The following is a 243,793-nucleotide window of genomic DNA, read 5'->3' as shown; positions in this document are numbered from 1 at the left end:
AAGGCCAGAGACCAGCTTTGAAGAAGTGCTGTGTGGAAAGGTGTCTGCGTTCCTGCCGCCGTGACTGAAGCCACCGCTTAACTGACTGCTGCAGCACTTCTCGACTGCGGGATCAACGAGCCTGCGACTTATCTGAGCTATTTGCTCTTTTGGATTTCACTGCTATTTGGAGATGGCAGTGATCTTAACGAATACACATCCTGGATGCATTGGCTACGAAAAGTGGCAAACTGTGAAAGGAACAAGAAAGTATAAGACCCTCCAAAGCACAAATGCTTACATCTTGATCAGAACTCACTGTGCATGTGAGGTGGGAAATCCACCCATCTGCCATGCTCATAAACGGTGACTCTCCGTTGTGTCAACTGGCAAGGGATGGCTGATCGCCAAAAAGATGTGAGGGAATGATTTACTCCCTTAACTCCTCCTCCCCAGAGAGCAATTAGATCCCCTAAAAGACCAAAATAGAAGAGGCCTGCTTTTCAGGCATCGCAATTGGTACCTGAATATTTGTGGGAAGTCTGATCAGTCACAAACTTCTTGTCACTTTAACTTTTGGTCCAAATACAGTACAAGAAATCCCCCTGGTCTAGTAGGGAAGCACTCAGTTGATAACCATAAGGTCAGCAGTTTGAACTCATCAACTTCCACAAAGATTTACAGCTTTGGGAACCCAATGGAATAGTCCCTATACAGGATCACTATAAGTCAGAATCATTTTGGGTTTGGCGTTGTGTTTTAATTCAATACACCTACGTTTCATTTATTGACTGTCTCATTATCTAACATTTACATTTACAACAATAGCAAAAAACAAAAAACCCAAACAACCCTGTCCTCTTATTTTGTTCATTAAAACTATGGTTGGAAGTAACGGATACCCAGAAGATGGTCAAAGTAAAGTGTCAACTTGGCTGGGCCATGATCTCAGTAGTTTGACAGTTAGGTAATGATGTAATCATCCTCCGTTTACTGAGCTGATGTGGCCAGACTCCATTTCCCCATAACATTGATTTTCACCATAATGACCTGGTCTTTGGAACCTATGCAGGCTGATAAATGAGGAGTAAGTGTAGTATAGTTATAATGATGAGATAAACCCTAAATTAGAAAATTCCTCTGGAAAACAAGACTGCTCTTCTAGGACTGCTGCTTACCTGTGACATGCTAACTTTAGTAGAAAAGTTCCTTTAGATTAAGGGCTGTATGCACTTCTGTTCCTCTAACAGGCTTAACCCACTGTGTCATGGTAAGTGCTGAATAAACTGTTTATATCATAGGTTTCAAACTGCTCCTTTTCAGAAAACAAACAAACAAACTCAGTGCCCACCTGGCAACTAAAAACTTGTATGACAGCCCATAATCCAGGATACGGTGTAGTCATCTGTTTTTGAAGCTGACTCACACACCCCCGCCTCGCCCCTGCCCACACATGGTTTCCCCCAGTTTGGGAAACACTAGGTTAACTAAACAAGTGAATAGGCAGCATAATGAAACTGCCTCTCCAACAGAGTTTTGAGATAACAAGCACTATCAAGTAATATCAAAATCTCACTATATTCCTATAGTCTTAATATTTCAAATGACAGCGTGTCAAAGTCACAACTAGTTATAGACCAAGGAGTTATGGTTGCTGTAATAATATTTTCAGTGCCTGTGAACAAGAAACAGTAATTCTTTTGGGGAAAGATATTTATGAGTATTGTGTGCTAAGAGTATTTTTCTTTCTTTTTACCCTTTAGAGTAAGTAATTCATACATTTAAGGCAGATGATTCTTTATACCTAATTCTCCCCAGGACAAGTGAAAACATTTTAAGTTTTTATATGAAGAGTCTAGTGATTAAAATATAGATTTAATTCTTACTTTAAAAGGAGTTTATTTCACACAAGAACCATAGCAAGAAATGTATCCTATAGTGAAAAGGTCAGTAATTTTCACTGTGTGAAATGCATAATACATATTGACAAATAATCATCTTTATCTTAAGTGTTAATATGTCCAATACTTTATTTTTGTTGTTTCTATTTTTAAAAAATAAATTGTTTTATTGCAACACAATCAAGATACCATATAATTCAATAGTTCAATCTTATCCATAAGAGTCATACAATCTATTTTAGAACATTTTCTCCTTTCTTGTCCTCCTTGTTATTAGCTCCCTCTTTCCCCTTCAACCTCCCTGCCCTACCCCCCCGAGAAATCGTTAGTCCACTTCCTATCTCTGTAGATTGCCCATCCTGGATTGCAGATACTTGTCTAATAATGTAAAAGGCCAGAGGTGGTCAGAGGGGAATCTAGAAATAGCATTCAAAATTAAGAATTTAAAAAGCAACATTCAAGATCTATATCCTCCTTTATTATCTTTAAGCTACATGAATATACTGTTTATAATTTAGTGCTTTAAAAAACTTTTTGTTGTGATTTGAGTGGAAATTTACAGAGAAAGGAGTTTTCCCTTAAAAAAGTCACAGACATTTTAATTCATGCCATTCCTCACAGGGACCCACACTCAGCCGGCCTCCTCCCTGTGTTTCCTATTTGCCCTTCTTACGTATCCCTTCCTGGATTCTGAACTTTGTCCCTCTGCATACATGGCCCTTCTGATCTCCAGCTGTTTGATTATTCTAAGGCGTGCTTAGCTCCCTGGTGTTAGTGCTCTCCTCACAGACTGATGGTTTGACTGAAAGCTGAGTCAAGAGGCGCATTGAATGGGTGATGAAGGGCCGAAGTCTCGGGGATCCACGAGTTTCTATATGACGAGGGATCCTGTCCTTTTTATAATTTTGAGCTTTGCTCCACATTCTCCCCTACTCTATCCAGGCCCTTCTAATGTGACCCCTTTCAGGGTGGTTGGCAGTGGGATTTGGGTACCATCTAGTTCTTCTGGTCTCGGGGTCATGGAAGTTGAGGGGTTATTTTGAGCTAATTGTTTACATGCATCTTTGTTATACTCTTAAGTGGATTTGAACATTCTCAACAAAACAAAGCAAAGCATTGTCACATTGATTTGGACTCAAAGCCATCCCATAGGACAGAACAGAACTGCCCCACAGCGTTTCCAGACTTGCAATATTATGGAAGCAGATGGCTGCTCTTTCTCCCATCGAGCAGAGGGACTGCTGTTTCCAGCAAAACGCTTAACCATTGGGCCTCCTGTGCTCATTGGAATGGATTAATAGGGAATCTCTATTTTGCATAGGACAATTACCATGAAGAAGGCTATCTCTTGAGAATATGCATATTAATCAGACTGTGAAGTGCTGCACTGGTTGAAAGGATTGAAAAAGAAACAAAAGGCTGGTTAGGAGATGATCATGATAATCTAGATGTACTGAAATAATGGACACTGAAGAAAAAAATAGGATTCGGTAACATATTATTATTAGAAAAACATTTCAATAGCGGGGGGGGGGAGTGGTGGGAGGATTGTTTGTGCCTTGATTCTTAGTTCTTTCGCCTCGCTCTAAAGCAAAGAGGCAAAGGAGAGGAGGTGACAGAGTCCAGCTTCGAAGCTTCATGCTTCCCTGCCCCTGTCCTTTTTTAAAATGAGTTCCTAGCAAACACGATGACTTCTGGTTGCTCATGGCAGAAATTCCACCTTGTTTTTCCTTTGAAGCACTAGCCCCAGTTGTGAGCAAAAAGAAGATTCTGGCTGGACGTGAAGCTGACAAACCTGCCTAAAAACTTACCTTGATTTTCTTGCTTGAGTGTTTTCAACACAGCTGCACATGCACCCGGCATTTAATTTGAAGAATCACTCACCAGGCAGGCGTTATTAACCAGATTTTGCCGGCGAGACAACTGAAGCTACAACTGACTTCACGTCAAAGCCACTCTGAACCTCTTGGGTTCAGTGTTATTTTATTTTTCACTTGTCAACCCATTAGCAAGAGAGATCAGGCAACAACTTAGTTTTTGATATTTTTAATGTTAGTTGCATGAGGCTCAATACATTTGCTCTTTGAAATAACAAATGGATTTCCATTCCCAGATCATATCCAAGTAGGTCTGTTGCTATTGTTGTTGCAGTTTGGTGCCTTCTAGTCAGTTCCAATTCATAGCAAGCCCAGGAGCAACAGAACCAAATGCTGCCTGCTCCTGCCGCATCCTCAGAATAGTTCTTCTGTGCGAGCCCATTGTTGCAGCTACTGTGTCAATCCATCTTGCTGAGTGCCTTCCTCTTTTTCACTACCCCTTGACTTTACCAAGCATGATGTCCTCCTCCAGGGACTGGTCTCTCCTGACAACAAGTCGAAAATATGAGAGATGACATCTCCCCATCCTTGCTTCCAAGGGACATTCTGGCTGTACTTCTTCAAAGTCAGATTTGTCTGTTCTTTTGGAAGTCCATGGTACTGTCAGTATTTTTCACCAGCACCATAATTTAAATAGAGTCATTCTTCGTCAGTCCTCGTTATTCATGTCCAACGTTCCAATGTGCATGAGGTGATTGAAAATGCCATGGCTTGAGTCAGGTGCCCCTTAATTCTTAATGGAACATCTTTGCTTTCTACACTTTAAAGAGGTCTTCTGCAACAGATGCACCCTGCTCGAATGGGTCTCTTGATCTCTTGACTGCTGCTTCCACGGTCACTGACTGTGGATCCAAGCATGAAGAAATCCTTGACAATTTGAATATTTTCTCCATTTATCATGATTTTACCTATTGATCCAGTTGTGAGGATTGTGGTTTTCTTTACATTGAATTGTCATCCTTACTGAAGGCTGTAATCCTTGATCTCCATCAACCAGTGCTTCAAGTCCTCCTCACTTCCAGCAAGTCCACTTATCCCACAATGTGGCAGACTATGCTTATGGGCCTAATAGGTGCATATAAGTTGAGTTACTATATTGCTTACCCGCACTCCTAGACAGAGAAGTGAAGACTTCACCGTATCTTCCCATGGAGAGATATTTCTAGTGAAATAACCAAAACTCATTGCCACCAAGTCGATTCCCACTCTTAGTGACCCTATAGGACAGGGCAGAACTCCCCCTGTGGGTGTTCCCAGACTTTAACTCTTTAAGGGAGTAGAAAGCCCCATCTTCCTCCCACAGAGCTGCTGGTGGTTTCTAACTGCTGACCTTGCCGCGAGCAGCCCAATGTGAAACCCCAAGTGAAAGCACATGGACTATTCTTTTCTCTAGTGCCTACTTAGGTCTTTTCTGAAGAGACTTGATTCACTCGAAAGTGATTTCTTTTTTTAAATGTGGGTCTGTTTTTAGCAATAAAAATTACTGCTAATTGGAGATATGTTTCAGTAATTATTATGATGGGAAATCATTTCTATATTTCATGGAAAGTTAATTCTATTCTAATGGAAAAGAAATATGAAAGCTGCTTCTGTCTTTTTGGTTTCTCTTTGACTCCACCTATTAAATGATGATTATTGGTTAAAGAAAAAACACCAACTACTGAAAATTTCCAGAATATTAAAATGTACTGTTTGAAAGCAAGCAAGATTCTAGAATGGAAAGATCAGTAAAGTAACTCATTAAAATTATCATCAGCTAGTCCTTTACTCGTTAATGTATCTGCCCGGAGCTGTCACAGTATGAGCTGTAAGGCTCTTGTTTTGCTTGATCAAGAAATGAATGTGACTTTATGATCTGTAGTCGACCATGAACAGCTGCTCATTAATAAAAAGCTGTTAAAGGGCACGCCAGAGCAGCAGGTGTAAAATTGTGCTTGAGGGAAACCAGGTAAAAAGCCAGAGAGAAGGGATGGGGGACCTAGAAGCCCTGTGCTGTTTGTGCAAAGTCTGTCCCTCCCCTTGGGTAAGGATGTGGGCCATGGGGTTGGTTAAGACTGTATTCAGACCCAACTGGAGGATGCAGGCCAACAAGCCTATACAAACCAGTAGAATAAATACGTAGAGCGTTGGAAGCGAATACTGTTAATAAATCAGGCTGGAGGTGGGGGGAAAGAAGCCCAGCAGCCTTAAAGTAGACAAAATGATCTGGAAATAGAGCAGACCAATCCAGAAAGACAACTCTCATATACCAAGCTTCTCTATGATGTCCCAGCGCTTGACATCTGGTACCTCCCTCCCTCTGTCCCACACACAGGGCAGAGGACAGAAATTAAAAAGCCACTGATGCCTTACATTTTTGCCTCACAGTCACTAATTAAGGAATGCTGGTGGCATAGTGGGTAATGACTTGTGCTGCTAACGGTAACATCAACAGTTCGAAAGCACCAGAGGCTCCGTGGGAGAAGGAAGAGGCAAACACACAGCTTGGGGAGCCCTCAGGGGCAGTTCTACTCTGTCTTATACGGATCTCCTCTGTGGGCCAGAATCACCTGGATGGCAGTAAAGGTTTGATAATACGTGATTATAGTTACTACTCAATAATTACTGGAAAGATGATTTAGCAGATACCCTTGTAGATACTTTTAAAGTAGAATTTAAGTATGCCACCGTTGGCAGGCTTTGCTGTTTTTATTTGCTGGGCTAAGGTATTGAGATACATTCACTAGTTATTTTGGTTTGAAATTATAAATTTAAGAAAGAAGCCTAAGTAATCATGTAAAAGATAAAGCTATTATAGGCACCTCATAAATTGAAGTAAAGATCTAGACCTGCTAAGAGGGAAAGCTATTTTTGAAAGCATGTTTCTGCCAGGAGGTGGGCTAACTGATTACCAGAAGGTAAGCAGTAGAAGGGATGAAGGTTCTGTGCTTATCCATTTGGGCTGTGGTCCACAAGGTCCATAGCTGGAAGCCACCAGCCGCTCCTTGGGAGAAAGATGGGGGCTTTCTACTCCCTTAAGCAGTTTGAGTCCCTGAAACTCAAACGGGGCAGTTCTACCCTGTCCTGCAGGGTTGCTATGAATTGGCATCGACTCAATGGCAGTGAGTTTGTTTTCTAATGACAGTGGGGTGTTTAAGGAAGTGTAGGGACTTTAGTGGATTTGGGTAATGAAGATGCAGCAAGGGCAGGAGCAATGATCACATATGACTCTTTTCTATACATTAATGTATGTACATTAGTTATTCTGTAAATCAGGCAAGATTATTATGGCCATTAAAAGAATGGGGGGAATGGGGTTTAGAAAGATTAAACAATTGAATCCAAGGTTGTACAAAACAGAATAAGAGTCACAGAAGCTTAGTTTTTTTAAATTTGGGGGACTATCAGTTCACATTATTAATGGGATGCAATGCAGACTGGAGTTGCAAGGTGGGCAGAGTTGGGGTGCACTCAACTCCTCGACACTGTGTCCATACCAACTCATACAGCGACCCCCTCGTGAGTTTCTGAGACTGTTTTCTGAGCAGCAGTTGCTGGTTTCGAACTGCAGACCACAGTCCAACCACTACACCACCAGTGCTCGTTAGGGGTACACGAAGAAGTGGTAGTGAGGTACTAGATCAGCGTGGAAGAACAAAGGTCCCCCACTGCCACAATGGAGACAAAACGAAAACGTTGGTTTAGAAACAATTTACTGCTTTCAAGCTTTGGTCATATAAACTCCCAGGTTTCCAAAACTCCCCAGTTGGTTTGCAACAGTGGAACAGATAGTTTTATTGAAGGTCTTTCGGACACAAGGGCAAAAGACGTTAGCCTTTTAATAGAAACGCCAAGGAAGCTAGTAAACAGACTATAAAGAGAGAATGAGAAAAAGAACAATTTAGTTTGGGAGATTGGCTGTGTGCGACGTGAAAATATGGATACGTCAAGTCCCACTTCTTAAGTGGCCAAAATTATTCAGAAGCGGCTCGGTGCTGAAGCAAATTTAGCATCTCGTACCCCTCGGGCGGAGGAAGGACGAGAATATAGCCTAACCAGGTCGAAATCATCCCAAAACAATGAAGCTCCCTCTGTTTACGCAGCACTGCTTTTCGTGATCCTATGTGGTAGGGGAGTTCTGAGGGTGAAAGAGAACGAGAAAACACGCGGAGGAAGGACGGGGACACCGCTTTGCAAAGAAAGTAGGGCGATCCGATTTGAGCGCCGATGGGACTCAAAGGCTGCACGTCTAAAAGGATGCCCCAGTCAGCAGTCTCCACGACCCCAACCCACAGCGACCAAGGCCCCACCCCTCCCCAGCCCGGACAGCCGCTGCTCGCCCCGCCCCCCAGCGCTCATTGGTTCTCAGCCCCGGCCCCGAACCAGCAGCCTCGTCCCTATTGGGTCACACAATCCCTGGGGCGTGGCAAGGCAGGGAAGACCCGGAGACAAGCGAGCACCGCCTTCCAGGAGGAGGTGAAAGGGGAGGGGCGGGGGAGGGCTTCCAGTGGAGGAGGCGGTGGCTATGGCAGCTGCGCGTGGGCCACGGCGGCTGCGGCGGAGCGCGCGCCCGGCTTTGAATGAGCGGCGCTGGGACTGAACGCGCGGAGCGCGAGCGCGAGCGGGAGCGGGAGCAAGCAACCAGCAGTGCGCGCGCACGCGCCTGAGTGTGCGCGCGCGCGCGCGGCCCGCGGCAGCTCGGAGCCTACGCCGGGCGGGCTGGGAGGGGGAGGGGCAGGTGAGTGTGTGCGGCCCGTGCGCGCTGGCCAGGGATTCCCCTACCCCCACCCCTGCCCTGGGGGTGCCATCTGCCCTTTACCCCGTCACCCTCCTAGCCCCACACTTCCCGCCCGCCCACCTTCCTTTTCGCCCCTCCGCCAGGCCCTGCCCCGCGCCGGCTGCCACTCTGGGGTACTGCTTCCGGGTCAGGGTGACCGCAGGGGTGAGTGAGTCGCGGCCGGGAGCTGGGCCCGCGTGGGCAGCCCTCGCCGTGCCGCGGCCGCGCGTGGAGGGGCAGGCCTGCGGGCACGGGCCGGCCCGGTCCCGGGTCCCCCTTCACCCCCCGCCGGGGAAGCTGCGGGCCCGCCTGCGCTCCCTTTCAGGCCCGCACTTCAAAGGAGGTCGTGTGAAACCCGTCCCCCCAGGCGCCGGCCGCCCACCTTCTGCCCTAGAACGCTGTGCCGACCCCGCGAACGCTCCCGTCGACGTTCTCATCCGTGCAGTGCCTGTGACACCCCCTCCCCCAAGCCCGGCGGAGTTCTGAGGGGTGCTCGCAAGTTAAAAGCCTTCGAGCCCCGAAACTCGGGTCCCTCGTGAGCCATTCCAGAAACCTCCCAAGAGTCAGCGGTGCCACTTAGTTGAGGGCCTGAGCTGAGGCCAGAGACTCCGCCAGATGCTCGCTTGCCCTCCAGGCTCAAACACTCCGCTTCCAGTTCTCCTTGCTTCCTGGGTGCTGCGACCCTTAGGTTTTTTAGCTGTAAGAGGAAATAACTAGGGTTTAGTCGCCTTCCTAAATTTAGAGAGTTAGAAAGTCTTGAGGATGGATTGGGCTGTAAGAGGTGTTCAAAATGTTTAGAAATTTCAGTCGTTGACGTTTATGCCCTCAGATCGTGATCGATCCTAGGGAATGTCCGTTTTCTTGGTGTGGACCCACACTGATCATGGCTGGACTTGGTTAGTGAACTGGGACCACAGTGGGTGTGCTGAATGGATCTCGCCAGATACTTAGAGCCATTATAAAGAGGGAAGAGATCATTGATGAGTTTTTAAATGCAGCGTTCTCTTCACACATTTTAGGTGAATCTTCTTCGACCCAGCTTAGTAATTCCCCAGGGAATGTTGGTTCTCCCATTTGTTTCATGGTTTAAACTCTCTTTTCTTTTTGCTACTGTCAAGAGCTTGTTTTCGTATTTTCCTAGAAAATTTAAGGGACCTTAAAACATTTTTAAACATTTTATTGGGGGCTCCTTAAAACATTTTTAAGCGTATGCTATATGTTAGCATTGCGCAGTTCTAGAAAATATTTTGCCACACCGAAATACGAATTAGCTCTAGATACATACTTACCACATTGTTGGTGCAGAGTGCATTTAACAATCACAGGGGAGCAGTGGATATGGGATTAAATAAAAATACCCAAGTAGGATATGAGCTCAGACTAAATTCTTGATAAACAAATAAATCTTTCTACTGTCAGCTTCATCTGGTGAATGGGACCATAGTGAAATTTACCTCTCAGGTTATCTGTAAGATTCCCTTGGGTGTTAAAACATACATTAAGTGGAACAGTGTTTCTCAAAGTGGGCACACACTCTCGGGGTGAGGGTGGAGGGGTGCTGGAACAATAGGAGACAGGGGCTGCAAAAGCAGGTATCTATTCTTTATTTTAGATTATAAACTATAGTACAAAAGTGTTTCATTACCAGGGCGCTGAGTAATTTTTTACTGAAAATGAGAAGAGGTCCTATGTACAACAGAACAAAACACTGCCCAGCCCTGTGTCATCCTCACAATTGTTGCTCTGTTTGAGCTCACTGTTGCGGCCACCGTGTCTCCCATCTTGGAAAGGGCATCCCTCTTTTTGCTGCCTTTCTACTTCACCAAGCATGATGTCCTTCTTCAGAGACTCATCTCTCTCGACATGATGCCCAATACATGTGAGAAGAAGTCTCATCCTTGCCTCTAAGGAGCATTCTGGTTGTACTTCTTCCAAACAGATTGAGGTGTGTGTGTGTTTGTTTTTTCACAATCCATGGTACTTTGAATATTCTTTATCCGAACCATAATTCAAATACATTGACTCTTCTTTGGTCTTTCTTATTCAGTGTCCAATTTTCACATTCATAAGAGGCAATTGAAAATACCATGGCTTGTTGGGCATACCTAAGTCCTCACAGCAACTCCCTTGCTTTTCAACACTTTAAAGTGGTTTTGTGTTGCTGATTTACCTAATGCAACTTGTCTTTTTGATCACTTGATTGCTGCTTCCATGAGCACTGATTGTGGCTCCAAACAAGACAAAATGCTTGACAATGTCAATCTTATCTCTGTTCATCATGATATTCACTCCTGGTTTGAGAATTCTGATCTTTACGTTAAGTTTTAATCCATACCGAAGGCTGCAATAAGTTTGGGAACCTATGTGTTACACACATATTGAATGCTCAAGGAATATTAATGTCTCATCAAATATTTTCAAATCACTACTGTGTCTACCATTGTCTAAGACTTAAATAGAAATATTAAATTGGTGAAGATAGATGAGTTCTTTCCCTTTGTCTCGTGCATTCTAGAGGCGTTAGAGTACAGTGTGGGCAAGCTCATGACTCAGGAGCAGAGAACAGAACCTGTGGGCACTGGGTCCGAAGCATTTCATAGCAGGTAAGCTAGTGTCTGTTACATTACTGTTAGCCACTATCAAATTGGCACCGGTTCATGGGGACTTACGTTTTGTAGATGAAAACATCGCTGAGTCCTCTGCCATCTTCATGATCGATCTTTGGTATGTTTGAGTCCATACAGATGCGGCTATTGGGTCAGTGCAGCGCATTGCGAGTGCCCTTGTTGTCATGGACCTTCTGCTTTGGAGGGTTGTTTGGCCTCCTGTGGCTGATTTTTCTAAGAAATATGTTCTTCTGGGTGTGATTGTTCATTTTACAGGACTGGATTGCTAGATCCCCAAGGTTTGCTTTAATTTCTGGATTGAATGGTGTTTCAGCCCCATTGTCTTGGAGATTCTACCAGTCTCTGTGAGACAAGTATGGTCTTTTTCATGATTTCAGTCTACATGTTTTTCCTACTTTGTCCAGAGCCTTCTCTTGTGATCTGGATTTGAGATATCTAGTGGTATCCAGGTCTAGTGAGGTATTCTTGTCGTTTGAAGTAAATTGATTTTAGACCATTTGAGGTAAATTGATTTTAGACCATTTAGTATTGAATTTCATAGACCTAGGTCTATACCCCATGGCTTAGGTAGACTCCTTAATAAACCTAAGCTATGGGGTATGGAAACATGCATACTTTTTGTGCTTCACTTTTTTTTCTTCTGTAAAATGAATAAGGTGGATTGGTAGGTAAATGAGTTAATAAATAGTGACCTGTCTATGAACTAGTTCTTCTCTTTCATTACAACAGTAAGTTTTCCACAGAATGATGATATTCTTTCTTCTTTGGGAGGAATTCTATTATATAATCAGTAATCATCCCACATAACTAATTTTCTGTTGGAAAAATTTTAAATTTTATTTCCACTTACGTTTAAAATCATTCCATTGGACAAGTACTTATTGAACAACTACAACTAGTGGGTAGGTGGTTGGTAACAAGACACTAAATGAAATTTATTCTCTCCTTCATTCAGTAATCCAGAGACAACTCACCTCAGCTCAAATAGTAAATAAATAACTGTTTCCCTTTAAAATATTTTCCTAGGGTATCTCCTTAGTATTGTCCCCTTTCTCAAAACCACATACTCTACAATCTCATATATAGATGGTTTTTTAAAAACACTTTTATCTGAAAATTTATTCCAAATTTTGATTTCACTAATAAATAGTGAGATTTTATTTTCGTTTGGTCAGTTTTAAAATGAAGCTTTTATTCATCATGCTAATTGTTCAGCTCTTTCTTCGTGGGTGGTAACTGCAAGTGCCAGCTGAGTAAGAAACTGTGAAGGATGATTGAGCAGGGCAAAAGAGATATAGAGAAATCACTGTTGTACAAAACAGAGTCCCCAGTACTCTCTGTACTAGCTGTTCTGACACGGCGCTCTGCTTCCAAATGGTCACAGCCTTGAAGATCATGGAGCAGTTCTGCTCTGCACACGTGGTCCCGGAAGTCAGAATCCACTCAATGGCTACTGACAACAATGAAACATCCGTGCAATGAACAAAAAGATTGAAATGAAGAAGACTTTATAATAGTCTAGCCAAGAGGTGAGATGATAATAAAGGCTTAGGACAGTGGTTCTCAACCTTCCTAATGCCGTGACCCTTTAATGCAATTCCTCAGTTGTGATCCCCAACCATAAAATTATTTTCCTTGCTATTTCATAACTGTAAATTTGCTATTGTTATGAATCGAGCAACCCCTGTGATAGGTCATTCAACACCCCCCCACCCCCCCCCACACACTATCATGATCCCAATTCTTCCTTGCAAGTCTGGCTTAACCAGAGGATGTACACTGGTACAGATAGGAAACAGAAACTACAGATGGGAACCAGAAACACAGGAAATCCAGGGTGGATGATCCCTTCAGGACCAGTGGTGTGAATGGCGATACTGGGAGGGTAAAGGGAGGGTGGGTTGGAAGGATTACAAGGATCTATATGTGACCTCCTCCCTGGGGAATGGACAACAGATAAGTGGGTGAAAGGAAATGTTGGACAGGGCAAGATATGACATAATAATTTATAAATTATCAAGGGTTCATGAGGGAGGGGGAGCGGGGAAGGAGGGGAAAAATGAGGACCCGATTTCAGGGACTTAAGTGGAGAGCATATGTTTTGAAAATGCTGAGGGCAATGAATGTACAGATGTGCTTTACACAATTGATGTATGTATGGATTGTGATAAGAGTTGTATGAACGCCTAATAAAATGATTTAAAAAAAGAAAGGTCATTCAACCCCCAAAGGGGTCATGACCTACCTGTTGAGAACTGCTGGTTTAGGAGATTGCAATAGAGATTAAGAATAATATAGGCAGCATATGGAAATAAAACATGGTTTTGGCACCTTTAAAGAGTAAGGGAGAAAGGAGTTAATTGTTACATATTATTGTTAGAGAACCGTTTGCAACGCTGTTACTGTACCTGTAAAAGCCAACATGCCGTCTCCAACCATGGCAGTAGAAAAGCTGTGTTGTGTTTCGCTCCTTTTCAGAAGGAACCAGCAGTGGTATTCATTCCTATAGAGCAATCAGTGTTCGGTACTTTGAGGAAGACTCAATCTGCGCTATGCAGATGATATAAGTTTCTTGAAGTGAAGAGGTCTTGAAGCTTTTGCTGATGAAGATCGAGGATTGTGGCCTTCGGTGTGGAGTACAAGTCAGTGCAGAAGATCCAAACCCTCACAAATGAACCAATAGGTAACATCATTGTAAATGAAGAAACAGTTGAAGTAGTCACGTATTTCAGCTTGCTAGGATCCACAATCCGGCTCGTGGAAGCAGCAGTCAAGAGATCAAAAGACAAGTTGCGCTGCACGAGACCTCTTTAAAGTATTGAAAAGCAAGGATGTCACTTTGCGGTCTAAGGTTCGCCTGACCAGAGCCATGGTAGTTTCAATTCCTTCATGTGCATGAAGTTGGAGATTGAATAAGGAAGACTGAAGAATCAGTGCATTTGAATTACAGTGCTGGTGAAAAATATTGAAAGTATCATGACCTGGAAAAAGAACAGTTAAGTCTGTTTTGGAAGAACCACAATTATAAGAAGTACAACTGGCCCCTTAGAGCCAAGGATGGTGAACCTTTCATCTTCAGTACTTTGAACATGTCAGGAGGTAGCAGTTTCTGGAGAAGCACGTCATATTTGTTGTAGTAGAGAGTCAGCAGAGAAGAGGAGGAGGAAGGCCCGTATTAAGATGGAATGGCAGCAACAATGTGCTCAAACATAAGAATCGTTGTGACAGTGCTGCAGGACAGAGCAGCCTTTTATTTTGTTGTACATATGATCACTTTGAGTCGGAACTGACTCAATGACACAACTCCTTAAAGTAGCCCTAATGAATATTGACAGTAAAGCTTACTGAGCCTTCAATTCCTGGAAAAAATAGCTGTAAACACCCATTAATGATTGGAATGTGGAATGAACAAAGGGAAGTTTAAAGTTGTCAAAAATAAATGAACTCAGGATTGCACTGGTGTTAGCCATTTTGTGCCAGACCACCAGTCTGCTATGCAGGGGACGACAGAGTAATGGTGAATCACATTCATCCTCCGGAAGATCATTTCAAGCTCTGTCCTGAAGTAGAGCATGATCAATGGTAGAATAATGACCACACACCTACAAAGAATACCAGTTAACATACATTATTTCTGATTTACTCACTAACCACTAAATGGCAAAGTTTAAAAAATTGGAAATGTAAACCAATTTTGCAGTCTGAAATACATCAAGCATACAGTCAAGCTGTATTAATAATTACTGATTGGAACACAAATGTTGGGAACAGGAAGGATTGGTACTTGAACAATGTGGCCTTAATGATCTAAACAGTGCTTTAGATGGCCTGGTAGAATTTTGCAAGAACAAGGACTTACTCATTGCAAATATCCTCTTCAACAACCTAAAAGACACTTCTACACGTGGACCTCATCTGATGGAAACAGGAACCACAATGACTGCTCTTCTTGGAAAGAGAACTGCTCAAACCAAGCCACAGTCTGCTTGTAAAACAGCCTGTCAATTACTTACATGCAAACTGGGCTTCACTGTTTTCATCTGAGTCAGAACTGAATCAGAACCTTGGAGTTAGCATTGATTGGAAGGCTCCTCCTCACCACCACCACCACCCACCAACCACCACCACCAACCACCACCAACCACCACCACCACCAACCACCACCACCACCAACCACCACCAACCACCACCATCCACCACCATCACCAACCACCAGAATTGGATTCATGGGTAGTGCAGTAGGTTGACACACTCAGTTGCTAAGTAGAGGGTTAAAGATTGAGCCCACCTAGAGGTGCCTTGAAAGGGTTGATTCTCAAAAAAAAGGTCAACTTTTGACACCCTGTGAAACATTGACATGCATGAAGTCTGCATTGGTCAAAGTTAACTTGAGCACAATTGGTCTAGTGAATGACTGCATCTAACGCTGGTGGTAGTTGTGTAGGAGGTGCATACGTGGCAGTCCTAGTTTCTCCTAGGCTTACTTCCTCCTGCGAGCAGGGCAGTTGACTTCAGTACTGTTCAGTGGCCATTGAGTTGCTGCCTTAGTTTCCTCATTTAGAAAATTAAGAAAATTGATTATATTAAAGTTTTCCAGCAGAGGAGTCAGATTATTTTAAATGGTTACATGGTTATTTTCTTTCTCTGATAAGTAAAAAGCAAAGAAGTGCTGAAACAGAAGTTCCATTATTAAAGAATTCTCAAGTGTGAGGAGATAATCGGGGAGAGAGCAAGAGACACACAGACTGTAATTTCTTGGGTTTTGTCTTAGCATGTAATCTACTCCACCTCTCAACAGTTAATAAATGACCATTTCTCATAGACTAACTTTTAAAAATCTTTTTATTAGGGGTTCATACAACTCTTATCACAATCCATACATACATCAATTGTCTAAAACACATTTGTACATTCATTTCCCTCATCATTCTCAAAACATTTGCTCTCCACTTAAGCCCTTGGCATCAGCTGCTCATTTTTCCCCTTCCTCCCCACAACACCCACCCTCATGAACCCTTTATTATTTTGTCATATCTTGCCCTGTCTGATGTCTCCCTTCACCCACTTTTCTGTTGTCCGTCCCCGAAGGAGATGGTCACATGTAGTTCCTTGTAATCAGTTCCCCCTTCCCAAACCACCCTCCCTCTACCCTCCCAGTACCGCGTTCACACCACTGGCCCTTAAGGGATCATCGACTCTGGATTCCCTGTTTCCAGTTCCTGTCTGTACCAGTGTACATCCTCTGGTCTAGCCATACTTACAAGGTAGAATTGGGATCATGATAGGGAGTGGGGGGAAGCATTTAGGAACTTGAGGAAAGTTGCATTTTCCATCGTTGCTACATCGCACCTTGATTGGCTCGTCTCCTCCCCGAAACCCTTCTGTAAGGGGATGTCCAGTGGCCAACAAATGGTCTTTGGGTCTCCACTGCACACTCCCCTCCTCATTCACTATGATAAGATTTTTTGTTCTGATGATGCTTGATACATGATTCCTTCAACACGACATGATTGCACAGACTGGTGTACTTCTTCCATGTGGGCTTTGTTGCTTCTCAGCTAGATGGCCGCTTGTTTACCTTCAAGCCTTTAAGACACCAGACATTATCTCTTTTGATAGCTGGGCACCATCAGCTTTCTTCGCCACATTTGCTTCTGCACCCATTTGTCTTCAACGATTGTATCATGGAAGTGAGCCCACAATTATATTATTTTTTGGTCTTTGATGTCTGATAACTGATTCCTTTGGCACCTTGTGATCACACAGGCTGGTGTGCTTCTTCCATGTGGGCTTTGTTGCTTTTGAGCTAGATGGCTGCTTGTTTACCTTCAAGCCTTTAAGACCCCAGATGCTATATCTTTTGATAGCCAGTCACCATCAACTTTTCTTCACCACATTTGCTTATGTACCCGCTTTGTCTTCAGCAGCTGTATTGGGAAGGTGAGCATCACAGAATGCCAATTTAATAGAAGAAAGTATTCTTGCATTGAGGGAGTACTTGAGTGGAGGCCCAATGTCCTTCTGCTACCTTAATACTAAACCTATAAATATATGCACATAGATCTATTTCCCCATCCTCATATAAATATATGAGGATGCATATCATGTCTTTATCTAGACCTCTATAAATTCCCTTTGCCTCCCAGCTCTTTCCTCTATTTCCTTTGACTTTCCTCTTGTCCCACTATCATGCTCAGTCCCCACCAGGGTTTCAGCAATTCCTCTCGGTTATATTATCCTTGATCATTCTCTACCAGGCCTCCCACACCTTCCTCACCACCGATTTGGATCACTTGTTCTCTTGTCCCTGGGTTTGTTAACACCACTACCTTTCCCCCACCTTCTCCTCTCCCATGTCCCCCCGGAACTGTCTACCCCATTGTTTTCTCCTCCAGATTGTTCACCCAGCCGATGTTATTTTATTTAGACAGACCTGTGAAGATAATAACATGCACAAAAACAAGACAGCAAAACCAAGCAACAATATACAACAAAACAGCAAACCAATGACATAAAACAAGAAAGAAAAGCTTTTAGTTAGTTCAAGGATTCTTTATTGACCTTTAGGTGTGTTTTCCAGTCTAGTCTGTTGGGGCACCACGCCCTGGCCCCAAATTCCACCTTCTTCTCTGGGAACCTCGCCACTCCATTCCCTTGTTGTTCTGTTGCACCCCCTTGGTGTTTTACCTCAGTGTGGCGGGATCAGATCAGGTGCAATATCGACTAACATTTTATTGTTCTTTCATATTTATTTTGAGATTCTCCAGAGGGATTTTCTTGGTTGCTTAATGTATTCAACTTTGACTTCTGCCAAAACATATTTTAGAAAAGTTTAAAATTAGTAGTGATCAGAAAATAAACTCATATATAATACATATATGATGTCCCAAAACAAATGCATTGCTGTGAAGTCTATTCCAACATATAGTGACCCTATGCACAGAATGGAACTGTCCTCATGGGGTTTCCAAAACAGTGACTTGTATGGAAACAGACTGCCATGTCTTTTTCCCATGGAGTAGCTGGTAGATTTCAGCCACCAACCTTTCAGTCAGTGGGCGAGCATTTCAGAACCGCACCATCATAGCTCCTTACGTATGATATAGATGACGAGATGTGTAGAGAATGTTTGAAGTAGGGTCATGTCTGAAAGACTAGCACATAACAGTTTCGAAACTTTATATCCCCAGTATTATGTAGATGTGATGAAAGACTTTCAACTCTTGAAAACTTGTAAACCCTAGTTTCTCAAACTGTTATTATGATTTACATCATCACTGTAACTTTGTGTTAATCTGTTTCTAGAGAAGAGTAAAGGTTTATCCGTCAGCTTTTCTCAGTGCATAACTGAACTTTTTAACGTCGCTTCACAACTGTGACTCATGAAAGCAACTTAACACATTTACTTTGTGCCTTTTCCCACAGGTCTGACATCCGCCATGGCCATAACACAATTCCGGTTGTTTAAAGTTTGCACCTGCCTAGCAGCAGTGTTCTCATTCCTAAAGAGGTTAATATGCAGGTAAACACAGTTTATGTTCATATTGGCCTATCTGTCCCCTCTGGTTTTAGTTACCTTTATAACTCCATAAAGTCAAGACAGATTCTATTTAAGCTAAATATTTACAGTCAGTATTCATTTGTATCTGCTATTCTTTCATGTAACTTCTAAAGGAAACATCGGAAATTAGATGTTCTTAGTGTTTTTCCAAATTCTTATATCTCCTATTGAAATAACACAATACTTAGAATTTCAAAAATAAGTGATTCAGCCTTTATTGTTTTAATAATCACAGAGCTTTTATGTACCTGAATGTTTTATTATCAGAATTTATTAAGGTGTTTTGATGAAACTAGGTGTAAGTACTTATTGATATGCTATAATATATTTTATGTTAAAAAATAGAACAGACTTTTATAGGGAAATCCCAAGCGAAACATATTTATGTCTCTTTAAATAACATATCTTAAGAGGCATTTTCTTATGTAAATATATTTATATATGATGATGGGGAAAAGATCTGTGTACATATATGTATAGATTTAGTATCAAGGTAGCAGATGGACATTGGGCCTCTACTCAAGTACTCCCTCAACACAAGAACACTTTATTTTATTAGCCTGGCATTCCCTGATGCTCACCTTCCCAACACGATCGTTGAAGGCAAAGCAGGTGCATACATAAATGTGAAAAACCTGATGGTGCCCAGCTATCAGAAGTTATAGCATCTGGGGTCTTAAAGGCTTGAAGATAAACAAGCAGCCATCTAGCTGAGAAGCAACAAAGCTCACGTGCAGGAAGCACTCCAGCTCGTGTGATCACAAGGTGTCAATAGGCTCAGGTATCAGGCATCAAAAACAAAAAATCATATCAATGTGAATGAGGGGGAGTGCAGAGTGGAGACCCAAAGCCCATTTGTAGGCAACTGGATGTCCCCTTACAGAAGGGTCACGGGGAGGAGACGAGCCAGTCATGGTGCAGTGTAGCACTGATGAAACCTACAGCTTTCCTCTAGTTCTTAAATTCCCCCCACTATCCTGATCCCAGTTCTACCTTATAAATCCGGCCAGACCAGAGGATGTACATTGTTACAGATAAGAGCGGAAAACACAGGGAATCCAAGACAGATAATCCCACTACCCCCAGGACCAATAATGAGAGTAGCAATACTAGGAGGGTAAGGGAAAGGTAGGGGAGAAAGGAGGAACGATCACAATGATCTGCATATAACCCCCTTCCTGGTGGACAGACAACAGAAAAATGGGTGAAGGGAGACATCGGACAGTGTAAGACATGACAAAATCATAATTTGTAAATTATCAAGGGTTCCTGAGGGAGGGAGTATGAGAGAAGGGGGAAAAAGCTGATACCATGGGCTCAAGTAGAAAGAAATTGTTTTCAAAATGATGCTGGCACAAATGTACAAAGGTGCTTGACACGATGGATGTATGGATTGTGAAAAGAGTTGTGCGAGCCTCCAATAAAATGATTTTACAAAAGAAACAAAATAAAAGTACCAAATATTTTCACCAAAATAAATAAATAAATAGCATCTCTAGTGGGGAGGTAGTGCAGAGCAGGGTGCCAGAGCAGACGAAGTTGTTTTGCTTTAGTATGTCATCTTGTCTGATAACACTACCAAACACTAGAGCTATATTTCCTAAAGTGCGTGGGGTGTGCCGCAGACCCATAGAGGTTGATGGCAGCTTACAAGCACCCTGTAGGGCTGGGTGGAGCTGACTACCTCTGGTTTCTGACAGAGGGACTGTGGGCATAGACAGCTCTTGATTTCTCCCGCGGAGCCGCGGGCGGTTTCCAAACCTGCTGGCCGTGCAGGTAGCAGCTCAGCTCGTCCGTAACCACTGACTGCACCAGAGGTGCCCGGGGTATTTGCACATTCAACAAAATGGTGATGGACTTAAGGACTCTGCACATATATCCAAGTGAGGACAGTTCACTCTCGTAGATGGTGTCGCGTGCCTTTTCTTCCAAGCATTCTTTCTGAGGATGTTCACACATGCTTGAGGTTAGGTTTTTGTTCACTTATACTTTTGGTGACATTATATCTGCAAAGCAAATACGGTGCCAAAATAGATACACAACAGGAAATGATGATGGCAGTGTCCAGTCTGATTTCAAGGTTTGAGAAGTGGTGCAGTGCCCAGCAGGCACACACAGTCCACTAGGAAATAATTGTGATGATTTAAGAATGGAGGGCAACCTATCTTTTCTTTCAATTTATGTGTAGTTTTTTTATATGTATTCAAGGACTTCATATAGTTGATGGAAAATTCCATTATGTCTTAATTCCATTTTTCCACAAATTTTTGGAAGCCTCCTAGTATGTGCATTATTTTTTAATGGATCTTTTACTTATTGTGTTTTTTAAATCTTTTATTTGCCTTTTGTTGTTTCCAGTTAAGGTAGTTTAGTTTTTCAAATGACTACTATGTGGTTCAGACATCAATGGCTATTAAGTTGCTTGGGCCTGATGGCTAAATCAGTGAGACTGTTACATATTATTACTTTGGCATATGGGCCTGTAAAAAGAATACTGATTCACTAAGGTAACTTAAAGTAAAAGGGGAAATGGAAGACAATCTTAAGTAGACATGATTTAGAAGCTGCATACAATAATTCTGTTTATAACCTATTGTTCTCAACCTGTGGGTTGCGACCCCTTTGGGAATTGAGTGACCCTGTCATAGGGGTCCCCCAATTCATAACAGTAGCAAAATTACAGTTATGGAGTAGCAACAAAAATAATTTTATGATTAGGTGGTCACCACAACACGAGGAACTGTATGAAAGGGTCGCGGCATTAGGATGGTTGAGAACCACTGGTTTAGAACTTGGTCATATAGCTACCTCTGTGCAAGTAGGGCTAGGAAACAGTTTCTACTCAGACAGCCATTTGATAGCTGCTACAGCTTTGAGGATTCAATGGCATTGGATTTATGAGACATCCAGGGGTGTGGATTTTAAAAAGAGAGAGAGAGCGAACCCCAGAGTATGACAAGGATAAGGAGTAGATGACATGCAATGGAGACCACCATGGGAGGTGGGAAGATCAAGTAAGGAAACAGTCACCCAGGAGGAGCACAGAATTTGGACTGTAGAAAAAACATTGAACTAAGTATGCAAATGAGCAGAGAATGAGGAAGAATAGTCTGATTCACTGTAAGCAGTAAGAAAGGTATTTCAGGAAGCAGGATATTAAAAGAAGCAGTTATGTTACCAGCGTTGATGGTTGGTTTTGCATCTGTATTTTCTAGGTTTTTTTGTAATATAAATTACTTTTAGAATAAGAAATTGAATTTTACTGAAAATTATTTAAGCAATTTTTGTTGTCACTGTACATTTCTGTTTTCAGTGTAAATGTATTTACCATTAATTGTATGTGAGTTAAACTGACATTTTGATCAGATATGCTCCTAGGCTTCAGAAGGAATCTATCATGTGCTATAAAATATCAGACTCATACCCCAAAATGTAAGTGATTAGATGACTTAACTATTCATCCTATAAACAAATACATTTTAATTTCTAATCTTGTAGTGAAAATAGCTGACTTTACCAATTAATTCTTAAGTAGATTTATTGTAGCTATTGAGAGTTAAGCAAATGCCTACCATGCTTTCTTGCTAATAATAGAACAAAACCCAACTCACTGCCATCAAGTCAATTCTGACTCATAGCAACCCTATATAACATATGTACAAATGGGCATAGAGTGCCCATGTTGTTTGTGTCTTGTGACATTTCCAGAACTGAATTTCAGCCTCATTCCTTAGTCTAAAAATTTTCTTTTGATCCCATCTCTATACTAAAGGTAAAAGCCAAGGTCAAGAAGTCATGGGTGTAGTTTGGTAATTGGAAAATCAGTCATTGAACCTGTGCCCTTCTTCTTTGTACTATGAGTCGATACTGAAACTGTGACCCTCCTGAAGGCTGGCTGTGCACGTGCCATCGGGTGGACAGAGGGACAGAGTGAGACTGCACTGGCATGAATGGCGTTGAGTGGCTATCACTGCAGCTCTCCATTCAGTCTTCACTGATGCAATCATGACAGCCATTTTCTCACTCTAACATTCAATAGGGAAATAAACAAAGCAAAACGAATACTTATCAGATCATCTTAAGCAGTCATTAAGCTATGTTAAAACTATGTTAGGTCTGTTTATTTCACAGTCTGATTGTATCTTGCTAGCACGGTGTCTTCAGTCAATGAGCATGCATTACCTTAGTCTTGTTTGTGAGCAAATGAAAAGACTTTCGCATTTCATTCACCTCACATTGAATTTTGAGATCCTTTGTTTTTAGAACCAGACAAACTAACCCAACCCCACTACCTTCGAGTTGATTCCAACTCACATTGACCCAGTCCTAAAGTATCTCTCTGAATCGTAACGGGAACAGAGGGCCTCATGCTCCACCTGTGTAATGGCTGGTGGGTTTGGCCATACTGATTATATTGTGTACATTTTTTCCAGGTTGTAAATATTACAATTCTTTAGAATCATGTCAGGAATTAAAGGGATGTCCGACACTGCTGACTTCCAACTGCAAGTTGTTGGGAGGGTGGAAAAAAGAAGCCAATGTCATGGCAGTTAGAGATTTGATGTTAGAGAATCATGTATATGCGAATAGAGAATGAAGACAAGGAACTGGAGAAAATAAATCAACCTTTCTCACTATCATAATTCAGATCAAAGCAAAATTTCTGGCAAATGAAGAGAAATCCTTGGTTTCAAGATGGGTTTCACCTGGGTTCTAAATGCAAGAAAATGAATGTCCAGCAACTTCTGGGTGACTGGAGCCAACAGTGACCACCTTCTGGGAGTCTGCACAGGAATATGTTTGAACTTGGCATTTCTACGGTGTATGTAATTAATGTGCATGAGGTTCTGAGGTCTCTTGATATTTTGGGCACCAGGACTATAGCTGCTCCTCAGGTAGTAAAACTAGTCATTACAACCATTAGGCACAAGAGGGCTTGCTTCACTGTAGTTCTTGGTTGCCTTGCAAGTGGGAAGAAATTAAAGCTGATGGTGATTTTAAAAGGAGGTACCCTGCCCTGGGAAAACCACACCCCAGTGTGGTGATTAATTATAGTAAGGGATAGATGGACTGTGATATTAGGAATGCATGGATAGATATACGAGGGATACCCCCCCCCAAAAAAAAAACCAGAATAATGCTTTGCTGGGCAGAGATTTTATAGTACATATTTTTCTTGCTAGGTGAGCGTCTAGCAACTTGCTCTTAGTGCACCTAGTGGAGTCGCCTGGGAAAGTTCTCTGGCCACAGTGAATTTTTTCATAAAAACAGTTTTGCTTAAGCCTTGTTTTTTGTGATGGCTGATTTAAGAGAACAGTGTGCAGTGTGAAATTTTGTTTCCTGCTTAGGTAAAATGCCGCAGAAACTATTGTGGTGTTGAACACAGCTTACAAGGACAGTGCTATGGGAAACACTCAGGTGCATTAATGATTTTCTCATTTCAAAAAAGGTGAAATGTTGATTGCTGACAAATCTCATTCTGGACGTTCATCAACTTCCACGAAAATGTTGACTTGTAGTGCATTTGAAGTTTGCAAGTGAGACTGTTAATCAAGCTTTCTATTTAGAGGTTCTGAAAAGATGGCACAGTAGTGTGCTACAAAAAAACTCTGATTGTGGCAGATGGGAGACTGGTTTTGCCACCACGACAATGCATCTGCTCACTCAGCCATCTCAGTGCGCCAGTTTTGGCAAAAAAACAGCATGCCTTTCTTGCCCCATGCATCTTACTCACCTGACTTTGCTTCTCATGATTTCATTTGGTTCTCTGAATGAAGAGGGACATTAAAGGACAGCGATTTGATGACATAGAGGAGGTGAAGAAAAAACGAGGGAGGTGCTTTCAGCTATCCAAACAGATGAGTTTGAAAAATGTTTCCAAGAATGGAATTGCAGATTTGACAAATGTATTAAGTGTAATGGAGAGTACTTTGAAGGTAATAAGGTTGTTTTGTAAAAAAATGTAAATATGGGGGGGGGGTGTAAATACATAGCGTTGGGGAAACAACTGGGTGTTTTTTGGGGGTGCCTCCTTGGATGCTATAGGGCCCAATGGGATTCTTTTCAAAGAAGTCTACCCTGATTTTCAGTACCTATGATTGCTTACTACCGCCCACAGAAAGGCTCAGAATTAAATTAACTAGTGTCCATATAGCAGTCATACTTGGCAGCCTTACCTGCAAGCTCCAGTCCCTAGATAGAACAGTGAACCACCCATCAGGAGTTCCGTGAGAAGAGTAGAATGAGTGGATACAGTCTGAGATTCGCTAGTTCGCACCACCAGGAAAATTGAAGTGGGTGACCTTTGCAGAAGTCTGCAACTAGGTGGGGTCTGCTTGGGTAAAAATAACTCCTGAAACCATCTGCCATGTCTTCGGGAAGGTGGGGACTATGTGCCAGCAGAGTGCCTATGAAAATGCTGAAGGCGGGCATGATGACATTGGTTCAGAAGTCACAGAAGAGCATCTGTCAACTGAGATATTTTCATCATGGTAGTGTCAAGGGGTCCTACTTTGAAGGTTTCTGGGAGTTAGATAATGATAATGATAATGAATAAAATGGCCTATTTTAGGATGAAACAATTCTGGTGACTGTATTTCAAAGTCATCAAAATTTGTTTCAGTTTTAAGATTTATGGAAGCAATAAGTACAGTATCTTGTTCATGTCATTCTAGGCTTAGTATCATCTTTTACACATTTCCAGCTCTTCATCTGTTCATACTCTTTAGTGTCAACATGATTTCCCATTTCCATCATGGACCTTGGCTTAGGAAACTAACCTTAAATGAAGTTTCCATGAGATCAGTTTTATCTCAGTAACATTAAATCCAGTGGACACATATATTTACATTGAAGTTGGCACCATGTACAGAAATAATGATATAGCAATACTTACCTGGCAGGGGAGATACCATGATCACAAAGGTGGTTTTCCCAGGGCGAGGCTCACCCATTGCCTCCAATGTGCTGACCCCTGCGATTTCCCCAAATGTGGGAAACTCGACTGCATAATTTGTGGTAGTGGGGGACTGCATTCGCGCTATCCCGATCTTAAAAAAAAAAAAAAAAGAAAGAATGATATAGCATTCGATGAAAAGAATGTGTGGGCTTGCTGAATTTGTAAAAAACGTATTATTCCACATTTGCTATTGACATTTAAAATAGGGTATCTGTTTATGCTTACAATTTTTTTGTGCGAGGGTACCACCTTCAGTACATTAAGTACCATATATACGCGAGTATAAGCTGACTCAAATATCAGCCTAGGCACCTAATTTTACCACTAAAACTACATTAAAGATGGGTTGAAAAATGGCTTTTACACGAGTATATACAGTATGTCATTTAAGTCTTCACAAAAACTCTACAGAAGTCAGTTGGATATCTGTGTCTTATAAATGAAGATACTGAAACTGAAAGATGCTTCTACCTGAACCCCCCAACTCAGTAGAACCAGAATTGACACAGGTTCCATCACCTGTGCTCCTAGTCACTGTGCTACAAGGCCAATCCTGTGCCACGCGGTGCTTTTCTTAGTAATCTTTGACTTCACTGTTCAAGTAGGAATTTAAAAATTTTTAAGTTTAATGTTCATTACACAGAAGTGCAATTTGTAAAACAACTAAACCATCCTGCATGAGTAAAACATCCTGTGTGAGCCAGAGCTTCAGCTACAGAGCCTATGGTATGGTACCCCAAGGGGCTAGATTTGAAACCATTGCACTGTTTTGTGTTTGTTTACAGTTCTGAGGATTCAGGCAAGTGCAGCCCTGTTGGCCTAGTCCAGATGTTAAACATATTCTTAAGACTTGACTCCTGCATGTCTTTCCATCATATTTTTAATGAGCAACTGCTAATTGTTAAATAATTTTAAATTAAGAAAGACTTTTTTTTGTTAACCTTAACTATGTCTTTAATCCTTTACCCCATGTTTATTTTGAAAGTTCCAGATGCCTTGGTTGTAAAACTCAGTTACTTCCAAATTTGTGTTCAAACACCGAATCGTTCCAGCACCACCGAGTTGTTTCTGACCACATTAACAGCAACTTTTCAGCCTCTTCGATGGCCTGAGTTATTTAGTTTGTGGTCAATGATTTCACACTTTTCCCTACACTAACTGCTTTTATTCATGTTTTTCCCCTAAAAAATGTTGATAATGTCGACTTAGCCATCTAATGTTTAGCTGCCAAATCAGACTAGCAGCTACCTGTTTCCAGTTTCACTTTCTTGCTGGTATCACTGATTTTCTTTGGAGGTATGGTTATGGTATTCTGTGCAAATAAAGCACACCCAAAAAGCACAATGATGCGTGTTTTTTTGGTTAGCGGAACAAGAGCAGCACTCAGACTGAAGTGTCACTCCTTTGTGTCTGCAGCGAGATGTGACACCTTACTGGCCTCGTCCAAATGTGCTCAAGCCAGATGTCAATGTGACTACTGAGCAAAGTTCTGACCACGAGTAGATTGTTTCTGAGCTTTGTTGTTTGAATAAAGGTAGGTTCAAGCTTGGAGCTGTTTGCCAACTGAAGTGTGCAGTAAATGCTTGCATTTTTCTTTCAGGTCTGGGAGAGGGCGGAAATTAAGCGGTGACCAAATAACGTTGCCAACGACAGTTGACTATTCATCAGTTCCTAAACAGGTAATTTCTCAAAGGTTTAATCAATGTTTCAGAACACGACTTTTTCAAATTGAATTGCAGTCCATTAGTGGGACATGGAATTTGGTGGTCAGGGTCAAGATTTAGCGCTTTTCTTATATTTTTCATTACTGGAATGGCCATTTGGTTTTTCACTTGGTCTTTCACTGTTTTGCTGAGATGTTCCTTTTTTTCCCATTAGTTTTTAAAACATGTGTTACTGCTTGTTGGAATATATTTATAGTAGCTATTTTAAAGACTTTGCCAGATAATTTCACCTTTTTATATTTTCTTGGAGTTGGCACCTGCTGAGCGTTTTGTTGTTGTTTCTTGCATGCCAAATCATTTTAGATTATGATAGGAATGTTTAAAATATTTTGTTTAGAGATTCTGTAACTTTGAATTACATGATGGTGGCTGTTAATATTTTTTGCTTATCAGGCAATCAGTTTAGAATTAGGTCACACGTTCTATGAGGTATAATTCTAATTTCAGTTCAGTATTGGAAGCATTTGACTTTGCTATTGTTTTTCAATGGATAGAATAGAGTGGAAAGGAGTAGTTTATCAGATATCTAGTAAAGTTTGTTTTCAGCTTTTTAATCCAGTTTTGGTATGTGATCCCAAAATGCACATTTTGCTATGGGTCAAAAGAGTTGGAGAACTTTTTTAAAAGTCAATTTTTTAAGTATATTTTTAGTGCAGTATTAATTGGTTGTTTTGTGATTGATGAATTACATTTAGACAGATGTTGAAGAGTGGACTTCTTGGGATGAAGATGCACCCACAAGCGTAAAGATTGAAGGAGGGAATGGAACTGTGGCAGCACAACAGAATGCTGTGGAGCAACTGGAACCTGACTATTTTAAGGATATGACACCAAATATAAGGAAAACTCAGAAAGTACGTTAACGATTGACAGTTGGATAGTAGCTACTATTCAGATTCCTAAAGTTAGACGATATAATTAGTATGTATTTCAAAGTATGTCTCAGCTAATCAGTCTTCATATTAAAGAATTATACATATATGTATTCACGTGACCAAGCCATAGGTGTAGTTATATTCCATACATTTTGTAAAATTCCATCTAAGCACTGATTGAAATCTTCCCTTAAATCAGATCTAGACTCCATTCTTTGCTGTGGAAGCTAAGCTGAATAAGCTATCTAGTTAAAGCCTTAAAAGAGTTCGCCGTTTAATGAGTTTCTAGAACTCAAGAGTATTTTCAGTTGTCTGTAACCATTGTCAAACTGATGCAGAACACTTGATAATTTACTATTCAGGGTTTATCTAATCCCTTTGTGGGGAATATGGACGCTCACTTAGAGATGCAGGAAATTACTTGGGGAAAAGCACAATGGATGGGTGTTTTCCTTTCCTTTTATCAATGTAGTCCATGAGCATTTTTAAAATCAAAGACTACGAAAGGGCTTATAATGAAAAGCCAGGGACTTCTGCCCTGTATCTCTTCATAGCCAACTCTGCTTACCAGAAGCAACGACTCATAGCTTTATCTGTTGACTTTTCCGCTAGTGCTTGACATTACATCTGTATGTGATATGTTTATATTGCTATCGCTTAATTTACAAATTACAAATTGTCCATTGGCTTCACACTATGGGAAGTGAGTTGCTTTTTTCATATTACTCTTTCCCCTTTTGTCAGTCCTTAATATATTTTAGTGTTATCCTGGTGGTGCTGTATACTAAACTTTAGACTGCTAACTTCTAAGGTGGTTGTTTCAACCCACCAGGCACTTCTGTTGGAGAAAAATGGATCTGTCCACTCCCCTAAGAGGTTCAGAACCTCTATGGTTCAATATTGTGCCAGTTATTTTGCTGTTTTTTAAACAAACAAATAAAAAAACAGAACTACAAGCATACATTAAAAGGACCACTTTTTGTTCAAACATAAAAAATATTTCTTTTCAGTCTACTTAATAAACTTGATGCCGCATGTATTACCCCTCTAAACTAGATTCCATACCTGCTTCTACATTTCAGTCATTTTCAGCTATACTTTTACGTATACATTGCCCTAATGGCTGTTTTTCTTGAGTTATCCAAATTTCTCCATGCTGAGAAGCATGAAGTTGTGTATTTTCCAAGGAACCTTTGAATTTTTCTCGAAACGTCTTGTTTCCTCAGTAGAACCTAGTTAATTACAATAGTACATGATTAGTCTAATTTCCCTGCACTTTCTGTCAGTATGTCTTACTCTGGTGGGTTGCATGTTGCTGTGATGCTGGAAGCAATATTGTCCGTATTTCAAATACCAGCAGGGTCACCCAGGGTGAGCAGGTTTCAGTGGAGCTTCCAAACTAAGAACCTACTACAAAGGACAAAGGAGGAATGCGCTATGCACTTCTCAGGGATTAGGCCGTGAACACTTTGTGACTAGCAGTGGAACATTGTCTAGTACAATATCAGAAGATGGCCCTCTCTGGAGAAGGCGTTCAGCGTACACTGGAGAAGAGCTGCCTCCTCAAAGTCGAGTCGACCACGAGGGTCTAGTAAAGCTTGGAGACCTTCATTAGCCGAAATGCAGGACTCAAAATGAGAGGACACAGATGCAGACATTCAGTAATGATCAGAATGTGGAACGTGTGAAGTATGTATCTAGGAAAATTGGAAGTCATCAAAAATGAAATAAAATGGAATGCATAAAGTTCAATATCCTAGGCATTTAGTGAGCTGAAATGGACCAATATCGGTCATTTTCAATCAAACCATACAGTTTACCATGTGGAGAATGACAAATTCAAGAGGAATGGTGACATATCATCAAAAAGAACATTTCAAGACCAACCTCGAAGTACATTATTTGTGATAGGATAATACCTATACACCTCCAAGGAAGCGCAGTTAATACAACTATTATCGACATTCATACCTCAACCACAAAAGCTACTGATGAAGAAGGTGAACAATTGTACCAACTTTTTTAGTATGAAATTGATCAGACATCCCGTCAAGATGGACCCATAGTGATTTCAAAGTGAAAGTTGGAAACAATGAGAAAGGATCAGTAATTGGAAAACATGGTCTTGGTGATAGGGAAAAAGCTGGAAATCCCAATAAAACTTGGCAAGACCAAAATTTCTTCATTGCAAACACCCTTTTCCCAGCAAGATAGAGTGACTGTACATGTAGATTTCACCAGAGGAAATGCACAAGAATCAAATTGACTATCTGCGTGGAAAGAGACAATATTAGTACCTAAAATGAGGCCAGGGGCTGACTGGAACAAACTATCAATTACTCCTGTGTTGTTCAGATGGAAGTTGAAAATTAAAACAAATCCACAAGAGCTGAAATACATCCTTAAGAATACCTTGCCTAATTTATAGAACATCTCAAGAACAGAGTTACTGCATAGAATGCTAATGACAGGCAACCAGACAAGCTGTGTGATGTTATCAGGAATATCACACATGAGGAAAGCAAAAGGTCTTTATAAAAGCATGAAAGAAAGAAAAGTCCACAGTGGATTTCAGAAAAGACCGCAGCTTACTCTTGATCATGTAATACCTAAATCACACGGCAAAAATGATATGTAAAAGAGCTGCACTAAAATTCCAAAGGGCAGCATGAGAAGGCAAAGTGAAGTATTAGAATGAAATGTGCAAAGACCTGGAGTTAGGAAAGCAAAGAGGAAGCACATGTTCAGGGCATGTCCAGCTGCAAGAAAGGAGGGAAAATCCTACCTCGATTGCAACGTTGAAGGGCTCAAGGGCAAAATGCTGACTGACGCAGAAAGCATCAACTAAAGCTGGAAGGAACACACAGTCAGTGTACCGAGAAGAGCTAGTTTATAGTCACCCATTAGAGAAGTAGTGTATGTTCAAGAGTCAGTGGTACTGATGGAAGAAGCCCAAGCTACACTCAAGGCATTCGAGAAAAACAAGAGTCTGGAATTGATGGAATACCAAGTGAAATGTGTCAATAAGCTGCTAAAGGACCACTGAAAGCACTCATGTCTTGAGGAGAAATTGGGAAGACAGTTATTAGTACAACTGACTGGGAGAGAGCTGGGTTTGTATCCATTCCAAAGAAAAATGATCCAACTGAGTGGAAATTAGTAAACAATTTTATTAATATCACATGCAAGTAAAATTTTGCTCAAGATAATTGAATAGCGATTAGAGCAATATATTAACATGGAGCTGCCAGAAATGCAAGCCAGATTCTGAAGAGCTGTGATGAAGGACATCACTGCTGACATCAGGTGGATGTTGGCTCAAAGCAAAGAATACCAGAAAGATACTTGCTTGTGTTTTATTGGCTAGGCAAAAGCATTCAACTATGTGAATCATAGCAAACTATGGATAACATTGAGAAGAGTGGGAATGCTAAAACACTTTGCTGTATTCATTTAGAATATCCAGTGCATAGACCAAGAAGCAGTTGTTCTAACGGATGATGAATTAGAAAGACCGGAGAAGAATGGATGCATTTTAATTACAGATTTTTTTAGGGAGAACTGGAAGTACTGTGGACTGCCAGAAAAAACACAGATCTGTCTTCGAAAAGGTACAGCCAGAATGCTCCTTAGAAACAAGCATGGTAAGACTCTGTCATGAACTTTCAGCATGTTATCAGGAGAAACCGTCTCAGGAGAAGGCCGTCATGCTTGGTAAAGTAGAGGGTCAGATTGAAAAAGAAAGACCTTCAGTGGTGGATTAACACAGAGGCTGCAACAGTGGGCTCAGTCAACGGTTGTGAAGATGGCACAGGCGCCATCATGGTTTTATTCTTTTGTACATGTGGTTGCTATGATTTGGAACCCACTTAAATCGTGTTTAAGTTAAAATATGTCAAACTAATGTCTTCTGGTTGGCGGTCTACAATGTGGTAGTATCTCTCCCTGAGGCTAGATGAGTGAAGATAATCAAAGATGTAAGGAAATTCATTGGAGTGATGGTCCATGGGAACCACAGCCTCCGCTACCAGAACAACTAGATGATGTTCACCTACCACTACTGACGTCTATGTTTGCTACCACAAGGGGCCTGGATAGAATGAGAGGAAATGGTATAGCACAATTTAAAATCACAAAAGACCAACCAGGGCCCTCACACAGGGCCTTTAAGCTCAGAACTGAACCTACCCCTGACCTCATACTGCAGTCAGACAAGGGACATGCCTCCAAAAAGAGCTGTAAAACTTGTGAAGGGCATTCTCTTCAAAATAATCCATCATATGAGATCAAAGGACAGCATTGCCACAAAGGAAGCTCAGAAAGTACTATGTATGCTTGAGTATAAGCTGACCCGAATATCAGCCGAGGCACCTAATTTTACCACAAAAACCATATTAAAAACTTGTTGAAAAACTCAACTTATACATGAGTATAATGGTAATAAGGGGCAGGTAAAAACGAGAAATGGAGATTGGGAAGGAGTGTGGTTATACTGTTGGAACTGCAACTAAAATGTGTATAAATTGTTTAGTGGAAAACATATGCTCTGTATAAACTTTCATCCAAACTACAACTTGAAAAATCGGTAAGTTTTGAAAATATATCCTGTAGCTACTGGTCTGAAAGAACTAATGCATTCACAGATATCCCACATGCTATCTTTTTGGCAGGGTGAGATAACATGGTGTTATTTAATGCAGTGTCATATTATGTGGGGTCTAAGGAAAGGAGGAGATAAGAATTTATCAATAATACAATTTTTCTTAATTGGATTAAGATGTAATTAAATCATGTGACAGTTGTCTGGGAATTTGAATACTCTTTGTAGAACTATTTTATGCTACATAATACATTTTAAAGGAAGAAAGGTAGAGAGCACACTTTGTTTGCTTAAACAAGACTTGGGCCAATTGCTTATCTATATTTATATAAAATGTGTAAAATAATCCTTGTTTCTGTTTCATTTCTTCAGATCGTTATTAAGAAGAGAGAACCTTTGCATTTTGGCATCCCAGATGGCAGTGCAGGTTTCTCTAGTCGATTAGCAGCTCCACAAGATACACCTTTCATTCACCAGTCGGTAAGTATTTAATGACAAGGGTTTAGGAAAAGGAGTTCTTGGGTTTTTTAAATGAATTATTGGAGGTCAGAGAGAGCATCTAAATGAATTGCACATAGTATTTATATTTCTGTGACCTTGAAAATAAGGGATAGCAATCAGAAATTGTTTTTTATTTTTAAATTGTTTTAACTAATTTTTATGAGATAAGTTATTTCAATATTAAGAGTACCTATGACCTTTATAAAAATGAGATAAAATGCTATATAAAAATCTGAACTTTAAAGAAATTACCACTAAAATAAGTTTGAAACAGAATAAGTTTAAGTTATATCTCACCTATTCTGTTTACAAGTTGTGGATTGTTTCTCTGATAAGAGTATGTTATATTTTAAGAGTGATTTGACTTAAACGGGTGTGGCTTAACATGCAACTTTTAAAAGATACAAAGTAGTGGGTAAAGTAAATGACTGTGGTTCACAGTCTTGAAAATATATCAGAATCAACTTCTTTAAATGTAGATGTTCAGCCCAACCCCCCACTCTCTCACTTAATATCTGGTGATGGTACTTAACCATGCTTTGAGTGATTAAGTGATCGATTATATTGGTTTTCTACTACTATATGATAACCTTGAATTTAGTGTCATAACAATAAACACTGCCTGCCCAGTTCCTGTGGATCAGGAAACCAGGGACAACTTAACTGGAAGAGTCTAGTTCTGAGATTTCTTGTGAGTTTGCAAACAAGTCAGTGACGGGCTGTGGAGTCCTCTGAAGAGTTGGCGGGGCAGATGGACTGACTCACTGCAGATGTGACTCGTGCATGTGGCAAATAGACGCTAATTTGCTCTTAGTCTCTTCCCAGGGTGCTTGAAATAGCTCACGGTTTAACAGCTGCAACTCTTCCCCGCCCTACAGGTTCCCTGTGAGTCGGAATTGACCCACCGTGTGTGTGTGTGTGTGTGTGTGTGTGTGTGTGTGTGTGTGTGTGTGTGTGTCAGGCCCAGTGATATGTGCTGATAATGCAGTGAGGAGAAAACACAGAGCAGGGTGTTGCTTCATAGGATGTAGAGGTGACATACTATTCAGTAAGTGGTCATCTGTAGAAGTACAGTTAAAAAGGGATCATCACTATGCAGCTTCACGATGCTCTAGCAATCCCATCTGCTCTTCCTCTTCAGACACCCCCTAAACCCCCAACCCCTGGCGGCCACGGACGTTTTCCTTGTCTGTGGGCTTGCATTTTTTCAATATGACATGCTTATCCACCTCTTGTTTTTGGACAGAAATGTCACAGGTATGACAAGAGTAAATATCTTCCCGACAGTTTTTGTGTGTCAGTCACATGGGTGTGATAGGTAACCATTGCTGAGTGCAAGGCAAGAATCGTGCTCACTGTAATGGGTGTGAGTATGTACTCACTCTGCCGGGCCACGATGCTCACAGCTCTGGCAGTTATGTAATTAGGAAGTCCATTCTGTGATGTTCCTCCTTTTTTGCAAACTGCCAGTTTTCAATTTAACGACGAGGTCTTTGGAACCTACTCATGACTAAGTGAAGAATGGGTGTAGTTGGAAGAATTAAAAAGAGGGGCTACAAAAGTTTGTGGGAGAGCCCATGATCTTTTCATTCCATTTTCCATAAAGGGCGTGGTCTTTGCGTGTGGGTTTCCTTCACTTAGCAATCTCTGCTTTTTGTGTAGCATATTTCTTTGTATCGCTCAATGTACAATTTCATTCTATGGTTTGATTCTAGTTTTGCCTATTGAAAGACATTATTTGCTTCTCGTTTGGGGCAATTCTGAATAAGATGATTACAAATGTTTGTATACGGGTTTTTGTGTGAATCTAAGTTCTCAGCTCATTTGGGTAGAGGTCTGTGAGCGTGATTGTTTGATCATGTGGTAAGTCTATGTTTAGCTATGTAAGGAAATTGCCAAGCTCTCTTCCAAATTACCTGTACAGGTTTACATTGCTGATAGAAACAAAGAGAGTTTTTGTTGCTTTAAATTTTCTGTAGTGTTTGGTGTTGATGTTTTGGATGCTAGCCATTCTAATAAAGGTTTAATGATAGCTCATTGTTGTCTTAACTAACGACAGATAAGAAGATCACTAGTGGCATAGGGGTTATGTGTTGGGCTGCTAACTGTAAGGTGAGCAGTTCAAAACCACCAGCCACTCTGTGGGAGAGAGAAGGGACTTTCTACTACCATAAAGAATTGCGGACACCACTTCTCTGCCTTTTGGCTAAGATCAAGTATAGAATTCCTGTCAAGGAAATCTATAGGGGCAGTCCTACCTTGTCTCATAGGGTCCCTGCGAGTTGGCATTGACTTGATAGTAGTGAATTTGGTTTCTTGAATTTAATGACAGATAACTCAGATAGCTCCGTCTATAACAAAGTCAAGTTTTAGTTGGAGTTGTCAACTCTTACAGGAACCCTGGTCACGGTGCTATGGGATAAGCTTTGGGCTGCTGCCCACAAGGTCAGTGGTTCAGACCCACTGACCACCGTGGGAAAGAGATGAGGCTGTCTTCTCCCTTACAGATTTACCGCCTCAGAAACCTTACTTAGTGTCTCTATGAGCCAAAATTGACTTGAGTTTTATTGGTAAGGACAGTTAAGCATCTTGCACATGATTATTTGCCTCACGTTACATCTACTTTGGTGAAGTTTTGCGCATTTGGTACTTGAGTTGTTTGGGTTCCATTTGCTGAGTTTAAAGGGTCCTTTGTGTATTTTGAGTAGAAGTCCTTTATCAGATACTGTTTGTATCTTGTTTCTCCATGTCTGTGGATTGTTTTCATTCTCTGAAAAATGCCATTTAGAACAGAAGATTGTAATTTAATGATGTCCAACCTTTTGGCTACTTTTTGGAGAAAAGATAGCACTTTACTATCATTGTTTTGTCTTATTTTTGCTGTAGCCTGAATTAGGGGACTTAGATACCTGGCAGGAAAATACTAATGCGTGGGAAGAAGAAGACGACGCAGCCTGGCAAGCAGAAGAAGTTCTGAGGTACGTTCTTGTTGCTCGTATTTACACTGCAAACTGAGGAGAGCCAGCTATGTTCCCCGCTGTGTTTGACGTCATGAAAGCCTACTCTGCCGAGTGTTGTATTTTTCCTCATTCTCCTTCCTAGGAACTTCGAGTAACAGGACATTTTTTGTTTTTCAGACTACATGCACTTTTTTTGTGTGATTAAGCCCTCATTCTCAGAAACCAAGAATTCAAGAACAATTGTTCTATTAGTGACAAACAAGACCTTTTATAATATGTGCTTAATACTTCATTCCTTATAAAACTCACGTCTCTTATATGTCCTACTCTAAAGTGTGAGTCACCTCTATATTTTTCTAGGCTAGAAATTAACACTTTGTTGGCTTCCTATGGTTTAGCACACATCTGAATAAAATTATCTACACACATGCATACCTCCACCTATATATTTTCACTCTAGTTCTATATCCCAAAAAAAGAGATAAAGTTGCCTACTCCAGTAAAGAGTTACAGTCTCAGAAACCCACAGGGCCAGTCCTGACCAGTCCTGCTGAGAATTGACTCTCAGGCAGGGAGTTTAGTTTTTTGGTTTAGAATACACCGATCTCAGGTCATATACATGCAAACTCTATAAGATAGGTAAGGCAGAACGTGCTCATTGTATAGAGAAGAAAATACTCTCAAGATGTAAAGGTTTGTTTTTCCCCCATTGGCTCTTTCTTTGTTTTAGTGATTAATCAACTCAATTCTCACTACTGCTACATGATATTACAGATTAAGCAAACATGTTTTCTTGGGTGAACTACCATCACTGATCATTTACCATTTACATGCAACTAAATTGCTTTTGTCTCCTTAAGAGTGATATCATAAAATACATATGCTTTTGTGTTTAAAATTTAAAAGAAATGTTTTTGCAGTAGGCCCCTCGTAGCACAATTTTACAGTGCTTCACTGTTACCCAAGCAGCAGTTTGCATCTGAAAGGCACTCTGGGAAAACGATGTGTCTCTCTGCTTTCATACAGATAGACAGCCGGACAGTTCTGCTGTGCCCAGTACAGTAACTGTGCGTCAGAGTCCACTTGATGGCCTCGTGCTTGGTGTTTTGGTTAATCACACTATCCTAAGAAAACAACTGATTTTATTTTCATTTTTTCCTTTTCAATTTGTCAGTAAATTACAATTACCTTGAATAGTCGGTAGAGGGTGCAGTTAAGTGACTGGGAATTACTTTTTCTTCTTTTTTCAATCTGCTGTTGATGCTGGCCTTTTTACTACATTGAACATGCCTTATGGCGGATGGGTGGTTACATTATTTTAAAATGAAAACTGCAGAATTTATGAATTTCTCATGATTTGTTAAAAAACAACTCATCAAAAAAAACCAACCCCACAGATCATTTAATTTATAATCCCTTTTCAAAATATAATCATAGGTATAGACGTTTGAATATGTTAGAGAACATTTGTGGATTCTAGCGATGACGTGTCAATAATGAGCTTAAGGAAGGAGCTGTTAATGTGAAGTGTGGTCATCTTCACGATGTCGAGTCTGTGCCAGGATTTCACACGTATGTTCGCATGCGCTTTACAAAGTGGTCTGTTTCCATCGCGGCCTTTTTCTTCGTAACGCAGGCATCTTCTCACATTCATGACGACAGAGGGGAGAGAGTCAGCACGTCCATAGTAGACGTGCTTCGTGCCTTAAGTTCCCTGGGTACAGCTGAAGGACCACGGATGCTTCTGTGCCGTATTACTCAGAATACGGAAGCTTCTACATGTCTGTTCCTATTCCGTATCCTAACTCTGAGCCTGTTTGTGACTGCCACAGTACCATACTACCGCTGAGGGCAGTTTCATTAGGAAGAAGTGTTTGGCACCTTACTTTATTCCAGGATGAAACTGGACAGGCAAAACACATTTTGTTTGCAGTGATGACTAAATTGTCTCCTGTGCCGGGATATAGCTCCCTTCTTGTCACTGTCATTTTGGCTTTTTAAAGTGAGCAGAGCTAATGAGAAGTATTTTGTTTATCCTTTCGGAAAGATCTCTAATTGTGCAGGTCAAAATGCTGCCTAGAATAAGTGTATATGTTTTTTGAAATTCAGTCTGCTCCCCATTTTATGGGCTTGCAGAAAGTTTGTGGAAAACTTCCATTACCTTTTAATTCCATTTTCCATGAACTTTTGGAAGCCCTGTTCATTGTCCGTGTGATTGATAACTTTATATCCATTTCACTCAGCGTCATCTTTGAGGTATTCCGTAAACAGGTACTCCATGCTGGATTTTGCTTCATGCAACCTATTGTTGTCTCTTCAGTACCTCAGCGCAGCATCCTTATTTTCTCCACCCCACCCTTCAGATTCAGACTGACCTTTCTTCCCACTTCCTTCTGTTTCATCACCACCTCCTTCCCAAACCCCCCTACAAGCCAATCAACAAAGATAGGCTTATTTATTTCTGGACCAATCGAGTTATATTGGGGTGAAGGAGGAGGCATGCAGTCTATATTACTATATATAATTAATAAGGAGGAGCCCTGGTATTGTAGTGGTTACGAGTTGAGCTGTGATCCACATGGTCAGCAGTTCAAAGACTAGCACAGAAAGACTAGGCTGGACTCTCTTTCCCAGAGATAGTAACAGTCCTGGAACCCCACAGGGTGTTGCTGTGAGTTGGCATTGGCTTTATGGCAGTGAGACAGAGAACTAGTAAGTAAGTACCCTTTTTTGCTCCTTCATTAATAAAGCTGACCGAGGTTATTAATCCTTAAAGAGCTTTCTAGCTCTAGTGTGTGTTAAGTTTTTATTATCTTTTTGCAGTGTGTTCTGCACAACAGTGTTGTTAATGAAGGAGCCCTTGTGGGGCAGTGGGTTACATGTTGGGTTATTAACTTCAAAGTCAGCAGTTCAAACCCACTGACAGCTGCAACAAGAAAGATGAGGCTGTCTGCTCACATAAAGGTTTATAATGTAGGAACCTTAAGGAGCTGTCGGTTCTCTGCTGTCCTAGAGGGTCCACTATGAGTCAGAATCAATTTGATGGCAGTAAGTTACTGGGTGTTTTAAATTCTTTAGCTAAATGTTTTTAACTACTATAATTATGGTCTAAGATTGAGTTTTTAGAATGACATAAGAAAAGGTATGGCCAATGGAAGTAATTTTTCATGAAAATAATCCAAAGAGGAGCCAGAGACATGGGTTCATATGTTCAGTCCCATGACTCTGGAAAGTCACTTACCCTTTGTCCGTCCCTCCTCTCACTGTGTGCCTCCTGAGCTTTCTAACAGGGATTAAAAGGAAGGCTTTTTTGAAAGCCTGGAATTTTGAAAACAGAACAACCAGCACTTTTTATTTATTTGATGATAGTAAACGGGCACAGTTGCCTTCTGGAATTACTCCGTTGGTGTGGAAATGTTGAAGATCTTTCTTTTCAAATTTCAGGCAGCAGAAAATAGCAGACCGAGAGAAGAGAGCAGCAGAACAACAGAGGAAAAAGATGGAAAAGGAAGCCCAGCGGCTGATGAAGAAAGAACAGAACAAAATCGGGGTGAAGCTTTCCTAACGAAGGCTCTTTGCTCTTCACATATTACAGTGCCAGTTGGAGGGGCTGCCCGGCCCAACTCCAGCAACGTGTGTGGACATGTGAGTGTGGTTTCCGAAATACAACCCACTGCTTGAGTGAATGTCTTCGTCCGGGCAGCCAGACGCCAGGATGCTCCCGCGGTACCATGAACTCTTACCTGTTCAGACACACACACACACACACACACACACACACACACACAAGCCGTGACAATATTTTCTTCAACATGCTTCAGATGTCAGACAATTGATTGCTGTAGAGAAATTAACTACAAATGGAATATACCAGTACCTCTTCAGGCTAGTATTTCTAGCTAAATACATGGATGTAAATAATTTTATGGTGGACAAAGACTGCTGTTTACTATGCTTTCTTTCAATGTGCATAATGATAAAATAAATCATTTTAAATACGCTCCTACTTCCATGATTGCCTGATCGAACTCAGACTCCAGTGCTTTCAACTTACCTTGTTTTTGTTATCAGAAGCTGGCGTCTGCATACTTTTTCTCTAATTTAAATGGTGATATATGTTTGATACATGAAAGAATTTGATGATTTGGATTTTTGTTCCAGAAAATAACATTAAATGCAATAATTTTATTTATCATAAAGCTCTTTTTACATTTTTGTGTTCTTTAAGATGGTGTTGCAATGTTATCACACATATTTGTAAGTTATATTGCATGTATAAACACACTGCAAATTACCTACAATGGTAACCTGTGTAACATTATTACAGCTTGTGAGTTTTTAAAGCTGGTCTCTAATAGATTTTCCTTTTTGTTGTAGGTTTTAAGATATTATAATGATTTTTTTATACATCGTCATTCTTTTCTCTCCCAAAAGCCATTAATTTACAAATGAAGAAGGCCTTTAGTTCTGATACTTCAAACTCCTTAGATGAGTGGTTCTCAGCCTTCCTAATGCCGTGACCCTTTCATAATAGTTCCGCACGTTGGGGTGATCCCCCAACCATAAAATTATTTGTTGGGGTGACCCCCCAACCATAAAATTATTTTTGTTGCTACTTCATAACTGTGATTTTGCTACTGTTATGAATTGGGTGACCCCTGTGAAAGGGTCATTTCACCCCTAAAGGGTCACAACCCACAGGTTGAGAACCGCTACCTTGGATGGTCTCTGTATCAGTTTTATTTATCTGACATACATCAGGTCACCTGTATTGTTGGCTAGGATGTTAATATTGATTCATTAAATTATGAACCAAGATAAGAATAATATTTTTATTGTTGAGTGTTGACTGTTTCAAAAGTAGACCCTCAAATAAACACATACTGTGTCCTTGGGGGAAACATTTTAGTATCCCACAGGCCTCTTCTCCAGAGTTAAAATATATCCAGCTTGACATTGCATGGGTTTAGAAATTTTAAAGATTTTTACGCTATTGCTACAAACTAAGATTTTGGGAGTTGTTAAAATACTGTATCAAGGACTCCTGGTGGTCATGTAGATTAGGCATTGGACTAGTAACATCAAGTTTGGAGGTTCAAACCCACTGGCCACAACACGGAAAAATTGAGACTATCTGCTCCTGTCACGACAGACAGTCTCAGACTATGAGTCAGATTTGGCTTAATGGCTTTGGGTTTGAAGATTTTAATTTTTCTCTATTTTTCACTATCTGGTAAGCATTGCTAATATATTTGAATTAAAGTGATATTTCATTATAAAATCACAAATTGTACAGTGGGAGCTCCCTAAACCATCCTACGCTCACCAATTCTAAATTATTATAGGAGCCATTGAAATTTAATAGGTACTTGTTACAGCTCAGAACCACATTTTCCATTTCCATGTTTATTAGTTTCTACTAATAAAATAGAATTTAATTCAAAATCTAAAAATAATATTATTCTCTTTACTCTTTTGTATTTCTTTATTGTGGGAATAATACATGCCCATGATTTATTAAGTGTGGAGTTTATCAAGGATAACTCTCCGAAGTAAAGTGTATTTTACCATCCCCCTGTACTTAAAAATTTTTGAAGTCTGCTTTGTGCATGATTTTCGTCTGTGTGAGGTTTTAAATCTCCTGTAGATGTTTGTAGGACTGATTCGAAAGCAGTATTTTTTTCCCCCCATAGAGTATAGACAGCAACTCTACATTATGTTTGGGTATATTTTGGTACCAAAAGAAGCCACTGAGTTACATTTCTATCGTCAGAATTCCATGGAGCAAACTTGGGCTCTTTTAGCTCTTCAATTTCTCTTTTCGTCTTCATTTTAAAAAACAGCTGCCAGTTTCAGAAGCTGCTCCGAATGTTGACTAGCAGGAAAGAGGAAATACCAGGAGACACATAGAAATGAGGAAGCCCTCCACTTATCTGAGTGTGCGTGCCGGATATTGTAAGAGTAACAAATGAAGACATGGTTTTCAGCCATTCCCTCTTTTGTGACGTTTTAGCTGGAGGTAATCCCCTTGTTGGACTTATATGTTGGTGGCATACATAACTGTGTTGCTGTCTTAGAATTGATGGTTTAAAATTCAACATCCAGAGTCCTCAGTTTGGGTATGTACTTGCCTCTGGCCAGGGCAGTAATTACTCATGGGTGGAGAAAATTGATGGTTGGGGAAGGTGGTAGCTATAGAAGCTAGCAACTGGATTACATTTTTTTTTTTACAATTCATAACAATCCATACATCAAATGAATCAGGCATGTTTGTACATATGCTTCCTTCATTCCTTTCTAGACATTTACTTTCTATTGAGCCCTTGGTATCAGCTCTTTTTTACCCACTCCCTCGCCCCCAATCCTCATACCCCCCTGATAGACTGTACATTGTTCTTATTTTCATCTCACACCGACCGCTGTCTCCCTTCCCCGTGGGTTTTGTTGTTCTCACCCCTGCGAAGTGGTGTATGGTTATGTGTCGATCATTGCAATCACTTCCTCCTTTCTCCCTTCCTCTCCTCCGCTTCCCTCTACCCTTCTGGTATCACTATTCCCACTCCTGTTCCTGGATTCTGTGTATCATGAGCTCCCATTCCTTTCTATACCTGTGTCCATGTTCCGGTCTAGTCAATTGAGAATCAGCACTGGGGTCATGGGAGTCAGCGGGGAGGAAGCCTCAACTAGAGGAATATAGTGTGTTTCATTGATGCTTTCCTGCACCCTGGTGACTCATCCCTTCCCTGTGGCCCCTCTTTGGCAAGATTGTTCCACTGTGTACAGATGGGCTTTGGATCTCTGCTCCAGCCCCATGTTCTTAGCAATATGTTTTTGTTTGTTATGTGTCTGCTAATGCCTATTACCTAGTCTCTATGACTCCTCATGATCGCACCAGCGGTGTGCTTCTTCCATGTGGATTTGTTACTTCACTGCTGAATGACGACTTGCGTAACTTCAATAAGACCCCGACACTATATCTATTAATAGCCACCCTCCATCTTCTTCACCACATTTGCTTATGTGCCCATTTTGTCTTCAGCGATTGTGTCGGGAGGGTGAACATCTCAGACTAAGGTTAATCTATAAACTACCACTAAATGTGACCATGGCCAGCGCTCTGAAAAGCCTGCACTTTGTCACTAACGGTATTTTGACCAAAGGGACAATGTAATGTAGACCAGCATTAGCCACAATAACCCGTGCCGTTTTATCCTATGCAGTTCGAATCCGCGGTCACTTACGGTAAAGATTTCCACTCTTTAGCCACTTATGTATAAGCAAGTACAACAGTTACAAGCTGAGTGCTCTGGCGGAAGCCCAGTTAGGGCTGAACCAGAGCAGGGCTTTCTACATGCCAGTGAATTGGAGGATTAAGGAAGACGGGTCCATGAAGAACATATTTTAGTAGTTAATGTGCTAAGCATGTTTTTTGCTATTTTAGTTGGCATTTGGAGTATCAATGAGCTATTTTCTTAAAATGTGCGTACTTTCCTTCACTCTTCTGTAACGTAACAAGGCCATTCCAAGACAACCGTAACAGAATGCTTTCATATTCGACTTTTCTTTTTGCTAAACGTCCCTTATTTCCAGTGCCCCTTAGGCATGATCACTGGGCATGCCTAGTTACTAGAGTAAATGTTGGAAGCTACTTTAAGATGCTACATCCCCAGGAGCACAAACTTCATAGGTTGGAAATAGTGTGTTCTGGGAACGTATCCCCCAGCACCCCACAAGAGAGTTCTTATTCCTACCCTTGCACTCCTGCTGCTCCCAGTAATCTGCCAGCAGGAGCCTTTTCAGGGAAACTTGCACTGGATGCCTGTAGTTAGCCTTCCCTGGTCCCCAACTCCATGACTATTTCTGCGCATGCTTTCCCTGTGTGTTGACCTCCCACTGACACCCAAGCACTCACATGCTGCAGAGATGGCACCAAAGCATCCAAGCAGACTCGCCACCATTGAGCCATTTCTGACTGAGAGGTTGAAATTTGGCTGATTAAAAACTACCAGTTCAACAAAAGTTCGCCCCTACATCTGAGAGCTGTCATAGCGCTATAGAAGCAAACGGCCTGGGTTGGCAGGTCTTTCAAATGGGGAGGATGTAACTCCCCATTTGCGATGAACTATGAGTATATCTGGATACTGCCTGGCACATAGGCAAGCACTAGGCTGTGATTTTTCCCAGCCCTTGTTTGTACAGGTGTGGACACCCCTTTCCATGCAGAGTGGATGAGGTGACTAATCTTGAAATATTAATTTTCTACGCTTTGAAGTTGAACTGCAAATTTAGAAAGGGAGACCAAACCCAACCCATTGCTTGGCCAGTTGATTCTAATGTACAGCGACCGTCCAGGTCACAGCAGAGGCATGTGGTCGTGTTGTGGCTTCCAAAGTTGTCAATCTTTACGGACACAGACGGCTCTTTTCTCCCTCTGGGTGGCTGAGGGGATTGAGCTGCTGACCTTTTACTTAGCAGCTGAACTCTTTCACCCTGAAGCCACCGGGGCTCCTTTCTGGACTGAACATTCATGATGTGCTCAGCTAATTATACTGACTCCTCACCACCCAGTCAAGTAGCCATTATCCCCGTTTCACACACCGGGAAAGCACGTCTTCAAAAAAGGCAGTCCTATGCTTAATGGCAAGCTTTGAAAGCAGGTGAGAAGTGTCTTATGTGTGGACTCGGATTTCCAGGGCTTCTCAATGAAACAGCTGCCAGAAAGGCTTCCGGAGGCCCTCTCCAGTTCTTAAAGTGTGGGGTCAGCATGCTACCACTTAGAATAGGCAGAACTTCCATTTGTGTTTTCTAAGAATTGATAAGGATGAGGGAAAGTAACTTGGTATTTTATTTTCATACAATTTACAAATATAGCTGAATTTCAATGCCCATATAATGATACAGCCTGAGTTTATTTGCACCAGAAAAAAAACAAGGTAAAATGAGGCGTGGTTTATATTTACATATCTCAAAGACAGGCCAATTAGCACACTTGACTGATTGATTTCTAATGGGGTCAATGTCACAGGCTTCAGACATAATGCAGACCAGTAGCTTGTGCCCAGAGAGAGACCTTCTCTGCCACGCTCTTGACGCTGGCCCCTTATCTTACTGACGTGTGTGTCTAGGATCTAGATGAAGGTTAAATGGCACAGGAAAAAAATCACCCCCCTCTAAAAAAATTCAAAGTATGCACTCTATTTCAGTGACATCGTGAGAGTTTCTTATGGTCTTTTATTCTTTGGTTAATGTTGGCCCATCATCATTTTAACTACAATGTATAATCAGTTCCATTTCATAAAATATCAAACCTTAATTTGATTTCTTCATTAATACAGCACTGTATTTTCCACACCTGAGTCTCAGTGAGAGTTGTGTTCACTTGCAATGTGGAAAGAAGTTGCACCATCCGTGGTCATCCTGGCCTCTGAAATACCCTCGGAAATCTAAGACTCGGGATTGTATTGCAGGGTGAGGTCGAGTGAGATGTGCATAAGGGTCTATGCAGTGTCTCAAGTGAAAATACACAAAAATTGCAAGTGTGCTTTATTTTTGGAAGCGCTACAGTGCATCGGAACCTCTAGTGACCTGATCTGTCTTGATTAGAAAGAGCCCTTAAGAAGTAAGTGATAGTACCCATAGTCCTACGGGGGACAACATTAGAGACACAGTGTGGGAATCCCGCCTGATCTGATCCCAACACACCAAAGCAAAACACTAAGGGCATGTAACAGAACAGCAAGGGGAGCAGAGCAATGAAGTCCCCACGGAATACCAAAATTAGACTTAGGGGCCAGGTCTTGGTGTCCCAACAGACTCAACTGGAAAACATTCCTAAAGGCCAACAAACAGTCCTTGAACTAACTATAAGCTTTTCTTCTTGTGTTTTGTTTTTGTCATTGGCTTGTTGTTTTATTTTGTTGCTTGGTTTGCTCTGTCTTGTTTTTGTGCATGTTATTTTCTCCGCAGGTCTGTCTAAATAAAATAGGCTGGATGAACAATCTGGAGGAGAAAACAATGGGACCGACAGTCCGGGGGGACATGGGAGAGGAGGAGGTGGGGGAAAAGGTAGTGGTGTTAAACTCAGGAACAAGGAAACAACAAATCCAAATAGGTGGTGAGGAGGGTGTAGGAGGCCTGGTAGGGCGTGATCAAGGGTAATGTAACCAAGAGGAATTACTGAAACCCAAATGAAGGCTGAGCATGATAGTGGGACAAGAGGAAAGTCAAAGGAAATAGAGGAAAGAGCTAGAAGGTAAAGGACATTTATAGAGACCTAAATAAAGACATGTGCATATGTAAATATATTTATATATGGGGATGTGGAAATAGATCTATGTGCGTATATGTATAGATTTAGTATTAAGGTAGCAGATGGACATTGGGCCTCCACTCAAGCACTCCCTCAATGCAAGAACACTTGTGTTCTATTAAACTGGCATTCCATGATGCTTACCTTCCTGACACTATCACTGAAGACAAAGCAGGTGCTTAAGCAAATGTGAAGAAAGTTGATGGTGCCCGGCTGTCAAAAGATACAGCATCTGGGGTCTTAAAGCGTGTAAACAAGGCGGCCATCTAGCTCAGAAACAACAAAGCCCACATGTGTGGAATACAGAAGGATTTCTCCTAAGTTGTCTCCCCCAAATATATGCCATACTGCTGCTTGCAAATGACTACACTTGGAGGTCATCAGAAGTAGGTCAGGGGTTATTCTCCCTAAGAGCTATCAGCCATCTAGAGCAAGCAGTCACCACTGTTTATCCCACAACAAATAGGGCCCACTCCCTTCTGATAAGGATAGTAGCTGTCTGTTTCCTTGTAGGAGACCCCAGAGAGGTTGAACCTGCCCAAGGATGACTAAGGCTAGGCTGCCATCTTGAATCTAGGGTCCGCCCATCTTGTCACATGTATACCCCTAGACCTTCCCATTCCTATGGTCACACCCCTAGCTCATCCCCTTCCTGTGATGTATGTCCTCACCTGTAATTAGGGGGCTTGCAGGTCCCCAGAGAAGATGAAAGCCTGGGCTAGCATTAAAGATCTCTCCCTCCCTCCACGTGGACCACCAAGTGGGGCTGAGGTGAGCATGCTATCATGAATTGTGTCTGACTCCATTTATTTCAATACTTCTATCTCTCATGCTCTCTGTAACTTTACTATGATCTTTACTTATTATTGCCATACAATTGCACCTACCGGACCCATAATGATGTGTTAGGGGCTGCCTTCCTCTGACACACATGGAAGGAGCACACCAGCCTGTGCGATCACAAGGTGTCGAAGGGAATTCAGGTATCAGGCATCATCAGAACAAAAAATCATATCATTGTGAATGAGGGGGAGTGTGAAGTGGAGACCCAGAGCCCATCTGTAGGCAATTGGACACCCCTTTACAAAAGGGTCCTGAGGAGGAGACGAACCAGTCAGAGTGCAGTGTAGTAACAATGAAACATACAACTTTCCTCTAGTTCCTAAATGCTTCCTCCCCCTGCCCACACTATCATGATCCCAATTCTACCTTATAGATCTGGCTAGACTAGAGGATGTACACTGGCACAGATAGGAACTGGAAACACGGGGAATCCAGGGTGGATGATCCCTTCAGGACCAGTGGTGAGAGTGACAATACCGGGAGGGTACAGAGAGGGTGGGGTAGAGAGGGGGAACCAATTACAAGGATCTGAGTATAACCTCCTCCCTGGAGGATGGACAACAGAAAAATGGGCAAAGGGAAACATCTGAGAGTGCAAGATATGCCAAAATAATAATTTATAAATTATCTAGGGTTCGTGAGGGAGGGTTTGGGGAGGGAGGGGAAAAATGAGCTGATGCCAGGGGCTTAGGTGGAGAGTAGGTGTTTTGAGAATGGTGAGGGCAACGAATGTACAAATGTGCTTTACATAATAGATGTATGTATGGATTATGATAAGTGTTGTATGAGCCCCTAAAAAATGATTTTTAAAAAGGAAGTGATAGTATACAGATGCTCATTTTGAAGGCCTTTCCCCTCCTCCATTTACCGCTTTGGGGAGATGTAAAAATTAAGGCTGTTTTCTTCTTTCATTTTCTCTAGACAACCAACAAGCCAGAAATAACATGTAGTCGAGAAGAACTACAGGCAATTTAAAATGCCAGCACCCATTGTTTACTGTAGAATGTGAGTTTGGCCAACCATTTCCAGCACTGACAGCTATTTTTATTGCGAGGAAAGGGAGGAGATTCTTAGTGCACCATCAGATTAGGAACATTGTGCTGTTGCTAATGGCTTTCCGATTCCAGGCCACGCACTCTCCAGACAGGCAGAAATGCACTTCTTTCACAGTGGCTCAAAATAGCTTTCATCAGAAATGACACTTGGGAGAAGCAACAGGGAAGGGAAAGAGAACAGAGGTCAGATAAGATCACCATGGGGACTTATTCCTGCCAGGAATGAGCAGGACCATATGCTCACTTTTAAGACCGTGCACCAGGGAGTCTGGCAGCGGGTTTTGACACCATTTTACAATCCCAGTCCCAAGTCCCAGATAATGATACAGTCTCTGTGATCTTGTGATTACACCCAGGGCTGCTCACCACAAGATCAGCAGTTTAAAACCACCAGCCACTCCTAGGGAGAAAGATGAGGCTTTCTACTCTCAAATCGACTTAGAGTCAAGGAAACCCACCGGGACGATCCTACCCTGTCCTATGGGTCACATTGAGAACTGACTGGACTTTGGTGCTTGGAATGAGAGACGTGAGCTGTTTTCCATGCCAGACCATTAGAGCACAGACCAATTTTGTGAGAAAGCATAAAAATCTTCACTAAGCATTCATCTGTTTGGGACAGTTAAGAGGATTGAGCGTTCTGGCATCAGCCAAGGTACCATTTCAATTCATTACCATTCATGATGGCATACTGGTCATGTGCTCAGCTGTCAGCAAGAGAAAGAAGTGTCAGCTGGCATCTCTGAAGAGGTACAGCCTTGGAAACCATGGAATAGCTCTACTCTGTCCTGTCTGATCGCTACGAGCCAGACTCATCTCAGCAGCAGTGGGTTTACCGTACATGAGCATTTTTATCAGTGTTTCCCAAAGTGAGTGGGTGCAGGACTGATCCCACGGGGCAGCAAAAGCAGGTGCACTTTGTCCCAGGTGATGGCCTATAGTACAAACGTTTTTCATTGCCAGGGGACGCTGTGGTTTTTAGTTTTTCTCCTCTGAAAAGGCGGCAGCAGACCAAATCCGTTTGGGCACCTGTGATTTATATGGACTGGCAGTTTTCAAAACAGCTGCTAAATAGCGAAACGGTGTTCCAATTGTTCTCTCAGGTGTCACCACGACCACACTGTGGTAATTACTTGTTTTAGAAGAATGAATACCAAATGATTTCCAAGGAGCTGGGGATTACGAGTGCCCCAAATACCCAACTCTTCCAAGATGCTCTTCTACTCCAATTTCCTCCCTCTCCTCCCTGGAGTATCTCCCGTCACATCCTGGGTTCTGCCGTTTGCGGCATTGTCCCACAGACACGGAACTTCAAGTAAAAACGTCTTGTAGTTTTGGGTGCTGTTTGGTCCAAAAATCAAAGGTCCAAAATCTGAAGGTCAGGCAGAGGAGAGAACAAGGTACAAGAGTACAAGGTCAAGAACCAGAAACCAAAAAAAATTCAAAATTCATAGCAAGTCTTTTGCTTCGACCGAAGCTCTGACAGACAGTAGAGGTCTGGTTTTTCAGGTGAGGCAATATGTGTTACAACCGTATGTTGTCTCAATTTTGTACCATGGTACCATTTACCTAGCCAAGAGGAGAAAAGGATGGTGTCTAAAGTCACAGCCTCTACTAAGGTAGAGTAAAAGATGCCCCCGAGGAAACAAAGGGTGTGGCCCTACATCTTACTCTTTCCTTTGACCCATTTTAGAGTTGCTGCTGTTTTCAATGTTAGTTTATTGTGCCAACCTGGCCGATAAACACATGCGAGGTTGATTGAAGGTGAAGGATGGAGAGATAAATGGCTTGGTAAGCCTCGCCTTTCTAGTTCTTCGGTCTCTTTGCTTTCTGATGGTCGGACCAGGGTGCAGCTGCCTTAGCCAGTTCCTTGCTTTAGCTGGCAAAGCTGACTTCCTGCAAGACATCCCTTAGAAGCCTCATGAACCTACCCCGATGTAGCCCTGGGTGCTGGAGCAGCCGTGTGGTGACCCCAGCCAACGCTGAGATGGTTACGCCTTCACTGACTCGGCTTTCCTCTTGCAGTCGGCATCATTGTGTGTGTTCTGTGAAATGGAGGAGGAGGCCTTTGTGGATTGGTGTTGGATATATGGGTTAATGGGTTAATATTGAACTTGTGCGCTTGGGCAGCACGGGGTTGGGGTATTTTCTTGATGCACACTTAACCTTTATATAAAACTCTCTCTTATACATGAGTTTCTGTAGATTCGTTTCTTTAAAGTACCCAGACTAACACAAATGTTTTCTGCTGTCTTTTCTAATGAGGTTTTACTCTTTTGTTTCGTCATTGTTGCTTGTTTTGTATTTTGCATGATTTTCTGTACAGGAAATCCAGGAAAAGGCACATTGACAAAGACAGTAGCTGGGTTAATAAATACCTAGGAGCAGGGGGATTAGAGAGGAAATGGGGAGCGAGTAACAATGAGTTTGAGAAGCAAATGTTCTGAAATGGATTGTGATGATTGCCCCACTCTTCTTGATATGAGTGAACCATTAAATTGTGTGATATGTGAATTATATGCCAATAAGATTATTTTTAAAGTTTGAAAATGAAATAAAAAGATCATGAACTTCCCACCCCACCCCTGGGTTTTTGGAAGACCCTCGAATGACAGGACGAGCCCTGGTGGTGCAGTGTTACATGTTGGGCTGCAAACCGGAAGGTCAGTGGTTCCAAACCACCAGGTGCTCTGAGGGAGAAAGAAGACTTTCCACTCCTGTAAAAGGAACGATCTCAGAAACCCAGGGGCATATTGTCTCCTGACGGTGTCAGGAGAGACCAGTCCCTGGAGAGGGCTCAGTAGAGCAGAGGGTCAGTGAAAGAGAGGAAGGCCCTCAATGGGATGGGTTGACACAGCAGCTGCATCGACAGGCTCAGGCGCAGGAACAATTGTGAGGATGGCGCAGACCGTGCCAGGTTTCCTTCTGCCGGACTTGCGGTCTCTATGGGCAGAGCCGACTTGAAGGCACCGAATAACAACAGCACAAGTTCACAGTCTGAGAAACCCACAGGGGCAGTTCCCTCTTCTAGCCCTTCCGGTTGTAATGACTCCGAGTCAAATGGATGGCAGTAAGTTTTTGTATGGCAGGAGAGGACCATGGAGCTTAGGACATGCACACCTTATGTGGTAGATAGTGAGCATTACCGCCCTCGGCTTTGGAAAGTATGCTGGTTAGATTAGCTGTCAACATGTACCTGATGGAAGCAGAGGGACGCAGTCCACCCTATCGCACAGTCCCAGCCGGAGGAGGCCTCCTTGGCATATCGGGATCCTGGGAGCCTGTCCCTTGCCCTTCCTGACCTGCTGGCTTGGGTTCTGTGTCTGCCTCCAGGGGTGGCCCCATGTAGGCTGCTGACTTTGGGAGCTGTGGCGCCCTGCCCAGTTCCCACCCACCTTGGATCCACTCCACTCTGCACCCACCAGCCTGGGATCTCCGTGCTTCCTGCCTCCTCAGTCGGCAGCTACTTGAGACTAAAGAGGGTTCCGGCTAACACTGGACTGGGGACTGGAGTTGGACGGGGCCGAGATACCTTCTTGATAAAACGTTATTTCTTACACATTAAACCAAAAGAGGCCTTCAAGGAACCAGGGGTGCGGCTTGGATCACACCCTGTATCACACACCTAGAGCTCCAGGGGAAGAGAAATGGAGACACTGTGGGGCCAGGGCTGCTACATCAGAACTGCCCCTTTGATGCCTTTCACGTACGTATTGGTCCCCGTTGGTGATCACAATCAAGTTATCACAAGCATGTGCGAGGAGGGGAAGCGTAGCCACAAGGGAGCAGTGATTTAAAAGGAAATACCTGATAGAGAGCTGCGTTCTCCTATTGGGACTAGTTGTTCAGTGGTGGTGGTTTGGGACAAGTGGGAGTTGTTGACATTCAGGATTCAATTATACGCAATTGTTCCTTTTCACGGTCCAGGTGAACAAAATGTCATCGTGTCCATTTTGCCCCGTGGAAATGAATGTTGCGAAGGCGATCACTGACCCAAAGGAGAAGCCAGAAAGTAGCCCCAAGCCTTTAAACATTAACCCAAGACAAAGGCATATCCGCCCTCACCACCACTCGGGCGCCAGAGGCCTATGAAAAATGCAAATCACAGATTTCCCTTTTTGCGTCTGCCCCAAATGTCAGCACCGCTTGGCATTTTTCTCCCCCTTTCCCAACAGCTCAACTTGGAAAGGTCAGCATATCCCTTTGGGGGGGAGGGATCTTTGTTTGTAAACTGGAATGTTTGCACACGGAACTGTAGGAAATGTTTAATTTTTGCTTGGATAGGGCAGTGATTTGTTCGATACAGTAGAATTGTTTCTTTCTGGCTTGTTTCCATTGTCTTGTCTCTGTCTGTGTCTCAGGGACTCCAATCAGCAGAAGCAAAGCCACGTTGTTTTCCTCAGGGCACAGTTCCTCCTGTCCACAAAACCTGGCCCTGCCTGCGCCATCGCCTGCGTGCATTCAGGGGCTCCTTTAGGAGAGATTTTGTTCCGAATCAAAGCAGTCCGTCTCCAGACGAACTGCGGAAAGCCCTCGGAGCAGGAGGAACAGAGGAGGAGGAAGACCAAGAAGGAAAACATGCAGTCTCCTCTCCAAAATCGCTTCCACCTTTGTGCAATGGCTCGGGCACGCGTAGGATATACGTAGTGTCCAACATCTGTCTAAAATAGGGTGCTCTCTTGGAACCTTCTGATATCTTTAAAGGATGAAGACATCAAGAGAACACAGCCAGTTCCTCGCTGGGATCAACTGTCACCGATTTGATGACCAACAGAAAAGTCTGTGGTCCAGAGAATGGTCAGCGGTTTGAAACCACCAGAAGCTCCGTGGGAGAAAGACCAAGCTTTTTAACTCCTAAAAAGAGTTATACTCTCAAGAAACAAACAAACAAAAAAGAATTGCACTCTTAGAGGCCCACAGGGGCAGGTCCCACCCTGTCCTTGAGGGTCTCTGTGACTCGACTAGAAAGCAGTAAGTTTGTCCTCCAGAAGAGGAGTGTGAGTGGCTTGAGGCTTAAAGCATTCACCCGCAAACTGAAAGGCAGGTGGTGAAAGCTACAGGTTCTTTGGGAGGTTTGGCCTCCTGAACTGAGAGATAATAGTTTTATAATCCAAACCGTGACTTATAACTTCATTACAGCATGTCTCGGAGGCAGATTTGGCCATGAACTTTCGCTTATTAAATCATTGGTAACAGCATAAGAATATGCTTTATCGCAATACTGAGGGTATGGGGAACTTTGACCTCACATCGTCCTGGCGGCATCTGCTAACTGTGAGGTCAACAGTGTAAGTACACCAACTCTTCCAGCGAGAAAGATGAAGTTCCCTGCTCTGGTACAGATGGGCAGCTTTGGAAATCCAGACAGTCCTACTCTGGCCTGGTTGAGTCAGCTCTGACACGAGGGGGCGGGGGAGAACTATCACTCACTCCTCCACTCCCTTTCTCAGAAGGAAGCACAAATCAAGAACGCTGCCCACACCATTTTCCTTTCCTGTTCACTCTTCTACCCGCTCCAATCTGGATTTCAATCCCATTCACCCCCAAAATGACCTTGATTCCCCTTCCACTACACATCTACTTTGTTTAGGGAGAGAAAAAATAACCCAGCTCTCCTGAAAGGACTCAGTAAATGCATATTGAATAAAATACGTATAGAAGGAACTGCCCGGGGCATTTAAATTGAAAACCAATGTTCAGATGTATTTGATTTTTGAGATTTTGTTAAACTCAGACCACACTGACTGCTGTCGGTTGGATTCTGAAGCACAGTGACCCTGGTTTGTGATGCACAGGTTGGAATTCCTCCTTTTCTTCCAGAATTAGTCTCTCCCCTATCTCATTTCTTACTTTGGTTCCAGGCAACAGGTTTCTGATTGTGAGCCACTTACTCTTGGTTGTCACCCAGAAAAGTGAGACCACAGACATTTACCTTGTGGGAGGATAAAACATTTATTTAGATGGCAACACTGCCCTGTAATTTGTCATGCTTAAACCTGTGCTTACAAACAACTTCCAGTAACGCACTCTATATAGTAAGCAAATCAATACATTGCAAACTTACAAACAATCTCATCAATTAATAAGTTTAAGAACGAATATGCCATTTCAGACTTCGGAGCTACATTGAGTTTAGAAACAAAACAAAAGAAACTGCTGCACGTAGACCTAGTCACCCCCAAGTAAGACACTAACGAGCTAGTCAAGACTTCTTCAACCCAATGACACAAACGGGCTTTTAATTTTGGTTACAGTCCCCTGCGACGCACAAGACCACTGGATAGCTGGAACGGTCACACGTTTCAAACGGCACATAGCAAAGCGAGGAGATAACATGCCAGCCTGACAGAAGCTGTCTTGAAAGTGCAAATTCTGCATTTTCTCTTCCTGGACCACAGGGACACAGCAGGGCACCTCGGACAGACGGCAGGGTCAAGAGCATGCTTTCTCTACCACATGGTGGGACACGGGTTTGAGCCAGGCCTCCAGGCCTTCGAGGCTACCTCCGGTTTGATACAGGGAACAGGCTTCTACTACACAGAGTGCAAATCGAATCCCGAGGGGCCCAAGGACAGACTAGGGACCGCCACAGATCCACCTGCGCTTTCACCACCCCGCACACTTGGCACCTCTTAGCCATGTTGCCGCCTTAACTGGGCACGTGAAAGGCGGCGCGGCGGCGGAGCGAGTGCAGGGCCACCACGCAGCAGCCCCGGAGCAATGCTCCGAGGGGGTAGACAGGATCTGTGCCCCCCCTCTGAGTACTCAGTGCCCACACCACCGTGGGCACGGCGGGGGCGGCCACGGCCACCAGATCCACCAGGAAGCTGCTGCTCCAGTACTGCTTGGCCACATCCCCTTGAGGCCGCGGGACGAGGCGCTCCCACCTGTCTTCTGGGGAGGCAGCAAAATCCAGCTCCGTCATGAGCCGGTTCTCCCCCGCGTCCCTGTCGTGGGGCGTCTCCACGGGAGACAGAAGGATGGCCGAGTGCGGATCTTCGCTTGGCGTTAAGTCAATCCCGAAGACAGAGGTGGCCTCCGGGGAGCTGTCGGTCAGCTCGATGCCGGATTCCTGGCGGGGCTCCCGCACCTGCAGCAGGCTCTCCAGGAGCTCTGAGATGGCCGGGCCGAGCGGCAGCACGTCGTCGGTCTGCACCGCCTGCTCCACCGCCGCGGGGCGCGGGCTCTCGGGGATCCCTGGCCCCGGGGTGGACTGCAGAAGGGCCGGCTCGCCGGCCTCCGGGGTGGGGGCACAGGCCAGGTCATCCGGCAACTCCATGTGCAGCTCGTGGTCTGGCCCTGCCCCTGGGGCCGGCTCCTCCGGAGACAGCCCGTCTGCCATGGAGCCAAACGGGGCGCTCAGGGCGAAGCCTTTGACGGGGGAGTCCCACGGGAAGTCTAGGCACAGCTCATCCCGCAGGGAGCCATTGTGGGCCATCTCCATGCTCTGAAGGAGCGACTCGAGCTTCTTGTTTTGGATATTTATGTCCACGAAGTATTTCTGGATCCCTTTGTCCTTGTCGGCCAGGCTGCTCCTCATGGTCTCCATGACCTGTTTGAGTTGCTTGATCTCTTTCCTGGCTTCCTTGAGCGCCAGCTGGGCCTCCACCCGGTGACACTCCTCTTCGATCCAGTCTTCCCTCATGCGGGCCAGCTGGGACTTGAGCTCAGCGATCTCACTCTCCCTGGAGTGGGAAGAAGTGGGGGGGGGGGAGGGTTAAGGGAGATGGCGACTTTGAAACAGGGAGCAAGTCATCCTGACACCCAGCCAGGAACCCATGGCCTTCCACCTGAAAGCTTTTTGAAATGCCGCCCCCCCTCTACTTGTCAGGTGTTATCCCTGACCACCCATCATCCATTGTAAGACAGCCAACGTCATACACAGAGCCAAAATAAAAATGTCTTCCTGTGTGAAATATCCTTTTTTTAAAAATCAATATGATTATGTTCCCAGGTTTGGGCGAAGATGAATAGTTAGATTATCCATGTATGCGTTGTTGGTAATATTGCTTTCTTAAATCCAGCCTTGGGTGTTTCCTCTCCATACCTCCCTCTTACGAATGCCCGTGGTGCATCTGGTTACCTCTAATCCCCCATCCGATACTTTCAGAAACTGGTCATCTGGTTCACTTGAGATGTGAACTTGGCTCCCAAGTCCATGCCAGGCTGATGAGGAACCGAGTTTGTTTGGAACCTGGGATAAGACCCTGCGTGCATTCCTCACCCTTGGCTGCCCAGGGTTTCAGTTATTAGGGCAGCAGTTCTCAACCTGTGGGTTGTGACTCCTTTGGGGGTCGAATGACCCTTTCACAGGGGTTGCCCGATTCATCACAGTAGCAAAATTACAGTGATGAAGGAGCAATGAAAATTATTTTATGGTTGGAGGGAGTCACCACAACACGAGGAAGTGTATGAAAGGGTCACGGAATGAGGAAGGTTGAGAACCACTGGACTAGGGCCAGGGAGTCTTACCATTTCCTTGTGGGAACAGGGGATGAGAGCAGGGCTGACCTTACCCGTGAGCTACTTACCGAAACTAGCTCTGTGAGTCTGTCCCAGAGTAGTCTGCAGAAGATACTGAGGCTGAAAAACTGGCCTGTCCTAAAAGGCCAAAGGTCTTTCTGTGATCAGACTTCATAGGCATCGACTGGCTTTTTGTTTGATTTTGCTTTTTACCCGAAATCTTGGTCTCAAATGGCAAACCTCTTCCCTCAGCACAGAGATAGTTACAAGAATGACAATGCACCCAGTCATTCAGATGGACAGAAATAATCAGGGTTCAAAACAAAACAAAAAAGTCCAAACCCACTACCATGGAGTCAATTCTGACTCATATAAGGTTTCTGAGGCTATTAAATCTTGACAGGAACAGATAGCCTCCATTTTCTCCTGCGGAGTGGCTGGCGGGTCTGAATCACTGACCTGGCAGTTAACAGACCCGCCACAGTACCACCAGGACTCTTGACAGTTTACAAGGGGACCACTCATGTGGAACCTGCACACAGACCAAGAGGCAGTGCAGTTGTTCAAATAGAACAAGGAGTTACTCGTGGTTTAAAATCAAGAGGGTGTGTGAAAAGTTGTATCTTTTCACCAGACTCATTCAATCTGGATGCTGAACAACTAAGCGGAGAGCTAGGCTATATAAAGGAAGACTCGATATGGCAGCTACACAAACTGTCAGCTTGAGCAAAGGGGTGGAGTCTAGCCTGTCAATCGGGTCATAGCCAGTGGTGCCTCTGTGTGGCATGTCCTTCTCCTGAGGATTCTGGGAAGTCCTGTCTTCCTCCCTTGAGGTGGGACGCACTTTCTCCCTGTGAGACATTCCTGTTGACAAGCCACAAGGAGTTACGCTGATGGAGCCAGAGCCCAAGAGCTGGAGAAGCCACATGGAGACCCAAGCCAGGGCTGAGATGCTTCCAAAGTCACTGGATCCACAAGACTTTCCACCCACTGGCCTGTGATCTTCCTGCATTCAGTGTCATTGCACGTGTTGCCTGAGTCTGAAGAGGAATTTATAGACTGGTATTGGACATATGGACTAATGTCGGACTTAAGGACTTCATCTGGACTGGGCTGGGCTGTTTGCTTGATATACAATTACTCTTTTATATATAAGCGCTTTCTTATACACATCTGAGTGTCTATAAATTTGTTTCTCTAGTCAAACCCTAACATCCTCACTAACAACCTACATATGCAGACGACACAATTTCCTATGTTGAAAGGGGAGAGGACTTCAAGCACTTCCTGGTAAAGATCAATGCCTACAGCCATGAGTGTGAATTAGAATTCAACATAAAGAAAACAAATCCAAAAAGATTTAAAAAAAAAAAAAGAAAGAAAACAGAATTCAAGATAAAGAAACCAGAATCCAAAAAGATAAGGAAGAAAGAAAGAAAGAAAGAAAGGAAGAAAACAGAACCAACGAGCAACATCATGCTGGCAGGAGGAAAGACTGAAATTGTTGAGGATTTCCTTTCACTGGGAGCCACAATAAAGGCCCGCAGAGACAGTGGTCAGGAGATAAGCTGAACTGCACCGGGGAAATGTGCTGCAAAAGAGCTTAGTGTCAAACACAAAGCTGTCACCTTGAGGATCAGGGGCAGCTGACCCAAGGCAAGGTCATCAGCGAAAGCCGGACAATGTCTAGGGAAGCCCCAGGGAGGATTGATGCAGTAGAACAGTGCTTCTCAACCTGTGGGTCGCGACCCCTTTGGGGGTTGAATGACCCCTTCACAGGGGTTGCCCAATTCATAACAGAAGCAAAATTACAGTGATGAAGTAGCAACGAAAATAATTTTATGGTTGGGGGGGGGTCACCACAACACGAGGAACTGTATGAAAGGGTCGTGGCATTAGGAAGATTGAGAACCACTGCAGTAGAATTGTAGTGTGGACAAATAATATGGAATATATCACAGACTGGCGGGAGAATGAATAAGGCTGTGCTGGAATAAGTACAGCCAGAATGTTCCTTAGAAAGTGAGGTAGGCAAGAAGGATCCGTCACTGGACAAAAGACGTCGTGCTCGGTAAAGTAGAGGGTCAGCAAAGAAGTAGAAGCCCCTCCATGAGACGGACCTGCGATGCTGTGGCGGCAACATGGGCTTGCTCATAGGAAAGATTGTGAAGATGGTGTGGGGCCAGGCAGCATTTCCCTCCGTTGTACACAGGCTTGGAAGGACTGCATTGTTTTCTAAGGGTTCCTGCCATTTAAAAATAGTTACACACACACGCCCAGCTTCTAGAGTCAAAGCTGTCCTTGGCCAGAATAAGCAGAGGGTTCCTCTGGGCTGACCAGTGATCTCTCCACTCCTGGAACAGCTGAGTCACAAACACTTCTGAAATGGCTTCTCTGAGAGACTGGTTTTTAAAAGCTGGCAACCACTAAGTAAAACCAGATTTCTGCTGCTTCTCTGGGTCTTTCTGGATTTTGGGTCCGTCTTTTATGTTAGGGGGAAAATGCATCATCCGCATCCACTGGCCACAAGTCACGCGGCCTCACCTCTCATGCAGCCGGCGCTCCGATTCCTTCAGCTTGGTCTTGAGGTGTCTCACGGTGACCTCCTTCTGCTGCAGGGGAGTCAAGTACTGCTCTGGATTTGGAGGCTTGACGCCATGATTCTCACCACACGACGTGTATCTGCCAGACCTCCTGCAACAGCCCACACAATTAAATGCTCCTTCGTGTCCTGTCTCTTTTATTGTTAAAAGAACAAACAAACCAAAGACCCCTCAGAAGACCCGACAGGTGGCCAGCCACACCCATGACCTTTCTAACCCGAGCCGCAGTAGATGGCTCCTGCTAGACGGGAGGAAAACATGGACTAGACATTCCTGAAATAATCAAGCAAACAACAAATAAAGAAAAAAAATAGACTTGCCCAACTGATAGAGACAAAGCCTTCCCTGAGTCTACTGTACTTGGGTACTCTTTAAACTTGAACAAAAACTAACCCCAAAGTCAGTCTTTAGCTACGTAACAGATTGGATGACAAAATAATGAATAGCACCCGTAAGTTTTCCTTAAAAAAATTATATGAAACCAAATGGTCAATAATTACTTTAGAACAAATATAAGGCCATAAGGGGAGTGGGAAACTAGATTAATAAAAACAGAACCACCGGAATGTAAATTAGGAGGCTGTTCGTGCCTTGTGAAGAATGTAACCAGTATCACCCAACAATTTGTGTCGACATTGTGGAATGGCAAACTAAACTGTTGCGCAAACCTTCGCCTAAAACATAAATAAAAAATAATCATAAAATCAAAAGAACACACAGCTACCAGCTGGAAGCCTCAATAATGTGTGACTTTGCTCTAGACGGTGGACTTTCATAAACATGTCAGCCTTAACCCACTGCCAATTCTGACTCAGAACAGCCCTGTGGAGGGTCTTGAAGACCGTCCATCTTTACAGGAACATGCAGCCTGCTCTTTCTCTTGAGGGGTGGCTGGTGGGTCTGAACCACTGACCTTGTGGTTAGCAGCCCACCCACCTTACCCACCTACCAATCTTAGGGCTGTGAATTCCTTGGCAGGCTGAGGAGGGCGTATGTTTATGGAACGGGAGCTGTGGAGGGGGAAGTGTTTCTGTGGTTTAGGAATGACTTCATACAAAATAATGCACAATTGTCCCTGGTCTCAGGCTGTCCCTTCAGCGTATCTGCTATTCTATTAGAAGGACAATGAGCAGGAGGCGGGGAGAGGGAAGGAAGAGAGATGGCCCTGCCTAGACAGCCTGATTGTTATTAGCTCAATTCAAATTGTCCTGCCACCAGTCCCCTGGTGAGTGTGCTGCTTTGGCAGAAGTCGAATGCTTTCTCCTTCTGACGTGAACAAGGGCAACTCCCCTCTCAGCAGTGTATGTTTTGTGAGAGAAGTACCCAATGTTCTACAAAACATTCCCAGATGGAAACCTGCACTTTGGCCAGGACTGACCAAGGCTGGGCATCCCTGGTGTAAGAGGGCTGGCTAATGAGAGCAGGGCTTCCAGAAGATTCCAGGACTGGCAGCTTCTCCCTGTTGCTGAGACAAGTCCTGTCCACTCCACCAGCCCTACTCCTGTGGATCCAGCGTCCCATTCCCCAGTCCTGCTTGAGTGATCAATTTGGAAACATGGCTCCTTCCTTCTGTCTGGAAGTCTCTTCTTCCCCCTGGGACTCACATCAATTCACTTCCTCAGGAAAGCAGTGATACCCCCAGCTTGAGGGGGATGTGCCACACCCTGGTCCCTTTCCACACTCCTATAGCAACAGGTAGTTGCCAAATTATCTTAACTTGTTTTTGTCATTAGATCGCCAATGCCTTTCTTCCTCTGGATGGTAAACCCAAGGGTTTTTTCCGTGGTTCCGCATTCTATTCCCAGTGCTTGATACAGGGCTAGCACATGGTGATGAACCACCACCAACCAAACAAACAATAGCAAACAACTACTGTCAAATCGATTCCAGCCCATGGTGATCAGCACAGAACTGTGCCCCACAGGGACTGAATTTTCCCAAAGTAAATCACCATGTGTTTCATCCAAGGCATCTGTAGGTGAATCAGAACCTCCAACCTCTCAGTTAGCAATCAAATGTATTACCTGCCCGTACCACCAGGGACTCAGCACATCCTGGTACTTAGTAGATATTCAGTATCTGGATCAAGAATGAACAATACGCCAATGATTCTTCCCTCTTCTCTCATGCTGCCACGCCCCTCCCCCCTAGTCAGGCACTGTTTGGACTCTGTAACTGGTTAGAAACTGGAGTGTGCTGTCGGCAGCAGTCCTTGTGGGATGACCCGAGTGTAGGAAAGGAAAGAGAAATGTCTGACTGCGGAGGGAGGCAGGCAGGCAATAAAAATTGGCAAGAGGTGGTTTAGGATTAGGAGAGAAACAGTACTCACCTCATGACTGGACTGCAGTCACTTCCTTTGTAGGAGCCAGAGTTGCTACTACTTGGGGAAGATGGCACGTAACTGGGATGGGTGTTCACAGGGCTCAGCTGATTCCGGCACAGCATGGACAGGAGATCCTTTTCCCGTGGGGATGGTGGGCTGTTGACGGATTTGTGCGAGGAAGTTCCATTGCTCCGCCCATGGGGACCTCGACTGGGAGAAAAACATCACATATGTTGAGATCCTGGGCGCCAGATATGTTGAAATGTTCCTGCTCTACTTCTCTCTGAAGCTAGCTATGACCAGGAAAATCCAATTTCTAATCTCATTATTAGCACAAACTGTGCTCATGAACAGCCTCCTTCCCACCTACTCAGTATCTCTCCTCCTTCATTATTAGTACAAACACTCTCTTGGCCGCTCTTTCAAGTCATTCCCCTCCCGCAAAACTCTGAATTACACCCCACTGCCTTCAAGGAACACAACAGTGTAGAACACTCGATGAGACGTGGGTTAAAACGTGGATTGGGTTTAGGTTCATTCTGTAAACTGTTTGGAAGGCGTCGCTTTTAACTCTTGAACTCCTGTTTCAGTTTGGAGACATTGGGTTGGTTCATATTAGGGTAAGGAAATTCGGGCAATTCACTAGGAGACGGGGAAAAGAGGGTTGCTTGTCAAGGAGGAGAAAATGAGATAGATAAACATATGTATCAGGTCTCTAATTTTGACCAACTAGATATCTTTCACCTTTTTTTTAACTCCTCTAGTGATTTAACACAACTCTCATCATTTAACTCCTGAAAAGCTGTGACCACTCCCTTTTGGGTTGGCTGCCTCTTGCATTGCCCAGTCCGCTAAGGAGGCTGACCCTGTCTTGGGGTGGCCTTCCTAAAATGGAGCGTGGACATCATTGCCCTCCTCAAAGCCACCTGCAGTGTGAGAACCCAGATTCATTAACATGGTTCAGAAGGTCCAGTCCCACCCAACCCATCAAACTTCATTTTTCACACTTTCCCCTCTTCCCACTGGACCTTCGGCATTCCAAGGGACGTGGATGGGTGCTCCAAGCTCTAAGGTCATTTTTGTTTCTGAAGTTATGGTTTCTTCTGTCTACAAGGTTCTCCTCCCGCTCCCTCCTGGCCTGGGTACCTGCTGCTTGGAGACTGGAGGTGACCTACCACAACAGCCTTCTCTGCATTCTTCCTGTCCTGGACCAGCTTATGTGTCTCACCTGCTGTCCTCCTTCGTATTCGGGGCACACGTCCATCAGGGAATTGATCACACTCTTATCAAGCGCCTCCTACTTTGTCGTTCGATTGGACTAGGGCATCCTTGGGGCTTCTCTTTCCTAGCCCCACTATTTCCCAGCACAGAGACTCAAAAACCAGCTGCTGTTAAATCCAGTCCAACTCGGGGCAGTCCCACGTGGGCAAGAGTAGAACTGTGCTCCCCTGGGTTTCACAGACTGCTTTTGCTGCAGAGGGTCTCTGGGGCATTCTTCCAAGGCTCCTGTGGACAGACTAACAGTGGTTCTCAACCTTGCTAATGCCACGACCCTTTCATACAGTTCCTCATGTTGTGGTGAGCCCCCCAACCATAAAATTATTTGTTGCTACTTCCTAACTATAATTGTGCTACTGTTATGAATCGTGCGACCCCTGTGAATGGGTCGTTAGACCCCCAAAGGGCTTATGACCCATAGGTTGAGAACTGCTGGAATAAAACCTCCCACTTTCAGTTAATGGCCATGTTCAATCACTTCCCCAATCAGGAGTACCCAGCCTCGTCTAGGAAAGAGATCAAGCATGACCCAAGAGTACAGATTACAGATCTTCGCCTCCTAGCAGGATTCTGGGGAAATCAATGTGGTAATGTATCAGGCCAGCTATTCGCATGGTGGTGTAGTGGTTACACGTTAGGCTGCTAACTGCAAGGTCGGCAGATCGAAACCACCACGTGCTCTGAGGGAAAAGGACAAGGCTTTCTATTCCTATCCACTCTTGTAAACTGACAGGGCAGTTCTACCCTTTCCCGTAGGGTGACTGTGGGTTGGTATCAACAGTGAATCTAGTTTGGGGATTATTCACACGGCAAGCCCTTGCTAAGTGACCGTTGAATGAATCAGCTGGATGTAAGAACTGGGGGCACTATTACTGGGAATGGTGGCAAGCAAGACCCCTAATTTCCCCATCTCTGATCTGGGGACACATACTAACCTTTCTGTCTTCCTCACAATGACAGTCAAAGGAAAGGACACAAGGCGAGCACATTCAATGGGCTGGCTGGGGTAATGCAACTAGAAGGTATTATTACGGGATAAACTTACTTGGACTTTCCTGTTTAATCTACTTTCAGAGACTTGACACCCACTTGTATCAATAAGCATCTGAGGAATGTTGAAATTACTTAAATAGGAACACAGTGCCAGGAATATTACTGATTATATTACAAGGAAATAAAAGGGAAAACAAGATACTTTCAGGCTAGCAGTTCTGCTTTTTGACAATCTTCTCTGCGATTTTCCTGATACTTGGTTCCAGCTAACACCCCAATGAGAAAAGTATGTCAACATGAATCAGTCTCTCTCTCTGTACAAATTCACCTCCCAAACCGTAACTAGTTATTGGACATCAAATACAGTTTCCACTAGCTGTCCATCTAGCAAGTCACACAGAAATGAAGCATCGCCAAATTCTAAAGTTAATAGTTGTTTGCTTGTGAAGTTATCCAAAGGGACTCTCCCCCTCTTCCGGGAGAAGGGGACACTTTATACGGAACAGATGGGCGGATGGCTTTCTGACAAACCCACTGCAGCAGCCAGGGGTGGGTGGGAAGGCCTGCAGGAGTAACTGAAAGGAACATGTACTCTGGCTTGAATTGCATCTCCGTGCTTCCCAAGGATGTCAGGCACCAGCCAGTTTATTCCTTAATGTGACTAGGGGAGCCATGGAGGATGGGTCATTTCAAGTTAAGAGCGAAAATAAAGAGTTAGTTCTAATTTTGACCTAGGCAGTTCTGATCTCTGACTTAACTCTTCACTCAGGGCTTTCTGTGATGCCTGCCATTCTCTAGATGCGTTATGAACCTTGTCTCGTTTCATTTGACCCCCACTTTGTAAAACAGGTGCAATTACTAGGACACTCCGTTGCCACCGAGTCGGCCCCGATTACTCATCCGGGACCCTCTAAGGGCAGAGTGGAGCTTCTCTCTACGGTTTCCAAGGCTGCCAGCTCGTCTTTCTTCTGCGGTGTGGCTGCGGGGCTAGCATGGCTGCCCTTGTGGTTAACAGGCTCACCAGGTAACCCACTGCATCACTCCCTGAGTCAAGGGACGATAAAGTGTCCAAGAGGACACCAAGGCTGGCGAGCAGGGTTCAAATCCAGGCCTTTACACTCTGTAGAAATGATCCCTCCTTCTCAACCCCACCAGGCGAAGGGCTTTTTGAACGAAGCGGTGGTGCGCACCATTGGCATCTGCCAAGGACTCATTTGTTGACACAGGATCAAGCAAGGCTCCCCAAGCTATGAAACGTTATCTAAAGCCTCCCAAGATATTCCAGGAAATTCATTCATTCATGTGGTAGCCAACTTTTAAAAAGGAAACTAGATGCGTAAGGAGATTGCTTCTATTCCTTTCGTGAACTGTAGCCCAAAGGATGATGGAAACGTTTACAAAGGAGGAGCAGGTATTCCAGGTCTGGCCTGTCTGTGAAGAGGCAAGTCTGATGCCGACCCAAGCCCACCTCAACCCCTTGGTTGTGTGTGGGTGTGGGTGTGGGGGGCAAGAATGCAGTCCCCAGGGTGCAGGTGGAATTCTGCTGACCTGCAACCGCCCAGCAGCCCTGGGTAGGGCACCTGGAATGCAACCCAGAGGAGGAGTGATGAGGGAAAGCCCACAAGAGGCCCGTGGGTGCCATCTCTCGTCGCCATTCACTGTCCTTCCTGGGGGACACGATTGCAGTCATCACTGCTGGCCGCCTCCTCTTCCTCATCCTCCTCATCATCACCAATTCTACCGGTGCTACTATTACCACCCCCATGAAAAGAACTATGTTACTGTCCTGTGCTAAGAACTCACCAGGGTCCGTTCAACACGGGGAGGGAGGGGCTGGATGCTCTTACGCCACTTTCCAGTCATGCACCTACTGACCCATGAAGGCTGAGGGTCAGCCTTGGTCTGTCCAACTCCCAGTGCCAAGTTTATTGTTGTTTCCGTTGGTAAGTTAGGGTTGTACCTGTCAAATACATTCTCTCAATCCCACGTGTCCCTCGTCTCACCCACGCCTTTCCCAAATAGCCTTGCAGTGCGGCTGCCTGGAGCTTGTTCTCCACTGAGCAAGTCCATTCGCCGCAGGGGACAGCCGCCGGTTAGAAGGAGCGCATGCTCCGGAGAGGTAGGCGTAGATCCCAGCCCATCCGGAGAGGGTGTTCTCAACGCGCAGAACGCACGCTTCTGTGGAATGCCGAGACAAGTCCATCGTGGACTCTCTGCGGCTGCGGCTCTCTGCAGAGCTCAGATAAAAAAGGGAGAACAATGGATAAAGAACTTTATCAATTCCGATTTTTGGTGCCTCCATTTTCATTAAGCCTTCGAAGTCTGTTACTGCTCGACTATAATAGATTCTAGCATAAGCAGAGATATTGGCTTTGCAGGGAATTATTCTTAGCTATATATATAATTTGATGCTTTTATATCCTTTTTTCCCCAAGAAATCATGAATTCTAGACTGGAATATTTTCTGAAAGTCACAAGTTTTAGATGTCCAGATATTTTTGAAATGCTTTGTACAATACAATTAACAAAATTTCTGCAGCTCATCCCTTTCCTACCTCTTTCTGTATTCATCGACATCTTAGATATAGTACGTGCTACTTTTTTGAAAGGGCTAAATAAGTGGCTTATTCCAAGAGCAAGCCAGATCTTGGACTGAAGACAGAGCCTGTTAGTCTTCATGCCCTATACTCTGAGGGGCACTTACTTCCAATAGAGAGAAAAGGCCTTTGGGGAGAGAGCCATTGAATTTTGACCATGGACTTCACTATTGCTGTAGCTTTGGCTGGCCCCAGCTGGGGTCTCAGGTTTTTATAAACACCCAAAGCAAATAAATATTGTCTTGCCGAGTCCTGGACATATGAGCTAGCTTTGAGAGACTACAGCATTTTTCTAGGAAGGAATGTTAAAGATGTTATAGAAGCTGTTTTTTACACACTTCGGCACTGAGGCCTGAGAGTCAGCTACAGACGGTGAAGAAGGCAATGCTTCCCATGTGTTCCTGGTCCTTGCTCTGCCACTTTGATCAGGTTCTGCTCAGAACTCCCCTCCTTGCAGCTGTCTCCTGAGACCAGTCTCCCCAAATGTCTGCATTTCACTCTCTGAGAGCCTTAGGTTGCAAGACTGGCCATTCAAAAGCCCCAGTAGCTCCTGGGAGAGAGACAGACTTTCTGCCCCATAAAGAGTCCCGCCCCGCAGCCCACAGGGGCAGTCTGCTCTCTCGGACCAGACCGCAGGACTGGGAGTTGGAATGGAGTCGATTTCATCTGGTTTGCCTAGCCCTCTGCTTCTTTAAAAAGAATTCCAAGCGGTTGCTGGCATTTACATTATTCATGTAGGTATTGCCCCCTTTGTCCTGTTAGAATGAATAGTTTCCATGGAGTTCTCTGTATTGCTCTATTTCCAAACCCCGCCTCTTATTCCAAGCTCAGTAAGCATGTGCTGAATGAATGGAGTCACGGGTGCTGGGAAGGGTCTCGGAGGTGCACAACCAAATGTAACAGGGGCCACTCATCCCCCCCTAGGCCTCGCTCCTCCAGCTAAACCACGCAGGTGATGGATATTTGCTGACGATTACTATGCTCCAAGTACTGACCAGGCACTTACTCAGCATTAGCTCATTCAATTCTAACAATAAACTCTACAAGGTGGGCAGTATGCAAGCCCCCACAGTCCAGATGGAGAAACGGAGGCACAGGGAAGTGACGCAGCTCCCTCGGGGCTGTGGCTCAGAGCCAGGCTGAGGTCAGGACCATCCCCTGCCGTGACTGGGTCCTTTGGTCTCTCCTAGAGGTGGCCGCCCACCGTGTCTGTGCACTTTGAACTCTCTGTCCTCACTTAGGCGAGCTTAAGGCATGGCCAAGGGGTCCACCCATCTGCCTTCGCAAACACACAAAGTGCAAGTCCCATGAAAGGAAGGAGAGGGTGGCATCCAGGAGGGGCAGGGAGGACAGGGCGATGGGTGGCTCAGGTGAGTGAGGGAGAGGAGGAAGAAGAGAAGGCTGGAATGACACAGAGCCAACACCTGGAGCGGGCTAATCCCAGGAAGACAGACACAGGCCAAGCTGGGTGACCACAGGAGGTAGGGCAGGGAAAATGCTCATTTCAAACCACTGTCTCACACACACACACACACACACACACACGTGCCGAAAAGCACTTCAAAGAATAATATTATCTCCCAGTCAAAAGTGATTCGGGCCACCCTATGGAAACGCGAGGCACAGGACAGTCTCCATGATTACAGAGTGGGGGTGGCAGGGGGCAGTGCCTACTTGCGTGTAAAAGCGGGCCTCTTGCTTCCCACCGTGGACATATGGACCTCAGGAGCGGAAATGCTGCCCGTGCTGCTTGAGGAGCTAAAATCGGCTTCACTCCCTGGAAAACAAGAGGACAGAGAGAAGCATGAAGGAATGGAAACCTGAACCCCGCTGGCCAGTTCCCCACCGCGGACAGCATGCCGCCGGTCAGCCTGCCAAGGTCCCTGGCTCCGTCTGGCCACTCTCTCCGCGAGCAGCAGGCGTCCAGGGCCTGCAGGTTTTCTGTGGTTTCCTCCCAGCTGAGCAGGAAAGGCCCAAGCACAAGGACAGCATGTTGGAACAGGATGTAAATACAGCGCGGCAGCACAGAAAAGCTGGTGTCACAAAGATGCCCGTGTCCCCCTGGCCATCAACAATGAACCAAGAAGTGCCCGCCTGTGTGTGCCGGACTGACGCTCAACCACATCCCTGTGCCAGCCCACACTGCAGGCCACAGGGAAAGATGTGGATCAGTCCCCAAGTAGTTTTTCCAAGAGAGTTTATCTTTGGGCTTTTGTTGTCAGCGAGGCATGCTGGAATCTGGCACTTTAGGTCCAGAGACAATTGGCCAGTTATAAGCAGCCCAGGAACACTGCCCAGGCTCCAGAAACTGCCTGCACCAGCACTCTCCGATTACTGACTTTCTTGGACTGCAGGCTCGTTTTACTATTAACATCAGAACCTTAGCAAAAAGCAGCACTTCAGCAATTCCAAGCATATGAAAAAGACAGACAGAGACTATGATGGACGCTGAGAATGATGCTGAACTTCGAGGCTTAGTTTGGTATGGGGTGGAGAAAGCACTGTTTGTAAATGTACGAAGGTCATATTCAACCGTGAGTATAGATTAGGAATGAGTGTGCAAATTATAAGGAACCCTGGTGGTGTTATGTGTAAGCACTGGAACTCTGAACTTCAAGGTTGGCAGTTCAAACCTATCAACCACTCTTCAGGAGGAAGTTGAGGCTACCTGCTCTTGTAGAGAAAAACAACCCCCGTCAAGCCCTATGTTTCTATGAGTCTGAACAGACTTGATGGCAGTGGATCTTGTTTGTGTGATTACAGTGGAAATAAGTTGTGTGATGTTACAAGTTATAAAGAAATGCATGTCTAACAACAAAAAATGAATCTCCATAATTCTGAAATAGTAATAATAGAAATACTCCAAGAGTGATGAACAACAGAAACATGGATGAAGGGAGACAGTGGACGGTATAAGATATAAAAATAATAATAATAATTTATCAAGGGGTCATGAGGTTGGGAGGGTGGGGGAAGGAGGGGGCCAAAGAGGAACTGATAGCAAGGGCTCAAGTAGAAGGAAAATGTTTTGAAAAGATGATGGCAACAAATGTGATACAATGGATGAGCTGTAAGAGCCCCTAGTAAAATGATTGATTAAAAACACATACACAGCACTCCCATAGATTTTCTGGAGAAATAAGAAAGCTTGGAGAAGCACGCTAGAACAATGGTGTGAAGCCCGATGGTATGGCATGGTGGCTAAAAAGGGGGTGAAATTCCACCTACTTTGGGAAAATAAATCTAGGCCAGCAATTTCATTTGATTTTAGAAAAATAGAGTCTAAATCACTTACATTTGTAGTAAGCAATGAGAATGCTTACTATGACTTAGGTAGTGTAATACACTATTATTTACAGCATTGAATCTAAAATCCATCCATCCTACTGTGGAGGATGCTGAAGCTGAGTTGCCCAAGACTTGCAAGTGATGTACCTTACCCAGGACCCAATCCCCATGCTCCTTCTCCTGCCCCAGGCTGTGTGTCCTCAGGAAGGCAGGGCAACCGGAGTGGCATCCAAATAAACCATATGCCACTTCTAGGACGCCTGGTGGCGGAGTGGTTACGTGTTGCTCTGCAGGACTGTAAAGGGTCACAGTCTTGGAGACCCACTGGGGTGGTTTTACCCTGTCCCACAGGGTCAGTGTGTGTCGGAATTGACTTGAGGGCAGTGAGTTTGGTTTCTACCACCGTGGCTACCAGCTGCCACCAGACTGTGACCCACTGGGGAACAGATTCCTCTGAGTGAAGAGTTTTGTTCATTGTGCTAGAGGGACAGGCATGCAGCGGTAAGGCCGAGAGAGAAAATTCCTGGCTTCCAGAGTTTCTACAACACCCCTCACAAAGTCCAGACTCTTCGGGGAGGAGACCGAGATGGACCCCACAGTAAAGGCAAGGGTTCTGGCTCACAGAACCATCCTGGCAAGACTAGGGTGGCCATTTATGAGGACTGCGCTCAGCTATCCCTTCTGGATTCCAGAAACCTTGTCCAATGACGTCATGCACCCCTAGAAGCTCCCCGATCTTAATTAGTCCCCTCTGAGTAATGCATGGGCTAAACTGTCATATTTTGCAACCTCGGGGATTCTTAATTTGTAGAGCTAGCTAGTAACATACTTTTCCTGACAGCCTTGTCTGCTAGTAAATGATGGGGTAGGTTATTAAATAAGGGTGGGCCGTTTTCAAAAATAGATCTTGTGGTTATAGCCAGCAGGTAAGAGAGCATTTTCTAGTGTACACTGGTAACTCTGACATACCCAGTTTCCATTCAACTCCAATTCTCCCACACAAAACATCTAGAAGGGGGACAGACAATTGCTCAAAAGCCACGGTTACTTCATCCTGCCTTTGAAGGGTAGCAATTATGTGCTCCGAGCAAAAGGGACAAGGGTGTTCCACACTTTATTGCCACTGGAATGATAGTTGGTCACGTTTGCAAGGCTTAGTCACTTCATTCCAGGGCTTTTCTATCTTATCTTCTGCACATTTGAAAGAGATTAGGAGAGTCACTAAAGGGACCCAGGAGCTACTCCTGGCCCTATTTTATTATGATGATGATATTTTAGATGTTTTTATTTTTTAAATCATTTTATTGGGAGCTCTTACAGATATAGTAACATTACATAGTTCCATCACATCAAGCAGTATTATATAATTGCTACCACAATCAGTTTCAATAACATTGTCTTTCTTCTTGAACTCCTTGATATCAGCTCCCCTTTATCCCATCCTTCTCCCACCATACCCTCCAGGAACTCATTCTTTTTATTTTTTTCTTCCTATAATAGTGGGGGGTTTTTTGGTGCCATATCTCACACAATCTAATCTATCCATTCACATACAATCCTGTTGTTCGATCCCATCCAGGGCGGTTATACAGTCATCAATGCCATCAGCTCCCCATTTTCTCCTCCCTCCTCTTTCCACACCCTCAGGGAACCATTACTCCTGTTACTGTTTCTGAAGGGTCATCTATCTTGACTTTCAAGTACTGAATGATCTTAACTATGCAGATGAACATATGCAAATCTAATCCTGGTCCTGTTTTAGCAATGTTCTCCTGCTGACTCCATGAGACAGAGCAGACTTCCCCGTTGGGATTCCTATGTTCACATCTGTACAGCACGGACAGCCAGGTCTTCCTCCACTGGAGCTGCTGGGGGACCTGAACCAGCAATCCTGCAGTGAGCATCCCAGTGCTTCATCACTGCACCATGAAGTCTTTGTATTTTAGTAAGATGGTAGTGGGAAACGTATATGCTTCTCTGGTACAGTTTATGATTTTATAAAACATAAATAAGGGGTAAAATGGAAATCCTATTTTAATATGTTATCTGATATATTCTCCCCATTTACCAAGGGAAATAATTAAGAGGATGACTGGAGACCTGAAAAGCTTCCACTTATCTATGAGTAGGAAACAAGTAAATAGGTACTCTCGGTCATTTCCCTTAAACAGTGACTGCAACAGGAAACTGTGGGTGCTGCTGTTCAGCGCTCTCTCAGGACACCAAAATCAGACAGAGAAAATACTTAACCCACAGGCACAGGAATACTTAAGTCACATTGCCAGGGCCCAAATCCCACTTCTGGTACAACACAGATGTTGGAATTCTTATACCTCCTTGGGCCTCCATTTGCTAGTCTGCAAAGTGGACATGATATTCATAGAATCTGTCTTAACAGGGTTATCGAAAGCACTAAATGTTTGTGTCTAGAAAAACACACGGCTCACTGTAAACTCTCAACAGATAATAGATATTATTAGGCTACAGAGGTTAAAAACACAATAGTTATGATAGCATATCACTTCTTTTGTAGAACACTTAGGAAGTAGCAATGACAAGACTGTTGTGGTCTATAATCCCACGGCCCAACCTAACAAACACCGGTGACCGTTTGGTAACCAATTATTTGGCATTTACGCTATGTTATTATGTAATCTACTTATTTTGCTCTTAATACTTTAAAACATAGCAGTTTTTTTTCAGTCAGTCAATGCATAGGTGAGTTCTTTCCAATTTTTCTATTATTAATAACAAGCCATCCTATCCAACGTACGTATATAAATTTACTTATTTTTCATGACAGTACAGGACATACAAGGTAAGGAAACTCATCACTCCCTTTTACAAACTGGGTTAAGATAAGTCAAGTAGAGACAGGTCAAGTGGCCTGCTGAAGGTGACTCAGCTAGTAAGTAATGGAGCTAAAACTGGAAGCCAGACAGTCTGCCCTCAGGATTCCTGCTCTTACCAGGTAGCCAGGTGCATACAATCTAGCTCCTTGTCCAACAGTATCCTTGGAATAAATTTCTACAAGTGTAAGGGCTAACTCACAGGATATGCTCCATTTAAAGGCTTCACATCATATTCCACAGGGATTCCACCTCATTTTTGTGTTATGATATAATTTTCGAATGTATAACAATTAGTCTGGGTACCCAGTTTCTGCTGCTCGGTGGAGGGGAGGGCCGTGATGATGTGGAAGGCCCTCTATGAGTTGAACGGACACAGCGCCTGCTGCAATGGGCTCAAATGTCAGAGTAATTGTGAGGGTGACACAGGACAGTGCAGAGGTTCCTTCTGTTGTGCACAGGGTTGCTTTGGAGCCAAACGAACAACAATGAACAATAACAACAACAACAATGTAAAACAATGCACCCATCTGCCCATTGCGTAGACACTCAACAGACAATCTGATGTCACCAGGGATACTCTGACAATGCTGGCCATTGAAGACTTGTGCTGGAAACCGAAACACAACTAACATCGACGCATGCCCAAGTCATCCTCTCAATACTGCTTTTGTTTCTCGTCAGCATTGGATTTGATAGGCTGCATGGGTTGGTGAAAGGAGATGCCAGAATTGAACAGAGAAGATGAACCTGGATTACCTTTAAGATACCTTCTGATGCCAAAGTCGTGGCCACTTAGCATCCACAGTAGAAGGAATGCTCCCAACTCTCAAGAAGCTCTGCTCGCTGGTCTCCGGGAGGACTGCTGCTTTTCTGCTTGGGAGTCCTTTCTTCCGGGTGCTCTTGCCAGTGGTGTTGCTTTTACTCCTAAGGTTTAGGCAATATGCAGCCTGGGCATGCCGTGTGAAGGCTGGGCGATCAGAGAAGGCATCCGACATGGAAACAAAGAGTATGTGCCCAAACTGACTTGTTTAAAACACTTCCTGGAATCTGGTCTCCGAGGGCGCTAATATTTCTGTTCGCCTTGAGGACACATGTGTACAAGCCTCACACATGAGAGCATCACAGAGCTGGGCCTTGATTGCCAGGCTTCTGACAGGGGAGCAGCCCTGCAGCCTAGCTAGCTGCTTGAAGCCATCCATTCTAAACTGGAGATTTCAGTGACCCCCAACTACATGAAGCCATTGGAAACCCACGAGTTCAATGACCCCAAGCCTCCCTCATCCTTTGTCTCAGCAAAGCTATTAAATTAATTCAGGTTGGCCACCTATACCCCCATTGCAAGGAGAAGCTTCCATTCCCTTCCTCTGTCCTCACATGGAGATCTTTCACTTCAAGCCTCCAGGGAGAAGAGAGGAGGGACCATTTCACTGGAGCCCAGCAGAGCCAGCAAGGGGCAGCTACAGGGAATGGCGGATGGCACTGTCTGAAGCAGTGACCGTAAAGTACACAGGAGAACAGCTGCCGAGATGTGGTGGTCCTGCCCTAAGAATCTAAAATGTGCTGCACGGTCTGAAGAGGTTTTTGTTTTAGCTTTCAGAAAGCACGTCCCTGAATTCCCTTATAGATGTTTATATTGGAAAGGGAATATTTGATCAAAAGATCAATAAATTATTGAATACCCTCTCCATGTAGCGCCCCCCACCCAACACACACATCTGGTTTTTCAGATGAGAAATCTTTCTTAAAAAAGAACTACAGCCATTATTTCTATCATCATTTTGGAAGGGATTTAATCTTCATTCTGATTCGTACTTAATGACCAGAGCTTCCATATACTTAACACATATGGAAAGCTAAAAAGAAGTTCAAATAAAAATACTCCAGAATGAATAATATGGTAAGAATAAATCCAAGTACTTAAAACTGCTTATGGAAAAAGAACAGTGAAAAGCAATGACAAATAATATACTGACAGACAATACTTAGAACATATGATGGGAAAGGATTCATTTCCTTAATTTAACCAAAAATTCACACAACATGCCCCCCCAAAACTATCCGAAAAATGTAAACAAGCACCAATAGATCACGGAAAAGAAAAATAACTGATGATATACAAGGAAAGTCTCATAATCTCATTCATATTAAAGACATAAATGAAAATAATTAGACCCCCACCCCACCTATCAGGGACAGGCCACAGAGGAAAGTCAGGGAATGGCGGTTCTGAAAAGGGCCTTGGGAAATGGTACTCTGGGAGGGTGAGTGAGAGTGAGAACTGACACGGCCACCATAAAACAGAAAATTGTCCTGCTGGGAATTTTCTCTGGAAATAAATGTCCAGAAGACAACCTAACTGTCCATCAACTGGAACACCGATCATCTGCCACCGTGGACAGGAGGGACGTGAACCTGTGTACACCGACTTGAAAAGAAGTCAAAGACTTGTCATGACGTGGGGGGAAACCAAAACAAGGTGCAGAACCGTGGGTACACAGTTTGCCTCTGTGTGAATGAATCTCCAGCTGATACATAACCTGCCTTATGCAAACAAGGTGTCTCTTGAAGGACCAACAAGTATCTGTTAGGAGTGGCTTCCCTTGAGGATAGTCAAGTGGGGCCAGAAAACCCTTATTTTCATTTGATCTTTTGAGCCATTTGCTTCTAACTACATGGGCATTACTTTTGTTATTAATGTATACAAACAGGAGGGCAGTAATTTGGCAATTTTTTTCTTTAAAAAATGGTAGCATCATTTTTAAGGAAACTCATTCAACAAGCAAAGTAATCAAGTCATATTATGTAGCATTTGAGAGGGCCTTGGGTCAGATCTCCTGAGGTGGAAACTGAACATTTCCTCAGTTTCTATGCTGGGCCCTAAGCAAGTTACTTACTTTCTCTCTGCCTCAGTTGCAGCATCTGTAAAACGGGGATGAGTTTGATAAGGGATTATGGGAACTGAGGTGAAATGTGCAAAGAAACCTGGCACGTAGGAAGCATCTAATATTAACGCACCTCCAACAACTTGATTCTGACACATACTTGTTACTGAGTAGAACTGCCCTCTGGGGTTTCTGAGAGTTAAATCTTTACAAAAATAGTCTCCTCTTTCTCCTGTGGAGTGGCTGTGGGGTTTGAACTGGTGATCTTGAGGTTAGCACCACTACTGTACATAAACCCAGGTTATTGTTTTATTTCTTGTTTGCACGGTGGTTGCAGTGGTTTGAGGGCCACATGATTTTCCAAGCATTCCCATGCCTTTCTCATAAAAGCTCCACAACAGACTATGTCTTCTCCTGCTTATGCCAGGAGTATGGTATACAAAATCACTCTGAATGTTTTTTGGCAAGTCATTCTTCAGTGGCTCATTGCTCTCGCTTTCTCTCTCTCTGTACAAAACAGGCATGTCTAGAGATCCATGGGTCTCAAATGAACTTCCTGCAAAACTCCAGAAAGCTCTAGAGCTGTCGTCCCTGGGCCGGTTCCCTGCCTCCAAGGAACCCTGGGAAAAGGGTGACACTAGCTCCCAGCTGGGCAAAGGGCAGTCCGAGCTCTGGTGCTTGGAAGGTCTGGGAAAAGGAGAGCTGGAGCACGTGTGTTGAGTGAGAGGCCTTCAGAGGGCTAGGAGGGTTAAAGACAACCCCACCAAGTTCCTTTATTGCTGACACCTGTTCTTGACAGAAATTCACGCCATCCACCTGCCCACCAAAGCCAGCGACTGAAAGGAGAGGGCGGAGGATGTTCAACCCCGTGAGAAGTTAACGATGTTGACCAGAGAAGACGGCAAACGTTAATACGGAAACTAGTAACTTTCCATAGGGACCCAGGGTACATCTTGTCTTCTCCTTTGCCCGCTAAGGGAAAGGTAAGAGGGGCACTGGGCAATCCGAGGAAGGCTGCAGGAAGGAGAGGAGGAACTCTGCCAATGCCACGTCTTGCTGTGTGGCTTTGGGAATGGCCACCCAGCCTCCCTGGGCTTCCTCTCATCCACAGTAACAAAGACACACATGGCCTGGTTAGGTGGGCAAGGTCGGCCAAGAGCAAACAACGCTAGAGGGAAAGAGCCGTCCGTACAACCTGAAGCCCTTCAGAAGCTTCGGCCCTGCATTTCCCGGCATTACCAGAAGGAGGTGCCCATCTACAAATCCACACACCCACAAAGGAAACAAGCACTAACGCCTGGCTCCGCCCCTCACCAGCTGTGTGTCCTTGGCAGAACTGTTGATGGACCTTAGTTTTCCCCCATTTAAAAAGGTCAGTGGTTAAACGGTTGTTACTACTAGAGACGCACTGAGTGCCTGCCACGCGTCAAGTTCTGCACTGTGCAAGGGTAACCGGCATGCCTACCTCATGGGGTTATGACACCAGCCTTATAATTATCATTACCAGCCTTATAAACACCAGCCTTATAATTATCATTAACGGGGCACTGATGCCTCAGGCTCCCTGGGCACGAGGCCCACCTGGGAAGGTTAACAACAGGATGGATTTCTGGGCCTCGCTCAGAACGTCCACTGGACGAGCTCTGACGTGGAGGTTCTCATGGCTGCCCGTCTCTGCTGACGGTGGGCTGGGCGCAGGCTGGGAGGAAGCAGCTACAGACTGGGGGGAGTACTCGGACTTCCCCTGCAGGTTCTGTCCAGCTGCAAGCCCTTTCTCCAGAAGGATGGGAAAGGTGAAGGAGCAGACGCAAAGGTGAAAAGCCAACAAGAGAACTCAGTCACGGGAAAAAGACGCCGAAGGTAACAGTGCAGCACGGACCTGTGACTCCACAGCTCTCCAGAGACTTTCCTGGGCAAAGTGCATTTTCAGGGAACTGGGGTGGGGGTTGTGGGCTACTCTTCAGGGAATTAGAGTGGGAAACATGGCCTGCTCCTCTCAGTTGGGGTGGGGGGGGTCATAGACTACCCCTGAGGGAACTGGGGTGGGGGCATGGCCTGCCCCCCAGGAAACAAGAGTGGGGGACATGGCCTGCCCCTCAGGGAACTGGAGTGGGGGACATGGCCTGTCCCCCAGGGAACTGGAGTGGGGGACATGGCCTGCCCCCCAGGGAACTGGAGTGGGGGACATGGCCTGTCCCCCAGGGAACTGGAGTGGGGGACATGGCCTGCCCCTCAGGGAACTGGAGTGGGGGACATGGCCTGTCCCCCAGGGAACTGGAGTGGGGGACATGGCCTGCCCCCCAGGGAACTGGAGTGGGGGACATGGCCTGTCCCCCAGGGAACTGGAGTGGGGGACATGGCCTGTTCCCTAGGGAACTGGAGTGGGGGACATGGCCTGCCCCTCAGGGAACTGGAGTGGGGGACATGGCCTGTCCCCTCAGGGAACTGGAGTGGGGGACATGGCCTGTCCCCCAGGGAACTGGAGTGGGGGACATGTCCTCTCCCCCAGGGAACTGGAGTGGGGCATGAAGTACACTTTAAGCACCTGTTGTTTAATATGGAGCCAGGTTCAACCCAAAATTCACATGCTTAAATGTTCATCTGAAATCCTGCTAGGTTACTTCGAAGTAGGCCCTGCTTTGTGGTCCTTTTAATCCTGTTTTCAAGAAGGATCAACTAGGATGGGGCAGGAGGTGTCAAACACCATGGAGCAAACCGATCCTGCATACTCTTCATTCGAGTTAGTTCCTTAGCTCGAAACTACCTTTGATGTGGCTGGTGGGTCCTTGGCAGACCTGCTGGACATCCCTCAACGACCAGTTCTTGGAAGGGACGCATCCACAGTGGCGATGTGGCCACCGGAGTTATCTTGGAGGCATGGTAATAAGAGGGCAAGTTCTTTTTAAAAGTATTTAAGGCTTCTTCAGGTTCCTTATTTAAAAAAATTTCTTGTAAAAATTTGCTGAATGGAATTCCTGTCCCTTTAAAAACTCTAGCTGGAAAGCCTGCTGCTTCTGTTGTTTGGCAAGAAGTGTTTCTGCAGCAGCACTTCCCACAATGCAATGCCTGTCCTCCATGTCTAGCGTGAAGAAACCACGGGGACGGGGGCAGGAGCAGCTGTGACAAGGAGGAGGGGCGAGAGTGGGTCCAGGGGCCACAGACGCAGAAAAGGTAGTGCTTGGCTTTCTGTCTCTGACTTGTCTGGAGTATAAGGGACAAGAAACGATGGGTATTTTTGGAGCGTTGCCTAACTTCCCACTCTTCTCCGTGCAGTGGTGCTGTGTGTGTGCGCGCCACCCCAGACGGCGAGTGGCACGCAGGAAAGAGGTACCGCACTTACAGCTCGCCACCTGGGTGGTCAGCAGGGCTCTACCACAGCACGTTGTGCACTGGCTCAGGAATTCATGCACGCTTTACACACAACACACACGAGGATGATGTTTAGTTAGCAAACTCATCTTGAGGCAAGTTTCCTATTAAAACCACCAAAAAAATCATATTCAGTGGTTAGCTTCCTCATCTTCTTTGGTAGGGTCATCCAACCTTCAGATTATAAAATATTTTATTTTGGATACTTCAATCACTGGGCTATAACAGTTTTGCATCTGGGGAAAATGAAGTCACCGACTTGCGGAGCAGCAGATGAGTGGAGAAAACCAATCAGTAAAAAGTACACAGAGACCGACATCTTCAAGGAAATATTCATTCTGGGATATGTGCTTTCTACTGGAAATGCATTTAAGGGTTGTTTTTTAAACAGTAACCTTCTGCCATCATTTTGACTGTTTCCCGAATGACAAATCAATAAGAAAACCCTGTGCACTCTGAGAAGCGCAACTTGTCCGTGCAGGAGCCGGCAGACGCACCCTTGGCCTCTCGTCCCCCCTCACCATCAGCATGTGGGATCTTCTTGGGGGCACCCTGGTGCTGGGTTCACAGTCCCAGAGATGGGCACCGAGACGATGCCCGACACCCAGCGCGTCCCTGCCCCTCGCCTTCCGAGGCCAGGCCCCACCCCATCATCCTGACACCGCTCCCCTCGCTCCGTCATCTCTGCCCCCTCTCTCTTTTGCATTCAGTTTCCACTAAGTTGGTTCTCAGTCCCCAGGCAACAGCAAACCGAACATGGAAGCTTTCCATGCAAGGCGCTGGGGGGAGAAGGCATCCACGCAAGGCGAGACGTCCTTCATTCGGGATCGTCTCCCTACATGTGTCAGATCGATCCTGCCTTCGGAAAGGGGCAGGTGTCCCGGGAGGGGGCGTACATTAGGTGCTAAAAGAGGTCAGCAAAGGGAAATGGTATTTCTGCTGGCAGGACGGGCTTCAAGGAGGAGGTACATGGACGCCTAGCTTTGGAAAGGGTGATTCTGGCCGGTGGCACATGGAGTTGGGGAGAGAGAGGCAGTCGGGGTGACAGTAACCCCAGATGAGAAAAACAAGTCACAGCAGGAAACAAGGTGCGGCAGGGCTAAGAATTTGACTTCACCCAAAGAATCAGTCAAGGAGAGACCTCTACACCTGGGGTTACTGCAACACAAGTGTCTTTGATGAGGCCGCCAGACCAACACCTGAGGGTTGGTGCTGGTGGGGCTAGCAAGGAAAACCACCCGGGGAGAAAGCAGCTGACTCTGGGAGGCCCAATCAAAGCTCGGATAAGGATATCAATCTATGAACATGAGAACTGACCCCAAGTGACTGGGTTATACATGTAATCCACTGAGATAAGAAACCGTTGCCTGCGCAAGGGAAGTACAGGGACAGTGACTTACTGAATGGGGCTCTTCTAGCCAGTCTCTAACTCCCACCAAATGACCTTTCCCTGCACAGGTCTGGGTAAGATACTGATGGGATTCACCTGGGAGTAACTGGAGACATCATTCACTGGAATGCCCTGCTGGGTATAAAACATGCCGGCTAAGAAGCTGGAGCGGGGGAATCTAACTACTAGCAAGATCCAGGAGTGTAGCATGTCCTCTGGACCCTGAGACGTCTGCACAGTGAACCTCCTGGATCCAGAAGACACCTGTGACATCAGAAGCAGAAGGCAGAGCATGAGAGAGCGAGAGCGAGAGCGCGAGTGGAAGACTTCCCAGCCTCCAGGGAAAGTTGAGTGCTTTGAGGCCAGAGACTGGCCTGTGGAGGGGGGTTCCTCTGGGTACTTAATTTTAGTGGCATTCTCTCAGCCATTTATTAGCCTCCCTGTAGGAGCTTGGTTGGCATGACCTGAAGAACAACTGCATGCTGAATGTTTCTTATCTGCATTCCAACCTGTTAATATCCTTTTTTAAAAAACAATTTATTGGGGGCTCATACAACTCTTATCACAGTCCATACATATACATACATCATTGTATAAAACTCATCCATACATGTTATATTCTTAATCAACATTTTAATCAGGAACATTATTGGGACCTAAATGAAAAATTAGATGGTTGTTTGAGGCAACTTGGGAAGGGAAGGGGAGTGGTGGAAAGTCTCTTGTGAGTCTCAGAAATCCCTGTCATGTAATTAACACAGTCCAGAACTTGGCTGAGGAATGCCTCGTTCCAAGGCCCAATGCTGGACTTGAGTCACAAATGAGGGAAATATCCAAACTTTAGGACCAGTCCCACTGTGCGAGAGCACGAGAGGCCACTGTCTTGATTCTCATCTAAATATTTGCATAAGGGGTGACCGCTTATCACTTCAGAATGTCTTTCACCATGCAGTTAAATAACTAGGCCTGTGGAGTAGAGTAAGCAATTGTGGGTTAAAACTTAAGCCACTCTCTCCTACTAACATCCTAATTATCTTCTGATTCTGCTAAGGCAGGAGTCCAGAAGGAGCAGGATCAGGATCAGCATCACTGGGGAGCTTGGTCACAATGCAAATTTTCCACACAGACTTAGTGGAAATTCAGAGACCGGGATTGGACCAAGTAATTTGTGTTTTATTTAATAGGCCCACCATGCTTGCCTGATAAATACGACCCTTTGAGATCCACTGCTCCACAGAGCCCAGAGCAGCTTCCCCGAGGGCTGCTTCTGAGACAGAAAGGGCAGGAGGTGGGACTGCAGCTGAGCGTACAGAGGCACGCCACAGGATGCATCTGGGGACCCTGTGTGCGTTTCCCATTCACACCGGGTCAGCTGCTCAGAGGACATGGTATAATGCGGGGACTAGTCAGGCTTCATGTCACCGACCCTGTGATCTGACACCTGGGATGAAGAGCTGCTTCTAGTTGCAGAAGGGCCAGAGTACAGATACCTGTTCTTTTACTGACCGACAGTGTGACCCCAGACAATCACGGAGTCTGCTCCTCACACTGAACAGGGATGTGCCCAGCACATGAGAGTGTTCTGAGAATTAAATGTTAGAGTGCAGAATAGAGCGAGTATACGAGAAGTATTATCATCATCATTAGCCTAATTGTCAGTAGTTCAAACCCACCAGCCTGCTCCTGGAGAGAAAGATGAGGCTTTTGCTACTGTAAAACTGTTATGCATCAGAAACCCCACACAGTGTCTCTGAGTCAGAATCACTCGTGGGCGGCAGGTTTCGTTCGGTTTTGGTTTAATTACCCACGGATTTGCTATGTCTGACATTTAGCTGAATTCTTGCATACGGACACCACAAATTGTGTGTGCGTGTGTGTGTTAAGGAGGTAAATATAATATGGCCGCTAATATGGCTGAACTGAAACATATGTGATGATGTTAGACGACACAACCTCTAGCAAGGCTGCGTGCCGCCCAGTTCCAAGTGCTAGTGCACGTGAACACATTTAGTCCTCGCACCACCTCTGTGATACATGGTCCCAAACTAGCAACCTTACCATCACCTGGGAACTTGCTAGAAATGCAAATGTCTGCTATGGACGACGGTGCTTGTTCCTGTTTCCACGGAGAGTAGAATTGCTCCCTAGCGACCTCAAGGATGCCAAGTTTTGGAATCCGATCACCAGGCCTGGTGAGGCGCTGACAACCCAGTGGGGGTGGGAGTGGGGAGTGTAGTTCTACTCTGTCCTACACAATATGTATCCAAATAGACTCAATGGCACCCAACCACGGCCTTTCCTAGAGCAGCCTGCCAGGAAAGGCTCTTCCCTCACTGCTGAGGGGCTAGTGGGTTTGAGCCCATGACCTTTCTGTTAGCAGCTAGGTGCTTACACACTATGACCCTCGGGCTCCTTCTCTCTAGCCCCACCCCGCCTGAGCCAACAGATGCGCTGCCACTTCCTGGAGGTGCAGCTGGGCTCCCGGTTTCTCTATTTGCTGGTCTCTCCTCCAGGATGACTGTTTCCTTTCCATTCTGGTCTGTTAACTACTGCCCGTTCCATCAGGTCTCTGCACAGCCTTTGACCTTCACTTCCTCTATGAAGGAGATGAGGCGCTCGTCCATACCCGCTCCCCCCCACCCACCCCCATACTTTAACAAGCACTTAGCACACTGCACTGCAGAGCTGCCTGCTTCCTTGCGTTTCCCAGTTCACCTGTCAGTGCCAGGTGTTCATCTTTGAGGCCAGTGCCCAAAGCAGCCAGGGTGTGGCACACAGCAGGTGCTGCCGCCTGGCAGATGCCTTGCACTGCAGGAAAGGACCCTCCAACCTCCTCATGCAGCACGGCTCCTGGGAAGGGTCTCTCTAAGTTCCCGTTTTCTCCCACTTTCTTAGGTTGATCACCAACCACCAGCTGCCACTGCATCAGTCCCACCTCCTGGCAACTCCACGTGTGTCAGAGACCAACTGCCCCATCATGCTTTCAATGGCTGATTCTTGGACACTTCTTCCGGGGGCTTGCATTTCAGCCTTTTGGCTAGTAGCTAGGTATGTTAAGTGTTTTTGCATTACGTAAAGACTTCAGATTGGGCTGATAACTTAGTGGTCTTTATAATCGGGGTTTAAACAAAACATGAACTCTACTTCTAACTCCACCCTGTTTGCCCCAATCCCTTCAAATCCTAGTTTTCTGCCCGGGTTACTAAGATGCAAATACCATGCGCACCTCTGTCTTGCTCATCAAAGTGTCCCTCGGGCCAAGGACAACGCCTGCCACCTAGTAGACACAGGAGAGTATGACCTGAAGATGGGAAGGGAATCTTATTTATCAAGCGAGGAATGGAAAAACTTAACACAAATAATGGTGGAATAACTGTCACACATTTTCCAGAAATTAAAAAGGAAAACATGTCCCAACAACATGAAGCTGGGCAAAAAGTACACCAGTTATCCAAGCAAAGTAAAAGGTGAATTCTAAACATCACCAACTGGATCTGTGGATGACCTGTCAATAAAACCATTAAAAAATGTTAAGTTTGGTGATCTCCAGTAGCATTCTAGAAAAGATCCCCTAAAAAACCAAGTAGGAGTCCGCACGAGTGCCCCGGGAACCAGAAGTGCAAAACCACTTCTTTCCCTGAGAGTAATGATTAGGGATTGCCACATAGCTCACACATCTGGAACCCGGCAGACGCTTAGTGAAAACACTGAGGATGCTCTTAGGAACAAGGCTGGCATGTGTGCCTCGGATGGAATCCCAGGTCAGTGCCAGAGCATGTTGACTAATGGATTGCCTGTCAACCTCGAGGGAAATCTTCAGTAACGTGTCACCTGATTCCATCCTTGCCCTTATCCTATTTCACATGCTTTATTAATGACCAGAGTGAACACATGAAAGGTCTGGTGTTAATGGCAGACTAGATTACGCAGACGTTGAAGGGATAATAGACACTGAACAACAGAGCCAGGCAATGTCACTGGTCACTGTATATTAAGAGCCTGTACTGCCAAGAACACGACATCTTTTATCTCCTCTTATACCAAAGCCAAATGGGTAAAAGAGGAAGAAATGAAGTTCTCAGTGGTGGTGAGACTAGCCTGATTTCTTTGGTGACCACTTTGGTGCCATGTGGTCAGAACTGACACAGATCTAAGAGCCCAATTCTGAGGGGGATACATGTTCAACTTCATTGATTTCAAATACGGCCTGGTCCAGACACTGGGCTGAGGGAAACAAGCGGCGAAGTCCCTGTGCTCAAAGCTCCCCCCAGTTGATGAGACACACAGACAACGAGGCTACAAGGCTGAACACGATCAGTGCAATCAGAGACCGGGCACCAAGGAAACTGGAGAAAGCAGTACTCTCTGCTAGGTGGGTCCAAAAAGGCAGGAGAACGTGTCATGGGAGCAATGCCATTTGAAATGGGCCTTGGAAACGGGGAGAATCTGAGCAAACGTTGATGGTGGGCTCTAGGGCAGACCTGGAGTGGAGGGGCTGCATGCACTGAACTAGAAGAGGGAAATCCAAAGGTGTGCTGGGAATGCATTGAGTCGTTTCCTCGGCTGGGGTATTCGATGGAAAATGCAACTGCATTGAAGGCACAGAGTTGCAGAACGTAACAATTACGCTAAGGGGCTTGGCTCTCGGAAGACAGGAGGCAGCACGATGATGACTGTGGAAGCAATATAAACACAGCAATGATCCCAGAGGAATCACTGGGCGTGGCACATGGCTAACCAGAGGTTGGAGGATCAAGTTTACCCAGAGACCCCGGTCCTCAAGGAAGAAGCGTGGCACTGACCTTTTAAAAACCCAGCCACTGGTCTACCTTGCCATGAGGTGGGGCTCACTTGATGGGAACTGGGAAGCTCTTTTTTTGTGACACTTTCTCCTTTTATTTTGATAACTTGCTCCCTCCTTTCTTTCTTTTTTTTTTTTTTTGTGTGTGGGGGGTGTTCTGGGAAAACCAGAAAACCTGCTAGACAAATTCTAAAAGAGCTGTAATACTACTCCCTCCTTTCTTTGGGAACTTCTCTCTTTGCCCTCCGGTCCTGGTGAGGCTGTCAGTCCCCATGCTCCATCCCTTCTTTTTCAGTATATTTTATTAAAAAAATAATTTTATTGGGGGTTTGTACAACTCTTATCACAATTCATACATCCACCCATTGTGTCAAGCACATTTGTGCATATGTTGCCATCATCATTCTCAAAACATTTTTCTTCTATTTGAGCCCTTGGTGTCAGCTCATTTTCCCCCTCCCTCCCTCCCTCAATTATCAATTACCCTTGATAATTTATAAATGATTATTTTCTCATATTGACTATAATGTGGCAGCAGTATCTGGAAAATATGCCAGCTGACCATTACAATTCCTGGAAGGGGTGGATAGGATGGAGAAAGGAGCTCTGACCTGGATCCATTTCCAAACACAACAGGAGAGGTTCACAATTTTCACAATGGTCTAAGGCCTGGCAAACAACAGGAATTTAGGACTGGAAAATGTATAAGTAAAGAAGCCCTTCTATCTTACACTCTTTGCTCCAGTGTATGGATGAAATAGAGTAATCCCATGGAGATACGCAGAGTTTCTGCGTGACCCAAGCGGGGGCAGTCCAACAGGAATGGGCTCAATCAACCGACGGGAAGCATGCCTTTTCGTACCCACACTCTACCGCCTGAGGACTATGGGACATTTTGAATACCATGATCAGAAAGGATTGAGAGGCCATGGTAGGTCTATGCTAGATTTACCGCAGCCCAATCTTCCATGAACATGTCTTTTATTTCCAAGCATCAAAGGCAATGCAATAAAATAAGCTGGTTGGATTCTGGCCATTTCTGGCATCTCCACAGAGTGAGAACAAAAGGAAATGGGAGGCTCGGTACGGGTAGGATTTGTTTTCATTCTGGCATGTGTTCCAGGAACAAAAGTGAGGAGAGCAGGGGCTAGGTCATGAGTCACCTGGAAACGCTTCCAGAATTCTAGGTAGTGGCAGGCTCTGGAAGAAAGCAGTTACCGCAGCTCGTGGGGCTCCACCGTGGGACACCTGGTGTAGATCTTTGGAGCCGGGCACCTGGCCCACGAGGGAGCGTACATCGAGAATATTGGGCCCTTCTGTAAACACTGCAGCCTTCAGGAGCCAAGGGTGTGTGCCATGGTGGAGGGGGCCAGCCTTTCTGCAAACAACCCGGGCCTCACCCCCGTGAGCGCCACCATTTCAGTTCCCGTCTCTGTCTCTCATTTGAAAATGATTTGAACTCTCAAGTCTTGGGACAAAAAAGTTTTTAACCACCACGACCCCACCACCCAAATGTACTCTACTTTTTCTTGCGTGCTTGAACGAAAATGAAGCACATTCGTGATTGGATGAAGCTCCCATTTCCGTGGGATGGTTTGGATCTCAGCGCTCACTGGTGTCGGCACCAAGAACATGTTCCGGAGCCAATCCTTTGCCCCTCGGCTGCCCTGCATCCGGAACTAGTTAACTTTTACATTTGAGTGCACTCCGTGTCCTCTGCTTCTTTCCACCTCCTCGCCACCCACAAGAGTGGAAAGCTTAAAGCAGATCGTTACCAAAAGGAGAACAAAATCCAGACCACCACTTTGGGGCCACTTGTGTGTTTGAGTGGCAGCAAATGGGCAGCTCTATGAACGACAGTTTGAAAGGACCCCAAACCAATATTATGTGACTAACTTCCAAAGTCTACAAGGATCCCACACTCTACACAAAGCAACCAAGCCAACAAACAGGCTGCCCTCGACTGATGGCAATGCCACATGCGCTGGGACAGAATTGCACTCCACAGCGTTGTCGATGGTTGGGATCTTTCCAGAGCAGACTGCCAGGCCTTTCTCTCACAGCACGGGCAGGGCAGATCACAGTCACCAACCTTGCCAGTAGCAGCCAAGTGCCAGTGCTAAGGGAGGCGACGGTGTTTAAGTCAACAACAATGGCCCGTGGGGTTCAGATCCCCAAGTGCCTTTGCAGGTAAACAAGTAGCCAAGTGCAAACCATCTGTGTCTCCCGGGAGTCATCCAGGTAACCCAAAGAGACAAAACAAACCCAGTTCAGAAGGAGCAAACCACGCCTCTTGGGCACAGAGAGCCACAGATATTTCTTCTAGGCTTTGGGGCAAATGCCTTCATTCACAAGACACCTTCTGAAGACCTACTAAGTTCGAGGCGTGATGGTCATTATGGAAAGTGCAAAGGCAAAGAAAGCAAGATTCTGGGGCTTGTCTTACGAGGTGGTTACATTATTTTTGAAGTGTCAGGAAATGACAAACCTGAGTTCAATACAGTGGTTTCCTCTGGAATCTTGGCAGAAGGCGGCAGGCAGCATCACTAACGCTAAAACTTACCTATTGTTAACTTTGTGCGGATGTATATGTTGTATATATGAGGGGGCTTCACAGAGTCTGTGCGAAATAGAATGAAAAGACGATCGAATCTTTCCCATGAATTTTCCGAAGCCCCTCAAGCTATTTCCATGTATCACATTCCATGTATAATATTTTCAAAGATATAAAGGAAACAGAAAGAATTTAGAAACAATAAAATGATTATGAAGAAACCAAAGGAAATGGGAAAAAATAAACCCAAACATGGTCCTGGTCTAGAGAGGTTCACATTTCAGTAGAGGAAAGAGCTACAATTTAAAAAGAAATTAAGCATAACAGGGCAAGTGACCATGAAATTTAAAACGAATAGTAAGGTCTAGAGAGTGTTGAAGTCAACACAGTGACACGCAAGGTTCAGATCCCCAAATGTCTCTGCACACACACAAGCACCCAGTTTCACTCCTCATAAATGTCAACAGAGCGTTCCGCCCTTCAGGTCCTTCCCAGTCCCAAGGTGGGCTACGTGTTGCTCTTCTGCACACCCATGACACCCTATACTTTTCCCTGGAAACACATCACATGGGTGCAGGATCCCCTTGTTCACTGCTCTATCCCAGGGCCTGGCACACAGTAGGCAACCAGAAGTAGTTAACAGACAAATGCGTGGTGGCACTGAGTTCAGTTTCACGGTGGCTGCGACTGAAAAGGGTAGAAAGGCCACCACAGGGAATCCTCTGCCAAACTCAGAAAAAGCCAGCTCGGCACAGGCAGGCCCTCTGTATTGGCCCCGGTCTGCTGGGCTTGGCAGTCCAAGAGAGGACGGCCTTGTCTGCAGATCCGACACCATTGTTCTGAGTGCACTGGGGCTTCTCAGCCTGCGACCTGGCGCCTTCATTTGTCCCACTAACTACGAGGGGGAAAGCATTGGATGTCCGGCAGTAACCTGTATCAGGTTCAGGCACAGCCTCCACCTCTCAAGCACAGCCAGGTCCGCCAGGAGTCCCGGCAGAAATCAGATCGGCCTTCCAGAAGACTGTAGTGTGGGGCCTGCCTATCTCAGCCACGGAGCCAAGTACAAGAAGCCAAAGGCCCAGTGTGATCCAGTTTCCCTGAATGATGCTGCTGCCACGACAGGCAAGGGAGCATGTTGACCCTGAAACGGCTCGTCCGCCCCCCATGCAAAGGGACTCAGCAAACAGCAGTGTTAGCTGAGACCTGAAACTCTTCTGCAGATGCCAACAAAAGGATGTGGCCCCCACGCAGGACTGCAACACCCAGCGCCTAGCAAGTACTTGACAAACCGCGTGAAGAATAACAATGGAAGAGAAAGTAGGGCATTATTTTGGTCACAGACGAGTAGCATGCAAATAAAAGGTCACCATGCTAGTGGGCATGTTGCTCAGGATTAACAGAGAAGATGGCACATTCCAGCTAAGGGTTGTGCTGCATCTGGAATTGAGTTTAGCAAGATATTCTCCACACGCATCGACATACATTGATTTCTAGGCTTCAACCTCTAGAGGGCTTATTTTAAAGCATATTATATAAATGCACCCCCACCCCCGAACATTTTTTTTTTAATTTCAAGTGGGTTGAGGTAGCCCTTGTAACACATGCCTCATTCTTTCCAGGGCAAGCAGATGGAGGAAGAGAACACGGCAGCAAGAAGAAATGGAAAATGAAAATGACATTAAAATAAAAAGAAAAGCCGCAAGATATAATTTGGGTCAATGCCTCACGCGTTTTAAAATCAGCACCAGCAGGCTCTGCACATATGGCACTGGGTTTCTGTTTTTCTTGGCTCAGATGTCACAGAGGATTAGCGCAAGAGGAAACATCCCAGCACAGAGCCTATTTTTATACAGATTAATCAATCATTTCCCCTCTCGCCCTCTCCCATCCTTCCCAAACTCTCAATGAAATGGGACGCTTTCATTTTTTCACACTAGGCCAGGCCCTGCACGCTGAGCTGAAACAGAAGCCCTATCAGGAAAGGTGGGCTTAGAAGTCGAATTTAGATTCTCATGGTCGAATTTAGATTTCTATGTCAAATTACAGAAATTAACTAGGCTTAAGCTAGTTATCCGTTTTATGGGACATATCGACTGTGTTTTATTTTACATATGTGTACGCAGTTAGCAAAATGTAAGCCACATGTTTGTAAATAAAACAAAAAATACTATGTACCCATCCATTCCCCTTTGGGTCCACTACCTTCTCATGAGCCTGGATCTCACAACGCCAAGAACACAGTATGTTCTTAGTCTCTCACAGGAAAGTTGATAGGCTAACTGGAATGGATGTTGTTAGGGGCCACCAAGTGCCTTCTGACTCACACAGCCGAACAAAACAGCAACAATGCCTGGTCCTGCACCATCCTCATCTTTCAGCCTGTTGTTGCAGCCACTGTGTCAATCCATGTCCCAGAGGACCGCCTTCATCACTGACTCTACTTTACCAAACATGATGTCCTTCTCCAGAGGTAGCGTGCCCAAAGTATGTGAGCTAAAGTCTTGCCATCCTGTCTTCCAATGGAATACAACGAAAGATCTGTTACAGGTTCACTCGCGACTATTCGGCATTGATGATGATGTATATGTGTCGATGAATGTGTCACTGAGTTATCAAAGCAGCCTATTAGAGCCTATTTTTGTTTCTATTATACAGCGAGGGATGTTGTTTTAGAGAGGAGATCCTGATATTGGAAGGTAAATAATTCTTGGCTAAATAGGCACAGTCTCAGAAACCCACAGGGGTCGGTTCTACCCTGTCCTATAGGGTCACTAGGAGTCAGCATTGATCTGATGGCTGCCGAGTTTGGATTTTTGTTTTTTGCTGATTTTCAGACGGGGATGCAAATTCACCACAGATAGAGCCTAAAAGGGAAATGGAGCTCTATATATTCAAGAGGTGAAAGACCTGAGAGCGCATACTGCCAAGGCTGTTCCCAGGCCTCTAAAACCACGATCTCTACGCCATGGTTCATTTTGCTCCCAGGCCCGTGCCCCGCTCCATCCACTGAAAGGAACGACGTAACATTCTACGGGACTTATCCAAAGCTGGACCCCTGTGACAGAGCCCAAACCAGGGTAGTCACTAGTCCATGGTCAAAGGGAAGAATCTTTTCATCATTTTGGATCACGAAAACTGAGGGAAATGGATCTCAGAAAGACCATTATTGCATGACCTCACTTACATAAAAAGACATGATAAAGCAAATGCATGGAGAACCGTTTGCTAGTGGTTAGCAGTGGGGAAGGAGCGGGGAGAAAGGGGAACTAATAGTGATGGAAATATATTGATTAAGGGAAGGGTTCCACAGCTGATGATTGTAAATATTGCCCAAAAGTGATACATTTGTGAAAAACGAATTGGTAAAAAAAAATGTACGATAGATGTATTTTCAATAAAAACAAAATACAAAAGTGTAGCTGCTAAGACGGCTTACGTATGGCTAGAACACTCGTAGGACTTGATTTCTTGGTTTACAATTTTAGGGGCATGGTTTCATGGGCCATGGCAGTTAACTGGCCTAAGAACATGTTTGGTGCCTCTGAGCCGCCTTCAGGATTGCCGAGTAATGCCTGGCATCTCAGAGGCTTGTAAGGATTCATGTAAGGCACAGCAATTGGTCTGTGTTCACCTGAAGCAACTGAGGAAAAAGGAGCTTCAAGAACATGAGGAGGATATGAAATGTGTTGGTAATTGCCTCCACAACAACGGTCCCCCTCCCCTTTGACAGGAGAACAGTTTCACTATGCCTAGTATTACCATTACTGAATATATTTATTAAAGCTTCTATATTAGAATCCTGATCAAAAGGGGGCAAACGCGGAACAGAATTTCCAATTCTCAAGGGCTCCAGCCCTGGAGTACTGAACATTGGATGAGCTGAAACTGTTGCCCTGAGATAATTGAAACCTTAAGCCCCAAAATAACCCCTTTAAGTCTTCTTAAAAGCAAAAAGGGGTTAGCTTAACTAGTGAAAAATATCTGCCTTGAGTCTCCTGTTCTAGGAACAATCTCTGGGATTAAACTGACACTCCTCAACCTTGCTGCCATCAAGCTGATGCTGACTCAGGGTGGGTTTCTGAGCCTAGCACTCTTTACGGGAGTAGCAAGCCCCATCTTTCTGAGTAGCAGCTGGTTGTTTCGAACTGCTGACCTTGCAGTTCACAGCTCAGCGCACAACCACTATGGTACTAGGGCTCTGTACCTTGGCAATAGCAACCTCTAAGATTAGATAGGATCTTCAGTGGAGAGTGAGCATAGATTGAGAGAATGCTCCCAATTTAAAGAATGTAGTCCATGCCACTAAACAGTGAATGCTGAGTGTAAGAGCTACAATCAAACAGTTGGATTGGTGTATGTTTTGGTGTGTATAATCCCTCAGAGAAAATAAACTAAAAAAAACCCAGAAGGAATTGTGTCCGGATGAACATTTGGGAAGATAACATCAAATAGATTGTCCTTGGCCTGAATGGACTTGAGTACAGAAAATAAAAAGAAATCTACCGTCTAGTATAACATGGTGTACTTAATCTTGAACACTGATATAAACATATTTGTTTAATATATGTGTCACTTTGTTTAGAACGTCTAGATTCCAGCCCTCTAAAAACCTTAACTTTACACACCTTTAAAGTTACTGAACTACGTTTGGGGTTATTGGATACATATAGTCATTGTTGTTGTTTCTTTTGTTGTTGTTTCTATTAATGAATGTTAATCCATTGCCCAGTATATGAAAAACACCGTGCAAAGACTCATGTGTTCCACAATGCTGGAAACCCCATTTGATCTTGGAATGTACAGTGAAGTGGAAATATTAGATCAAATGAGATAATAAAACACAAATCCTCCTCCTGCCAATTTCATGGACACGCAGAGCTTCAGAATGTCTACTAGATGCCATGTGATAGAAATAAATTAAAACTGGCCAGAGAGATGTGCTCTGAATAATTTCCATGGTGAACTGGCAGACAAGACTCTTCCCTAATCACATGAGCAGCCCGGCTCTCTCTCGATAATAAATATGTAATGTCTCAGCCTACACAGAGGCCCATTGCAAACTAGGTGCGGTGCCAATTAGCATTAATTGCGGCTGCACTCATCTCTGTCTACAGCGCAACCCTGGGGAAGGCCGGATGTGCACTTACAAATGCACCGCGAAAACCTTAGCCCCCGATGAGCATTCGAAGATGTCAGCACCCATACGCAGTCCTTTTTGTTTGGGCTTCGGATTGTATAGACAGACTCAGAAAGGACCAGAGATATTTAAAACATAGATAGGTGACAGATAAATGGATGGATGGATGGAGAGACTGGTGATAGAGAGCTGTTGTCAGGTGCTGTAGAGTTGGCGTTGACTCTTCGTGGTCATAGATATAACTGAACAAGATACTGCCAAGCTCTGAACCATCCTCAAACTTGTCTTGTTTGCGCCCATTGTTGCAGGCACTGTGCCAGTCCATTTCATCAAAGGTCTTCTACTCTGTTTTGCTGACTCTACTTCAGTTAGAAAGATGATAAGATGACTGGATGAGCATGCTCTTTGAAGGCTTACTCTAGCCTCTGCATCCAGCATGTGTGAAAGGCGGAGTATGAAATGTGTCTGAGGTACATTTTTATCCTACCACATCGGACTTTGATCTTCCCCCAGCTCACTTTGCACACACACCAAGAGCACATATCCTCTGTGATCCAATGTAATTGTTTACTTACTGTGACTAATACTACTCACTTAGCAGGTAAGCTCCGTCGACTTTCATGGCAAACACTGTCCCAGCCAGCAGCCTCCCGTCCCAGGCTGGGGTAGCCCCTTTGCAGGAGCCCTGTGTGCGCTGCTCATCACTAGTGGAGAACAGTCTCCAAGTGGGGTATCCATGGAGACCAAACCTCCTGCAAGTGCTGGGCAAGGAAGTTACTCTGCCCGGCACCATAGCAACAGGAGGCAGAGAGGAAGGCAGGCAGCCTATCAGGGCCGAGCACAGAACCTTCTCCCTGGTGAATGCAGCATTTCAAATGAAACCCCTGCCCTCAGGAATGGATACAAAGCATGAAGGAGCACCAAATTACCAAGTGGGAGAAAATGCCCACACAACCGCCACGGATAATCCCTTGACAATGTTGGAGACAAACACTTAGCATCTTTCCACAATGATTTCAATATCCCAATGGGCAGGGAAGAAATTACATCAAACCCCACACGTTTGTTCCTAAAATCAATGGCAAGCCTGTGACATGCGGAGGCAAACGCTTGGTGCACAACATGAATCCCGGCTACTTACAGATGCAAGGCACTCTGCACACAGGGCTAGCCAGGAGGGAGGAACGGGGGAGGCTGGTGGTTTGGAAGGGACAAAATGGAATCTGGGACTCTTGGGGACAACTGCCGCACATCCCTTCCAAACAGGAGTTTGTTCTGAGTAATAATGTCTATTAAGCACACCCTCAACCCAAGCCCCCCTGTACGTCAGAATAATTACTACTAAGGAGACGTCTATGATAATATAGGACCAATGCAGACGAGATGGTGAGTGAACATTCGGGTGCATAAAGGATGTGTTATCTGGGAACTTAGCTTCCCTCATCTCATAACAATGGGCGTGGTTTGCGCTTTGAGGACACACTGCCTACCAGGTAAACATGGTCCCTCGGAGCACAGCCCCCTGCCAAATGCGGATGCTAATTTCTACAAAGACACAGATGTGCATGTTCACCTGGGAGGATAGGTTAGTTCTCATGTGATACATAAGCCCTGCTGTCTACCTAATGTATTTCTAACGGCAACCTGGAAAGGCTGATATTCCTCAATGCTCCCTAACCCACACATGCAATTATAGTTGAAAAAGACTAAAATCCTATGTCCTAAAAAAAAAAAAACAACGCAAAAAACCAACACACCACCAAGAGCAGAGACTAAATGGGACACATCAAATGTCACCCAACAAAGAAGATGGTGAACTTGGGGTATTTATCCCTCAGACACCTTCCCTGCCAGGCTCAAAGTCTGTCTCAAAGCTACTGCCCACGCCAGGCATGCCATCACCCCCGGTGGACCCCCTGACCCATGCCCATACTTCGCAGACGGTTGTTTCATTGCACTCTCTTTGCCTGGGGTGGGTAGCAAATAGTAGTTCACTCAAAGTATAGGTCTGCATGATTGATAACACTTGGCTTACGAGTTTGCATGAGAAAGGAATGTCCAGGTTGGTTAGTTATGCAGACAGTGGGTAAATACATCCACAGGTGAGTGTGGAGTTTGCCGGAACTTCTGCTCTGCAGTCGAGACCTGTAATGCACAGCTCTGGGATTAGTGTGCGTAGTAAGCATCTGGCAAACCTCCAAATCAGTAGCTAAGAACACGGTACAGGCAATAAATCCAGCAGACCTGGGATTCGGATGACAGGTACCTTTGGGCAGGGAGGATTACGAATACACCGATTCTTAGGGGGAAATCATTAAAGGACCATTTGACACCATTACATTGATTGGGTTCCTCATCAGAAGCAGATGGGAGAAAAGCATGAGAGAAAATGCACCAGTCTGCCCTTCAGGAACATGAAGTCCTTGGAACACTCAGCATTTTCACTTGATTTTCTGGTTTGGTCGCTGTTGGGGAGAAGTGACAGATTTCCAAATGGCCCATCACCACACATGCTCTGCTGGACCTGGGAACATTCTTTCTGTGTGGCTCAGGGTAAGTCCCAGAGATCCATTTGAGTGTGAAGGCAAACACAGGCTTGCGTAAGTTGACAAAGGACTGAGCCTTGTTTCAGAGAGCACGTGTGACAGGCTGAGCAGCTCAGAGCAGGCACTGAGAAGCAGCAAGGACTGCTGGGGGACTGAATGGAAAACACTGAAGGCCTTTTAGCATCCCTCAGCTGTTCACCTCATCATGGTCCCTTTTCTTGCTCTGCATTCAACTGTCTGTTCTTCGTGGGCACTAAAAATAACGTCAGGAACGGCCACCACAATGGACTGCAACCCAAACAAAGCTCAATGCCATCGGAGCCGACTCTGCCCAGCCACCCTGCAGTACAGGGCAGAACTGCCCCGGTGGGTTTCTGAGACTAAGTCTTCACCGAGTAGGAAGATCCCTCTTTCTCTGGCAGAGCATCTGGTGGTTTAGAACTGCCGACTTTGAAGTTCACCGCCCAATACGTGACCCACCACACCACACGGGCGCCTTACATATGGACCATGCTGGCTCCTTTGTAAGATTTCTCAGGACGTTATATGTACACATAAAAGAAAAAGAAAACAATTCCTATCTTATATCAACTCATTTTTTGAACTGTCACACTCTCCTGCCACAATTAAAATTAAATTGCTCAAGGCAGACGTTACAACTTGTGTAGGAGTCAAGAGTCTGACTGTTGAATATCCATCAGCAAGCTGGGTGACTCTGGATGAGTTACTTAACCTCTCTGTGCCTCAGAATCCCCCTGTGTCAAAGAGTGGGTAAAGCAAATCCTTATGTCCACTAATGTTTGGGATTAAATGACTAAAGGCCTTGTAATTAGGCAAAGGGCAGTCCATGTTCCACTCAATAGTTACTGTTTAAAAAAAATCACATATCAGAGATTTATACTATGCAAGTCCAGATATTTTCACAGGCTTTCAGCATTCAAGATTGGTGGAAACGTTCAGCTGGGGCTGGGCTTTGCTGTTAGAGCTTTGACTGTGACTGTGAGCTATTGGACGACTGCTGCCTGGCCAAGGGCTGGAGCACACGTCCATTTAACCAAGATCTTGCCTTTAGCGCTACAGTCTTCATTGTTGTTCCCTCGATGGACACGTTTTTCTAATGCTTAAAGCATCTCGTCTTTATGCACATGACTCCCGTCAGCCCTGCCAGCACAGATGGGCGAGCTTTGCTCCGTCACATCCCCGACGGCGCCCAGTGCCAGGGGGCACTGAAAGCTGCTAACGGCCTGGACCGCAGAGCTTTTTGTGGTCTTCTGCCTGCCCTCTCTCCTATCTTCCCTTCTCACCCCTGGTGGTCAAGCCTGCAGTGTGGCACCCTACTCCTGTCCCGTGCTCCTGTCTGTCCTGCGCAGAGAGCGCTTGTCTGGCTTTCCCCACTCCCGTGTGGAGAGGGGTTGCTTTGTGCAAGCTCCCGCACGCCCTTGCCCAGTTCATCTTGGACACACGACGCCCCATTTGAGGCACGCAGTACACGCCTGACCATGAGAACGTGGCGGCATGATGGAGGGAACCGTGGATGTTCGACTCTGGGGTCTTGGGGTGAAAAAGGGCTGCACCTGTCACTCGACTTGTTCCGACTCCTGGTGACCCAGCCCCATCCCCACCCCCTGTGTGTCTAGGTAGAACTGCACTCCGTGGCTGATCAGATTGCCAGGCCTTTCTTCTGAGGCACCCATGATGGACTTGTCCTCTTGGTTCGGAGCTGAGGACAGTACCAGGGCCTCCTCCACCCTCAATTGTCTTGCAGTCAGGGCGCGCTGGGAAACCTGGAGCGGAGCCGTGGACTCAGGCTAAGTTCTCACTCTTCCCCTGGGAGCTCCAGTTAGGAGAGGCAGGCCCTGCCCAGAGTAAACCGCCACTGTCAGTCATTTATCTCACAGAACTTCCTTTGAAGTGAAAGTGACACTGGTGATAAGGGTGGGAACTCCTGCGAGCTCTCTGTGAAAGGGCCTCTTATCTATTATGGCAACCAACAGAAACACCTGCTGCTGCCCAGTGGATTCTGGCGCACGGTGACCCTACATGACATAGAACTGTCCCAAAGGGTCCCCTGGCTGTGATTCCTTACAGGAGTAGACGGCCACCCATTTCTCTGGTGGGTTCAAACCTGACCTTTCGGTCAGTAGCCAGGGGTCGGGGTGGGGGGTGCTCAACCACACTCCCTGGGTTGATTGATCTCGAACCTATGTGGTGTCTTCCGAGTCTTCTGGCACTTGCTTCTGAATGTGGGAAGCAGTGTTTTGTTCCGTTTTTATGTAACAGGTCTTTGGGTATTGCTGTGAGGCCATCAGAGTTCAGCTCCCCAAGTCTCCAATGTCAAGAGCCTGAATGGTGTCTGATGACAAGGGAGTACTTCATGTGAATGCTAATGAGCTACTGGCATCGTGCACATGCAGATTTCAACATTTCAGTTCTAATGCTAGATTTTCTTGAAAGAACCACAACTCTAACCATGTGCCTTTTAACTAATTCATGATCCACTTGGGTGGCCTTTTTGGTCTGTCTGGTTTTCCATTCATGTTTTCTAATTAGTTGTTTCAATTGTGTAATTCCCTAACTCTTTGTGGAGAAAAGTGTTTCTCTTTGTAAGACAATGGCACTGGGTCTTTTTCTTTCCTGGGGTAGGGCACTCCCCAGGCAGACAACAGAGCACCTGCAGCTGCCATAGAACGTGACCAAAGCAGCGTGTCAGTCAACAAGGAGGCCGTTGACTCCTGGGTAAACAGTCTCATCTTGAAAGAGACTACACACTATTGATGAGGAGAAATTCCTTTTGTAAATGTTTAGGATCTCCCTTCTATAGAAGCAGCATGGTGGAGGAGGATAGATATCATCCCAGATTCCTGAAAAAGCACCAATCAGAACGCCTTCCTTGCTTTTCTTCTCGGTCCACACTCACTAAAAGACAGTATTCTGCCATTTGCAGATGACTCTGGATGACAATAGAAGTCTACAATCCATTTCCGGGGTCCACTCAGGGATGGCACCTCCATGACCATCGCCCCTCTGATCATAGGTAAGGGATGTGAAAGGCTTGTCAGAACATTTTGGAGTCGACTGTGGCAGACGCAGTTGGGTTGAAATGTAGTATTGTATCATTTGATCTTGCTTTTGACATATTTTAAAGTTGTTTTAGTTTTTTTAAAAGGGATGGGGAAATACACATGAATTACAAACAAACAAACCAAAAAACCAAACTCAATGGCATCCAGTCAATTCTGACCCACAGGGACCCTGTATGACAGAGCAGAATGGTCCTCATGCATTTCTGAGACTAACTTTATGGAGTAGAAAGCCTAGTCTTTCTCCTTCATGCATGAATTAAGCCTCTGGTCAGTCCTGATCTCGGACCACAGACCAGGGATGTGAATGGCTTTGCTGGCAAGCAGAATGCACTCATGGGGGGACTGTTGCAGGTGTAATTGGTTTGCATCGTTTTATCTCCTTTTTGATCCATTTGAAATTAGTTCTAGTTTTTGGATTTTTTCTGTTTTCAACTGAGGTTTACCTGTTTTACTTTGGTATTGTTAGTTTTGTTGTTGTTGTTGTTGTTATTGTTGTATGTGTGTTTTTAATGATTTTCTGAATATGAAATCCAGGAGAGGTAAATCTATAAAGACAGTATTTGGATGAATAGTTCCTTGCAGGTATGGAAGGTAAGGTTGGGGGAAATGGCGAGCTTATAATGAAGAGTACAAGAATGAAGAAAATGTTCTAAAACTGATTGTGGCAATGATTGTACAATTCTTCTTGATGTGATAGAAATATTGATCATTAGGATACAAGAATTACATGCAGATAAAATGGTTATTATACATTTCAGAACCAGTGAAGACATAGAGGCCATTTCTGGCCCTGTCATATAGCACTCAACAAGGTTCCGTGCACCAAGCATTTATTGAACACCTATGTTATGTCACAAGGAGTCCCTATGAGTGGAAATCGACTTAAGAGTACTTAACAACCACACAACTTTAAGGCAAGGCAGCCTTCTGCTCGAGAGATTTCCTCCTGGAGTGGCTGCAGATGACAACAACACACAAAACCCACCATCTAAGTGGGCGGTACAAAGGTTTTCTTTTGCGCAATGGTAAAGATTTTTTCCCCCACTAAATCTGCATACAAGCATTCGGTTATAGGAGCCAAAATGACAGAAGGCTCCTGCCTCTGAGAAGTTCCAGAACCAAGTCCTGCCTGGAGTGAAGAAGGGCTTTCCTGCTGTGCTTGTCACTGGGCTGGATCAGAGGGTGCAAGCTTGCATGGCTCACCTTCCCAAGCCCTTCCTGACATTCCGTGACTTACTTCCCTTCACCGTCTGCATCAAACACTTGGCAAACTCACGGTCTTCAGATTAAAGGGGAATTGTAGTAACTCCTCTGAGGTACATGTCAGTGTTCTCAAATCTAGTGCAATGCAGTAACAATCATATGGGCTTACATTAATTACTCTTTAAGAGTTTCCAACCATCTGCATTGAAGCCACTAATTGCTTGCTATTTTAATACAATGGTATTGGTTTTTTTAAATATTAAATACTTTTATTGGGGGCTCTTACAGCTCTTATCACAATCCATACATCATTCCACTGGGTCAAACACATTTGTACATATGTTGCCATCATCATTCTCAAAGCATTTTCTTTCTACTTGCGGCCTTGATATCAGTTCATTTTCCCTCCCTCTCCCACCCATATAATTTATGAACCCTTGATAAATATGAAAATTAATATTTTCATATCTTATATAATCTCATCTCCCTTTACCCACTTTTCTGTTGTTCTCCCCCTGGGAGTGATGTTGATCCTTGTAATTGATTCCCCCTTTTTCCTCCCACCTTCTCCTTACCCTCCAGGTATCTCCATTCTCATTATTGGTCCTGAGGGGGTGTATCTGTCCTGGATTCCCGGTGCTGAGGGGTCTTATCTGTAGTACTATACATGTTCTGGTCTAGTCAGATTTATTTATATACAACGGTATTGGTTTTAAAGAACCCATTTTTGGTTTTTGTTTTCACAAAAGCAGAGAATGCCTCTGATCTGCGCCTCAGCCCTGGGTGAAGGGGAAGCATTCACGTGGAGCTCCGGGGGAGGCAGAACATTTTGACCTGAAAATAGTTCTCTTTTGAGGTTTAACAGATTATGTCTCTGCATTTTATTAATTTTGGAGTCATCCAGGGGTCTCGCTTCCAGGATTTCCTCTCTCCAAATTTATGAGCCTGGCAAGTTTATTCTGCTGAAAGTGTGGAGAACTATAGGTCATGGTGCACATGTTTTGCAAATACTACACAACAAAGGCCTATTCAAGGGCTCTAGCAACATTTTCAGTGATGCGATTCGTGGACAACTAAGAAATAAATGAAGGAGCTCTCGTGGTTCAGGAGCCCAGTGGGAGCACCGGGAGGCTAATCACAAGGGTGGCAGTTCAAACTCACCAACCAAGAGGCACTCCATGGGAGAAAGATGAAGCTGGTAGCCCCATCAAGATCTTCTACCTCAAAGCCCCAAGGAATAGATCAACTTCATCCTACGAGGTGCTGCCACACGTCGAAATCGACTGGATGACAGTGGTCAACAAATAAAATGTAAGGATCTCTTAGACAGTGGTGCGATACAAATAAACAGATCCTCAAGTAAAGGCTACTTCAGTTTAATTGACCTCGGGAGAGCAATTCAGGAAGACGCACTTGACAAAGCGGCAATTTTGGTCAAGGGTCATTCCAAGAAAAAAGTCACTGCCATTGAGTTTCAACTCATGGTGATCCTCTAGGTCAGGCCAGAACTGCCCCTGTGGGGCAGACTGTACCTCTTTGTGGGCATAGAAACTGTACCTCTTTGTGGGCCGAGACTGTACCTCTTTGTGGGCATAGAAAGCCTCACCTTTCTCACTTGGAGAGAAGCTGGTGGTTTTAAACTGCTGACCTTGTGGTTAGCAGCCCAATACACAACCATTATGCTACCAGGGCTCCTGCAAGGGTCATTCGCCTAGGTAAATACATCCTTGAAAAGGATCTCTGAAACAGCACCTACGGTTTGGTGCACGTGGGAACTTTTCTGGAGAGTGGGTCCACAGCCTTCATGGTTTTCAGACTGGGCGTCCAACCAGTTCATTTCTGCTCACCCTCCTACTGGGAATATCTGATTTCTGTCTTATATCTACTGGAACAGACTCTAGGAGGCGTGAAAAAGTTCCAGGAAAAATGAAAGGATAGCAAAATGTCCTACAAACATCTGAACACCACGCCTCCTCCCCCCTTACAGTTGAACACAACCTCCAGGTGATTCTTATAGATCCCTGGGCATCTTGTTAAAATGCAGCTTCTGATTCAGTAGATATAGGATGAAAATGCCAATTCTCAGCAGGAATTCCGTGACAGTTTAGGAACCCTGTTTCCAAGAATCCACGAATCAAGTAGCCGTAAGAATCAGTTTGTGTAACGGGTGGTCTTTTCCTGTCTGGAGAAAAGAAAAGTGAAGAAAATAAAAGACAAATGGGAACAATTCGCCCAAAGGGACCTCAGCCTCTAGTGCTCTCAGAGCAGAAACACGAGGTGGTGCCAAGCAGTCACAATCAAGGGTCCCAATGGCATGGTAGAAAAACATGGAATAAAACTCAAGATCATAAAAATGACTAGGCTTGTTGGTCTGATAGAGGATAGTGGAACTCTCAAGGTTATGGCCCATGGCCACTCTTCAAGCCTGGAATTAACGTCAGGTTCCATGGCCCTTTTGGCCAAAAAATGAACAAACCTACAAGGTGCACAAGATCCCCAGGGAGGGACCATATGCAGCTTCTGAATCAATAGATATTGGATGGAAATGCAAATTCTCAGCAGGCATCCTTAGACTAACCAACCACAGGCCATCAAAAGGGCAGGTCCTCTACAGGGTAAAGGTTCAGAAGGCAGGAATGGGCAGGCAAGAAGGTTGAATGGAAAATGGTAAATACAAGAAGAAAAGGATTACATTGTAAATTAATGCCACAAAGTTGTGTGCATGTACTGCTGAATAGAACACCACTTTGCTTTGTAAGGGTTCCCTTCATCACATTAGAAGGTGTTTTTTTTTTTAATTTTAAAGAACAGGAGCTCTTGATTTTTCTTTTCTTTTTACCCCTTGCCCAGATTCTTCCTAAAGATCAAAGGCTATAAATGTTCTCAGCAAGGCAACTGATTGATCTTTAGCAAGTTCCTTCTGTAGGATTTGGTACTTGCTCAGTGTGAATTCTGTATGTGTGCCGAGGTTAGAAAGTCTAACTTTAACAGAGGCCGGCTAACTCCTATGATACTATCAAAACCAGGAAGAGCAATGAGACCACAACTCACTAATGCTATGCCTTCCTTGTCTAGGTTTCCATGCATTGCCACCGTCTACAATGTGTTTTGGCATGAGGTGGGGGAAATACCACAACCTTAATGCTTTTAGCTTGCATTCAAATACCAAGGTATGCTCACAACGAAGTCCACTTTTCTTCGTAACCCAAAGAGCTGATGTTCTTTCCTGCCTCACTTCATCTTCTCAGACCCCATAGCCTACCTCGTGGTTGAGGTTGACACATGTTAACTGAGCCCCCGCTGTATACCTAGACACTGTGTGCTGAAAATACAAATGGGGGGTCACTATTTCTTGCTCCTAAACTTATACCTCACACACTGGAGAAACAAATTCCACTGGTAATTATTCCCGGGTCAAAAGACAATTGATGTCATGTCTCCAAGAAGGACAAAGGAATAGCCAATAGCACGTTAAAAGAAACTCATCATCATGGGGGAAATGCAAATCCAAACCACCAGAGATAGCAGTCTGTACCAATCATGGTGGGTACAAACTCAAACAGACATGGAATAACAAAGACTGGCGAGGATGAGGATAAACTGGAATGCCCATCCTTTAGAAAATAGTTTGACAGTTCCTCAAAACGTGAAACATTGCGCTTCTACAAGACCCAGCGTTTTCTCCGGTCCTGCAGAGCTGGAAGGGGCCCTGGTGGCTGTCAGCAGCTCGAACCCACCAGCCATTCTGAGGGACAAAAGTGGGGTCCTCGGCTCCCATCACCACTCGTAGCTTCGCAAGTCTAAGAGCAGTAGGTTTATAGAGCGGCTAGGAGTTGGAACTAAGGTGATAACGCAATAGCTTAAAAAAGAAAGAAAGAAAACTGGAGGGAAAAAATCCTATACATAAATATTCATATCAGTGGTACTCATAATAGCCCCCAAATGGACACCTACTATTTATCAACTGGAGAATGGATATACAAAAGGAATATTATTCAGTCACAAAAGAAATAAAGTACACACCCATGCTACTACATGGATAAACTTAGAAACCATGATGCTAAGTGAACAGAGCCAGACAGACTGGCCACGTAGTGTACAGGACGTCCAGAGGGGCACATCCGCAGGGAGAAAGTGGTTTGGAGTTGGCCAGGGGCACAGGAGGAGCATGGGAGGAAGGGAGAGTGGCTGCTAATGGGCAGGAGGATGAAATGTGCTGGAAGTAGAGCATGCCATGATCTTGCTGCAGGTCCTGCTGAGTGTACAAAAAACCTCCTGAAGGGGTGATGTTGACAATATGCAACGTATACCTCAACAACAGCACAAAGTCACCGGAGAAGGGCAGGTCGTTCTGGTCCTTTGGTGTGAAAGGTCATCGTTTTCTTTTCTCTTGGCCACAATGAGATAACACTCTTGACCTCATTCTTGTCTCCCAAGGATGGAGGGGATCCAGTGACCTATCTGAAATTCCCATTCCTGTTTGTCTCTGGGAGGTTGTTTTTCTGTTCCCATGCTGTATCACTCACTCCCTGTTCATATGATTCAATAGTGATGACTACTAACAAATTCATCATCACTAATGTTGATTAAGGGCCATTAAGAAACAGGGGGTTGCATCGATACCCAGTGTAACCTTCACTCCGAAACGAAGGAACATTCATTAGGTTGATGGAAAGCAGGAGGAACAATCCATTGTGATACCGTGTGTCCCTCAGTTACACAGGAGGAGCATACGAACACCTGCAGGCAGGGGCCACAGGAGCAGGCTTTGTCTCCACCCAAATAAAGCTCTAGGTAGTGCCTTCCACCAAAGTGTCCTCACCAAGCAAACACTGCGAGACCATGTAAAGGATGGGGGTTCAGTCAAGCCAGTGTTCTGTCTCTTCACCCGCATCAACACACACAGTAGCACACAGGGAAAGACTGCCCTATAGACATGGTCCCTCAAAGCCAAAGTCCCCATCCTTTTACTTTAAGGTTCTCACTGTATTTTTTCTCAAACAGTATTTGTTCCTATACCGTGTATCTATTTCTGAGATGCATATGGCAAATTCGGAGAGATCATTTTTTCTGATGCTCATGTATCTTACCCACTGCAATTAGGATCTGCATGTAAGCTCAGAGCTTTAAAAATGGTTCTTTAATTATTGAGCATTTCTATATCACATCATACCATATTTAAATTAGGAACAGGTATGCCCAACTCTAGAGAGATCTGCACGAAGACACCCTGCTATTTTCTTAATTTGTGGTCTCTTCAGGAGGTACCGAGTAATTTTTAGTATAATTTAATCTACATTAAATTACAGAGTTTAAATCCCTGTAAGATCATGCAGCTTCAATTTCGTCAACTTTGCTTCTTTCAAAACCTCTTTACCATGGATACACACATCATTATACTTGCTCGATAATTAACCACCACTACAGAAAATGTTCCACTCTCCTCCCAACTCCTTAAAAACAAACAAACAAACACCACAAACAGGATGGTTTAAGGCCTCGGGTACAGCATAGCACACATGGTCCTGGACTTGACAGACCGGTGCTTTGCTTCAAACTTGACACCACTCCGGGCCTAACAGGAAGAGGAAGTGCACATACCTGGCTTTACCAGGCCTGACTTTGGTTCCTTCTTATAGCGGGTCGGCTGGATGTTTCCCTCACCAACCACTCCAACTGTGCATTTCTTCCTGGTGACGTCTTCATCGCTTCCAGGGCAAAAGCCACCAGGGCTGCTTCCAGTATCAGAGGGCGTCTTCACCGGAGATACGGACTGGCTGCTGGGGCAGCCTGTGTCATCTACAAGACATGAACGAGTAGGCCTTAAGAGAAGCCATGCATCGTCTGACATGCACACGTACAGACACATGCCCTCCAGAGGCTCCTGCTACCCACCGAGGTGGGCTCTTCTCTCAGCACTTCCCCGTTCCTTTGTGTGCTTGTGTTAACAGAGAAAACACTGGCTGCCATCACACGTAGGCCGAGGCCAAAACTTAAAAGCTTTTTGGATCCCAAATATTTCTGTACCTGCCATATGGTCAAAGCCTAAAGATAGGTGTGTCAACACTTCATGTAGTTTATCTTGGATCTTAAAACGGTGTTAAAATTCAACTTTTAAGTTACTTATTATTACCAGGGCCATGGCTAGCAGTTAATATGCACCATGTGATGAGTGCTTATTAACAAGAAAGGCCTACTAGTGGGTGAAGGGAGACATCGGACAGCGCAAGATATGACAAAATAATAATTCATAAATTATAAAGGGGTCATGAGGGAGGGGGAAGGGAAGGGAGGGGGAAAATGAGGAGCTGGTGCCAGGGGCCTAGGTGGAGAGCAAATGTTTTGAGAATGATGAGGGTAACGAATGTACAAATGTGCTTTACACAACTGATGTATGTATGGATTGTGGTAAGAGTTGTATGAGTCCCCAATAAATTAAGAAAAAAAAAAGAAAGACTATGGGGAAAATATTGAATTTTGCAGAAAGTTTTAAAAGAAAATGGAGGGAGCTAATAATGATGAGTACAAGATTAAAGAAAATATTCTGAAACTGAAAAAAACAAGAAAGTCCTACTGCTGACTGGTATAAGTACTTACTGTATTTGTTAAATATTTATGATGGTTGGCTAGTTCATTTGTACCGGGATGAGAATTATGTGGCATGTAAAGGCAAATCAATATTACTTAAAAGGTATGTCTACCCAGACTGATCCATTACTAAATAGGTCTTTCTCACGCAGAAATAGTTTGACACCCGAGTTACTTTAAAGAATCCATCTTGAAGAGTGCCTACCTGCTTCAATGAACAAAAATAAATAAATGTATTCATTTTTATAATTGTGTAAACTGCACATGTTTCTACATGCAATGTTACATAAAGGCAACCTAGAGCCTCAACATATGTGTCCTTTGCTTTAACTTTTAAAGTATGGAATAGAAAAGCTCGCTTTGAACATTTACTCAGTAACATTTTACATAAGGGCCCACATGTGAAGGAGAAAGAGAACAGAAGCTAAGATTGACATATGACTAACCTGTGATCCTTGCTCCCCAATGTTTTTAATCTAATTTAATTTAAACAGAGGAGTCAAATGGCTTTAGTTTCTATGTACAAAAATGCACTTAGGAAGATTAAGATACCAAAACTGTCAGTACTGTCATTTCAGCATGAACATGTTTGCTCCTTACTTTTACCTTGACATGTATCCTCTCGGAATTATTTGTTCAGGGGTTCTCAAGGACTATGATTGCATTCAAAATGATTATTATATTTTAATATCTGTATATGTGGTGTGAATAAATCGATAATAGTACAGCATATGGGGTTAACGTTATAAAAACCTAACCATGACCGTGTGGGGATGAGGTGATTCAGGACTATAGTTTTGAGGAACACCAAGGTCAACTGAAAGGTCAATGTTCTACATCTACTTTGGTGACTAGATATCGAGGTCTTAAAAGCTTGTGAACTGCCATCCAAGATGAGTAATGTAACCGTAAATCCCTCTCCAACTGGAATATTGAAGGGTGAAGAAAGTTAACACAAACAATTAGCCCAAAGGACTTACATGGACCCCTGCTTCCATGACCCTGAGGCCACATGGTACCTGGCTACCATTGCTGACCACTTTGAAGAGCATCACAACAAACCGTCTTGGATAGTAGGGTAGGAGCCCTGATGGAGAAGTAGTTCCAAGTTGGGCTGCTAACTTCAAGGTCAGCAGTTCGAAACCACCAGCCAACTCCTTGGGAGAATGATGGGGCTTCTTAATGCCGTAAAGAGTTGCAGTCTCAGAAACGCACAGGGGCAGATCTACTCTATGGCCCTTACACACCCGTTGGGTTTACAACCGAGTGCACACTTGTGGCTCAAACAAGAACACTAGGGCGATACACTTTAGAACCATCAGCTAGATGGGGTCTAACGTGCTGCATTTACCCGAGGATCAAGTTCAGAAGGCAGAAAGGCATGGGACAGGACAAGTGGACACGGTAAACCAAGGGAGGGAGAAGTGTTGCAAAGTGTGCACCGAGTGCAATGTCAGGAAACAATGTGTATGAATTGCTGAATGAAAGCCCGATTTGCTGTGTGAACTCACACCCAAATTACAGTAACATTTGAAGGAGATCCATTGTTTTATAAAAAGATGTTTTTCAAACTATGTTCAATATAGAAAAATAAAGAGATGATCTCGATGTCAGCTTTTACATTTGTATGCAATAAGCTTTTGTGTTAGGTTCTCTAAAAAGTTATGAGGCCAAAAGTTTGAAAACTTGAGGGAAAAAATTTAAATCATGGAACTTTAAGAAATCATCTGCAGCAATTGCTGTTTTATTTCCTATGAGAAAAAATTGAAGAAAGCCAGGGGAAAAAGTTACCTTTTGTGAACAAATTTTGTCTCAGAACATCTACTATCACTCACTCAACTTCTCAAGAGTGTAGTGCTCTTGTTTTGAAGAGATGAACTGTATAAAATGTTATTTTGTCTTCAGTCATTAAGATCAATGTATTACTTTGTCTATAATTGCTGATAATATTCCACCCACCATTTTTACTCCCTACTTTACCTGTTATTGGTTCCGTTTTCGTTATCTGCCTCTACTATGTATTTCAAAGCACAGGGAAGATGTAGAAAATATGGAAGGCTACATAGTTCCTTCCTCCCAGTCCCCCCACAACTTGTATATTTTTACTGTGCCTAATTTCTGAGATATCTAACTTTTCAGTCTTCTGCTTGTGGTACTAGAGAAATATTAAGTAGATCTCAGGCTTTTAGATTTCGTAGACCATTAAGCTTTCCAAATAAAGTATCTAAGGGTAGTATCATTATGAAAACACAGAATTATCATCTAGCACTTGGTACATGCCACCTGTCACCAAAAGGGGGAAAAATGTTAAACAGATCGACAATGAAGCTTACACAGACTGTATGCTATATACAGGATGCATGTGTGCATGCACACGATCACCAGGATGGGTTGGCACAGGGGCTGCATCAATGGGCTCTGGCATCACGGGTACAGGAGCAGCAGACAGTGTTTGTTTTGTTGTACACAAGGTCACAACCAACTGGATGGCACCCAGCAATGACATGTAATGCACATGCTAAGAAAGGAAACCAGAGCACCCAAGCCCAGTGCCATCGAGTCCATTCTGCCTCATGGGGTCTCTGAGGCAGACCTTCACAGCAACAGGCAGTGTCAGCTTTCTCCTGTGCAGCAGCTGGTGGGCTGGATGGTTGCCTCTCGGTTAGCAGGCTAATGTGTACCTGACAGTGACACCAGTTAACATAATTGTAGTTTCTTAAACTGAGTAAATTTTGAGAAATTCATTAAAAAATTTATAGTTGGATATGTTAACTTGCCACACTCCCTCCTGGTAACCTCCTTACCTCCCCTCTCCTGAACTGTAACATGAAGGGGTATGCGGATCATAGTCCAGGGACCTCAGCTTTAGAACACGGATGAAACAGCAAACTGAAAGGAAAGAGAATTTTCTCTCCAAACAACAAGTGAACTTAAGAAAGCCTTCAGGTGTTTTCGATCTTGTTAACAGGAATATGTAGTCTACACCTATGGTACTAAATCATTACACGTTGGAGTAGGTTATACTACTGTGAATGTGTGCAGTGTGCTGTCCTTTCAAAGATACCTCCTTGTGAAGTACTTGCAAAAGATGTTCTCATTGAAGATGAAGCACAAACTATCTCAACCGTTCATATGATATTATCAAAGAAAACTCCGTGCTTTCTAAGCCTGCATATTCTACTTAAAGATTCTTAAATCTAAGGAGTAAAAATGAAACCACAGGATAAAACCCGATGTCATTCCCCAACCCACCACCACCACCCCCCAAAGTTAAACTAAGAATCAAATGCATTGTGTTTAAATTCGACTCACTGGACAAAAAGAACAAATTAAACACCACTGACAATTTTCAGAAGCATTACATTTGTTTGAATAATCAAGGAGCTAAACTAAAGTGCCATCCATCAAAGGCTATCTTAAGATTCCGTAATAGAGAACTATAACTAGCCGTGGGTCGCATCATGTACAGTCTTTATAAGGATGATTAGAATCCACTGACAAAAGAATTGCCATCGCGTCACCTGTGACCTGTTTCCACTTCACTATGAAATAGCCAGTTCCTGGAACAAAGGAAACTCAGCAGTGATGAAAAGACGAATTCCTCTTGGTTTCCTTCTCAGACTTTAGGCCGTACGCGTGTATGGTCTCAGCAGCACGCTGTGTCTAGAAATTAGTGGTCTTGACCATGCTGCTCACGCGGCTGTCTCTGTGCTCCTGAAGCGGTGCTCTGCTCTTCCTGCATGCGTGAAGAACCCCTGGGTCTGAATGACAGAATAAGGAGCATCCCCTTTGGCTGCTGCTGCTCATCTTTCATCCCATGTGGTCCCTGCCTTGCTCCTTAGACTTGCATCTGCCACCTTCTCGCCAAGGCGCAAAGCTGCTAATTGCTCAGAACGGATTCCAGCACTTGGACAAGACTCAACAGGTCTCCCCAGGGTGCCCGGGGGGCTCCTGTTCTCCTCGTGGATCCCAAAGCAGAGAAATCTAAAGAATATGGCCTAATAATTCAAAATTATGTACTTATTTCCATTAAAATGATTGCTTCGTGAGCTTCGTAGATGAATCCCTTTGCAATAAACAGATGAAAATACTTGCTTGGAGTTCTCCACATTGAAAGGGTATTTTTGCTGTGGTTGGAAACTTTCAGGCTCAAAGGGCCAGCGTGGAGCGGTTTCCAGTCCAGTAAGATTGTAATTCAAGTGGGCTACAAGGAGAGGGAATGTGCTGTGCTTGATTCGACTCCCATTTTGCTAGTGTTCGGTTAGAAAGCATATGGACATGCCAGGTTTTCAATACTAGTCATTCTAAGGATTACATGCTAGATTCTGGTTAAAGCTCAGGAACGGACGTTGGGTGGCGGCAGTCTGGGGAAGGCAGTGGTGAATTGAACCTGCAGTGTGTGCCTGAAATGTCACACCATTTCTAGCCAGGGTCTCCAGGCGTTAGGCATGAGCAGCTGAACACCTAAAATAAGTACCCAATTTTCAGGGACTTTTTTTGCATTTGAATCAGTCCATCAACTAGTGATCACAGAGGCAGCTTTTCTTTTTCACAGTTCAATTTTGTGCTTATATTGAGGGGGGAGGGAAGAAATGTCTAGTTTTTCGCAGATTACATGGGAGAAAGATATGAAAGAAAGTCTGCTTCCATAAAGACTTCCATGGCCCCTGGAGCAATTCCACTCTGTCTTCTAGGGCCACTAGGAGCTGGAATCAATCAGAAGGCAGGGGGTTGGAGTCATTGATTAAATAAGTATATACATTAAATCCTATTGCACAGGAAGCAGTGAATTAGCCCTCAGGTGCTATACCCAATCGGCCCTGATAAAAGCTTAAAAATACACCAAAAGGTGGATGTAAGTGCCATGTAGTAAACTATTTAACATGGCTCTTCTAGCCGTAGCCTTTGCTACTCTCACCAAAAGACCCTCACTTTCCTAATGAGTCTGGGTGAGGAGGTGGGGGAAGCTACTGCTGCGAACATGCTTCAGCTGTGGGTGAGAGTCAACGAGGTGCATTGGGATTGCCACCTTGCTGGGTATCAAATGAGCCCTCTCAGAAACAGGGGTCAGTGTCTCACTACCACCAAGGGAGAAGAGAGGCAAGTAGAGAATGTCCTTTGGACTCCAAGATCCACTTGTGCACAGAACTTCCTTGATCCGGGGGCCAGTTTTGGCACCAGGGGAGTGGCAGATGAGCAGCAGCGGAACCAGGAGCCAGTGCTTGAGCCGGGATGGTGTACTTCCCAGCCCACAGAACCAGTAAAGCGGAGTGCCTTTGGGTAGGACGCTGGCTTGAAGAACGGGATGCCTCCAAGTACTTAATTGGGGATCTGGGTTTCCTGACCAATAGAGCTGGCTATTTGGGGGTCAAGGCTTATTGTGAAGTGACATGACCCCTAGACACTTATTGGCAGTGCCTAAAAACACTTTGTAACCTTGCCAGAGCAGGGCAGGAGCCAGGTCCAGAGGCTAAGGACCAAAGAGAGTCCTGCCTGTGGACATGGCAATGAAGAAGTTTCTTGTCTGGATGGAACACCTGCCCCTGAGCATTTTCACCTGTTAACTTCCCTACTTCACCCTGTAGTTGTGAGCATCATCTATAAGCTCTTGTATGGCCATTGCCATGAACTGTAGACTTCAACAAAGAAGTATAGAGTGCTGGGGGAGACAAAACCATAGCTTATAGTATATAGTCCCTAGAAGCCTTGTCACAGTAAACCCACACCCACAAAAAATGAGGAGTTTCCAGAGCTGAAGGCCTTTGCTTGTTTCGGTTTAATGGGACCAGCACTGACAAAGGGTTCTAGTTTTAGGACAGAGCCATTGACTTTCCTACCGGGGAGAGTACACTTTAAGTCACACAAGGCCTCAGCCAAGGCTCCCCAGCTTCAGCTTCCTGGGCCAGGAAGCCAAGCCATCGGTGGTGCCAGGTAACAGTGGGTAAGTGGATATTTGCTCAAGTTTTATTCAGGACTTCTTCCATAAAATAATATTGATAGCCTCATGGTCAGTATAGGAAGCAGACTAACAGTCCAGATGGAGGTAATACTCCTTTTCAAAATTCTATGTAAAGCATTCGTAATTCACATTTACTCTGCGATTGTTAGACTCGCAGAGCCAAGCCAGAGTTCTTTGATAGCCCATATGTGATCTTATCTCAGAACTAAACTCCATGCCCATTTTTGTAGCTACTGTGTCAATCTATTTTATCGAGGGCCTTCCTTTTTTTCAATGCCCCTCTACTTGACCAAGCACGATGCCCTTCTCTGGGGATTGGGATCTCCTGACAACATGTCCAAGGTATGTGAGATGAAGTCTCGCCATCTTTGCCTCTAAGAAATTGTGAGGATGGCACAGGACGGACGGTTCAGTGTTTCATTCTATTGTGCATTGGGTCGCTATTGGTTGAAACCAACTTGATGGTATCCAACGACATGCACCACGTGGACCAATCAGGTTGCCGGCATAGGCTTGTGACCCATTACAAGTCATTATGGTCAGGATTCTAGGTTACAGGCAACACAGATTGATGCCAACTGAAGAGGCGATAAAGAAATGCTCGAGGGCACGAGGAAGGGAGCGGCCGCCCAGCTCGGGAAGATTTGAGGGCAATGCTCCCTCGTCGGACATCCACATAGCTGAACTCGGAAAACTTTCCCTTTCCCTGTCTTGTTATTAGCAAGGGTAGTGTCACGGGGGTGGGAGAAAGATGGGGTCTTCTACTCCTAGGAATAGTTAGTCTTGGAAACGCACAGGGGAAGTTCTCCCCATCTGATAGAGGGGCTGTGAGTCAGAACTCACTCGATGGGACTGAGTTTGGTTAGAGTATCATTGGAAATTCCTAATAGTAATCATATCTAATATTTACTGAGCACTTATTGTAACCAGAGACAGAATGTTTTTTGAGGATTGATTCCCTTAATTATGTGCACCCCCCTCCCCCAGGGATGGTGAGGCAGTCCCTGGGTGGCTCAGATTCCCTCACTGTTCCCTTTAACCTGCCCACAGTGCTACAAATCCCTCTGCTCGTCTGCTTCAATTAAGCCTGTCTGCTCTTTCCTGCTACTACCTTGACTGGTAAGCTCACCGTTGAGAATTCTCACTCTTATACAAGGAACCCTGATGATGCTGTGGGTTCGGCGTTGAGTTGCTAACGGCAACGTTGGTAGTTCAAAGCCACCAGCTACTATGTGGAAGAAAGACGAGGCTGTCTGTTCCTGGGAAGATTGACAGTCTCCTTACCCCTATAGTGGGTGAGTATGAGTCAGAAAGGGCAGCAATGGGATTGGCAAGAGGCTGTTCAGCAGTTATGTTAGTATAAAGAAATTACAATCGGAAATATTTCTAATATGCCATCTGGGAGGGCATGGGCCGGAAATGGCAGAAATTCTGAATCATCTAAGAGTAAAGTGTGTGATGTTTCAAATGTCCAGGAAAATGCTTGAGAAAAATAAGGTTTTGCCAAAGAGACTCTGGCTCCATGTTTTCCGAGTCATGGCATGGAGGACTATGGAAAGGATGGGGTTTCCTTTTAGAATGCACAGGCACGCGGGCTCCTACATCACACCCTTACATTTCTCTGTTAGGGAAAAGTACTTAACTTTCAAAGCCAACTGGACTCGATTGCAGAATACAGTGCTGCTGTTAGTTGCCCTCAGGCCAGTTCCCACCCGCAGGGGCCTCTGTGGGCAGTGGGTCTACTCTGTAAGGTTGCCAGCTTCCACAGGCAGCTTTGCAGGTCTCTCAAGGTGCCCCGTCTTTCAGCCAGTAGTTGAATGCTTAAGTCTTTGGGCCACCAAGGGACTCCTGAGGTTAAACTAAGCCCTGGCAACTATGGCCTGCAGGCCAAATATGTTTGCCATTCTTGTAAATAAAGCGCTATTGAAACACAGCCGCACCCAATCTTTTGCATATCGTCTATGGCTACTGTCAAGTTATAATGGCAGAACTGAGTGACAGACATCGTCTGGCCCACAAAACTGAAAGTACACAACCAGATACTCGTGAGACAGTGGGGCTATTTGAATGCTCTCTACCATTACACGGAGTCGGGTCAGTAGTGTAAGTAGTGGAGGTGGCATTGTATGTAAGAGCGTTTTGTTGATTGATTTAGGTATTTTAGAAATACACACTAAGGTGTGTAGTTGGGAAGTTTGAAGATTTTCTTTGAAATGCTTCAGCAGGAAAAAAGGAAAAAGGGATGGATGCAGCCGAAGGGTCAAAACCTTGCTCCTTGCGGATAGTAAGCACAGCTGGGAAGGCCAAAGTACCAGCCTCTCTGCTTTTGACAGTGATTCAAGAGCTTCAAAAGACCCCACTGAATTTGACAAACATCGTTTTAAGCGAATACCTGTTTAAATAGACATGAGCGTAGCATTAAAACAATTCATTCTTGTAAGATATTTTGGGTTGTTTCCAATTTTCCTATTAATCTGCTTCATTAGCTTTTCCACATAAGTATTTGGTCAAATCTTTGATTATCTCACAGATGTAATGTAGCTCTAGAAGTGGAATGACTAAGCCTTCCTAGAAGCTTGGGACACTTCACATTTCTATTAAAGTCTTGGCAGTACTGAATATATTTTTGTCACTCCTACAAAATTAATCATTAAAATTTAATTTCGATGTTTCAAGTTGCATTTATTTACTAGTGAAGGTACATTTTTCATATGTTCGTTGGCTTTGTTAGAGTGTGAACTATCCTTCCTCAACATTTTTCCTAGTGTGGCTTAGAACTTCCTAAGTGGCTCGATGACAATGAGGTTTTTAAAAATCTTTTTTAAAATCATTGATCTGTAAGAAAACATATGTGAGAGGTGTTAATGCTTTGCCATTTCATTGTGTTCATTAGCTTTTAATGACTTTGATATTTAACATTTACCCTACTTCTAGCTTTCAAACGTCTCCATATTTTCTTATATGGTTTCTGTGAATACTTATTCTTAAAATTTTCTTCTTTGCTCAAGATCAGCAAAAATATTTGCCTAGATTTTCTTCTACTTTGTATAGTGTTACTTTTCATTTAAATTAAATCCACCTGGCGGGAATTTAGGTGCAAAGTAGATTAACTTTTAATTCTTAGAAAATCCATCCTTTTCACATTATTCCACAATGTTTTTTTTCTGAAGTGATTTGAATGCAGTGAATATTTTTAAGTGACTATATATAAAGATAAGGAGTCATTATTGGCACAGAGGATTAAGCACTGGCTAGCTAAGTGAAATATTGGAGGTTGAAATCCATCAGCCACGCTAGGAATAGAAAGCTGAGGCTCCTCCTGTAAAGATGTATAGTTCTAGTCTGCGCTATAGAGCTACCATGAGTTAGGTTTGGGTATGTATAGATTTGCTAAATCCTACATTCTAAAACTGAGGGTTGCCCACAGTGTATGTTAGCAATGTTCTGATATTCAACTAAAATGTTTAACCACCAAAAGGTTCTCATCAAATGCATTTGGTGGCAATTATGATGACCAAGTTTTTCCTCTTTGAGCCAAGGACATATAAGACTAAACCAGGGTCTCTAAGACTATAGATGTTGTGTTTAAAAAATAATTATTTTGGGGGGGATTCTATAAGTGTTTTTTTCAAAGTCCAAGAGCAATTTCTCAAACTTTCTAGTTCATTTCTGAATTTAGATTTCAGAGCTCATTGGTATGCCAAAGTGTTGAACTAAATAATTCCAGAAGACACATTTAAAAATAACACGAGGCAGAAAGAAATATGGTTTTGTGCCATAGTATCTTGAAAGCATTCAGTTATGGTTTAATGCAGTTCAAAATTCAGTTATATAATTTAGGAGGAAAACCACTGCTATCTTAAGAAAACCTTACGTTCAAGGACGTGGAAATTTAGCTGATTCTCAAGAACTAATATTCCTGAGTATTAACTACATCTTATTCATCCATTAAAAATATTTATTGAGTGTCTATTATGTGCTGGGCACTGTTGCAGGTATGATTATTACTGGCATTTTTGCAGATAGATTGGTACAGGCAGATACAACACTGTAGTCTGAAGTCATGGAGAATCTGAGAGAGGAGATACTCCTACCACAAACCATGGAAATGCACTAAATTGATGTAGTAAGTGAGCTCAAAGAATAATTGCTGCCAGAATCACATTCGGGATTGTCTGCCTCCAAAAGTTCCTGTTTTTCTCACCACAAGTTAACTGATTTCTAAATTTCTCAAGCTCTACCTGTGTTTGGTTCAGTAATTAAACCCCTGGCTGCTAACAAAAAGGTTGGCAGTTCAAACTCGGCAGCCGCTCTGCAGGAAGAGAGATGCTGCACTCTGTTTCTGTAAAGATGTATAGCCTTGGACTGCTGATAGGGTAGTTCTACCCTGTCCCACAGGGTTGGCCATGAGTCAGCATCAGCTGGATGGAAATGGTTTGGTTGTGGTTATGCTTGCTCCAAGAGGGAAGACAGCCATTCTGGGAATGGCCAAATTAAAAACAGAAAGGAAGCCCTTGGGAAGAAGTCACTGCATCAGACCACAAACATTTGATGCCAGAAACCCCTCAGAGTTGTTTCCAGTGTTCGCATTACAACATATGGAGCCACACAAAACACGCGCCAGATACTTCTGCGTTCTAGGTTTCTAATAGCAGAACTGTGAACTCTTATTCTTTCACTCCATTTTAACATCTTTCTGGGGTGATAGCTCACAAGTCTACAAGGCTCTAGAACAATGGTTCTCAACCTGTGGGCCACGACCCCTTTGGGGGTTGAGAGACCTTTTCACAGGGGTCACCCAATTCAATTCATAACAGTAGCAAAATGACAGTGATGAAGTAGCAACAAAAATAATTTTATGTTTGGGGGGGTCACCACAACATGAACTGAATTACAGGATTGTGTACAGCATCAGGAAGGTTGAGAACCACTGCTCTAGAAGAACTTGGCTTCAGGATCATAAAGGTAACCCATATTAATGGTCAGTGTTGAAGTAAAGAACTCTAATTCATTCTCTGCAAATAATTACCAATTGTCTATTGTGTGCCAGAAAATGTTCTAGGTGTTAGGGATGTAATGATGCTCAAGATTTCCAAGATCATCGTCCTCAAGAAGTTTATATCCCAGTGGTTGAGGCACAGTTAATCAGCAAGTTAGGTACACACACACACACACACACACACACACACACACAGCATTTTAGAAAGTGTCAGAAACCCTCTGAAGGGTTGTGTTTGTGGGTCTGGTTAATATTATATAGGATAACTAGGTGGGAGGTATTTCATTAGACAGCTTGCCCTGGAAGGCTTCTGGAGTTACATGAGCTGAGATTGGCAGGGGGGGGGGGGATAAGAAGAAATACATCATAGGAAAGGCAGGGAAATTAATTTCAGGCACAGGAAACAAGGGCGAAAATTCAGACAGAAAGGAACTTCGGGCACTGAAGAAACCAAAGGAGGTTGGGAAGGCTGAGGCATAGAGCATCCTCGATGAGGAGGTTGGAGGGAGTCCAAAGCCTCAGAAGGAGCAGGCCTGGAATTGTACTATGAGGGAGCTTTAAAACGCCTGTGGAAAAAGAGAACGAAAGATAATGGAATTCTTCCCACCCACTTTTTGAAGTACCCTGTACATCTTAAGTTCAGTGGGAGACAGAATATGCACTAAGCTAGAGATGATGCAATTTAGCTTGTGAAGCATAGATTCTATTAATAATAATAAATATAATTAATATTTGTTGGGTGTCTACTGTGTCCTGGGCACGGTTCTAAACACTACATGTCTTAACTAACAATCTAACATCCCTTTGAGGTAGGTCCCATCATCATCCTGATGTGCCAAGGGCACACCAAAGTGGCACTAGAGTGCAGGTCACTTGTTCCATTTGGTTAATTCCCGAGCCGCCTTCTGAGTCACTGTGCTCTGTGGGCTCCTCAGGGCTGGGAGTGCAGGATAAGCAAGCCCGTGTGGAGGTCACGCTCGTTGTAGATGAGGCGTGGCAGTGTGGTAGCAGGAGAAATAAATGGTTTTTAGATATATTGGGGCAAAGATAATTAGAAAGTTTTACACGTGGTAATGAAAATGAAGAAGAAATCAACATCAACTCCTAAAGTTGTGCATAAACAACTGGGTGTATGGTGGTCCTTTCTGAAGTGGGGGAAATGGGTTCACGAGTATGTGGGAATGAAAGCAAGCATCTGGTTCTGATAATGCGTTAAATTTGAAACACTGATTAAGGAAAGCATTGATGATATCACGCAGTCAGTTGTAGAACAGGCCTTCAAAGCATTGGTGGAAAAATTCCATTAACTTGTAATTCCAGGTTTCCATGAAGCTTTTGAAGCCCTCTCATATATGTGAGGCTAAAACTCAGGAGAAGATGGGGGCAGGAGGGTATCACCGCCTGCTGGGGAAGGGATGTAAGGACAGACAGGTCTGTGTGTGAGCCCTTGAAGAGGGGACAGGGGGGCATGAAAAAAGAGCTGATATTTGAGACCTGAGGCTCACCAACGAACCAGCCCCTCCCTTCTGTGAACAGTGGTTCTCAACCTTCCTCATGCCGCGACCCTTCCATACAGTTCCTCCTGTTGTGGCCACCCCCAACCATAAAATTATTTTCATTGCTACTTCATAACTGTAATCTTGCTACTGTTATGAACTGGGCGACCCCCAAGAGGGTCACGACCCACAGGTTGAGAACTACTGCTCTAAGCCATTCTGAGAAGGGGTAGGGAGAAGAGCCAAGGCAGGCAGCTGAGAGGCCAGAGGATGTTCAGAGATGTGTAGTCACAGAAGGGAGGCGCTGGTTCGTTGCTGTTGCTGAGAGGTCAGATGGGAATGTGAGATTTGGCAATTTGGTCATTCCCACTTGACAAGGACAATTTAAAGAGGGGGATTTTGTGAAGTTTTGCTCTGAAGGGCAAAAGAGTATGAGAAGGCTGTAAGAGGATGAGAGATCAAGAGAAATCTTTAAATACACATTTATACATATACTCATGTGTGTATTCAAATACACACATGCATGTGCACATATGTGTGGATGTGTCTATTGTGAGCACATGTGTACACATATTAGAAGATGTCTACTGGAACACATGTGTACGCTAATATGGACAATTTGTTCAAGGGGGTTCCAGTGGAGCACTTCACAGTAAGACAGGAAGTGGAGGGTGATAATTTAGTCAATGTCTCCCTTGTTTCTTGGAGACAAAATAATCATTCCACATGTGAACATTCCTAGGATTTCTCAGCTATTTTGGACCTGAAAATGCTCCCATAAAAGCCATTCTGGTAACGTTCTCAGCAATCGGGGTGGAAGTGAACGGAGGTGAGGTGCGTCTCTGTTACGCCCAGGGCTGGGGGGCTCCTTTGGAAACAGGAGACCCTCCTGGGGTTTCTACCAGCCGCCCACGAGCTCCCTTTGGGTTCACCACCAGAAGGAAAGGGACCCGGGGAGGAGACTGTCTTGCCCAAACACTGTACGCGGTGTGCATCACAGTCTACCAAAGAACGACGGTGAGGGTGGTGCTGATGGCGGAACTGAGAGACTGAGGGCGGCCCCATCTGTGCTGGACGCCAGCAAGGTGTCATCAGGGTGGAGCTGAGTAGGATTGTCCTTCCCCCCAAAAGGGCACATTACGAATCTTTCTGACCTTCCCTCCCCAAGCCCTCCGGGTTTATTTGGAGTTTCTAGACCCTCCCCTAAGCGGCCCTGCCCCACCCTAATTTGTTTGTGTTTTTATAGTGATTTGTCAGGATAAAGTGCAGAAGGAGAATGGGGGTGGGGTATGGAGACAGTGGACAAGAAAAGAAGAAGAGAGCGGAGAGCAACAAGCTCTCTCTTAACCTCTAGAAAACCTTCGGATGTGACTTCACCCCCTCTGACACATGGAGGACAAATGGCTGTGTGGGAGCAAGGTGAGCCGGCTTGCTCTCCTTTCAATTTTTCCTACATTGAGACTCTGACAACAGGGCAAGAAGACAGTGCAACAGATAAAAATGATAAGAAACGGATTAGAATTTAAGGGAAAGGCCAATGCTCCTGATAGTTTATGTAATTGTTATACTTGGCATTTCCCCTACTTTTTAAGCAAGAAGAGTAGTTTAGGATAAGATATGGAATGGTGCTATGATGCGAAACACGGAACCCTGGCGGCCAAATGGTTAAGCACTGGCTGCTAACTGAAGACCTGGTGTTCAAAGCCACCAGTGGCCTCCTGGGAGGAAGGCTGGCAGCCGCCCCCATAAAGATAACGGCCAATGGACCCCCGCAGGGGCAGTTGGGCTGCCCTGTGAGTTGGCACTAAACTGCACACAACCACAGGTTTCCGTGGCGCTTCCAGACTAAGACAGACTAGCAAAGACACCTGAAGACCAGAGGGCGAGGACTCTGTGGGGCCCAACAGTCCGATCTGCCACTGACGGTGGAGATGCCACCTGCACGGGCCAGCATTTCTTTCTTTGTGCATGGGCTCGCCGTGTGTCGACACGACACCCACGGACCGCAACTATGGTTCCTTACTCTTTCAGAAAGGAATAAAAGCGAAAAAGAAGAGCTTAGTCTGGTTCGAGGGACGGGAGATCATTCTGCATTTTGGAATCTAGTCTCATAGACACAATGTCCATGCACAGGAGAATGAGTGCAACAAGAGCAGCCCTCCGTGGAGAGGACGACTTCAGGGCCACAGCAATGCCCGGGGGCCTCCATGTGCTCAGCGGGAATCCCTGGAACACAGCCTCCTGGCAGGCAGGAGCTCGCCAGTGCTGCTCACGGCCGGTTTCAGCCGTCGTGCAAACACAATCGGCAATCAATAGACGTACATAACAAGTAAATGGAAAGAATCCCATAATCTCATGTTTGGTTAAAAAAAATCTCATGAAAGTGCTACCATATCCATTCTGACGTATCTTGGGTGGGCACACCTTCTAGGGAGCTCGTATTTTTACTTTATAATTAAAAATAGGAAACATTACGATTCGCATATGTAGAACCCACCAGAACAAATAGGTAGCCTGGCGTCGACCAGCTCTCAAGAATGCGGGACATGAGGTCAGTAATGAACACGAATCCTAGCGCCAGGGCTATCTACTTGAAAGAATAGATAATCAGAACCGAGCCAGCCCGGAAGAGCAGGAGCCCAAACAAAATTCGTATTGAGCAGGAAAGTATTTAAGAACACAGGTTTCACGTGGGGCGGGGCCGGTGCTTTAAGGTCTCACATGGCCAGCACTGGGTGCACCTGGACGCTTGGTGTGCATTCCCCTTCAAAGAGCAGGCAGCTTGCAACAAAAGGCCTCCTCCTGGAGCCACGAGTGTAACATTAGGCAGGACAGACGTGGGGGCATGGCAGTCCTAACCAGCAGTCTAAGGTGCAAGTGGGCAAGCTTTCTCCACTCTGGATCGTGTCTGCAGAACAAGAGATTGCCAAGCTGAGCAAAAGGGACGCTCTGAGCAGGAGCTGTGCCCAGCAGTCAGAAAACGAAATCTTAGACGTCCTCAGCCAGCCACCTTGTGCACCTTAAGGACACAGTCTCTCCTGGGTCCATGAGAAGAGATGGAGTAAAAGCCACCAGGTTAGATGTAAGAGTGGCTTGTGTTAAGCGGGAGTGGGGAGACATGAATATGCGCCTTAATGCTATCTTGACTCTAAACTACTGGCTTTTCTCCCGCTTTCTGTGCCTGGGAAGCCACCGGTGAGAAAGCCGGTGCTTCACCCTGTTCCCCAAATGTGCCTGGCACTTTCAAGGCTTCGTTTTTATCCACACTGATCTCTGTTTGCCAGGACATCCTGCTTCTCCAACTCCTCACAGCCTCCCAAACCTGATGGCGTCTCAGCTCCTGCTGCTCACTCCCTCTGGCTACTTAGTGCACCCGGCCACGGTTCTACTGTAGAATTTCATCTTGTAACCCTTCCCGATGCTAACCCCTCAGGCACAACTCATTGAACAATGTTTCCCTCGCTCAGCAAACCCGTCCTCAGCTGTGTCTAGCACAGGCGGTCTCCATTGAGTCGGAATCAACTCAACAACAATGGGCTTGTCTGGCTTTTGGTTTACTCTCCCAGTGGGTTTATTTCTAGAACAGAGTATTTCCCTTGTCGTACATTTAATTACATGACTGAAGATATTTTACTCAACTAGTCTGTATAATTGTCTTCTACCAAATGCCCAACAAATAGTCATTAAGCAGTGCCCTGTGCCGGGTACAATACTGCCCCCACTTTCGCAAGACTTAGTCTGCCCGGATGTCAGGTAAATAACCAAGTCCCACCGTGTGGCAGAGATGCAGAAAAAAGGGGCCCTCACACAACATATGGAAAGCTCATATGACCGGGCTTCAAAAGTTCATGGAGAAATGGAAGGAAAGGCTCATAGAACGTCTCCATGGCCCTCTTGGTGTGTCCTCTCATGCAATGTTATGAGGGTCACTGTTGCTGCTCTTACTTGCTCTCAAGCCACTCCCAACACACCCACCCGTGTGTCCAGGGTGGAACTAATGGCTCCGCAGGGTTTCCAAACACAGGCCGCCTGTCTTCTGGGGTGCTTCCGAGTAGGATTGAACTGCTAACCTTTCACCTAGTAGTTGAGCAATTAACTTTCTCCTTCGGGTCCCAAGAAGCTCGTAAAAATAGTTGTTTATCTGGTTGGCCACTGGCTTCTTCCCTCTATTGATATCTCAGCCTGATACAATCTGGACTCCACCCTTAGGGTTTTCTACAACTGTCCAAGTTCACTGATAACCTTGCCTCATCCTTGACCTCTTCTTATGCAAAATAACACAGAAACACTACTACGTGGAACTGATCCTGACTCACAGTGGGGCTACAAGATCTAGTATAATCGTCCCATAAAGTTTTCCCAGTTGCCAGTGGTTACCCCTTGGACCGTGACCGGCAAGGTCAACAGTTTGAAACCACCAGCTGCTCCTCGGGCTTTCTACTCCTGTAATCATTACAGTCTCGGAAACCCTGTTTCTACCCTGTCCCGTAGGGTTGCTAGGAGTCACCAAAGACTCGATGGCAGTGAGTCTGTCTGTTTTTGCTCTCTGTGGAAGCTGATGGACACGTTTCCCACAAGCAGCGGCAGGTACGTTTGAACCACCAACCTCTCAGCAGCTCAGCTCAGCTCAGCATGAGGAGCCCCTTGCAGTGCACACTGTGATTCCTTCTCAGAACTCTTCCATCCTGTGAGATTAGACACTTCTTAAACTCCTGGTTCTTTCTTCTTTTAAGGATCTTTTCACGAGCTTTGATTGCTTTTCTCGTGTTTACTCTGTGGTCTGCTAATCATTCCCCAAACCCTGCCCACAAGCGAAATAACCAACCCCCTTGACTTCAGATGCCACCATCGCTGACTCCTCATTGCAGACCAGTGCTGCAAATGGAACAAAGCCTCAACCACATTAGAAGATGTCCTGCCATCTCAGCGGTTAAAGTGCTTGACTGCTAACCCAAACGTTGATGGTGTGGACCCCTAGCTGCTTTATTAGGGTGATGTTGATAGTCTTGCATAAAGTTACAGCTTTGGAATCCCTGTCCAGCCCTTCTCCTCTGATGCGTAGCTAGGGGAGCGATCCATCAGAAGAGACTTTGGCAACACGTTGTTCTTAGTTTTTCTTTTTAACTCAGTAACTCATTGTCTTGCTCCTTAACCCTACTAGCCATCCATTTTTATTCACTCGGTGAAATCTGAGGCACAATTCTTTCTCTCCCCCTTTACATAGATCAGTCTGCTCGACCTACTGAAGACCGCACATCTACCATTCTCTCAGCTTTCACTTGCCTGCTGGGCAGGCCTTTAAGCCAGGGAGGCTCCTGACCTCCATTTCCTGTCCCCTCTGATCCACTCTTCAACGCATAATCAGAAAGCTCTTGCTAAATTATACATCTGGTAGTGTCTCCTCCCTACTGAAAACCCTTCATTCACTCTGCAAAATGTTTAGGATTTGTTGGCCCACATGTTGGTTAAAAAGCAGAATCCCATACTTCTAAATAGCACCAGAAAGGGCATGCGTGGTCAGTCCTACAGTTCATTCTATTGTCTTCTCTCTACTCAGTCTTGGTCCTTTACATTATTGTTCTGGTCCTTGTGTAGACCCCTGAGATCAGAGGCTGAGCTCTTAGCATGGCCTTCAAAGTCTCTTCTGATCTGGCCTCATTGCCTTTTGCAGGGCACTCAATTATTTAACGTGGCTGAGCTCTTCTAGTCATTACATGCTGCCATCGAGTTGAGACTCCACAGAACAGAGTACAGCTGCCGCTTTGGGCCTCCTGAGACCTTAAATCTTTACAGGAATAGACCGTCTCATCTTTCTCCTGCTGAGCAGCTGGCGAGTTCGAACCACTGACCTTGTGATTAAGCAGTTTAACGTCTCACCCACTATGCCACCAGAGTTCCCTTGTAGTTTTAGTCTCTGCCATTCTTACCAAACAACCCTTTCCTGTTGGGTCTGGGTAGGAAAAGATAAAGATACTGATAAAATTCATGTATAAATGCCTGCTAACAAGACTCATTGTGATTGTAATCCTGCTGGGTATAAAATCAGCCATGTCAGAAACAGGAGAGGGGGAAATCTCATGACCAGCAAGAGCCACGAATAGAGTGTGTCCTCTGCACCCCAGGGTCCTGGTGCAGTGAACCTCTGATCCAGGAGTCAACTTGGACACAAAAGAAGTGACAGGAACAGAACAAGAAGCCAGAGCATGAGCCGGAGCGGTGGACTTCCCAGCCCTGTGATCAAGTAACGCTGAATGTTTGGGGGCTGAGGCACCCCTAGGAGCTGAGCGCCTCTGAGGTGAGGCTTACAGTGGAATGGTGTACCCTTTGGGTATTTATCAGAAAGAACTTCATAGCACACGCTGACTGAAAAAACTTTATCCTGAGCCTGTCCAACTAACCTATTAGCTTCCATAATCATGAGCATTTCCTGTGTGCTCATTCAGAACCCACAAGCCCTGCAGTTTACAGACTACGAGTAATCCGGTTCGAGCATCGGTGGAAGACCTAGAAAATTCAGATTTAGGGGTCTTCCCATGGTGTAGGGGAAGAAAAAGGTATATGCATTTAACCTTGGTTTTCTGGGGATTGCGAAGCATGCTGTCAATGCTGAAATTGAGAGACCCTGTCATAACGATGAATGTATTCAACACACAGGAATTCCTAAGTACCAAAGTACCTGCTGACACAGTCCAATTCCACCACAGTTACCTTTGAAATTCCCTGCCGCTGAGGATTTTTTATTAAATGGCATTTTTTTAACCTTGCTTTTCTAATTGTTGTTACGATATTCTTAAGGAAATATTGCCCAGGCCCTTCATTCGTAATCCGTTCCGTTAGGTGCGTATTTCTGAAGGCAGGGCAGCGCCTGAAATAGACCGTCGTGCAACTGTGCCTGGGTCCCATGCTGACTAAAATGATAACTTGAGTCTGTAGGGTTTTTGTTTTATTTTTCCCCTTCCCAGCGGGTTGGCAGTCATCCAATTACAGCATAATTCACTAGTGCAGCTCTGTTCACCTTGAGCCGTTCACCTCCGTTCTAACCATTATGTTCAAAGGCTGACTTCATCCAGATGCCAACTTTCCTCAACTGGTCAAACACGGACCAGAAATATTTCGGTTGGTCAGGCCTGGAAAATTGTTGGAGGCATTGTCATGCCCTAGTCGGGTTATGATTTGCTTTAATTTTTCCTGCCACAAATAGCAACAACGATGACCTCCAGGTCACTGGCACTCAGAGAATTTGTTCCTTGACACTTAAAAAAAAATGCTTCTTCCTGCAAATATCTTCCTGGTGATGAGGCTACAAGGTATCCCAGCTCCTTACCACTTTGTTTATTGATCAGGAACTTGTATCTTAAAAAGGGGTAAGTCACGAAAGCTCATCTCCCCCACCCCCCTCTCTGTGTGCATGCTAGAGACATGGCAACAACGTAGAGGAACTACTGGTCTCCCATAAAGCAATCAGTGCTCCACAGGCATAATTTGTTCCACCTGCCATGTTTACAAGGCACCCCAAGGAGAACGAGCTTAAACCCCAGCAGTCCATCTGCCTCCCAGTTCTGAGGGGTAATTAGCGCCTCAACTAAGCGGAGAGGAATGTGCAGCAGGCTGCTCCCCATGCCAGGTGACTGATGCACATACCTGACACTTCACCCACGTCACCAGCTTGTCTAAGTGTGGCCGGAGTCACGGTATGATGACACATAAGCCATGGCCAACCAAAAGAGGGGCGGGAAGGTCACACTCAGAACACAGACCTGACATGTGGGCTTGAGTGCTTTTCACGGGATGGGGAGAACACCGTGATTTATGCCATAACTCTAGGGGTTAAAAACCTGACCAAACTGAACCCAAACAAGTCGGATGGAAAAAATAAAGGGGAAAAGAGGTGTGTTTTTTTTAACTTAAAAACTCATTGTTAAATAATTATATGTGCCTATGTACTGAATGTTTCTTTAAAAATTAAAGTAGCAATTAACATTTACAAGGAATGTATAGTGTTTTACTTGTTGTGTGTACACAAAATAGAACAGGGTCTCTCTCAGAAGATATAAACGCAATGATCTCCGACTCAAGCCACAGTGACAAAGCCTGTCTATAGACTAAGGAACAGACTTCTTAACATCAGAACATGCCCAAGACACACGTGTTGTCAAAATGCACGAGATACATGCCTATCTTCAAGGAGCTTCTGCATATAAGAAGCTATTAAAAGAAGAGCTCTTTGGGGACACCCCCCACATAAATGAATCACAAATGGTCACACACAACTCCTTTCCCTGAAATGGAGAGATATAACATACAAATTTGCATATAGACTATCAAACCACTAAGTGTTCCTTAGCAAGGCTCCCCTGGGGACAAAGTGGGGGGGGGGGCAGGGAAGAGACTGGGGAAAGTGGATAGAAAATTATTCCCAGACTTGAATTTCCCAGATCTGCAAAACTGAATGGGGTGAGATCTGAAAAAACAACGGGGTGAGGTTGGAGGAAATATCAATATAGAAGGGTCATTTATTTTGCTGAAGTGTAACTGCCATTCAGTACTGGGATTTTGGTTTTTCACTCCTTAAGAATCCAGGTGATAGGAAAGATGACTTTTCAAAATAGAGGGCGATCCTGTAGATGAGTGTATATTCACTGTAAGCTCACTGTGTTATCCTCCCAATAGAAATGAATGCCTTGGGACATGACGTGATTTGGTCCAGATCTTGAGGGGAGAGGCTTTAGTTCACATTCCTGTAAGGGTAACTTTCCAAGGAAGATTTCACGCGTGTATATATGAGGAGGCTTCAAAAAGTTCCTGGGAAAAGTCTGATTACCCTTTCAATTTTCCCACAAACTTTTTGAAGCCACCTTGTATGTGTATGTTTCACACACACACACACACACACACACACAGATGATTGCGTTTAATAACATCTTTCTCCACACATTCATGACCAGGTGCTCACAATCCAATTACATGTGTAGGTCCCTTTTCACGGGAGTGAATATGATGATCTCTAATGAAGGGAAGTTAACACGGAACGATCACTGTCAGATGGTAATGCTAAGAGAGCAGTGGATACTGCTAAGTCATTTTAGTTCTAGCAGAGGGAATCTTTGTTTAATGGTAACATGTTCCTTGTTCTCTGCATTGCCAGGAGGAAGCAATGAACACGTATTCTGGCCTTAAAGCAGGAGGATTAAAACCAGCCATTCCCCCTGCTGCTTGGGTGTTTTACATCTTCTACTTCATTAATGCTCCCCTTAGTACCAAAGCCATTTATTTCTCATCCACCACTGACCTCCTAAAGCATCATTAACATGCCCCCAAAGGCCCGGCTCCTGTCGATTTGAGTCAGGGCAGCTCTCAGGGCCTCTGTGGGGCTTATCAGAGTTCTGGAGACAAGGAGAGGCAGGAAGGGAAGAGATCAGGCTCCGAGCCTTGGCAAACTGCCAACACGGGAAGCCGAGCGAGAGAATGAGGCCCTGGGATGGAGGAACCCTCTCTGGAGAGGGATGCAAAGCCCAAGATTGTGAGGTAGGCTTATAGAGGCCCATAATTTTAAGCTTCTGCCACTCAATTCTCAGCTGGTTAATGGCAGCAGGATCAATACCTACTTTCAATTTTCATGTACAGCATTACGGCCTCGGTGGGAGCGAGGCCTCCTGGGAAGGAGGGGGAGGCAGGAAATGGGTCTGGGAGAGGGTGCCTCAAACAGCTGGAACAACCCTACTGGTGTTTGTTTTCTAACATAAATCTGTTGTCTTTCTCTTGCTTTGTTCGGACTGTTTTCTTCCTTTGCCTATGATAACGCTAGTCACCCAGAAGTCAGTCACAGAGAATCAATTTACGGGAGGGGACTATCAGAAATAAATGTGGGATGGAGTTAGGCTATCAAAGCTGGGGCAGCTTGAAATGCAGTCCCCGGGGGCTCACCCACACTCCACCAGAGTGCACCTGGCCTCAAGGTAAACAGCATTACATTCTGCAGATACAACTCTTGGGTTCTAGGATTCGTATGGTTTCGGCTTGTTGGTATGTGTGCATGTACTTCCTTCTTGGCAGAGTGGCACAGCAGTGGTGAGTGTCATTGTTAGTTTGTGTGTGTAATACAAACAGCAAAAACTAAGCCTTGAGGTATCTTTGACATGTCATTTTACCCAGAATCAGAGAGCTGGATGCTCCGTTTTTAAAAAGACAGTGCAGTATTCCTAATATGTAACTTAGGCCTGAACCGGAACTATTTTGTGAAGGTAATGAATCCAACGCGACACTTACAAAATCCATCACACAGTGGACGTACTAGAATGTGTCATCCTGTAAAAGGAGGGCACTATTAATGGCATTTTGGCTCACATGTCCCTGGTCATAAATGTTTCAAGTAATATTTACCCAAAATACGGTAAGTCCTAAACAATTATTCATTCTGAAACACACTTCACTAATTACAAGACAGTCATTCCTTTAAAATGTACCCAAATCCCCAAGACTTCTTTCATAGCGCCGGCGTTTCTTCTAGGCTTCACTGAGTATAACAGGTTCTATAAAGCGATCATGGTGGCGCCATTAGGAGTGAAAAGGGAGTATCTTCACCAAAAATGCTCACAATCATAAGGACACTTCCTTGAGGAGGTGCCCAAAATGACACCCATAGTTCTTCACATGAGGAACTCCCTCCATAAGCCCTACACTATTGTACTAGGACTTATAAGTAGATGCTCAGTTAACCTCACAGCGCAGTAAGGTAGGTGTTCTCATCCTACTCTATGGAGGAAACAACTGAGGCTTAAGGGACAGGTAATTTTAAGCAGCTTGCCCGGGGTTATATAGCCTGAGGTGTTAAGAGGACCAGGGACTCCAGTTTAGGACATGCCTGTGGTCTCTCCCTTTATACTACAATTCCAGGCCAGGCCTAGGCCTTGGGTTGCTATTCCCCCTTTGATCTTAATCTCGATTTCATTAAGTAGAAGTTGCTTTATCTTTGGAGATTCCAGAATCAGAAGTACACATGTTCATCAAAACAAAAACAAAAACAACAAATTCAATGCCCTGGAATCCATGCAGATTCATACGGGCTCCATAGGACAGGGTAGAACAGGACCCCAGTGAATTTCTCATACTGTGACTCTTTGTGGGAGTAGAAAGTCTTTCTCTAGAGGCTATCTTAGTAGTTTTGAACCACTGACTTGCAGTCAGCAGTCCAACATGAAACCACTCTGCCACCAGGGCTCCTTAGATAGGTTTGTCTCTTACCTCATTCACTCAGAATTCACTGCCACCGAGTCAATGCTGACTCATAGCAACCCTAATGGGTTTCTGAGACTGTAACTATTTATGAGAGTCGAAGCTTAGTCTTTCTCTCATGGAGCTGCCAGTGTTTTCTGTAAATTGAAAATGTAATATAATATGTTGTGGGTTTAACAAAGCAGTAGTTTTGTTTTTTGTAAGTCATAGAAAGTTGCACATCAAATTCTAAATTATATACTAGAATATATATAAAAAAGGTATTGAAGTCCACCATATTAAACCACATAAAACTTTTCTTTAAGGTCAAAATGCCCCCAAAGGAACATATTTCTATGAGTTATCCCATTAGCAGTCCCAGTCCATGCACCATGTATCTGTATCGAACGCACTTCCCTTCCGACTGCCTTCCTGTGGATACTGTACCTGAGTAGAAGCTGTTGCTGCTAATGGTCCTTGCTGAGCGCCCAGAACTGCTGGGATTGAACTCTCTACTCTCTTCCTCGGAGAAGGGGGACTCCGAGGGCGGGGAGATTTTGTGCTGCTGATGGGGCAGATGGGGCCGAAGAATCAAACGAGGAATTCGGCTCCGGGATATCTCCTTCTCATGATGCTGCACTTTCTGCTCCTTCTCGACATGGGACATAAAAAGGAAACAAAAGGAAAAACATTTCCCCCTCTCAACTCCCGTCTGTCTGCTCCTCCAAGGCTCTGTTGCTAAGAAATTTCATCTCTGGACAAGGATTTTAGAAGTTGGAATCGGAGTCTTTCTAATCTCCGGGGGTTGAAATGAGCTGCAAAACTTTTCAAGGAGCTCAGGTCAGTTGTTCTCTCCCTGAGAAAGAACAATTCCACTTCCAAGGACTAGAAGAAAGGCCCTCTTCCTCTCCCATGCAGCTCCTAGCTCATCTCCCCACTCTGGCTTTCCTGTTGCACTCAAGCTTTTGGCTCTCGCAAACACCACTCCTTACTCACCGCGCACACTCCTGCTTACAACTTGATATCTTCCAGACTTCCATTTTGTTTTTCCTGAAATCATTGTGACCACTTGATTTCTCCTTTCATGTCTCCTCGCAAACTAGTGCCTCACCTGGAACTTCTTCCTGGTAGATCGCATAGTCTTATCTTTCCAATCCCTCCCCTTCCAGCCAGGATCTTAATTATTCATTAATATCCCGGCGGCACACACAAGGCTTGTTGCCAACAGAAAAGCAAACAAAAATCCATTACCCGGTAAGATGGCTCCACCTTTTCCCATCATTTTAGCTTTTGCTTTCCTTACAGGATGCCCACGCAAAGGGATTTTTTCTCTCTCTCTTTAGGAAACACAGCATTCGATACACAGAGCCATGCTTTGGTCCAAAGATGACATGCATTTCAAAAAGTAGTATTTGAGCTGTGTGTTTCCACTTCAGAGTCTTTCCCCAGCCATTACCTCATTTAATCTTCCCACCCCCGGGGGTTAACAGGGAGAGGGCACCCATTCATTTTGCTGTTTACAGACTAGGGCACTGAGGCTGAAAGAAGTGGTGGTGCTTAACATATTCTGGAGAAGCCGTGTTTTTCCGGGTCACCACCACACTGCCTCATTAAAATGGACTCCTTGTACTGGAGCTCCAGGGCCTTGCCTCGCGCTCCCCCCACCGCCAAAAAGAACCCACTGCTCCCTCCAACCTCTGCAATTGAAACATTGCTTCGGATTAAGTAAGCAATACCATTTCGCAACATGACCTCCTGCGCATTTCCACATGGTTTACCAGGAGGTGCCACTGCCAACGTAAACACCAGCGGCAGGCCCTCTGGGTGACCGCAGGAAGGGCTGGGAGAGCCTGGCTGCCGGAACTTCTAAAGTCCTGCAGGCTTGCACCCTCTCCAGGGGCGCGAGGCGCACCCAGCGTCTGGATCTGTGCCGCACATCACTCACCCCTCAGGTATCACCTATCAGCTGAGCACACCATGCTGGTCACTGACACGCAGTCAGGGCACATCACAGTCCTTTTCTTCACTACACACACACACACACACACACACACACACACACACACACGGCACATCCATACACACACACGGCACATCCACACACACACACATCCACACACACACGGCACATCCACACACACACACACACACACACACGGCACATACACACACACACACACACACACACACACACACACGGCACATCCACTGGAAGCTCCCTTCCAAAGTCCCAATGTCAGATGGGATTAAGCCTCCTGACCCAATCATTTTAATACCCGTGTCACTCTGCCAAATCTCGATCTCCCGTGCCAGCTCCTCATCTCACAGGTCTCAACACCCAAGCATATGCCTCTCCATCTCCCCAGGGTCCCTGCCACCTCCTGCCCCCGTAACCCCGATGTCCACGACCACCTGACCGCAGTGCGCGCCCGCCCTGGCCGCTTACCTTGCTTTCTCGGAGGGGCCCCATCGCGCCGCTGCCCGCCTGGTCCTCGCGCCGCCGCGGCCGCCGTCCGGGAGGAGGCACCTGCGTGCACCGGAGCGAGGAGACTGCGCTGAGCCGTGCGGTCTGCGGGCGGCGGCGGCTGCGGGTCCGACGCTCCGCGGCCGTGGGCGCGCGGCTCCGAGGGCGCGCCCGCGGCCCCGCCCCGGACGGACACGTGGTGCCACCGCCACCGCCGCCGCGCCCCGGGCGCCTCCCCGGGCCTCCCTCACCTGCGGCCCCGCGGGCGGCTCCGGGGCGTCGGGCCGCGCCCCGCCCGCTCGCTGTCGCCGCAGGCACTTCCCCCGCGCGCCCTGCGCCACCCCCTCGCTGCGGAGCGCGGGTCCCACCCGGGCCGCCCGAGACTCGGAGCCGCGCCCACCCCGAGGGGTCCCCTCCCCTGGGCTTGAGCACCTGGCGCGCGGCGGGAGGACGAGCGCAGGAAGGCTGCGACATCGCCGAGAGCCAAAATGGAGAAAGGGAAAGTTTCTCCCTCGCGGCCCCTCCCTGCGCGATGGGCTCCAAGTCCACCTCCCCGAACCGGAAACCCAACGCGTTCTCCCGAGCGGAGCCCCGCTCCGCGACCCCATAGGAAGGCGCGGAACTGACTCTGGGGGCGCGGGGGGTTCTTGGGGCTGGACTCTGTGGAAGCCCACTGCCGCATTTGCCCCCGGAGCAGCGGGGGAGGGGGGTTCAGCCCTGAATCTCGCTCTCACTCCGAGCGGTGGGTGCTTTAACCGAGGCGCCACCAGGGCTCCAAGCACAGCCCTCAACAAAGATCACCCCCACCCCAGAGGGGCGCCCCCCACCCCACCCTCACCCCTTCTCCCAGACTGGCTGCAGGACTGACACTGCATTTTGGTCTCCAAGGCTGCAAGTCTTCTCGGATTTGCACCCGAAGGGCAGCAGGTTGGCGACCCCGCAGGAACAGCGCTGCCAAGGCCGGGGCCCCGCTTTGGGAAACCCTGCCGTTGGGAGATGACGGGCAGATGGGCCGCCCGGGCGCCGCACCGCGTCCCGCACGCGGCTGCGGGAAGAACTCTGCGCGCAGGGCTCAGAGCAGCGTTTACTCCCCCGGAGAGCTGAGGGTCTTTAGACCTCGAGTTCCGGGCCTCTGAACTCTAACCTTGTCCTCCGCTAAACGGAGAGAGAATCCTAGAAATGAGATTGCCCACGCCTCCGTAAACCTATACAGGGCAGCCACGAGTCGACCTTGACTCCGTGACAGCGGGTTTGGCTTTGGGCTTTGTTGGCTTACCACAAGGGTAGCTATAAGAATTACAGCAACGTTAAGACAGCTCCATCCACTGTGTGAACAGTAGGCAGTTTGCCCAGGTCGCCCACTCAACATTTACTGATGGCTTTTATAGGGCAGGTAGAAAAAAGAAAGAAAAAAAAATTTAATTGCGATGTAAACAGGCTTGTTGTAAAACTGAAAAAAAACCCCACCAAAACCAACAACCTGTCCAAGTGAGAACTTAGCCCCGGGATCATCAACTGAGTTATGTATGGACTTTGATTATATGTGCAATGTCTAAATATTTACCTGATGATGCATTGAACATGCATACTATCTATAAAAGCCTACATTCAGAAAGGATATTCTAAATAGCACTGTGGAGGTGGTCAGTCTGATGTGTGCACTAGTAGGTCCCACCTGGAAGGACTGTAACCTTTGACCATTGTGCTTGGACTTTGACTCTCGGCCCCAGTCCTTGCTCCAAACAGCGTTTCTCAGTCCTGGCCTCTCACTCCTAGGGCACACGGGTAGGGATGGCAGCAGCCTCAAACCAGTATTAGTGGAATTAACACACCACTTCCCTATATCCCCAAATAGGTTTTACTCCATAAATCATATTTTTCTTTACTTTGATCTCTGAAGCAGTGAAGCTTGGGTGATATTAGGGTTCGTCGTTTGAAGGAGGTGATTCATTCCAGAGTTGTCTTCATGGTATGAAACATATTCTGTAAGAAAGGAACTGTTAAGGCCAAAAGATGCATTTGAGGTGTTCGCCAATGAGAATGAGGTCTAGGTGCCTCATCGCACCTCCATCCTCCATCAGTTGTTTAAGTCAAAACCTCAGTCATTCTTGCCTTCTCTCCCCCCCGCCCATTCCCCATATAGTATCAATTATCAGGTCATTTCCAGTTTTTCTCCATTCATACATGTCTTGAATCTGATGATTTTTCTCCACTGCCATTCTCTGTAGTTAAAGACTAGACCACCATCATGGATGACTGCAAAGCTAACTAGAGTTATCTTGTTTCCAGCCTTGCCTCTATTGCCTCCTTTCTGATCAGTTTTTCCTCCCACCCCCCACCCCAGGTCAAAAGGGTTCTCCAAAAGGCCCAATCAGACCATGTTTCCCCTTTTATAACCCATTAAAGGCTGACCTCAAAGCAGTGTTCAAGCTCCTCAATGCCGCCCATGATCTGGCCTTGCGGACTTACCCTTCCAATCTCATTTCTTTCCATTCTCATATAAATGACTTTCTCCCCGCCTGGTGGCTCACCCTGACCACTCTCTTATGTATGAGGACACCCCCCCCCCCACTGGATGGGAGGACTTTTGGTTCTCTGGAGATTTCTTGCTATCTTTCTCTTCGAGGCTGTTGTACTGCTAAGCACTTCCTACACCCCATTCATAAATCCTTCTCAACTCTTGAAGATACACTAAGCTTCTTTTAGAGACAGCTTCTTTCAGGAAACCTGCCCTGATCTTCCAAAAAGGGTCAGGATCTTTTCTTAGATACTTGCAAGACATCTGTATTTAGGTGCCTAGGAGAGTGCTTATGAGCCCCTATTAGAATTCCACATGTACTTGTTTACACAGTTCTTGTCACACAGTCGGCACACACACACACACACACTATATATATATATATTATATATACACCGTGAATGAGTGCATGCATGCATGAATTAATGGATTCTGTAACTCCACGAGGGCCCATCAGTACAAGATAAAGAACACAGGTTCAGACAGAACTGCCCCCTGGCCCCCGCCCCACGTGTCTTTGTATTTGATTATGGGTGTGTGCCTAAAAAATCCAACATGTGTGCACTGAAGGCTTTTCGTGCAGAAGTGCAGGATTTGAGAGGCTATGCCGGAGCCCTTTTCTCACCATAGCAACTCTGCTGAGGGAAAGGCTGATGATTTAATGTTCAGGCGTCTCTTAGCTCTGTACTTTTGGAACCCAAGCCTGTGTTTCTGCTGTTCTAAAAGGCAAGTTTCACAAATGACGATATCGACGCAGCCTCGAATTGCATTGTAGTGTTTCTCATCTCGCTAGGAGGCTTGTCTGATCATGTTAGGACTACACCAGCGAAGAGATGTAATCAAATACGGCATACTGTATTCATCTCTCACCTGCCTGAAAATAGTTTCGTGCATCATTTTCATTCCCTGCTTAAATGCCTGTTTTATTGTCTTACATTGTAATTTCGTGGGGTTTCCTTTAAAACGAACGTATTGCTGGGTTTTAGGACATGGCAGCCGCTTTAAAAGTATAGGACTCTTAAAATGATAAATGATGCACCTGCCCAGGCTTGGGAAGGAGCAGAGGAGATAGGTATTGTAGGTTGGGAGAAAAGGGATGTGAATATATATTTATGTCCCAAATCTGGAATAAGGATATTTGGTTCTTTGTGTATATGAAATGTGTTGTCAATGATTCATGCCTCCCAGTGGCACCGAACTTCCTATTTGCAGAACGCAGCCATAGATACAGACGCTCACTTGGAGCCTCCCAAGAATCTTGTGAGGTGTATGCGGCCAAACCCTGACACCAGACAAGTGATTAAAAAAGAGCAGGTTTTTATTGATAGGAACCCCATGCTCTTCCCCCCCCCTGCCCCCCCACCCCCCCCCCGAATCCCCAGACTGCTAACTTCACAGAAAAGACAATACAATTGCACTGCCTGGAGCCTACAACTGAGACCCATCCCGGTCCCCCACAGCCACTCTTGCTGGATTCTCACCTGCGTATGCCGGATGCAGGGGCTTTCTCAATCAGGCTGACAAAGCACCATCTCCTAATCCTATCAGCTGTGTGAGCAAGCGCTGCCGTCTCCCGGTGACCCGATGCTGGGTGATCTGCACAGCAACAAGAACAGCTGATGTGCTTACAACACGTCATGAAGGAAAGAGACTGCATTCTGGAGCATCCTGGGATTTTTTTTTTTTTGGTGGGGTGGAGACTCATATTTTTCTTACCAGAGAGAGCGAGCTGCTGGTTTTCCTGTAAGAACGTGTGTGAGTGATCAACCCTCCTCTTATTGTATGTGTCTTATTGTTACTATGTGGCTGAGGTGTTTTGATATTGTAAACTGACCTGACCAGGATTCTACGAGATCACTCCCACAGGAGGGGCCTAGAAAGTACCTGGGGAAGGGAGGAGAGGGGAGCCCAAGGCCGGGCCCATGGTGAGCTTTCACTGGGTTCGGGGTGTGTGGCAATTAGCTCTGGTCTGCAAATGAGTCTGGGACTAGAAGCCTTTCTCAGATGACAAACAGGAATGAAGGGAGAGGCCATCTGAGGAGACGGAAGTTGGGGGCTGGGGACATTGGGGTTCAGGATAAAGATCTCTGCTTACCTGCTCCGGGAACAGATAAGACAGACTTCCAAAGCCGATGCCTGCTGGTTGTGGCCTTTGCCCATTAGTGACAAGAGGGCAGGAACTAATCAAACACATAGATAAGGAGATCGTATTTTTTTAAAATAGGGACACATTGTTGGTGTGGTAGGTGTGCAGGTAATGGGGCAGTGGGGTAGAATATGTGGATGAAAATGCTCTAGAGTAGTTTGGTATCCAGGGGTCAGAGAGACCTGCAGGGGGGGAGGTTGTTATTGTAAGGTAGGCAGCAAATCCACTGCCACGGTGTCAATTCTGACTCATGGCAACCCTGGATAGCAGCGGTTCTCAATCTGTGGGTCGCGACCCCTTTGGAGGTCAAACGATCTGTTCTCAGGGGTCGCCCGATTCCTAACAGTAGCAAAATGACAGAATGAAGTAGCAACAAAAATAATTTTATGGCTGCGGGGGCCCCACAGCACGAGGAACTGTATAAAAGGGTCGTGGCATTAGGAACGTTGAGAAGCCCTGCTTTATAGGATATCCCAGGCCATGAATCTCTCCAAGAGCAGACAGCCTCATCTTTTCCCCAAGGAGTGGCTTGGGGGGTTGAACCACTGACTTTGTGGTTAGCAGTCCACTGTTTACACTATCGTGTCACTAGATAAGGTGGGCACAGGCAGGGCTGAATCCAGAGGTTGAGTTTTGGGCCTAGAAAAATATCTTCCTTTCTCAGAAGACCAAGAGACCGGGCAGCGTGAGAAGGATGGGTGGGATCTTTCAAAGCTTAGACCTCTTATTGTAGCTACTTAGACAGTAAGGAGCGTGGGGCCCAGAGTTCTCCTAGACAATGCAGGTAAGAGGAGGTACACCAATTAATGGCTCTGGGGGGGTCTCATTTGACATCCGTGACAGCCTAGCTTTAGGAAGCAACTTTTTAGTGTAGATTTGCAGGAAGTCTATCTGTGTCCAGATTTGAGTTACATGATGATAAAGGAATACGTTCTCCATTCCAAAACAAAACAAAAACATTCTGATTCATTAATTCCATGCTCTTTCTTTGTTTCCCCTTCAAGTTCATATTAAACTCCTCTCCGCCACCATAATCCTGCTAAAGGATTGTGGGGGGCAGGGAGGTCAAGTGGATTAGTTTGAGATGTTCTATACAAAGACTGGAGGAACCCTGGTCGTGCAGTGGGTTATGTATTGGACGTAACCGAAAGAAGCCTCAAGGTCCACAGTTCAAAACCATCAGCTGCTCCACGGGAGAAAGATGAAGTTTTCTACTCCTGTAAATCGCTACAGTCTCAGAAACTCACAGAGACAGTTCTACCCTATGATTCAGGGTCACTGTGAGTCGGAATCAAAGACAAGGAGACTGGGGGCTTAATGGTTAAAGCACTTGCTACTTACCAAAAGGTCAACTGTTGCCACAACTTTCTTTAGGGTTCAATATGCGTCCATGAGAAGTTACAGCTTTGGAAAACCTACAGGGTAGTTCTATTCTGCTATCTCCCAAAGTCAAAGGCACTCCCATCGGGCTGATTGAGGTTCCTGGGGGCTCTAGGACAGGATAGAACTACCCTATGGATTTCCAAGACTTTAAACTCTTTACAGGAGAAGATCGCCCTGTCTTTCCACCTTGGAGCAGCTGGTGGCTTGCGGTTACCGGCCCAGTGTGTCACCCATTGTACTCCCAGGACTCCATTCTATTAGTGAAAATCTACTACAGGTCAACGGTGATTTGGACGCAAAGAGAAAGAGCAACATGGTAAAGTGGGGCAGAGCACTCCTAGTGGCCGACCTCTATCCACAGTGCTAGTCAGACAGCAGGTGGGGAGGTGGCCTCTTCATTAATGGAGGTGAGGGCGGTTTTGATTGATGTTTTATTCCCAATAAAGGCAATTCCTGCGAATCACTTTCCCTTAGATCAGCCTAAGTCTTGTGGCCTTGTGAATAAATATACTCCTGCTCTCTACTCCTAGCTTGTTACGATCCACTCCAGAAAAGTCTGTAGGAAAATGAATCCAGAGTTTGGGAATCTTGTTTCAGTCATGCCATCTGACCTTGAGTCCCCTGGGGTCATTTCTAGAGTGCTGTTGAATCAAAGTGGGGGAACGTGATTATTATTTTAAAGCTATTTTGCTTTTAAGAGTGCTAGCACCACATCATCAAAGCTTTGAGAAACGAAGACTCGTGAGCTCATTTTCCTCACACTAGGTACCCAGGTCACTCCTGTTAGCACTTCGGGGTAGTTGCGTTTAGGCTTGTGTGCTGTGCCGCAAAAGTAGCACTGTAAAAATGAATATGAAATTCTCAGCAAGAGATGGCACTTTGGGACTCTGGATGCTCCCACATCTAGTACTTTCCTGATTGCGGTGGCAGGCTTACCTGGTTTCCCACAAAGGCAGCCACCCATCTTCTGCCCTCTGATTGGTCACTAACCTGAAAAACGAGCTCTTCAGCATCCTTACTACTGTTGACAAAGAACTGGAGCTGGAGTAGGGTGGCTTCCAGGCACTTTGCCTTGGTGATTTGGACCAGTCAAAAGAGATGCTAGAGGCGGGGCGGGGCGGGGGGAGACTAGCCAAACCACTACTTGAGTGGTGAACTTAACTCGGAGGCTGGTGAAAAACCTTTCTAGTAAGGAACCCATGAGTGGGCCTGACATAATGTGGTGCTGACCCTAGGGAGGATAGGAAACTGAAGGGAATCTCCCGACGTTGGCAAAGACAGCTGCAATGAGAAAGCATGGCTTAGTAAAGGGCAGCAACTCTGGAGTCCCATTGACCTGGATCTGAGTCCTTCTCTGCCTGCTCTGATGGTGCAATCTTATGCAAATTGTTTCGCCCTTTAAGGGTCAGTGTGTGGAAAGTACATGATCAAAGGTTGGTTAAGAGAAGAAAGGAGGGGAGGAAGACCTGGTTATACCAATTAAAGACTTTAGGTAAACAAACTTCACTAAACCACACTTTCTCATGTATAAAATGGGCTTGATAGGAGTAATTGGTTCATAGTATTATTCTAAGAATAAGACAAGACTATGTGCAAAGCCTAGCATTTATGTCTGCCAAGTGGTTCAGGCTTAATGAGTATCTCTCCCTTAGTACCAATAACTCCACTTACTATTGCTGCCTCCTGCTTACTTGGTTCACATTTTGCTCTTCCTAAAGTTTTTTTTTTTAGCCCTGGCAGCCTAGTAGTCTCTGCATTGAACTGCAAGGTCAGCGGTTTGAACTCACCGGTCATTCTGCAGGAGAAGATGAGTCTGTTTCTGTAAAGAGTTAGTCTTGGAAACTCAAATGTCTCCGCTGCTCTATAGGGTTGCGATTAATCAGAATCAACCCTATTGCAGTGAGTTTTGGGTTTCTGAGTATTTGGGGGTAACAGTGAGTCTTCTTTAGATTAGTTATAAGGTGTAAAGTGGAAAGTGGAATTTTTCTCTAGCATAGATCCTGACAGGATGTTCTCTCCCCAAAGGAGATCACAAGCACACGATAGGACAACTGACCCGACTCCTACCGCTCATCTACCAATGTCTATTGGCTTCTGTTTGTGAGCGAGGCACTAGCACAGACACTGGTTCCGAGGGCGCAGTGACAGGTCACCCAATAAGCAAGGTAAGCATGTGTGCTCACATTACTAGTCTTCAGTGAACAGTGCCACTGTTTTGTAAACCATATCAAAGGTTCTATGTCTAGGTATGGTAGGCATTTTGTCTCTCTCCCAATCCCACAGCACCTTCCAGCAGAATCAAAAACTCTTTAAAAAATCATTTTATTGGGGGCTTGTACAACTCTTGTCACAATCCATACATCCATCCATTGTGTCAAGTACACTTGTACACTTGTCACCATCATTCTCAAAACATTTTCTTTCTACTTGAGCCCTTGGTATCAGCTCTTCATTTTTCCCCTTCCTCATGAACCCTTGATAATTTATAAATTAATATTATTTTGTCACGTCTTACACTGTCTGACGTCTCCCTTCACCCACTTTTCTGTTGTCCGTCCCCCAGGGAGGGGGTTATATGCAGATCATTGTGATTGCCCCCCCCTGTCTCCCCCACCTTCCCCTTCTCCTCCTGGTATCGTTATTCTCATTATTTGTCCTGAGGGGTTTATCTGTCCTGGATTCCCTATGTTTCTAGTTCCTATCTGTACCAGTGTGCATCCTCTGGTCTAGCCGGATTTGTAAGGTGGAGGATTCCCTGTGTTTCCAGTTCCTATCTGTACTAGTGTATATCCTCTGGTCTAGCCGGATTTGCAAGGTAGAATTGGGATCATGTTATTGGTGTTGAGGAAGCATTAAAGAATCAAAAAATCTTTGCCAAATTATAATCCCTGACAGGGATGGGGTACCCAGTCAGCAAGGTAAGACCAGATTGATTTGTATCTAAGCACAAATAAGTGCGTGCTTGCTACTTAGTGGGCATAATGTCAAAGATGAACAGTGTTTCCTGTTCCCAAGTATCTCAGAGTCTAATGAAGCTTTGGGCATGGCCATCAGCTGTCACCTGTACCAGTGAACGTGTCAGATCTGACAGACCTTTGCTGAATGGGCTTGCGGGCATACGAATTAATCTGTGGTCCAAGGCTGCCAGGGCTTAATTTGGACAAATAGGCGAATCTATTATCATTGAGAAGCAGTTCAACAGCAAGGAGCTTGGATATATTTTTAATGGTAATGTAATTTGACCTCCTTGAGATTTTGTTCCTCCTTCTCTTGCTGCCCTTTCCCCCTTGAGGTCCCTCTGCAGCCCCAGTGGGCTGCTGCACAGGCAGGAAGTTTGTTTCCCTTGAATCTGGCTGTAACCTGGACGAAGAGCCTTTGTCTTACCACCTAGCACAGCACCCAGCACACGATGGGGCCTCCATCAGGTCAGCATTGGCTCATTACCACAGTTCTGAAAATCTACAAGAGCACCAGGTTATACTGCCACCTATTGGTTTATTTGTGAGTTTTCCCCTGCCACCAATTTTTCTTAGCCTCCCCAACAAAATTAATCTTCTTAGGAAAATTTAATAGTGCCTTCTTCAAACGTTCGTCCCCACTTCAGAAGAATTTTGAAATGTTAGACTACACAGCACTTACTGGAAAACAAATGAAAAATACCAATACTTAATGGGCCTGGGATAGTGAGCCGGTGCTTTGTAGCCTAGTAGACAATAGAGGCTGACGCTCTTGCTTACCTGCAGAGGTTTTAGTTTGGCTATTTGCACCATCTTTAGTAGCAGGCAGAGCCTTGGTGGTGTAGTGGTTACCAGTTGAGCTGCGATCTGCCTGGTCAGCAGTTTGAAACTACCAGCTGCCCCGCTGGGGGAAAAAGCCTGGGCTTTTTCCTCCTGTAAACAGTTACAGTCTCAGAAACCGACAGGGGGCTACTATGAGTCAGCATCGCCTCCATGCCAGTGAGTGAACACAGAGCAGCTGCAGATAAGGTGGGCATCATCACTGCAGATAAGGTGGGTTTCTATTATTATTTGCAAAATATTCTGGGGCTACAGAAGCCCACAGATGCTTGTACAAGCTGTGACTCGGTGATAGGTTTCTCCCTCTCCTGCCGTGTGCACTCCTTCCCTCCCCCACCTTCTTCATTTCAAAATGACACGGGGGAAGGTAAACAGTGGGATTGAATATCAACTCTTTGTCCCAACACAAGAATAAATACTATTCAGATGTCCTTTTATCTTTTTCCAGGTCCTTTTCTTACAAATCTTTGGAGACAATCATTCTCTGTGTATGTGATTAATTCTGTGTATGTGATTAATTAGGTGCTATTGGGCTCTATACTGACTCACTGCTATCCAGTTGATTGCAACTCCTAGCGATCCTATAGGACAGGGTAGAACTGGACCTGAGCGTTTTCGAGACTGTAACTACAGGAATAAAAAGCCCGTCTTTCTTTCCCGAGCCACTGGCGGTTTTAAACTGCTGACCTTGGGGATCGCAGCCCACCTCGTAATCACTATGCCCCAGGCCCCATGTATGATTAGAGATGGAGAAATTAAAACCAAACCCACAGCTGTGGGATCAATTCCAACTCATAGTGACCATCAGTAGGGTTTCTGAGATTGAAAAATGTTAGGATCAGATAGCCTTATCTTTCTCTCACAGAGCAGCTGGTGAGACCCATGGGCTTGAACCGCTGACCTTGCAGTTCACAGCCAAATGCTTCACTGGCAGCACCACCGGAATTCTTAGCTATAATTGCACTCTTCACACAATTCCACGCCCTTGCCTCCTCTCTTCTTCTCCCCTCCCTCATGTGGGCTTACTTTCCCTCCAAGGTCTCTGCGGTGGATCCGCTGGGCAGGCTCCAGGCACTTTCCCTGCTTGTCTTAATGATGCCGTCTTTCCTCTGAAGCTCAGCACATGGAAAAGAAAGGCCACTGCTAGTTGTGGTCACTAACAGCAGTGAGGCCATGGTGCGGCCAGGCAAGCACGGTGTCCCTAGTCCACAGGATCTACTAGTCTCCACCGAGTTTAACCTTTCTGTGCTTCAAACCTGCCAGTGTGCCACCTCAACCCTCCTCGCTCTGCAGATGCTCTTCTGATTCAAGACAAAACAGGCCACATCATGAAAACTCCCAGCATCTTGTCTCTGCATTTCTAAAATGTCTTGTCTCAAGCCTAGTCTTTCGGGTTTTAGTCCCAGAAGTGGAAATTGTCCCTCTTTCTGTCCAAGGACAAATCCTTTACCTAGTCTTTCCATCCCATCATCCTCCATCTTTCAGGGGGAAGTTATCCCATCAGTTACCCTTCTAATTCTCCAAGTTTCACAGAACGAGTACCTAGTACACAGAGAGCACTCAGTGGGTGGCCCCTGGTACTATTACCTATTATCATCCCTTGAAATAGCACAGTAGGATGGGAAGGTAAACCTTTTCAAGAAAATTATAAATATCCCGTGGTGAATATGGACTGGGGGAGTTCTGCTGGCATATGGGCCAGTGGGAAAGCAATTCAAAAGCACTTTTTAGCATTCAAGTGAAATAATGACTTCGAAGTTGGTATAACTTGAAGAACTTCTGCCAAAGATGACCCACGTACTTCATCCTATTTACTTGGAAATAGTCATCTTAGTTTTATTATTTTATGAAATCACTTCTCTGAAAAAGCGTTTCTCCAGTTTCTTTGAAAAAGTGTTCCTTCAATTTCTTTTTTTCCTTCAATTTCTAGTTATGGGTTCCCCCTTGTTTTCTTCTACCATGTGATTAACTTTTTGTTTTAAAACAATTCTAGGAAGAGCATAAATTAAAAAGAACAAAAGAACTGGCATTTATATTTTAAAATATTCGTAAGGTTGAACTGATTCTTTTCATTGTCATAATAAGCTCAGGAAAAAGATTGTTTTCTTTTTCTCCAAATGAAGCTATGATTTTAATGAATATATTTTGAAACTTGAAAAGATTTAGCGTTTTGTGGGGGGAGGCTAGAGAGCATCAAACCTCACACTACAAATCCTCTTTAGATACTTTTGAAGTGCAAGCAATTCCCTAGTACTTGAGACACTAAGCATAGAAGCGTGAGTTTGAAAAACAACAAACATGTTTAGCTCGCAAATAGTAAATGCATATAAATCGCTTAACGCTTATTCCGCCTACACGACTGTCAGAAATTCTCTCATGATTCTAACTTCAGAAATACCTCTACAGGAAAAGATGGCACAACACTGCAGATGCTTTATAGGTGTAGATAGAATTAAGAGTCTACTCTTCTACTTTTAAATTTCAGCTATGCAGCGATAGGTATCTGTAAAATATTGTTTTGAAATATGAGACTCTTCCCTGCTGAGCAAAATGGAGATGACACAAACAATAATTAGAAAGTTTCCCTAATTTTCACCTAAGTGATGCCTGTGAGGGCTTGTTTGCTGTTTAAAAATAAATTTACTTTCTGTTGTTGATAAAGAGTACACACAGCAGAATGTACCACCCATGCGAGCATTCCCACAGGTACAAGTCTGCAGCACTGATTCCGTCTGTCCAACTGTGCAACCATATTCTCGCTCCCGCTTTTTCATGCACCTCTCGTTAAAATACACGCCCTAGCCCCTACCTGTATACACCATGTCCTTCATTCAACAAATGTTAATTGCCCACTTGCTCTGTATCAAGATCCAGGCAGATGTTGGGAGAAATTTAAGTCGGGTGTTCAGTGGCAGGCGGGTATGTTTCCTTCTCTTACTCTGTGTCCTCACCCGGTGTCGCAGACAGTGAGCAGTGACTGACGCCTGACCAGGGCGAATCAATGTGGGGTGATGGGCGTCACCCAGCTACTAAGCCAGATGCACTCTTTGGAACAATTTTAAAAGAATAAAATAAAAATAGAATCATTTTAATATTTACAGGACAAAGACATAAATTATTTAATATTAATACAGAGCTAATATTAATTTCAAGCTTTGACTAATACTTAACGGCAACCGAAAATGAAAACAGAAAAAAAATCAACAGAAGAACCTTATCTGTATTAATATAGGACACGTGTTTCTTTTTTACAATTAAGAAGTGTGGTCCATTAAATCTAAGCATCTCTCTTTTTGCTTTCCTCGCTAAACCCTTGGTTTCTCCTTTCCACAGAATACTATGTCTATAAACATTAAAAACTGAATGGACATACAGCCATCCCTTAAGAATAGGAAGTCTGCTCACTTCACTTCCTTTTTCCCACAGTGGGTGCTCTCATAACACAGGATTGCAAACCAAATACTTTTTTTATAATTTCAAAATGTAGCAAGAGACGAGGATAATTTATAGAGGAAGGTTTGACTAAAATATCCTAGTGTTTTCTTTTTGCTAGGCGGAATACAGTTCCGCTGCAGAAGAGAGGTTTTCTGATGATGTTTTGCCAAAAGATAATTTGTTTGGGCTGGCCAGCTTTGAAAAGAAAAGAGGGCAGCAGGTCTGTAGCGATTCCCTTCTGGCCTTCGGCCTTGCAGAGAAATAGGCATGAGCTATTCCACACCTCTCTCCAGCTTTCTGCTCTTGTAGCCTGCCTTCATTCTTTCCTTTCCACTGTTGCCATTGAAACTGGAAATGACAGCAGAATACAAATTATATGATAAATATTTGGGAATTTGTCTTTGTAGTTTCTCAGCACTGCTGCCAAACTTCTTGCCTAGAGAGCTGTGGGAAGCTTTTCAACCTGAAACCGTGGAGCAAATCCCATTCTCAGGCCAACTGGGAAGCATCCACAGGATTTGATTGTAGCATCTCTTCAAAGGCATTAATAAATATTTCAAGTTCTTTGACTCCATATTCTTCTAAGGCTGGCTGCCCCGTTTGTTGGTCACATATTTATGGCCAAGAATGTGAAACAATGGGATGTGTCTTCTTTATGGAGCTCGCCCCCAAACGTGATGCACACAGCTTTAAATCACATTAGTAGAAATGAAGACTCTTTTCCTAATTTTTTAAATTACAAAGCTATCTCCATTTAGTCTAATCTTACTTAAGATACTTCTTTTGGATTCTTTTCTGCATCCACCAATAAACCAATGCATGCCTCTCTCTTGGTGCTCTCAGGGGGGCCAATCACAGAAATGATGTGGCTGAGAGCCAACCACACTGCCATTTGGCACCAGGGTTTAATATTTCCTTGAGGAGCAGAAGGGGTAGAACATATTTCAAGCTCGTTAGCATTTGCCGGTAGCTCTGCTTTGGCATTTTGAGATACTGATTTGTGATTGTCTCATTGATGAAGCTTTCAGGCTAAGGCACGAACACAGGACATGTGTGAAGGAGTGCTTTGTCTGCCCCACTTTTCTACTATAACCATGACATTACACTGGCTTTCTCATAGGCTGCTAAACTCTTTCCTATAATCTCTGCTAAAATTTCTCATTCTCAAGGATGAATGGTGGTTGTTAGATATACCAAAATCCAAGCCCAAACTCATAGCCATTGCGTCAATTCTGACTACAGAGCTCCTAGTCTTTACGGGAACAGGAAGACAATGTCTACGAAGCCAGTCTTTGAAAAGTGTTTATTATTTCCAGCTTTCTAGAAGGTGACTAAGACAAGGTATTGAAATTAGGATCGGAATTTCCTGACTTGTCTGGTCAGAAGCAACCCCTTTGTTATTTCTTTCCTCTAAGCCATATTAAGAAGGATATTCGTCAAACCTTTTGTATTTCTTTTTAAAACCTAGACGCGATTTAGGGTTTTCGATGAGTCGGTATCAAGAAGTCTTGGTGTTATCATGCATCATTCACTGGGCTGCAAAATGCAGTCAGCAGTTCGAAACCAGCCATGTTGCAGGAGAAAACAGGCTTTCTAGTCCCATACATATTTATACTCTTGGAAATCCACAGGGGCAGTTCTATTCTATCCTATAGGGTCTCTGTGAATCAGAATCTAGTTGATAGCAGTAGGTTTTTTGAGTTACAAGCCGGTATCAACTAAAAGACGTTTTTTCCCCAGTTAAATTAAAAAAAACTTTTATTTATGATAAGTAGTTTTTTGGCAAAAGACAATCATGAAATTTCATCCTCTTTAAATGTACTTTGAGAATACTCAGTTCCCGAATAACATGAGACACTTGCTTGACTTTTTTTAAACTCTCAAACATAGCAGTTGGCAGAACCATCTTATCCATTTAGAACACATGCATCAGTTCTAGGTCCTGAGCACGCGTGTTTCTTCATCAATAAGCACAGAAAGATTCAGGGATGTTGGCACTATCATATACGAGGAAACAACAAATGAAATTGTGAGTCTTTAAGTAAATATCTAACATCGATATAATGACTTGAATCAAGGGGGAGGGGCCCTCAAAGGCGTATGTGATTATTAATAGTCTCTGCCAGTGTTTCTTGAAGCGTACTGCTAGGAAATCAGCTCTGTGGAATGTTTATTGGGGGTCAAAAGGGTTCCATTGCCAAAAAAGAGCTAGGAAAAGCTAGACAAAATAAAAAGTTAAAAAGGTTCCATCGGGAGAATGCTATTAAGAGGCCTAAAACATCCTCCAGTAAAAAGACTTGTTTCACTCTGCCCCACCAATTTTCCTAAGTCATTTGACTAGAGAACTTTTTCCTCACAAAATTTAACATCTGCCAGTGTTAAAGAAGACAACTTAGACAAAAAAGCCTACAGACTAAGTGCTAATGGGGAGTTCCATTATGGAGGACCATATTGAGTTAAATCTTGGAGACTGAGGGGACCATGAGTGAGAGGAGGTCATGCCAAACTTCCAATACCAAACCCACCCCACCCCACCCCAACCAAACCCACCCCAACCAAACTCAACCCACCCCAACCCACCTCACCCAACCCAACCCAACCCAACTCAACCCACCTCACCCACCCCAACCAAACCCACCACAATCAAACCAAACCTAACTCAACCCACCCACCCCAACTCAACCCACCCCAACCAAACCCATCCCAACTCAACCCAATCCACTCCAACCCAATCCACCCCAACCCAACTCTGTGCTATCGAGTTGTTGCCGACTCATAGCAACCCTATAGTGCTGGGCAGAACTGCTTCTGTGAGTTTCTGAGACTGTAACTTTTTATGGAGTAGAAAGCCCCATATTTCTCGCAAGGAGCAGCTGGTGGTTTCAAAACTGCTAACCGTGCAGTCAGCTGACTAATGCAGATCCACTATGTCACCAGGGTGTCTTAAGGGAATAACATGAATCAAAAAACACAAAGAGAGTGTTAAGATGTTGAAATGATTGGTGAAGACTCTGTTTAAAGGTAGTAGAATGACCTTACAAATCCGACTAGACCAGAGGATGGACACTGGTGCAGATAGGAACTGGAAACACAGGGAATCCAGGACAGATGATCCCTTCAGGACGAGTGGTGAGAGTGGTGATACGGGGAGGGTGGAGGGAAGGTAGGTTGGAAAGGGGGAACTGATTCCAAGGATCTACATATAACCCCCTCCCTGGGGGATGGACAACAGAAAAGTGGGTGAAGGGAGACGTCAGACAGGACAAGATAGGACAAATAATAATTTGTAAATTATCAAGGGTTCATGAGGGAGTGGGGAACAGGGAGGGGGAAAATGAGGAACTGATGCCAGGGCCTTGGATGGAGAGCAGCTATTTTGAGAACAATGAGGGCAATGAATTTTCAAATGTGCTTTACACAATTGATGTATGTATGGATTGTAATGAGCCCCTAATAAAATGATTAAACAAACAAATAACAAAAGGTAGTAGAATGCTTCTCTAGCACAGCATTTTCCAAAGTGGGTGATACCACTTTGCAGGGGGCGCTGGAACGATTCCCCTCAAAACAAACAACAACCCTCCCTGCCATCAAGTCAGTTCTGACCCCTAGCAACACTGGGGCGGAAGAGGACTGTCCCCGTGGATTTCTGTTGCTGTAAACCTTCCCTGGGGTAGAAAGCCGCCTCTTCTTCCCTGGAGAGCCCACAGCATGCCAGGCACCAGAGCCCCCAGGAACCTGAAAAAGCAGACAGTGCCACCTTCTCCTGGATTCTGGGCTACAATACAAAAGCGCCCAATTGCCAGGGGCGCTCCGAGGACATTTTGATCTGAAAGGGGATCATAGGTCAAATAAATCTGGGAACCTGTGCTATAGCAGAGACAGGGAAATGAAACCCTATGCTGTGGCAGTGATAGTACGCAAAGCAGAATGGTTGGCAAGCTGCGTGGTAGTAAGCTTTCCCCCATATTATCGTTTCCCAAATGCTTGTGTGATCATCAAAGTAATGATTAAAACTTGAATGGTCTAGAAGGAAAAATATGTTGCGTGTGTCTTCGAATCAGTTTCAACAATCAGCCGGGGTAGAATGCTGCCCGGGCTTCCCTGGGCTGTGGTCCTTACAGGAGCAGATGGGCACAGCATGCTCCTGTGGCTACACACGTGTGTTAGTAGCCCAGTCAAGTGCTTGCCACCGCATTCCTAGGATTTCTCCCAGGAATCGAGCTGTAATATACTATTTAAATTTCCAGCAGCTCCCTTTACAAAAGAAAAAGAAACAGCTGAGAAAAATAGAATGTACTTTACTGAACTCGATATACCAAATCATCTCCAGGAAATTACACATTTGTAAAGGTTTGCATCATATTCTTTTACACCCCAGCTTTTGATATGTATTCAATATAACACTGATAGATTTTTTTCTTGCATCATCTTCAAAACCTGGTATGCATGTTACACGTTTACCATCTAAATTTAGACCAGCCACACTCAAGTGCTCAATAGCCACGTGCCTCGTGCTGCACCATTGGCCAGGGCAGGGCTGTGCACCGGCATAAGTGAGCTATGTGAGCAGTGTCCGTTTAGAGAATTTTCTAATAACCGTAGTCATCCTAAAAGCACGCAACCGTAGAGTTAAGTGGCAAGACACACTTACTCTCTTACTTTGTTTGGTTTTTACAACATGATTTTTGCTACTTTGGCTGGAAGTGAAATGGGAAGAAGTTAGCTAAGTCATAGATGAAAAGCTCCATTTGCCCCAATAATTTCCCTTCCCCATTTCTCCTCACTTGTGTTGGGTTTTTTGGACCTAGCAATATGTCAAGAAAAGTCTGTGGATTTTTGAAAAAAGAGTTTTAAAGAAAAGTTGGTAGATTTGAGACAGTTGAATATGAAGGCTCTACTACATATGTCAACTGATTTATATAATCATGAACATATTCTATGAAATTATTTTTTGTTTAAAATTTTAAACAATTCCTACTTCTGCTGGTATTATTTCTTCACACTTCATCACGTTTCTAAATAAATCCTCTTGTCACAGTGAAGATTTCATGTCCTAAAGGCATTATACTAATACTTCCCAAATGCTTCCACTCAAATATAAAACTGCTTTATTCACACTTCCTATTTTTGAATCGACTATGGCCATTTTGACAGAGGAGGAACTGGAAGCCTGCTGTTCAATTTTGGTTCTCTGCAAACTTTTTTACTCAGAACTGTGCACATTTTGGGGTTTTTTTTGCAACGGTTCCAAAACCACATTTCATACCCATCCAAAATGGAGCAAACCCGGTAGATTCTTAAGACAGTGGCTCTGCAAATTCTGCTTCTTTTTAAAAGGAAGGTGGGCGCCAAGGGAACTCCTGGGCTTCTGAGTCCAGAGCTCTATGCCATCATTTTGGACAGGGATGAGAAATGGAAAACATCCAACAAGCCAGTGTTCTCTGTGAGAGATCATGGCTTTGTTCCAGGGTCTCTGAACCTCAGTACGTTATTGGGCTAGATAATTCCTCCTTGTGGGGTCTGGTCTGTCATCCTTCTCATGATAGGCTGGTTAGCAGCCTTCCTGGCCTCTACCCACTAGATGCCAGTGGTACTCCCCCAACCCTGGCTGTTGCTCCCCGATATTGCCCATGCCCTCTGGAAGAAACGACTGATAAGATCCACGGTTTTATTCAAAATCTGACAATTACTTATCGTGTGACTTCTAGGTTCCGAGTACAAACCCAATTAATATTATTATCTATTAAGAAATATCGTGTGACTTCTAGGTTCCGAGTAGAAACCCAATTAATATTATTAACTGCATCTCCTTTTCCTAATAGGCTGTAGCCTTTGGAAAATGTAACATTTTCCAATGTTTGCATGATATTCTTTTAATACCCCAGCCTGTTGCTGTCAATGATTTTACTTTACCTTGCCCATCTAATTTAAACTTAAGTACCCTATCTAATTTTTATCTGGGCTTGCGGTACCATAATGAGAATATCCACTTGCATATGCAATCATTTGTTGCTGAAAGTAGAAGTAAAGTGATTTAGATATGAGCTTTAACCCCCTCCCACCTTGGGGTATTTCTAGGGTTTTTATTGGGATTAGTGTTAAATGAACTCAAAACCCAAACCTTGTCTGACAAGGCAATTCCGACCCACTGTGCTCCCGTGGGTTAGAGTGTACAACTACTTTGCAGGATTTCCTTTGTTGGAATTTTCACAGAGCAATCATTAGCCTCTTCTTCCATGGTGCCTGCTGAGTGGGTCCCAACTACTAAGTTATTAGTTAGCAGTCAAACTCAAACCATTCGGACTACCCAGGGACCTTGTATGAACCTGTCTTCCCCACATAAATATCAGCGGCAGGGGAAACTTCTCTCCCATAAGTTTGATATCTTTCAGTAGCATCACACAGAAAACGAAGTAATTTATGCTTCAAATGGTGCTGCAAAACCCCACTATGCAAGAATAAAGCATTTCAAAGCAAGATTTACATTTCTCTCTCTCACATTGAAAACAAGTGAGGAATACAGCGTAGTCCTTGCCATGAGAGAGTGATAGTTTGAGAAACCCACAGGGGCAGTTCTACCCTGGCACTATGAGTTGGCATCGACTCCGTGGCAGGGAGTTTGGTTGGAGTTTCTTGAGTCCTGGCCACATGTAAAGTCTGGAGAATTTAAGTTAAGAAGGAGTGTATTCCCTATTTTTGAGTTGACACATTAATTTAGAACTGATAGAACAGGGAGACTGAAGTAACGAGGAATATGATGATTTAAGAGAGGCTGAGGAGGAAGCAGGGGCCTTGGTGGGAACGTGGTTAGAACGCTCAGTTTCTATTTGAAAGGTCGGCAGTTCCAAGCCACCAGTGGCTCTTTGGGAGGAAGATCTGGCAGCCCATTTCCATCTGAAACCACGGCCTTGGAAACCCTGTGGGGTAGTTCTTCTCTGTCTTTTAGGGCCACTCAGAGTCAGAATCGATTGGACTGCAGTTTTCTTTTAAGTCATGGTCAAGCCTTAAAGAAAATCTATTTTTCTAACTATTGATAGTATTAATTACTTACTGATAAACCTTACATGAGGCCAATGGAATTCTCTCCTTCTGTCCTTAACAATTTCCTGGGGTGCTATTACAGTCACCATCTGATAATTATAGGAACTGGAACTCCAAAACCATGAACTTGTTAGAGATGGCATTCAAACCCACATCCTTTAAAAAAAATCATTTTATTAGGGGCTCATACAACTGTTATCACAATCCATACATACATCAATTGTCTAAAGCACATTTATATATTCATTGTCCTCATCATTCTCAAAACATTTGCTCTCCACCTAAGCCCCTGGCATCAGCTCCTCATTTTCCCCCTCCCTCCCTGTTCCCCTGCTCCCTCATTAACCCTTGATAATTTATAAGTTATTATTTTGTCATATCTTGCGCTATCCGACGTCTCCCTTCACCCACTTTTCTGTTGTCCATACCCCAGGGAGGAGGTCACATGTAGATCCTTGTAATCGGTTCCCCCTTTCCAACCCACCCTCCCTCCACTCTCCCAGTATCGCCACTCACACCACTGGTCCTGAAGGGATCATCCATCCTGGATTCCCTGTGTTTCCAGTTCCTGTCTGTACCTCTGTACATCCTCTGGTCTAGGCAGATTTATAAGGTAGAATTGGGATCATGATAGTGGTGGGGGCAGGGGGTGGGGGTGAGGAAAAAGCATTTAGGAACTAGAGGAAAGTTGTATGTTTCGTTGTTGCTACATCTCACCCTGATTGACTCGTCTCCTCCCCGGAGACCCTTCTGTAAAGGGGATGTCTAGTGGCCTACAAATGGGCTTTTGGCCTCCACTCTGCAGCCCCCCTCTCATTCACTATGATTCTGATGATGCCTGATAGCTGATCCCTTGGACACCACCTGATTGCACAGGCTGGTGTGCTACTTCCATGTGGGATTTGTTTCTTCTGAGCTAGATGGCTGCTGGCTTACCTTCAAACCTCTAAGCCCCCAGATGCTATATCTTTTGATAGCTGGGCACCATCCGCTTTCTTCACCACATTTGTTTATGCACCCATTTATATTCAGCAATTGTATCATGGAGGTGAGCACACAATAATATGATTTTTTGTTCTTTGATGCCTGATAACTGATCCCTTCGGTACCTCGTAATCACACAGGCTGGTGGGCTTCTTCCATGTGGGCTTTGTTGCTTCTGAGCTAGATGGCCGCTTGTTTACCTTCAAGCCTTTAAGACCCCAGATGCTATATCTTTTGATAGCCGGGCACCCTCAGCTTTCTTCACCACATTTGCTTATGCACCTGGCTTGTCTTCAGCGGTTGTGTCGGGAGGGTCAGCATCATAGAATGACAATTTAATAGAAGAAAGTATTCTTGCATTGAGGGAGTACTTGAGTGGAGACCCAATGTTCATCTGCTACCTTAATACTAAACCTATACATATATGCACATAGGTATATTTCCCCATCCTATATGTACATGCCTACATTTAGACCTCTATAAATGCCCTTTGCCTCCCAGCTCTTTCCTCTATTTCCTTTGACTTTCCTCTTGTTGCACTATCATGCTCAGTCCCTATCAGGGTTTCAGCAATTCCTCTGGTTACATTGCCCTTGATCATGCCCTACCAGGCCTCCCATACCCTCCTCACCACTGATTTGGATTACTTGTTGTTCCCTTGTCCCTGGGTTTGTTAACACCACTACTTTCCCCCCCACCTCCCCCTTTCCCATGTCTCCCCAGAACTGTAGGTCCCATTGTTTTCTCCTCCAGATTGTTCATCCAGCCTGTCTTATTTAGACAGACCTGCAGAGATAATAACATGCACAAAAACAAGACAAAGCAAAACCAAGCAACAATATACAACAAAACAACAAGCCAATGACAAAAAACAAAGCAAAACTAAACAAGAAAGAAAAGCTTGTAGTTAGTTCAAAGACTGTTTATTGGCCTTTAGGAGTGTTTTCCAGTCCAGTCTGTTGGCGCCTCATGCCCTGGCCCCAAAGTCCTCCTTCAGCATTCCTTGCGAACTTCATTGCTCTGTTTCCCTTGCTGTTCTGTTGCACCCCCTTAGTGTTTTGCCTCAGTGTGGTGGGATCGGATCGGGCACAATTCCCAAACTGTGTCTCTTGTGTTGTCCCCTGGAGGGCTATGGGTCAGTGAGGGATGTCATGTCTCATAGTGGGACCGGCCATGCCAACACCCTTTTTTTTTACCAAGGCTCAAGTTTATCCTGTGTTTTACTGATTCCTGGGAAACTTTTAATGAGAGCTGGCCCGAGGCTTGTAATTTGAAGAGGCTAATGGACTTTTTGGCAAAACAGCACTGCTGTCATATTTGCATTAAAATTAATCAAATCCAACTCTTCAAGTTGAGGAGGAGACAGGGGGGCGGGGAGGGAAGGGAAACCATTTTAATAGTGTAACATTTCCCAGCTTCCGCCACGGAGTTAAATCAAGTTTGGGGGGTGCAGGAAGCTGCAGTTCTTTCCATAGTACTTGAATCTTGCATCTTATGAAACCAAATGCATTTCTAGGGTGTAAAGGTATAATTTTTATTTCCACCAACAAAGATCAATTAAGAAAAAACACAAAAAGAAGAAAGATCTCAAGTAAACAATTTAACTATACAACTTGAGGACCTTGGAAAAGCAGGGAAAACTACCCCTGTAACTCCCAGGATAAAGGGAGTAACAAATATCAGAGCAGAAATAAGTAATTGGGAAATAGAAAAATAATAGGAACAATCAATTAAACCAAAAATTGCTTCATTGGAAAGATTAATAAAATTAACAAACCTTTCCATAGCACCAGACGGACAAACCCCAAACCAAACTCTGCGAGTTTCTGAGACTCCTGTTTACAGGAGTAGAAAGCCTGGTTTCTCCCGGGTAGTGGCTGGTGGTTTTGAACTGCAGACCTTGCAGAGATTAAGATGCAAATAAGCAAAATAAAAATTGAAAGTGGAAACATTACAATTGACTCCAACATAAATAAAATTAATAACAAAATACTTTCACTAACTGTACACCAAGAAACTTGATTACAGGTGAAATGGACAAGTTTTCAGATGTATACTGATGCTAAATAGAAAATCTTTTATTAGTTCAAAAGAATGCCACAATGCTTGATTGCTCTATGTGTTAATAAACATTTTTGTGAATTGGGGAAGAAAGATTAAAATAAGCATTTTAAGGGAAAATGAATGACTTCATCTAGTATTTAAGTAAAGACATGCAACCTATTTTTACGCTGGAATGAAGTTTATTAAACTGTAAATTCAACGGGCAGTTGAAAACATTTTCAAAAGTAATTTCGTTGTTGTTGTGCTTTAAAACTTGAGCCCGGCATCAAAAGAGATAGTGTCTGGGGTCTTTAAGGCTTGAAGGTGAACAAGCGACCATCTAGCTCAGAAGCAACAAAGCCCACATGGAAGAAGCACACCGGCCAGTGCGATCACCAGGTGCCAAGGGACCAGGTATAAGGCATCATGCAATATATATATATATATATATATATATATATATATATATATATATATATATATATATATATATATATATATATATATACCATATTAAATGAAGGGGGAAGTGCAGAGTGGAGACCCAAGGCCCAAGTGTTGGCCACTGGAGATCCCCTCATAGAGGGGTTTAGGAGAGGAGATGGGTTAATTAGGGTGCGAGGTAGTACCGATGAAGAGCACGGCTTTCCCCCAGATCCTGGATGCTTCCTCTCCCCAACTACCATGATCCGAATTCTACCTTGCAGGGCTGGATAGGGCAGAGGCTGTACACTGGTACATATGAGGGCTGGAGGTACAGGGAATCCAGGGTGGATGATACCTTCAGGACCAAGGGTGTGAGGGACGATGCTGGGAGAGTGGAGGGTGAGTGGGTTGGAAAGGGGGAACTGATTACAAGGATCCACATGTGACCTTTTCCCTGGGAGAGGGACAGCAGAGAAGGGGGGGAAGGGAAACTCCGGATAGGGCAAGAAATGACAAAATAACGATGTATAAATTACCAAGGGCACATGAGGGAGGGGGGGAAGGGGAGGGAGGGGAAAAAAAGAGAACCTGATGCAAGGGGCTTAAGTGGAGAGCAAATGCTTTGAGAATGATTGGGGCAGGGAATGTATGGATGTGCTTTATACAATTGATGTATGTATATGTATGGATTGTGATAAGAGTTGTATGAGTCCCTAATAAAATGTAAAAAAAGAAAAGAGGAGAAAAAAATGATTAGGGCAAAGACTGTACAGATGTGCTTTATGCAATTGATGTATGTATATGTATGAACTGTGATAAGAATTGTATGAGCCCCAATAAATTGTTAAAAAAAAAAAGAAAGGTAATGTATTCAAATACATGCTTAGGCTAGCAAAGTTATGAAGGAGCTATTAAATTATAGCAAATAAAAAAAAAACTTGAGCTGGCACGCAGCAATTCCATCGCATTTGTATGGGAGTGTGCATGTGAGGAGCAGTCTCTGAGTGGCAAAGTAGGCATCATATTCAGCGAATAAGTGAAGAGTTCATGGTTCAAATCCATCTGGAGGTCCCAGGCCTACTGGTCTACTTCCACAAGATTACTTTCATCTTGAGGACCTCTCAGCCTCAAGCCATTGAAAACTATATGGTGTGTTGTTCCACTCTGAAATACCTGAGCCTCCCATGAGTCAGCACTGCCTTGGCTTGTTTTCTTGTTTAATATGCTTAGGACAGTAGGGAAAATAAGGGATTATTTTGACAGAGCATGTCATTCTACAACTTTCCAATAAGAAAGATGAAATAAAAGATAATATTATTTGTGATATCATTTAAAATAGTGATTCTCAATCGTCCTATTGCTGTGACCCTTTCAACCAGTTCCTCATGTTGTGGTGGTGATCCCCCAACTATCAAATTATTTTCGTTGATATTTCATCACTATAATTTTGCTACTGTCATGAATCAGGTGACCCCTGTGAAAGGGTCGTTTGGCTCCAAAAGGGGTCACGGCTCACAGGTTGAGAATCGCTGGTTTAAACCTACAATTAGCATCCTGTTCTTTTAGGCCATTTCTGAGACCCCTCAAATTCACTGCTGTCTACTAGTTTCTGACTCATAGCAATCCCACTGGGCAGGATAGAACTGCCCCTGTGGGTTTCCGAGACCATTCATTTTGACAAGAACAGAGAACCTCATCTTCTTCCTGAAGATCAGCAAGTGGTTTCGAACTGCTGATCTAGACATTAGTAGCACAACTTGCAAATGCTACACCAGAAGTTCTCCAGATGAATGTGATCAACTAAAAAATCTAATTCATCTTCATTTTTTGTATTTTTTGTGATAAATCCTAAATTTGTCTATTTAATCCAATGACATGAATTTAGGTACAAATGGATTTAAAGTGAATTCCCATATCAAATTGTGACGTACCCATGAACGGAGACACATTGCAAACAGACATTGAGATTTTTACAAAATTGTAGAAACAGGCTTATTTCTCTGAATTATTTTCTTCCTCATGAATCAACTGATTTATAAAATTAGTTATTTATTGGTTCTGGCATAAACAGCTATGAAACCTGAGTAAATAAATTACAGTATGTACTATTAATATATAAAGTATTTTGATGAGTTGAATTTCAAGTGGAAAATACCTTAGTGTCATTTCTGATTTATCATATCAGTTTTCATTCCAACGAGTAGGTTCTGGCATGAAAATAAGAGAAACGCGAATTCGCTTACACCCACGAGCAGCTTCCTTGGGTCGGTTCTGACCCGGGCCAGCTGTTCACGAAAAATGCAAAGCAGCCAGAAGCGAATACTCATACCATGGTCATTGATCACATAGTTCCCACGTGAAGGACAGGTATTTGTGACTCTGTTTTAGCCATCTTTGTGCAATTAATATTGACCAAGTCTGGATCCTAGCTACATGTGAAACACATGGAAAATCCAGTCACAGATGTCTAGATCAAGCCCTTTAAATCGTTAATAACTGATGCATGCTCACCACACACACACTTATTTTCAGTATTATTGCAGAAGCTTAGAGGGCTTAGTCCAAACCAAAGCAACTAATAGTAGCGGTAACAGAATTATGAACAGAATAAGTGGATGAATGACTGAGTTATTGTAGAAAATATCTTCTGCTTTATTATTTTGTCAATAACTATTACCATCATACATCAATATTGCAATACAAAGTTGAAAACGGAATAGTAAGTAGGTTAGAGTCTACTTTATTGAAATTTCAAATATCATACTTTTAATATTTATCTAAAGGGAATTCTAGCATAATTCAACTTTAATAGCATTATCTTATATATTATAGATTTTAAAATAATTTTAATACATACTAGCTCATTTGATTTCTAAGTTTCTCCTGACACAAGCGTTTTCCTATAATACTTGTTACATAGGTCTATTGCGTGCAGTTTGTTTTGGTTCACATTTTAAAATAAAGATATAGATGGGAGTGTGCTTCTATACTTTAACTTAAAAGACATTCACATTATGTCTGCTAGAGTTTCAGTTTTTACCAATCAACCCCGATTCTTCCCTTTCTCCCCTCCTTTAATCTCTTTTATTCTCCCCATCTCTCCTCTTTTCCTTTCTTCCGTTCATTTTTTCTTTTTTGTTAAGTAAGATGATACAATTTTGGAATTTTCTGGCAAGTCCTGTGGGAATACTGACAGAATATAAACCTGATGAGTTAAATTCTGATTATAATTCCATTACAAAATTGCTTCAATAGCAGAAATACCTATATTTTCATACTGTGTGCTTTCTTGCATTTCCTCCACAAGCAATAAGAGAGCAGTAGAGTTGTAATCTTCTACCATAATAGGACAGTGAAGATATTTTGATTTCTTCCTCCCTCTCTTCATACCTTTCAACCTTCTTCACTCCCTCATTTTGCCCTCTTCCTTCTTTTCCGACATAAATGAGCATTCTTCAAAAAGTTCACGGGAAAAGCAAACAGAAGAGAATGGAATTTTCCACAAGCATCTGAAGCCCCCTTGTATAGTTCTGGGACTATGGTGTAATTACTGTCTCTTTATCTTAAAGAGAGCGACAACAAGAACACTTGCTTCACTTTCTTCGACGTCAAAGGAAACTCAAATGCAGTCTTTCTCGCTCTTGTGATCTTAGAAATCCAAGCGCCCACGTGTTCTTCTGAAGGAAGGGCTGAGACAACCCCTCTCAAAGGAGGAATCCGCTCGGTGAAGCGATTTGCAATTTAACATGTATGGAATAGTAATCATGAATGAATATCTGGACTTCAAAGCATTAAAATCAAGGAGCTGCGCAATGTTGAGATCCCCAATCCCTCCCCCACCCCCTCACCCCCCGCCAGGATAATTCTTTTTGAAACGGGGAACTCAATTTCCTTTAATTTTTCACAGCACACTGGGATCGTGTGGTTTAGGGAAGTTAGTAGGTCATAAGTCAAGATGGTATCCAAGTTACATGTAGAAACTCATTCTTTACAATAATGTCATATGAAGCTTGAGACTAATTTTATACCCATTTGCTAAATCTTTTTCCTCTTTTCTTCTCATGGGTGTGGCTTAGTGTTTTCTTTAAAATAGAGGAAGGCTATGTGAGTACATATTTCATAAGCTTCTTATGCATTATTCATGTTATTCAAGATAGAAGGAATACACAGTCACTGAGCATTCTCTCAGATGTGTCCTCTGAGATGTACAATCAGCCGAAACCTCAAAGGATGCTTCAGCGTGGGGCTAGAGGGAAGCTCAGGGAAGAAGGCAGATGGTCCTTCCAGGTATATTCTGATAGTGATGCCCGGGGCACCAAGTGCCACCGGGATGTAAATGCACCCACCTGAATGAGGCCAACAGAACTTTACCCTAACGTAATCTCAGTGATAACCACATTTGAGGAGCTACAAATTCATTTTCTTCCATGCATTTCAGAAGCACTATTTATTGAAATAGAAAAATAAAAAGAATCACTGGTTCCATTTTGGAAGGGTCCCTGTTTTTCTTTCTTTTGTACATGCCTCTTGCAAGAAGGGACAGCTGATTTGGGGCTAGGAGTTAATTAATGTGCTGTAGCTATGTTATGAATATTTAATTATTCCTCCCCTACTTGAATTAAAGATGAGTTATTAGTACAAACATTTTCCAACCACTTTTGTACATTTATTGTCCTCATCATTCGCAAAACATTTGCTTTCTACTTGAGTCCTTGGTGTCAGCTCCTCATTTCCCCCCCCTTCCTCGCCTCCCCCCGATGAACCCTTGATAATTTATAAATTATTATTATTATTTTGTCATGTCTTACTCTGTCTGATGTCTCCCTTCAACCACTTTTCTGTTGTCTGTCCCCCAAGGAAGGGTTATATGTAGATCCTTGTAATCGGTTCCCTCTTTAGTAGGAACTAATAAGCTAGATGCTAAAATCTATGGTATATTTAGAGGACAGGGATAAAATAATTTTCCTTAATATCAGGTTATGCTTCTCTTTGTCCATTTATTTCAGTAAGAAATGAAATATTGAAAAGAACAGATACAATTAAACTGTAGAAGCAACCTCTTCTCCATCCTCATTTCTGTATATATCTTAGAGAGTTTTTAGTTGCTGACATAAGAAAAACTCCAAACCAACAAATATCACCCTTGATTTCATGTAATTGGCTGTTACCATGAGAAAGAATATAGCAAATGCAAGTAATTTTAAGCTTAATAAGCTGTAGTTGAGGAGCTTGGCATCTGGGACCTCGATGTAAGGGATAATACTCTACTCCCAATTTCACTATATGGCATAAAGTGCTTTATGCCCCAAATATAAATAAGCAGGAATTCAAATGTAATAGAAAAAAAAACCCTACCACTTTCTGTGCTGAGTCATTGCTTGATGAACAAAGAGGTTATCTAATTGAAAAATGACTTATGCCATATCAGAAGAGCATGACTGCTAACTGGTTTCATGAAGAAAATGTTTTTGGTCATAAGCGATTTAACTTTTAGAAATAATCATCAGTTTATTTCTGTAGATTTATGTATAATCCACAGCTCCTGAGCTTTTAATTTCTGCATTCTAGACAGGCAGTGGCCTGTCTCAGCTCCACAGGCACTGCCCCTACCCCCAAAACAAAACCAGAAAAAAACCCTCAAAACAAAGATTTCAACATTTGTCTTCTAGGTCAAAGGAACATTTCAGGAAAGAAAGAATTTCAAAGGGCATTTTACTAAATCTCTGAAAAAACGGATAAAACTTCCTGAACTTCTCAGACTTCCTTTGCTCCCCTCTGACGACAGTAAGCCTGCTGCTGCCACGTTTCTTTGCAATTCAGGGTCCAAGTTGTGTGCTCCTCAATCCACAATTGTCGACCAGGTCCCACAGCTCCAGCATTGCTGGGCATTTCTGGTGTCAGGGATTCCCTAGGTAGCCGCTCTGATCCCAGGTCAACGCCTGCTTCAGCGTCAAGCGGAGCTGACCGGACTCCATGGTCTCGGCTTTATGTTGAGGTTGCTCAGGTGAAAACAAACAAACAAACAAACAAACAAACAAACAAACAAACCATCTTGGAAACTGAGCCCCGGGCCTTGTGTAGTAGTTCTTTTAATAATTGCTTTTTGGATTTATGTTGTGAATTGTTGACATTGGAACTGCTGCCTGATGGGTAGGAGGAACGCTAATCTTCACTGGGAGTTTGGCGAATCTTGGCGCGTAGGACTGTCTCAGAAAACAACCCAGTTATTCGTGGAAAGCTGCCTTGCGAAATGGCCAAGAATTGTGGGTCTAAGTCTTGGGTGTACTTGGATTTTGATTTGAGCTCCCAAATGACAGTTTATTAAATATGTGGCCAATTTAGGCTATTTTCCAATACACGAGACGAATACATTTAAAGTCTAAAATAAGAAACTAGGTCTGTAGCTGGCAAATGAAATAAAGTCAGAAAAACGAAACCTGGTTTCATATGGTTGTGACAAAGGAATCCTGGAGTCTTTAAATTGCAAAAAAGATGAGGCCACAGGTCTACAGGTCAAGCATCTTTGGGGCCCTTCTGATACTCAGCACTGAAAGTAAACACCTGCAAAAAGAATGCGCTGAGGGCACAGGGGCACTAGCTTCCCACCAGCTGCAATTCAGCTCTCATGCCCTGGAGCTACGCTGCGGGATAGCACACTGACCAAACCCTGCGGCAGACTGCCTGCCAGCTATTTGATTTGACTCAGGAAACGAAAGTTTGCTTTAGGAGCATCAGATTCCGAACATCCTTGAAAAGGAGTCTGGTTGTCCTCCCAACCAGGATGTTGGTTTGTGTTCCTAAACACTGTATACTGAATCTAAGCTGCAATTTAGAATTTCAGTGATCATTTGGAAAAACGGGTTCCCATTTTCAGGGGTCTTTTATTTTTGTTGTTGAGAACTTTTGTTTAATGCTTAGTTTTAGTTTGAATGAAATTCCTCTACATGAGACTCTGGCAAATAATTGAGTTTATCTCGGACCTGTTTTTCTATTGAACTGAGTTGATCTCATCTAAATTGTGATGTGTGTACACTTTTAAGAAGCTGGGCTCCCAAACGTTTGTCTGTTTGGGTATTTCAGTAGGAGCCTGAGTTTCGAACTAGTCTCACAGGACTGTGACCTTTTGAGAGTTCCCCTGTCTCCTTTTGACCATGTAGTTTCTTGTCCCTGTCTTATGCGTGAGGCTTTCAGTAGCCACATTAAGAAAATTTTCTATAAATTTGTCCTTTTTGTGTACCTTAAAAATGGGTTATTTATTTTGATTGACATAATAAAGCTTTAAAAAGGAAAATTATGCTAGGTTGCCTCTCTAAAGGATCCTACAGAGCATGCAAAAGATAGTTATCAAAATATCATTGCATACTTCCACATGTATCACTCTTTCTCACGGTCAGTGAGTCAGTGCTGCCTCACAGCACCTCCCTGTGGGTTTCCAAGACCGTAACTGCTTACCGGAGTAGAAAGCCCGTCTTCCTCCACCAGAGCTGCTCCTGGTTTTTTGAACTACCATGCATGTGGATCGAAGCCCAACACCTAACCACTACGCCACATGGGCTCCATAGGTGATAAAATCCGATTAAAATAGTCCTTCAAAGAACTTACTTGGGTCTGTTTAATAATAAATAAGCACCTACACAAATGAAATCGCCTGACCATTCCCAGGAATGACTGAAAATGGACTTGTTCCGACAAGGGTTTTGCACTGCTCCTAGGATGAAAGCAAATCCTTAAAAGCAAAGGTGTTCTAAGAAACAATCTAGCAATTACATGAAGTATGCTTTATTTGGAGAAAATGAGTATTTTTATTAATTGCAGAATTAGAACAATTTATTGCTTATTTTTCAAAATACCAAGCCAACTAAAATATGTATGAATAAATTGACCTTAACTAATTCTTTCTTGATAATGCACCTCTGAGACCTATTCCACTCCAGAGAGTTTTTGAAAAGACCTCTTCCAACCAGTGAATGCCTTCTTAAGACAAAAGAAATACGATACCATATATACTAGAGTGTAAGCTGACCTGAATATCAGCCAAGGCACCTAATTTTACCATAAAAACTGCATTTAAAAATGTGCTAAACACTTGCTTATACACGGGTATATATGGTAAACTAATGTGTACATTAATGAAGTCCAAAATAAGACAAATCCTATCATCCAGTTTCTGGAAACTGAGTCACCATCATTGAAAAACAAAACACCAAGAAACATAAAAAATCTCAAACCAGACAATGGTTAGCTTGAGAAGATATAAAGAATCGGGAAGGTTTATAGCTCCAAATTAAGAATAATTAGTTCTTACAACATGGCCTTGCTTGATATCCAACTTCATGATCCCTGAAGATAAGACAAGGGTGGTGAAGACAGTAGATGGTGCCTGGCAATCAGCCAAAATAGTGTCTGGGGTCTTAAAGGCTTGGATTCAGACAACCAGCTCTCTAAGTGAGGAATCAACTGAGTCCACCCAGAAGAAGCACAGCACTTTGTGTGACCCAAAGGTGACCACAAAATTCAAAGATGGTGAAGAGGAAAATATTTGAGCTACAATTAAGAACGCCAAATTTGTAGAAGGCTATGTATGGAGGACAGTGGGAGCCCCAAACCCACCTGCAAAGTATATAATCAGACCAAGCCACCGGCAGATCCACTAGAGCCAAAGGCAAGAGTCCGAAACAGCCCTACTATCAGGCAGAGACCATTGTAATCTTGATTATGCTGGATCGAACTCAGTAGTTGGCCAGTTGACTTCCCTATAGACAAGACCTGAATTTGTACTAGGTGCAAGAAGCTCCTGGTTGCTCCATGACATACATTTCTTCCATAGTTTTTTGAATGTTGATAGGGCTCTTCTCCCACTGACACATTTGCATTTTTGTCTTTAAAACAATAGGATCTTATCCTTACCAACTTCGTGTGATCTGTTGTGCATTGTTTTCTGTGGGGTGTCCCAGCTGTGAAGCACAGGCATAGATGAGTAATGATAATAACTGATACAAAGTGTTAAAGGGAATGCAAGGGTGAGGGATGGTTGATAGGCAGGGAAAGGGGACTTGGGGAGTAAAGAATGAAGAGGGGAGAGGGGAGGGAGCACTGGAACTGATCGTGATTGCACACTCATTTGAAAGGAGATTCAACCCCAGGGGAAGTGGGGGTTGGGGGAGGAGTGAATGCTCTAAGAAGGATGATGTGGCGATTGTACAATTCCCCTATATATGATTGAACCATTGAATTATGTAAATTATAAGCCAATAAAACTGTTGAAAAAAGAAATAGTAAAGGTTTGAATGGGAATATGAACTATCTAGCCATAGATTACCCCAACAGGGATTATGATTTATGATATATCGACTTAAATTAATTTCTAAGTTTGCTAGGTCACCTACTGATACTGAGTTCATTCATTACAGAGGCTTACTTTTTTATGCTTAAGAGAAAAGTCCCCACTGCTATAGAGTCGATTCTGATTCAGAGCAACCTTACAAGGAACAAAGTAGAAATGCGCCTTTGGGTTTTTGAGATTTTAAACCTCTACTGGTGCAGGGCAGCCTCAATTTTGTCCTGTAGAGTAGGTGGTGGGTTCGAACCACTGACCTTGGGGTTAGTTGATGAATGTATAATACATTACACCACCAGGGGTCCTTCCACAGAGAAAGGATGTGTCTGTATATGTGTGTGATTTGATTTTTACCACTTGAAAGTTTGTAATATAAAAAATATGTAACAATGGCTCAAAACTCAAATTCACTCCCATTGACTTGACTGTAACTCAACCCTATAGGGCAGAGTAGAACTTCCAAGACAGTAAATCTTTACAGGAGTAGAAAGTTCTCTCTCTCTCCTGTGGAGTGGCTGGTGGTTTTCAACTGCTGATATTGAAATTAGCAGCCCCACTCACAACCCACTATGCTACCGGCACTCCCTTGTAACAAAGACAGGACATTGAAAAGGTTTAATAAAAAGCAATTTATTTGTTATGGTTAAAATCCTTACTTGCTGTGGCTGAAATGTGAATGGTAGTTTATGAGACTTTGTAAGAGCTTCAACATCAAAGAGCATATAAAGCAAGTAATTGGTTTTTTTACTATTAAAGTAACAATACTTTCTTTGATTATTGGGTACAAGAAATCATTTTATACTTTGGGCAATTTGCTCCAGTAGCAGTGGTTCAACAGAATAAATTCCTGAGTCAGAAACTAAGCTGCCCAGCTTTGGAAAAAACTATAGCTTTTACATGTAAAGATCTCTGGTTAAATAATTCAAGTACAGTACGGTTTCCTAACTCAATTTGTTCCAAATTTGTCTTGAACTCCCCAAAAGTTAGAAAATTGAATGTATATTTCCCAAAAGAAACAATGTAAAACCAAATAATTGGCTCTGAGTCCCCCAAATTACACTTATAAATTCATTTTTTCCAGGATTTGAAATTACTATAAAAACTTTTAGCCTTCTCACATATCCTTGTCTTGGATACACTATTGCCACCCAGTTGTTTGATTTATCCAAATTGACAAGACTTTTCAACTTCTTTGAGGGTCTGGGTGTCTGTTTCACGGTTAATGATTTCACACCTTGTCATTTTTCCCTCCAAAATGTTGATAATATTGACTTAGTCATGTTGTATTCAGCCGCCAAATCAGACAAGGGGCGACCTGATTCAAATTTTGCAATGATTTCTTTAACTCTATCGTGGTTCTCACGGTTTTCCGCTTAGGTTTACTGCTGGTAACTTTCTTTGGAGCCATGGCTATGATATTTTATGCAAATAAAACACACACACAGCACAATGATGATTGTTTTAACACACTAACGCAAGCACTATACGTTAATCTGAGCAAGAGCGCCACTTATTCCACAGCTTCACCCTTTTGTGTCTGAGGGGAGACTAGATATGCGACTCACGGGTGGCCCGCATACGTTTTTTTAATGTTGGACCTTCGGTTCTACTACCAAGCAAAGTTCTGAACACTGGGCATATTCTTTTCCCACTTTGCTGTTGGAGTAGTGGGGCGTTCAACCTTGCAGCACTCGACAACTGAGGCACCGCTGTATTTCCTCTTGGTAGCCTATAATGAACTCACAACAACTTAGAAGTTTCATGAACAGGCACAAAGGTTTATTTCTGTTGTATGAAGAGAAAAGTATTTTAAAACATGTATTCAATATGTAACGAATTACATGAAATGCTTTGCCAAATCAGAAGTATGGAGTTTTCTTCAAATTAAAATGTGTCAGTGGCATTTAATTTATATTAAACAACAAGCACCTAATATTGTCATAATTTCATTAGCTCATTTGCCAACTTGGTCTAGGCTCTCATCTGGAACGTACTGCCGTTGACCTGAAGTAGAATAACAGCTTCCAGTTGCCACCCCACCTGTAAAAGCTTGTTGGTACAGGTCTATATATTAATGGTATAATCATTTAACTTCTTTTTAAATTTTGTACCACAAATAGCATTAGTAGATGTTATGGTACATGTCAAAAGTCCAACAAAATATACTCAGAGTGTTTTAAATTATTCTACACATGGATCCCTAGAAATACACAGTAAAATGACCATGATGTCCTCAAGTGAAGGACATCCTGACCCACTGCACCGAAGGCACCTGTGCCATTGGCAAGACTGAGTGTTGATTTTCTACTCCCGAGAATGCTGCAAACAGCACTCACCATGTGTCCTATAGTCAACATACACTGTCAAGTTTCAACAGTCCTCTGACTAATTATCTTTTATTCTGCTTTGGATTTTTTAAATTAAAAGATCATTTTATTGGGGACTCTTACAGCTCTTATAACAACATCAATTGTATCAAGCACATTTGCACATATGTTGCCATCATTATTTTCGAAACTTTACTCTATGAGCCCTTGATATCAGCGCCTCCTTTTCCCTCCCTCCTCCTCCCACCCTCCTGACCCCTTGATAAATTATAATTCATTATTATTTTCATATCTTACACCGACCACTGTCTCCCTTCCCCCATGGTTTCTGTTGTTCATCCTGCTAGTGTGTGTGTGTGTGTGTGTTTATGTGTGATCATTGTAATAGGTTCCTCCTTCCTCTCCTCCTCTCCCCACCTACCCCCTACCCTCCTGGTACTGCTATTCCCATTCTTGTTCCTGGATTCCATGTGTTGTGAGCTCTTATTTCTTATCTGTACCTCTGTACATGCACCAGTCTAGCCTGTAGTGAAAGGCAGGACTGGGGTCATGACAGTGGGGAGTGAGCAAGAAACCAAAGAAATGTGTGTTTTATTGGGGCTATACTGTGCCCTGGTTGACTCATCCATCCCTTGTGACCCTTCTGTGAGGGAATGTCCCATTGTTTACAAATTTTAGGTCTCTGCTCTAGCCCCCCACCCCTCCTCATTCTCAACAATGTGGTTTGTGTTTGTTTGTGTGGGGTCTTCTGATGCCTGTTACCTGATCCTATCAACACTTCATGATCACACAGGCTGGTCTGCTTATTCCAAGTGGGCCTGTTGCTTCTCTGTTAGATGGCCACTAATTTAACTTCATGCCTTTAAGACCGCAGATGCTCTATCTTTTGATAACCAGGCACCATCTGCTTCCTTCACCACACTTGCTTATGCACCCATTTTGTTTTCAGCAATCGTGCTAGGAGGGTGAGCATCACAGAATGCCAGGGTGTTAAAACAATTTGTTCTTGTGTTAAGGCAGGGCTTGAACAGAGGCCCAAAGTGTCCACTACTTCAGTGTATTGCCATATAAATATATGTACATTGGTCAAGACTTCTATTTTTATGAATTAATGTATTTACATATGTACACATCTATCCTTACACCTCTATCCATAGCTTTGCTTCCTAGATCTTTCCTCTGTTTCCTTATACCTTCTTCCTGCCCCAACATCACACTCGTTCTTCTGCTTTTTAGTAATTCCTCTCAGCTAAATTGCTGTTGCTCCGGCACTCCCATGATCTCTACATCCTCCTCATTGTTGATTTTAATTCTCTAGTTGTTCCCCTGTCTATGGCATTTTTTGCTCACCTCTCCCTTCCCTCACCTCTCCTCCCCGCAAGTCCCTCCAGAACCATTAGTCCCTTTCCTTTCTCCTTGAGCTTGCTTTCCATGCTTATCTTATTTAAGTAGGCAAAGCCAACAATTATGGAGACGAAACTAAAAGAAGACAAAAGACTGCATAAAAAGAGAAAAAAGAAAAGAAAAAGATAATAATAACTAGGAAAAAACAAACAAACCCCCAAAGCATACATAATTCCAGGTCTGTCCACTGACCTTTATGATTATCTCCCCGCTGGTTCTGGGGGAATTCCAGGACCTTCCCCTCCTAGCCTGAAGTCAATTTTGGGGCTCCACTTTGTGCCTTGGCTTTGCTCCCGTTGCTGACCTGTTATGTTCTCTTCTTGGTTCACCCCGCTGTGGGGGGTTCAGACCAGACTCGCTCCCTGCCATGTGTCCAGCGCGGTGTGCTTCAGTGAGGCGACATCATGACTTGAGCTGTTGTCAGTTCTACAGTCCTCTCTGTGCCTTAGCAGCTCCATGCAGGGACGCCATCCTGTGGCTTGGGGTGCCGATATGGGGTCTACCTCTCTCCTTTCCCTTCTTGGTTTGCTTCTGGGTGGACATGGCCTGGTTGGCCGGCCCCTCTCCCCAACCTGTAAATTTGGGGTTGTCCTCTGTCGTACATATTGCTAGGGGAGGGGGTCAGCTTGGCTCTGGCTGGGGCTGCCCTTGTTGACTGATAGTTTAAATAACTGTTTTAACTCTTAGTGTGGATAATGGAGGAAAATATTAATTTACCTTAGATTGTTTGTATTCATCTTTGAATCTATTTTATAACTATAAATGTTATTTTGCTAATAACATAAAAATAAATATATTGTATTTCTATAAAATGTTATATATCCAAATCTACTCACCTTACAGGTAAACTGATGGAATTACTTGTGCTTGTGTTCACCAGACTGAATAAGTAATGTATAAATCTTTGACCTCTGATATACAGACATGGGCTAATTTTCTGTACTGGTAAACAAGAGTAAAGAAGGAGTTTCTCAAATTCTCAAACTAAGGAGTTGCCCAAAATTTCCACTAATAAAACTCCAAGATGACTCACCCTGAAGATGAGGCCCAATAGCACTGAAAGATGAAGAAAATAATGCAGTAAAATAGCCTATTGATTAAAAGGAGGAAGGCGTGGCCATGGAAGCTAGCACCAAACCCGTTAGTCTGTGTTAGAGAGTGCGGGGACTGCAAGGTTTTCACAGGCCAGGAGTTCAAGATAAGTGACGGAACTTTGAAAAAATAGCACTTAGTTTGTTTCTATAGATCCATGTCTAATCAACAATTTCTGCTCTTTAACCTCCGCAAACAGAAAGACATACGCCTGGTAATAAGCCTCCTATCAGCCAACATGGACCCCTAGGTTCACCTCACCCTGCAAAGAACCTTACAAAAAACCAAAAGTTTGCAGCATGCATCTTCTCAAGCAAATTACCATTTCAGAGAAAGAAAGGATTTCAGAGGGCATTTAGCGAACTGTACAAACTGGCTATAAGGGCCTCACTCTCTTTGTCCCCTCTGACTCTATTCCCTCTGATTTGGGCACATTTCTTTAGAATTGGTGGTTTAGGTAGAATGTCCCCGATCTGTGAAGTGATGCTCAGATCCTAATACATCGAAAATGGTGTTTAAAACTTTGTTTCCATTCTCAGGTTTTTTTAGCAATAAATCGAGTGTCAGACATGTCACCCAGCAGGAAATGTGATTTTTTTCTACAACAAGCATGTGTCGGTCTTTTAGTCAGTGGATTGCTTTGACAGTCGTCAGTTATTAACATTGAATTGGCTAAGATCTCAGTGTGCACATTGTGGATGGAAGTATTCTGGAGCCTCACTCTCCTTCCTTCCCTTTCCGTTAAAGAAGAGGGTGTGTTGGGGGAGGAGGGAGAAGGGACCTAGCAGCATGCGCTCAGTTGATCAGAAGCAACGATGCGCAAAGAAGTGGGAAGCCTTTCAAAGAATCTGTGATAATAAGTCACGATGGTATCACAAAACAAATGTTCTAAATCCCCTTCGAAATAATATATAAAAACCAAACCCTGAAGCATTTCCCTTTAAAACTATGAGTGCTCAAAGAATTTTAATTGCTTTCTGCACTGTATTGGCCAGCAGGACCAAACCAAGTCTTTTAGTTTTCCTTATTTTGATAACATGTGGGCAAAGTAATAAACCTTACATTTTATGCCTGATTGCACAGTTGCTTCAACTTTCCTTTAATTATTTGAGGACGAGTTTCCAATAATATGCATCATGTTCCATGCAGACCTTTTGAATAAGAACACTTGAAAGTAACAACAGACGAGTCATCATTATAGATGAAGTGTAATTGTTTTTCCATATCCCCTGCCTTAAGTTGAGACTTCTCAATGTTAAAATTAATAAGCTGGAGAAGTAAGGTGGCAACTTATATTTAAGCACTCGCTGCGTGTCAGTCACCAAGTTAGACTTTTAGCATATATTATTCCCTAAGTCCTTCAAGAAGCCTGTAAGTAAAGTAGAAGTCTAGGCATGGTTTTTTTTTGTTTTCTAGATGAGGAAATTTGGTTCAGGTATTTCCCAGACTCCAGAGACTGAGAGGAATCTCGGGCACAGGAGGATCGTGATGAACAGAGGTCAACAATTCAAGCACAGCTTCTTTCCCCTTTCACCCTTACACACCGAACTGCAAATCCAGCGGCTTTTACATGAGACGCTTTACTGTGCTTTCTCAACGTTCAACATATTTGTGACCCATTGAATGTATTTTACTCATCATGTCCCATAACTCCAGGTTGTCAAATCAATCTTGACATCCCCAATTTTTCTCCTAAGCACAGAAACCACTCTGGTACAACATTACTCTCTGGAATGGAGAGCAATGAGGTAGCTCTAAGGCAATGATTCTTAACTTTGACTGAGCCCTAAAATTACTGGAGAGTTTTTTGAAAATTTGATTCTTGGGCCAACCAGATGATCCTAATCTGCAGTTAAGGTTGGGAAACATTGTTTTGGGTCCCTGCCCCCTCCCAACAAAAGCCCTATTCGTCCACAGTTGCACTGAAATGGCCTCCATAGGACTTCAAATGGGATGAGGTTTGGGGCACAAAGTGGGTATGAAGTATTAGGCTAAACAACACTCCACATAACAAATCTTTACTAACAGTAGTTTTCTTAATTTTTTTAACAACAAATCTTCGAATAAAATCTAAGCCCCAACAAAGAAACAGTTTTTTTTTTCAATGTGGTTCACAGTGAGATATTTTGGATACCAATCCACATCACTTCAGGATAGATATCTGAATTTATACAAAACCAATAGAATCCTTACTGGAGTGAAGATTGCCTTCCCCTCTTGACTACTGTGGGAATTTAACTGGAACCTATTTAATGGCAAGTGGGATTGGAGCCTATAGGAAAGCAGCTCTATTTAAAACCCAGTATCACCTGCACAAGTATGCATCAAATTGTAAATCAAACGATACATTCATAGCAGCTACTTTTGAATATGCATACACTTGAGTTTACCCCTTCCATTCAGCAGCAGATATGATGTTTTAATCTCAACGTGTGACAACTTCCAACCAGAAGAACATGTATAAATTCTCATATGCTACAGAAGCCTTCAATTTGTGCAACTTCAAAACAACCAACTTATTACATTCAAATTTATTTAATTAAAAGTGTGCCTGGATGAAGAGCATTAATTCTCAATCAATTCTTATTTACATTGCATGGTAAAGCATCTTGTATAAAATTCTCTCATCTGGCATCAATTCTGGACAGAAACCCACTCCACTGCTATGCAGTTGGCGAGTGTCGGAATGGCTAGCACCACTGTAGTTCCCAGTTCTTTCCTTGACTGTCAGATGAAGCCACTCAGAGTGCAGCAGGCAGGAAAGAGTTTGGTATCTGCATTCGACCAACATGACAAATCAGGGATGATTTGAGTGATATGATTTAGAGTTACTTTGAAGGAATCATGAATCATGCATTGCAAATCCTTTGTCAGCTCCCTCATAACTGGAATTTTCTCCAGATCCCTTCTGATTCCTAAATTAGGCTTCTTTGGAAAAAATCAGCAGCACTTTATGAAAATAAATCTTAACTAATCCCATTTAGTTTCAGTTTTTTTTAACAGACCTTTGAATCTTTGACAAAAATCTACCCCCCATTAATGCATAGATTACTCCTTTATCACTGAAAGTAAACTTACCTAGGAGAAAGAAGTAAGGAAAAGCCACTGGGTAGAAGTAGCTGGGTCTTCAGACCTGGCGTCCAGGGTCCAGGGACTGGCTTAAATGAACACAGGACCCGTTGCTGTGGCTGGCAGTCCTGAGAACTGAAACCTGAGAACTGCGCTGGTGGCTAGGGCTTCAGGCACCGCCCTTTGTGCCAAGCAGAATGCTAATGCGAAAATTGCAGTTTGCATTCCTGATCCTGCTGGCTCAGGGAACACTGATGCAGTCTGACAGAGCTCCCGGTTTAAATATCCAGATGGGAAAAAATAAGTCCCACAAAATGGGACGTCCCTGGTGTACCAGTAAAATGAGACATGCAATAAAAGTGTAAATCTGAGTCATTGGAAATGTGTGGTCAGGGTATGTTATTGGTATGTGATCTCAATGGTCAGAAATATTAGAACCATGGAGAACATTTTCCCCTGCTTTTTGTGAATGCTATTAAGTCAAGTGAATGTCTATGAATTTTTTATTATCCCTTCCTTCTTCACGGTCTGTATATTATTCACTGGCATATAAAAAAAGTCAGGGTAAAAAATAAGAAGGGAAGAAATTTCAGGACTGTAGATCAAGGTATAGAGCAATGTGATGAAAATGTGAGGAAAAATGCAGGCCATCAGGAGGGGGCAAGACTAACGGTAACTTAGTAATGTGCTGCAAGCCTGTATTTTTAAGGATAAGAGAGGTTTAATTTCAAAAACAATGCCACTCTTCGTTGCGATAGGAAAACATAAATCAGAGGATTAACACCTAATTGCAATTTTAAAGAGTTAAGAATGTTTCATGTAGTAGCTCATCAATTATCTGAGGAACTGAATAACTGATAACACGTTAAGGCAAGTCATCCAGCGATAGCACATTTAATTTATAAACCTCTATGGAAATGTACTGACATATACAGTCCTGGTGAATGTATCAATTATATTTCAGCGAATGAATAAGTTGGTCATCTTTTTGGCAAAGCAAATCAGAATGGTTTATCTCTTTTCTAGTGAGGAAAATGGGTGTTTTGCCATTGCCAGTACACAGGATGTTTTCCATATTCTTGGGAATAAAATCAAAACACAAAGCACTTACTACCATGGAGTTGATTGTAACTCATAGCAGGACAGAGAAAGTTGCATCTTCTTCCCACTTTGGGGTTTGCTTAAATTTTAATTTCTAAGTTTCCTACCTGAATACTGAAATGAAAATGATTTAAGATTATGTGCTTTAATATAACTATGCTACGAGTTGATGTTTCCTAATTGCCAAACAACACTCCTTTACAAAGGGTCCCTGGTGGCAGAGTGGATTATGTGTTTGGCTGCTAACCTCAAGATCAGCAGCTTGAACTCACCAGCTGGTCCAAGGGAGACACGTGCTCCCCGCTCCCCTAAAAACTCACAGCCTGAGAAACCCATGGGGGTGGTTCTGTTCTGTCCTCTAGGGGCACAGTGAAGCAAAATTGGATCAATGGCAGTGAGGTTGTTTGTTTGTTTTTGAATATTTCTTTATAGATACGGTCAGTATACCTTTCGACTTGTGTTTAGTGCTGATTAATGATGGCCGCTAACTTATGAGTGTAATTTTGACAATTTTGGCTTCAAAAATACAACATAAAAACAAAAGTTATCAGACTAGGCAACAGTATGAGAAAGTGACTTAATGAAGTTCATAATTAAATATATATAAGTAAGTTTGATGTAACTGTATATTATAATTGGTGTTCAAGCTTAGGGCACTTGATATTGGTCTTGTTGGAAATGAAAAAATCAAGTTTTTTTGACTGGAACATTTTCTCTGAAGTCTCTGGCAAGGGTTCATGCCACACTCACTGCAAAAAGAGGTAGGAGAGAATAAACAAGACACCCGTGAGTTCTCCCAGTCCTGGATCTTACCAGAAGAATCCCACTGGGAACAAAATGTTGAGAGAGCTATCTATTCTTGTTCCATTTTGTCAACTTATTTCTCCACTTCATATATACATTTAATTAGATGTATAGCACTTACTATTGTGAGGACACCATAATTAATAAAGGAAGTGCAAAATGAAATGATGAGAATTCCCAAACTGTATTTTAGAGTTTAAAACAAGTTTTTGTGAATTCATTCTTTATTATTATTATCTATATATTATAAATCATTTCATTGGAGGCTCTTATAACAATCCATAAGAAAACAATATTAATATAAAGTTAGTTTAATGATCATAAAATAAAATAATAGTTTAATTCTATTAATAAGTGTTAATTATTTTAATTTGTTAGAAAAAGTGTCCTGCACAAAGTATAGCAAGTATAACAATCAAGAGTACCAAAATTTCCATCAAGTTAGTTCCCCTCATTTTCAGAGTTGGACCTTTTTGTTCCAACATGTGATTTTTCACCTTCTGACCCCTGGTTGTGGATGTGAGCCATCAACTTCCTCAGCCTCATGAGTCAGCAAGCATCCTGCCATCTAATTTGCTAAGATTGGACAGTCAGCTCTTGAAACTGCTTAAGTCATAAGAAGCTTCCAGTCTAACACCTGACCCACTCATTTGGGACTTGCCAGCTTGAACTGCATGGTTCATATCCTTGAAACAAATCTCTATTCATTTATATAATATACTCCTCACTTGTTGACTTTTTAAAACTAAACCAAACTCATTGCCATCTAGATGATGCCGACTCATAGTGGTCTTATGGGACAGTATAGAGCTGTCCCCATGGGTTTCCTAGACTGTGATCGGTGCCTGTGAAATTTCCTCCATGTGTTTCCTTAATGTGGACCAGTCTCATGGAGAGTTTTCTTTTTAGACAAATCAGCAAGCTTCCCACAGGTCCACTTCTGCCCACAAATTACACTTAAATTACCTTTTGGTATCGTTCTGGTACAAGAGAGTCGTCCAGTTTACTTTCATTGAACCGACCACATTGCCGTGTCCTTAGTGTGTGTGTAAGACAAGATTCAAACATTGCAGAAGATGGCTGGTATTTATTCATTGTGTTAACCAACATTTGTCTGCGCTCACTGATCAATACCAACAGCACAATTCCTAAATGAACCTTTATAAAGATGAGAATTTTTTTATTTCTAAAAAGAGTTTACTGATCAGCTGAGTGCCCAGGGAATTCTATTGTCTTAAGTACTCTTTGTGGTGATTTATTTTAGAATGAGTACGTTACAGGAAATGTTTCATATCAATTCCTAACCAAAACGACTGTTCTCACATGTTGACTCACAGCGACGCTATGCACAACAGAGTGAAATGCTGCCTGGTCCTGCTTGATCCTCACAATTATTTGAAGCCATTCGTGTAGTGACTGGGTCAACCCCGCGCTTTCAAGGTCTTCCTGCTTCTCGCTTACCTTCTTTATTATTATCCAATTCAAATACCCAAGTTAGTTTTGTGTATTGGAATGCCAACTATAAAGGTTAACAATACAACAGCTTCTAAGTCAACATTGTATTTTTATACAATGGGAGAAATGCTGATCCCTTTTTTATCCCGTACCCAACCTTGTAATGGGGCCATTGAGAAAGAATGCATTTCAGCACCATGGACAAATCACCCCAAACGCTGAGCCCTACAATTCAGAGCTATAGGAAACGCTCCTTTAGGTTAAAGTATAGGAAAGAACTTTATGATGACCATCTTGCATTTTAACACACTTTAACAACCGTGCATAAAAACATCCAGCTAGATAATATGAAGTTTACACAGTAAAAACTCTTCTATCTTATGGAAAAACATTCTATAAATGGCCCTTTACATGACACGCATCAGTGTGATAAATGCATTTAAGTGTCATTAAGTTTAATGGTTCCTACTCAGATTATTATGCTATACCTTTTAAAGATGGTTTAATGCGTATTAATGGTGTGAAATTGACAAAATTATGAGTGGCAGTTCCCTGGGCACAGGTTGAAAACTAGGAAGGAGGAATCGGACTGGTTAATATTACCTTCCACCCACCTCTTTATTTATACTGTCAGAGATGGCAGCTCTGCCCTTGGGGAAGAAACGCTCACCATTAGTAAGTTGAACCTAAATTGATTTTTACGGTTTTAAACTCAGGTAACTGTCGTTGGCGGGGTCATTAAAGGTTAGCAGTTTTCTTCAGGGAAAAAGAAAATGTGCATTCTTCTGAGATTAAATTCATATTTTATCCCTCACTTTTCAGAGAGAGATCATTTCTTCGTTCTTTCCATTCCTTTACTTAACACATAAAACCAACTTACAGGGTGATTGAGGAGATTCTTATTTTATAATGTTGCCCTCTCAGCGTCACCTTTAGTCACACACAAGAAACTAAAACAACAACAAAATCACTGCCACCAACTTGCTGCTGACTCACAGCAACTCTATAGGACAGGGTAGAACTGTCCCGTGAGTTTCTGAGACTGTCACTCTTTATGGGAATAGAAAGCCCCATCTTTCTGCCAAGGAGTGGTTGTGGGTTTTGAACTGATGACTCTGCAGTTAGCAACCCAGTGAGTAACTGTGTTGACTGCCCTGCTACGTTACAAAGCATGATGTCCTTCTCCCTAATGTCCAATCTCTCCCGACAACATGTCTAAGGTACACGAGACAATGCCGCCTGGAAGGGGCATTCTGGCTGCATTTATTTCAAGGCAGATTTGTTTGTTCTTTAGGCAGTCCCTGCTATTCAATAATTCAAATGCATCAATTCTTCTTCTGTCTCACTCATTCACTTCAAATATGTTGTTTACTGTTTGCTGTCTCTAAGTAATCTGGACTGTTGTTTACTATTTATAAATACTAATAATGGCTCCCAATTGCCAGCCCAGCACTTTGTAAAACGTGTTTGCTTGTTTGGCCAAATCACATCCTGGAAGTCTCATGATTGCTTGGGATTTAGTGGCACAACTGGTGAGTGTACACACTCAAGTGCACACAGTTCAATGTCCTTCGAAGAATTCTACAAATGAGATCTTTCAAGCGTGTAGAAATCTAGACATGGAACATTTTTCTGATTTTTAAAAACTAGGTAAAGGAAAGAATCTCTTCACTATTGTTTGGCGATACTGAATTGAAATAGTAAGTAATATTCTGGAACAATTTTTTAAAAAGATTATTGAGTACTTAGGAGAAAAAAAAGATACTTCGAGGTCAGTTTGGGCCCCATGGAATGACTCAGGGCAGCCCTGACTCCATTTTTCCTAGAGACAGGGACAGGGCTAGTACAGCTGAGAAAGATTTAAGGCAGAGTCACAGATTGGGAGTTAATTTGGACCAGGTGGTTCACATAAGTGAGCTGAGTGGACACATGCACTGTCAATGAGGAAGGTAATGGAGATTATGGCCAGGTGAGCATGTATCCCAGCGAGGACTGCTAGACTCCAGCTGATAGTCTATGTCAGTGGTTCTCAACCTTTCTCAGGCCGCGACCTTTTAATAGAGTTCCTCATGTTGTGGTGATCCCCCCACCATAAAATTATTTTTGTTGCTTCTTCATAATTGTAATTTTGCTACTGTTACGGGTCGGACGACCCCTGTGAGTGGGTCGTTTGATCCCCAAAGGGGTCATGACCCACAGGTTAAGAACCACTAGTCTAAGGGAAGCCAGGAATTGGGAATTTTTATAAGATTCCCTTAGTCCTTAAATTTTGAATTTAAACATTTTACTAATCAATATTTTCTTGATTTTAAAAGCAAAATTAATAATCTGCGGACTGAATCTGGTGCACAGGTTTCAGTTTGGGACAGATGTTGAAACATCTGGCTATCATGGAGATGTCTGGCAAGGCATCACGTGGTAGCTCAATGGAGACTTTCTGAGTGGTGACCACTGAGAGATTACAATTAGGAGAAGTAAGACTTCATCTCAATATCAGAATAATCCAGGAGAGGTGCCAGTTCACAAGGTTACATGGGAAGTAGGCTGGACCTGGATTTTGAATTTAATTTTAATGTTTTTCTCATATATAAGCATATGGTTGGAGCCCTGGTAGCACAATAGGTTATGTGTTGGGTTGCTAACTGCAAGGTCAGCAGTTTGAAACTGCTAGCCACTGGAGAAAGACAAGGCTGTCCACTCCCATAAAGATTTACTGTCTCAGAAACCCACGGTAGTTCTACCCATTGCTGCAACCACTGAGCCAAACCATCTCGTTGAGGGCCTTCCTCTTCTCCATTTCCCTCTACTTCACCAAGCGAGATGCTTCTGTCTCTAGGGACTGGGCGAGCGCCTCCACTGGAGAAAGATGGAGCTTTCCACTCCCGTAATGATCTGCAGTCTAGAGACGCACAGGAGGACTTCTACCCTCTCCTATAGGCTCACTGTGACTTGGAATCAACTCGATGGCAGTGACAGTAACGCCATATGCTTATCTGCATATGTATATGTCTCCCTTAATTCATCAATTCACTCCAAACATTTATTGAAAATCAGCTCTGCCCAAGCACTGGGAATGTAAAAGAAAAAAAACCCTTTAGACTGATAGTACGATATTTTGCTCATTTTGAGAATTAAGTTAAATGGGCACCCCATGAATATTATCTCCTTTCAGACACTTCATCCGTGACTTTCCTATGTACTTAGCACAGGTTATTCAATGACTTTGCATCCAAAGCACATTACACTATGACAAATAGGGGTCATTGGCTCATTCATGAATCGATTCATTGTTTTCTTTCCACAAGTCCATGTTATGGGCTACCAGGGTCTAGATAATCTCTGAAGGTGAACAGTAAACCATATTGGACATAGGGTCAACAGGTATACTCCATGATGTATGGTTTCCGCCACATGCACCAATGTATTAAATGTTTTGTGACTCAGGAGCCAAAACATCCTACATTATTTTTGATCAAATTTTCTAAAAATTTAAATGAATTAAAGCAGATTATTTTATAATGTTGTGCCATCTATCAACTGTACAAACACCAATATAACGATCCGTATGGAATGATAATTTATTTCCTTATTAAATACCATTGTGCTGTACAGATAGTAATTCCAAAATGAAGTGACAAACATGGTAAAGTCCAGTAATTGAGCCATTATTGTGTCTATTCTAACATAATTCTAGCCATATAAATTACAGGGTCAGAAAAGTGGTGTGTGTGTGTGTGTGTTTTTTAATTAAATAGGTTGAGGCATAGGAACCATTATGGTGAGTTGGGGCAGGTAGAATTTGGTTCTGTTGTGTCGAGGGTTGCTATGGGTCAGAACTGATTCAATGGCCCCTAACAACAACAACAGCAACAACATCATCAGCAGCAGCAACAACAACAACAATTTAAAAAGACAATGTACTCTGTACTAAATGGCATTTATCTGATATGCTAAGTAATTTCAACTTTAAAAATCAAAAGGTAAGAAATATTTGGTGGATTTAAAATGTGATTGAATTGGTTTATCCTAGTGTAGATTTAGCCCAGGACAAAAAAAAATCTATATTCTTTTCATTTAAATCTGACTCTGGCTGGTTGATATATACTAGGCAGGTTGTTTTTCTTCTTTTAAGCATCCAAGAGCACGTCTGCATTTCATGAAAGGAAAAGTTCAAACAAGGTCACAGACCATTTTAATCCCTGAAAAATAGCTTATTTAAGTAATAAAGAAGTGATGGCCTTGAAAGATGGTGTTGGAAGCTTCAAATTGCTAAGAAAAAAGGCTGACTTCTCCTTTTAAAATTGTTGAACAAACATCTTTCATTGCTGTTTGGTGGTCATGACAGCACATATCAGAACCAGCAGAAATACAGTGAGCTAAAGTTCCTTAAAAGCATTTTTGAGAATGTCGTTATGGTCCTGCCATATTCATTTACATATCCACCCCCACCCTTACAATGAACCTAAATTCACTCTGAGAAGTAAAGAGAGTGTTTTTCATTCAAGGTTATTTTTAAAGAAAATTTGTATGCTAAAGTAAATGCTATGTAGTTTAAACAAACTGAGAAGAGAGATGACAAAGGGAAGCATATTTATATGTTGAACTTAGCAATTTAAGCTGGGAACTAAGAAAAAACAGTATGCGGTTGTTGTTTTAGCACAATAACCTTTTAAGGCAATATTCCCTGCTTCCCAATAGTTTAAATAAATAGCCTTATAAACATATATAAATTCAAGCTTTGGTTTACAATATTAAAAGATGCTATGGGAAAAATATTGAATAATGCAGTAAGCATCAAAATAAGATGGAAAGAGTACACAAAGTCACAGTACCAAAAAGAGCACGTCAACATTCTACCAATCAAGAGATAGTATATGGTCAAGATCCAATGGCACTGAAGGAAAACGTCCAAGCGGCATTGAAGACACGAGCCCCAAACAAGGTTCCAGTAATTTGTGGAATACCGAATGCCCAAATGATAGAACAATATCATTGATATAACATGCAAGTAACATTTTGCTCAAGATTATCCAACAATGGTTGCAGCAGGACATTGACAGGGGCTCGTTAGTGGTTCAGGCCAGATTCAGAAGAGGATGTGGAGCAAGAGATATGATTGTCAGATCATAAGTCAGATGGATCTTAGCCCAAAGCAGGGAATGCCAGAAGGATGTTTACTGGGGTTTATTGACTGTGCAATGGCATATGACCATGTGGACCATAGCGAACTATGGATCACCTTGAGAAGAACAGGGATCCCAAAACACTATGTTGTGCTCTGTAGATTCTGCGGATGGCTCAAGAGGCCGGTGTGTGAACAGAACAAGGGACTACTGCATGGTTTAATATCAGTAAAGGTGTGTGTCACGGTTGCATCCTCCCACCATACTTATTCAATGGGTATTAGCCATATTATTTGCTGAGCAAATAATCAGAGAAGCTGGATAATATGAAGCTGCAGCGGCATCAGGATTGGAGGCAGGCCTTTGCTAAGATGGACTGGCACAGTGGTTGGATGGATGGATTCAGATAAAAGAACCGTTGTGAGGATGCTGCAGGAACGGGCATGGTCTCATTCTGTTGTACACAGGGTTTCTATGAGCCGGAACCACCTCGATGGCCCCTCAACATAACTAAGGTGTTCGGAAGAGCGCTGGTGGCACAGTGCTTACCCATCAGCACTTGGACACTACCAGCCAGTCGGTGAAGAAAGACAAAGCTTTCTACTGTCACGAAGAGTTGTAGTCTTAGAAACCTACTATGAATTGGAATCAACTCAATGATAGTGAGTCAGAGAAGATGCTAGAAAGGAGCCAGATGGCACACAAAAGAGTAAGAGTTGGGCTGCTAATGGCAAGGTCAGTAGTAGAAACCCACCAATGACTCTTGGGAAGACAAACGGGGCCTCTGCTCCTGAAATGATCAGCCTCAGAAACCGACAGGGGAGTCTACTCTGTCCTACAAGGTCGCTATGAGTCAGAATTGACCAATGGGAGTGCGAAGATGTTAGGGTCTGTAGGAAACAGTGATTAACCTCGTTCGAGGAGTAGTACCTTAAAAGCTCGAACACCTTTAGCAGATCAACTGTTAAGTATGGAAGCATACCATACCAAACTCCCTGCCATCCAGGTGATGCTGACTCATCGCACCCCACTGTGGGTGTCCCAGAGACCAACTGCTTGATTAACATATATTTTGTATACACTGAGGCTTAGCAAAGTTGAATTTGATTTACTTACAGAGTGAATTTTTTAGAAAGTAAAGAAGAAGTGATTACAGAGTCTCAAGAAGTTGCCGAGGTGGCGCAGAGAGCTCCCGTGTACTCTGCGCCCAGTTTCCCAGGAGCGGCAGTCCACCTTTGGTGACTATAGCATATCAAAATCAGGAACTTATATGGGCACAACGTGCTCTGTGACATTGTATCACATGTCAGATTCCTGTTGTCCCACCCTCTGTGATTCATACCCCTCCATCATGACAGAAACCTCCCCTGTGCTTCCGCTTTGTAGTAACTCCCCACCCAAACCTCCCCTATCTCCAATTCACTCTGAATTTACAAGAGGACTCTTTGAGACTTAGGACTCTGTGGGACACATGTTGACTGAAGTACAGATAAAACCCAGGCTTGAGTCTTAGGCGATGGCATTAGTAATAGTAATAGTAATAGTGTGACACTCACTCTGTCAAGCCTCAGTCATTCATCTGTAAACACAGGGCTATGGGCCAATATTTTGAGAGTCCTGGCATTTAAGAAGATAATTTGATCTCATTTATGCTATCATGGCCTTAAAGACGGAAATACTAACCAAGATAAAAAAATTTTAAATGTATCAAATGTTAAAATAACTTTATTATCAAAGAAACCGAATGCTACATATGGATAAGACATTACAGCTCTAAAGTCTCTACAATACTGGAGCACTTACAATGCATACTTTCACTGGCATCTCCCACCCTGCCTGCCCCGAATTAAAAGGGGTAGGTGATACTATTCTCCCGTAATTTCAGGTAAAGAAAATGGCCAAGCAATATGCCAAACTCCCTTGCCCCCCAAGGGCACCCTGTGGGGAAGAAGCAGCAGGCGAATATGAATATTCCCAAAGGACTCTCTCACTGGTCTAGTAAGAATGCAGCTGCAGAGACTTGGAGTGGACGATGCTGAGCTGTGGGGTGCAGGTGCAGCTGTGTCTGAGAAGGGCACAGAGCTGCCCTTTGCTGCGAGACTCAGGGCCTGAAGGGCTGGACCAAAGGACTCTCCTGAGAACCTCGCTGCTGCGGAGCCTCCAGCTTTTCTCACCAGCACTACTTACCTGACATCAGAGAAAATAAAAAGGCAGGCGAGCGTTTTCCCCAAGTGGCTACTTGACTGAACACAGTAACAACCATCAATTGCTAAGCATCACTTTAGACTCAGGGATTTCTTCACTCTCAACAATTCACTCCCATTTGTCATACAACCTGTTGACACCCACCCAACGGGCGTTATGGTTTAAACTTATCCGCTGAACCTTCATCTTTATGGTCCTGCCTTCCTCGCTCACCCCAGCAACTGTCCTGAAAGAGTCTCGAGTCTAAGCAGCAGGAGCTTGTAAGGTTAATTCTGCGGGTCTTTGCGAGGCCTCCGGAAGCTGCCTTGGAGAGCATCTATTCATCATGAATCATTCCAAATCAAAATGCATCGTCTCCCGGCTGCACCCCCCTGGCGATGCGTACGGTGCCCCCCCCCCAAACCGACGGCCAGCCAGCCCGCCATCTGCCTGGCCGGCTGCTGCAGCGAGGTCTGGCTCAGGCCGCGCTGCCATCCATCCATCCATCCATCCATCCATCCATCCATCCATCCATCCATCCATCCATCCATCCATCCATCCATCCATCCATCCATCCATGCATCCATCCGACGCGCTGCGACCGCGCGGTCCCCAGGCCTCCCTCTGCAGGGCAGTCCTCTTGCCCTACTTCCCGCGGCCCCGTGCGAGTGGCCCGAGCACCCTGGGTCCCTCCACACTGGAAGCGGCTGTCCTGGGGTTTGGGGCGCCCTACCTAGGACCACACCCAGGCTTCCGTCGCCCTCCGTTGCGCTCCCTGAGGCCCCAGAGCGCCAGCCGCGAGGGGGCAGCGCCCGAGCCGGGAGCGCGGCGGCCGCGCTGGGCCGGGAGAGGCTCGGGCCGCCCCGGCGCCGCCGCCGGTTCGCGATCGGGCTCTGGGAGCGGGCGCGGCCCGCTCGGCTCTCCGGCCCCCGCAGCCCCTGGTCCCCGCAGCCCGCCGAGCGGCGGCCGGAGCGGCGGGAGCAGGGCCGCGGACCGTAGGGCGGGCGCCAGTAGGTAGGACTGAGCGACGGGCGCGCGGGGAGGGCCGCTGGGGGACCCCCCTCCCGGGGCTGCCGACCCGCAGGCTGGTCCCGCTGGCCCGGCCCCGGCCGATGGCACCGCGGGCTGCTTCCCGCAGCCTCTTGGGGACGGGGCAGCGCACTGCGGAGTCCCGCTCCCCGCCCGCGCGCCCCTCGGCGCGCCCCCGCGTGCACCCCAGGGAGCCGCTAACGAATCCCCTATGCTCGCACAGAGCGGAAAACCGCGGATGGTGCTCCCGTGCCCTGTTAGGACCAGACGCCTCTCCCTGAAAGGTCTCCCAAACTGGGGGGCTGGGGGGTGAAGATTCACCTGCTGCCTCCAGCTCCTTCTAAGGCCCCCGGGGGTGGGAGGGTGGCGTCATCCAAACAAGGTGGCCTTCCCTGGCTCAGGTCCCTGACCTCTGACCCTGGGGTAGAAGTAGCCCCAATTTCCAGCTGTCAGGAGATGGCAGTACTCGGGGTTCAAGGACAAACGAGCATCAACACCTCAGACTTAGATATAATGTCTATTGCTTTTAGGTGACGGCTGGAGGAAACCTCAGTGCTTCGACGGCATCCGAGTTCTCATTTGTGACAGCAGATGTAAAACTCATCTCGTCAGCCTCACCCCCTGCTTTGGGGGAAGGTAGGTGTGTGTTTTCAAGCGACTGATGGGAAGAAGGCTTCTATCAGGATCACCTGAGTCTCAGGGGGCCCGGTCAAGAACGTCCAACTTTATCCTAAGTAACTTGCTGACAAAATTGCTCGCATCTTCCTACCGTAGTTTAGGGCCTAAGGGCAACCTCCCGGAGTCTGGTGGAAAAGCAGGTGAGTTTGTTAGAGTAGCTTTCTGATCATCTCCCTTTTTAAGTCTGAAGGGAGTCCTCTACACCGACTACTGGTTGTAGAGAACACCTGTGTTCTTGATTGTGCCCACTTATCCTTTCTGGACTTCTGCTCACCCCATTTAGTTCTACAGCCAGTTTAAAGTACAACGGACCCTTACCACAGCGTGAGTGGACAGGCACCCGTCACATTTTACCTAACAGGACAATGTATCCCACCTCTGATTTCTTGTCCCAGCTCATTTGCATCTGTTCATCCCATCTGCCTTTCCGGATCATAAGGTGTACCGTCAAGATTCCATCGTCAAGATTCCTTCTCTCTGATGTAGTCTCAGTCCTGGGAACACATCTCCCTCATTGAAAATGTAGATGAAGACCATACCAGAAAATCCTATCATAATACAATTTGCACTGAAGGTCTGTGTATGTGCCTCGATGTACCCCTTCAATTCAAGGACATACCAGAGTCTAAGCCTCTGTTGGCCATTGACGGCATACGCCCACCTCATTGTTAAAAAGGCTGTCCACCACGGCATTTCCTTATCTGGCTTGGTTCATGTGTCCCTGAGTTGGGGCGCTATGAATTTTGTTTGCTCCCTTCTCTCCAAATTTCAGAATTTCAGGCCCTTCACATCAGAGATTCCTGAATTATGTCCATTACATTTCTCCTGATTCTTCATAAGGTTGTGAAGAGAAACCATAAGTGCCTGTAAAAGCGCTATACAAATAGAGCATCAATGGGTTAATGATAATCAGCCTTATTACTTTGCAGTTCTACAGCTTCCTTTCAGGTGTTTCTACCTGCTTGTAAGGTTTGCATTCTAGAACCTTAAGAGTTTGGTGTGTGTGTACAGTAAAATGGGGAGCTCGGGGGGGGGGGCAGGCTGAGAATAACCATCAGAGACCTCATCACATTGTTAAAACTGATTGTTAAAACTGAAGAAAAAACCTTATGCGTTTATATGCAGAGCTTTGATTTCTTTTTTTCATTGAACACCGACTTTATTGAACACGGATGTGAAGTTTGCTATACTTTCTGTTTTCTAGACTCTCTCAGGTGAGTTAGAAGAAGATTTACAAAGCAGATCATAGTTTTACATTCAACAATTCATACGCATTCTGAATCAACTCATCCCTCAGTGTCATTCTTAAATAGAACAGCTATTTCCTGATCAAGTTGGTGTGTAAGTCAGGTGGTTCTAAGTTGTCTTGCTTTACTGCTACCCAAACTGGAGCTGCCTAAGACGGCTGGGCCTTAGCGAAGCCGGCCATCTCACCCTTCACAATGGGGTCTTATCCAAAGGCATAGTGCAGGGTTCTCTCTGAAGGTCCCAGTCATATGGCTTCCATGCGAAAACACCTCCAACTGCTTCTTCTTTTTAAAATAAATCATGTATTGGGGCTCTTACAGCTCTTATAACAATCCATACATCAGTTATATCAAGCACACTTGTACATATGTTGCCATCATCGTTTTTAAAACATTTTCTTTCTACTTGAACCCTTGTTATCAGCTGCCCTGTTTATTCCCATCCTCCCCCACCCTAGTGAACCTTTGATAATTTACACATTATTTTTATTTTCATATTCTACACCAAACACCTCAGTTTCTGAGTGGATTTTGATAACAGTAGCATCATATTTCCATTTTTAAGATGTTGTGTTGTTAGATGCTGTCGAGTTGGTTTCGAGTCAAATGACCTTGTGTACATCCTCGCAATTGTCCTTTTGTGTGAGACCACTGTTGCAGCCACTGTGTTAAATCCATTTCAGGGGTCTTTCTCTTTTTCGCTTCTCCTCCACTTTATCAAGCATGATCCTTCTCCAGGGTTGGGTGTCTCCTACAGGACATGAGATGAAGTCTCACCATCCTCGCTAGTAAGAAGCATTCTGGTTGTACGTCTTTTAAGACACTTCTTTTGGCCGTCATTGGTACCCTCAAGATTCTTCACCTGCACAATTGAAATGCATAGATTCTTCTTCAGTCTTTCTTATTCAATGTCCAACTTTCCCATGCTTAGGAGGTGACTGAATACCATGGTTTGGGTCAGGCATACCTGACTCCTTAGGTAACATCCTTGCTGTTCAACACTGTAAAGAGGTCTTGTGCAACAGATTTATCCAATGCAATGCTTCTTGACTGCTGCTTCCATGAGGATTGCTGATAGATCTGAGCAAGACAAAATCCTTGACCACTGCATTTTTTCTCCATTTATCATGGGGTTACCTATTGATCCATTTGTGAAGATTTTGGTTTTCTTCACAGTGATTTGTAATTTATACTGAAGGCGGCAATCCTTGGTCTTCATCAGTAAGCCCTCCTTCTTCAAGTCCTCCCCACTGTCAGCAAGCAAGGTTGTATCACCTTCCTCCAATCCTGATGCTACATTCTTCTTCCTCTAATCCAGCTTCTCTGATGATCTGCTCAGCACACAGATTGAATTAGTATGGTGACAGGATCTAACCCTGATGCACGCTTTTCCTGATTCTAAACCATGTAGTAGTCTCTTGTTTTGTTTCTAAACCATGTAGTATTCTCCTGTTCAGTTCACACAACTGCTTCTCGATCCATATTCAGGTTCCACATGAGCATAATTAAATGTTCCGGATTTCTGTTTCTTCTCAGAACTATTCCTTGTTTGTTATGAACCACACAGTCATATAACTTAGCATAGTCAATAAAACACAAACATCTTTCTGGTATTTTCTGCATTCAGCCAAGATCCATCTGACATCAGCAATTGTAGGGGTAGTCATCCCCCCACAACTAATTGCGGGTTTGGTAAGCACAATTGTACGGTTGAGATATATAAAGATTATAGTAAAGTCATAGAGAAATGCGAGAGATGGGAGAGAGAGAGAGAGTAAAATAAAGAATCAGACACATCCCATGTTAGCAAGCTCTCTTCAGCTCCTCTTGGTGGTACACATGGAGGTGGGGGACGAGTGGGCAGGAGAGAGAGCCTTCATGAGGTTTTATTTATAACCAAAGCTTATAGATCTGTGGGAGCATGCAAGCCCTCTGATTACAGATAACAATGTACATCATGAGAAGGGGTTGTAACATAGGCAATACAAGCAACAGGAGAGGGATGACCTAGGGGTGTATATACAGTAATTCAGGGAGGGAATAGGGGTACATATGTGGAAAGATGGGTGGACCCTAGACTTAATATAGTAGCCCAAGCTTAGTCATCCTCAAGTGGTCCCAGACTTGCCTTTGGGCGCTCCTTCAAGGACACAATATCAGAAGGGTGTGGACCCTACTTTGGGTGAGTCAGACTATACAGTCTGATTGCTCTAGATACCCTTAAGGAGAATAACCTCTGACCTCCATTCAATGACCTAGTGTACAGCCATTTACCACGTGTAGCAAGCAGCGTCTTGTGTTTGGCATATATTTGAGGGCGACAACTTGGGAGAAATCTTTCTGTTTCCCACAAGCAATAATATCCCTTGTAAGTCCTCTTCTGAATCTGGCCTGAGCCACTAACAACTCCCAATCAATGTATTGCTGCAACCATTGTTGGATGGTCTTGCATGTGATAATATTATTTTATAATTTAAGCATTCTGTTGGGTCACTTTTCTTTGGAATGGGTATAAATCCGGATCTATTCCAGTAGATCGGTCAATTAGCTGTTCTCCAAATTTATTGAAATAGCTAAATGAAAACTTCCAATGCTTCATCAGCTTGTTGAAGCATTTCACTTGTTATTCCCTCAATCCCTGGACCTGGCTAATTCTTGGATGTCTGTGTAGCTTGGATGTCTGCTTTCAGTACCATTGGTCCTTGATCAGATGCTACTTCTTGAAATGGTTGACTGTCTACTTTGTCTAGTACTCTTTGGCACTCTGCATTCTTTCCATCTTCTTTTTATGCTTCCTGTGTCGTTCAACATTTTTCCTATAGAGTCTTTTAATATTGCAACTTGAGACTTGGGTTTTTTCTTGCATTCTTTCAGTTTAAGATATACTGAACATATTCTTCTTTTTTTTTTTTTTGGTTTTCTAACTCTCGTTCTTTGCCCATTTCATTATAATACTTTACTTTGTTTTCTTCAGTTTCCCTTTGAAATGTTCTATTCAGCTCTTTGACTTCATCTGACTACCCTAGTCTCTTGAAACTTTCATTCCCATATGATTCTTTAGTTCACAATGAACCATGCATCCTTTGCAGGTCACTGACACGTTGAATATCAGTCTTGATGTGTTCCATTGCATTGTTGATGACTCCCAGTTTTCCTAGACTCATACTTCATACCTTCCTCATTCCAATTTTTAGTAAATGCTGAGAACTCTTTCTTCTCAGCTTGGGTTGCGCCCCATGCACAAATGAAGGACCTGAAGACGTTATTCCTGCGGTTCTACTCCAGCTGTGTCATTAAGGTCAATTTTACGTTGAGAAGGCAGCGCTCATGTTGAGTGCCTTCTGATCTCAACTTCTGGCACTATATCTGACCATATTCCGTTGTTGATTTTCAGGAGGTTTTCCCTATGTGACTAATGCTATCCATCAGGTTTTCAGTGGCCAATTACTGTGAAGTGGACAGCCCATTCCTTCTTTATAGTCTGCTCTTAGTCTGGAAGCTCTACTGACGCTTGTTCACTTTGAGTGAGCCTGCAGGTTCTTGAAAATACCAGTGACCTAGCTTCCAGCATCACAGCAACACGCAAGCCACCATCGTCTGACAAACTGACAGAAAAGATAGAGGTGGAAATTCATGGATTTTCTTATCAAAATAATTTAAATAATTTGACTTTTTAAATATTTATGGGTTATTATAAAATCTATCTTTTGCTTCTTTCATGATAATCTTAGAATTCTTGTCCTACCTGCTTCAGAGATATTTTAGGGCTAGTTGGAAATTTGAATTTTTAGAGCCCATCTTAGACCAAATGAATTATAAAACAAGGTGATTTGTATGTCCTCTGACTTTCAGAATGACTGGGAACAGAGAGGATTAAGTTAGCATGAGAGACTGTGCCCACAGACCTCTACCCACTGCTTTCTTATTAGTTTCTCTTGCACATAGCACAGTGCTTGGTCCTTTGGAAATGATAGTAATACTTTGTTACATTGACTATAATGTTGAAATTAGTGTTTCCTTATATTGTAACATTTTCCCCCAAACATCTTGCGACAACTTTCCACACAATTCTAATTATCTCTATGATTGCGCCTACATACAGTGGGTACTTAATGACTATTTTATGAATGAGGCTTAAAAATATGTTGTAAGACCTAATTACTTTTAACTCAGGTAGACTGTTACTTAGAAAGTTGCTTTCTGCCCCTGAAAGTATCCTAGTTGGGAATCAGACCCTCTGTGCTCCACCTCTGTAAAAAATTCCACTTGGCATGTCTGGGTTCCTGGTATCAGACTTGGAGTCTGTGCACAATATGAGATTCCATGTGTGAATGCCTGTGAGTGTATTTTGAAGTCAATGAAGTGCTTTACAAATATAACTTACTGTTTTTATATCCCCTCCTCCTCCCATCAAGGTCACCCCCATGAAGACCTTTTCACCGGCATCAGCTCCTTAGGAGAGCCAGTCACTGCCCATTTACCTGTGGTAAGTTTGGAGCTAGAGCGTTTAAGAAATGTTGTAGTGTGTGAGGGCCTGATCGAAAAGGGATGGCAAATAGGTTGATGCAACAAACATCACTGATGAATTAATGAACCTTTAGGGTTTTTTTTAAAAGACTCAGGGCTAGGCTTATAAGCCTTCTTAACACAGAGCCACTGGCAGCCCCTGTGAATGATTTACACTGGCTGTTTGATAGACCTGTTTGCCATCACTTCTATAGGATAAATCTCTGGTATACATGTACCAAATCAGGATTGTGCATATGTGTCAAATTGTACATATAAAGGATGTATGTGAATGTGTGTACATATGTATGTGTGTTATGTATGAGAGAATACTGAGAGTTTAAAATGCAAATGCATGTATGTAAGAAGAAGAGAAACGAATTGGATATCAAGGTTTACTTTTTAGGCTAAGGCATTGATATTTAAAAATAAATCATAGCAAAATCTGGAAGTAGTTCGAATAACAATTGGAAAATTATGTTGCCTCCCAACTGCCAGGAAGCTTTACAGTCAGCTGCCAGGGTTGATATTTTAGTGCTGGAAGACCCCAGCTGGAGTCGTGAGAACTCTTAGAATCTTCAGAAGTGCTTAAGGGGCTGAAAGATTTGGGTAAGTACGCTTTACTACCAATGGAATGTTGTAACTTTGTGAGAGATCTGAAGATCTTCTGGTTTAGGGTCCTGCGGTATGGTAGGTATACCAATAGTCACACACACATACACACACACACACACACACACACACACACACAGACATCTTATTTGAATGTTTCATGTCCTGAATAAAATTTTACCCTGAAGTTTTTTCGCCCACTAACAGAGCACCCACCAAGGTCCTAGCCAGTGTTAGGCACTAGGCACATGACATTTTTGCTCTCCCAAATCTAGATTAAGTGCTTTTCCTATGTTCTCCCTTTTAATTTTCAATGTCAAAGTACACATCACTTTGTGCCAGAACTTTCTTTATTTCCCACCGAACTAGAAACTTCTGTAGGACAAAATCAATTCACTACGGTGTCTCTAATGTCTAAGCCATGGGTAGCCACATGTTTGTTTGTTTTTAATAAAGGACCAGATAGATAGTGATTTAGGCTTTATGGGTGGTTTTATTTCTGTTGCAACTACTCAGTCCTGCTAATGTAGTGTGCAAGTAGCCACTGACAATATGAAAGTAAATGAGTCTGATTCCGTTCCAATTGCACTCTATCCATAAACACAGGCAGTATGCTGACATTTGCCTATTACTTCTTGGTATATGGTAAGTTCTCAATAGATCTTTCTTAGAAGTAGTCACGTTTTAGTTTCACTGAATGAATAAATGAAAGACTAATGAAACATACACTGGCTTCTGTAGACTTACATCAAGTGGAGAGAGCAATTACCATATAATGAGTCCAAAGTCCTATGATGGACCAGGTCCAGTGTACCAGTGTATTTTGGGAGCCTAGAGGCAAGAGCCCTGGTGATGGATCTAGTGGGTTACATGTTGGGCTGCTAACCAGCAGTTTGAAACCACCAGTCACTCCTCAGGAGAAAGATGAGGCTTTCTGCTTTTGTAAAGAGTTAAAGTCCCAGAAACCCAAAAGGGTACTCATACCTCATTCTGTAGGGTCATGTTGAGTTAGAGTTGGCTAGGTGGCAGTGATTTTTGATTGTTTTAGTTTGAGAGACTATCAAAATCAACCTAGGGTAAAGGATTAGAAAAGGCTTCCTGCAAGTGATGAATTCTGAATTCTATTTTGACGAAGGAATGAAAGTTATAAACAGAAAGTTAAAGGGAGAAAGTTCTAGGCAGAAGAACGGCATGGAGTAAAGACAGAGAAGCAGGAAGCTCCAGTGCACAGTAGAACACTGCAGCGGGCGTGGCCTGGGAGCTGCAACTGTAGAAGACAGCATTACAGGGTAGCTAGCTCCTTCTTCTGTCCGCTCACGTCTGTGTCTTTGCTCCTCTGGGGCCTGCCTCCATTCCCTGCCACTGTGCTCTTTATTCTCTCTCCCTGTGCCCCTTTCATGTTGTAGTAGATAAGCATGAACACGTGTTTCCTGTCTCTAAAAGGACTACTTCCCTGTCTACCATGACCACCACCTCATCTTTAAAATCTTTCACTGTTACTTACCACCTCTTCTACCATAGCTGCTCCCACAGCCGTCACCTCTGCCACCTGTTCCTTCCCAACCACCACAGGGACTGGCTGTACCACCTGCGCTTTCATGATCAAAAGCGTAACCACCTCCACCATCTACCCATCGCTTTCAATACTACCTTCCACCCCAAGTTTTGTGACCTCTGTATCATCATCTTCACTACCTTTGTCTCCAGACATCTCAGTCTGTCACCACTACAGCACGCAATCACCTCTACCCTTGCCTCTGCCACTTCCACCTTTACCAATTTCACCACCGCCACTCCGATGGCCACCTACACCATCGTCCCTACCTCTACTGCATCCAAGGTCATCACCAGCATACCACACCACCACCACCACTCCTATGGCCTTCCCCATCGCTTCGGTCAACCCCACAGCTACAGCCAGTGCCCCCCACACCCACCATTGTGTACACCATGGTTTTCTCCATAATGAAAACTTCCTCAGGCGTCCATGCCTCTGAAGCAGTCATTGCATCTTGGTTTCAGCACTTTATATGCTTTGTCATTTCCTCTTCCTACTAGATCAACTGCGCTCTGGTTTCTTTTCTTACCGTTCGACAAGAATGATTGGAAATGAGGCGGCTGCTTATCATAATCACCGTCTTGCTAGATTTGGTGGATCGTTTAGTACTTTCCTTACTTGATCTCCCTGCAGCATTTGGTTCTGGTTGGTGCTTTTTCATTAAAAATGTATCTTCCCCTGCTTTTGTCATACTACAACCCTCTGCTTGCCTCTTAAATTTCTATACACTTTTTCATTCTTCTCCACGGAAATGCCATCATATAATTAGCAGTTAAATGTGGGAGATATCCTGGACTGTCTGTTGATCTCATAGCAGTGGATAATTATATCTGTAACTTCTCAGATTCAGCTCGACAGCCATGGAATAAGCCAGGCTAGCTGAAGGAGTCCGAAGGAAACTGAGGCAAAGAGGAGGTTTGGTATAACTGCTAAGGGAAGTGAGAAAAGACACTTACAGGCCTTAAATGTATGGTGTCTTGAAACCACCAATTTGTAGATTCTCTGCAGCATCCCCAGAATAGAGGGGAAAACTGATGAGGTGACTGTAAGCCTAGGTAAGGAGATCAGAGTCCCTTAGTTCTTTTCTTTATAGTTAGTGCTCACTGTAGCTCCTCTGACATATCCTCAAATAGCTGAGAAAGTAGGACTAGCAAAGACCAATGACCTTTACTTTAAAGTTATATTAATGCATCTTTCTGGTTAGATTTGATAAATATTTATTTTACTCAGCCTGCCTTTGCAAGAATGTGGACTTCTATTTATTTATTTTTAAATTAATGTGTATTAAAGTTAACTTTGTCTAAAGCCTTTGCTGTGATCTTCTTAGACTTTTTTCAGGTGAGTTCTTACTGCCAAATGTTGGAACAGACAACATAAATTTGATATAAACACTTGGAGCTCTATTTTCCTTACTTAAAGGGGGCATCTTGTATTTTCAGTATTGGTTTATTTTTAACCAGAATCCCCACTCAGCAGTACATGGCTGTAGTTACTTGCCATTCTATCCCATCTTGCATGCTCTGTTGTAGATTGTTAGATGGATTATTTGCAATTATTTAAAGTTAGATAAAATTTTATTTTGCATGTCATCCTGACATATTAATGTGGTCTAGCATTACAGGGCCCTTGTCTGTATTGCCTCTCTTCCTACCTCACAACCCATGTTCCCGTCAGATGGCATTACTTCTTCATCTTCAACTTGTGTCGTGCTCTCTCACCCCTTTGCCTTCCATGTGAACACAGTGGATCACGTTCTTCCCCGCTCCTCGTCCAGCGTCCAGCTCTTGCTACTTCTCCATGACTTCTTCTCTGGAAACTGTTCCCTGGTACCCACACGTTAACTCCATGTGGTACTTAGTGTGTGCTATTGTGACGACGCTCTCTGTCTTGTCCCTACTAGACATTCAGATACGCGAGGAATTCGTTCATTGAACTGAAGGCACCTAGTAGTGGTTTGGTTGACTGACTGAATGAACGAATGAATGAAAGTACTCACCGTGTACCATTTTCGTTTTTAGATCTCTGTGACAGTTCATTACTCTGACATATTTTCAATCATGTTTCATAGTTTCTTGAATATAGACTTCTGCTTTAGGAATATTCAAAACGCATAGTATTTCTTGTGGTGCGCTTTGTCTTTGTCTCACATTATTCACCAGAGAACTTGGATTATTCCTGCTCCCATGGCAATCCCCCTCCATTCTCACCCATTTACTTGCTTCCACCTACAGGGGGATTGGTTCCTGCTACTTAGGAGGTATAGAAGAAGCTTCTTGCCAGGGACTGAAGACTGCCTTGGAATCAAGCGCTCCTTGCTGGTACCTGGTCTGTTCTTCTGCTCACCTTAGTTGTAGCTCACCTGGATCCTGCTGATCCGCCGGGGCTTTTGACCATCTGCCTTGCCTTCCAGCTTCGGGAATCTCATCACTGCCTACCTGTCACTCACTCATTTGCTGTTTGCGCTGAACTTCCCTGCTGACATTGATTTTCTTTTTCATCTTTGTTATTGAATTACTGCAACGCGTTAGCCTCCGATTCATTTGTGTGTTTGAATTATGAACTAAATAATATGCTTACAATTTCGTCACCTCCCTGAGATACTCCCTTGGGAGCAGGCTCTCCGTTTCCTGGTCTTTGATGCATGCACCACTAGCCATTAGCCCAACTCTGTCATAGCATTTCCTTTGATCAGGATTCCACTTCTACTTCTTATTGTCTATATGGAAACTGAGGCATAGAGGTTTATAAACACCAAGTCAACTACTATGTACTTATGGATATGCAAATAGCATATGTACTCTAATGAAACTGAAAGTAGTTTTTAATGCCTTGTACTAAATAATATACTAAATTCTGATGGCTATACTTCAAAATTACTTATGGAAACTAAAGTACTACAAGTACAGATGCCTGGGCTCTATCACAGAATTTCTACGGCAGTGGTTCTCAACCTGTGGGTCATGACCCCTTTGGGGGTCAAACAACCTTTTCACCGGGGTAACCCAATTCATAATAGTAGTAAAATTGCAGTTATGAAATAGCAACAAAAATAACTATGGGTGGGGGTGGGGTCAACACGAGGCACTGTATTAGAGGGTCGCGGCATTAGGAAGGTTGAGAACCACTGCTCTAGATGGAGCTTTGGCATATGTATTTTCAAAATCTGTGAATTATTTTGATGGGCAGTCTGAATAGACATTAAACACCACTGCACTGTGGATTATCAAATGTTATACATTAAATGTGACTATGCGTGTCTCAAATGTTAGAAAAATAACAAAATCCAGCATTTATTCATTGCTAACTTCTCTATATCTAGTTTCTTATTCATATTAATCCTGTGAGGTAGGTACTGTGCCTATAGAGGATGATTCAGATTGAGAAAGGTTAAGGCACTGACCAAAAATTATGAAGTTAGTTACAGATTAGGAATTTAAATCATGTCTGCCTTATCCCTAAACTTTGAGTTACACAAGCTGCCATAGTTTGCAATAGTATGTTACCATGATGGCATTATTAATTCTAGTATTAATCCATCATTTTACAACTGGGCTTAAAACAAACCTCATCATCTTATTATCTTGCTGTACGATCTCTACTGCCTGCTTATTGCCAATAGATGAAGTAAGCTTTCCTTGTCATAATAAAAAGTGCCTTTTAAAATCTATACTCCAACTCTGTGTCCTACTCCACCTTCCCCATTCTCCATCTTTTCCTGTGTACTTCAGTCATGCTAAATTTCCCACCATTTCTGTAATTTTCAATGAAATAATGCAATCCGTTTTTCTCCTGGATTCAAAGACATGAAAGCATACTAATTCTTCCTTCCAGATTTGGAAGCAATTAAAGCAAAGCCATAGGAGCCAAGGATCTGCAGATGAGTTTTATCACTAGCAAAGCTAGGCTGGCAAATGCAGCTTGGATTCAAGGGCTTTCTAACGTGAACATAAACCACTGGTCACAAACGATACAGCTGAATAATCATACCAATCAGTTCATTCCTCCTTCATAGTACATCCTTCTCTGACTTTGTGGGCACATGCTAGTGTAAGTCAAAAAGTATGGCTACCAGGGGCCTAGTTCATACGTGCATGGGTTTCCCCGCCCACAACCAAAACATGTGTAAACATGCCTCCCTGATCAGTGGCTGGCTGCAGCTAAGTTCCCTCTGTGACACACTTGTTGTGGTCTCCTGAGGGTGCCTTTAAGAATGATGCCCTCCAACGAGTGACTCCAGAGGAGACCTGCTTGGCCAGTTCAATGCAAGCCAGGGGCATCGGCTCAGAAGGTTATGGAGACTATTTTCTGGGGTTCCAAGGGGTCGTCTTGAGACATTTTCTTGAGGGACACAGGCAAATTGTGGGAATATACTATGAAGATGTTTTAAGACATTTGTGAATTGCACGGGTACCAATGAAAGCTGTGCCATGAGGACCATGGGCCTGCTTATTTTTCCAGGGTAGCAAGGCTGTCCTTTGATAATGTATATTGAAAACCCTATTCTGTTCACCCTATTGCCCTGATCTCGCACCTTCAGGCTTCAGTTTGTTCCTCAAATGTAAAGAACACTCCAAAGGAACACTGAGTTCCCCCAGGAGGGGAGAACTGCAATTTTGGCGTGCAACTAGAAAGCACAGAATTCTTGGTGGAAGGGTGAGTGTGTAGACCAGACTAGGCGGAGACCCACGAACCCACTGCCATCGGGTGGATTCTGACTCAGTGACCGATGAGGATCTAGGGCTGTAATCTGAAGATTGGTGAATTTGAATGGCTAAGCTTGCCGTTAGCAGTCCAATACTTTTCATCGAGAAAGAATAGCTTCACATTTTGATATTTTTGATTAATAAAGATTTCTCTAATTTTGAGACAACACTTTTTGATTTACCTTTGTATATGCCTCTTACTCTCAGAAGATTATGAGCTTTTCTGAGGCACGAGCCATGTCTCACTCATTCTCACTGTCAGCACGGTGCCTACAATGTGTGTTAATGCTCCACAAAATGCTTCCTTTCCGGTATGGACGTACCAAGTTGCTGTGCTCATATTGAGGGGGAAGGGTGACAGTGAATCAGCTGGTCTACCTGACTAGCGCAGTGCCTGGATTGAGGGGAAAGGGTGATGGGGAATCAGCTGGTCCACCTGACTAGCGCAGTGCTTGGAATACAGTTCTTGGAACCTCACACAATAAAAGTCTATTGAATGATTTAGTTGCAACAGATGATTTCACATGATTATTTTTACGGTTGTCATCTCAAGATGCTGGACTAATCCAATAATAAATGATAGGCATTTTATGACTGGACCAAACATGAATAAAATCAATGTTTACAAATGTTACCATAGAGCAAAGGGAATTCTGGGAATATCACACAAATGCTACTGAATCGGTAATCTGCGAATTTCATGGGTTATGCAGAATGAGTCTTATAAAGTGTTTTCATGTGTGTTTGAAACAGTCATTTGTAATGTTATGTAACTGATGTAAATGGTCACATATTCTTTGACGTTGACTCACGGGAGATTCATTCATTTGTAAAGCCCATATTTTATGAGACGGTGACATTAAACTTCTCTTGAAAATAGTTAAGCCATTCTATCTTCACAGTCAAGCTTTATAGTTTTCCTGATATTTCTTTCAGACTAGTATTTCATTTGATAAGTTGGGTATTTTGAGTTGAGAAGTCAATGTAAATGTGCATACAATTCTTAGGTGTTAAATTGTGATAGCATGAAATTATGAAAATATTAGCATAGAATGGTGGCTTTCTTAGAGCTCTGTGCCTGCTGGCCAATTTAACCCATAATCCTGCTTCCTGAGCTTGTTCGCCATCACTGAGGACAGCAGATAATCAGGTTGCTCTACTTTCCTTCAGCTGCCCAGCTATGCCCAAGAAGGAAATTCCTCTTCTCCTCAGTGAGGTCTGTTAGCTTTTTCCTTCTCAGGACACTAAGTATCTTTAGGAGAAAGCAAGCATGATAGTACAATCCTGATTTTCTTGAGGCTATTAAGTGAAGATTGTTGGTGCTTCCATGCTATTGTACATTTGTGTCCTTTGTTACAGCACCTGTAACATTCTACTGATGTTAAAAGAATGTAATACACAGTAGCTCGGGGCTTCTAACCAAAATGTCACCAGTTCAAAACCACCAGCCCCTCTGTGGGAAAAAGGAAAGGTAGCCTGCTTTCGTAAAGATTTGTAGGCTCGAAAACCCTGTGGGGGGTCATTCAATTTTGCCCTTTATGGTTGCTATGAAGTCAAAATTGACTCAGCAGTGGCAAGAAAATGCAGAGGACGCGTTCAGTGTATGGCTGGGGCTACGCTGCCATGTCATAGGTATGCCTTGAAAAGGTTAGTGCTTTAACCTCCTAGACACGCACCATGACGTCTTACTAAGTTTTTATTACTTGAATCACTATATTGATGACTCATATTAAATATATTAGGGGGCGTCGAGAACTTCATGGACACATGGAATGAAAATCAAATGCGATTGTCCAAGGAATGGGTTGAAACTTCCTCCACAGTAAAGTCTGCAAACCGAAAAAGCCAAATTCACTACCACTGAGTCAATTCTGACGCATAGTGACCCTATAGGTCAGGGCAGAACTGCCCCTGTGGGTTTCCAAGACTAACTTTTTTCCCAAGTAATATTTTTAGTATTTTGATAATTTGGGTTTATTTTCATTTATTGGCAGCTCTTACAGGTATTGTAACAATTCATAGTTGATTGTACAATTTGCTGATTGCCACCATCATTTTCAGAACATTTTTTTCTTCTTGCAGTCTTTCACATCAGCTCCCCTTTCTCCCCATCCGCACCCACCCTACCCCCTCCCAGGAGCCCTTGTTGTTATATTAAATATTATTATTATTCAGTTTTTGCCGCAGCTTACATCATGCAATGCATTTATTCACCTACCATTGTTATTCGTTCCACTCCAGGGAAGTTATGTAGTCATAGTTGCTGTCAGTGCCCCCTCCCTTTCTGTGTCCTCAGGGAATCATGACTTTTATTATTATTTCTGAAGAATTTATATGGGTTAGATTTCATGCATTGAAAGTTCTTAATTATACAAATGAACAGACGCAGGTCTAACAGGATTAATAGGTAAAATTAAGCATAATAGGCAGAGGAAATATTAAGGAACTAGAGGATAGTTATGCATTTCAAGTGCTATACTGTACACTGGATAGATAATCTCTTCCATGTGGCCCTGCTGTGAGGGACTGTCCAATTATCTTGCAGGTGGTTTTTGGGTCTCCACTGTGCCTGCGTTCCTTCATGACAATTTAGTTGCTTGTTTTTGAACTTCTGATACCTATTCCCATCTCCACCTCATGCTCACAGAGGGTGCTATGCTTCTTTCATGTGGCTTTGTTGCTTCCATGCTAGATGGCTGCTTGTTTAACTTCAAGCCTTTAAGACCCCAGATGCTATTCTTTTAATGTCTGGGCACCATTATTATTCTTCACCACATTTGCTTGATCTTGTCAGGAAGGTGTGTATCACACATTGCCCCATTCTTAGGACAAACTGTTCTTGAACTGAGGTAAGATTAGAGGCCCAAAATCCGTCTGCTTCCTTCTTGTATTTACACACACACACACCTATATATTTACATATACACATCTGTATTTATGCCTATATATAATTTTTAATCTCTTAGTCTTTCCTCATTTTCTTTCTTTCCTCCTGCCCCACTGTCATGTTTACTCATCATTCACCTGTCAGTACTTCCTCTCAGATACATTTCTATTGATCAAACAGGACCAGAATGCTTCCCACTCCTCACCATCAGTTTTAGGTCCCTTGCTGTTCCTTGCCCCTGTTATTATTGGCTCATTGCTCCCCTTTCCCCACCTCTTCCTCTCCCAGGTTCCCCCTCCCCCTCACGTTTGGTCCTGTTGCTGTCTCCTTGGGATTGTTTATCTTGCCTATTTCATATAGGTAGAAACCAAAAGAGAAAGAAGCAAAAAGAACCATGCACAATAGATCCAGATCTAACTGTTGGCCTGACTCCAAGTAGATGAGTACCCCCCTGTTAAATAGTGAGCAGGCCCTGATAAAAAGCCTATCGGTCCATTCCCCTTTTCTTTCAGGACTCCATCCCGCAGGACCTACTTGCCGAACAGTACTTAGACCCTTTTAGTCTCCAGCATCTGTCTGAGGCGCACACCTCCTACAAGATCCCATTGTTCTTCCTGCACTCAAGGATGGAGCAGTCTAGTGCCCTACCCACCCACACCCCGTTACACCTTTAGACTTTGAGTGTGGCCCCCTGTGACTAGTCCCCAACCAGTTCAGCTGAAGTGCCAAGCCCTGTCCCCTCGTCCCCCACACACCCCTCAAGTCAGAAGTCTACAATCAAGGTTCCTAAGGGACTTCATGGCTTTGCTCCCACTGCTGGTCTGTTGCACTCCCCTCTTGGTTTGCCCCTTGTGACAGGTCAGACCCACTGCACTTGCTGCACTGTATCTTCAGTGCTGTCCTCTGTAGTACCGTCATCTAGGGAGGGGATGTCATGCCTTGAGCGGAGGCCATCCTGCAGTCCTCTCTGTGAATGAGCTGCTTTGAACAGGAACATCACCCTTAAGGTTTGGTACCTTGGAATGAGGTTTATTTTCCCTCTTTCCTGTCGGGACATAAACAATATCCCAGCTCAACCCCCCCTTTGGGTGGATTAGTGCCCTGTTCCTCCTTTGCCATCTTTTTTCTTCTCCCGCCCCTCTGTGGGCCATAAAGGCATTGGGGGAGGGGGGTGGATGGAAAGATGCCTTCCCAAACAGTTGATATCTGCATCTTAAAAAAATCCTTTCCTTTTTTGATGACGTATACATCAGTGTGTTTAGTCTGGCTCTTACTTTACTCATTCCACTATATCCCTTCCCTTCCCATGCAGTTCTGTTGTTCAGTCCCATCAGGGGGAAGCTATACAGTCATCAATGCTACCAACTCCCATCTCCCCCTTTCCTCACCCCACCCCCCTTCCCATACCTCTCAGGAACCGTTACTCCTGTCAGTGTCTCTGCGAGGTCCTCAATCTTGATTACCATGTACCGAGAGATCTTAAATGAACATACACAAGTCTAACATGACCAATGAGGCGTGCCACCTATGGACCACGATAGTAAGGGGAGGAAATCTTAAAGAACTAGGGGATAGCTATGTGGTTCATCAGTGCCATGCTGCACACGGATTTATCTTTTGTTCTGTGAAGCCCTACTAAGAGGGACTGTTCAATTGTCTCGCTGGTGGGCTTTGGGTCTCCACTACATCTAGTCCCCTTTATATCAATTTGGATGCATGTTTTTTCCCATTCTTTAAAAAAAATCATTTTATTGGGGCTTGTACAACTCAATCACAATCCGTACATCCATCCATTGTGTCAAGCACATTTGTACATTTGTCGCCATCATCATTTTCAAAACATTTTCTTTCTACTTGAGCCCTTGGTATCAGCTCCTTATTTCTCCCCCTCCGTATCACTCTCTCTCCCTCCTGAACCCTTGATTGTAACTTTTTCTGCTTGACATTGTGAGATTAATTAATGTTTTTGGCATATCAATAATTTGCTTATTCTTCCTGCCTTTGAGTATCCAATTGCATGAATATACTACAAATTATCCTTTCTAGTGCTGAAGGACATTTTGGGAGTCTTCTATTTTTTGTCTACATACAAACAATGCTATGACTATTCTTCTACATGGCTTTTGTAATTTGCACACATTTTGTTGTCATATATCTAAGAGTGGAATTGCGGTAGGCTACAGAGATGCTTCCAAAGAAGGCATATGGAGTTATACATTCATCCGCAGCGTATGAGAGTTCCAATTGCTCTTCAGCCTACACAGCACTTGCTTGGGTCTTTTCCATTTGAACCATTCTGGTGGGCATTGTGTTAGTCTGGGTTGACTAGAAAAACAAATTCATAGAGACACTCATATGTGTATAAGAAAGAGCTTTAGATACGAGAGCAATGGGATATGGAGAAAATATCCCAGCCCAGTCCAGAGCAAGTCCATAAGTCCAATATTAGGCCATATGTCCGATACCAGTCTAAAGAGTCCTCTTCAGAATGCAGGAAGATCACAGGCCAGTGGGTGGGAAGTCTTGTGGATCCAGTGGCGTTGTAAGCATCTCAGCTCTGGCAGGGGTCTTCGTGTGGCTTCTCCAGTTCAGGGCACTAGTATAATTCCATGTGACTTGTCAGTAGAGCGTTTCTCCGGGAGTGAGCTGAGAGAGAGAGTCTCCCGCCTCCAAGGAGGAAATACCACAGTTCCAAGGAGAAGGCCACGCCCACACAGAGCCCTCATTGGCTATCTCCTGATGGCTAGACTCCACCCCTACACTCAGTCCTCAAATTGACACCAGTTTATGTAACTACCACAGGCATGCAGGACTATCATGATGTGTTTGAATTTTAATCCTACAAGGAGATGAAAATGAGGACTTTTTATTGGACATTTGTATATTCACTTTTACGAAGTACTTTTCTCTGATTTTAAATGGTTTTCTATCATTTTCTTTTGCCTCTCTAAGAGTTCTTCACAGATACTGGATTTGAGTCTTTTGTCACATAGACATGGTGCATATCTTCTGTGCAGTTTCAGCATGTTGTTCTTTCAGAGAGAAGCCTTTGCACAACGCCCAACTACTGATGGCGTCACACTGGTGTACAGGATCATCACCCCCTGAGTAGATTTTACAAGGCATCAGTGCCAGAGCCTTTTCTCAGAACAATTGAGCCAGAATCTCAAGATGGGGCCCGTTCACTGGCTTTTCTTTAAAGACTCCCACCCTCACCCTGACCTAGGGAGTTCTGATGCGCAGCGAGAGTCGAGAAGTCTAGTCCTCTGCACCCACTTACTCATCTCACTGCCGTCAACTCAGTGCTGACTTACAGCGGCCCCTTGTGTGTTTCCAAGACTATAGCTGTTTATGTGACTAGAAATCCCAGTCTTTCTCCCTTGGCACTGCTGGTGGTTTTGAACTGCCGACCTTGAGGATCACAGCCCAATGCTTAACCACTGTGCCACCCGGGCTGCATGTACACTACATTAAAGATCAGTAATGAGTTGTTGCATTGGTCCCAGGGTAGGCAGAATCAGAGACAGGGCGCAGGGAGAAAAGGAAATGGCTGAAGGATGTAGCCCTGGAATCAGACACCGGGGATTTCCTCTCTCTTGTTACTTACAGATCATGGCAATTCTGTATGATTGTTCTACCACTCCAAGGCCCAGCTTCCTCAACTTCGCAGTGCATATAATATTATCATACATCAAAGGAGACTTCAAAAAGTTTCTGGAAAAGGGGAATTAAAAGGGAGTGGTTTTTTTCATGAGCTTTAAAGGCCGCTTGTATTTCGTAGAGGTTTTTGTTCAGAACAATGTCACTGTGATAGCGTTTACTGAGGCACCCAGGTCATAAGCTAACATATTTCTAACCTCGGCAGTGACTTTTCATAACTCCTGTCCTCTTCCATTTGTTAGAATGAGTCAATATGCCCACCCTCTGCAGAGGTCAAAATACCAAGGAACAAAGATCAGCTGGGCATTCTGGAGGGTGCCCATCACATATTATCAATCTTTGATTCCAGTACCATGTCTTCCTCTCTACACAACCCTCACTGGAATGGTAGTGCTGCATCCATTTATTCCTGCAACCATGCACATGATAGTCACGGAGTTCTAGTTCGGCTTGGTTTCTAACTGAAATGACAGAAGTTGAACCCACCAGCCGTTCCATGTTAGAAAAGAAAAGACCTGGCACTCTGCTTCCATAATGATTACTGCCTAGGAAAGCCTCAGGGCATTTCTGCTCCGCCAGAGAAGGTCGATCTAAATTGGTGTCTATCGACGGCACACACAATCACAGCATTTGCTGGGGACTCTATGTGCCAAGCAATAGCCACAATATGGGTCCCCACTTCAAAGTCAATAATTGGCATTGACACCATGCTGAGGAAAGTATTTAGTTGTCAGCAGTGGTCCCTACAGTATGTAAAGCAGTGTCCCTAAAGTGAACACAGGGGACAGATGCCTTTCTCTGTGCAGAGCCAAGGAGACGCATCTGGGGAATACCTGCTGGGTGGAGTCTGTAAGAGTGAGAATGGACACATCGTGGTAACATGTGCCACAGACCATGTGGACAAATCCAAGGAGCTCAGGTTTCGAATCCGAGAAGTCCGGCATTGCTGCTACTCAATTTGTGGGTTTAAGTTACTTCCCTTATGGGACTTTCGCACCAATACTTTTTGTATAATAAGTACTTTTCAGGGTAGTGGGTGAGACTAAATGAAACATTTGCCCAGTGCCAAGCACAGCACGCAACAGTCATATCCATGTTATCAATCTTGGGGGATAGCCCACCCTTCCTGTTAGGTTATTGTCCAGTTAGAGGGCCTCACCTCTCCCAGCTGTCTGATAAGGAGGATGCTCCCCATAATAGACTTGGCCATAGACTAAACCCTGAACCCCTCTGTTACTTCCCTTTCTCACTTAACCTAAAGCAGAATGCAAAGCATGTGCAAAAGTCATGCAAAGATTAAAGGAAATAATGCGCCACAAGGCAAAGTCATGCAAAGATTAAAGGAAATAATGCGTCAGAAGGCAAAGTCATGCCAAATACACTTCTGACGATAGTTGAAGGCCACATTTCCCAAAGTGTAAATCACATAACCCTGTTTCCTCTGGATTTTAGTATTTTTACAAGTATAATAGGTCTGCGATCAAATTAAATACAAGGGATGATCTTTCCCCAAATTGATACAAATCCCAAACAAATTTGGGATTGATACAAATTTCAGGATCATCTGAATCACTACTTCATTTCTATGAATCTATGACCCTTTTCCTGTCAAAAGTTAAACAAAAGGTCTCACTCATTTTGCATAGTATACTGCCTATTGGAGAAGCAGTTTCCCTGGTGTTTAGTCATCAGTCATATTATTTAAGGAAACTCAAACCAAAGACCAAATTCACCATCATCATCATCATCAAGTTGATGCCCACTCATAGTGACCCTGCGGGGCAGAGGAGCCAAGGCCCTGGGGTTTCTAAGGCTGTAACTCTTTAACCGAGTGAAAAGCTCCCTTTGTCTCCCAAGGAGCCGCTAATGGTTTCGCCTACTGGACTTGCAGTTGTATGTCATTTGCCCAGAATTGTTAAGCAGGTCTTCACAAACGATTACTAGAAAGAGAAAATGTAGCAAAATTTATATCTAATTTATTCTTTTAACTTAAAAGCAAATAAAGAGTTCATATGTGCATTTTGGGAAGATTTCCTCCTCATATAGAAATGAAATAGAAATTTGGGGGGGAAAAAGCCAATGCCATTTTAAAAAGGCCCAAATGGAAGAATCCAAATGAGCTCGATTGCCATTCTTGTTTATTCTTCGCATTGAAGCAATTAAAATGTCTGTAGCTGAAGATTTCGTCTTTCACTAACGTAAATACAATTCAAGTGCACTTTCATACATGGCTAAAATAAATCGCAGTTTATGGGACTAGGTTTATATAAATAAGAATTTCTCTTTATATGTTTACTTTGTATTTGTTATTATAAATAAAATAATAGAATATGTAATATCCTCATGTAAAATGACAAAGTGTTTCTCTAGACATTACTGCTTTATCTTCATCCTTATAAAAGGACATGATTTGAGAAATGTTAAGGGAGTTTTATGTAATTTTATATCATTATGAAAGAGGGCTATGGACAAAAGCATTTGGGGTATGTGGCTACGGAGGAGCAAATAGTAGTAGGGAGATGTCTGCAGGTAATAACTCACCTTTAAGAAGAATATGGGACCTGTTACTGAGACCAGTCACAGGACGCGTGAATTTTTGCCTGGAAGGAAATTTCCCCAGGAGTCATATCCTATAGCCTCTAAAATCAGGTCACATCTTTAGAGTTTATATATCTTTAGTGTGAGGTGTTTGTAGCGGTGCAAACACAACTCTCCCCTAGAGGTGAATTCCTTCTAGCGGATTAAAATGCTTGCCCTGGATGCTGAAGCACAGCACTCTAGGGCTTGGAAGGCGCTCCTCTTGGCCCGTGACTGCTTTTCTGTCACTGATTCCTCAGAGAGGCTTTTTTGGTTGTTGTTGGTTGAAATTAATCTTCTTTCTTCCTTTTGGATTTCTTTTTGCTCTATTTTGTTGGGATCTTGCCTCCCTCGCTAGACTAAGGATGTAGCTGAGTGAAAGCAAGATTGACAGCGAGTCCTCCATCTGCCATTGACGAAGGATAATGTGTTCAACATTAACTACACAAAGCTCGGGCTGATGGTTGCATTATGACCCCGGGGTGTCTTGTCATCCATCGTGCTGGGAAACAGGTTTATACAACTCATTCTTTTTAGTTATTAGTGCCTTTAAGTGATAGCATCCAAGCATGTTAAATAAGACTCAGCTCATAATTGTCACATATCAGCGTAATGGATTTCAACTAAAAGGATTTTAGACATTCGGGCCATTTGGCCCTCTGTTGTAGAGGCTGCATGTGGCATGGTGTGAAGCTGCCCCTTACAATCAAAGAGCAGATAAAGTGAGAAACTGCTGTTATTGACAGTTGTGACGTGTTAGCAACCCAATGCTGCACTGGTGACTGCAGCGTACAGGACTTAAGGTCAAGTGTACTAACCACCACCACCACCCAAACTGCTGCAGGTGCAGTAGAGCCAGAGGTGACTGTCAGATGGATCCAGGAATCCACGATCAAGACTATTTTACCTTGGCTTCTTCTTCCCATCACCAAGTGTTCTCGGAGATTGTAGGACTGTGGCTGCATTCTCCGTGCGTGCCCTCAACTGGGCAGCGTGTGTGCTAGCGCTTGGAAATGTAAACGTTTTGGGATGGAGAGACATGAAATTTCCAAGATTTTTTTTCATTATGTTTCTAATTCACAGATTGCTTACTCCCAGCAGGGAAACCCCACCAATGAACACATCAGGTGGGGCGGGATGGAGGTGTGTGTGATAATTTTGATAAACTGATTTCTGAGAGTTAAACTCCATAGGGCCACTAAACACTAGAAAGATCTCAGATGTAGTCTCAGAGAGCCTTTGGATGGGCACAGGATCCTCACTAGTGTATTTACTTCAGAAACCCCATGGGCATTCCTGGAAATTCGAATATCAGACTTGTCCAGATCCAGTCATAGATTGGAATGTTTTGAAGTTTTAAAAAAGTCGGTCATTCAGTTGCACAGATAATGCATGATGTGTTCTTATAGAAGTATTCCTAACATTGAAGCGATATGCTTACATTTCCTCTCCCTTTATCCCTTCCTTTTATCCCGTCTGGCTTAGTGGGTTATGAATTGCGCCGATAACCACAAAGCTGGTGTTTAAACTCACCAGTTGCTACTGAATGGAGTCCTGGTGGTGGGATGGTTACATGTTTGGCTGTGATCTTCACAGTTGGCAGTTCAATACCACTAGCAGCTCTGTGGAAGGAAAGAATGGGCTTTCTAGTCGCTTAAACAGTTTTGGGGGGTCGTTATGAGTAAATATTTGGGGGGATGGTCATTATGAGTACCTACGGGGGTATAGGCGGTCGTTACGAGTAAACGTTGACTCAGTGACAGTGAGAGTGAGTCACTACTGAGGGGAAAGATCAGACATTCTTCTCCCTTAAGATTTACAGTCTCAGAAACTCATAGGGGCAGTTCTTTTCTGAGTCAGTCAACTCGATGGCAGTGAATTTTGAGTTTTAAAACCTCTTTCTAATGTAACCACTATTAGTAGAGGAATTTTCTGATCTCCTTTATTAACGGAAGAATTCCTGATCTTATTAATGCATTTACAGTCATATCTGGGGACATATCCAAACATATAGTTTAGTGCTTCTGACGGCAATCAACTGTCCTTTTTTGCTATTTGATTTTTTTCGTTTAAAAATACAAGTTAACAATATTCAAACCAGGAAGTCCCAGAGCTTGGGAGTGTATCACTGTCTACACTTTGAGAAAACTTCCGAAGACTTCCCTCTCATGTGGCCACAGGCCCCAAGTGTAGTATTTCATCGAACTCTCTTTATACGAACCCATTGTCTCAATCCAGCTGCATCAAGAGAAAGCCATTCCATTCAGCAAAACAATTCAGAAAACCTTGGTTGTATCCTCAGATTAAACTATATCTCAGGGTTTTGAACCAACAATTTGAGAAAAGTGGAAATACTAACCAAGGTTTTAAGAGCTCAAACCTGTCTGTCGAAAGGTTGTCGAGGCAGGAAGGGAGTATTCATTCTCCCCTGAGATGTGAGTGGGACAATTGCTGAGAAAAACGGGTCCATCTATTATGCCTATTTGTACCAAATTCCCGGAGCAGAAGGCAACAGTTGGGCTTGATTGCTTGCAATCTTTTGCCCCCAGGGGTCCAGCATCCTCCCCTTGATTAGGAGAAATGGCCTCCGCTCATCCTGTCCAGGCACCCAAGCTGCGCATTGAATAGGGGAGAAATCTCATTTTAGAGACACGCGTTTTCTGTGAACTCTATTAAGCAACAAAGCCACACGGCGCTAGCAGAGGTCGCATTTCCAGGACAGACTCACCAACTTCGTAGGTGCAATATCGGGCCCCTGCCGGGGTCCACTCGCCCCACGTTTGTCAGTGTGGTTATTTCATGATAACAGCTTTCTCGAGGGAGTCGGAGATGCTGCCTGCACATTTTAATGAGCCTGTCATCCAGCCTCCATTTCACCCCCTTCGTCTTTATTTCTTTTCTGATTCCTTTCTTTCATGTTGTGAGCCACGTTTATTTGGAAGGCAGAGAGGACACAGATTTTAAATGACATCCAGCGTAGATGAAAAATCCTTGTCTGGCAGTCGTGAAATTTCACAATCTTGCGTTTTGTTGGTTTGATGGAGCTAAAATGTTCCATGTCTGTTTTGAGGGAAAAAAATATTCCTTATCTCTTCTCTAAGAGAAAAATGTATAATTGGATATGAAATGATGATATGCTCCTAGATAAAAATATTCTTTTAAAATTAATTTGTCCAGCTATAATTAACACATCATATAATTCAATAGTTGAGAGATATTCTTATACTTTTAATAAAGAACAAAAGCATATTAAATATAGTTATAATAAAGAATATTATAGACAATATCCTTGGGTAATAAAATACTTTAGAGCATCATACACTAGCCCAGAAAATGCAAGATTTCCATAGTTCTGGTTTTTCTAGAACTCCTTAAAGGGGACCAGGAGACCCTATATAGACACAGTGGTTTTAACAGTAACTTTTGTATTTTCACATGATCCATAATTTAATTGCAAATGTAAAATTTGGGATTTATGAAACTCTTGCTTTTATTTTTTAAGAAGCAGAGGGTAAATAAAGGAGTGGTCAGCATATTTTATTTTATTACTTATATGCCATTCAATTTTTATTCAATGTGCTCTTTCTAATATTTTTAATAATAATTTTTTTGTCCTAGAGTTTAATTTTATAGCTAAACTTACCTTGGGACTTAGCATAAAAGGAGAGTAGATTAGGATTTGATTTGATTTATGTTGAGATTTCATATTTAAAGACTTCAGAAAAGCATCTATTCTAATGCATTTCAGACAATATTTTTACCCACAGGCAATTTTTAAAATTTTACCCATTTTCAGATGGCTTTTGTTAATGACCGATGTCTGGACCTAATGCTTCCTGTAGCTTTACCTATTGAAATTAATCTGGCTTTGTATCCTTTGTAAACATATGAATGATCTGCTTCAGTCCCAGTCTGGGAAAACAAAGAAAAGTAGCTCCGTCTTTCCCCAGGAGATGGACAAATGATATGCATTGAACTAATCCAATTGGACTAATCCGATTTCGTGCGTGTGCGAAAAGGCACGGGCTCCTCAATAATGTATGAGAGAAGAGAGGTCACCATTCCCTTGCCAGCTTCTTTGCATCTGGATCTGGGGGAGAAAACATCTCCGGGCTGAGAACCCCTGAGGTTGCTGGCTCTAAGGCTTTTCCTGATGAAGTGCTGCTCCTTCTTAGGATGCATCTCCAACACAAAGATGACAGTGCCGTGGCTCAGCTTAGCTCACAGTGCTTATTTTCAGCAGGGTTTCCTGGCAGAGGTTCAGGGTCCTATCTGACACCACTGTGGCAGAGCCAGCTGGCTGAGGTGAGGACATATCTTCTGTGTTTGAGCCTGGCGTGGGCCCATGAGATCGCCCCTCCACAGAGCCCCAGCACCCTTCCTTCCCCAGCCCTTCCTCTCCATGACTTCTTCCTGCCTTCGCTCTTTTCATGCCATGCAAGCTCCCGAGTTCCTTCACCCAAGCCTCGCTTTCAGCATCGCCCTGACGGCTCGGAAACTAATACGACTCGCCAGATCTTCTCCCGGATATTTAACGTTCTACGGATACTTTCATCTGGACACCCCTTTGCTTCACCAAACCCAGCGAGTGCTAAGCTAGCGAATTCCTTTTATTTCCAAACACCTCTTCTTATTGTTTTCTTTACCTAAGAGTGCTACCAACAAATGCCTGCGGCGGAGTCAGACCCATTCTTCTCTCGTCACACCTCGTAATTCCAAGTGACCCCATTCTAGAAACCCCATCCCCTAAATCTCTCCCATCCCTTCATGACCACTCCCATGGCATTAGTGTAGGCAGTGAAGTTCTCTATTGTGTTGTGGAGGGGCCAGAGAATGCCGGCATGTGTTTTTACAGATATAGCACAAACCGTTAGCCTGATGATCGTACGGGCTTTGCATCAATTTCTCTTCCATGAGCCTTCTATGACAGTGCCCTTTTATGCGCACTCCGGCTGAAACGAATTATTGCCAGGTTTCAACCATATGAAGAGGGAAAGGTATACTTCATTTTTAAAAGCCATATTTTTGTGATCGTCCATAAGTTGGAGCATTTCATATACTTCCTAAGCATGTCTGTTTTTATTATGTGACTCACCTGTTCTCGTTTGTATTTAATAATAATATTTAAAATTTAAAGAATATTTCCGCTAGCTTTAGGAGCTCTATGTACCGAGCATATCACCCTTTCTGGAGCAGTGAAAGCATGTCTTGTACGTTTTACTTTTCACTCCACACTCGCCTTTTCATGCTGTGGATATGAACCGTCACCATGAGCAATATTTGTAGTTGGTCCAACCCCCTGAGAGTTTTCTTTGCGCCCACAATGCTCGTCTTGCTAGTCTCCCATCTATGATTTCCCTTTGCTGTCCTCTTCATTCCAGAGTGGGAAAATCTTTTCACATCCCCACTACTTCCTGCTGGAAGGCCTCCAGTGGCTTCCCATTGTCCACAAAGGAGAGTCCACATTGATTTTTCGGTTGGCAAAGATGGCTTTTTGTGACCATGCCCTTCTCTAGCTCCTAGTCTGTCACTCACCACACCATCCATTTCCAGCAACGTGAACGCTACAGCCCTGCATCGTGCGTGCAGTTTGTGTTAGAGAATTTGTACGCAGGCCCCTTTGTCTGGAATTGCTTTCCCCTTTCCTTGTCCTCCTAGGAAATGTCTACTTCTCATTCTAGGCTCAAGCCGCATTGATTATTCTTCCTTTATGCCACCATCCAGGTTTGCTCACTGTTTTCCCAAGCTTGGTTTTAGCAATATAATGCATAATCTTTTTTTACTTAATAATTTTGTTTATTTGGGTATCTTCTATTCAAGATTTCATATCAATAATATAAATGGAGACGCAGTATTACTTGCACTTGATATGAGAGCCATAAAACATAAAACAGAATGAAAAACAGCCCTTGTATAAATCTAGCTGTTCTCTGCTCAAAATCATCTTGAGCTTCACGAGTGACACATATACCGCCTTTTGAAATGTGCTGCTCAATTAGTCAAATTATCTCAAGGTAGACTTTAAGGGGAAATTTTCTAAACGTCATTGTACAATTATAGCTTATAAACATACTTAAACTTCTGAATGGCTTTACAAAAGAGCCTTTGAATCGTCATAGATATTTCTCAATCTGGCCACAATAGAAGGTGCTCATGTTAGCCATGTGGACATGGGGGAAGACTTGGTCGACTGCACTGACTGAATTCTAAATACATTGTGATGAAAAGCGATGCGTGGTTCTTAGCCCATCTTTCCTTTAGCCTTGGTCCTACTGCAGGAGGGAAAGCGTTCCGTACAGATAGAGGAAGAGGCGTTGAGCAAGGCAGTGAAAATGGGCTGCCGCGCCTCCGGGGGTAGGTGTCCTTAGAGAAAGCGCTTTCTGGCGGGCAGACATTGTTAGATTATATGGCAGGATGACAACAAACACAGAATAAAATGGTGGTATATTTGACTTTGAGAATGATCAGTTGCTATTGCCAAGCAAAAGCTAATTATAGGTGCCGTTTCATTCATTCTCTATTCATAAAAATCTCAGAGGAACCCATTATTTATCCTAAAAGTTTAAACACACAATTCACATGATATTTTTACTAGTCTCCCTTTTCTTCTTCTGAGGTACAGATGTGTGCATGTACTAAAGATCCAGTAGAAAGAATCTGCCTTCAAATGCTGATTCTCTTTAGAAAAAAACTTTAGTGGTTAAGATGAGTCGATGTAGAAACTAAGCATTTAATCAGTAGAGAGCTAGAAACCAAGAGGATTATTATTTAAGACATTTCAAAATTGTTACACCTCTCATCCCAGAATCATAAAGTACTAATTTTTACTGAAAGCATAAAAGCCCTGCCAGTCTTAGAAATTCCAGAGGACAGGAAGCGTTATCTGGTAGTATAAAAATAGAACTTTGTATCCAGTAAGGAAGGGGTGTTTATTTCCTCCATCCTTCGAAATGTGTAATTTCAGTTGTTCCTTTTCAAATGGCAACTGGGTGCAAAAATCCCACTTCCATGTAGAAAGGATATTATTAAGTTTCCCTAAAAACAAAATTAAAAAGCAGCTGTGTGCATGTCTCAAAGATGGCCCCAAAGATGAATGCACTAGCTTCTTAGCAAGACTCTGTATCTTAGTGGGATGAAGGCGCATGCGGAATTCTTTATCTTCCCTACTGACCTTGTTTTCATTCACTGTTTGTGATCTGAGGCTGTGAGAATTCAGACTGGATGAAACTGAAATTGCACCCATCAATCTATGGACATTTGGGCTGAAAAGAGTGTGCTTTTGCTCTATTTGTTGATCTGTGGTTCTGGTGTTTTTCGCTGAAGCTTGAGAGCCTTGTGACTGAGAGGCCCCTTCCTTTGCTAAAGACCCTGACTTCCTCTGTAGCTGACAGTAGCCTCACGGGGTCCCATAACAGGACCACTGTCTAAGGTAGAGGTCAGGGAGAAAGCCCCAAGGTCTCCACAATTACACACAATAATGTACAGTCACAGGATTATTATCCTAAGGAGAGGCTTCATAGCTTCTGTAATATTCTCCAAAGTGCTACACCTTAGATAAGTTTGAAAATTGTTTCTGCAATGACTCATTTTGTTGTAATTTATAGACTTAGGGCAACTGCCCTCACATTTTGTAGATTTGTAACTCCTTCTTAGCCTAGAATCAGTAAGAGTTCTTTTTATTAGATTAAAAAATGGAAAGCCATGTCTTTTTATCATCATCAAGAAAAGTTTTTGCCACAGGTCTACTGAAAGCAGTTCTGCTATTCCCTAATCCATTCACCACTGGCAGCCAGTGCACTCACGTGTATCCAATGGGAGCGCTTCCACGATGCCCTCCTTTCCAAATGGCTCCCACTTGCCTCCCACACGGTCCTTATGGGTTGGAATTGACTGGTGGTAGTGAGCTTCCACTCACGTCATTGCCTGGCAAAATATTTTTTGGGAAAAAAAATCAACCACAAATAAGAAATTTATAACAATTTTGAGTATTAAAAGATTCCATTATCTTCTAAGAGTCATATCACATATATGTCATATATATGCCCATTATCTTCTAAGAGTCATATATATATATACATATATATTTACTTTCTGAACAAGGTAACCTAGGCATTTCTATCTAACTGTTAGATTTATTTTACAAAGTGCCAGAAATACCTTCTGTCACTAATGAACAGAGGGGGACATTAAGGGCTTGTCATTCCCCTTGTGGAAATGATTATTCTGGACACGGTGCTAATTTGCCAAACCCGAGAAAGTCAGTTCTGTTTATAAAGAACTTGACATATCCACGGGATGGAGAATTTTAAGTAAACATCACGAGCTGGTGTTTGCTGATCTCGGGGGTAATTGCTTAATACAAATTCTCCCAGAGCTCTTTATCCTCAGAAATCATATTAAAGGATGACATTAAGAAGGTGTCAGAAGGTGGGAGAGGAACAAAGCAAACAACCACAAACTGAAGATGGATTTATAGTGAAGCTCAGACAGGGATTCGTCTTCATTGGGATATCTTGTTAGTTCTATCAAACTCATCTTTATGTCCACCAGAGAGGCATAGATGAGGAATACATATGCCTTGAGAGTCATTGTTAATTATTCTAAAAACTTAGTAGACACCGATGTTTAATTGGAATAGAAATCAGTAATCATAAGAACCCGCAGAGCCCCTATCACAGTGATTCTCGACATTCCTAATGCTGCGACCCTTTAATACAGTCCCTTATGTGGTGGTCACCCCAACCATAAAATTATTTTTCTTGCTACTTCATAACTATAATTTTGTTACTGTTATGAATCATAATGTAAATATCTGATATACAGGACATATTTTCATGGTTTCAAATAGAAAATAATGAAAGCATAGTGATTAATCACAAAACACTATGTAATTATATATTATGAAATATTTCTAATTACAAATAAATATGTGTTTTCTGATGGTCTTAGGCGACCCCTGTGAAAGGGTGGTTCAACCTCCAAAGGGGTCGCGACCCACAGGTTGAGAACAGCTGCCCTATCAGAACCAGGGCTGTCAGCAGACAACAAAAGGAGTGACCTTGTCACACAGCAGGAAACACTGCCTGGCCCTGTTCCTTCCTCACAAGCATTCCCACGTGCGCGCATCCCTGTAGCCATTGCACCACGTAACCAAAATGTACCAGCCCTTAGGGAGAGAAACAAGACGAAAGAGAAGCACCAACTACAAACCAGCAAACAAACAAAAATGGACCTCTTACGGGAGACAGAGAGCGGTGGTTAAAGCACTTGTTGGCTAACAGAAAGGCCAGTGCTTTGAACCCACCAACTGCTAGGAGGGACAAAGATGTGGCAGGCAGGTAAGGACCACTGCCTTTGAACCCATGGAACTTTCTGCTTTACCCCTGAGTGGTGATGAGTCAGGATTAAAGCGGCAGTACGTTTTGGTGTTGGAAGGGTGCTGAGATAAAGCACCCCTAAAACTAGCATAAACTGGCACGCAAAGGAGTAGCGAGCAAGGAAAGATACTCGATTGTGCATATAAATGAGTCAATTAACTGAATAGTCCAGATGATAGAACAAAAAGACAAAGAAGGAAAAATATGAGAGAGAAAAAAATTTTCAAGTATAAGGGAGTCAAAAAGTACATAGAAAATCAAAAGATAGAAACAGTTCAATAAATATAAACAAATAAGTAAGGCTAAATGGACAACAGGAAAGCACAAAAAAGCACAAAGCAAAGAGGAGTTTCTGAGTGTTGAGAGAATTTTGAAAGCCCTGATTGCGAGAGCTATTGAGTGTCGAGCAGCTCAAGTGCCCTAGGCCTTCATTAAACACCTCCACGTGGAATTTAAAATCACGGATCCATAGGTCTTACCACTCTCTCGGAGGGAAACAGGTACCTACCAGGGACAATGGAGAAGCACAGTAGAACGAGAAAAGGTTGGGAGACCTTGGGGCTTAGAGATAGAGGAAGATCGAGGGGCTAACGTTTTTACATGTCACCTACTTTTCTTTGCAAGTGAGGCACTGTGATTCTTGCTGGCCATTGTATGTTTGTACTTTTTCCTCATGGAGCTTGAATTCATCATTTTAGTTCAAACCCAAACCACGTGTTACATATTTCTTTTAGGACTAAACATGCGTTCCCTTTTTAAGAAAAGGTTTCTCAAAAATGAGGTTCAAAACCATATTTTACATATGCATGTTTATGATATTTCTTAAGACCAGTGTGTTTATAATATGATACAGCAGGATGAAAACACTGCTTCAAAGTTAGCTTGGGAGAGGAGGGGTGAAGCATCCTTTACAAATACTCAAATCAAGTCCATCACAATCGGAGGCATTCAAACCATACACACGCGGGCTGTGTAGTTCCTTAAGGCAAACACTGTGCTTAGTCATTTGCGCTCGATCCTTCCAGTATTCTGTCTTTACTTCTGAACCGACAGCTGGAATGAATTTGTTTGTATTTTCCACAAATAGAGGTACATTTTAACCACTTTCTTTGAAAAATGATCAATGCCCCTTAGAGCTGTGTCTTCCGGTGCGTACCATCGAACAGTGTTCGTTGTTGGTGGGGCTGAGGAGGGAGCTTTGAACCGTAGGCAACCCTGTGTGCACCCTCTCTTGTGACATCCTCACAATGGGTGCACTCCTTGGTGCAGTCACCGTGTCACTTCCTTTCTTTGCCGGTCTCCCTCTTTTTTCCTGACCTTGTGCTTTACCAAGCATGATGCCATTTTCCAGGCACTGACCGCTCCTGATACCATACCCAGAGTAAACAGGATTATACCATACCCAGAGTAAACAGGATTAAGTCTCACCATCCTTGCTTCTAAGGAGCATTCTTGCTGTACTTCTAAAACCGATTTGTTTGTTTTTCTGGTAGTCTGTGGTACTTTGCAGAGCTTGGCGATGTTGTGGTTGTGCCCTGGACTGTGATTCACAAGGTCAGCCGTTCGAAACCACTAGCTGCTCCATGGGAGAAAGACAGGGCTTTCTTAGTCCCATGAAGAGTTATAATCTCAAAAACTCACGAGGGCAGTTCTGCCCTGTCCTAGAGTCTATGAGTCAGCATCTACTCGAGGGCAGTGAGAAGGGGATTGTATTTTTAATATTCTTCAAAAACCCCATAATTCAAATGCATCAATTCTTCAGGATTCCTTACATATTGTTCAACCTTCACATGCATGTAGGGCATTTGAAAATCCTCCGCTCTGGGGCAAGTCACATCCTTGTTCTTCAATACGTTAAAGCGGTCTTGGCAGCAGATTTATTCACTGCTGCTTCCATGAGTACTGGTTGCAGTTATAAGCAAATGAAACCCTTGACTACTTCAATGTTTTCTCCATTTATCACGACGCCATCTCCTGGTCCAGATGTGAGGGGGTGGGTTCACTTTGCAATCGGGTGTAATCCGTACCAAAGGCTGCCGTCCTTGCTGTTCATCAGCAAGTACTTCAAGTGCACCTCGCTTTCGGCAGGTCAGTCACGTTACTGAAAGGTGGCAGGAGGTTATCGGTTTTCCTCTGACCCCAGGGCCACATTCTGCTGACGATTGATCTTCCAGCCACTTAGATTCTTTGCTCAGCGTACAGATTGATTAAGAATGGTGACGGGGTGAATCCTTGGCTTTTTTGTTTATCTTCTATTTTAAAGATAATATTTTAAATAGGCGAGGATTTCCATTGCAGATAATCAACTATGTATCCAATAGTTTCAACTACCAATCAAGCCTTTCATAGTTTATTCCTCACTTGCTCCTTTATTGCACATCTTCTTTTTAAAAAAATCATTTTATTAGGGGCTCATACAACTCTTATCACAATCCATACATATACATACATCAATTGTATAAAGCACATCTGCACATTCCCTGCCCCAATCATTCTCAAAACATTTGCTCTCCACTTAAGTCCCTGGCATCAGCTCCTCATTTATTACTCCTCCCTCCCCACTCCCCACTCCCTCATGACCCCTCGATAAGTTATAAATTATTATTTTGTCATATCTTACACTGCCGCTGTGTCCCTTCACCCACTTTTCTTTTGTCCACCCCCCACCCCCCAGGGAGGAGGTTATATGTAGGTCCTTGTAATTGGTTCCCCCTTTCCGACCCACCCTCCCGGTATCACTAATCTCACCACTGGTGCACGCCTCCTTCTTGTGGAAATCTTCCAGGATGACACCCGTCAATAGTCAAGCCCATTGTTTTATCTTCCCTCCCTTGGCCTATCACCCTCGGTCTTCTCCGAAATCTGTTCATGCAGTAGACCCTTATTCTGGGAGTATGACTGCCTGTTGGTCCATGTACAAGTTTACAATGGAAGGCTCTGGAATTCCCATTCTTCTCAATGCTATATCCATAATTGGTTATGATCCACCTAGTCGAATGCCTTTGCCTGGTCAATATAACATAAACATCCCTAGCATTCTCTGCGCTTAGCTGATTCATTTGACCACTGCAATGATATCCCTCACGCCACATCCTCTTCTGAATCCAGCTTGCATTTCTAGCAGCTTCCTGTTAATGTACTGTTGTGACTACTGTTGAATTATCCTCAGCAAGATTTTCTTGCATGTGGTATTAATGGTATTGTTCAATAATTGCTACATTCTACTGGGTCATCTTTCTTTGGGATGGGCACAAATATGGATCTCTCCCAGTCAATTGGAAAGGAATCTGTCTTCCAAATTTCTTTGCAGAGACAAGTGAGTGCTTTCAGTGCTCCATCAGCTTGTTGAAATATTTCAATTTGTGGCCTGTCAATTCCTGGATTCCTATTTTTCATGAGTGCTTTCAGCACGGCGTGGACCTCCTCCCTCAGGAGCATAGATTCTGATCATACCTCTTGAAATGGTTGAAGGTTGATGAGTTCTTTCTGGCAAGTGACTCTGTGGACTCTTTCCATCTTCTTTGGATGCTTCTTGCAGCATTCAATATTTTACCCGTAGAATCCCTCAATATTGCATTCTGAGGCTTGAATTGTTGTTTTCAGTTCTTTTAGTGTGAGATAGATTGTGTTCTTCTTTCTTGGATTTCTAATCCAGGCCTTTGAACACTTCATTATAATATTTGTCTTCTTTTTTATTAATCATTTTATTGGGGGGTGGTGGTTCTTACAGATTTTATAACAATTGATAATCCAATTGTATTTGAAATTTTCTATTCAGTTCTTCTAGTTCATCATTTCTTCCGTTTTTGTTTTGAAAAGTTGGCTATCTGCACTATAAATCCCCACCTTTGTCGAACTCTATTTAAGAGCAAGTTTCAGAACTTTTGATATCCACTTTGCTCTTTTCTTTCCTGCTTTTAAAAAATAACCTTTACAGTCTTCATGTATGACATTCTCGATGTCATTTCATTGCTTGCCAGGTCTTCTGTCACGAGTGTTCAGTGTGTCAGTTCTGCTCAAGGTTGTATTTTTGCTTTTGTGGACTTGGACTTGATTTAATTGTCTTCCCTTTCAGCCCACACTTACACATCAGCAGTTGATGGTCTGCTCCACAAAACGTCCTAGGCTAGTTTTGGCTGATGATAATGAACTTCTGCATCGTCTCTTCCCACAGATATCATCAGTTTGATTCCTGGCAAGGCCCATGTGCAAAGTTGCCTTTTATGTTGTTGAAAAAAGGTATTTGCCAAAAGAAGCCATTAGTCTTTCAAAATTCTAAATTCTACCAGGTTGGTTTCTACAACCAATGCCATGTTTTCCAACTACTGTCCCTTTCTCTTGGTTTCCAACTCTCATATTCCACTTGCCAGTAATTTATCAATTCATCTTGATTGTATCTATGATTAATTTCAAAATGGAGACATTGATGGAATGCTTTGATTCCACATCACTAGCTTTAGTGGTTGGTGCATACAGTTGAATTATAGTTGCATTAACTAGACTTTCTTGTGGGGATATAGATCCTATTCTATCACAGGCAGCATTGTGTTCAAGATGGATCTTGACCTGCTTCTTGTGACGATCAGTGTGAAGCCATTCCTGTGGAGTGTGTCACTCCTGGCCTAGCAAACCATATGATCATCTGACTCAATATGGCAAATATGAGTTCATTGATCTTTAAGTATTCCATTTTATCTCTCACCACTTGCAATTTTCCTAGACTCATACTTCCTACATTCCATATTGTGATTATTAATATATGCTTGCAGCTGTTTCTTCTCATTTTGAATCATTGTACAGAAAAAACAGCTGTACGGCATTCGAAGATATGGATGTTAACATCATCATTTGTTTGCTCACCACATGCTGTTTTGTTGTTGTTATTAAGACCATGCTGTGGAGGAGCATCCTTCTCAGGTGTGGTTAGGGTTTGCACTCTCGCTTTGTCACAAACTGGGGAAATTCAGCCCATGTCAGATTTGACTCAGAGCTTTCAAACTTTTCAAGCTTTAAACTCTGCCACTTCACTTCTTGTGACATGAAGAACATGTATAGTCATTGTAGTCTATTGAGGCTCTTCACTGGATATTTAAAGAACTCCCCAAACCAATATTTCCAGACTCCCTTTCTGCCCTTTTGAGGAGCCCTGGTGGTGGAGGACCTGGGCAGTGAGCTGCGAACGCCAAGGGCAGCAGCCGCTCTGAGGGGGAACGAGAGGCTTTCTGCTCCCGTGAGGAGTTACGGTCTCATAAACCCACTGTGCGCAGACCTACTCTGCCCTATGCGGTCCCAGCCCCTCAGAATCAATACCGTGGCAGTGATTTTGGCTTTCTTTGTTTTCTTCTTCCCTTTAAGCTGATGAGTCACTTTTAAAGTTCCCAGGTGACTTGATGATTTTGTTCTTTCCTGCATGTTTTTGTTGGGGAGGTTTAGTTAGGATTTTGTTTAGTTACATGCAGCACACTCACTGGCAGTGGCTTTTCCAAGTGGGTTCGGTGCAGGTGATAGGACCAGCTACCCCGCATCAAGCTGCATCTGAAATGAGGTGTGAGGATGAACGGAAAAGAAAGAGACATGGACAAAGCGTGGGATTGGGAGGACAACAGTCTGCTGGACTAAAGCACTGAGTACATTCAAAGCTTGGTTTTTATACTCTTCTTACAAGGGAATGGTTACAAAACAAACATTAAAGCACTGGATCTAAAGAACATTCTGAACCTCTTATCTATGCAAATCTTTACTTAACTAGGCCCACTGTCTAAACACTTGAATACTAAAAGCCCTATATTCTAAGAGAAGCATAATGACCTGCAGGGTTCAAAAGAATTTTAAAGAGGTCATAAATAACTGAGCTATCTCACAATGCTTTTAGCTGCTAGGTAAACAGAGGCACAGGGGACTAATTAGCCACCCACCAATAAACACCTTGACCATCCAACCTCCTACAGTTCAGTGTTCTCACCCAAGATACCCCGGGCTGGCATGGCCTCTCCAGGGCTGGCCCGACAGCCACTCTGGCTCTGGGCTCCCTCGTTTCACTGGACATCTTCCATATGTCTCTCTCATCCTCACGTCAACAAAAGGGCTCCTGCACCTCCAGCCATGACGTACGCATGCTAGGCTAGAAGAAGGAGAGGTGGTTGACAAAGGACCAGAGAAAGATGGATGGCAGCTGAAGCTGTCACTTTTTAAAGGGCTTTCCCAGGATCCTCCATTTTCATCCAGCAACCTCTATTTTCAACTCAGTTTCCAGACCTGAGCTCCATGACCTTTCTAGTTCCACGGAGACAGGAAAGGCGAGCGCCATTAGCTGGGTGCATTGTGACCATACGGCTGGATTCACCCAGAAGGACGGTGGGGGGAGAATCAGCTGTGTGCGCCAGACTGGCAACTCAGCTGGAAGAGGCCTTAAAATGACAAATAGTTACTAGTAATGCTGTTAGAGGTCAAGAGGTTTAACTATAAGGTATATTCAACATGGCAACAATTATAATGTAAAAGGATCTTCTTACCTCCAATGTTATCATCCTTACAAGACTTGTGTTTTCATTTACGGTGCTTCTTTCTGGTTATCCTGAATATAAATCATGATTTTTAAATACCTCCAGTCCAGAGTAAATTAACTTTGGATCTTTATACGTATATATCATACATCTTTTAATATCTTGCAATACCATCTTCAAAATATTCTTTTAAAAGCCCGGTAGTGAATTATAACAGCATAATACGACACTAATTTCTTTATTCATTGAGGTTATTTCTAGTGAAAAAATAATGTATAAAAATAATATAATATAGCCTTTTATTTCTTTATGGCTCAAACTTTATGGGAACATTTCAGGAAGTTGAATTATAGTTTAAAGGACATAAGCATTTTCATTCCTCTAGAGAAAGGAATCATGCTATTTTTGAAAACACAGGTCCCCCTGCCCATTCCTCCATTCTCTCCTCTTTTCCTTTATCCCCCCTCCCTCCCTCCCGCCTTTCTCTTTCTGTTCCTTCTTTCCCTCGGCTATGTATGTTCCCATCCGCATGCAGGTGTCTATCCCTTTTGATACGTTTTGTAAAAGGGAGAGGCTAGGTCCAAGATTGAGTCAACCATCCCCTCTTGTGGTAAATCTTAAAATTGCAAGGCAGTTTCCCACATTCCTCCCCACTCCCCCCTCCCTTTCCATGGGGCTTCTTTTAGTGTTCTGGCTTATAACTGTTCTCCTGCACCATTTATGGTCTTTATCCATGGACTGTGCAGGCTTCAATATTAGGAGTACAGTCAAAGACAGGAATCATTTGGCTTTACAGTCCACAGGATAACAAAGAAACCACCTTATGGGAGATCCAGACAGCCACAGGCACGTTTTGTTCTCATTAGTTCAACTCAGCTCAACTGGACCCGCTGCTCTCAAGTGAATTCGATCCATAGGAAATAGGTCATTGCTTGGGAAGCAGTATGCGACACGTGATGGCTCGTAATGGTGCTTTGACTGGGGAGCACATGCAACCTAAAGGGTTTGATTTTGTGTTTTTAATTTTACCAGAGGAGATTGAAAAGCCAAATGGTAATTTTTCTGGATGAAAAGCTGGTAACTCCACAAAGACTGACCATCCCTGGGCTCTAATCCCCCTTCTTGGTTTTCTCAGAGTTGTGGTGAGCCCCCAGTGAGATCGTAGGAGTGCTTTGAGCAATAGCAACGCAGACAGGAGGAAGCAGAAGCAGCAAAGCCATGCCGTTCGAATCACGAAAGTGGACTGGCCTAGGGACACTCTAGGTTTAGGGCTTGGTCCTTAGTGTGGACTTGGACATGCGACCTATTTCCCCAGTGTGCCAATTTTCTCATCTGCAAGTGAGGGATCATCATAAAATACCAGTACTTATTAATATCCTTGGCAGAAAGATGGGGGTTTCGACTCCTGTATAAGAGTTACAGCCTAGGAAACTCATTGCGGCAGCTCCACTCCATCCTAGAAGGTCACTATGAGTCAACCTTGACTCTATGGCATTGAGTTCAAAAATTTTAAAAATTAATAGCCTTAAGGAGGCCTGGTGCCATAATGGTCACACGTGGGGCTGCTCACTGTGAATCTGCAATTTGAACTCAGCAGCCACTCCGTGGATGAAGCTTTCTGCTCCTGTAAGCTTTACAAACCCCAAGGGGGGCATTCTATTATGTCCTACAGGGTTACTATGCGTCTGGACGGACTTGAAGGCACTTGGTGGTTGGCATAAGTAAGTCTATTTGGAAATCACTGCATTGGTGGAGTTCAAAAGGACTTTTGAAAATATCTAGCTTGGTCCCCTCAACTTAAGAGCTATGATTGGCCCTCCATGGTTTACATGTATTAATTTTCTCAGTTCTCACAGCCTCCCTTTGGAGCAGATAACTATTTTTAAGCCTCATTTTACAGCTGAGGAAAGCAAAACACAGAGAGATTAAGCAACTTGTTAACGGTCACACGGCTGCAAGCGGCAGATCCAGGACATGAGACTGGGCAGTTTGGCTGAACATCTGAGCCTCTACTGCCCTTTACGGCTCATGTGGACTCAGGCCAGAAGCCCGTTCTGACCACTGCACAACACACTGTGTGTTGTCACGCACTTTGCCTTCCTGGGCCGAGAGGCAGAGGAGCGTCTCTTTTTAGACCTTTAGTGTAACTATTCATTGTCTATAAAGCATCACATGAAGCCATTATTGTAACAGATGGATAAATATTGAGCTTGGTTTCTGTTTCTTCTTATTAGAAATTAAAAACAAACAAACAAACCACTGATTGTCAAGTTGATTCTGGTTCATAGTGAGCCTAAAGAAAATAGTTGAGAAATCAATAATCCAGTAATAGTCTCTGGTTTTCTCCCCATTCTCACCCTGCCTTCCCCATTCCAATCCCTCTGTTTTCCTGCCTCTCTTTGCCTTCTCATCTTGGCTTTTGGAAATGCTGCCCGTTTGGTCTGGTGTTACTGTTTATTTGGATGGACCTTCTATTATCTGGCAGGAAGGTGACCTCTGGGAGTGGCTTTAGTTCCAGGTTAAAAGGACATCAGGGCAATAATCTCAGGGGATGTTCAAGTCTTTATCAGTCTACTAAGTCTGACTTTTCTTAATATAAAATTACATTGTGCTATACCGTATATACTCATGTAGAAGCTGAGTTTTCCAGAACATTTTTGATGCCGTTTTTGTGGTAAAATTAGGTGCCTTGGCTGATATTTGGGTCGGCTTATACTCGAGTATATACTGTACATCTTTCTCTTATTACAAGTGAGACCTTCTATTATGCCTTTGGTCAAAGCCCTCAGTACTGGTCATCCGGCACCACGTAGTCCTTCTGGAATGAGTCTAGAAGAGGCTGTGGCTCATTTAGCACATGTGTCCTATGGATAGATTGCTTCTTTAGGTTTTTCATTTCCGTCACCCTCCTTTACTCCAAACACAAAGAGACCAAAGTTGTATTTTAGATGACGGCTCCATATTGTTCTCACCAAACTAGGTTACACAACATTACTTTTCTGAACTGTTGCAATTGAAATAGTTTCAACTCATAGAGAAACTGTACAGCAGAACAAAAATACTACCCAGTATTTTGTCATCCTCACAATCATTGCTATTTTTGAACCCAATTGTTGTAGCCACTAGGTCAATTCATCTCTTCTTTCCCCCACCACTGACCTGCTGCCTTACCATGCATGAGGGCCTTCTCCAGGGATGGTACCTCCTGATAACATGTCTAAAGGATGTCAGATCGGTTCTTGCCATCCTCTCTTCTGGCTATACTTATTCCAAGACAGACTTGTTCATTTTTCTGGTATTCCATGCTATCTTGAACATTCTTCAACACCTTCATTAAAAGCATCAATTCTTTAATCTTTTTGGTTCATTGTCCAAATTTCTCATGTATTTGAGGTAAATTTCCATGCCTTAGATCAGTCACACCTTGGACTTCAAATTGACATCTTTTTTTAAAAAAATTAAGCAGCTCTTTTGTTTAATTGGTTTTCCCAGTGTAATACATTGTTAGATCTATTGATTGCTGCTTTTATGGGCATTAATTGTAGATCGAAGTGAAATGAAATCCTTGACAAATTCAATATTTCTTTGTGTGTATTGCCAATAGGTTTAGTTGAAAGGACTTTTGCTTTCTTTTTTATTGTTTTTTTTATTTCTGCTTTCTCTATATTGAAGTGGATCAAGGCTATAATCATTGATCTTCATCAGCGAGTGCTTCAAGTCCTCTTTCAGCAAGCACAACTTTGTCATTTGTATATCATATCTTGTTGATGAGTCTTTCTCCAATCTTAATACCGTATTCTTCATAACATCCCATTTTTAATTATATGCATAGCAAACATTTTAATAACTGTATCTAATCTTAATGCACATTTTCTGATTTTAAACTACACAGTGTCCCTTTGACCTGATCCAATGGCTCTCTCTTCATCCATATACAGATTCCACATGAATACGATGAAGTGTTCTGGAATTCCCATTTTCCTCATTGCTATTTTTTTATGGTCCATCCAGTTGAGTGCTTTTATATAGTCAATAAAACACAGATAAACATCTTTCTGGTATTCTCTGCTTCCAGCCAAGATCCATCTAATACCAGCAATGATATCTCTCATCTCATTTTTTCTTTTGAATCTACTACAACTATTTTGACGTATCTTTTGCAAAATTTTACATGTATGTGATATTAATGATATTGTTTGATAATTTCTGCATTCTGTAGGATCACCTTTTTGGAAACGGTCATACATATGAATCTTTCCCAGGCAGTTGGCCACATAGCCATCTTCCAACTTTCTTGACTTAGATGAGTTTGTACTTCTAGCACTGCATCAACTTATTAAAACATCTCATTTGGGATGCCATTACTTTCCTGAATCTTGTTTTTCACCCATGCATTCAGTGCAGCTTGGACTTCTTTCAACAATACCGTCAGCTCTTGACCATATGCAAATGAAGAATGGTACTTACCACGAATAAGCCTTTGGTTGGCAAAATGGTAACATGTATCTCTGGAGTACTTTCTATCCACAATGCCATAGCTTTCAACAGGTGATCCTTTCCCTTTGTTTCCACTGTTTGCATTCCAAATCCCAGAAATTATCAAAATATTTTGATTGCTTGATTAATCATTTTCAGACAGCAGATTAATATCAGCTTCTTCATCAATGACATTAATGGTTGGTGTGGAAGTTTGAATAATAGTCAAATGGATATTAATCTACCACTGATGGCATTAAGCTTCAGGAAAGAGCTTGAATTTCCCTTTTGGTGGTGACTGCAGCACCAGTCAAGCTGCCAGTCCTCTCACAGGATGGCATTAGAAATGGCCAATACCACTTCAGCTCAATAATCTTTAAGATGTCGAACTTTATGAGTTTCTTTAGATATTTGACCGCTTTTAGTTTTCCAAGATTCACACCCCTTCCACCCCACATTTCAACTGTTAATCAGTATTTATATATAATAATATATCTTTGCAAACGAGTGAGTCTTTTTCTCATTTTGATTTCCTCCACATCACAAAGTGAGGTGCTGAAAGCTTTACTCTACGTGACTAAGGCGGGCTCGGCTTTGGAGGACGCTCTTTCCCAGTTGTATTTCCAGCACTTTCCCACCTACGGGGCTGATCTTCTGGAAATACATCAAACAGTGCTCTCCCCGCTGATGACTCAGCAACAGGGACTCAAACCCACAGCGGGCGGGTTCCCGCGATGCTTGCTGTTCACGGGCGTAGACCGCCCAGTCGTTCTCCCATCTCAGACAGGATTCTACCATTACTCATGAGGCTTTCACTCTTGGATATTTTAGAAGTGGATCCCAAGTTCTTCTCCCTAGTTTGTTTTGTTCTGGAGCCTCTACCGAAACCTGTCCCTCATGGGTGGTGACCCTCTGGTATTTGAAACACTGGTGACATAGCTTCCAGCGTCACAGTAACATACAAACCACCATAAGAAGCCAAACAGGGAAACCTTTATGATTGTATTATTCCAGTGAACTCAGATGCCCCGGAACTGTTTCTTTGCTTTCATGCCAGGTAATCCAGACTCACGAGGGATTTGGGTGTGCCTAAGGAGTTTTTCTGACTGGGGCTGGTGGTCGTTGGTACCATGAGGTTGGTTCTGAGTCATAGCGACCCTGTGCACAACAGAATGAAATACTGCACAGTCCTGCACGGTCCTCACAACTGTTATGTTTGGATCCATTGTTGCAGCCACTGTGTCAATCCAGCTTGTCGAGACTCCTTTTCACTGCTTCTCTGCTTTACCGAGCCTGATGTCTTTTTCCAGGTTCTGGTTTCTTCTGATAACATATCCAAAGCACGTTAGACAAGGTTTCGAGACCCTTGCTTCTAAGGAGCATTCTGGTTGTACTTCTTCCAAGACAGATTTGTCTGTTCTTTTGGCAGTCCACAGTACTCTCAGTATTCTTTAGCAGCACCGTAGTTGAAGTGCAGTATCCTCGATGTATTGTATTCTCTCTCTCTGTATGAATATATCTGCAGTCCACGTACATTTGCATATGTGAATGCTCAACTATAGCATTGTTGTTGTTATGTGCCAGAGCGGACTCTGACCCATAGCGACCCCATGCACAACAGAACGCAATACTGCGTGGTCCTGCACCATCCTCACAATTGTTCCTGTGCCTGAGCCCACTGATGCAGCCACTGTGTCACTTATCTTGTTGGGGGTCTTCCTCTTGTTTGCTGCCCCTTCCACCCTACCAAGCATGATGTTCTTCTCCAGAGACTGGACTCTTCTGACAACATGCCCAAATTCACATGCACTGGTTCTTCTATGGTCTTCCTAATTGAAGGTCCAACTTTGGCATGTAGATGATGCAATGGAGAATCTCATAGTTTGAGTCAGGCACACTGTAGTTCTCAAATTCACGTCCTTGCTCTTCAACACTCTTAATGAGCTCTTGTGCAGCAGATTGACCTAATGCAAAATGTCTTTTGATCTCTTGACTGCTGCTTCCATGAGCAATGATTGTGGATCCAAGCAAGACAAAAACCTTGAAACTTCAACCCTTCCTCTATTTATCATGAAGTTACCTATTGGTCTAGTTGTGAGGATTTTGTTCTGCCTTATATTGAGTTTAATCCATACTGAAGGCTACAGTCCTTGATCTTTATCAGCAAGTGCTTCAATTCCTCCTCACTTTCAGCAAGCAAGACCGTGTGTCATGTGCATACCGCAGCTTGTTAATAAGCTTTCCTCCAAGCCTGACACCACACTCTTCTTCATATAATCCAGCTTCTCTGATGATTTTCTCAGCATGTGGGTTGAATAAGTACGGTGAGAGGATGTAATCCTGAAGCACAGCATGCCTGATTTTAAATCATGCAGTATTCCCTGGCTCTGTTCACACAACTGCCTCTTGATCCATGCACAAGTTCTGAATGAGCACCGTGAAGTGTTCTTGAATTCCCATTCTTCTCAAGGTGATCCACAGCTTGTTAAACTTCACATGGTTGAATCCCTTTGCATAACCAAGGAAATACAAGTAGACATCTTTCTGGTATTTTCTGCGTTTTCCAATATCCATCTGACAACCACAATGATAGCCCTCATTTTACATCCTCATCTGAATCCGGCCTGAGGTTCTGGCAGTTCCCTTTTAATGTGCTGCTGCTGTAGCTGTTGATGGGTGATCGTAGTGAAATTTTACGTGTGCGCGGTATCAACGATCTCATCCTATAGTTTGAGCATTCTGTTGGGTCACCTTTCTTTTAATGGGCACACATGGAGCTCTCCCAGTCAGGTAGCCAGGTATCTGTCTTCCAGCTATGTTTGCAAGACAAGTGAGCGCTTCCAGTGCCTTTTCGGCATTCGGTCAATTCCCGGAAGCTGGTGTTTGCCTAACGCATCCACTGCAGCTCAGACCTCGTCCTTCAGCGCCATGGATTCTTGCTCACATGCTACGTCCTGAAATGGTGGATCATGGACTAACTATTTCTGCTACTATTTGGTGTATACTTGCCTTCTCTCGATGCTTCTTACGTCATTCAATATTTTGCCTGGGAATCTTTCAAAATTGCAATTTGAGGCTTAACTTTTCTCTTGAGTTCTTTCAGTTTCAGATCTGCTAACTATGCTCTTCCCTTTTAATTTTCTAGCTCTAAGTCCATGCTCATTATCATATTTGACTTTGTCTTTATTTATTTATAATTGTTTTATTAGGGGCTCATACGACTCTTATCATAATCCATACACACATCAATCGTATAAAGCACATCTGTACATTCATTGCTCTCATCATTCCCAAATCATTTACTTTTCACTTAAGCCCCTGGCATCAGGTCCTCATTTTTTCCCCTCCCTCCCGGCTCCTCACTCCATGAACCCTTGATAATTTATAAATTATTATTTTTTCATATCTTGCCTTGTCAGATGTCTCCCTTCACCTACTTTCCTGTTGTCTGTCCCCCAGGGAGGAGGTCACATGTAGATCTTTGTAATCGGTTACTCCTTTCCAACCCACCCTCCCTCCATCCTCCCGGTATCACCACTCACACCACTCACTGGTCTTGAAGGGATCATCTGTCCTGGATTCCCTGTGTTTCCAGCTCCTATCTGTACCAGCGTACATCCTCTGGTCTAGCCAGACTTGTAAGGTAGAATTGGGATCATGATCGTGGGTGGGGAAGAAGCATTTAGGAACTAGAGGAAAGCTGTACTTTTCATTGTTGCTACATTGCACCCTGGCTGGCTCATCTCTTCCCAGAAACCCTTCTGTAAGGGGATGTCCAATGACCTACAAATGGGCTTTGGGTTTTCACTCTGCACTCCTCCCCCTCATTCACTATCGTAAGATTTTTTTGTTCTGATGATGCCTGATAACTGATCCCTTCGACATCTTGTGATCACACAGGCTGGTGTGCTTCTTCCATGTGGGCTTTGTTGCTTCTGAGCTAGATGGCTGCTTGTTTACCTTCAAGCCTTTAAGACCCCAGATGCTATATCTTTTGATAGCCGGGCACCATCAGCTTTCATTGCCACATTTGCTCATTCACCTGCTTTGTCTTCAGCAATTGTGTCAGGAAGGTGATCATCATAGAATGCCAAATAATAGAAGACAGTATTCTTGCATTGAGGGAGTACTTGTGTGGAGGCCCAATGCCCTTCTGCTACCTTAATACTAAACCTATAAATATATGTACATAGACCTATTTCCCCATCCTCATATATAAATATATTTGCATATGTACATGCCTTTATCTGTACCTCTATAAATGCCCTTTGCCTCCCAGCTCTTTCCTCTAGTTCCTTTGACTTTCCTCCTGTGCCACTATCATGCTCAGTCCCCACCAGGGTTTCAGCAATTCCTCTTGGTTACATTAACCTTGATCATTCCCATCAGGCCTCCCACACCCTCCTCACCACCGATTTGGATCACTTGTTATTCCCTTCACTTTGTCTTTTAGAGATGCCCTTTGAAATATCTATTCAGCTCCTTGGCTTCTTCATTTCTCCTATTTGCTTTAGTTACTCTATGATTAACAGCAAGTTTCACAGTCTCTTTTGACATCCACTTTGATGTTTGCTTTCTTTTTTGTCTTTTTTTATTAGTTGGGATTTAATACATATATCATACCATTCCATATTTCAATCATGTCAAGTAGCATTGTACGATTACTACCACAATTGGTTTCCAAACATTATTTTCCTACGTGGATTCTATGACGTTGTCTCCTTTTGCTGTACCACTGTATGCATACAAATGTATTCCCGTATATTCTCCCTCCTCTATATAACACCTGTATCTCTGCATATCACTTCTTACAAATTCTTGGATGTTGTCAGTGTTGTTGCATGTTACATAGCATTTATCATTGTTGGTCTTTATTCTTGTGCACCTCAATATCTACATTTATCTTGCTCACATTGTGCGAGTCCCCCATATTGTGTATTGCCTGTTCCTTTACCATAATTAAAATGTGTCTGCTATCTGTTAAGTAATTCTTTTTAAAAATCATTTTATTGGGAGCTCTTAGAGCTCTAATAACATTCCATCCAGCAACTGTATCAAACATATTTGTACATATGTTGCCATCATAATTTCCAAAGCATTTTCTACTTGAGCCCTTGGAATTAAGTAATTTTTCATCCCTTCCCTTTCAACCCATTAACCACCAAAGATTATGGCTTTCCATATGTAAGTTTATTGTGATGCTCTGTAGAAGCAGTCATATATACCATTTGTCCTTTTGCGTTGACCTGCTTACTCAGCATAAAATCCCCCAGATGTTTTCATGTCGTAAGATCTTTGAAAGATTTATCATTATTCTTTATCATTGTGTATTATTTCATTTTATGTGTTCCGTTGACCCACAGATTCCTTGACAACCACGGAGGTTGCTGTCATCCTTTTGCTGTCGTGAAAGGTGTGGCAGTGTACATGGGGGCGCATATGCCTGTTTATGCCACTGCTCGTACTTCTGTAGGCTGTGACCTAAGGGTGGGGTGTTGAATATGAGCGATTTCTATTTCTAGCTTTTTCAGGAAGCACCATACTATTTTCCAGAGTAGGGGTATCATTTTGCGGTCCCACCATCAGTATATGACAGTTCCTTCAGAGTGTTAGTTCTTGTTTATTTAACTGAGTAGACTTATTACCGGGTTTTGTGGTTCCCTTGAAGTGTACCTCATCACTGTTAAAACAGTCTGTTACATCCTGAAATGGTCTTCACCTCCTTCGATTTGGAAATATTATGACTACATTTTTCAGTTTTCCATCTTGTTTTGAAGTTGCCATTGTGTACAGTGCACTTGCTGTGATGTCCACGTGTCAGTTTTTAGCTTCATTTGGCTTTTGTGATTCCCGTATCAAGCGTTGTGTCTCGGCAATGCCTTCAGCTGCCCTTTTCTCAGGTTCTGTCAGATGCCATTGCGGCTCCATATGAAGAACTCCCTTTCATAGCAGATGGAAGGCTGGTCTGCTTTTGCCAAGTTCTTTAATTTCTGCATATCTGAGAATTCTTTAGTTTTGCCAACTGTGTTAGTCTGGGTAGACTAGAGAAAAAAATCCAAGGACACACATATGTGTACAAGAAAGAGTTTTATCTACAAGAGCAATTGAACATTGAGAAAACATCCCAGCCCAGTCCAGATCAAGTCCGTAAGTCCGATTAGCCCATATGTCCAATATCAATCTATAAAGTCCTCTTCAGACTCACAAAACACATGCAACGAAGCCAAATGCAGGATGATCACAGGCCAGTGGGTAGAAAATCTTTGGATCCAGTAGCATTGGAAACATCTCAGCACTGGCAGGGGTCTCTGCATGGCTTCTCCAGGGTGGGTCCATGTGGCTTCTCCAGCTCAGGGCACTAGTGTAGTTTCAGTGTCTTGTCAGCTGCAATGTCTCCCGGGGTGTGAGCAGAGAGTCTCCCACCTCCAAGGAGGAAATATCAGATTTCCACGAATTCCCAGGAGAAGGTCATGCCCACGCAGAAGCCTCATTGTCTAGGATCCGATTGACAGACTAGACTCCACCCCTACATTCATAATCCTCTCAAATGGACAATTTTATAACTACCACACCAATAGTTTCTTTTTTTAGAGGCATTTATTTTCCTGGTGCTGTGGTTCTTGGTTGGCAAGTCTTTTCTTTCAGCATGTGGTGTATGTCACCCCATTGCCATTTTGCCTGAGTAATTTCTGATGAGAAATTCGTGCTTTATCTTTGGGGTTCCTTCTTATAAGCCACAGTTTATATTTCTTGAGTTGCTTTCAGGATTTTTCTTTTCCTTTGGTTTTGGAACTTTTGATAATTCTATGTTTTGATGCATTCTATCACATATAGAGTTTATTGAGCTTCTTAGATAATAACCTTCTGGGCTTTCATGATATTTGGGAAGTTTGCAGCCAATAAAAATATCTGTCCGTGTTTCCCCTCTACTCCACCTCTGGGATTCCTGTCATGCACGAATCATTCCTCTTGACGGTGTCCCATAGAACTCTTAGGCCTTTCTTCTTCATTCTTTTTACTGATTCGTTCTCAAGCAAATTAGCACGAAGGGATTTATCTTCTATTTTTCATCCTTTCTTGCAATTGATTCAATTCTACGCATGTGCCCTTCCATTGGGCTCTCTATTTCTGGTAGTTTGTTGTTACTCTTCAGCATTTCTAGCTGCTTTTAAAAACAGGTTTACATTATCTATTGAGTTTGTTCTTCTTCTGTTGTTGTTTTTCTGAACTCCTTGGCTTTCTTTTGAACCCCTGCCTGTACTTTTCCCCCTTTCTTCTGACTCATGCCCTTCTCAGTTTACTTCACTTCAGATCTATCTCCCAGGTTTCTCTTGACTCCTCTTGGGAGTTCTGTGAAGTTGCCTCCTTGTGTTTTCTACCTGGAATCATCTATGTCTTTATCTTATTGTGGCCACACTGTGCCAGGCAGGCGGGTAGGGCACCTCCACTCTCTACCACTCCTTGGTTGAGGTTTTCAGCTTCTTCTATAAGTCGATATTCAGTCTTATTTATTTTTTCTTCCAGTTGGTAATACTTAGGGTTCAGGTTTGTCATCTGTATCGGTTTCACGTGGTTTCTCTGAGTCTCTGCTGTAGAGGCCTGGCATGGTGCGTGGGTTTCCTCTCACTGGAGCTTTGTGAATGACAAATGATATGCGCTAACAAGAAAAGCTTCATAAATTAAGGGGAATGATGTGCTACTAGATTTGGGTAAGGGCATTTGGATTTTGTTTCTTCCCCAATTGTTTTATTGAAATAGAATTCACATGCATACACTTCCATTGTTCAGATGTATTTAAAAAATAGTTGTATATACATTACCACAATCAGTTCTAGTGCATCCTCCCGCCTTTCTGTATTCATTATTTGCTCCCCAATTCCCTTCAAAAACCTCCATCCTCGATAAGCCATTACATCAATTATTGTCTCTCTCTATACATGCTTTCTGTGTTTCATAAACTGGGAAATATACAGCTCCCCTGAAAACAGTTCATATATTAATACATATTGTTAAATATTTATATATATATGAATACGCACATATACATGAATATATACTGCATGCAAGGAAAGACCACTGGGATATTGAAATATGCCAGAGATAAAGCTTTTGTTGACAAACAAGCAAGAAATATTAAAAACTAGAGCAAATCCAGAATGGGTCAAGAGTGAGATCAAAAGACCAGGCATTATATTTTAACATAGTTCCATTTACCCTAATCAAGTATACAGTAGTCTCTGTCTGGTAGCAAGACTATTCACATCCCTTTACTGTAGTCAGTGGGGAATCTACCAGAGGTTTGATCTATGTAGGTAGCCTGCACATGGGTTTTAGGCTCACACTGTCCAGCTATAACCTTCTGCCAATTGGGTGTTCGTAATTTGAGCTCTGATATCTTTCCCTCTATTGTATTTGAATTTTGTTATTGTCATCTTTGGACCACACAGGCTGTTGCACATCTTCCCTTTGGATTTAGTTGATGTCTTATTAGATGGTTGCTTATTTGAATACAAGCCTTTAAGGCTCCAGATACTATGCTTTTATTATTCTTTTTATTCATTTTATTGGGGGCTCGTACAACTCTTATCACAATCCATCCATCCATCCATTGTGTCAAGCACATTTGTTGCCATCATCATTCTCAAAACATTTGCTTTCTACTTGAGCCTTTGGTATCAGCTCATTTCCCCCTCCCCTACCCCCTCCCTCCCTCATGAACCCTTGATACTTCATAAATTATTTTTTTCAGGTCTTACATCAACTGTTGTCTCCCTTCATCCACTTTTCTGTTGTCTGTCCATCCTGGGAGGGGGGTTTATGTAGATCATTGTGATCAGTTCCCCCCTTCTCTCCTCACCTTCCCTTTCCCCTCCCGGTATAACTACTCTCATTATTGGTCCTGAGGGGTTTATCTGTCCTGGATTCCCCGTGTTTCCAGATCTTATCTGTAGCAGTGTACATGCTCTGGTCTAGCCAGATTTTTAAGGTGGAATTCGTGTCATGATAGTGGGGGGTGGGGTGGGGGAGAAGCATTAAAGAACTAGAGGAAAGTTGTATGTTTCATCAGTGCTCTACAGCACCCTGACTGGCTCATCTCCACCTAGTGACTCTTCTGTTAGGGGATGTCCAATTGTCTACAGACATTCTCATTGATAAGATTTTCTCTTCTGAGTTTTTGATGCTTGATACCTGATCCCATTGACACATTGACCACACAGGCTGGTGTGCTTCTTCCATGTGGGTTTTGTTGTTTCTCCGCTAAATGGCTGCTTGTTTCCCTTCAAGCCTTTAAGACCCCAGACGCTATATCTTTTGATAGCTGGGCACCATCAGCTTTCTTCATCACATATGCTTATGTACCCATTTTGTATTCAGCAATCGTGTCCAGAAGGGAAGTATCATAGAATGCCAGGTTATTAGAACAAAGTGTTCTTGTTTTGAGGGAGTACTTGAGTAGAGGCCCAATGTCTGTCTGTTACCTTAATACTTAACATATAAATATGTTGAGTATGCATACAGATCTATTTCCCTATCATTATATATCAACATATTTACATATGCACATGCCTGTATTTAGACCTCTGTAAATGTCCTTTGCCTTCTAGTTGTTTCCTCCATTTCCCTTTACTGTCCTCTTGTCCCACTATCATGTTCAGCCTTCATTCAGGGTTCAGTAAAGTAATTCCCCTCAGCTACATTGGTCTTGATCAAACCCCACTAGGCATCCTATGCCCTCCTTACCATTGGTTTTAGATTAACTTGTTGTTCCCTTGTCCCTGGGTTTGTGGACAGCCTTCTTCCTTTCCCCCGCCTGCCCCTTTCATGCCCCAGAAACATTGGTCTTAGTGTTTTCTCCTCTGGATTGTTTATCCCACCTATTTTATCTAGGTAGACATGTGGCAACAATAATAAGCACAAAAACAATACAAAGCAAAGCAAACAACACAAGAAAACAAAACAAAAAAAATCAATGACAAAAAGATGCTATTCTTTTTGATAGCCCCACACCATCTGCTGTCTTCACACACTTTGCTGTAGCAGCCATATCTTCAGTGATGCCTTCAGGAGCACGGCCATGAAAGGGTGAAGGAATTTGGATCACATAACATCACTTTAAGCTTCTTTCTATTTTGCGGCTCTAGGTCTACTTTGCTGTTTGATTCCCACTCTCTTGTCTCCTGGGCCCTCAAAACCAATGGTAGATGCTTAGAATGGGAGGTGTCACTTCCACCTGAAGGTCTTAGGAGGCAGTAGGCTACAAGAACAATTCAGGGAGGAGCAAGTGGTGTGCAGAGAAGAGGGAGAAAACCATTGCAAGGGGAGGAATAGTTGTTTGTTGCTGTGATAGAGAAGTCACGTAGGAGGAACCGTAAACTTGCCTCACTGTCCCGTCTTCTGGGAAGTATACCAAGTTCACACTGAATCAGGTGCTTTGTAAACATGATCTCTTCTCAGTCACTCTTTTTCCTAAGCCAGGCAGGATGGAACCGGTTGTGGCTGAGCTGATTCCAAGTTGTCCTCGGGTTGATTTCAACTCAAGGCAGCTCACGTGCCAGTGACAGAATCATGCACGGCCAGCTTCAGAACAGAACTCGACCCCATCAGGACGTGGTCTGTTGGAAGTGTATTGTCAGGGTTTTCTTCTGAAGCACCTCTGGGGGGATTAGAACCACCGATTCTGTATTCGAGCACTTACTGGTTTGTAGCACCCAGGAAGTCCCATGAGTTACTACTACTGTTATCATTTTACAGATGGAGAAAGGAGTCATTAAGTAACATTTCCAAACCATACAGGGTAGCTGGTAGAGGTGATTTTTAACCCCCAATCCGGCTCAGCTCTAAAGCCCTTACCTACAACCATCATGTCACTTAGATGAACCACTTTAGGATAAGAAATCAATAATTTTTCTTTAGCGCAAAAGCCATGTATAACATATTGGATTACAGGTAATCCTTAGAAGTCCTGCTTGAGGTATAGAGCACCATGGTCAAGCACATCATCCGCATTTATTAGATTGGACGGATAAGGTTGAAAAGGTATAACTTCTATCCAACAAAAATTTGCAGCCAATTCAGTTAGGATTTTGTTCATTCCTGAGCTAGATTATTAAATTCTGTTGCGTACTCTGCCGAATTAAGCGTCTGTCCATTTCATTGTGTTTGATCTCAGAAGACACTTGTCTATGAATAATAACTGCAGAACACAGCTCGTGAATAATAAAATGAGAGAGCTCATGCTTGAAGCATCCATAAATTTTCCAGTTTGTTTCACTGCATTGCTGCTCAGCTTGCATGGAGAGCAGGGAAGCAAGGCCTTCCGATGCATGTGAGCGAGCCCTTTGACTAATTGGAAACTCAGTGCTTGCCTTTCCCATGGGAAACGCTTTCATCGGATCTTTTCCGAAGTGGATTTTAAATAATGTCCTTAACGGTTCACCTTCTTTTATACAAAGGACTTTGGGGGAAATGTGCCTTTTATTAACAGGATTTTTTCGCATCATCATTCCATATAATTAGCCCTGGTGTCTGTGTTAGTTTGGGTTGACTAGAGAAGCATTTCCAGAGACACTCATGTATAGGAAAGAGCTTTCTATCAAAAAACAATTGTGTATTGAGAAAATATTGCCACCCAATCCAGCTCAAGTCCATAAGTCCGATATGAACCCATATGTCCAATTCCAGTCTACACATTTCTCTTTAGACTCACACAGCACATGCAGTGAAGCCCAATGCAGGAAGACTACAGGCCGGAGGGTGGAAAGTCCTGTGGATCCTATGGTGGTGGACAGATCTCCAGGGCTCTGGCTGCCATCAGCGAGGCTCCATGTTATCTAGACCACAGGACAGTGAAGCAGAGAGAGAGAGAGAGCGAGTGTGGCCCGCCTCTTCTGATGGCAGAATCAAGAGAGGGGAAGTTCCCAGAATCCTCATGAGAAGATCACAGCCACAAGGAGCATCATCAGGCTGTGACCTGATGGATAGGCTAGACTCCATCCCTAGGCTTGTTTATCAAGTTGGCATGAAATTATGAGCCACTAACAGAATGATTGGTGGTTTGAACTCACCCAGTGACTGTGGAGAAAGCCCAGACGGTCTGCTACAAAGGTTACAGCCCAGGAAACCCTATGAGCTGTCCTCCTCTGTCCATGGGGGTGCTGTGAATCAGAATCCACTCGACAGCATCCAGCAACCACATCTCCATCCAGTATCAGCTACCTCGATGGCTTTCCCTCATGACTCAACATCGGAGTTTCTCATATACCCAAGCGCCCCATGCACGAATATCTAAAGCTAGAGGGAAACTCTGAAGATCATAGTTTACTTGTCATTCTGGAGAACATGGCTCATTGCTATTGCTTAAAACGTTTCCAGTAAGACTACTGGTCTGGTCTGTCTCACTCAGCTTTTCTAGAATTGTGACTTTTTTTTAGGTCTTTCAAGAGACTGGCAAGTGTGATAAAAGCCCGCCAACAAAGGCTAACTCCTTTTATTCTAAGAATCCTTTCCAATCTTTCTAGAACTCGTATATGACAAATGACATCCAGCCTTTAAGGTGGAAGGAAGGAGATGCAAAGTGAGATGCACAGGGTGTGCTCTTTCATTCGTCGGATGCTGCGTGTCCAGAATTCCTCTCTGTGGAGAGAAGGGACACTTGACAATGGGAGGCCCTGGTTTCTCATTACGTCATGGGACTGCTACCACTGGAACCGACGTTCTGTTGCTGTTCTTTCCAGGCCCAGATTGCGCTGTGGGGCGGAAAGCATCCGTTGTACAGACGTGTCCTCTCGCTGGGCGTCTTGCTCTCCAGAGACTGCTCAGAGTCCTCACTTTCCCTTTCTGTGCTCGCTTCACTCTTGTTGCACAGCCTCCCAGAAGCGGGGGCGGGCAAGTTCACGGGGCAGAGCAGCAGTTGATTCAAGGTCTCCATCAGATGAGGCCTTCTCCAAGTTCACTCAGCCACATCTCCCACATCTTGGAAAGCCATCTCCCCCGGAAGTTCTTTTCTCCTCCGCAGTGTTTGAATGCGTGCTCTGCCCCTGACAGCTGCGCCGCCCCCAGGGAGGGCATTTACCTTTTCCAAGGAGAACTGCTCTCCTCGATGCCACGAGAGGACCTGGTGGTGCGCATGGTAACACACGGGGCTGCTCTCCCAAAGGTTGGAGACTCGAGCCGGTCCAGAGGCACTTTGGAAAGAAGCCGGTGCCCTGCTTCACAGTCCAGTCACCGACAGCCCTGTGGGACATGGATCCGCCCGATACACACTGTGTTGCTGTAAGCCAGAGTCAGCAACGCGACCAGAACATGGAAACATACAACACCAGGAGCACACCGCGTTCTAGCTGCTAGTTGAGGTTTGAATGCGACAGCCTAGGGGGAGCTCTTTGCCAACCAGAAGGCACTGGATATTTGAGTGTGTTTACAACATAAAGTACCGATGAAAAACCTCTATGATTTTCTAATGTATGCACCTGCATGCCTTCCAATTTTGAAGTCTCACCTCCTGATATCTAAAATGTTTCTATGACTTATTAATACTTGGCACAACCAGACATCCGTTCCTGGCACCCAGTGTTTGGCTCCTTTTGATCTTCCTGGCAAATGGGTCTCTTTAGGGGCAGAAGGCTTTCTGTTGAGAATATCAAACCTTTATTGTGATTTTTTTCCCCCTGCAAGCAAACATCATTCCGTTTGAATCTCTAGTCATCGGGCTCTTCACTGACTGAGCAAAAATGTTTATTAAACACTATCCTGTGTCAAGGAGCCCTGGTGGCCTAGTGGTTACACATTGGGCAGCTAACCACAAGGTCAGGAGTTCAAAACCATAACCAGCTCTACAGAAGAAAAACGGGGAGTCCTACTCCAATAGCGGTTACAGTCTCAGGGGCTGTTAAACTCATAGGGGGCAGTTCTTCCCTGTTCTAAAGGTTAAACTAAAGGGCAGGTCTACCCTGCCCTAAAGGGTCACAATAAGCCAGTCGACTCAATGGCAGTGAGTTTGCTCTGGTCTATCACAGGTGCAGTTCTGTCCTGTCTGACAAGGTCACTTCGAGTTGGCATAGACTATTGAAGGGAGTTGGCTTGCTTTGGTAACTGCTACATCAAGCCTTGTTCTTGCTCAGCATCTGCATGTGGCTGCTGGCTGGATGTCCCTGTTTACCCTGCAAGACCCTTTCTTCAGTTCTCCTCACTGATTCATCACCTCCACCCCACCCCACCCCACCCACTCGCAGGGGATTTGTAGAGGTGGCTTCCTAACTGGTGCAGTGCCTGGGAGCCTCTGCAGGCGATAGAACGAGCTTGAGGGATCTATCCCCCTGTGATGCAGTCCCCTCCACATGGCCTCCCCATTCTCTTGGTTCCAGTAACAGTGCTACCCAACCCCTAGGCTCAGACACGGTAGCAGCATGCCTTACTGTTGCTGCCGATGTCTGTGTGACGCGGGGTTGATTTTAAGTCATTTGCCCTGAAGTGGCCAGTAGAACTGGCTCATACCGTTTTCTTGGCTATAATCCTTGAGAAAGCAGATCGCCTGGCCTGTCTCTACAACAGAGTGGTTGGCTGGGTTTAAACCACCAGCCTCTTAGCCAGTAGCTAAATGCGTATCTGCCAACGTGCCTGGGCTTCTCCTGCTCTTGTTAGCCTCTGAGTACTTTATTTCCCTGCTCTGGTACAATAGCAAATAGGAGTTCTTGGGTGGTGCAAATGGTCAAGGTCTGGGGTGTTAGTCCACCCAGAGGTGCCTCAGAAGAAAGACCTGGAGATCAACCTCTCACAGGTTGGGGCCATTGGAAACCTGACAGCATGCAGTTTTACCGTGAAACATGTGGGGCTGCCACAAGCCAGCAGTTCAGGTGTGTGCAGTCCAGGCTGTGCGGCAGCCATTTGGCAAAAACAAACCCAATCGGTCCAGTGCCAGCTCATGGCAACCACGTGTATGTGTGTCAGCAGAACTCCAACTCCCTTTCCTGGCTGAGCTCCATCTTCGGTGGAGGATCCTCGATGCGGAATAGTCTTTTCCACACCACAGAAGACAAGTCTTACTTGAGTCTCTCTCTGTCTCTCTCTGTCTCTCTGTCTCTCTCTCTCTCTCTCTCTCTCTCTCTCTCTCTCTCTCTCTCTCTCTCTCGAGAGAGAGAGAGAGAGAGAGAGAGAGAGAGAAAGAGAGAAATTTATATACATATACTAATTTCCTTGTGATTTTGAAAGTCTAGGTCAAACATCCTCCCCCACCAAATCTTTTTCTACACACAGCTGTAGGCTGCTTCCTTTTTTCTGGTCTGTCATTTCTCATCTCTGGGCTTGTCATCGACATGTCTAGACTCAATAGTGGTTCATGCTGTTTTCAGGTTCTCTTCCAAAGAGTCACACATGCTAGCTGCTTATTACCGCACAGAGCTTTCCATGCGTGTATGTATATGTGTGTTTTCACCCTTGAAAAGCTGTGGAGCCAGACCTTTGGGCAGTCTGTTCGCCAAAATGGGACCGCTCACTGCAGATGTGCATCCCTCTTAAAACTTTCTAATTGCACACTGAGACATCATTCCACCATCTCTTTAGCCATGTCTGTAAGGCATGACCCCCTTTAAAGGGCTAGGGGGGCCTCTGGGCCAGCAGCTGTGTCTTCAGCGTGGAGTTACAACAGAAGCCCTAAGATGTCCCAGTGATTACAGAGATGGAGTAAGCTTGCCTCAGGCAAAGACAC

At 43.7% G+C, this 243,793-nt stretch overlaps 2 protein-coding genes and 2 non-coding genes across 7 annotated transcripts; 2 read left to right on the top strand and 2 right to left on the bottom strand.

The window, feature by feature from the left end:
• Nucleotides 1-8,638: 8,638 nt before the first annotated feature.
• EBAG9 (estrogen receptor binding site associated antigen 9) lies at nucleotides 8,639-41,718 on the top strand. 4 transcript variants are annotated; one of them, XM_075549353.1, is made up of 9 exons: nucleotides 9,756-10,458; nucleotides 11,029-11,116; nucleotides 12,525-12,669; nucleotides 18,566-18,662; nucleotides 27,260-27,338; nucleotides 28,079-28,237; nucleotides 33,231-33,338; nucleotides 36,246-36,337; nucleotides 39,764-41,718. In XM_075549353.1, exons 4-9 carry the CDS (start codon nucleotides 18,580-18,582, stop codon nucleotides 39,882-39,884), a joined length of 642 nt encoding a protein of 213 aa, XP_075405468.1. In that variant the 5' UTR covers nucleotides 9,756-10,458; nucleotides 11,029-11,116; nucleotides 12,525-12,669; nucleotides 18,566-18,579; the 3' UTR covers nucleotides 39,885-41,718. The 4 variants fall into 4 exon arrangements, with proteins under 4 accessions (XP_075405466.1, XP_075405469.1, XP_075405468.1 ...); XM_075549351.1 differs by lacking the exons at nucleotides 9,756-10,458; nucleotides 12,525-12,669 and adding an exon at nucleotides 8,639-8,678; XM_075549352.1 differs by lacking the exon at nucleotides 12,525-12,669 and having other exon boundaries at nucleotides 9,758-10,458.
• On the top strand, nucleotides 25,589-25,750 carry LOC142449346 (U1 spliceosomal RNA). Its single transcript, XR_012784545.1, has one exon. It is a non-coding gene; the product is annotated as a U1 spliceosomal RNA (small nuclear RNA).
• Nucleotides 41,719-54,476: 12,758 nt separating the features above from the next.
• On the bottom strand, nucleotides 54,477-132,730 carry SYBU (syntabulin). Its single transcript, XM_075549350.1, has 7 exons — nucleotides 132,588-132,730; nucleotides 130,589-130,790; nucleotides 105,490-105,687; nucleotides 68,458-68,560; nucleotides 61,922-62,125; nucleotides 59,534-59,683; nucleotides 54,477-56,211 (listed from the first exon to the last, which is right to left on the bottom strand). The coding sequence occupies exons 1-7, from the start codon at nucleotides 132,609-132,611 to the stop codon at nucleotides 55,176-55,178; spliced, it is 1,917 nt and encodes a 638-aa protein (XP_075405465.1). The 5' UTR covers nucleotides 132,612-132,730; the 3' UTR covers nucleotides 54,477-55,175.
• Nucleotides 85,514-85,574, bottom strand: LOC142449553 (U7 small nuclear RNA). The gene has a single exon (XR_012784702.1). It is a non-coding gene; the product is annotated as a U7 small nuclear RNA (small nuclear RNA).
• Nucleotides 132,731-243,793: the final 111,063 nt, after the last annotated feature.

Source organism: Tenrec ecaudatus, chromosome 5 (assembly GCF_050624435.1).
Source record: "Tenrec ecaudatus isolate mTenEca1 chromosome 5, mTenEca1.hap1, whole genome shotgun sequence".
NCBI classification, from domain to species: Eukaryota; Metazoa; Chordata; class Mammalia; order Afrosoricida; family Tenrecidae; genus Tenrec; species Tenrec ecaudatus.
Note: the sequence above shows the minus strand (reverse complement) of the source record. Positions and strands in the feature narration are given on the sequence as shown.

Excerpts from the sequence above, each read along its gene's own strand:
- SYBU (XM_075549350.1), bottom strand. The coding sequence starts at position 132,611 with ATGGGGCCCCTCCGAGAAAGCAAG. Across the intron at positions 68,561-105,489 it reads GTCAGGCCTGGTAAAGCCAG|GGAGTGAAGCCGATTTTAGC; the intron begins GTATGTGCACTT and ends CTTGTTTTCCAG. Across the intron at positions 59,684-61,921 it reads GACTGCAGTCCAGTCATGAG|GAGGTCTGGCAGATACACGT; the intron begins GTGAGTACTGTT and ends GGGCTGTTGCAG.
- EBAG9 (XM_075549354.1), top strand. The coding sequence starts at position 18,580 with ATGGCCATAACACAATTCCGGTTGTTTAAAGTTTGCACCTGCCTAGCA. Across the intron at positions 18,663-27,259 it reads CTAAAGAGGTTAATATGCAG|GTCTGGGAGAGGGCGGAAAT; the intron begins GTAAACACAGTT and ends TTTTTCTTTCAG. Across the intron at positions 28,238-33,230 it reads ATATAAGGAAAACTCAGAAA|ATCGTTATTAAGAAGAGAGA; the intron begins GTACGTTAACGA and ends TCATTTCTTCAG.